The sequence below is a fragment of the Molothrus aeneus genome, chromosome 9, assembly GCF_037042795.1.
Source record: "Molothrus aeneus isolate 106 chromosome 9, BPBGC_Maene_1.0, whole genome shotgun sequence".
Lineage (NCBI taxonomy): Eukaryota > Metazoa > Chordata > Aves > Passeriformes > Icteridae > Molothrus > Molothrus aeneus.
The window spans coordinates 10,321,519-10,531,651 of record NC_089654.1 but is presented as its reverse complement, the minus strand read 5'-3'; the positions used below and the strand labels follow the sequence as shown (position 1 = coordinate 10,531,651).

At 49.5% G+C, this 210,133-nt stretch overlaps 3 protein-coding genes across 9 annotated transcripts; 2 read left to right on the top strand and 1 right to left on the bottom strand.

Moving 5' to 3' along the window:
- Window positions 1–27,658: 27,658 nt before the first annotated feature.
- Window positions 27,659–33,064, top strand: LOC136560103 (Krueppel-like factor 2). 5 transcript variants are annotated; one of them, XM_066555753.1, is made up of 4 exons: window positions 27,659–27,821; window positions 28,097–29,135; window positions 29,864–30,035; window positions 32,626–33,064. In XM_066555753.1, exons 1-4 carry the CDS (start codon window positions 27,729–27,731, stop codon window positions 32,693–32,695), a joined length of 1,374 nt encoding a protein of 457 aa, XP_066411850.1. In that variant the 5' UTR covers window positions 27,659–27,728; the 3' UTR covers window positions 32,696–33,064. The 5 variants fall into 5 exon arrangements, with proteins under 5 accessions (XP_066411850.1, XP_066411851.1, XP_066411849.1 ...); XM_066555754.1 differs by having other exon boundaries at window positions 27,659–27,854; window positions 28,097–29,072; XM_066555752.1 differs by having other exon boundaries at window positions 27,659–27,854.
- A 3,409-nt stretch (window positions 33,065–36,473) lies between these two features.
- Window positions 36,474–66,469, top strand: DMAP1 (DNA methyltransferase 1 associated protein 1). Its single transcript, XM_066556028.1, has 10 exons — window positions 36,474–36,519; window positions 36,892–37,047; window positions 39,585–39,676; window positions 40,090–40,285; window positions 44,603–44,761; window positions 45,866–46,033; window positions 46,974–47,159; window positions 50,015–50,086; window positions 60,931–61,003; window positions 62,841–66,469. The coding sequence occupies exons 2-10, from the start codon at window positions 36,946–36,948 to the stop codon at window positions 63,185–63,187; spliced, it is 1,395 nt and encodes a 464-aa protein (XP_066412125.1). The 5' UTR covers window positions 36,474–36,519; window positions 36,892–36,945; the 3' UTR covers window positions 63,188–66,469.
- Window positions 66,470–69,613: 3,144 nt separating this feature from the next.
- On the bottom strand, window positions 69,614–198,952 carry ERI3 (ERI1 exoribonuclease family member 3). Of its 3 annotated transcripts, none has more exons than XM_066555548.1 (8): window positions 198,862–198,952; window positions 189,064–189,338; window positions 175,133–175,249; window positions 169,041–169,100; window positions 166,781–166,872; window positions 147,102–147,174; window positions 105,629–105,728; window positions 69,614–71,176 (listed from the first exon to the last, which is right to left on the bottom strand). In XM_066555548.1, exons 2-8 carry the CDS (start codon window positions 189,313–189,315, stop codon window positions 71,094–71,096), a joined length of 777 nt encoding a protein of 258 aa, XP_066411645.1. In that variant the 5' UTR covers window positions 189,316–189,338; window positions 198,862–198,952; the 3' UTR covers window positions 69,614–71,093. The 3 variants fall into 3 exon arrangements, with proteins under 3 accessions (XP_066411645.1, XP_066411646.1, XP_066411647.1); XM_066555549.1 differs by lacking the exon at window positions 198,862–198,952 and adding an exon at window positions 198,836–198,853; XM_066555550.1 differs by lacking the exon at window positions 189,064–189,338 and having other exon boundaries at window positions 198,862–198,919.
- Window positions 198,953–210,133: the final 11,181 nt, after the last annotated feature.

Below are 210,133 nucleotides of genomic sequence, written 5' to 3'. Positions count from 1 at the left end.
GTGAGAGCTGCCTTGCTCCCCAGCATAGGTCTGGCGTGTTTGCAATGCTGTGAGGGCAGTGCCATGATCCTGCTCTGGCACCCCTCTGCATCCTGGCACCCCATCCCTGCTGTGCCAAGGGCTGCCCTTCCCCCAGCCCTGCCCCAGGCTTTACCAGCAGCTCACAACCTCTCCAGGCTTCCACTGAGTGCCCACAGCCTGAGCCAGTGCCAGGACAGGCAAGTGACAAGGGAGGAAATACCACAGGCATCACTGCTTGTGGTCACAGGGAGCTGCATCCCCAGCAGCCACAGCTCTTGGGGACTTTCCACTCCCGTGCCTGCGTGCCTGTTAATGACCTAGGAAAATTCCTTGACCTAGGAAAATTCCTTCACGGATTATCCAGGCAGCTTGGGAGAAACCCTGGCTTGGATGGGCAGCAAGATGGGTGTGGATGCCCAGGGGACGGAAGCCACAGGGGTTGAAGCCAGGCTCCTACACTGCCCCATTGTGCCCTCCCTGCAGCTTTGGTGGCACACACAGCACGCAGCTCACAACACAGAGCTTGTGTTTGACACTACGGTTACGTGTGCCTGGTGGGGACAGTCCTGGCTACAGACAAAGATTTCACTGCTGCGAGCTCATACTTTGGCTTCAGGTCCCAAGGCTGTTGTTCCTTCCTCTGCCCTGGTGACACCTGTCTGGGAGGCACAGAGCCATCTGGATGGGTTCAGCATCACCCAGGTCAGACCTGCACCGGGCTGCCTCATCCCTGGAATGTGGCTCTCCCCAGGGCATGGGGGGCAACAGGGTGCTGGCTCCCTCGTGGGAAGCATGTCCTCCTCTCCGAGGGCAGTGCCCAGCTCCTGACATGACAGCTGTGGTGCCTTGGGCTGCCCAAAATAGCTGTCCCTGGCCCCACACTGCCTGGCTGTTGGAAGCTATCCCATGACAGCGCCCCATGGATCTGGAGCCAGCTGGAAGTGATCACTGTAATGCTCAGCCTGCCACCCACGGGCTGCCCAGCACCCTGGGCTGGGACAAGCATCACCACAGGGCCTGTCTCCTTGCCACAGCCCGGTGCACCCTTGGGCACTCTGCCTGGGGAGGGTGTGTGGCTGTAGCCCCGGGCCTTGTCAAACCCACCTTTGCTCCTCAGACAGGGATAGCTGGTGCCTGGAGGTTCAGCAGGGCTTGCAGAAATGCTCCCATCTCCTGTTGCAACTTGGCAGCCAGCCACGTGCTGCAGGGTGCACACCCTCCATCTCCCAACCCCCATCCCCTTCCCCATCCCCTTCCCCTTTTGCCTCAAGCACCTTCCTCTCCCCAGCCTGGCCAGCTGGTTCTTGGGTCCTGGCAAAAGGGGGTGGCATTGCTGCCTTCTGGGCTGAGTGCCTAGGGAGTGGTGGGCAGGCAGGGACCCAGGCATAAATCACACCTGGCTGCTGAGGCTGGGCTGGGCAGCGTCCCTGGGGTAGTGGCACTCCCACAGAGAATGGGTTGAGGGACAAGGGACAATGGCTGCAGCAACCTGGCCAAGCAGCAGCCAGTACTTGCCCCATATGATGTTTGCCCATGTAAGTCCCTGGAGAGAGGCCCCAAGGCTATCTCTGTTGCATTCTCAAGGGCAGCGAGCAGGATGAGGTGCTGTCCACCCAGCTTACCATGCAGCCCTCCACCCTGCATGACACAGGGGTTTCAGTTCCCTTTGGGGCATGTCTGTGACATTTCTCCTCACCCGTCCTCTGACTTCTGCTGAAATTCCCTTCGGGGAAACCAGCCAAGCATCCCGGAATCAGCCCATTCCCCTGCAGCTCTGACAGACTGCAGCCAGGGTGCTGCTGTGGCCCTGGGCTTGGTGACCCATGGGACAGCAAGCCTGCACAGGCCCAGACCTATGCTGTGGGCATCCCTGGGCTCCAGACTAAGCTCATCCAGGTTAGAAACCAGCTTGTAACAGAGGAGTCTGCAGGGAGCGCATACCTGGTACCTGCCATGTGAATATCTGTGCCTTTATCTGAAAAACCAGCAAGAAGTTCTCACATCAGCATCTTTGTTTTTGGCAGTAAAATACTGAATAGAGCTGTTTTCTTCTAAGGAAATTTTATAATAGCTCAAATGACTAAACTGACATAACCCTATCTACTGACAGGGTCTGTGTGGTGTGCTGTGTGGGGACTGGAGGTCTGTTCAGTGCTGGGCCACCCAGGGTTCCTGCATGTCAAGGGATCTAAGATTATCTACAGTAGTCACTTCATAGTGTGAGCTCTATTAAATAGCATTTTAAATGTCACTTAAGGAATCTGAGTGCCTTTCTCACTGGAATAATGACAATCCAGCACATTCTGGTGCATAAAGTACATAAACTGCATTAGGAGTGGAATTCCCAGAGTGTGAAGGGGCTGGAGAGCTCCGTGGTTGAAGCCCATGGACCTCAGGACAGGTGATTTTAAATATAATTCCTGTTGCTGGCAGAAATGAGTGGGCTCTATGGCTGTTGCCATCAGGCATGTCCAGACCTGAATGCTGGGGACCCCCTAAGTGGCTGGAGGGGGATGATCTCCCCAGCACACATCCAGAGAGATGGAGGCAGCCATGCCACAGGGACAGAGTGAGACGGGACCCAGCCTTGCTCAGTGAGGGTCACCTCTCTGCCTTCTTCGTCCCGCTCAGTGCAGGGGGCCCCGGGGGATGCTGAGCACTCACACTCACGGGCAGAGGTTCCGGGGCCTGAAGGGGAACTGCCGGCAGCAGGAGGAGGAGGGCCGGGAAGGAGCCGCGCTCCCTCTGCGGACAGCTGCTGCTCACTGCAGCCGCCGGCAAAGCACCAGGACCCCGGCCCTGGATGGCTCCTACGGCTCTCTCAGGGATATTGTCCCCCACAGGCAGTGGGCACAGCCCCCGTGGGTCCCTTAGCCCTCGCTGCTGGCAGGTACGAGGGCTGTCTGCCCCTGGGTTGTGTCCCACGCTGGTGTGTGCCGTCCACAATGGCTCATGTCTCCCTTGTGCAGAGCTTGTAGGACCTCCATGTGTAAAGCTGGAGGGAGGAAGAGCAGATAAAATCAGATATCACAGCAGATAAAATCCAGATATCCCTGCTGAGAGTGTCCCCAAGTCTGAAAGCAAGGTCTGGGATGTCTGAGGACAGGGATAAGCAGCCTCCAGGCAAGGCCAGGCTCTGCCATGCAGAGCTGCCTGTCCTAGGGACACTCACCCCAACAAGCTCCAGCGTGCAGCTTCGCAGCTCTTAATGCGACTTGGCAGCAGTAAGGGAAGCATGGGACAGAGGGGACAGCTGGAAAAGACTGAGAAGGATAGCCCAGGCCTGGGCACCAACCGGGAACATGGTCCTCATGGGATGGGGTGGGCTGCTAGAGAGATGGGCATTCAGGCACTGTTCAGGCTGGCCAGCCCTAAGCTCCCACTGCTCAGAGTCGTTTAGGACTTCTTCTGATCTGTGAGGCAGGGATTTTAGGACAAGCTGGAGGTAAAATGCTTGGTGTCAGAGTAGAATGAAGAGCAGCACATTTATGGAAAGACACAGGGCTGGCTGTCTTAGCTGTCAAGGACAATCACAGGCTGGTGGGCAATGCATTTGTCCTGGAGAAACAGCAGAGTTTGAGATGGGATCTAATTAATAAAGACTGAGTGGGTAGGAATCCTAATGCACGTTGCCTTTGCCTCGTGTAAACTTGACCTCGCCTGTCCAAGACTATTGAAACCCTCTCCAAGACAAGGAATTAACCTGTTAGAGGCACTGAGTACACCAGCAAGGAGTCTGGTGAGATGAGCACGGTGGCACGTCCACAGAGCTCAGAGCTGCAAGTGCCAAAGGGCACTCGGCTCAGTGCCCACGGCACTGCACAGAGGGTCCACATGGGACAAGGGGCAGCCAGGTCTGTGGGTGCCTGGATGCTGCTCTGTGCTTCGCTGCAGAGCAGGGGAAATGCCAAACCTCTTCTCTCCAGATGATGTCGTAGCAACCAGGACAGAGCCACACATGGAGCAGCTGGAACCTGTGGGAGCCAATTGCCGCATTTCACCCAAAGCCGGGTGAAGAAGGGGCAGAAGGGGGTAGCGGGCCTGGCTAGCAGGGGACCGTGCTGCCTCGGCGCTGAGGGACCGCAAGCCCCGGGAGCGGCGGCGGCGAGCGGCGGTGTCCCGCTGCCGGCAGGGGGAGGCAGACACCGCGGCGGCGGCGGGGGATGCTCCGCACGGCCCGTGGGACAGGAGCAGGGGCACGGCCCGCTGAGTCGGGGTGGCACAGCGTGCCCCACGGCCCTGGGCTGTCCCCAGCCCCCCCGGATGAGCTCCGGGCTGTAATTTCGGGATGTAGCCCCAAGATTGTTTCTGACCCAAAAACCAGCCTCACATGGCACTGACCATAGGTGTCAGTTTGTGTCAGAGGAGACGTGGATCTGCCCTGGTGGCACTGGGGTCCTCACTGCACGGGCACGGAGCCTGTGCCATCATTTTTGGAGAGCCTGTCTCGCCGGGGTGCAGCCTCATTCCTGTCTCCATGAGAAGTGCTGCTGTCCCCCCAGCCGTGCCCCTGTGCCTCACACCCACAGTAGATATCAGCCCTGGAGGTGACAGTTCCAGGGCACACCTGGTGCTGCTGCTGTAGCCAGTGCCTGAGTTGGTGTGCCAGCTCAGACTGCACCAGGAGCTCCCCACGGCTGTCAGCGCTGGATGGGGCCTGGGTGTGTCCCCAGCTAAATTTAAAGGCCTTTGCAGTATAAATATCCTCAGTCATAAATAAACAGAGGCTAGATGTTTATCAGGGCCTTCCTGGCAGCCCCAATCCAACATGCCAGGCACCCCGCACAGCCTCTGCGGTCCTCCCCAGGCTGTCCCCCATGCCAGCAGCACAGCTGGGTACTGCACGGCCCTACAGGGACACGGTCACAGGATCCTGCCCCCACACCATGGCCCTGCTCTGATCCCACCAGGCCCTCAGCTGTAAAGTTCCAGCAGGCACTTGCTCCTGTGGGGATGCTGTCTCCCACAGTTTGCTGGTGGGAGTGGGGATGGCCCCAGACCCTGTGCTGTCCCCTGCCACCAGCACTGTGTTCCTGGCTCCCTGAACAAGTTTGTGTGGGGACACTGGGATTGGCATCCTGGCGGCTGCTGTTGCTGCTGTGAGCACCACTGTAGGGGCCTGTGCCACCAGTGCTGGAGCCCTGGGAACCCTGAGGCATCCTGGGCCTAGCTCCAGAGCTAGTGCATGCAGTGTCCTGGGCTGGGCTGGCACTGCCCCTTGGGCACTGACCACCATGGGACCACTGTGGGACAAGAGACACTGTCACCATTAGGAGTGACCACAGTGGGGGAAGGAACCAGACTACAATGTGGGGTGGAGTTCGAGGTGTTGTCAGAGAGCCAGGAACACATGAATGGGAGGTCAGGACCAGGCAGAGGGGCAGAAGCAGCTTCTCGGCAGTGGCAGAAGGTTCCCATGGGCTCAGCACCCATGTTTCTCCTAGTTGTTCCTGGACTAACCATTTCCAGCCCCTGTCCTGAGTCCTGCATGTCTCAGGATGTCCCACTATTCACTTTCATGGCCCTCACCAACCTGCCCAAGCTGCGCTGCACAGCCTTCCTACCACAGTTCCCATCATGAGGCCTCTGAAACCCTCCTGTAGCACACAGGGGCTGGAGCATCCCTCTACAAGAGCCAGCATCTTCTCTGCACCCCATGGCTGTGCCAGAAACATGGACTGAGCTGAAAAGGGATGCTCTAAAGGGGATGCTGCTCCAGTCAAGCCCCATTGTGCTATACTGTGAGGTGGTGTCAAGATTTAACCCCAGCTGCCAACTAAGTACCACACAATTGCTTGCTCACTTTCCCTTCCCATTCCTCCACCAACAGCTTGGGGAGGAGGATCAGGAAAGAAAATAAAGTAGAACTCATGGGCTGTGATAAGAACGTCAGCCTGTGGCTATGCTGAGCTGTCAGCAGCTTGGCCACACCTTGCAGAGGTGTGAGGGGAAACCTCTGGCACATCCGCTCCTGGTAAAAGGTCACCAGAATTTGCTCAGAGCTGGTCCCCAGCACTGTCAAACCATTCCTGGCTAGCTCAGATCCATCCTCCTCACCATCTGCAGCCCAAGGTTAATGAGTACCTCCAGGGTACACAACTGGAGGGTCATTAAACAGCAGTCGAACAAGATGGGGCTGCCAGCAGCACTCGAACAAAGAGGGCTGATTCACTGTTTGCCCTGCAACAATATTTACCATGGCCGGGAGTGAGGGAATGTTTGTGCGGGACAGGACGGCGCGGCGACACGGGGACCAGCAGGGGAGTGTGACAGTGCTGGGCAAAGGACTGTTCACACTGCTGCAGTCCCACCCACTGCAGGTAGGGTGCCTGGCACGGCCACCTCTGCCCTCAGTTCAGCAGAGTGTCCCCGTGTCCCCCTGGTGTGTCTGTCCATCCCGGGGAACCAAAGCCACTTCCATATGTGCCCACCCTTCAGCCTGCCAGCAGCCTGCTCCAGCATCCTTGCTGGCATGCTGTCCCCATCATCTCAGCCTGTTTCCCAACGAGAGAGAGAGCTGGTGACAAGGACAACAGGGATGGATATACCTGGCTGAAGGTGGGGAAAATCCTCCCCCAGGAGACCCTGGTGTGAGGCTGTTTGTGGTACAGGTGTGGCTGAGAGGGATGCTATGGGGGAGCATGTGTCTTCACCAATCCTCATTTTTTTCCTTTGCTGTCCCCAGAAAGCCAATGCTTTCAGGGTCATTTGCTGATCAGCTCACTACCTAATTAGCCCTGACTGAGGATGTGTCACGTGCACAGCCAGAATGCTCATGCTCAGACATATGTGTTCACACACACACACACACACACACACACACACACACACACACACACACGTCTGTGTGTACTCAGCAGCCTGAAGGCCAGGACACCCTGAGAGGAACACGTTGCCTCTCCTGGGAGATGCTAAGACACGAGAGGAGTTCAGCAAAGACGCTGCTTCATGCCAGGGCCTGCCAGGCAGCCGGCTTCCCTAGCACAGCAGTGATGGGCTGGGGCACGCAGGCCATACCCTCCCCATGGGCCCTCCAGCCGCTCTGGCTCCCAGCCCTTTCAGCACTGCCTGGCACAGCCTTTTTCCAAAGCAGTGCATGTACTGCACCTTGCTGGGGCTTCTAAGCACCCCACTGGGATCATGCTCCCCCCCACCCGTGTGCCAGGACAGGAATTGCTGGTTCCAGGCTGTCGGTGGCCAGGAGCTGGTGGGATCAAGAAGCACCCTCCAGCTCATTCCAGCACGTGCACCCAGCATAGGGACAGTGCTGGCTGTGCTGGGTGTGCATGTTCAGCTGCAGGGTGGGTGAGCAGCTGGCACCAACCCCAGTTTTCTCCCTAGTGTCTCATCAGAGTCAGGACTCATGTCGGTGGGGCAGAGGGGACCCACACAGCTATGGCAGCACTGCGGGTGCCCTGCCCAGTGCAGGGTGCTGCCTGCCCTGCCTGTCCAGGCTCACAGTGTAGCAGCCCACCTGCACACCCCTCCCTGCCCCTCTGGGCCCTGCAGCCTCCTGGGCTGAGGGTGGAGGGGGTAAGATTCCTTTCCAGGTGGAAGATTTCTCTCTTCAGGAGCGGTGAATTATGCTCGGCCTGTCACACGCAATCTGTCTGCCTCTCCACTCTGCTGCTTGCCAGGTTGCAGGCACAGCACCTCTCCCATGGGCTGACTGCACCAGGGTACCACTGCAGGGTCTTGCCTCTGCACATCATGTTCATCCTGGGTTCCCCACATCCTAGCAGCCTCACAGGGTGCAAAACCCCAGCAGGGCTGAGGTACAACCAAGCACTGGCTGTGTGACCTTGGTTAAAGTGGGGACCCACACCTCCCTCCCCCGAGGCCTAAGAGCACCCTCAGCATGCACAGGAGTGGGAACCAGTCCTACTCTTCTCCTGGTTCTGTCCTGGCCTCTTCCAAGTACAACACCCAGCTCAGCCTACACAAGAACCAGACCCTGTTCCTGGCTCCCAGCATCCATGGGCTCCAATGTGTTTCCCAAACAATGCTGCCTGATGTGTCCCCATGCTGGGCCCTGCACAGGTGAGCAGTGCAGGGGGCAACTGTCCCAACATGCCTCTGCAGCCCATAGCACTGTGGCCCAGGGCTGAAGTGAATTGGAGCCTGCTGTCCAGGCATCTGTCCCATCATGGGTAAACCCTGGCCACTAGAAATGTGGTGTCCCAAGACAGGACCTGATAGCTGGATGAGTTTCCCAGCTAGAACCAGGATCCTCAGGCCTGGGGGTGACAGTGCTGGGATGTCCCCACAGCTGACTGGGTCTGGGCAGTTGAACTGCAGCCAGGACTCCCAGGTCTCCAGTCAGGCTCTGGTAGCTGAAGCATCCCCTTAGCAGGACGCTACAGAGGAGTGGGGACAGCCAGGACTTGCTGAGTTCAGCCCTTTGGTACCCACTCCTTGCCTGGGGCATCCTCATCCCCCTGCCTTTGTCCCCTCTGGAGCAGGACCAGAGGGGACAAAATCCTGTCATTACCTGGCCCAGGGAAACCTCCTGTGCCCAGAGCCAGCCCCCTGCCCTGCTAATCACATTCCCCTCATTAGCCAGCCCTCATTCAGTCCTGACGAAGGGGAACAGCAGGGTATCCAATTAGAGACAAAATGACAGGCCAGAGCAAGGATCCTGCTCTACCTGTCCTGGCCCCAGGCAAGCATCACTCATGGGGTGAAGGCTCTGGTGGGACAATGTGGGGGACAACAGGAACATGGTAGGTTTGTTTGCATCTTAGAGTCCAACACCCTTGCTCTGGACAGTGATCTGATGGCACTAGAGCCAGGAGAGGGGTTGCAGGTGCTGCCCACATGCTGCTTCAGGGAATCTGCACATCCCTGTATGTGTGTGCCAGGCATGTACAGCCCTGTGCCCAGGTCTGCCAGGCTCTGACACCCTCAGGAATAGGTTCCTCCAGTGATGAAAATTGCTGCTGTCCTTTCTGGGGCAAACGCACCTGGCTCCCTTACACCACAGCAGGCCCCTGCCACTGGCTGCAGTGGCAGACTTGCATCCCAGATATGCACTAAGGGTGCAGCCTGGCCCTTCCCACAGCCCCATCCCTGCACCTCCACCCTACTGCCTTGTGGGGTCCACAAGGTCCTTTGGGTCTCTCCAACATGACCCTCCCCCAAGCCATCCCCCAGGATACTCGTGGGGCTGGATGGGACCACACAAGCTGGACAAATCCAGGCTCTGCTAGAGCACCCAGACTTGGCTATAGCCCTGAAGTCTGGGTCCCCTATGGCTGGTGCATCCTCACCCTCCAGTTGCCAGCCAGGAGAGGATACAGGGCAGTCTGTAGGAGCCTAGGCTGGGAAGGGTTACAGCCACAGAAGGACAAGGTCCCAGCACCTTCACAGCAGGAACTACAGGGCTCATTAGCCAGATGTCTGTGGCAGGGATGGGAAGGACTTCATTAGGGATGGAGAGCAGAGCTCAGTGGCCCAGCCTCTGGGCACTGAGGGGCTCTATCCCTCCTAGATCTGGCCTTGCTTGCCAGGGAGGAGACCCTGAGTCAGCAGTGGTGCTGGTCAGCCCCACTCCTGCATCCCTTGGGCTAAGCCAGTGATCTCCATTTCATTTGCTTCCCGCCCCTGCTGTGCAGTGGCTGGTGGGACACCACAGCCAAGGGGCTCCTGGAAACACCAGGAATGAAGAAAACTTTTTTCCTCCAATGGGGATGCAGCCCCTGGGTCTCACAGGGTATCAGAGGGGACTTCTAGCCTGGGGGTCCCACTGGCTCCCTGCAGGGCGATTGTCCCCCCAGGACCATGCTCCTGACATGAAGAGCTGTGGGTAATTACAGACCCTGTCAGCAATGCTAATCACAGGTTGTGGGAATAAATGGAACAGCTCCGAATGCCTGAGGGCCTGCACTTCCCCTGCCCCAGCCAAAAGCCCGTGTGGCCAGGAGGGAACAGAACCACAGCTTAGCATGGCTTGAGGGACATGTGCCCAGGGCTGTCCCCTGCCTGTTGGGGACACAGAAATGGGCCTGGCATTACCACAGTACCTGAGCTGCACATTCCAGCTCTCCCCAAAGGATGCTCTTGCAGTGTGTGGGGTTGGGCAGGGCTGATGGCTCAACGCCCACAGCTTCTCTGGGGCTTAACACAACATGTCTTTTCTAACACACTCTGCTTCACTTTTCCCATGTGCAGAAGGAGGGGTGGGCAAGCAGGCATGTGAGCTGTCCTGCCGCCAGGGTAGGAACGGTGGCATGGTGAGAGTTACCTTGGGCAGGCTGCAGGGACAGCAAGGCACAGCATGACTCAGCACCAGCACGGCAAGCGGCTTCCACGAGCCTGCCTGTGGCCAGGGCTACTACACCCTCTGCTCAAAACTGCATCCTTACCCCCGGCACGGAGCTGCGAGTGGCTCTGGGCAAGGAAGGGATTTTCCATGGGCAGCGTGAGATCTGGCCTCTCCCCAAGGCTGAGCATCCCCATATGGCCAGTGCCATCCTGCACAGTGGGAGGAAGAGCCGAGCTCACTGGAGCCATCCCAGCCCAGCTCTGCCTGCCCAGCTCCCAGCCCCGGGAGCATGCCCTGCTGCCCAGCCCCTCTGGGGCACCTCTTCCCAGGCTCCAGCACCGGGAGGTGCCCATGCCTACCGGCACTGCTGCTCCCGGCACGTCCCACAGCCACAGCGGCGAGCGAGCGAGCGGCGCCCGCCCGAGCCTGACTGGCCCAGCCAGTCTGGCCGCCCCAAGCCCCGGCAGAGGCGGCAGCTTTGTCCCCTTTGTGCCTCCCGCCCTGCCTGACTCAGGGCCCGCCCGCAGCCAGCGCCCACCCGCAGCCCCGCTGCCCCACCACCCCCCTCAAATCACCCAGGCAGGGAGCTGGCCAGCACTGGGGAGGGATTCTGAAGCCAGGGCACGCAGGTGGAAAGGCAGGGCAGGAGCCAAGGAGATGTGCTGCCCCAGCTTGGTGCTCCAGGAACTTGTCCATCCGGATGGGGAAGAGGAAGGTGCCAAGCAACCATCCGGGAAATCGCAGCAAGACCCAACACGACTGGCCTGACAGGCTGGGAAACAGCCGGAAAGAGACAGCCTGGCCCCTGTGTCACGGCTTGGAGCCACCGCTGTGGGGAGAGGCACCAGGAAGGGCTCAGGGCTGCTCCCCAGCCACCTGCTTGCACGAGAGCTCACGGGCTGCTGGCACCGAATGAGCCAGCGGTGCTCCCTGGAACACTGCTGAGTGCTGGGAGCTGCTGCTGTGGACACTTGCCCATGTTTATGTGTGGCACAGGTGGACAGACACACACCTGACATTGTGTGCACCTTGCAGTGCACATGCTGTGTACACACACACACACCTACCACCCAGGAGTGAGGCACATGCCCAGACGTAGACCCCACAGGCCCGTATGAGCCTCCCACACCCCTCTAGACATGCTGTGCATACATCAGTATCCCCCCCCCATGTATCTGCACCACGAAAATGCCTCCATGGGAATGCATGTGCACCCCTCACACGCATGCACACCCTGCATATGTATATACATGCCTACACATGCCTACACATGCCCTACACACGCATACAGCACATACACACTCACCATATCTGTGCATGCCTGGGTGAGCCCAGACCCCATACTGTGTATCCCCCCACATTCCCCATGCCCCTCACATGCCAACCCCCATGTGGCCCACTCATCAGCCCCCTTCACCTCACTCCTTGCCTTGCCCCGAGCCACATGGGCTCAGATTGGGCTCACATGTGCCTGCACATCACACGGGGATATGGATGCATGGCCCACCACTGTGGACAGCCACAGAGCACACACATCCCCATGCTCCCGTACATCCAGCACTCACACTGCTTCCCCTCCTGGCTGCTCCCCCAGGGGCTGTGTCACTGTGGGGCTGGTGGGGTGTTGTGGTGTGCTGATCACCCAGACTCCTTCAGCCATGCAGCCACACTGCCCTGGGCTCAGCCATGGCTTGGCAAAGTCACTGCACACACTGGCACTGGTGTGAGCCAAGGCTCACGGTGGGGTGGAATCACGTCTGTGTTGGGGGTCACACATCACTCTGGTGCTGGGTCTTGCCAATCCCTGGCACACTTGTGCCAGGCTCCACAGTGAACTGAAGAGACAGGTGACAGGAGAGGCATGTGCAATCCTTGCTGACTGAGCCATGCCAAGGTGCTGCCAGGGCGTTGTGGGTGGGAGCCCCACACATCTCTCCCTCTGCACCCCACCCCCACAGCCAGCACACAGTGCCCCTTGTCAAGTGCTTCCCATGTACCTGAGCCCCAGTTGTGGCTACTTTTGCAAATGCCAGTGCAGGCCCAGAGCTGGGGGGTGGCACTCACTGCTGGCATGTCTGGATGGGGACATGGGACAGTGCACAGGGAGCTGAGCAGGGGCTGGGGCAGGGCAGGCTGGCTGCCAGCAGGGTGAGGTTGCTGGCAGCACTGTTGCAGTCTTTGAAAGAGTCAAGCACCACAGTGAGCTGGAATAGGAGGCAGCAGCAGGTTAGTGATGCAGTGCCTGGAGCTGGGGAATGGTGGCAGAGGATGCAAACCCCTTCCCTGAGATGCTTGGGGCAAAGGGTACAAAGGTGGGTGTTCCCCATGGGGTGCAGGACCTCCAGCACCAAAGCTTCCCCAGAGCAAGGCAGGAGCATTCCTGCAATTCTCCTGGGGCCAAGGGTGGGAAGCTCATTTCTGAGGCAGGGGAGAGTGCCCTAGAGCAAACACACAGGGATAGGTGCCCTCACCTCGCATGGAGCCATGCACAGCCACTGGAGCCAGCCCTGCCTGCTGGCACAGCCAGGCACAGGTACAGGTTTTGGCAGCAGAGGTGTGGATGACTCAGAGCGGGGCAGAATGTGGAAAATGCAGCCTGGCCGCAGTGCCATGTGAGCAGCAGGCAGGGCTGGGCCTGCGGGCGGCCTGGTGCCGCGTGCCCGCGCTGGGTGAGGGCCGCGCGGCCAGGGCAGCCGGGGCGCTGCTGACGAGGCACCGCCGGGCCCTCATTACCCGCGTGGGCCCAGCGAGGACAGGCTCAGCTCACCCTCCAACGCAGCGTTGAGCAAGCCTGAGGGAAGCTGCTACAGTGTGGCTGCCCACACGTCCCACAGCAGCAACCAGACAGAATGCTTGGGGGCCCAGGGGCCACCAACAAAGCCCCGGCTCGCTGCAGTCCTGTGCTGGAGGTGGTGGTGGGTGGCAGCTCCAATGTGATCACCAGCACGTGGGCTGGGTGAGCAGATGCTGCCTGGCCTTGCAGGGTGGTCAGGTGTGGAGAGTAGGGACCCCAGCTCTATGTTTTTGTCCCCCCGTGTGATGTGCCACTGCCCTGGTGCCTGTGGATGCTGTCTGTGGCCACACTACCCTGTGGTACCACAGCCCAGCCCTCCCCAGGTGTATTTGCTCCCAAACAGACACCAGGATGCTGGAAAAGGCTGCCCAGGGACACTTTAGTCCTCCCTAGGTGTCATTTTGAGGTGGCATGGGCTGTTCTTTCATCCCAGCTGCCTCCAACCAGCCCAGGACAGGCAAAGAATGGCCCTGGGGACCAGCTACTGCTGGCAAGACCAGAAGCACTGGCATTTGCAGGTGATGTTGCCTTCAGCCAGGGATGGTGACAGCAGCAGCTCCTGCCTGGCCAAATTCTTCACCCAGTGTAGAGCTTGCGAGTCCCTCTGGGCAGGGCCAGCGTGTGTCCAAAGGGAAGTGGCCAAGGGATTTAATGCCACAGGGAGAGGAAAATGCTCAGAGAGGTGGATCCCGGATGGCAGCTTTCCTGAAGCATCCCAGGATCACAGACAGGACTTGGGCTGGCAGCAGGGATAGGAACGAGGCCGGCTGCAATCCAATTAACCATGGTGCTCAGTCACTGGGTCAAACGCCGGCTGAGTGAGGCCATTGACTTAGTGGCATGGGCTGAATCCAGGCTGCAAAGTGTGTGTCTGTTGCCATTTTCTCTTCTAGTTAAGCCTGTGCTGAAGACCCCATCTTGGACAAGGGACAAGTCCTTGGGATCTCAGTGGGGTGCACATAGTGTCCAGAGACTGGATTTGAGGGGAACAGCCATGTGACACTGCTTCTCCTCTCCTAAGAAGGGACAATTTCAAGAAACAAAGTCCCAGGAGCAGAGGAGTTCAGGAACCGGGGAGCACTCCCAGTGGAGTGGTCTCAAGGCCATGGAGGTGTTCACAAGGAGGACTGGTTTGGATGTCTGGAAATGGAGGTGAGAGTCAAGAGGTGAAGCTGTAGCACTTATGAACATCTGGGGACAGAGAGCACCCTCTGGACCACAGGCAGTGAAAGGTGGAAGGGCAGGAAGCTGTGGGGTCAAAGTGACTCAGGTGCAAGTCATGGCCAAAGAAAAGGTGAGGTGCCTGGATAAGAACCGCAGCTGACTCAGAGTTTCCACGTCTTCCAGAGGGTGACCACAGAGAATGGCCAGGGACAATTTGGTGCTCCCTTTGCATTGAGACAGTGTTGAGAGGAGGTGGCAATTGCACCCCGATGCCTTTGGGAACCCAGAGTCTAGATCTGTGGTGGGGAGCAGCACTCACCGACCCCCCAGGACCTCTACCCAGTGTCAGTTCCCGGGGGAATCCCAGCAGGGGCCAAGCAGCCAGATTGGGAACCTGGGCTGAGAGTCCATACCTTCCTGGAGTGCCTAGGCAGAGGCTGTTTGAATTAAATAGGAGAGATTTCCCCCTTATTAGCAGGCTATTAATCACGTTCAGGTTGGGGTGTTTTTTTTGGTTTTTTTTTGTTTTTTTTTTTTTTAATTGAGCTGTTGCACAACACGTTGAGTAACAGCCTAATAACAGGCTGTAAATCTCAGTTTGCTCTTGGGAGATTACAGATGTTAATAGCAGATAATGACCCACAACTCACGAGCTTCTCCACTCCCCCACTTCTTTGATCCCTCTGCTCCTCCCCTCGCTGTACTCAGCTTCCCAGCAGGGCTGCAGGGAGACCCCCAAAAATGTAAACCACCCTGTAATCTCCCCCATCACCACCACCCAACAGAGCTGATGTCCAGCTTCCTACCTCTCCCTGCCTACCCCACAGTTCCCACCAACCACAACATCTCCTGCAGCTCCCAACCATCACCTGTGCTGTCACCCCACACTTCTCTGGAGTGCTGCTTTTGGGGTCCCTGGCTCCATGTGCTGGTTGATGCAATGAATCTTGAGCCATGGGAGCGCAGGGAGAAGCAAAGCATCGGTGCCTCTGTATTCTTGTCTTTGCATCAGTGCTCCTACAGCCTGTGGGTCCTGGCTGGGAGCTGGTGCCTGCAGGACTCGTGCAGGACAGCTGGGCCAGGCAGGACTTGGCCCCAGCCCCCAGCCTGCTCCTGCCAGACCCTGGGCATCATCCCACATCCTCCCTGCTGCAATTAGTGTGCAGAGGCCAAGCCCCATGCACACTCTGGGGCTCCTCTTGGGCTTGCTGCCACCCTGGATGTGGCAAGACCAGAGCACATCACACACTGCAGGAGTCTGTTGCTCTTTAGGGACCCATTTGCTGCCACAGCAGCTGTGCAGGGGAGCTAAACTCTACAGAACCTCTGGGGAGGGTTCCAAACCAGTCCCCTCCCCACCTCCTGCCTACTGCCTCACCCCTACCACGCCCATCTGCCTCTCCCACACCCACAACCCCTCTCCCAAAATGGCAACTGACAACTGGGACACATCCCAACCTGACTTTCCGTTCTCCCTGGATGCATGCAAACGTTGCCTGCATCCTTCCCCCAGGATGCACACACAACCCTGTGAGCCCTGGGGCAGCTTGGTGAGGTGTTGGCTGAGTAGGGCTCAGCTCAGCCCCAGGTACTGCCCTGGGGACCAGAGCAGTCCCAACAGTCCCAATAGGGCTCCCCCTCTCCCTGTCCCATGCACTGGTTGGGAGCAGGAGGATGGAGGGACCCTGTGGAAGACATTGGGGATTCCCCTTGAGAGGGCGGAAAAACAGGGAAAAAGGAGTGGAGGATGACTTTCTTTTCTCCCTGTCCTGAATCTGGCACCATCAAGCTAGGGCACAGGAACAGGGTGTCAATGGCAGCCTTGGCCATGGGGTGTGGGGTCCCCCAGGCTCAGAGGTTGTCCCCCATGGGTGGCAGCCAGCTCAGCCAAAGGATCTGTGCCCATGGAGGGAGCAGGGACTGGCAATAGCAGTGGGATGGGTTGCAGGAGGAGTCACCCAGCAGGCAGGGCTGGTGAGGGTAGTGAGTCACTGCCAGCTTTCTCTGCCAGGGTGGGACTGCCACAGCCAGCTGGAATCCCACTGGTTGCACTGGGAACACAAAACCACCAGCAGGCATGAAAAAAACATGAAAAAACATCACTGTGCCCCAAGAGCTCCCCACCAGCATGGGGGGAGCAGCTCCTGACCGTGCCAGGAGCCCATCCCCATCTCCAGCAGGCCAGATCAGACATGGCTCAGCCAGTGGTGAGTCCCCATCCCTTGTACAGACACTTGAGGGTCCCCACCCGCTCCTTGCCAAAGAGTGCAGCTGTTTGGAGGGTGTTGTGCCCCCCTGAGGCCAGGCAGACCCCAGGGGAGCGCTCCTGGCATACTGTGTGTACCCAGTCTCTGTGTACACATCAGCACCATATGGCAACAGCCTCTGCACCAGGAGCCGGGCATGGAGAAGGATGGGGAAGCAGCTGTGTTTGCCATGAGCAGCGACTGCTGGCCAGGAGCCATGGGCCAGCGCCCTGGATGGCACCCAGCAAGCACAGCCAGCACCCCTGTGCCTCTGAGGAGGTGTCCTCATGTCCCTCCAGAGCACTGTGCTGTCCCTTCAGCAGACTGAGACCCTGCTGTGGATTGAGCAGAGCTGTAGCCAGAAGCCCATCCAGGGAGGGCATGGTTTCCAGTACCTGCCTGTGGCAAGGGTTATCCAGTGACACAAGGGTGCTCTAGGGTCTGCCTGAGCAGGAGGAGCAGGGCCACCAGCCCGTGGTGCGGGAGTACCCAGTGCATGCCTCTGGATTCAGGGATGGCTCAGGGCTGTCCTGCCTGCAGGTGCAGTGTGATACCACCTTGGGCAGTGTCCTCTCTGCTCCCAGGGAAGGTTCTCAGTGGTGACCCTGGGGGTGCAGAGGATAAACAAGGAGGAAAGCACTTTCCCAAGAGGAGGAGATGCTGGTTGGTCTGCAAGCACACCCTGGGGGATGTAGCAGCCCCAGCCAGGGCACCCTGAGGTGCTGGCTGAACCACTCAGCTGAGCCTCCAGCATCCAGCACCCTGTTACATGGATGCCAAGCAGTACTCTCCCTGTTGGTACGTGGCACTAGGGCTGCCAGTCCTTTCTCTAGGGACACCTTGCAGTGGGATGAAGATGGTGCCACTCCCTGGCGCAGAGAATGTGGGGCAGGGCTGCCTCAGCCAGTTTCCTTTCGGATATTATTTGTAACCCCATTAATGAGTCAGTGTTTGTGGGTGATCCTGTCCTGTGCTGGCCCCATGGTTCCCTCGGGTCAGTGGTGGGGGCTGTGGCCCCCTCCCCAGTCTCTCCATGGTTATGTTCCTCTACAACATGAATGGGGACAAAAGAAGTCCTATAGGGAAGCAAAGTACAGCAGTGGGGGAGTGACCATGCTGGATGTGCTTTAAGCAGCCTGCTGTAGTGGAAGGTGTCTCTGCCCATGGCAGGCAGGGTGGAACTAGATGGTCTTTAAGGTCCCTTTCAACCCAAATAATTTTACGATTCTGAGAAAAGGGTGCAGGCAAGGATGTAGCAGTGACCCCATCCTGCACTCAAGGAGGCCTGGTGGCCCTTCATCATCCCTGTTCCTTGGACTTCCCCCAGCCAGGGCTCCCCAGGAGAGGGGTGACAGCCACTCTGGCAGTGATGAAAGGTGGCCGAGGGGAGGTTTGTGGCCGGGAGGCTGCTATAAGGGAGCTGGGGATCTTTGATGTGCAGAGCCCTGGCTCCACTGATTGCATTAACGGGTTTAGTGCCCGAGCAGGCTCCCGGCCCCTATCAGGAGCAGAGGAGCCGCTAAAGGGCCCAGCTCCCATTTTAGATGCAAATGACCCTGCAATTGTGTACTTGGAGGGCAGAAGAACCCCCACACATCACCCTCTGTGGGAGCAGACCCGGCTGGAGACTAAAAGTTCCAGATGGCTGGAGTGGCCCGTGATGGCCACTGATGGCTCCGGTCCGGGATTCCTTCCCGGAATCAGCCTCTTTATGGGAAGTGCAGATTCCCAGACCAATCTCCTACCATCCCCACCGGCAGCCGGGGCTGCCTGGATGTCCCCCTGCCTGACACTAATGTCCCTGAGGCAGGCGGCCCGTGCTCCTGCCGGGCTTTGAAGTGCATCAGATTGGGCTAGAGGGAAGGTACAGCGACCTGATCCACACCGGAGGGCTGGAGGAGCGATTCCCCTGCCCAGGGTACAGATGGTGTGGGGGAGGTAACCAGGCATGACCGGGTATCCCCAAGTCCCTGTGCCCGTGGTGGCCCCGTGTGCACCAAGTGAAATTGGAGCACGCTTGCTGGGGCAAAGCCGGGTTCAAGTAATTTTAGGGGCATCCTGGCTTCCTAAATCTGACCAAGGGCTTCCTAAATCCAACCAAGGGCCTGAGATGCCCTCTCCACCCTCTTCAGTTCTTCCCATGCTGTAGGCAGAGCAGCGTCCTCACCATCACATGTGCCATGAGTTCAGTCAGACCTCATTCATTTTAAGTGTCTGGGAGGGGAGATGGATTTAGGGTAATCATTGGAAAAGCCCCCAGGCTCCCTACACTTCACAGTACATAGGGTCCTGGGGGAGGCAGGAGGGGCTGACACAACATGGTGTGGAGCAGGGGACCTCAGTATCCTGCTCAGTGCCTCGTGGTCACTGCAATTTTCCAAAACAAGAAAACAGGCGGGCAGGTGCACAGGACACAACCTCCATGTCCGTTCCTGTAAAACCATGTGGTTCTGCTTTGATGTAGGTGGAAAATTCCCTGTTTGGCTGTGAATCTGTGGGGCTGGGGACTACAACATTGGCTATGCTCAGTGAAGGATTAAAAGGGTGTTTTTTGGGAAAGATTTTTCCACTCTTGATTGGGGAGGTGACATCCGAACTTTATTTTCCTTTTCACGCTGGGACACGTGCCAGTGGGGCCAACAGGTCCCTGGGAAGCCACGGGACATTGCACTGAGCTGGCACATGGGAGGCAGTGGTGAAGCAGAACTGAGGCAGGTCAGGGAAGATGGAGCCAGGGAAAATGGAGGCCACTAGAGGTTGGGTTTGGGCTCGAGGCTGATTGCCCGTAGCCAGAACACGCGCTGAGGTCGGGCAGGGAGCCGGCTTGGCTGTGGGTTTTCAAATAGAACCTTGTCTGCCAAGGACCCTCCTACTCTGCCAGGGGCAGGGTGGATCCTGCCCCGCTGTGCACCTTGTGCTGCTGGCGAAGCGCTGCACGCCCAGCCGGCTCCTCTCCAGCTGCAGCTGCGGTGGGGCCGGGAGGCAGGGAGCGGGGTGCTGGCTGTGCCTGCCACACGCCGTGCACCAGCTCAGCCCAGGGACAAGCAGCCTGTGGCCACCCTCAGGCACTGTCAGCCAGGGGACACGTATCCCTGGTCATCCTCAGGACAGGGTGTTGGACTTCAGCTGGAGAGGAGCATCCCCATGTCCTGGCATTGTCCCCAGCAGATGAGTGTTCTAGGGACCGTTCACCTGAGTGGTCTCTGTTTGGGACCACAGTTGTGGGGTGTCACTGCCCTTTCCGCCTACGTCCCACAAGGCACTGGCTTAGGGCAGGAGCAAACAGGGTATGCCATACCAGAGCCACCCAGGGAGCAAGGAGGACAGCGGGGTATGAGTGCCAGGTCTGGAAAAGCTCAGGCTTCCCCTAGTCTCTGTCCCAGGACATTGGCCCACTATCCCACAGGTTGCAGAAAGCAAACAGGTCCCGTCTGAAGCAAAATCTTATGAGAGGCACCCCCCAAGAAACATGGTGCCCTGCCAGCCCTGTGGAAAGCTGGGGGATTGAAGGCTGTAATAAGGATCTTCCTTTGTCTTTTTGGATGTGGGTGCTGCTCTGGGGGGACACCAGCAGTGAGGCATAGGCTGTCCGGGAGCTGGGGTGCTGTGGCACTCACTTGACTGCCTGCAGCACTGTGTGCACACTCCCCTGCGGATGAGTTTGCAGACTTCCTGGGGATTATGCTGACACCACGAATCTTCAAAACTTCATAGGTACTCCAAGGCAATCCCTCTCCATCCCCAAAAATGTCAGTTGTCCCAGGGAAGGCGAGGGTGGCATTCCAGCTCCAGGTCTGCAGCAATCCTTGTTCATTCCTCTCCTGCCTGAACTGACTTATCTCTATCCATCCTTGGATGAAGAGCACCCAGGGGTCCCCTCCATGCCCACTGTCCCCAGTACACACAGGCACAGCCAGCACTGCCAGGGAAGGTGACGCAGCTGGTTCTCTCTGGGTGACTCATGCTGAAATACATGACGTTCACCATATTTCAGGGCTTTCAGCTTGGATGAGAAAAACATCAGGGCTTAAGAAAGTTTCTTTGTGAACTGCTTTTAAAACACTGGAGGGACTTCTCCTCCCACTTGCTTATGCTCTATGTTTTTGGGGGAGAAATGTAGCCTTTTTAACAAACAAATCTTTTTGGTTGTTTATAACATGGAAAATAGATGATTGAGTAACAAGTTTTGCCTTGATTTATCAAAAAAACAAACCCCAAAAGACCATCTGGGTCCATCCCAAACAACTCCTGGCTGCACACAGTGAGCAGCTAGTGCACGGCTCTTCAGCTGGATGTGCTGACTCCACCACTTCCTCCCTTTACCTGGCCCCTTTGGCTGAGCTTTCGTGTTGGGCCAGGGAGCCATGTGGCCACTGTGCCTGCTTGCTGCCAGCCTGCCCACAGGGCCATGCCGTGGCCACAGCCAGCAGCAGTGCCCATCCCAGCACAGCTCTCCCAGCAGTTCAGTGTGGTTTCGCTGCTGCGTTTGCTCGCAGGGTTATCTGCTCTGGAACTGGTGTTGGTTTTGGCACACAGCACCGGGACCACACCTACTATTTAAATACCGCAGCTAAGGGCTTGGAGGGGGAAAAAAAAAAGGGAAAGAAAGAAAACGAATATGAAGTATTTGTTGCGGTTTGGAGATACACACACACATGTACACACAACACAAACACACCAGCCTGGCTCCGGATTGCTGGCAGTCAAGGAAGGAAGACTCTGGCTAAGATTGTCTTCAAAACCACCCTGGCGGCAGAGTCTGCTGAAGGGAAACCCTTTGGGCCAAAATTAGTGCCTGCCACATGCCAAGCTGGAGCGTGCACTGCCCTGGGCTGGGGAAGCCGGGGCAGCCCCAGTGGCGTAGCTGGGGCCAGGGAGCCATGCCAGCCCTTCCCGGGTGGCTCCCCTCCCAACAGGCTACAAAAAGCTGGGGAAAGGGTGCAAGAAATGGAAATCCCCAGGGAGGCACTGCCTGTGGGGCTGGGAGGGTTTTTCCCCCACAATATCATGGAATCTTGTCCTAGAAATGCCTGGGTGGCAGCACTTGCAGTGAGTCTGAGAGTGGAGACAGGCAGCACTACCACTCGGTGCTGGCTTGGAATAAATGGGAGCCCAGTAGCTAAGGATGGGCTGGGGCTGGGAACAAGGAGGATAGATGTCCCATGGGAGCAGATGTCCTTACTGGGACAGGTCTAGCTGTACTCTTTCCCCATGTCGGACCTAGTGAGGCAGATTCTGGCATGAAGCCACAGCAAGCTAGTCCAAGAGGCACCGAGTGGCTGTGACACACCATGCCATGCTGTGCCACGTTGTGCCATGCAGTGAGGCCTGCCGAGGCGGCTGGGGCAGGTGGATTACTGCACCTTCCTTTCCCCAGGCCCCTTTGTGGAGAAGTTTTCCTGATGATCTCACTGGATGCACATTTCTAAATCGTTTGGTTGATTGTTTCATCATCAGAGGTCAATTAAAAGAAGGCGAGTTCCTGTCACCCTGCTCCAAACCCCTTCGCTGCCAGAGCCCCAGAACAAAGGGAGGAATTGGGCTTGGGCTCAGCAGCTTGGATTCCCATTTGATTATTTCCAACAAGGGAGTGAATCTATTTTGGAGACGGTATTCCCTGGGGATGAGCTCACCGGCGCAGAGCATGAGCAAGGCTGGGGATAAAAAAAAGTAATACAGCCTTTTGTAATGTGTTGGAAACCTATTTACTACCAGGAGGCTGGGTAATTAAATGCCACTTCCTGGAGCAGAATGAAGCACCCTATGTAATGCCAGTGCAGAAGGGTTTGCTCTCAACACAGGGTGGCCACTGATCCTGCCAGACACCCCATGAGCATTGTGGGTGGGAGGATGCAGTTTTGTGGGCTGCTTCTGTAAAACCACTGCAGCAGCCACATGTGGCTGACTGTGATTGATTCCAGCATCCTGTGCCATAGTGGTGCCCTTGCTGCAGTGTCCCAGGGGAATAGGATGGTGGCAGGATGAGTTTTCCAAGCAATATGCTATGGTATGTGTTTTACACTGGCAGGGTGGCTCTGGGCAGATAGCTGCATGGAGGAATAACAAACCCAAATTAGCTGGAAAACAGTTTCCACACAGAGTTCTCCAGTTCCCTGTTTGTTCTGCTGTCACCTGGGCTGTCCCCCACTGCCTCACACTGAGCTGTGTCCCCATGAGTGCCAGTGACTCATGGTGCAGACTGTTCACTCAACCCTATCCCACAGCTCCCATTGGAAAATTGTTCCCCCACTGGCCCGGCAGTGCTTGGATACTGCAGCCACAGCAGTGCCCAGGTTCCAGGGCTAGGCAGGCTTTCTCCAGGCTGGGAAATGCTGTATATCTGAGTGGATCAGGTCTGACCAGCACTGGCCTTAGCATCCACACTTTTCCTGCCTCTGTGCATGGCAAGGGAGGTTTTTGTCACTCACTGAGAATCCAGGTCCATTAGAGACTGAATACCTTAGAGTATAGCTGGGAGGAGGGATGGACACTGCTTGGAAAAGAGTGGCAGAGATGTTTACCTGGGCCATTTGGGACTTTTGTAGACAAATTGCTTTTACATGATGTACAGCTATTAATCTCCAGCATGTGAAAGAAGGGTTCTAACATGCACATCCCATGGGCACTGCAGCCATACCATGATATCCTCTGCAAAACTCCCTGTGCAACTTTCTGTGGCACTCTGTGTCGTGGCTTTTTTTTAAAGATTAAGCCAGAAATGTTGGAAAAATATCTTGTGTTCCTCCTCCTTGCTGCTCACAAGGAAAACAACAATTCCTGCTGTTACTCCTGGAGTTGCTGGGGTGTCACAGGTCTTGTCCAGCACTTTTGTGAGTGGCAAAAGGGAACGGCTCCCATGGCTGTGGTCCAGTCCCAGCTGCTGTGGCTGGGGCCAGAGCTCTTGCCGGGCCAGAGGGAAGGAAGGATGGGCCCCTGGGCTGGCACATGAGCACACGTGTTTGCACGTGAGGCTGCTGCTGCGAGGGCTGCCCGGATGCCTCCAGCGCATCGCAGTGCTGATGGAGCCTGTGCTGTGTGCTGTGGGGAGGGACAGCTCCGGGCACCATGCTGAGTGCGATGTCCCTTCCGAGAGGGATACCCCGTCCGCTGTGGTGCTGGACCTTGTGGCTCTATGCAAAGCCTGGAGCTTTCAGCTTTCCTGGACCAGTGAAAGTTAAGAAGTGGAGGAAAAACGTTGCTGTATGTTATAGAGGAAGAGAGGTAAAAAGGGCAGGAAATTTGCACCATGTCCATTTCCCCTTGGCCCCCGGCCGCTGCTCATTCCGGATTCGGGATTTGCGTAGGCAGAGTTAAAAATAACAGGGGTATATAAAGAAGGACGGAGAGGGCTGCACTGGCCCTGCAGCCACCAGGGCACAGCCAGGCAGCAGGCAGAGATCAAAGCAGGATGCGGTCCAGGCGATGCAGTGGGGCTGGGACTGTGTGCAGGGTCTGGGGGTGCTGCCGGGCTGTTCTGCCAGGGGTGGGATGCCAAGATCTGCCAGCTCAGCAGCCTCCTGGCCAAGCAGCTGGGCAGCACCCATGTAAGATGAGGCCGTGTATATTCCCGTAGGCAAAGACATCTCTCATGGACCCTGTCCCTCTGTAGCCTTTACTCTGTGCTGACATTCACTGGGAGCAACCTGACCCCCTCTCCCGTGGCCAGAGAGCTGCGCAGGGAGGCTGGATATGGCCTCCAGCCAAAGCACCCTGTCCTGGGAGGGAGCTCCCTGTCGATGCTGCCGGGGTGCTGCCTCGGGTCTCCCCGAGCCCCTGGCAGCCCTGGTCCTCTGCCGTGCATCCCGGTGCTCCCCAGACCCCAGGGTAGGCAGGGCGGACACAGCAGCTTGCTGGGCCGGTGCAAACGAATCTGCCCTCTGTGCCCTGATAACATTGTGTTTGTTGCGGAGCGGGAAGAGCCTGCCAGCACACGATAAGAGCAGATGACTTTACTCTGGACCCGCTCCGGATTGAATTATGCTTTAATTTCATTTTCAGTTCCTCTTTTCTTTTCAGGAGGGGAAGGGGGCTTTGGGGGTACAGGCAGGTCTGGGGGCTCCTGGACCCTTCTCTAGGCAGGCCAGTACCATGCAGAGGGGAAGACAGAGAGTAAAACCCAGTCAGGTTCATTTTTTGCTCTCAGGGATATAACCCTGAAGTGTCACAGTTGTTTAGGGTGTTCTGTGGTGTGGATCTCCCTGGCAGCTCTCATGGGGTCCCCCTGTGGAGCTTTTGGGACTTGGGTTTTGCCTCCCACCGAAGCAGAAGCTCTCTGGGCTGTGATGCTGTAGGTGGTGTTGGAGAGGAGGCACTGGAGATGCTCTGAAGGAGAGTCCTTGGGTTTACTCCAGTCTCCCAACTCCGGGTGACAGCACAGAAAAGGGTGCAGGACAGGTGTTTTTCAGTCCCCAATGTTTTGTGGGGTAGGGGACCCCTCTGGGTCTCCTGGGAGCCCTGCTGAGCAACCTGGGCACCAATTCCACCTCTGGCAGTGCCACAGGGTATTGTCCTCCTGCCCATCCCACCTCTGCTCTGTGCCATTGGAGAGGGTGCCATGGCACTGTGGAAGTGTTGGCAGGGTTGACAATTGCTCTTGTTTTGACAGGGCCACCTCTGGCACACAGCGCTGGGCAAGCCACTCTCCTCATTCCTCTGCTGCCAGATGTGTCAAAATCAAGGATAACCATTAACCCTTTCCTCTTTAGCCATCACCTGGGTGGGTGGCCCTTCCCACTTTCTGTTTGCTCTCTTGCCTGGCTGCTGTTTGATCTCTTGAGATGCCAGTGACTTTACAGTCTGCCGCAGTGGCGCGGGAGATAACCCATGTTTCCTAAATGGGCTTCTGTCAACAGCGAGCTGTGCATGCACTGTCTGCTCCTGCTTGCCTCCCAGTCACCTCAGAGGGGGCTTCTGTGGCCCAGGAGCTGACAAAGCTGTGGCAGGGACCCCCTGTGCCCACCCCATGGCTCAGAGCAGGAAAGCCCTGCCCATGACGCACTGCTGGCTCCCTGCACACTCAGCGCTGGCAGTGCCTGTGTTGCTGCGGTGCCTGGCATGCTGCCGCTCCCCACCACACCGGCCCTCCCACCGGAGCATCAGTAAAAAGAGTTTCCTGGGGAATATCCCACATTTGCAAGAAATATTGGCTATAAAAATTATACTGATCTGTTGGCGACGCCTCTCAAAATAAGTCAGCATGGGTGCAATGCCAAGACTGCCTGGAAAAGGGGAAAACCAAAAGGAATTAGTCTGTCTCCTATGGCATCTTCTCTCACTTATCTGAAAAAGTTTGGGGCAGGAACTGCCTTGCTATTAATTATTATTTGGCAAAGAAACAAGTAATGGGATTAACTGGTGACTTGAATAAACTACTCTGGGAGGCAAGCTAAAAGTAATTTCAACTAATGCCTACACGCTTCTTTGCCACTTTGGAGGTGACTTTTTCCGAGGAAGGACTTTGGAGGCAATGTGTTTTGACCCAATAGGTGCCATTAATAAACCTGCTGCCTTGCCAGCAGACAAGCAGATGGGGCCCAGGCAGCAGCCCAAAATGTGCTCTGGAAACCAGGGCAGGGATTCTTGGTAAAAGGGGGAAGATCTGAATTGTTGTTGTTCCACTGGATTACTGAAATAATTTATTGCAATGCTCCACCCTTATAATTAAAGCGCGGTGATGAAAGCAACTGGTAGAGTAGCTTTGGATTCAGAAGCGGCATGTGCGTGTGGTGTGTGTGCACACCTCACCTTTGGTGTTTATATTTGTTTTTTTTTAAATTGACTCCTTGCTTCTGAATAGAGCAGGCAACAGCCTCAGTTCTTAGAAAGGTATCTGGAGATGGACAGCTCCAGAAAGCAGGGAGACAGGCTCCAAGAGATAAGGGACATTGCTTCTTGAGCACAACAGCAGCAGGGCCATTCCTGGTACTGGTTGGATGGGGGCCAAACAGAGAAGATCTTGCTGTGTGAGCCGGACAAGGAGACAGAGAGCCCCCGGGGAGGCCTGCCCCGTGCCCTGAGTCTCTGCACCATCATCCAACTAGCTAGAACAGGGTGGGTGACTTGAGTGTCTCCTGCAAAGTGGGATAACCTGCTGTCCTTGTGTCCCCTGCCATGGGAAGCCTTCAGGACAGCGCTCTCCCAGGGGCTGCTCAGGGTGGGACAGCCGGCCCATGTCCCCCTGTGCCAGGGCGGTCGGAGTCTCATCCACAGCACTGGTTCCTAGGGAGGGCAGACAAACGTGTTGCGGGGGCTGTGGGGCGAGATGAGGCAATGTTGGCAGGGTGCCAGCCCCCGACAGGGTCGAGGAGCAGTTATCTCGGCTCGCACACGCACCCTGCACGCAGCCAGATGCGAGCTGGTACGCTCTGTGCTGCTGATTGCCTCACCGGCAGCAGCGGCGCGGGAGGACGCGGCTTCACGGGTGCGCTTACATGAAACGATTCGCGTGGGGGTGTGGGGGCACCGAGGCTCGGCTTTCAGGTTCATCTCCTATGGAGGCACAAGCACACCTTTTTGGGACTGCACCTCCGCTCGCTGACGCGCTCGGGGTCCCCGTGGAGAGTGTAGCGCCCGGCACAGTGGCTAAAATGCTTTTACCTGTATGTACCCCTGCGCCAGACCTCTCTGGCACTCTCTGCCTCCACACAGGGTGCCTGTAACAGAGCCATTGCCCCTGCCCTACTCGGGACAAGGTGCCGGGGGACCTCCTGCTCTGCCACCTACAGCCCCCCTCCCCGCTCGAAGTGTGGGCAAGCCTTAAGGGCGCCGCTGCCCCGTTCACGTCGCGGGCAGGATTCTGGCCTCCGCGATCCACAACAGCACCCTTGTCTCTTCTCCCCCGTAGGACAGTCTCGCAGAGCAGGGCAAAGCGGGACGCGGAGACCGGGACGTGGAGACCCCGCTGCTCTGCTCTGCTCTGCTCTGCTCTGCCCTGCCCCGTCCCGTCCCGTCCCGTGCGGACTCCGAGCGCGGTCGGGGCAGTGGCAACTGCCGACCCCCGCCCGCCAGGGCAGCTCCGCCGGAGGGGGCGTGGCTCGGGCTACAGCAGAGCCAATGGCAAGTGGCGGCGGTGAATATCAATGCGGACCGGACCAATCGGGGCGCAGCCATGCTGTTAACAGCTTAGGGGCGCGGGGCGGCGCAGAGCAGCGCTGCTGCCACGGGGAGCGGAGCGGTGCCGGGCTCCGCGCACCGCGCTCCCCCAGCCCGCCCCGGCCCCGCTGCCTCGGCCCGGCTCGCCATGGCGGCAGCCGTGGACGAGAGCGCCCTGCCCTCTATCTCCACTTTCGCCAACTTGATGCCGCTAGAGGAGCGGCCCGCCGACATGCTCCACGTAAGCACCAGGCAACGGGGAGAGGGTGGCAAGGTGGGTACGGGACAGAGCGTTCCGGGTGGGGGCTCAGCCCGGGCAGGGAGTGGGGGGCGGGCCGCCTTCTCGCCGTCGGAGGGCGCCCCGAGGGCGGCGCAGCGCAGCCGGAGTGGTGCCGACCCGTCGGACGGGTTGGGGGGAGCCGCCGCCCCGAGCGGGAGGCGCGGGCCGCGGTGTTGGGGCGGCGGGTGCCGCCGCAACCGTCTCCCCGCCGATCCTGACGCTTCATTTTCCCTCAGAGGATGCTACAACAGGATGGCCCCGCTGCCGTCAAGCGGGAGGAGGATGACTTGGGCAAGTTCGTGGACTTGGACTTCATCCTGGCGCACACCAGCAGTGGCGGGCAGGGGCCGACCGGCCCCAACTACCCCCTGCCCGAGACCCCCGAGAGCTGTGGCACCACCTACGACAGCGACGGCTCGTACTCCACGCCGGGCAAGTTCCCTGCGCCTTACCCCGAGGGCCAGGGCCACAGCTACGTGGCTGAGCTGCTCACCCCGGACCTACCCGGCCACTACGACCCGCAGCGGAGGGAGTACACGGAGCTGCGGGTGCCCGGCGGGCCCCATCACCACCCTCACCCTCATCACCACCCGCCCCTCCACCCAGCCCTAGCCCGCCCACTGCCCCTGGACCCCGCGCAGTCCTTCGGACCCCGCATCAAGAAGGAGCAGCCGGAGGAGCGCGCCTGCATGCTGGGGATGTCTGCCGCCGAGTACCTGGGACCGGGCGGCGGCGAGCACAAGCCACGCGTGGCGCCGGGTCCTGGGCCGGGACCGGTGCCGGGGCCGCCGCTGCCCTACCCGGGCTTCCCCCACGGCCGCTTGGGGCCCCCCGAGGAGCCGCTGCCTGGCGCCGATCCCCACCTCTTGGCCGACCTGCCGCCCCACTACGCCGTGGCTCCGCACCGCTATGCGCCCCACTTCGCCCCCCAGCCGCCACCGCAGTTTCATGGACATTTCAGTGTTTACAGGGAGCCCCTGAAGGGGCCGGGCCCGGGCCCGGCGGGGCTGCCCGGGCTGCTGGTCACGCCGCCCAACTCCCCGGTGCTGGAGTACTTCCCGACCGGGGCTCCCCCCGAGGACTGCAAGCCCAAGCGCGGCCGCCGCTCATGGGCGCGCAAGCGAACGGCCACGCACAACTGTGAATACCCGGGCTGCGGCAAGACCTACACCAAGAGCTCGCACCTCAAGGCGCACATGCGGACCCACACGGGTAAGGGCGCGCCGGGGAGGGGACACGCACGGAGGGTCCCGGGCGCGGGTACCGCGGCACGTGGTGAGACCGCGAGCGAGGTCCCGGGGGTGTGCGGGGGCGTCGCGGGAGGTGACACCGGGAGTGGGGGGCGTGTCACGTGGGGAAGACCCCTGCGGTGTGTCAGGGAGTGCACGGTGGGTCCCGTGGTGGGGCTGTGTGAGGGCACCCAGAGACAGCCCTAGTGGAGGCGTTCTGCGTGTAGGGCAGGGGGCAATGGGGATGGCCCGCGAAGTGCTTGGAAGGACCCCCTTGGTGGTGCTGGCAGGGACACATAGTCCCTGGCATGTAGTGAGACCACTCTTGTGGCACCTCCAGTTGCTGGTTTTGGGGTCCGGGGGTGCCTGAGGTGGTAGGACTTAGGGACATGGAGAAACCGTCCACCTGGGCTAGGGACAAACAGAATAGGGAGACAGACTGGGGGTTGTACGGTGAGACCCTCTGGCCGAGCTGGGACAGAGCACATGGTGCCAGCCCATAGCAGGGATGAGCAGGGCACCAGCCACAGTTTAAAATGAAGCAAGGGTGCAGAGGAGGGGTGCTGTAGTGGGGCAGGGGTGCTCAGGAAACAGACCTTGGCACATGGGGAAGGGCAGAAAAATGGGGGACAGAAGGGGAAAGTTGGGCAGGCAGAGGTGCGCAATGGGCCTCCCATCTTCTGGAAGAGGGGGTGCTGGGTAGGGTAGCACAGAACTGAAGGCACAGGGAGGGTGGGAACCTACAAGCCCACTGACACCCCCTCTCCTCTGCAGGCGAGAAGCCCTACCACTGCACCTGGGAAGGATGTGGCTGGAAATTCGCCCGCTCCGATGAGCTGACCCGCCACTACCGCAAGCACACAGGGCACCGGCCGTTCCAGTGCCACCTCTGCGAGCGGGCTTTCTCCCGCTCAGACCACCTCGCTCTCCACATGAAGCGGCACATGTGAGCAGTGGCTGCGGCCGGACTCGATGTCCCCGGAGCTAGCTCACGGTGTAAATAGTGTCGGGCCAGGGATGGCAGTGGGGAGCAGCCTGGCCACCCAGCCCCCTCTGCTTGTAGTTGATAACTAGTTTTCTCCTCCTGCTCCTGTGAGAGCTGGCCCAGCCAAGTGGTGGGGAAGGGCTGCTTTGGGGATGTATGTGGGGAGCAAAACTGCAAGAAACATCTGCCCAGTCATCACCACTCAGCTCCCCATGCCTGGAGGGTTCCCCCCAGCCAGGTACCCAGTGAGTGGTAGAGCTGGTGCATAAGGGATCTGTCCCCAGAACTCCTGGCTTGTATTTGGCATCAGCTTAACCTTCTTCCCCCAGATTCTGGCACCCCCCTGGCTCTAGGGGCTGTGGTGGCTGACTCTCACTGCTTTTTGGCTGGAGAGCTATGCCAGTTGGGCACGTTGGTTGTGGTGCTGGGAAATGGGTTGCTGGTTGTCTCGGTTGTGATCATCAGAACAAACCTGACCCAAAGCCCAGAGTGGATGGGGTGAGGGTGGGATTTGACTGGCTCATGGCTATAAGGGTTTGCAGGTGTTGGCAGCACAGCGTCACCTTGCACAGAGGACAGGGATGCTCCTGTCACCAGCCTGGGACCCCCCTGACCATTCCCAGTTTTCCACTCAAGAGCCTAAAATGTCTCTCCTGGCTCTTGTCTGCTTTATTTTGTCTTGTTCTTCCCCTCAAGATGACACCAGGTACTGCTGCAGCTGCCTTCCCCATGCTGCTTTTTAAAATTTAGTATGTAAAGGACAGTGAGTCCAGCTATGAATGCCCAGGTCTCTGCTATACTTGAAATTTTTGTAGAGGGGGGGGACAAAAAGAAAGCTCAAAAGAAAATGAGTCTTTTTATGTGCAGCTTCTGCAAAGCAAGTTGTAAATTAAACAAAGCAGTAATATATAATGTTTCTGGTTTTTTTAATATATTTTCTTTGAGCTGGGAACACAGATGAGTCTCAGCTTTGGGAAGTGCACTGTTCCCGTCTGTGTATATTGTTAATTAACATTTCTCTGCTTGGGCACGTTAGGTCTCTTGCACTCTGAAATGTTACTTTTCTTTATATGCAAACTGTTGAAATATTGTGATCTGCTGTATAATAAATAAACAAGATGTAAACATGAAAGAGCCAGGAAAGTTTACTTTAAAGGTTTCTTCTAAGAGGAGAGGGTGAGGCTGAGCTTGTTTGTCAGTAAATATTTACATCGATGTTCATTTCTGCTTAAGTTAGCTGTGGAGGATCGATGGGGAACGCCCAAGCCTCGGCATCTGAGTAGCATCTCCTGTGCAACAGCTCTTGAGTCACCTCACTTCCCTGTGCCTCAGTTTCCCTAATCTGCAGATGGGGCAATTGCGGCACTGGGATGGTGTGACTGGTCCTGCGGTGAGTCATCTCCAAGGAGAATGGCAGCCGAAACTCAACTGAGAGCCTTGCTGGTCCTGAATTCTTCCTGAGCAGTCCTGTCCCGCTGTGCCTCACAGTTGGGAGTACTGGCCTTGTGGTCACAACCAGCAGGGAAGTTGGTGTCAGCTGGCTGGGCCTGGGTGCTGTCTCTGCTGTCCTCCTGGGGATGGCCTGGCAGCTTGGCAGGGTTCAGGTGCTGAGGTTTCCCTGCGTTAATAGGTGGTGACTCAGCACAAGCATGCTGGCAGGTCCCGGAGCTCAGCAAGCAGGTCTGGCTCCATCCCTCCCTCCCTCCCACAGCTGATTACCAGTGATGCACGAATCCCTCTGAAGGCAGGAACTTGTCCAGACCTGACACCATGCTGGCAGTGCAGGGAGCACCCAAGCTGTATGATGCCCTGGCCCAGGGTGGTGGTGGCAGTGGCTCCCTCCTCCTGCTCATCTCTGCAACCCCCAGCAGCTGGTCAGGGCTGGAGGGTGTCCTGGGGCTGCTTGCTCTGCAAGTGGAAGTGGGATGTAGCTGGGCTGATCCCACTCAGATGGGAATGGCAGAGCAGGTCTGATGCTCCCCTGAGGAGTGGCTAATATTTTGGTGTTGGGCTCTTTGTTCTGGGACCAGCACCCACCCTTGTGGTCTGCCCTTGAGCAGCTACAAAAGCATGGTGATTCCAGGCAGAGTGGCAGCAGCTTGGGACATCATGTTCTGCCTGTAGGCCTGAGATCGGACCACGGGGCTGCATCCACAGGTGTCACAGATCCGTCAGGCTCAATCACTTGTCCTTTCCACTGCTGTCTCCACCCTCTGCTTGCCCCACTTTCTGAGAGGTGCTTGTGCAGGGGTGACTGTGCTGGGACACATGTGGCCTGCATGAGGTACTGGGGGTATCTTCTTCCTGGGACCACCAGAACCCAAGGACAAAGTTACAATGGTAGGGGATAGCTGGGGCAAAACTTCTGCCTCTTCCCTGGAAACTTGTTCAAAACGTCACATGGAGGGAGAGGGAAAGGTGTGGGCTGTTTGAATTAGCGATGAGTCAGGCTGGCAAAGCCAGATGGGGAGAGTGCGTGCCTGCGTGTTTGTGTGCGTATAAGTAATCTCTGGCTTTGTGTTTTTATTATGATTATTATTTTTATTTCCAGGGGAACGATGAATTTCTCCAACCATCCTGTCTCACTGGAAAGGCTGGCTCTGCTGTCCTGTCCTCCCTAAGCATCCTGGGAGCTGGAGTGACAGTTCACGGCTGTTTTGAGGTTCAGCTCTGAGATCAGAGCACAAACCAGTTCTTTCTCGCCTTTCATCATTGCTGTGCCAGGGCAGGAGTGAGGTCCGGCTCTGCTGCCAGTGCCTACACGGGGAGGCGAGAGCAGGGGAAGGTGCTTTGGCTCCTCCAAACAGAGCTGCTCTGGGTTTGCTCCCCTGTGCCTGGGGCAAGGCACTCCTTCAGGCACATGATGGGGTATGGCAGTCAAATGGACCGGCAATACTGGGAATCACCATTGCATGGCTGGGGAGGAGTGGCTGTAGTGGAAAAGACAATTACGGTTAATTTGTTGTTAATAAAAAACACCCTCTTCCAATTGCCTGGGCCAAGATACACTCTCTATTGGAGAAGGGAGGCCAGTCCTGTCCCCAGCAAAACCTGCCCTGCAAAGTGATGAGGGCAGCAAGAAAACACCTTTGGCAGCTCTGAGGGAGGCACGGCTGGGGTGCAATCCCTGTGGTGCGTGCACCTGCAGTCAGCTGGAGAACCCTAAGCTAGGCCATGTCTCCCTCCCTTCCTTTTCCACCTTGGTCACTTCCTGTCAAAAAGGACCCTGGGAACTGTGCAGAGCTCCCCAAAACTTCTGTAACTCTTAAGCCCCATGGTTTTGGGGTACAGCTGACCTGGTCCAATGAGGAGGCAAGGGAATAAAGGAAGGAGCAAGGTATGGAAAAATAACTCCCAGCAGAAGTGTGAGTCATGGCCGCAGTATGGCCTGGCACCTGCCAGTTGGAGCAGTGCCCTGGGGTCTTCAGAGCTGGAGAGGGGTGAAAGAGAAGCTTGAGTGGGTTTCTGTTGTCTGGGGATGACCCAGCTCATGGGGATCCCCCATGCTACAGCCAACAGGTCCCACAGCTGGTCTGGGATTGTTGATCCATAGGGAGGAGTGTTGCAGATCTGAGGGTTCCTTAGCCAGGGCTTGACCTTCAGGATGCTGTGGTCCATGGGGACAGCACAGAGCTGGGGAGGGGACCAGAGTGCTGTGGGTGGGATGCAGCCTGGGTGCTCTAGGGTGGGAGGATAATTTGGGGGTGCTTGGACAGGCTGACACAGACCATTCCTCACTGTGAGGCCAGAGCTTGGATCCCTAGGACCAAGGTGTCCCTGCTGAAGTTTGCTCCCAGGGCTTGAGTCTCCCATTGGAGGAGCAGTAGGAAGTGCCCCATCTCTGCCATGGGGGGAAGGTCCAGCAACCTGTCCCCGTGTCCGTGCTGCTTGGGGTGGGCCAGGTGCCACGATAACGGGGCTGTGGCTGTCACCGCACCCTTAGGAAACATTTGGCTTCAGGCACCTGAACCCACGGGGAAGCGATAACTCCTGGCTCCCTTGCCCTGCCTGGACCCACACCTGGCGCTGTTGTGCCTTAGTCACACACCGAGAGTTTTTCCACTGCCGGGCCCCAGATAACCTTCTCCTGCCCCACTGGCCACAGTGTTTGCACTTGTCCTCCTCCGCTGGTGCCAGGCTGGGAGACACACACCCTGAGCCCTGGTCAGAAGGCACGCACACCTCTGGCCTGGGGCCACCTTGGGTCATGCCTGGCGGCCAGGGCAGGGGTAAAGGGCATGAGGTGCATCCTTCCCCAGGTGGGTGAGGAGCTGGCCTGGAGGGAGTCCTCCTGACAGGGCTAAATCTGGGGGCACATCTCTCCCCCAGCTGCTTGGTGGCAGATCACTCTGAACATCCCTGGAATCCAGGACAGCTGGAGGTGGGTGATGGTGTTGCAGTGACAGGACGGTGATGCCAGAGTTCCAGGGCACAGAAGCACTGGGCTCCCCATCACTGCTGGCTTTCCCTGATTCCCTCGATACCCCCTGTGTCCTGGCGAGGCAGGACCCTGGTGGTCAGATCTGGGCACAGTCCCAGTACAGGACTCAATGACGGACCTGGTACTTGACCCAGCCTTCCAGCCTTTTCCCTTTGCTCTGCGCTAGCTGTGGGATGCAGGGGCCATTAATAATAACTCCAGGCCAGAAACAATAACTGCAGGCCCCCCCGGAAGCACTGCTAATTGCTCCGCTGATGAGCCCATTAGCAGAAGCACCCGGCTAATGTGTTTCACCTGCGGGTCCATACAGCTCCAGGTGGGACACAGCTCCCTAGGCCCACAGAGGTGTGGGGGAGGCAAGCCAACAAATGGGAGATATAATCAAAAACTAGCACTGAATGGCCCCATCTGTCTCAAGGCTTTATTTTTGGAACTGGTTTTTGTTTTCTTTAAGTGCCGTTTTAACAGGATGAACGACTGTGAACAACCGAACAACCCGTGGCAGAAAGAGAGGCCCCTTTTTTTAGTCTTACAAAGCTCTCCATGAAGCCGCAGTGCCAGGCAGGCAGAGACTGCAAAAGTTGGGAAAGCCTTGTCTCCTGCAAGCCCACCTTGGAGGAGTGTGGACCCCACTTCCAGGCCAGCTGTGGCAAGAGAGCAAGGAAATGTACTAGAAATTATTAGCAATGTCCACGCACACTGATGGGGGAGGACTTGGGTAGATGAAGCAGAGCTGAGAGCAAATAGGGCAGGCAAAACCTCTGCTCTTGTGGGAAGGGTGCTAAAAACCATCTCTGGTAGTGTGGAAAAGGGATTAAATTATTTCTGGGGACAACAGATGGTACTCTGGGGGTGTCACCAGTTCCCATCGTGGCACACGGGCATTGCTTTTGGGCCCTGGTACAGAGCTGATGTGCCAATCCTCATGGGAAGGGCTCATTAGCAGGATGGGAATGGTGGTAACTTCAGCACGGCCTGGCTGGCATTGAGGGATTCCGTGCAAGAGCAAGTGGGGTTCAGCTCATCCCAGGGCTCCAAGGAGGAGAGATTCCACTCAGAGGCACCCCCTCTCCTGGGGTGGCCGGCAGGTCCCAGTGTATCTCTGTGCCCTGTGCAGAAACCATCTGCTTCAGGAGAACCTCTGCCAGGCAGCCTTGCCCTGCCTTGATCTCTCGCAGGAAGGTGATTCGCGAAGTCCCTCCTGGCCCCACACCACACCACACCACACCACACCACTGTTTTCTCCCCTTTCCTTGTTCCCACAGGGAAGAGGAAACAGGACAGTCTTATTAATAAAAGTCTCCCTCCGGGCTGCCTCATGTGAGCCGCGGCCCTGAAGCATAGAGCATGAGGGCAAGGAGCGCATGCTGTGGCACACGAAGCCCGGCCGGGCAGCCCGAGAGTGCCGTGAGGTGCGGCTGGCACCGGGCTGGCCCCTGGCACGGCTGTCGGGGAGAACGGAACAGGGCAAAGCCGCCAGCGAGCACCTCGGGATAGGAGACGGGAAAACTCCTGATGAGAAACCAGGGTCGGCCCCGGGACCCCGGGAGAGCAGCGACCATCACAGAGTCCCCGAGGGAAGGGGGTCGCAGCAGCTGGGGGTACGGCGGGCGCGACGAGCGCGTTCGCGGCGCCCCCTCCCCGCCGCGCGGGCCGGGCTCGGAGGCGCCGGTCGGGCGCGGCGGTGCTGCCACCTCCTGGCGCGGGAGCGAGCTGCGCCTGCGGCGGGCTGTGCACCCTGAGCGGGGCGAGGGGTGCCGGGACCCAGCTGGGGCCGGGCGCTGCCGCAGGCCCGTGGAGACAGCGGCGCCTGCGGCCTCGGGTTAGGCGGCCACGACGTGCCAGGAGCGGGACTCGAACCCGCCATGCTTCTCCCTCATCCCCGCGTGGTGCGTCCCCCAAAGCGCTCCGGGCACTTCCGGGCGCCTCTTGGCGGGAGCGGAAGCGGCGCTGCCCGGGCCGCCGTATGCGCCGCACGTCCCGGTGGCCGCGGAGCCGGCGCCGGTGGGTGCGCGGGTCCCGCTCGGAGCGGGGCGGCCGCGGCCGCGCGGGGAGCGCCGCGTCTCGCACGCCCTCCCGCGGGCCTCCCGGGATCCCCCCGCGGAGCTGCGGGCCGCGGGCGCGGCGTGCGGAACCCCCGGGACCCGCCGGGTGCAAGGCCCCGTTGTTGGGCCTGGCGGGGGGATGGGAGGCGGCCGAGGGGGGTGTGTGTCTATGTAGATATAAGTGTGTGAGTGTGCGTGTGCATGGATACGCGTGTGTGTGCGCGGATATACGTGCGTGTATGTGTATACACACGCACCCACGCGTGCTTGTATGAGTCCGGGACACCCCCGCGGGAGTTAACCCCCGACCCCCGGTTTCCCGCCCTCCCAGAGCTGGAGGGGACGGACAGGACGGCGCAGAGAAGGCCAGAGGGCAGGCGGAGACATGGCGACGGGGGCAGATGTACGGGACATCCTGGAGCTGGGAGGCGTGGAGTCAGAGAACACGGGCACCATCAACAAAAAGGACATCATCAACTCGGATAAGGTGAACTGCAGTGCCCCGAGGGGCTGCTGCGTGATTTCTAGGCACTCACTGACCTTGCATGTGGTGTTTGGGGTGAATATTGGAAGAAAGGATGAAATTAAGCGTGTACTTTCTTAGTTACCTGTGCCGTGGCATCTGGTGTGGGATTTAAGCTGGAGCTGGGTAAGCCGTGTCCTGCTGAGCTGGGCCAGGCCCCAGGACATTCTCAGCTGTCTCTAAAACTCTCATTTTGTGAAGTATCTAGCCTCAAAACAAATGGAAATAATACAACACAGTCTTGCTTTAGAAGATAGAAAATATTGTCTGACTCGACTGAATGACAGAAGTCTTCCAGCCTGTGTGGGGAAGGTGTGTGGCTGGGGTTTGGGACAACTGGGATGCATTGCCTGGGGAAATGTGGCAAGTTAGTAAGCTAAGTAAGGATGTGTGATGTGATGTGCTGCATTGCGTGTTAATGTGCTACACTATCTTCTTGTGTTCTGTGTTTTAAATTTGGGCAGGGTCATGGGTGTCCCATGTTTTGCAAGGTGTTGGGAAGGCCAACTTAAGAGTAGTTATACGATGTGGAGGTGCTTTGAAATGAGCCCAGGGAGCTGTCTGGTACAGAGATGGTCTGATTTGAAGTAAAGGCTGTGTATTTGGGGAAAAAAACAAGACAAAACTGAAACGTTTGTCTCTGAAGAGAAGCACTGTGGTTTCACTGCCCTGCTAGGGCACACAGTATAATTGATGTGATGGAAAACCAGTGAGTTTCAGTTATTTAAAGGCTGAAATGTTGAAATTGCTGGTCATGGGCTATGTTGGTGAACAGCGTCTGGTGAGCAGTCTAGTGGCTGGATTCAGCCTGAGTGTTGCCACTGAGTGTTTGGAGTTGTGAGTTCTTTGATTTAAATGTCTGTGTGTTAAGCAAAAGAGAGCCACTGGTTGCTGGCTGTCTCTTTGGAGCAGGGACCAAGATGGTTTTCTCCTCAAGTTTACTGTAACGGGAAGAGAGAGGAAGGGAAGGTGCAGTGAAAAGTTCTGGGAGGCATGCAGGAGGGATTGAACAAAACATTCTGAATTTCTACAAAGTACAGAAAAGAAGCCAAACCAAAGGTGTAAGCTGTTAGCACATGGAGAGTGCAAAGTTGCTAATAAGAGTGCAGCTCTCACTCAGGAAATAGATCTGTTCTCAATTAGAAAAGAAACAGATTGATGTCTTGAAATCACAAGAGAACCATGAAGTACTTTCCAGTCCATTAGTGACTGAGAATGTTAAAATAAAAATTACTAGGCATAAAAACATTTAAATCAGCATGACCAAGTAATTTGTTCTCAGCTCCTAAAAGGGCTGGCTGAGCTGATCTCTGGCCTTCTGATATTAACTTTTAATAAATCTGGGAACTTTGGGGGAATTCCAGAAGCCTGTGTTCGTACAGGGTGTGTGGTGACCTGTGGGTAACTGCCTTGGGTGGCCTTACATTGCTGCTGGGCAAAGTGATGGACACACTAGGAGAGAGGTGCTTGATTAGGGATGAAAAGGTGCTGATATAATGTGTATCTGTCATGTAGTTTTATGGAAAGAAGTTGTAGTCCAAGATGACAGGGACTTATTTTTTCAGTGGAATCTTGAATTTGCTTGATAAAGGTGTCTGTATGGATTTAGCACAATATATGATTCAATATTAGTTTTACTACTGAAAAATATTCTGATTTAAAATTTGGTAGTGATATAGTAATCAGGTATGTAATAGTAGTGTCTGGGGTAGTAGTTACAAAGGTGGCACAAGTTAGACCAAATGCTCAGTAAACTTTTCCCTCTTAAATGAAATGTAACTTCTTAGTGTGGCTGTTACTGTACCTACCTGAATCCAAAGCTGGTCACCTGATACCGTTGATTACTGATAAACTTGTATGTGGGTATGAGTTGTGCTGTGTCTTAGAGACCATCAATTCTGTCAAGGGTTTAGGGGCCAGGATGAGTTGTGTACACTGAATCCCTCTTATGAGGAAACTCAAAAAATTTTGTTTGCTGTGTAAATGGGAGAGCAGAATTTTGGGGACCAGAGAACTTTGGTAGGTGACACTGGGGGTTTTACCAAGGGGCTACTGCAAGGGTGTAATCACAGATGGTAAAAACTGAAGCTGCTGCAGAACAAAGTGACAAAAACTATAAAAAACTGGGAAGACATTTCTTACTCAAAAAGGTAGAGAATCACATAATTAAATGCATTAATACCTCTGAGAGAGGACAGTGCTTGCCTAGTAAGAAAAGACTTAGTGCACCAGCCCCTGCAATCTACAGCCAGATGTTCAGCTTGGAATTTAAGTGTGTTATCAGCAAGAGCAAATGTGGGTACTGGTCAGCCCTATCATTGAAAGTGGGTACATTTTGTCTGTCAGTGTCTTCCAGCAGGAATAGGCACTTTCCTGGAGAAATTCAAGGTGTCTAAAACCAGATAAAAGTAAAAACCATCACAGGGCACCAGATTATACAGTTTTAATGTTCCCTCAAGAATTTCTACTTCTGAATCTAAAGTGCAATTTTTTTGTTTCAGAAAAAATCCAAGAAATCCTCAGAGACATTGACGTTTAAGAGGCCAGAAGGAATGCACCGAGAAGTTTATGCACTTCTCTATTCTGACAAAAAGTAAGAGCACATGGTCATCTGTGCAGGTTGTGGGGTGGCCTGGGCTTTTGGTGGCAGGGCAGCATCCTCTTGAAGCCAGGGGCAGTCTTGCTTCTCAGATTGATTCCCCTTTGTGCTCAGCCCATGCTTGTGCCCTTCTCTTATTCATGGACAGTGTCTGTTTTCCCTCTTCTAAATTTGAGGGGTTTGCTTGGTATAGTAAATTAATTAGATACAGGCAAAACAGTCTAATGCAGACAAACCAGTGCTCTTAGCCTTTGTATCTAATTCTTTCTTAATCTCAACTGGGAATAGCAGCTGCTTTTACATCTGCAAAAAGAGTTCTGAGCCTGAAATCTCTTTGAGTTTGTCTTGGACTGCTCCTTTCTTCTCATCACCAGCTCCTTTCTTCTCGTCACTTTTCTCCCCCACAGGGATGCACCTCCGCTGCTGCCAAGTGATACAACTCAGGGTTATCGAACAGTCAAAGCAAAACTGGGCTCCAAGAAAGTCCGGCCTTGGAAGTGGATGCCTTTCACCAACCCAGCGAGGAAAGATGGAGCCATGTTCTACCACTGGAGGAGGGCAGCAGAGGAAGGGAAGGATTACCCTTTTGCCAGATTTAATAAAGTAAGTGGGAGCACTTTCAAACAAAAGCATATAAGCAGCAGCTGGAAAATACCCTTCAGTCAGTTTCTTGGCTGTCCAGACAGGAAGTTGATTCTTTCAACACGTGAAGGTTGAGTTAGATTTGGTAATTGCCTTTTGAATTGCAGCATGACCTGCAAACATGTGACCATGGACTGATGTCTCCAAATCATTCAGGCAGAGCAGGCTTTGTATGTGGTCAAAGCTTGGTAGAGACCCCGGTGTTTCAGGTGTGCAGCCATGGATTTGGTGAGGAGGACTCGTGATCTACCTCTGTTCCTGACCAACATCCTCCCCGTGATTACAGACTCAGGGTAGTAAAAGGTGTTCTATTCTGAGTGAGACATAAAAGTCAGAAATCTTGCTATTTTGCTCAGTATGAAAAAAATGGCTTGAGCTTCATGGCCAAAAAGGTGGCTTGGAACCTCTTGGCCAGATTCCAGCACAGATGCTGAATTACTTTTGTGTTCCCTCTGAAATTGCTCTCGTGGTATCAGTGTGGTGCAGTCCCCTGTTCTTTGCATCTTACATTAAATTGTCACAATGTGTTGTTGTAATCTCCTGCTGTCTTTTGTCCCAGATGTATCTGCTTTGAGTGGCTGCGCCTTTTATGTGTATGCACAAAGAAAACTACATCAAGATTTATACTTCAAAGTCAGGACCTCCAAAGTTAGGAAGGAGCAGAGTTAGGGTGCTTCCATAATGTAATTTCACTCCCTTCATGATGCAAATATGAAAGAGTGAGAAAACCGTGTGCTAACACAATTCCACAAAAGCTCTGCTTGTGTGTAACCGTATACAATATTTTAAGTTTGTAACCCACAGAGCATCAGCTCTAACAAAGCTTGGCTTCCTGCAGAGTTAAGTGGTTGGTTGACCTTATATGTTAGAAGGCTCCAGCTCTGACTGATGCTTTTCCTGTAGCTGGGACATTGGTAAGAGCCTCCTGTGGTATCTCTTCTCTGATGTCTGGGGTGGAAGTCTGAAGTATGACTCACTTAGTCGAGGCACCTACCTAGCTGTCTGAGTGAAACTTTGTGAGGCTAATTGTCTCTAAGACTCTACTGCTGGAACTGGTTTTGGCTGAGTTCAACTGAGTTTATCAGAGGGGGCCACACATCACATCTGGGTGTTTTAATTATATGATTCTTGTTTCCTTTATCAGGTACTGTGAGCTGACAGACAGAAGAGCCTTCAGCAAGGCTGTAACCTTTAGATTAGTGGTACAGACCTCTGCCATCTGCAAATGCACAATTACATAATATCAGGAGCAAGTTGTTACCCTTATGGTGCTGTAGTTGAGAAAGTTGAAGGCACTCATGAAGAGTTTTGCAGATACTTGCTTTATCAGAGGAAATTTACTTACTTTTCCAGACTCTTATGGGTTTCTTCTCACATACTTGATACCTCTGCCTGAATCTTTCTCTCCCCTTGGCATGAGCCTGTTTTTCTGTGTAGACTGTCCTGTTGGTCACTCAAGCTCTTTAACCAAGCTCCTGTGTCACTGCTCAGTTGCTTTCCCTTTTCTCTCTGCTTCCAGTCTCCAATACAATTCCCTCCTCTTTGTTGTGAGATCCAAAATGTGAACTTGGGTTTCACCATGTATACTGAGCCTTGTTTCAGGCTGTGAAATAGGAATATAGAAGCAGCTTTGCTGGTGTCAGAGCAAAGCCCTCTCTCAGCCAATACTGTTTTTTTTTGACTACCATCAGTAAAGGCTTAGTGAAAGAGTATGAGGATGGGGCAAATACATATTTTCCTATTTTCTGGTGGTCTTTAGCTTAAGGATTTCTTAATTTGAAGTTTGTGTTTAATAATTCTTGCTAGGTACATTCAGGGCAGAAAGCTGCTTCATGAGTAACCCATGCTAATGAGTTCTTCAGGTTAATTTTCTGTGGTGTGCAAAGGTGCTTTCCTCTGTTCATTTCAAACTGCTGCCTTGAGGTTTAGTCCCTCGGAGATCTTGTGTTACATGATGAAGAAAATTGTCCTTGCTGTGTACTGTGTTCTCTGTAATGTGACATGCCCTCCTGTGCACTCTCTTGTTCTCAAATATCCTTTCTTCTGAAATGTGTGGACTAGGAGTGAGTGTTCCACTTATGAGAGCATGGTGGATTTATGTGGGCTGTTTTTCTCTATTTCTCTCATAAGTTTTACTGTTCAGTTTGAATTTTTACCTCTGTTAAGCATTGTGATGATGTTTTCACAGAGCTGTCTTCTGGCTCCAGGATCCTGAGCAGTTTCAGCTAATTTAATACTCATAATTTTCTGAATTTATAGTGGGAAATGTTGGACTGCAAGAGGTTTTCTGGGCTATTGAATCCTCCTCTTGGCTCTTTCAGGTCCTCCCACAATCCAGTCCCTTTCATAAACTGATCAAGTTCCTTTTGAATAGCACTTGACTTTTCCTGCCCCTGTGCTTCCTTGGAAAGCTCTTCTAGGCTGTCTTTCCTCCATTTCATTTCCAGGTTAAATTTTCCGTGTTAAATTGGCATTTCTTTGCAAGTCAATTTCTTTGTTCTTATTTCAGTTGTTCTTTTCTTCCCATGAGTATTCCTTTCATTTCATCTAGCATACTTGAAGCTTGCAGTCAGATTCTCCTTCAGACTTCCTTTGCTAGGCTGTGTTCTCTTCCAGTCTGCTCTAGGAAGACAGGCTCACCACCCCATTACTCATGCTCTTCTCTGTACTTGTTTCCATTTCAGTGCATCTCTCCTGACCAGGGACCAGTAGTGTTGGAGTTGGTATTCCTGCCAGTATTCTTGTTGTGCAGTTGAAACACTGCCAGTTTCTGCTGGAAATCCCTCTCTGGGGATCATATTTGCCTTTTCATGGTTATATTGCATTTGAATGTATTGTCAGCCCATCATTGGCTCAAGCTTTCCATCTGTTCCCATCTTCTGATTTCTTTCAGGGGTTCTCACCTGAGCAGCCATGAATGAGGCTGAGGAAGTGTTTTGGAAGTATCTTTGCTCTTGTCACATTCTCTTGTCTACTGAGGCATCTGCCACCTTCCCTTCTATCCACTGCAGAGGGCCCTGCTGGCTCTTCTCATGTGTGTGTGTGCTCCTCTAGAAATTATTTTGTTTCATGATGTGCATGGGACATCCTTACAGTGTCTGGTAAGATGGCTTTGCTCCTGGTGGAGGTGGTACTTGAAGGTTGAGGTTCAGTGCATCCCCAAGAGATCTGCTTCACCTTTGAGTTTCTGTGTCTAAGTGATACAGGAAGGGCAGTAGACCTAAAGAAGCTGTTACTAGGAGGCTCAGAAAGGCCCCTGTGAGCTGTAGGGAGTTCATGAGGATGACTTTCCTGATGACAGGACACAAAACCACAGAGGTGTTGAAGCACACCTGCTTACATGCACACTGTTTTCTTCTGGAGGCAGGACCTCCTCAGGCTGAGCAAAGTTTTGCTGCAGGAGGGAGTGAGAGGCAATAAGGGAGGAAATCACAGGGTTATTTACACTTTTGCTTTACCACATGCTAGGATTTCCCCTAATGTAGTAAGTATTTTTACTGTTTCTTTAGTACTCATGTGACACTTGTGCTCTGGGGACAGGAGTGTGGGCTTGGTCCTTTAGGCACCTGGGACACTGTGAGAGTTGGACTGTCATTTGGCTCTGTCATTCTGCTGGGGAAAAGATCTATGGGGAAGGGAGGGACAAAGTTATCTGCCAAGTTTATGGCCTTCAGTTGTGCAGTACACAGTCTTTCAGATCTTCATGATACTGTCTGCACCAAACATGAAAGAAGTAGTCTGAGTATCAAAGCAGAAGGTGTGCTAAAGGCTGGGGATTACTGCCCCTTGCCTTTCCTGTTCTTCCTGTACAAGTGAGCATGTCCGAGCCTAAGAGTCAAATGTCAGAGCACTTTGTGCCAAGGTATTGGTTTTGCTGTATGGGAGGAATGCAGGGAGGCTGGCTGAATCTTGGTTTCACTGTCATGTTACCCTGAAATTTTGAAACCCATAGTCAGGATGTGGGTTGCTGACCTCTGCCTGTATAAACCATGTGAAATAGGTTTCAGCCTCCTAGGCAGTAGTTCCTGGTAGGCTTCCCTGAATGTCACATTATGGCCTTGGGATCACACATTGCTCCACTTCAAGTCCTCTGCCTGCTCATCATGTTTCCTATCTGGACTCATTGCTCAGGGTCCTGGCAGCCCCTTCCTGTCAGTGCTGTGCTCATGCTCTTGGCTCAGGTATGTTGGCAGTGAGGAGGGCAGTGCTGCAGGAGCGCTCCCATGGTTTTCTCTCTCTCCACAGACAGTGCAGGTTCCTGTTTCTCTCTCTCCACAGACAGTGCAGGTTCCTGTGTACTCAGAGCAGGAGTACCAGATGTATCTCCACGATGATGCGTGGACCAAAGCTGAGACAGACCATCTCTTCGACCTGGCTCGGCGCTTTGATCTGCGCTTCGTAGTCATTCACGACCGCTACGATCACCAGCAGTTCAAGGTGAGTCCTGGTGGCCAAGCAACCTGCTGCTATGGCATGTGCAGGGTTTTCTGCACTCGAAAGACCAAATTACCCTTTATATCAACTTAATTAGGGGAAAATAATGAATTATTGGCAGCAAGGAATATTGAATTTCCAGCACAAGGCATTGCTGTTTGCTTTGTTTGTAATTAAATCCACTGTGACTTGTTCTCATTCCCTGTTGTGTTTTATTAGAAAGTTGGAAGGTTTGCACCTGCCAGGAGAACAGTTCGTTGTTCCTTGAAGACAAGGCAGCTGGGGAGTTTATTTGAGCAGGCTAGGTGTTCTGTATTTCAGTCTAGGCCATTGGAGAAGGATCTACCAAAACTGTGGGGGCTGGGACTTCTCCCTGGTGCTGCTCCTGACTTGTGGTCTGACGTGGTGCAGGTTTCCATCATTTCTGCTGTGAAACAGGGACCGTCAGTGGTCTGAAATTGCAGCCCTGGTGTCATGATTGCTCATCTACTATACTGGTTCCATGCCTCCTGGTGACATAGGGAATGATGTGACATCTACAGAACACCTCCTTGTTATCCTCTGAAATGCTCACATGAAGAGCAAAGTAAAATAACAAGAGTATGCCCAGCTAAGCAGCCCAAACATGTTTTGGGCTTGGGTTAATGGAACACAGCTCAGACTTCATGAAATGATAGGCAGTGAATTGATGCTGCTGATACTCTGGCTGTGATTTGAATGACCATTATCTAGAGCAACTCGGAGACCTGCACACTTGTTGCAATTTCCTGCTTGCAGGCTTTCTCTTCTCAATTCTCCTTGCATCCTTTTATCTTCACTGCTTGGGATGCTCCACTGCTGTATTGTTTCTGAACCCTCAGCACTGTTGGATCTTTTGGTGGGTATTTTTAGAGCAGTAGCTATGAACCCCTGGCAGTTAATTCATGCAGCTCACTGAGAAGCTCCTCCTTCCCTGTCATTCCCCTGGCACTGCAAGGGTCCCTCTAGGCCTTCCTCCCAGGCACTGTCTTGTACTGTATGTGACATCCTTGCGGTCCTTAGGTGGCTACTGCACAAGGTTTTGCTTAGTTCTTCCATAATGTTGTCATCCTGTGATGTCTTCCACAGAAAAGGTCAGTGGAGGATCTGAAGGAACGGTATTACCACATTTGTGCCAAGCTGGCAAACATTCGTGCAGCTCCCGGCACAGACCTAAAAATCCCAGTCTTTGATGCTGGCCATGAGAGACGAAGGAAGGAACAGCTGGAAAGGCTTTACAATAGGACACCAGAGCAGGTAACTTGGGGAAGAGAGCATCACTTCTCCAGAAGATTGATAGGTTGAATCAGGAGGTGTATGATGCAGGCCAGAGGGTGGGAAAGGTAAAGAAGGGCTGGACAAGAAAAAAGCAACACCTGAGTACAGCTTTTGTTGTTGGGTTAATGTCTGTTTAAGGAGTTTAAAAGGACAATCATTGAGAAACCTGACTATCCAGGAGAAAGGCCTACATGAACAGAGTAATGGTCTGACCTTCTCAGTGACACTGACTGTAGTAGTCCTCTGATAGAAGCAAATTCTCAATGTTGTCATGAGTACCAGAGTCTCGTGGAGAGAGAATTATTTATTTGAGAGTAAAATCTTTCCAGAAAGCATCAAAGACTAAATCTACATGCTTAGTTCTTCTCTATGTTGAAGCTATGTAAGGGTCCTACAGTTCAGAGATTAAGAAAGTATGTTCTCCATCAGCTGGGAGAGAGCATCAGTTCCAGTTTTCAGTTAGTTCCCTCCAAGGACAAGTTCATATGTGACTTACTCTGCTTCTTCACCCCACTGACAGGTGTCAGTACTAGGCATAGCTGCTCTAGGTTCTATATGCTATGACTGGGGAGGGGAGGTTTTTTCTTTTCACAGCACTGTATTTGCAACTACAACATATTTGGGCTTTTTAACCCTTCTGTGCTTTTGATCTCTGGAAGATGGGATTAGTAATTTATGGATTGTTGAAGGGTGCATCATAAATGTTGTGGTGCAGTACCTGCCAGATTGTAGAGTGGCATTGCCGTGGGTGCAGGGTAAGGTTATAGAGTGTAACATGCTCTACAAATCCAAGAAGTTAGGCAGGAGCATAAAATCATTCCCGGGCTGGCCCAGGGCAGAGCTGCTATCGGTAGATGGCCCCCTTGCCTTGCCAGGCCTCCTCTGCTCTCTGACTGCCCTGACGTGCTCTGGTCTGCAGGTGGCAGAAGAAGAATACCTCATCCAGGAGCTCCGTAAAATTGAAACCAGGAAGAAAGAGAGAGAAAAGAGAACCCAAGACCTGCAGAAGCTCATCACAGCTGCTGACACCACCACTGAGCAGAGGCGTGCTGAGCGCAAGGCTCCCAAGAAGAAGCTGCCACAGAAGAAGGAGACAGAGAAGCCTGTAAACATTTATCTTTTTTTTCCCCTTTACCCTGTTTATGCTGTGGCTGGGTAACGTTTTCTGCAGCAGTCCTGTGGGAATCAGGCCCTTTCTGGGTGGTGGGAGTAACTGCTGGCTGCCTTCTGGCAGATGTTTTTTGGTTACATCTTTGGAAGGCAGATTGGTGTAAGGCAGCCATTGTCTGAGTCCCCTGGTGTGCTCTCAGTCTTTCTCCCATTTGAAAAATGCTGGTTTAAGTCCTGTTTATCTTTCCCTGCCTGAGAAAAGGGATGAAAATGCCAACTGTTAATGCATCATGGCAAGGAGAAGCATCTGTCTCCCTGCTTCTTCCAAGCATGTTCCGTTACTGCTGTGTAGGGTTGGCCCACAAACCCATTGTCTTTCACCTGCCTTATTTTTCTAGTTCAAGTTTTCCTTTTGTCCCCAGCTCCTGGATCTCAGCAGCATCTCCCCAAGCTTGGTACATGCCTCTCTCCTGATCCTCAGCTGTGATCAGAGCAGCCCTGCTGTAGGACTCTTGTATTCTGGGAGCTATTGCTATTTCTCCGTGAGCTGAGCTGCAGTCTAAGGAGCCCAGAACACAGCTTTCACTTCACAGCTACCTCAGCTTCCCTTACTGGAAAGAGGTGGACAGCATGGACTGATCTAAATTCAGCACCTTCAGTAGGAAAGGGCTGTTAAAAAAATCTAGATGTTTCCAGTGAGTCCCTCAGAATGCCTGTCCCTTCACCTTGTGGACAGAGAGTACTTGAGTAATTTTTCTCTAGAAGATTCTGTACAGAGAGCAGGGAGAAGCAGTGAATTCTAGACAGTTATTGCTTGAAGTGTGCCTGATGGCCACCACTTCCTCAAAACACTCTTCTGGTGTGTCGTGCCCCATGTGTGTCCCTGCTGTGTGATGAATATAATACCACTGGGCACCTTCTGCATTGAATTCCCCAAAGGGTTGTTCTGGGAAAGCTCAGCCATGGTTGGCATATCTCCCTGTAAAGAAGGCAGTTTGTCACTGGTGGGAATGAACAAAAAGGGGCTAGAGAATGGGGCTGGAAAGATGCTGAGGATGCCAAGGCAAGGGAGTCCACCCCTAAACGTTGTCTAGGACCTGTCTGCAGGCATGTAGTGCATAGGCACACCAGGGTGGGCAGAGAAGCAGTTTCTCTTGTTGCAGTAGCATCATTTCATCCATGACAGAGTCCATTAGGAGTCAATTACCAACTATAGCCAGGAAATGTTAAGAAAAAAATTGCATTTTAACTAAGAATTTGAATCGGGAGCTGCATCAGCATCATTTCAACAAAGGAAAATCATTTAGCAAAGAGTCAATTGAGGTTGAAGCGTTTACAGCATGTACAGGCTGTACAGGCACATGAGGCAAAAGAACCCATTTAATTGCTTATTGCTGAATGCAAGTCAGAGTTGGCTTGGCTGAGGCAGTGATGCTGATTTCCCCACACTGCTTGTGTCAGGGTGTTCAGCAACAGGCTGAGGGGCAGAGTTCAGGGAGTTTGGAAGCCAGCCTTTGTGCAAAGGAAGCAGACAGGATTGGTTTTTGATTGCAGCCTTGTTTGTCTCTAATAAGGCAAGCAGGGAGGCTGTATCCTTCCAAAGATCACTTTGATCTCTACAAGTTCATTAGCCCTGTTGGTAGTTAGATAATACTTTTTCCTTCATGGTCATGTTTAGGAACCTTTTCCAATGTCCTCTCTTTATTGGACAGACAACAGATAACTGAAATAATCTTAATGCCTGGCCATGCGGAGTGGTTTGCAGGGTGCCACCTCAAGACCAAGACCTAGAGATAGCTGATAGGGATGTGAGAGTTATTGGCAGGGAACTTGAGAAATTGAGTCACTGTCCTTCAGCATCTCTTATGATCTTGGGGCATCCCTGGCTGTCTCAGCCCTGTCTGGAACAAAGAAAGAGCAAGCTGCAGAGCCTCTCTGCAGAGAAATCTGGGTGCAGCAAGGCAAATGCTGTTTCCAGAGAAATGGGGAGATTTGAGGTGACTTGGTTTTGGAAAAACACAATTGTGCATGTGTTTTGCAGAGGTTGTGGCTATTCTTAGCCTGAATCATAAGTATTGCTGATCCATTCAGGGGAACCCAAACAATTCACTGCACAGATAGCTTGGTTTAATAGTTTAAAAGTCTGCTCACCTTTTGCTTTCCTCATCAGCATAGATTTTTAAGGGATTGTATTTATTTTTTTCCATTTCATTGAAATGCAACTATATGCTCTACTGTTAGCAGCAGAAACATGGAAGTTTGCTGCATTTTAATGCTGTACTTAAAATATGAAGAAAGAAAGAAAACTGTCTAATGAGTGGACAAATGGCAAAACATGTATGAACAGCAGGCCTCCCTGGGAGGGGGCAGTCCTTGCATCCTCATTAGTGGCCTCAGGTCTGTACAGATCAGAGGTTTCTCAGCTCATTCCTTTGAGAGTTTACAGTCAAAAGGCAAGATTTAGGGAAGTCCTGGGCTGTTTTGATCAGTGAAATGGGTCAAATTTGAATGAGCATGATACTGTGCAAATATGTATAAATACCATGTGGGGTCAGGGTTTCTGTGTGGGTGGATGTAAGTCTCTGTGCAGAGCAGTGCATTTAAACCAACTGACTAAAAATGTTTGAGCTTTCCAAAGATGCTTTGAGTAGTTTTCTCAATGAATTGCTTGGGATTTTCCCACTGAATCCCATTGCCTGGGATTTTCCTCTTGCCTCAGCTCTGACATGTGGCCATGGCAGGTGGTTCTCTGTCATAGGAAATGGTGTTTCCCCTTCAGATAGTCTCTATATGAAATGTTGTGTTTCTTGTGTTTCCTCCATCAACACATCCTGTTTCAATCTCTTTCAGGCTGTTCCTGAGACTGCTGGCATCAAGTTTCCTGACTTCAAATCTGCAGGTGTCACGCTGCGGAGCCAGAGGGTAGGTTCTTGTCCTGTTCCCATGGGACCTCTGTTAATGTCTTTCACTTTGCCTGGCTCTCTCCTCATCCTTTTATAGCTAAAGAAAGTCAAGTTCTTGCCTCTAAAATAAGAAAGGAATTCTTTAAATGTGGAGACTCAGAAACCTGGAATGCTGGCTCTGTGGAAGCCAACTCATTGCCTTGCAGAGGCACCTGAACTTGCTGGTGTTTGTCACTAGTGTGCCTGCTCTGCTGTTAGACACCTGTGACAGAACCAAGTGGAGCTCTCTAGTCCAAACAGAGCTCACAGCCAGAACTAATGGGCCTCTTGGAGCATGTGTGTTGCTAGCTGAGAGGTTCTTTTGGAGTAGTTTGGGCTGGAAAGGACCTTAAAATCATCTAGTTAAGATGATTAAGAACTGCATGTTCAGGTTGTGTCTTGAAAAAAACCAGGAACACATAAACATAGAATTTTTAGCTTTTCTGTTTACATTATCTTAGAAGATATTTTTTGGAAAAGCCCCAGTGTTCAGTCTGTTGCAGAGATACTCCTGAGTAAAGAACTTTCTTGCTGTTTTTGTAGTGCTTTCTTATATCAGCAAGACTTGACACCTGCCTCTTTGCCACAGGTTTTGGGATATCAAGTAACTTAAACCTGCTCAGTCAACTGAATGTTTTCAGAGAAGTTTTGATATCAAAATCCTGTGTGCCTATACAAGTACTTTTTGCTTTTTTCCTAGCCAAAAAAAAAAAAAAAATTTTAAATTGCTTTACTATAGCAAAGTTGGATAAGTACATTCCTTGCCTGGCATCCTCACTTAGCATAATAAATTTAAAATACTGTTTTTATGGAATGTTCTTTTGATATCAGACTGGTTTCAGATCTTGCTGGCTGTTAATAGAAATGTGTTTAGGATAATGCTGCTTTGATGTACTGGTGCATGTGTGTGAGAGGTAGGATGCCTCAGCAGGGTCACTGCTGAGGGGCCCCTTCAGTATACCAGTGCCACCATCTGCAGGATACGTGTTTGAGTGAGGGGCTACAGCCTTGAGGAAATCACAGTCCAGAGACAAGCAAGATTGCAGTGCAGGTGTTGAGATTTATTGAGATGTGGCAGATGTGTTCTCCAGCACTAAGATAAATAGAGTAATTTATGGAGATTGATTTGGATTTTGAAAACTAATAAGTAACGGTTGATCTTTTCTATTTTTTTTTTACCCCCTCTGGAAGAGAAGCTGAGCAATAATGTATCAGTGATGGAACCATCTGGCAAAGCCAGCAGCCTTTTTGTGTGCCAGACAGGCAACTCAAATCCCAGCCTTCATGAAAATGGGTGCTACTTGCTTTTATCTGTTCCCTTTAATGCTCACAAGATGCAGTGTTAAGCTGAGGCATGGCAGTCTGATTCAGCAACTTTTAGCCTGCGGTATCCACGCTCCTGGAGTGACCTAGAGCAACTTTCTATGTTCTTCTTGAAATTTTTAAGGAGATAAATGCTGTTCTTAGAATTACCAGTGGTTTGTAAATTAAAAAGATGGTTCATCGCTGATCTAGGTGAAAAAGCAACACCTTGCTTTTTGGAAGTGTGAAACCTACCTCTAAGCCAGAAAAATGAATTCATTTGTGGCTTTTAGCCAGTCACCTGGCTTCCTTATCCAAGCCTTCCCTGATTTTAAAATGGGAGCTATTAGACTCACTTGCTTCAGAGATGCCTGATGGGGAGAATTAATTACATGAGGTCAGTACAGGCCTTTTGAACTGGCAAGAGGTGCTGAAGTGCCAAGTGTTATGGAGTTGACAGTCCATGCTAATCCAAATTATTTTTCTTGTGGGATTTATATGGCAAACCCTCTGATCTCCAGTGATGTGGAATTGATCAGGGTGGAGGCTGAGTAGGACTAAGTGAGGAATTGGAATGAAGTGCTGGAAATTCATACTCTGGCAACATCCAGCATAAGATGTTTTGCCTTAGCACATTGAAAAATGATTTCTAAAAGCTTGTTCTGTCCTGCAGTAAGTTCTTTTGCCTGAAGACCTAAAGAGTTCCTCACCAAAAGGCTTCTGTTTTCCTCCTTTGTTTCATACTTTGCTACTGCGCTTTATGCCTTTCGTGGTTAGGTGAAGTTGGATTTTGCAGTGAGATCAGGGCTCAACCTCTGTCATGTGTGAAAAATGTACCATATCATCCCCAGGATAATAGCACTTACTCTTTGATTAGAGATTTTTTTTTTCCCTGAGGATTTACAATTAGTCTGAAATCTGAGTTAAAATTAATTTATAGAAATGAGTCCTTGAAGAAAAAGTTAGGAATCCGTATTCAACTTAATTTGTTCCCAGTAGTTTTTGTGACAATAGCCATGGCTCTTCAAATTCCCCATCATTACAGCTTACACAATCTTATGGACAGACTGAATTTGAAGACTGTTTTTTTTCTCCCCCTGTGAGGATTAATGGTCACTTAGAGCCATTATTCTTCATAACTGAAAGTTTCTCCTTCAGCAGACGCTGAAGAGTAATCTTCTGCAGTGACTTGGACAAGCTGGCTGCTCTCAGACTGGCCTCAGTCTCCCATTGTTCTCCATGGGACTGTGGCCACAGGCAAAGAAGGCCACAGCCCCTGTGCCCTTGCTCTGCATGGGATTTCCCTCTGCCTCCTGACAGCACAGACTGCAAGTTCCTCTAAGGCAGTGGGAAGCTGGGCATTATGAAAAGCTTCCTCTTAATTCAAGGCAGTGTATTGCCTTGGTGCCACTGAGAACAGGGGGCAGTAGCAGATGTTTGGAATGGGGTGAGCCTTCTAAGAGTTTCTTGAAAAGAATTTTAGACCTTTGCATTTGATGTTAGTAAAACAGTGTTATGAAAATAACATCAGAAGTGAATTATTAATCGTAAGCATTACTTCTGGAAAGCTTCCTGTTATACCAGCTCTGCTCAGCTGGGAGGTCAGACAGCCAAAGAGCCAGAAGAAAAGAGAGATGTGTAGGGAATTTGAACAAGTAAAAGTGAAGAAAAGACTAAAGGGAAAGCAGGGATCTATGAAGAGGGAATACTTTGCTGTGGGTCTGCCTGAAGGAAAGGAAGATGGGAGCTGTTAAACTTGGATCTTTTCCAGGATACAGACAAACAAACAGTTAACTACATGTTTGTGATCTGGGCATGATGTTGCTTCAGTAGGGCAGAACTGAGTTTGTTCTGATTTCACCACAGTGTTTCTGTACCATGTATGTTCAGCTTTCTTTTAAACTTAACCTTTGTCTTTGACTTTGTTGTGTTCAGGGCACTTGACTTTGGCATATTTAACATCTCTGCAGTGTGTTTTAAGTTCTTCTCTCTCAGCTCTGTCAGTGGATTTTAACTTACAATTTTGGTAATGCTGTTGAATTGTTGCAGCAGTGGCTTAAGAAAGAAGATGATGCATGGGAAAGGGTGGATGTTTGTACCCACTCCTGCATGTTGAGGTGTATGTCTGTGTCCTTGCTCAGTTCTCATGGGAAGCAAAGGAACTGGAAGAGAATTGATTTGAGTGGTGTCTCATCTGGAAACAAAACAAAACCTTGTGATGAGAAGATGTTTGTAGAATTCTCAGTCTGCAGAAAGGATTGAGGGATGCTTCAGCTTAATCATTCAAAGCTGGCCTCCTCCCCTCAGAAAAGGCTTCCAGCCAACAGCCTGACTCCACCTGCTTAACTGGGATCTTGTAGACAATTTGCCAGTTGAACAAATTAAGAAAGAAGTAAAGGAAGGAAGATTACAAGTAGAGCTTTAGTACCCATTGATTCAAATATTCACACTCACCAGCTTTTAAATGTTTAGTAGCCTTCTGAGCACTTTTTTAGCACTGATTAATGAGTAAGAATTTACTGTGGTTGTGTGGGGAAGCATGTGTGTGGGTTCTTCCTTTTTTTTTTTCTTGGAGTGAGAACTAAGTGCTTCCTGCAAGTCCAAGGTGAATGATATTTCTAGAGGAAGATGGGGTTGTATGTATGTGTTTAGATATGTTTATTCTCTATATTTGATCTGACCAATAATTACATGGCCAAGCATGCTGGCTGTTTACCCTGCACTGGAGGCTTCTGGCTTCTGTTCCTTCCCTGTCATTAATGCAAACCCAGACTTCATTGGCAGTGAGCATGTGACACATCTGTCTGTCCTCCTGTGATCAATACCATCCCTTCAGAGGTTCAGCTTTTGAAAGCAGTTCCATAAAATACCAGTTATTCTTATTTGGATTTGATAAATTTAATTACTTGAAGCAATTAATTATTTATTTGCTTTGTATTGATTACACTCCAAGGCGTTCTGACATCAATCTCATGGAGATCAGCACACCCTTATTAGGTGGGGAAAGTTTATGTTTCCAGGTCTGAACATCCCATGGATTAGTTAGCTGAGATGTGCTTGTTGCTTCTGCTAGCAATTTTTCATTAGTGAAGTTGTATGTTTTGCGCTCTTCAAGAGAGTGGCTGGGAGTAATTTCCACAGGGAGTCTGACAGGTAGAAGGGAAGTAGTTCTCTCATTTCTGTGAATAAAACTTATGAAGAAATGATGCAGGCTGGATCGAATTCATGTTGTGGCATTGCCATCTATTTGTTGTACTATATGCCCTTTAATTAAGGCCAAGAGAGTGCTGGTGCATTTCCTAATCAAACTCCTGTCTGTAGAGAATGAAATAAGATGAAAATATTGGTGTATTTATTTTTAGAGAGAACTGCAAAGGATACAAAATCTTGAATGAATAGAGAAGGTGAATCCAACATGTCTTTTCCTCCATTCTTGTGTTTAGCTAAACCAAAAGGCACTTAATGTTAAATTGCTGAAAGAAAATCCATCCATCACCTTTTTTTTGTGGAGGTTACTGATGTGACAGAGCATCTGGACCAAAGCCCTAGTAGGTTCTCGGGTATAAGGAGAGCACTCTGGCTACAGGACTGGGATCACCCTGGGTGCAGGAATGGGGTCTTTAAAATAAATTTTAGCTCTGGAAAGGACACTCCATGTTGCTGCTTCTGTTGAATCATCCAGTACCAAACAGTGTCCATGCAGTGTGAGCCTTCAGGGACCTTTGTCAGTCCTGGATTTGAGAAGCTTTTAGTACCTTTGTGTGCCTCTAGTGACACAGTCTGGGGTGTCATTCATCAGCCAGTTTTATTGTGTGTAACACATGCAGAGCTCCGTATATATCACTTTTTTCTTTCATTAGTGTAACCAATATAATGATTGGACTGTAATTAGTCACTGTGGTTGTTGGTATTTGTGTAAGTGGAGATTCGTTTAAATTATTTAAGAGAAAAGCAACATCAATTCAAGACTAGATGCATGTGTTGCTACACTTTGCTATGTCTGATCTGGAAGTTTACATAATGTTCTTGTACTATGGTAGAGTGTCCTTGGAATTCCCCCTCCTGTGCCAGTCTTAGGGTCCTCCCTGCAATCACAGCACACGCTGCTGTGCTCTTGGCTTGTTTCTGTCAGATGCAGCTTAGAGGCTGCAGCCATTTCCATTTTCTGCAGTTTCAGCTTGGTCTTCATGCCTGTAGTGAGAGCAGGGGTAGGACTATCTGGGAATCTGCAGATCTGCTTAAAGCAAACTACTGTAGTGCCATTCTGGTAATGTACTTTTAGCATAAAATACCCCCCAGTAAAAATGTCCTGTGCAGTTCTTTCTTCTGCAGCACTTCAGTTCCATGCAGTGAAGCACTTCAGAATTTCAGAAATGTGCAAGTTCATATCTAAAACTGAATTTTTCAGCTGAGGTTTTTCAAATTCCAGAACTCTAAGACTAAAGTACTTAATATGGTGCTTTCCTTCCTTGGGTCTTAAAACTGTACAGGAGTGGAGGCTCTCTGCTCCTGCAGAGTAGAGCCATGCAACTCAGGAATGTTTGACCTTCAGGCAGAAAATGCAAAGAACATTATTATCTGAAACTTTAGCATTCCTTCCTGGAAATCCACTAAACCATTCAGTACTCTAAAGATATCCATGAAGAAAGTGCCTAATGAGAAAGTTTTCTTGTTGCTGAAATCCATAAGGAAGGTGGTTTTCAATGTCAGTGAGCTGTATTATAATGCTGAACAATACTGGTGATGGTGCATAAAACCACAGGTACAGCTGTACAGGCTGTACAGGCACAGCTCAGATGTGTGGAGATTTTAGGGTTAATGTTTTTAGGACAGTTATATTGTTTAGGATTGGGGAAGGCTGATTTTAAGAAAAAACTTACCTTAAAATTGAATTAAAATGAAGTGCAGCATCAGGGAGGGTTCATGTGAAATATTTAAATAACCACTGATTAATTTTAAAAACCTTGTATTTTGGTGATAGACCAAACAAAAGGTTTCAGCACAGAAGATTTTTTTGGGGAGGAGTGGGAAATTGGGAGCATCAGAAAACGAGCATTTATGTAGAAAGTGATGGATTGAGAGCCAAATATAATCACTCACAAGGCCCTGACTGAGTCTGTAGATCCTTTAGACCTCCTCCATTCCTACTGCAGATCCCTATGACAGCCTCTACCTGCCAGGTGGTGATGCTGTGAGGCATAACAGGACTGTGTTGCAAGCTCTGCTATTATTTAGACTTCATTACTCTACTAAAATAGATTCAAATACATTTACAACTATGGTTAAAAGTATTAGCATAAATCATGAAAACTGAATGGCACACAAAAATAAATGAACCAAGTCTGTTTAGGGAGGCTATATCTTCAGTTATTTCTTATCCTGTTTGTTAATTTAATGAATTTTGCCAATTAGCAATTAATTTGCAGTAGGTCTCCTAGTCATTAGTGTGAATTAGCAAGGTTTTGTTGGCAAAATGCCTCGAACATTAAATAAAAACCCTGTATCGTGCAAAACCTCAAGGGTAATCCATGGTGAGATCCTGTACAGAAACTGAGCTGCAGAGAGTCCACCCAGTCCCAGCCCTTGCTGTGAAGGTGTGGTGGCTGCTCTGGTCTGATCTTTTTAAACTGCATGACCCAATACAGGTCAGTGCCCTGTATTCCACATCTCCCAGACCAAGTGCATTCCAGCAGAGGCTGTGTATCCCAGGCTTCTCTCTGCACAGGCAGGCTCTGGTACTGTGGCTTTGTGGTGTTGACTCACAATTTTCTGTAGCTCTTTATTTTTCTCTTGGTACACGCAGTTCATGTGTTTAATGCAGGTTGTTTATAGCAAGGACAAAGGATTACAGTCCTTAAATCAAAAGTGATGTTGGTGTAATTATAAGCACAGGCTAGTGTTGCAAAGAGGGCTGTAGGGAGAGGCTGTCAAAGGAGAAGAGCATCCAAAATATAGTAACCTCAAAAATCCCAGCTAATCAGTTTTCTGACGGGAGCAATCTGTTTCCCAGGTATTATTATTATATGGGGACTTTAAAGATAATAAATAACAATAATAGTCTGCTATGAGGAAGGAAAGAAAAGGGCAAATGCCATTCACCTCAGAAGCTGTGGTTGCTCACTGGAGTTCTCAGAGGAACATAATTTTCCTCAGCCCCTGTGGAGGCCTCCATCCATGACAACACCAACAACCTCCCAGGAGCTGTGGTGTCAGCAGTAAGGTTGCCTGAAGGGGTGTTTTCATTAATGCAGAGATATGGCCCACAGAAACCACATGTCCCAGTGCAGACATCATGAGCCAGAGAGCTCTTCTCCGGGCTGCTGGCTGGAACTTGTGGCCCCTGCAGATTGCTTTATTCTTTGGGAATGAGGGGCAAGTGAGCACCACTTCCAGCAGTGTGCTGCTTCCCTGGATATCTGCTTGAAAGACCAAAACAAAGAAGAGCTTCCTGAAGTAAGCTTGGTCTTATCAGAGCTGTACAGAGCATGAAGACTTCTCTCTTGCAACAAGGCAGCCCAGCTAACGGACCTTGGCTAACAGATTATCAGCAGCGTTTGAGTAATAGACTGCTCATTTAGTTTTAATACATTTTGCATAGAGAGCAATCAGCCTTCATCAGTCTTAGAGATGAATTGGCTTAGCCAGCTAAATTCTAAAGATATTAGTCCGACAGCAGCCACATAAATCATAACATTTTCTTAATGATGGTAAAATTAAAATATACTCTTGCTTTGAGAAACCAATGAAGCCTTCCTGTTTGCAGGCCAGATCCTCCTGCCTGAATTAAAAGGAAGCTTAATTGATGTGGTTTTAAACTAAACTCACAGTCCTCCTCTTCCTCAGCATCTTAAGTGTTCCTTTCTTTGAAGTTAAATTAATTTGTCCTGCCTTTCCCTGCTCCATCTTCTAATCTTCAAGAGTGTCAGTGAAGACCAGACTCCTGTGGGACATGATCCAGATGTGTACAACATCACAGTTGAAGGCTTTGCTAGTGGAGGCCTCCCAGGAGGAAAGCTTGTGCTCTTCCTCTAGCCAGCAAACCAAGACCTCCTGTCTGTCTACCTAGCCTAGCCAAAGATGAACTTTTCTTGTCCTTTGTTCCTGAAGCTGGCTTGGTGCCCAGCGCGCTTTTGCCAGAAAGGAAATGAACAGAAGAGAATCCTGTCTTTGGCTAAAAAGGCTTCAATGTCTGGTGTTGGGGTAGGAGTGAGGACACTTTCAGGGCTGTGGTAGTCACACAAGTATTGTGTGTCCACAGGCTTTTCAGTGAGGAGATGCTGGGCTCGTTGTGTCCCCCAAATTAAGGGTAGTACCTTCTGACTAGGTCAGCCCTTACATCCCCAAGCTGAGGCAGAGCTGGGTATGTCACCCATTTAAAAGTTCTGTGTGATTCCTCATGGCACAGAACAATTCTTTGGGCTGAATCCTCTTGCTTTCAGGGATATCTTCCAGATGTTCTAGACTGACTACTCAGTCTTCTGCTGAGCGGTGCAAAGTGACCTTTCCTTCCTTGGCCGCCTCCTGCTAGCTGCAGCATGGCACCCATGGAATAAACAGAACGTCTCCTGTCCCAGTGCTCTGGGCTGCCTTATCTTAGGGCTCTACCCTCTCCTTTTCAGCAGAGCCTGTGCAAGTAGTCTGTGCAGCAGAGCTCCTCAGAAGACCTCTTTTAGTGAGGTTCTGCTCAAGTTGAGACTCTGGGCTGAAGACTTGACTGAAATCCAAATATGTGATAACTTTGACAGCCTTTCTTCTGCTAAAACAATCATTTTGTGGTGAACTGCAGAGAATTGGTTTCTTTACAGTAGGAAAGAAGTATGAAATTGACTGCTATGCAGAAACCCTAGCACTAAGCCAAAGACCTTTGGGGTAAAAAAAAAGGCAGGGGCAGGCTGGTTTCTTAGAAATCCTCCCCTTATAGTCCTCCTGGTCCTTTGCTGGAGTCTTTTTTGTGATGCTAATATCTGTCAGAAAGGACGGTGCTTCTCAGCCTGTGAAGGGCCCATTCCCCTGGGGTGCTCTATGGCATCCATACTCTGGTTTCTTGGTTGAAGTGATGTTATGGAAAAGGCAGGATCCTTCTGGTCCTACACAGGTCCTACACTGGTGTTGTGGAGCAGCTGATGGGACATAGCCATAGCTGAGTTAAGATTAGAGCTCTCAGCATTTGGGGATATGTGTGTGCTTGCAGTGCTCCTGCATTCAGAGGAATCAGGAAGTTCCAGATGGAGCCTCTTGGCATTTTTGTGTTGGGGCAGCGAACACTGGAAGCAATGGGTCTGATCTGGGAGACTGATGTTGGGCTGCCTGCTTCAGGCAACTTCAGCCTGTGGCTTATGGGAAGTAAGGTGACCACAGGCCCTCCCAGTGAGCTCTCCTCAGAGGCCAGTTTTAAGGTGGAGTGAATAATGTTCCTTCCTTCAGGTCATTTCCAGCCACATTGCAGACTTGTGGCTGGGGGGCTCGTGGCTGAGGTTTGGGCCCCTGGTCAGTAAGTGGTGTGTGCAGGATGGCTGCAGGATGCTCCTGCTTCCTGGCTGCTCAATGGCCTGCCGGGCAACTTGAGTTGGTGATTGGGATCCCCGGGTTGAGGTGTGAGGTCACCTTTCCAGGGTTGGATGTGGAAGGGCAGCCTGTGCCTGTGCAGAAGGGTGTTTGACAATACAGTATTGAGAACCATTTCTTTCCTGGTGCGTCTTCTGGCATAGCCGAGTGCTTTCATTTTTTCTTGAATATGTCCGCGGGGCTTGGAAACCTGTTCTCCCTGCCATATTGTGCCAGCTGCATTTGTGCTGCTGGTAATCTAATAAATGCTTGGTCTGAGCAGCTAGCACTCCTGCTAGAGCCCAAATGAATGCAGAGGAAGGACCCTGCTAAGTGTGTGCATTCTTCCTCTCCTGGCCAGCTCCAATTCCCTTTCATAGCTCACATCTGATGCTTCCTCTCTCACCTAGCCCCTTAGCTCCGATGTAAATGTGTGTGCACACTTCCGCCAGTCAAGTAACTGTGCTCTCTCTGTCTCTCCCCTTTGTTACAAAGCCTGCTCTGTAAATGAATCCCACAGGTCTGGGGCTCAGCAGGTAAAAGGAGAAGTGAGTCTGTTAGCGCATGAGTCTAATCAGGCCGGCTAAAGCGAATAAAGTAGGGCAGCATTGCACATTAGCCGCTGTGTAAATGAGCCCTTTGATGGGCTGGGCACCGCGGGAGAGGGTTTGAAGCCAAGAAGAACTTTTGTTGTTAATTCAGTGACACATGGAAACTGTAAAACAGCGTGTCTTGCACACACACGAGAGAGAAAATAAAAGCCCTCACGACCGGGCTTTTCAATACCTGCCCTCAGACCTAGTCTGAAAACTTTCAGCCCCTGTCTCCCTCTCTTACCACTTGATTTTCCTTTCTCTCCCTTTCTTTTTTTTGTTCCCCCTGCACTATAAAAAGAAAAGCTCTCTTGCCTTTTGAACTAGACGGCTGTGAGTGAGGGCTATCTCTGAGCTGTGTGGCTCTGTTACCTTTGTGTTCCAGATGAAACTGCCAAGCTCGGTGGGACAGAAGAAGATTAAAGCCCTGGAGCAGATGCTGATGGAACTCGGAGTAGGTGAGTAAAGGGGGCACGCGAGAGAGAAAGAGACACACAGAGCTAGCCTTTGTTCTCGAGATGGGCTATTTTTTCCCCTAGTAATACAGCCAGTTTCTTGAATAACAGTATGTGAATGGTTTTTAAAATATTTTATGTGTTTAAAAAAAAAAGAGAGGGTAAAAGCCAGAACAAGATACACAGGGTTTTTTTTTTTTTCCTCCCAGTAGAAAAATCTTTTAAAAGAGCCTTTGTTTCTCTCTTGTTTGGGCCTTTTTAACCATCAAGAGAGGCAGCACAGTATTAGGAAGGCAAATCTCAGCCTTGCCGGGAGAGGTACTTCTAAGTGTGTTAGTGACCACGGCACGCGCATTGTTCAGGGCTGCCCTGTCTTGCTTTTAAGCTTCATTTCCTCTTAATTTACTGCTCACGGTGGCAAGTCCAAAATGCATCTGGGACTGTTCATCCCCCCTTTATAGGTTGCATGCTGTGTGAAAATCTGGAGCATCTCTGCTGAAAGGCGAGTAAACACACATCCCTCACTCTTGAACTTGAGTGTCTTAGCAGCTGAAAGAAGGGTTCACTTAACATGTACAATACCTGCTCGTGGCTAGAGGGGGAGAAGTGCAGCCTGTGGCCAGCGGCTGCTCTCCATGCAGTGGGGACAGTTTGCAGGTATTACAGGTCCCAGCATGCAGTGTCTCTTGATTAGACACCTGATGATCCCTTCCCTCCCGCACTGTGGCTGGAGAGACATTTAAAGGTAGGAAAAGAGAAAAATAGAAAGAAAAAATAGAAGCCTTATTAATGATTTACAGGAGATTACTGAGCCTGTTCCCAGCACTGACTTCTGTTAAGTCTTGTTAGTTTTTTGGGCCAACTGGTTTATGGCTCGATATGTTGTATTGGAGCCTGTGCCATTCTGAAGGCCTCCTGTGGCTGGTGAAAGTCATCAGCCAGGATGGTTTCCTCTTTCTGCTGTAGAACTAAGGGAGTTACTGTTTGTGCTTTGCTTGGGAAGCCTGAGGGAAGCAGGTGAGTGCTTCTTGGAGCTCACTTTCCATGAGGTAAGGAGGGGTTCCTGACTCCCTGCTCCTGCCTCACAGAACTCACATATCTTGAGGGTCTCTTGGGGCTTTGGCCCTGCTGTACCTTAGAGTGCAGAACCACACCTGGGCTTTGTGGGGGTGAACACAGTGCCAGCAGGAAGGGGGTCATGTGGGCAGCCCTGCAGACAGGGGCCACTGCTGTGTATCAGGGCAAACATGCAGAGCTTCATCCTTTCCTTCTGCAGAACTTGCAGCTCTTCCTGGCTCTGTGTGTGTGCATGGTGAGGGGCAGCAGAGTGCAAGGTGTGGGGAGGTGATCTGATAGTTGCTGCTACAAACAGGTCTGTAACACAGCAGCAGAGCAGTTCTCTGTCTTGGACCTGCCATGGGAGGAGCAGTAAGAGAAGCAATAGAACTCAGCCTGTCCACCTGTTGTTGGTGAAGGTGTAGGGAGCAGCAGGAGCTCTTCTGCCCTTTGCAGCAGTGGGGATCTAATCTCTCTGCAAGACAGAGCTCCCTTCATGTGACCTGGTGGGTGGCAAAGTTCAATTATCTGGTCTTCCATCATCCTTCACTTGCTGAGTCCTGGACTTTGCAGGTTCACCCTTAGTCCTTGGTCAGAACCAAAGGACAGTCTGAGAAGTAGGAGTGCAGCCTTTAGGGATACCAATTGCTGCTGATCCATGTTATTGGAGCGAGGCTCCTGGCGTATCTTTGTGGGAATGAAGCAGCAGCCGAGACCTTTATAGGGATTTTTCATTGTAGGGTTGTAGGTCTGGGTGTTTAACAGGGGGTGTTTTTCTCCCTAGATCTTAACCCTATGCCCACAGAGGAGATTGTACAGATGTTCAATGAGCTGCGGAGCGACCTGGTGCTGCTGTACGAGCTGAAACAAGCCTTTGCCAACTGCGAGTACGAGCTGCAGATGCTACGGCACCGCTACGAGGCCCTGGCCAAAGCTGGGAGCATCGGCCCCCTCAGCGTGGAAGGCGCCCATCCAGATGGCCAGACAGGGCTCGGCATCGAGGAGGGCAAGGGAGATACCAAGGACCAGATCATTGATGTAGTAGGAGCACCACTGACCCCCAACTCGGTGAGGAGGAAGGTCGGGGGGGCAGAACAGGGCGCACTCAGGTCTCCGACGCAGATGCCCTGACAAGCGCTGGGGATGCTGCCCTGCTCTCCTTCCAGGCATGCGCGTCCGAGGGAGCAGAACACGCCTGTTCCCCCCCAAGTCCCAGTGCTGCTCTCTGGGCTTGTCTCCTGTGCTGGACAGTGTTCTTGGTGCTACAGGTGGGGTCAGCAGGGCTTTCTACATCCTGCATGCAGGCAGATGGCTTGGTGTGGGTGCCACTGTGGACCAAAGCGGTGAGGCTTTGGGTGATGAGAGCTTGTTCTAAGGCAGCAACGGTACAGCTGCATACCTGAGGCATTTTCCCTCTAGACACGGCCTTGTAAGGGTTGCTCAGCAGAGGGAAGCAGGTGGGGAAAGCAGTCTTCAGGTGATGAGACATGACCTGCCCGAGACCCTGGAGTCAAGCAGTAGCCCTGCCTGGAGCAGGAGGCTTGGGAAGGACAGAGGTGTTTGAAGAGCAAAGGAGGGTTTTTATACCCTACTTCCAGTGCCAAGAAAGAAAAGCCTGGCCTAGGGCTTCTTCCAGTGCAAGCCCTGTGGCAATGTCCTGTGCATGTACCTCTGCAGGATGTGAATCACCGGCCTCTCCTCCCTGCCTCCAGGAGGGCAGGTTGCCCAGCCCCTCACCACTGCCTCAGGGCCAAGGGTAAGCCTGGGGATCAGCTGAGGCTGCTTTCCCCTCTGTGCAGTCCCCTGGCACAGCTGAGCTGAACTGCCTGATGAAAGCTGCCCATCTCCACACCGTGGCATCCCTGACGCCTCCGACGCACTGCCCCTGGTAGCGGCACAGACCTTTACTTTCTAAAATGTATAATGTATTGCAGGATATTGAGAACACCTTATCTGTCAACGGCAGAGGCGACACGTTAACCTGGACTTGAGTAATGTCCTATTTGATTGTGACAATGTTGAGTCGTAAGGAAGAGTTCCACTGAGACAGGTTCATGTTTGTAAAGGAGTCTTTTGAATTATTATTTTTTTCCCTACTGCATTCAATCTGGAATCTCACCCCTCCCTCCCTGCGGTCTGGAGTGTCCTGGTTTGCCAACTTTTCGGGCTGATTTACAGTACAGTTGGTCTCCCTTGAGAACTGGCTTGTTGGGAAGGTGGGAGAGATGGTGGTGGTAGCCATACCTGTAGGAGGAGGGAGCCCATGTGTGTGTTTCTGACCACATTGTCCCTCGGTGCCACCTCCTGGAATTGGAAACAAAGGCATGGGCCCAGGCAGCACAGAGAGGGTTAAACTGACCTGGTCTCTGACATATTTGAAAGAAATATAATCAAGTTAATTCACTGCAAGGCAAATTCAGTACCTAAAGGGCCCCCATGTTAAATACAGCACTGACCTTTACCGGCTGATTACACAAAGACGACACAATTAGATTAGTCCAAGACAAAAGGTCAAGCACATTCACACTGTGACCACTTTTTGCTACCTTTTGAGGCGGGGGGGAAATTACATCCCAGCTGGAGGAGTATTTTGGAGAGGAAGAAAACGGGGCTGCTGTACCATGTTCTGCCTGGTTTAGATATGTTTGGAGAGTCAGGCTGGGCCTGGCAGCGTGCTTGCCCTGAACCTTTATACAATTGTTGGGCTATGTGGTAGTGGGAGAGAGAGATCAACACCCTGCAGCCCACAGCCAGCTTTTCCCAAGACAGGCCGAGCTGAGTAGAGGTCATGTCCTGGTGATTCTCCCTGCCCTGTCCAGAGCTGGCAGATCCAGCTCCAGTGCCTCTTGTCCAGCATCATGGCTGAAATTTGCCTCTGGAAGATGGTTGGGCTCGGTCAGCACTGAGAAGGGGGATGGCTGATGGGTGCATGCATGTGTCCCCACCCTGCACAGTGAGGGCCCCAAGGTGTCCCAGGCTGTTGTGGGGACAGCAGGGCCAGGACATGGTGTGGATGGCCCTTTCTTCCCTCTCCTCCTGCAGCCATGGGTGCTTGGCCACGACACTTGCCCTTGTCCTGCTGCAGTGGTTTAACCCTGCCACGCCAGCCTTGAACTCCCGACTTCCAGCGTGTGCTTTGCCACTGAGCTGCCAGGGCCTTTGGGGGAATCATTTAATCTCCCTCCTTCAAATTCCTCTGAGTTGGAGAATCCCTTTGTGCTGTCTAGCACTGCCTGTCCATGGCACTCTACATGTTGGATTAAGCATGGATTAGTTCAGCCTCCAAACCAGCTGCTCCCCTGAAGCCAGATTTGTTTCCCTGGAGAGAAGTATCTTGCTCCAGATGTTGGAGGGAGTGAGTGGCAAAGCCAGGAATAGGACTAGGAGTCGAGACTCCTGAGCGCTGCCTGGCATGTCTGGATTCCTTTCCAGGAATTGGAATGCATGGGCAAAGGCACACCAGGGTCTTTTGAGGTACTGGTTTTGTCAGCAGCTGTCTGCCACCAGCCCGCTTGGCCAGCAGTGGGGATGGGGGACATGTCAGCAGGGTGTGTTAGTCAGGCTGGGACAGGCATCTGTCTCAGAGCCCCTGGGGCAGTGGGAAGCCTGGTGCTGTCCTGCCCTGCTGTGTCCACCACTTTCCTCCTACCCTGGTACCTGTCCATGCTCTCACAGGGACTGCAGTGCCCATTGCTGACCATTAAAGCTGAGCTGGGATCCCCCCAGTGCTGTTTGAGGCTGACCCCGGTAGGGACTTTACTCGGGGCCTTTGGGAGGTGAAAGGTGAGCCGAACTCGGAACAAATTAGTTCCAAGCAGAAGTTCAGCCAGTTACTCCAGATTGGATCCTTTGATTTCCGCAACTCAGACTCCACTCAGTGATCTGTAATGAGTGACTCTCAGAAATCCTCACATTGCAGCACTTTGTTCCTGAGCTCACAAGTCAGCCCATTAATGGGTAAAGGAAAGGACCTTGAGTCTAAGAAGTCTCGGGTTCAGAGTCAGAATTATTTGACTTTTAAGCTTCCTTTATCTGAACTCCTGCTGACTTCTTGTTTTCTGAGCCTGTTTGAAAGCTAGAAGTTACATTGTTAAGATCAAACATTCTCTCTTTCCAGATGGAGTTACAATATCTGTCTTTTATATATATATATTTTAATATATATAGTGTATATATACCAGGGTGTATATATATTCTTCTCTTTTTTTTAATCGTTCTTTCCATTAAAAGAAACTAGACTTGTAAGCTCTTGTAAATTATAATGTAAAACATTTTTTTTAACCAGACAGTTCCCAATTTTGCCCGAGGCAACTGGAATAGCTGTGCCACGGAAGGCAATAGGAAGGTGATTAATATGAATTTGTGACATATTTGAAAGATGGGTCTTTTGCCATATAAAGATTATCAAACACATGTGCTCTTCCCCATTAATTCTGCAGCCCTCCCAGGAAAGCCACAAAGCCCAGCTCCTTTGTTTCCAGGGTGGGTTTTTGTTTTTTTAAATGTACCTTTCGGTCCCCTTGATTACCCTGTATTTGATTTTTATAGGGCATCTGCTCACTCTGCTGTGTGGGTTCTCTGGCCCTTTTATTTCCCCGTTAATCGGATCCCACGAAGGCAGCGGTGCCAGGGCCTCTGACGAAATCCGTGTGTGTGTTGTATTTAACTTTCAGCCGTGCAAATTCCATGCTCTGTTTGCCGTCTGCCCGGCGGGAACTGGGGGCCGCTTCCCGCCAGGGAGGCAGTGGGGCCTCCCACGACGCGCTCTGCCGCTGGGAGCAGGGATGGGCAGGCCTGGCTCCTTGGGGCCCTGCTGCCTTGTCCGTCCCCTGGGTGCCTGTGGGCTGGGGCAGTGGCTCTGCAGGCCTTGGGAGCAAGGGAGGGCTCTGGGGCACAGCAGGCACCAGATTGCAGTCCCTGTGCCACTGCCTGCCGTGCCTTGTGCCGTGGGGACCCGGGGCTCTGGTTCCTCGTGTCCCTGCAGCAGCCAGCACAGGGGTACCTGGTAGCTGTGCATGCCGGGGGCACCCCACACACAGAGCCCAGCTCCGGGTGCTGACCCTGCCATGGTTCTGGGCAGAGGGTCCGTGTGGCACCTGGCACAGTCTCTGCAGCGCGCTGATGGGGCTGGGGAAGGTCCCACCTGGTGACAGTGGCCCTGGCTTTCCTAGGGCTGGGTGCAGCCCTGAACCTTCTCTGTGCAGGGGAGTTCCCCGGAGCTTGCCAGCCTCCTTCGGGCGTGTTGGTGTGCACTGCCCAGAAAAGGGGTGGGTTTTCTGAGGAGCCCTGGTTTTCTGTCAGCCTCCTGATCTGCTCCCAGCACACATCACAGCAGGTCTGGATGGCAGAGGAGCATTTCCAGGCTCTGCCCTGTCCCATGTCAAGCATCCCTGGCACAGCTGCCCATAACACAGAGCTGTTCTGTCCCTCTCTCAGTGTCCTGCTCCTTAGGGCTTGGTGCATGCTGGCTTGCTTGGTCAGGGCTCCTGGGGCCACTGAGTTCTTGCAGAGCTCAGCCCCTTCCTCCTGACCATCCTAAAGCCCTGTTCATGTGAGGGAGGTAACATCCCCTGTGAGGATGTCATCCCACCCCCTTGTCACTGCTGGATTAGCTCTGTCCCTCTTGTCATGCCAAGACCTGACTCTGCTTTCAGCCAGGCAGTGTGGTCCATTTGGCACTGCCTGGAATGCTGCTGAAGCCCTGGGGCTAGCTCTGAGACAGGTGGATATGTTTGCCACAGCCCAGGTGCTCCCACCTGCTGTTCCTGGTATTTTTTTTTCTTTCCTGTCTCCCTTTTGGAGCAGAGGAAGTGAAGGGAGTTGGCCTTCAGCTCCTTCTCCATCAAGAGGGTGAAGAAGCCATGAGAACTCTGTGCAGGGTGAGGATGAGGAGGTGCAGGGGCAGTGCTGGCTGTCCTGGAGCCCCTAGGGACTGCTGGCTGCTTCCAGCCATGGGACAGGACAGGAGCCTTGCTGGGGCAAACACTGCAGTGCTCCAGAGAAAAGTGGGAGCTATCCTCTGCCCAGTGCCATAGTCCTGACCCATCTGACCTCTGCAGCAGGCACTTGTAGCAGGTGCTGGAGAGCTGCCCCAGGGCTGTGCAAAGCTCTGCCCCAGGCCACCCGTGGCTGCCCTGTGGCCACTAGCCCTGGTGCATGGAGCTCTCTCACCCTGGTCCCAGGCTGGCTGGGTGCCACTGACCCTGTTGGGAGCTGCTGGCTGTCCCCGAGCCCATCTGCCTCAGTCACCAGGTGACAGCTGGGGTTGCTGCAGCCCCTGCTGCTTTTGAGGCTACCATGTCCTGAGCCAGGCTGCTCCTGTGCTGCCCACACCAGGCTGGAGAGCCCCTTCCAGCATCCCACCCTTGTGTAGCTGCTCTCTTCCAGTAACTCTGCAAGTGCTGCCTTGCCTTCGTAAGGGGCTGCTCCTGCTGGAAACATTCCTGTTGTCCCCAGCTCACTGTCAGTAGAGTTCCTCTCCTGCTGCCCCACCCAAGGCTCCAGTCCGTGGTGGGAGGGGCCCCTGGTTCCTGCATCTCACATTTTGCAGGGCCTTGGAGGGGCTGAGGCAGTGCACTGGGAGCCTGGCTTTATGGGCTGCCCACTGTGGGCACTGGTGGTCCTGGCTGTGTGCCCTGCTCTGGGCTGATGCCCATCTGCCCACCCTGTGTCCCCTACCCCTGCCTTCCAAGTGTAACTTGCCATCATCGATCCACCGTGACAATGTCCTCTGAGTCACATTCTCGCCTGCAGGAGTAGAGGGCAAAGGCCAAGTTCTTAGTTTTCATAAAAAACTAATTAGATGACTCACATCGAAAAAGGGTCAATAAAGCTGATCAGGGGCTGCACAGATGGAACTGGTAAAACCCCTGTGACCTTTGCATGGAGCAAGTGGGCTGGACTGCCCCTGCCCTCTGGGAGCTGCCCACTTGGTGCTAGCTGGACACTTGCATCCCTGTCACCCAGTGGCACTCTGGCACAGGGCAGGTCCCTTGGGCACCTGGATGCAGTGGTGGTTCCTGCACAGCTGGGTATGGCTCCTGCACCCCATAGCGTTGCACTCGTGGGGCAGAGCAAGTGCCCCAGGGCCCCGCAGAGCCACACTGGCTCCATTCTGTAGCCAAGATGCTCCAAATGCAGTGGCAGCTGTGTGGGTACAGTGTGCCAGGCTACAGAGTGGGGTGACAGGTGCCAGCGGGAGGTAGTGGTGACTGTCACCCTGCACTGGGCAGAAAACTGCATGGGGTGCACCCATGGATAAGGCCCAGCTGTGATGGGCTGGTGGGATCCTCAGGGCAGAGCTGCCTTGGGGCACAGGTGGTGGTGGTGGAACTGGTGCCCACCAACAGTGCCCACCAACTGCCCCACTCTCCATCCTGGAGAGTGGGGCAGTGCTCCCAGCAGCAGGGAACCTTGACCTTTCACAGCCAAAACCCCTTTTACGGGGAGCATGGATGTGCCATACTCCAGGGAGCACCCTACTCCCACATATCCAGGCAGCACTCCCCTCCCTCTGCCCCCCATACAAACTTGCACATGCATGGGCACAGCCCGGGCTCCTTTACCCCCAAACTTTATTCATGTGGCACATTTACAGCAAGGATTGGAATAACTAGACAATGAAAATGCTGGGGTTGCATTATCGGTTGGTTTAACTGGAACACCACACACCATGCAGTCATGTACCGCCAAGTTCAGTGCCTGTATTGCCCTTCTGGCTGCCGTCACCGGCTTCGCTCCAGGCCATGCATGCACGGGCCTGGGGCTGCAGCCTCCCTGCAGGTCAGTGCCCGGACGAGGGCTCCATTCAGCAGGGCCCCGGGGCTGGGTGACACTGAGAGGACGTGCGCCCTCAGCCCGCCCCACGGCTCCCCCCAACCGCCCTGGCCAGCCGGGAGCCCACCCAGCCGGAGGGGATGTGCTCGGCAACTCTCAGGCAACAAGCCAGCTGCTGCTGAGCGTCCGCGGGGACCTGTGAGGGGCACAGCACGTGGGGGGCTGAGCCTCAGCTCGGAACCGAGGGAGGTTGGTGGGGAGCACGCTCAGGGGCCTGGGGCAATTTGCAGCTCCCCCGCTCAGGTACCTGTGGGCCGGGGGCCAGCGCGCGCTGGCACGTCCACCACCGGACACGGACACGGTGCTGTGGCGGGCCTGTCCCCCATGGAGCTGGAATTGATCGGCGGGGACGAGGCGGGGCTGGGCATCCCACCCAGCCCCGCAAGAGGCACGAGCAGACGGAACGGGGACGGGACGGGGCTCCATGCGGACACTGTCACCTCCCTCCTGCCGCCCGCCTGTCCGCTGGGCCCCTGCCTCACTGAAGGGAGCCCTCCGGGACCCTGCAGCCCACGATGGGGCTGCCAGGGGCTCTGCAGCGGAGAATACAGGCACTTCACCTTGAACATAAAGAGACGGATCGCGTTTGTCACATACAGGAGTCAGAGAGGGGTTAGTGTTGACTCAAAATGGGGAAAAGGCGCTCAGGGGAGAGGCGGGGTGGGGAGCTGGCGGGGAGGGCGAGGGGCCGTCTGGACACACTGAGCCTCCGTGAGTGCTGCCCGAGTGCAGGCACACACCGGCATCGCTGCAGCAGCCGTCGAGGCCTGAAAACATAAAACCAGAGAAGAGAAAGAAGAAGGGAAGGTGGGTATGGCCCATGCCAGGGTGGAGATGGGGGATGCTCTGGCTACGGGGCGGGAGAGGGAGGACGGGGTGGGATATGGAGGGAGGGACGGAAATCAGGAGCCAAAGAAAAAGAACGAACTACAAGTCTAAAATGTGGTGCAAGCGCCCTACGCGGCTGTCCGCTAGCATGGCATAATGTCCGGAGCAGCCCAGAGAGGGAGTCACATCAGGTCTACACAGATTTGCCTTCCCATATATACAACCTCTACTGGAGTTAACAGCTGAAATTGAGATTTTTTTTGTGTCGGTTCCTCTGGCCTCGGTTGCCGGGTTTTTTTTTAATGCTGGAGCCCGTCCTCCCCGCCTCGCCGGCACCGGGCGCATGCAGCCCTTGCCTGGCTTGCCTCGGGGATCAAAAAGGTTTGGAGGTCTGCTTGAAGATGAAGCCTCTATGGGCCAGTGTCTTCATGATGTTGGCAATGTTCTTGCAGTCGTCTAAGGAGAAAGCACAGAGATACTGCGTTAGAGACATCATCCAAACAAGAGCTGCTCTAGCAAGTTTTGAATCCCATGCCGGGCCTGTGTCCTCACCAGTCCAGGTACTCTGTCCCAAGGACCTTGCAGTGATGTGGTGTGATTGAAGAGTTCCCAGTCTCAGCACTGGCCATCTGCATCCCAGAATGACCCAGTGCTGCGCTGAGATGGATCCATGCCCTGGACCTGAAGGTCAGGGTCATCCATGTCCCCACCAGAGCCAGCCTGTGGTGCCTCCCTGTGCTCACCGACCAGAGTTTGACAAGTGGCAGGTGGCTGGGATGGCAAGCCACAGCCACTCCTGATGCTGGGCTGTGGCAGAGCAGCCAGATGGGAAAGGGGAAGGCTCTGGTGTTATTTACCTGGGACTAAACTCAGGCACCGTTTGCTAAAATAGAAGCTGGGCTTAAATTGATTCCTAGTGTCTATATTTCATGTTGAAAATTGGCTTGTAAATCCATGTTTTGATCTATGAGGGCCGTCTCCTTAAGAAAAAGCAAGAGTAAATGTGTAATTTCTCCCTTGACAGCACACGGCGCAGAGGCGATCCTTCTTCCCGCTCCCCTCCGTTTCGGGACAGCTCCACTCGTTCCGATTACCACTCTTTCTTCCTCGCCCCACGCCTTGATGTCTCCATTTCATTACCGCCCGCCCATTTATCAAGCTGTTACCGTAAGGGTGACTTTGCCCACTTGCGTGTGGCAGCGGGGCCTGGCTGACACGGGGAGAGGGTGCCCCGGGAGGGGGGTGCAGGCAAGGCCCCCCTCTCCCCGCCGCTGCTCGATGGATGTTGTGGTGGAGGGAAGGCTGCATCATTACTGATGTGTAAATGATAAAGAAGCCTCCACATCCATCTCCCAACTGTAAATCCAGGGAGTGCTTTATAATCAAGCTACAGCGATAATAATGTGAAATTAGGTCTCTCTATCAACGGGAGGAGGCCTTTTAATCACAGCTTAAAGGGTGCAAACGCTGTTTATCATAATTGAACTGTATCCGGGCTAATTGTGGCCATATTTCACTGTCTAGGAGACAGCAGGCTGCCTGCTGACAGTGCCGCGTGCCGGATTGAGGGCCCCCCGCAGCCGGGCAGCGCTGTCCTGCTGCCAGGCATCTGCCCGCAGGGATGGGCTGCCTGGCCTCCTGGATGCTCCCTGCCACACCAGCAGCACTGTCCACCCCCCTGTGCCCAGTGACCCGCTGGCAAAGCCATCTCCTGTCCCCCAGCATCTGTTGGAGGTTCAGGACTTTCCCCACACACAGCTCCCCTTGGGCTGCCATGAGCTGCCAGGTTCCTGGCTGATGGCTGGCAGTGGAAGAGGTAACATCTCCATCAGTGCCACCTGCCTCTGGAGCGTCCCCTGAGACCCTCTTGTGGCAGCCCTTCCTGTCACTTGTGTGCCAAACAGGGGACAGCAGCTGGGCATGAGGACAGCCCAACAAAGGAGGGGGGTCCCCAGCCCACTGGGTGGCATGGGGGCAGAGGTGAGCCCATCTCTCTATGCCTCTGTCCTCTCTGCTACCCAAGGTGACACTGACGGCTACACAAGGCCCCTGGAGGTGACAGGTGTCCTGCCCAGCCAAGCCACAATGCCAGCTCCTGCTGCTGTCACTTGTTCCGACTCAAGCTATTCCCTCACTGTCCTTAGGAACACCTGCTGCACCTCATCCCCCAGACAACTGAGCCCCTTGGAAAACCCTCAGCCCTTGGAGCCAGCTGCCCTGGGATCTAACAGGGTAACAATGGCTTAAAAGCTGGGGAAATGGAGGAAAGAGGAGTGCAACTGTCTGAGGTAAAAGTATCCCTACCCAGCCAGCCCTGGCCTGGTACCCCCAAAAAGTAACAGCAAAGCAAATCCTGGAGCTGTGGCAGGTGGGTGGCAAGTGAGCAGTCTGGATGTGAAAGCACAGCCCCAGTTGTCCCACTGCCAACCTCACAGCCTGCAGCCTTCCCCGAGCTGGAGTGGGCACTGGGGCTTGACTATTGCTCCATATTGCTGAGGGGGAACTGCACAGAGACCTGGGCAGCTGCCAGACAGGCAGTGAGACCCCACAGCACTTCCTGGGACTCCCAAGCTGGTCCCTGGGGATACCGTCTGTGACCGCTGTCTGCTTCCTGCACCCCATCATTTGTCTCCCCAAAACCTCAGTGTGCTCTGTTGCCAGGTGGCAGCACTGGGAGATACCCTGAACTCTGAGCTGCCACCTTGCAAAATTGGTGGGACCCTCTTGGGTCAATGCCACCCACATGGCCATGCTGCCAGTGCTGTCCTTGCTGTCCCAAACGATGCCACGGCCCCTGGCAGCGAGTGTGCCAAGCTCGTCATACATCATTTAGTGAGACTCATTCCAAATCAGCGCTAAGGTAAACACTCTTATTATAATTATCCATGTAAAAAAAAATCAACAACAGTAGAACAACTTTCTAATATGCAATTACAGCCATCTATTGATTTTACAATGTAATCCGCTCCGATTGATTTAATAACACAATTATAGGCTGGCTCTCGGGATATTAGAGTGGGAGATTTTCATAAACTCCAAAGCAAAAAACTAAGCGGCTTTTAAAACAACACAGTCAGATGGCTGTTTGGGGAATTATTAACAATATGAAATCCTCTAAATCTGGCCGTCGTTACCTTGTGAAAGGAATTTCTATTACAAAAATGGCAATTGACAGCCTAAGAGAGCGCGACCGGTATTGCTCTGCTGCTTTTCAGTGCTTAATCCATGGCAGAGGTGACCACGGGGCAGGGGACAAGCAGAGTCCGAGGCTGGCAGGAGGGCACAGGCAGCCCTGCCCACGCTGCAGCCCCCACCCAGCCCAGCTCTCCCTGGGGGGCACATGGCTGTGGTGGTGCTGCCCTGGCACCCAGGCTGGCACCCACCAACCTGCACTGTCTGGTGCCCCTACCTGGGGCTGGGGAGGCTGGCAGGTTGCAGAGCCCCCCAGCTTGATCCCTCTCCTGGCACACTGGGTGTATCCCAGCCCCAGACACCTGCAGGGGCCTGAGGGGTGCCCAGCTGTGCCCCAGGGCTGAGCAGGGTGATGGGTGAAGGTGGTCCCAGGCTGATGGCCAGCATGGCTCTGCACAGGCGCACACATGCGCACGCGCCCCCGCTCTCCTCCCGCTCACTCCCTCAATGTATTCCCGACTTTATGGGCACATTTTTCTTGTCAAGCTGACAGGGTTGCTAAGTGGATTTCTCCCTGATATGCGGACGGATTATCACATTACTCCAATGTCCTACACAAACATATTACTTTATATTCAATAGCCCTAATGAATATAAACTGCTTTTTCTTTTTTTTGGGGTGGGGGGTAATCTATAGATTTTTAATGAGGGCACTATTAACTCCCTCCTCTTTAAAACAGACTTAGGTGCAGCCTCTGAGTAGAAAATCAATGGTGTTATTGTAGGAATATTGTATATTGATATTGTAATAATAAGATGCAATTGATTTAGGGGTGTTGTGCGGTGTGTGTGAAAGGGGTGAGCCTGGGGTTATCATGCAAACAGAGCAGTGGCTCTGCCCTGCATCCCTGCCCCTCACCTTGCTGTGCTGCTTCTGAGCATCTCCCCATGTCCCCGTGCAGTGGCCCATGGTGGCTGGGGTTGAAGTGCCCTGAGGTGCTGGGTTCCAGGGTTGTCTACCCCTGGGACTCTTGGGTCCAGTTGCCAGTGCAGTGTGGGGTAATGTGACACCCCAGCCTCCACTCACCCTGGCTGGCTTAGCCCACCAGGTTTTAACCCTCCTACCCCTGTGTTTCAGCATTACCCACTGTGACACCACATTTCAGCCCTTTCCAGCTCCTGCCAAGCTCTCGCTGCAGTGACAGCCAAGGACAGTGACACATGCACACGCATGGGCCAGCAGGACACTCTCCTAAGTTTAGGCTGGAGTTTGTGGCCGTTCAGCATCACTGGCTGCCTTGTCATTGGAGGGGCACAGACATTCTCATTGCACTCCTCTGCTGAGATGGCAGCAGAAAGCCCCCAGCCCATGGCACTGGGCTGACTGCCTGGCATGTGCCCTCCCACCAGCCACTGCATGGCAGCACTGCTTCGAACCTAGCATGAGTTTGAGGATTCCATCAGCAGGAGTCTGTGCTGCTGGAGCGGGCTGCTGGGAGCAGCAATGCTCACTCCAGGAGAGCATCACCTCCACACCCAGCCCAGGCACTGGGGAGGAGGGTAGGGGCTCTGTGTGCTGCCCTGCCAGCATTTCTCCCACCTCTCCCACCTCCCCACAGGACCAAACCACACAGACACCTCCACACGGGGGCTCAGGGGGCTGAGCGCTGCTGCAGCCGCTGTGCACTGGGCCGAGACGCTTCCGGAGCATGGAGGGAGCTTTTCCATCCCAGCAGCTGCCCCGCTGGGCTGGGGGTGGTCAGGGACTGCAGGGCCCCCCCAAACGTGCTCATTTGGAGGCAACCCCACTGCACCTGTGCTATGGCCGGGAAGACGGATCACCCCCGGCCCGAGCTGAGCAGGTCCATATTTAAACTGTCCCCATGCTTTATGGGCTGTACCAGAACTGATGCTCAGGCACCGAGGGGCCATTTGTCAATGTTCTAATGGCAGATTACTGTTAATGAATAATATCACTGCTGCCTTTGTATAACAGCTCCCTGCAAAGCGGAAACAGGCCCGCCCGGCCACTGCCACCACCGCCCCTGGGTGACAGCAGGTGGCCCTGTGAGCAGTGGCTGCTGTATGGACCTCAGAGATCTCATGGAGTCTGGCACTGCTGCTGGCATCCCCAGCAATCGTGAATGGGAGCACTGGGTGCTGTGTCCCCTCAGTGGGCTGTGCTGCTCCCTGTGAGCAGGGATGTCACTGTCAGGGCAGGGAGTGACAGCATTTTCCCAGCACACAGAGCTCTTGTGTCACTCACCATGTCCACACTGCAGCTGGGGGGAGTTTGTGTCTGATCTGAATCCATCCCCACCATGACACGCTGGGCAAGGTGGGGACACCAGGATGCCCGCATAGTGGTGACAAGGACGTGTCAGAACCAAGTGCTCCCAGCTCCCAGGGATCCACAGGGATGCCAGGGATGGTCCTGCCGAGCTGCTCCCTAATTAATGGCCTCATAATCCCGCGCACGGGGCAAGGGGCTGAGCGTGTCCCGCACAGCCGGCAGGTATATTAGGTGGAGCTGACAGCGACGTGCAGAATATTAAGAATAACTTACCTCATTATCTGCAATTACGTTACTGCCACACACCTCATTTCTTCATGAAGAAAAGAAAATTAGTTTTATATTGACTTCATCCCAGTGCCTCCCTGCCTGCCCCGCCACAGAGTGCCCGCACAGGCTCTGATGAGGGGTTGGACACAATTCATACTCATCCTCCTTCAACCTGTGTCTTTCCCAGAGGGACATGATGCCTGTCCCACTCCCTGCACACTGGGGTCAGCAAGACCTCCAAATCCTGTTTACCCCAGCAGGGACACTTGGAGCAGGGAGGGCCCGTCTCTGGCAGTTCCCAGCTCAGTAGGAAGAGCAGCAAAAGGAGACCAGTCTTGACCATCAATCTGATGCCTTGGGCACTTTCTGCCACCCAGGCTGGTCACTGTCACCCTGTGGGAGACAGGATGCTTCCTCCCATCCTCTGCACTGGGAACCACTCTTCCCATCATGCACCCACCATGTTGACCCTCTTCCAGGGCAGAGCTGGGTGGCTGGGGCCTCTGCACTGCCAAGACACCCAGCTGCTGAGACACCTTCCAGCCCACAGGCTGCTGGACAGCCTGGCACAGGCGATGCCATGTGGGCAAACCACGACAGCTGGGGCATCCCTGCTGGAGGGAATGGGCAGCAGGGACTGAGCTTGCAATGTTCCCCACAACTCCTGGAGCCATGAGCCCAAAGGGCACCAATGTTGCTGGGGCCAAGGGTGACTCAGGGTGCACAGAGACCTCAGCCTCTGCCTGTTCCTTGCCCTTCAGCCTTCTGTGCCTGTTCCTGCACATGCAGCATCCCTGGCTGGCAGCCTTCCCTAGCAAACAAAGCGAATGCTGCCATCACCCCGCTCCTGGCTGTGGCCACTCACCGTCCACGAGAGAAGGGGAGCGGCGTGCACAGCAATACAGGGAAAAAAGCCAATTTCATCTTTATTAGAAGGAGATTTCTCTTTTCGTAATAAGCACACTTCAAATAATTAGCGTGTTTTACGTAATAATGAAATTATGGAAATGCAGGCCACTTATTCAAACAAGTCACCATTACCATATTTTTAAATATTAGACTTAATTAGAGTTTATCACTTCAGAGAAGTACGAGGAGTGGAGATTTTTTTCCTTTACAAAAAAAATCCTCATAAAGTGTTTATTAAGAGCGGGTAAGAAGGGGATAATGATCTGTTTGGAAATTAAGGCAATCAAACATTTAATGCTCTGCACTCCTGTAGGCAAAAGCATTCAAATGAGTCAATTATACATCCATTATCCAGGCACGATTAAACAAGGCAGGACGGGGAATTTGTCCTCCGCATCATGCGATTGTCGTGAGGACTTATGTCCACTTAAAGGCAGCTAATAAAACACTAAACTTGGGAAGAAGAGGAAAAGAGGACTGAGCCAAGGGAAGAAAAGGGAAGAGAGGCAGCGGGTCAGCAGGACTGCAGAGGGGTGAGGGTGGGAGGTGGGCAAGGATGGAGCTGTGTCTACATCCCAGCCCTTCATAAATCAAAGTAATTAAGTTAACATGAAAATCAACTTCACCATCCCGTTAAATTACAGCATTTGCATATTAGGACTCAAATGAAGTAGGTAGCAGGCAAGGGGGCTGGGAGGGGAGGAGGAAGTGGGGGGGTCAGGGGAGAAGGATGGGGAGAACAGTGCACCAAAAAGGGAACCATTTATTATGGTGAATAACTAATTTCAGAATTTATAGCGCTGAATTTTCGTTCCTGTGCCATTTATATTACAGAAGGAAATTAAGGGGCGGGCAGGAGGCTGGCTGGACATCTTTCTGCGTTATTGCTTGTCTGCCATTTGCAAATCATTATTAATTGTGGCCCGTGTCGCTGGTGCAGCAGGGCAGGGTGCCTGGACAGCCAGAGCAGACACACATATCTCTTCATCAGGACCCCAGCCGCTAGCCCTGGAGAGCCAATTACCCCTCCCTGATTGGTATCAGATAAGGAGGGAATTTTTACAAATTAGGGAATAAATAGAATTTCCACACGTGAAGCAGGGAGGGCTTGAGAGGCAGTAATGAAAAACGATACATCACCATCAGCCAGACAACCCTATTCATACGCCGATGCATTACACTCACTACTCATAATCCCAGCGAGTGACAGACATCCGCCGAGCCGTCCCGCTGGCCGGCCCGCTCCCGCTCCGGAGCACGGAGCTCTCCAGCCACCGCACCCTTGTGGCAGGACAGGGAGGTCCCCGTTGCACCAGCCCCATGGCACAGCCTCTGCCGTGACCTCGAGGGCTGCCCACAGCCTGCACGGCATCGCTCAGCTGTGCAGGCAATGCGGACAGACCTCCTGGCACAGGAGCCATCCATGCTCTGGAGCCCAGCAGGACAAACCTCCAAACTCAGCCCCGAGTTTGGTGGTTAAAGTCACCCAGCTGAATCCAAGCCTCTCACCAGTCTCCCACACCCCTGTGGGTAAAGCACATCTTCCCCAAAATTATCCAGTCCAAATTGTGACCTGAAGAAGACTGCCCCTTCCCTTGGTGGCTCACAGCAGCATCCTGCTATTACAGGATCCCTACCCAATTTCTGAATTGTACTTGTCTTTTTGTACTCTTCAGTCTCCAAATCAGCCCCCACAGCTCTCAGCTTTGCTGCTCAGCCAGTCCTGGGTACCCCAGAGCAGTGAAATCCCTGTGTCACCTTGTGAGCAGCACTGGGCTCAGAAATGCCACAGGAGCAAAGGATGCGCTCCTATATGGCTCTGCTTCATTAAGAATGGTAGCAGGATAGAATATCTCTATTTCCCTTAAGCTGCTGAGGCAGCCCCAACACCAGCCCTTGCTCAGGGCAGCCCCCAGAGCCACCAGCTGCCTGTGTCCCCCATACAAGCACACCCACTTCCAGACCGTGGCAGCTCCCTGTGGCAGCACAGTCCTTTTCCTGGGCTGTGACAGTGCTGGATGGCCCTGGGAAAACAGCAGGCATCCAGCTAAGGGGGCCTGGCATGTGGCTCAGAAAGGGCAAATCCTGGAAGTGCAGGGACCCTGGTGACATTGGTGAGCCCAGCCTGCTCTGTGCTCCCCAGCACCGGAGCCGCGCGCCTCCGCGCCTGTAATTAGCTCTCCCTTATGACAAGCACGTCACTAAACAAAATGCTGGGCAGATCAATCCTGCCTGTAAGTCACGCAGCCTTTAATTTATTCAGCATACAATGTCGCTCCACCGCTGGCTTCCTGTAATTTATACCGTACACTGTCGTGTATTATTTAACTCGTCTGAGTGTTTTACAGCTCCCCTCAAAGTCGCCATGCAAAATAAAGTCACGGCGGGGCACTGGCAAGGAGCAGGGAAGGTGCAAACCGCCCTCTTGCTGACATGGGACCCCTGGCCTGGCTCAGGAACAAGGTGATGGTGACAAGTTGCTGCAGAAGTTGGTGGCTTGGACCCTCCTTGTGGGTGGGAATGAGAATGGAAGATGGAGCCCCAGAGGAGCCCAGTAAAGGGCTCCAATGCTGGTGATTCCTTGGAGGAGGAAAGAATGCTGGCAGGGGGGAGAGGGCAGCAGGACTCTTGTCTGGCCCTGAAAGCAGGAGAGAGGTCCTACCCCAAAACTGGGGTAAGGACTGGGGTTAGACCAGGCTGAGAGGTGGCCAGTAGCTGGTGCAGCTGCTCTGAGCAGTTCATCAAGGGCTTGTCTTTGGCCGTGCAGCTGAATGGAAACAGTCAGTGATGTAGAGCTGGATATCCTCCGCAGGGAAGGTTAAAACCTCTGTTCAGTGTAAAGTTGCCATATCTAAGCACTTATGATCATGATATTTATGGCTAGTTTATTCCAGGCAGTTAAAGGCAGCAGTAGTTATCCACAGATAAAGGGAATTCGACTCCCTTGACACCTTTTCTCCCTGCAGTGAAGGCATGCCTGGCAGAGCTGGGTGCTCGTGGTGTTGTAACTCATCTGATGGTCCCTGCCTGAGGCAGCACAGGGGCCAGACATGCAGATGTTTGGCATGGCAGGGATGGTGGCTCTGTTTCTCCTGTGTGGGAGCTGTGGGCACAGACATGGGAGATGCTGTGTCCCTGCCCCTGACTGATGCTGCTGGGGCCAGGTGGTACCTGGGCTGCAGGGAACAGTTTGGCTTGACCTCCACCACTGCTGTTTGCTCTGTTCCACATCCAGCTCCTGACATCCAGTCCCTTCACTGGGATTGGGACCCTAATTAGGGAGAAATTTCAAGGTAGAGATGAGTGAGTTTATAAAGCTGAGTTTCTCCTGCCTGAGTGACATGAGATGTCAGAGAAAGGAAATAAAAGGCGAGAATGCAATTCCAGTGCTGCCAAGAGTGTGTCGCAAGTCCTAATGGAAAGTTCTCCTGCTCTTTAAAGCTTGGTCAGATGGCCTAGTTATAGCTTTAAAAGGACCAAGAATCAAACTGCGATGCTGCACTCGAAGCCTTCAAATAAAGCGAGCTGTGTTTCTGCAAGTCCGGCGAGGCAGAGGCAGGCGATTACACAGAGGAGGGCAGGTCTCTCTATCTTGGAGGGAGACCTACCTATTTTTAAACATTAGCTCTAAATCAGCAGCTCACCTCTTTGTCTAACCCAAACCCTCTCTCGCCTTCTGGAGGAGAGATCAAACACCAGCCCTGCTGCCATTGTTTCTCTCCCAGCGAGATGGATGCGGGACTGTAATCTTCCCACAAAGCTGCACGCTTCAAAGGTATCAAAAGTGCTTATTAAAAGTCCTTGGAAAGTAATTTAATAACATCCCAAAAGGCTGGAAAATCAGTGCTGGCAGCTCAAAATATAACCTGGCAAAGGAGATGGCCCCCTGTTCAACATGACAGTCTGTGGGAAGCTGCACACAGGGCCAGGGTGCTTGGGCACACAGACCTGCTGCCTCCCTGGGCTGTGCCTGCTCTGCTGCTGTCTGGTCTCCTGTCAGGGAGACAGCCAGGCGAGCCAGAGCGTGGGGGACTCTGTGAGGCCACATGGGACTGTGGCCCCACCAAGGGCTTTGCTGGGCTAGAGAAGTCCTCATGTGGTGTGGACAGAGTGCATCTGTCTGCCCCGGCTCTGCTCTCCTTGTTGAGCTGGAGAGTGCTGCACTGCCCCAGAGGCAGGATTTCAGGCTTGCCCCTGGAACATAGAAAGTATTCTGTGGGTTTTCCAGCCATCTCAGCAGCTGCTGGAGCAGCAGCTTTGTGCAAGGTTTGCCCAGACTGCTGGGCTGGAGAGAGCCACCTGCAAAGTGGCTGTGTGACAGTCCTTACCTGGCACAGACAGGGATGTCAGCCAGACCTGCAAAGCCATGTAAGAGAGCTGTGTGCTGCGTGAGACAGAGCTGCACATCTCTGCAGGGATGGGTGGTACATGTGCCTTCCCACGAGTGCACACATGCAGCAGGCACGTGCTCACAGCCACAGCAGCATGAGGGCTGTGCTCCTCTCTATCCCCCAGAGCCAGTCCCTGCTCTGACCTCAGGCAACACACAGGACCCTGGGGCTGCATCCCATCTGAATGGTGCAGGCTCCCGTGGAAAGGGGCAGGGGATGGAAATTAACGCTCCAGCCTCCGTCTCATCCTGCCCATTAGCAGGGCTGTTTTACTCCGGATCATTAAATATGTATATCTTATTACACGCCTTGTTACAGTATTGAGCTCTATTGACTGATAATAAATTCCAAACATCATCCTGGTCATAAATTTATCTGGAGATGATGAAGACTCAATAATCTAGTCATGCAGATAATATGATAGGGCCTTAAAAAAGATCATTACATTATATGCCAAAATTAAAAGTGAAATACACTTTATTAACACTGTTTCCACACTTGGGGCCATTACTTGTTATATCCCCTTTTGCCCTCCCACCCACCTGCATACCATCCCTCAGGTCAGCCAGAAAAGGCAAGACAAGGCAGAGCTGCCACAGCTCTACCCTAGCAGGAACCTGGCAGAAGGGTAAGGCACAGACAGGATGTCCCAGCTTGACTCCAAAGTTGCTGGGTCCTGCCTGGTACAGCATTGCTGCCCTGCCCATTGGGCCATGGCTCCTGAGCATCCAGGTATTTCAACAAACCCCTACCTGATGGGGCCTGCAGGCCCTGGCTGCAGTCATTGGTACAAAAGACAGCCTTGTGTCCCACATTTAGAAGGAAAAAACAACTTTCTGCAACTTCAGGTCTCCTGAGAAAGCTGCCCACCCACTGGGGTCAACCCAACAGCTCCCACCTGGCAGCTTCTCTCCCACAGGCTTGGGCAAGCTGCAGAGCCAAGACAGGGGTCCCCACTCAAGCCAGGCCATGCTGCAGTGTGGCACAGAGAGGTGTGCAGCAGAAATGGGGATGTGGGTGCAGTGGGTGACCCCTCTGAGAGAGGAGGGTGCCCTGCAGGCTCCCAGCACCCCAGTGCCAGTCTCATTGAGCTGTCCCTTGGTGAGATGGTGAGGGCTGGGCAGCTCCCAACCACCTGCCCCAGGGCCTGGGGTTGGCCCCCTCTTCCCGCTGGCCTTCCAAAGACATTCCTCTCCTTTAATAAGAAGGTCACAGCCATTTAAACTCCTCTGATGAGGGCAGGTGGCTCGTGCCTTCCTGCCTGGCAGGGCTGGCCTGGCCATGCTCCTGCCTGCAGATCAATGGCACACAGCAAGTTTAAAGCATCCCCACCCCAGCCCCCCTTCCTTGGGCCACCTTCCTCTCCAGACACGCAAGGTGACAAGCGCTGGGGGGCCCACGGATCAATGCTGCGACACGGATCGGCTGCCGAGAAAAACCAATTGCAGATCAGATGGAAACCGACTTCTTCTTGTATCTGCCCGGCTCTCTCAGGGATAGATTGGCTGGAGAAATCCGATGGTGAGAAGAGACAAAGGGGGAGGTGATGGGGAGAGGAGGAAAGGGCTGATAATGCTCCTGCCGCGGCTCTAATCTGTGACAGCCCGAGGATTTGCTGAAAACCATTATCACACTGCTCTCCCTTCTCTTGTCCCTGATAAAGCCTCGGCTAATCTGTTTGTTGCAGGTATTGAACAATGCATTTAGCGAAACAAGGGGTGTGTGTGCCCGCCGAGCAAATTTTTTCCCCCTGCACCTCTGGCCTCACTGAGAGGTGAGAGCAGGGATGGTTTTGGGTGCAGACTTGGTGTGGAGTGCGGGCTGAAGTGCCATGCCTGGCACAGGGAAACATCTCTGCTGACTGCCCTTAGCGAGTTTTGGAAGCGTTTCTCTAGGCACCGTGCTCCATCTTTAAAACGCAATCGCGGAGGGCGATAGGCGAAGCCCTGGCGATGCAGCAGTGCCCTGACAATCCCAGCAGGAATTCCACTGCACCCCCTGCCACTCCCACGGGGCACAGAGCCGAGAAGGGGTGACAAAGGGAGTCTGTACCCCGGGAACAGCTCCCCGGCCACTCATCTGCTGGAGCTGGCTCGGCGAGTGCCTGCCTGTCCCAGTGCTGACCTCGTCCCTCCCCTTTGTGAGAGGCGCTTTCTCCGGGGAAGAGAGATAACTCAGTGGCTGTGAAAGCCCAGACCTGGGGCTCCCGCAGCCGCCTGTTACAAACAGTTCTAGTGGAACATTAATTATAGTAATTTAGCCGTGGAACACTAACTGCAGCCAGTGCAATAGCATTCAGTACATTAGTGGCTATAACCCACTCCTTAAAAAAGACATTTGGTTACTGACAGCTGATAAAATGAGTTGTGAAGCATAACCAAAGGGAAAAAAAATAACCAGAAGTGTGCTGGGAACGAGCTGTGGGGTGAAAGGGTGGGGGGTAGCACCCCACAGGGTCCTGGGGGTCACAGGAGGTGCAGGCGGAGGGCAGGAGGTGTTGGGGGCCCGCAACAGGCACCGCGCTGCCCGGCACATGGCCCAGGGGCCAGTGGGCTCCCTGTGCCTCGGGCAGGGCAGGGGCACGGCTGCGACTCGGCAGTATGTCAAACAGAAGGACATTTCCTTCTATCTCCCAGCCGCCGCCCCAGGGCACAATCCACCTACATTCAATCTTTACTCCACTACACATGTTTCCTTTCCAGCCTCGGATTATTTTTTATCATCAAATTACTGTGGTGATAAGATGGAGTAGATATGATAGCGAGCAGAGCGTCTGTCCTCCCCTCTTTCCTCTGCCTCCCACAGCATTCCTCCTTCCTCCACCATCCCAGCCTCCTGCCCTGAGCAGGCAGGGTGGTATCCAAATGTCAGGGCGTGAGGAGAGACCCCCCTGCAGCCGGATTTGCCGGCTGGGACCAACCCGTGGCTGTCAGTGGGTGCCTGGGTGGAGGCAGGCTGCAGGTAGCCATCAAGCTGTCTGGGAAAACTTGCAGGTGCCCTGTCGTGGTGTGGGACCCTGGCAGCAGCCAGAGCCCAGCATCCGCTCCCCACTGCTCTGCTGCAGCACCCTGACTCCCTGAGAGCACCCAGTGCCCCAGGCTGGCACCAGAGGTGTGACAGCACAGTGGCACGGCTGAGGCAGCAGGCACACAGGGAGCCCTGATGCAGGGGTGGCCAGGAGAAGTACAGCCATGCTGCTGCCAGCCCTAGAAGCGCTGCGAGGCCCTGCTGTGATGAATCCTCCCCTTCTCCTTGTTTACTCCAGTCTGCAACAAATGAGTCCCTGTCTGTCCACGGATAGCTCATCTGGAGGAATGCTCTTTCAGACCTCTCCCTCTAATCCCTATTAATTTAAATAATGCTTTCCCACTCTTCTCAAACTATTTATTATTTATCAGGTTTGTTTATTTGTAGCTAACAGGTAGCGCTCAGCATGCGTCCCCGGCACAGGGACAGGGGCTGTTCATCACACTGGCTCCCCTGCCATCCACCATCCGTCAATTACTCCTGCTTCCTTTAATTAGTAATGAGGACTAATATCTCTGCCTGGGATGGTGGCTGAAGCGGAACTTCCTCCGGTGGCATCTGAGCAGCACAAGGGAGGGGATGAAAAATAAATAACTGCGCCAAGCTGTGGCTTCTGCTCCTGACCGAGTGGGGTGCTCGCCAAACCCACACACCCCTTCACAGAGAGAGTCTGGTTCCCTGTACACCAGAGGCTCCTACCCAGCAGGGGCAGGGGAGGTGATGCCTGCCAGGTGCTGATCCATGGGTGCCCTTTCCTGCACAGCAGGGCCACCCCAAACCACAAGGGAGCCCCTGCTGAGTCCCAGATGCTGAACTCTGCATGGGTATCAGCAGAGGGAAGCCTAAATTAAATGCCTATTAGAGCCTCTGGCCTTGTCTGGCAGGCCCGGGGAGCTCTGTATCAGAACATGCCATCCAGAGGCAGCCTAATAGCGAAGGCAGCACATGATATAAATGGAGCCCCTTTGATTTATTGACTGGGAGAAGTTTTTACACGATAGCCCATTAAGACGGACGGCTCTGTTTACAGCCAGGCCATCTAGCTATAGGGACCCTGCACTGGATGGTGTGTTTTGCTATTGCTCTTCAGGCAGACATCTCATTAAGGGGAACAGCATATGGAGCTCTTTGGATCTATACTTCACGAGTCCTGAGGGAGGCTTTTACCATTTTTAATAAGCGGGCAAGGTTAGCAAACCTGCAACGCAGTGACCTCCCCTCCCTGTGCGATGGATCTCCCTGAAACACAGAGAGCCGGACTCACCGGGTGCATGTGGGACTCCATAAATCACCTCCCCACTGCCAGCCAGGGAAACCAGCTGGGGGGGATGGCAATGGGAGTATGGAGAAGGCAACACCACAGCCAAAATGGGATGGCAGCCATGCATGGCTCAGCTAAACACACTGGGGGCAGGCAGCTTGGTGGACAGTGGTGTGGAGTGTGCACCTGCCCACCGTGCTGGTCAGGTGATGGGCATCACATGGGTGACTCAGCTGGCAAAGGTGCTTTAAGGAGAGTGTTAACATGATAGCCCACAGTGAAGGAAACAAAACCCCCAGCTGGATGTTGAGGGGAGATTATTCCATATTCAGTAACATGACTGTTTAGGAGAACAAGTAATCTCTGACAAAGACCTCTGGCTCTTCTCCGATCTGATAAAGCCTGGCAGCCTACAGGCAAGCTGGTCCCTGCAGGGACTGCCACGGATGAATGCCGTGAGCTGAAGCTGCTAAGGCAGGAGGAGGATAGGGAGGGCAGCCACCATGGGACATGGTGGACATGCTGCAAACAGCTCACCCAGAACACTTTTCCAAAGCAGAAAGGCTTGTGCAAGGTTTGGGTGTTATTGCTCAGGCACCTCTTACACGCCCTGGGCAGTAGCACAGACACGTGGCCTCAAGGCAGTGGTGACACAATATCAGAGCTCCCACCATATACTCCTGGCCTGGATACACAGCTGTGTGCCCACTCACTCCCCAGCAACAGCTGGCTCTTGCCCATCAGCCAGACCTCAAACCCCGGTTTTCCACTCTTGTAGTACCAGCTGTGCACTATAATCATCACCAATCACTGGCATTTAACTTAGACATGCAAAATTCACACCAGAGGAAAACTATCAGAAAAGCAGGGAACTGAGAATGTGATTATTTCCTTTTGAGAAGTCTGCTTAACTCTGGTTGGAAAAGAGGGAAGGCAAAGAAGGACACACAGACAGACATGGTGGCATATTTGGGCTGCTTTCCAGCAATCCTCTCACAAACAGTCGGAGCATTTTTGAAATGAAATTTTGTAGGCGATTAGCTCACAATGTGAACTTAATTGCTTTTGGTATTTTAAAAAACCCATTAAATTAAATGGCCGAGATATTGAGGCTTAAGCGGTGGCTGCTCCTAATGCACAGTAAGTGCCAGCCTCATTACAGGGACACCACATCCAGCAGCATAATGTGCACACCCTGTGATGTGACCAGTGACAGGATCTTCAACAGCAATGAGAGGATGGCTCAGAGCAAGGCTGGCATGGAGCATGCCAAGCTCCTGGTTCACCAAACCTTCCTTGCTGGACAAGACCAGCCAGACCTTGTGTGGAAGTCAAGGGAGTATCAGCCTCCTTCAGCTTGACAAGAGGAGCAGCTGGAGTGGCACAGTGCCACACTGCAGGACATGTGAGTCTTGCTCTTCCAGGACACGGAGGTGATCTCTACCACTTTGATTACTGCTCCTTGGGGATCCCACAGTGCTTGCACTGCTCACACTCGGAGTGCGGCAGATGCACAGCTCCCATGGGTGACTGTGAAGTGAAGGGAGCTTGGTTGGTACCATTTATGCCCACAGACAGCCTCTAAGCTGGTACCTTGCACCTCTTTATGACAGTGCTGTGCAAAGGAGCTCTCCTTCACCACAGGACTGCCTTGCTTTGCATTTAGTGCCACAACACAGCAGTGCTTTCACCTTACTTTACTTGTTTGTTTAAATTATTTACACTCCTTAGATGCAAGATTGCTCTCCAAAAGGAGCATCCTTTGGCTGCTGCAGCTTTAAAATGACTTGCATCCATCACTCAATCGCTTTCAGGTCAAACACACGCTCCTGACTTAATGACCACATTTCCGCAGCAACAAATCTGTCACCGCTGTTTGTTTAAAGCCAACAATCTGTAGGAGTACTGTGTGCAAGGATTGAATTAACTCAGCATCCGAATGACTGTGGTGCCAGACCATTCAAATTGCACCTTTCCTGACATCTTCCAGCAATGTTAATTAATGTTCCTTAGGTAATGTGCAACATGCTGCAGTGCACAGGGTTGCTGGAGAGAGCAAAGCCCGACCCCTGTAGGCTTAGAGACATGGGAGCTGTGTTCCTGCCTGCCCTCACCCCAGGAGCACATGGGGGACGTGTGTTGCGACTAAGGAAGGGCTGGTGGCTTGCTCTTGCTCTGATGTGACCCACAGTGATTTTCCCCAAAATTTAGTGAATCAGCTGAGACATTGCATGCTGGATGTTAACTCACACTGAATTCTTTTCCCAGGAAATTCCAGCCCAAACCATTAATACATTGCCATCAACAAGAATGACAAGAATGTCACTATTTCCCTTAAATTCTAGTTACTTGCCAGTGCAAGGTTTTTTCATATTTACCACGATGTTTCAGAACAAAGCCTTGACGTCTGTTGGGAAGGTGATTTTTGGAACCCAGAATGTTTTGGATTTCCCATTAGAATCAAGCCAACTTTGGGCAAAGACAGCTGTGTGTGGCCCTGGGCAGCTGCACGTGCACTGACAATCATCCCAGGGCTGGCCCCTGCTTCCAGCTGCTGCAGCCCTCCTGGCACCCACCCTACACACCTGCGTGGGAAGTGGGACCCAGCTTTCCGGGTGCTCGATGACTTCCCCAGGAAGTGCGAGGGAGGAAACTGTTTCATTGAAACACTTGCACCAACAAGAGCTGGAGCCAAGGCACAGACAAGCAGGAGGAAACAGTGATGGGGAGCTAGTGGGGCTGGTGGTGGGAGCAGCTGAGATGATGGCAGGACACATGGGGGAAGGGACTGGGACAAGAAAACAAGGACAAAGAGCTGGTATGTGGATGGAGAGGCAGATTGAGCTTGGCAAGATGTGCAGAGAAGGAAGGAGGGAGTGGGATTCAATCTGACACCAAACCACCTAGGTCTCCTGCTACCATCCACATCCTCCAGCTACTCCAGCCATTGCCCACCAGCAAGTCCTTGGCACAAAGTCCCCATCCCAAGTCCCTGGCCATGCTCCCTGTTTTGTCTGAGGCATTCATTCATATCTCCATGGACCAGAACTGGGGTCCAATGAGGGATCCTAACCTGGAGAGCTAGAGCCCTCCCCCAGCCTCCACCTGTCTTGCTGCAGTTAATTGGGCCACTGCTCTAATCTCTACCTGCCATTGATTTAAATTCAGCTCCAATTTTCTTCTTTGACCTTCTCTCCTCCAGACCCTGCTCGCAAACAGAACACAAATCCTCAAACATTCTCTTAATTTTTCCCTGCAATATTCCAGCATGCCCCAGTCCCAGGGTGGGGAAGGCTCAAACCGGTGGCTGTTTGAGCCTAGACACTCACACACAGGGATGGGCACACAGCTGCCTGCAGACACCTTCCCCAGGGCACACCCACCCCACTCCAGCAAGCAATGGACGTGGTGATACTCTGATATCATCCAAATGGCAAGAGAAAAGCATGATAAGGAGACTTCCAGATGGTTTTCTAGAAAGGACAGCTGCCTTTTTTTCTAGGAGCCTGTGAATCCAAGGAGGGCATGTAGGAGTGCTCCTGATTGTGCCCAGGTCTCAGCTGCTGGTTTTGCATCCAGCACCCATCCAGCTGGGGGATCTTTTGCTCACCTGAAAACTGATCTCTTTGTGCTGAGCACCAGCCCTCTCTCTGTGGGTTGGGATGCTGCAAGGGCTAGTGTAAGGAGATGAGCCACCCATGAGCTAGGGGAAGATCTCTCCTTTGTTGTGTCTCTGGGGCCATGGATCCCGCAGAGACCAGGAGCACCTGCTCCCAGCTCTGTTATGCCCCTGGTGCTCTGTGCTGTGATCTGGAAGGGGAGCCAGCCACTCGGAAGCAGTTAAAATCATATTACAGTGTGCTGGTGCCTTGGAGATGTCCCTCACAGAGAGACACTGCCAGCACCATGAGGAATGGGGGAGGACCTGCCAGGGGGGTTCAGGATGGGAAAAGCATCATCCCTTAACACCCACGCCTTCCTGGCCCCAAAATGGGTGGAAAACCTCTGCCAAGGCTCCTTTCTCAAGAAATCCTAGATGCCAAATTTCAGAGCTCCTGGGGTCCTTCTTTCCCTGGCAACAATTCACTGTGTAAAGAGGCTGGATATTTATAATTATGCTCAAAGTGGCCACTTTGAAAATCTATATATCTCTAGGCTCCCTGTACATCATAATGTCAAGTCTGTGAATGGAGGCATCCATCAGAGGCCTCACATCACAGACCTCGGAGCTGTGATAAACACTTGGGAAATGCTCACTGAACCCCGTGTCCCACTGCTGCCTTCTGGGCAAGAGACTTGGTCTTTGGGGGGTGCCCCCATGGTGACTCCTCCAGGAGGGATGCCACTGGGTGTCCCTGAGTCACTGCTCCCACATGGGGATGGGAGCAAGGTCTGAGTTTCTCTAACCCAAAGCCTTTTCTTCTGACCCTTGCTATTCTCCAGGAAGGGGGGCTTTCCTTCAGGTGGGACCATCCGAGCCATCACCCCATTTCCACACTGTGGGCACACTGTCTGCAAAAAGGCAGCTTCCAACTCTCTGCCTGGGAAAGCCCCGGTGCTGGGAGGGTGGTGAGCTACAAGAATAAGATACACCCTTCAAACGCCAGCTCCACTCTCAGTCATCAGATCCCCACCTTAGAAACCCCAGGATTTCCTAAGTCTGACTGACAAAGACTAGGTCAGTGACAAATGCAGGGCTCAGTCCCCATTCTCAGCAGGGAAAACAATGCAGGGAGCTGAGCTCTCTTCACTAGCGAGATGCCTGCTGGAGAACAGGAATGCCCCTCTCTGCTGACAGCGTGTGAGAGGACGCACAGCCTTTGCTGACGCTTTGCCCAGGCTGTTTTTAAAAATTTATTACTCTGTTGCAACATGAAAAATAAGACAGAGAAGTAATCATTAGTATAACTATAACTCCCCGTGCAATAGTCCCACTTGTAAATTGAGATTTATGATTGCAGCTGCCGATATTTTAGAGGCCGGAGCAGGCAGCGGTGGCAGCACAGCCCAGCTCCGCGCTGCCCCGCCGCAGTTACAGTTTATCACAATCTGCAGAGATTATTGCAATGAATAATACACAACAGGCTGGCAGTGAAGAACTATTCCCGATCAAACGCTTCTGTAAACAACTGAATAAATAATATTGCTCAGCCCCTCTTTAGAGCCCTCGGAGGCCCAGGGAAATCTCTCATTACTCAGCAAGAGAGGCAGCGGGGGGCTTGGAGATGCCCTGAGGAAGGGATGCAATGTCTCTGGGCAGGCACTGGACATGCCAAGCATGGGCACTTGTCAAGCAGACAACTCACTCTCTCATTTTCTGTCAGAAAAGGAGACGAGACACTGAAAAGAGCTGCTCATGGTCCCAAGGTTTCACATGCAGCCATGAATAACTTGCTTGGACAGACTAACGTATGCAAGCTCAGAGCGGTATCGCTGTCCTCTCTTCTGCTTGGCAAGGCTTTTGCTCACTTCTGATATTGAGTTGGCAGCAGGTAAAGAGCAGGTTGTGGGGCAGCCTGGCCTGCAGGCAGCTGAACCCCATCCGCAGCAGGGATGGGACATTTGGGACCGAGCCCACTGGCAGCGGGGTCCATGTGCTCCCTGAAATGTCACTAAGTAATGCAATGTGATCAGGGTTGTGTGCCAACAGCTGCAGAAAGGGCATTTCATACACAGCTTGAAAAGATAAAGTTCAGCTCCACGATGCCTCAGGTTCCCCCACCACAGCGAGCTCTGGCTCAGTTGCCACACTGTGGTGCCACAGGTAACAGCTCTGCAGAAACTCTTACCCAGAGGGGGAGCATGGAGGACTCATCCCTTCCCTAGCACCCATCATGCAGAGGTGCTTTATTTACTCTCCAAATGTCTACACTCAACATACAGTCAGCACAGGAGGAGGGACTTGAAGGCAGCTAACGAAGAGCTATAATCCTCCTTGTGCTATAAACTAGCCCTGCAGCAGCTCTCCAATGTTTCAGATCCTTCATACTCTGCTCTTCACATGGGATGGGTGCCCATGTGCCTCTGCCCAGACACCTGCAGGCAGGGAACACCCCTCTGCATCTGTGTCCTGCCTGCTCCAGAACCAGACTCTCACCTGTGCCTTTCCTACAGGCTCTACCCACAGCTAGGTCCTGGGGGAAGGCAAGAGGAGAAAAGCAGGAAAGTTTGCATCCCCGCATGCACTGCTCTACAGTGCCTGTATGTGCAGCAATCAGCTCCAATTAATCCCCCCTCAGCTTGGCCCGCCCGCTTCATTACCTCCCCTTGATGAGAACCATCAGTGGGGCCTGTAGGATTTTGCTAATTAGCCTCACTTCGTTTATCATTTCCATTTTCTCCCAGAGACGCTTGGCTTGCTGGGCGACAGCTTCATCTCCTGCTGAAACAATGCGGCCCCTTCTGTGCCTGTCTCACTTAGCGCTGTCACCGCAGCCATTATGAAATTGGGGTTTCATTTACACACTAATTAAACATTACAGCTTGTTCACAATTACAACATGGGGATGAGGAGGTAACTAATTACTTAAGAAATGAGCTAACATTTATCTCTGATTCTTCCCCCCCAGCCCACCGCCCTCCTCTCCAATCAAGATTAGAAATTGTTGTTGGATGGCGGCAGCCCAGCAGGCCCCTGCCCATCTCTGCGTGTGCCTCGTCCCTTTTAGGGGGCTGTACTGAGACCCTGGCCTGGGGACAATCCATCAACCCCTAATTGCAGCTGGGATTATGGGGGGCTGTGACAGTGGTGTGTGGCACTGTGCCAAACAGGCTGCACAGGGACAAACTGCGATGCTAGGGATGAATCTGTCCCACCTAGATGTGCCCAGCAAGGAGGTGTCCCTGGGACAGCCCAGGCCACAGTGGGGACAGGGACTCTGAGGCATTCCCTGGGCATCACCTTCCAGGCTCCTGCCCATTGGGTGAAGGCCTGGCTCTGCAAGAGGTTGGGGATGCCAACACACCCTCCATGTCTCTGCTGATGGGCAACTCATCCTGAAAAGACATTTTCTTCAGGGAGGAATTAACATTTAAAACTGAGAACCATTAGAGTAAATAAACCAGGCTGTCACTCAGATCAAAAGGCAATGTGAAGTGTGGGCTTGGGACAAAAAAGGCCCTGGGGAGCAGGCAAGGAGAGAAAGGGGCAGGCATCCCTTCGTCCACCCTTGAAGATGGGGTGGATGAGATGGGCAGGTCAGCACCTCGTGTTCAGCCCAGCAGGGCTGGGTGCTGTCACCAAGAGAGGAACAGCCTCCTTCCATGGGCAGCACAGGGCTGCCATGTGCTGCTGCTGCAGGCCAGCAGCCCCTTTGGTCCTCATCTCCCTGCAGTGCATGCAGGTGGGCAGAGGCTGTGTGCAGCGACCAGAGAGCTACACATGGGTTAGAGGACAGTGGAGATGGATGACAGTGACCAGGATCATCTTGAGATGGATGCATGGCTGCTTGCAAGGCAGCTAGCCTGATGATGGGAGACAGGCTGAAGAGGCCAGAGATGCTGCTGCAGTGCCTGAACACCGCTGCAGGCTCTGGCAAAAGGATCCACAGTATTCAAAACACAAGAGGCTCCCCCCACAAACAGCCCTAAGCACTGGAAATGCTTTCAGAAAAAAACATCTAGTTCAGCACCAGACAATTAAGGTTCTTTTGCAACTCTTAACCCATGATTTTGAGACAAAGAATTTGGTGCTGGCATAATTTGAACTGCTAATTGCTTTCCTGATCCGTAGTCAGTGAACTGAGCAGAAGTGGACACAGAAAATCACGTTCCCTGTCTGGGGGAAATTCAGAGCTGCTCTCCAGGGGGAAAGGGATGCGCTCTTCTTCCCTCTGAACAGCTTAAAATATAATGATCAGGAAACAGTTAAGCAAAAGGGGGGTGAACTGGTGGTTTAGAAAAAAGAAAACTCACACCACTTTATAATAATAGAAACAACTCATTCCCATAGTTTTTATCCTTCCTGTCTTTAGCCCACAAAAAAAAAAAAAAAAAAAAAAAAGAAAAAAAAAAAAAAAAGAAACCCTGAGCTAAACTACTGACACTGGCTGGGAGCTTAGAACTGCTGCATCAAACAGAGCCCTTGAATCTCCTGAACATAATTGTGCTGCCCTCTAACCTCAACCTTCAATCAGTGCAGTGTAACTATCTCATTTTAGCCTACAGGACACACCCCTCTGCTAACTAGCAGCCATATTCTTCTCATTAGGAGATTGCTCTGGATGGGAGCGTGGAGGCAAAGCTGGCGTCTCTCCTTTTCTCTCCCCTTCTGCCTCTCTCAGCTGTTATGTATGTACTTTCAGAGGGGGAGAGCATGAGCAGGGGGCTTTGTGGGTGCTGGAGATGACCCAGCTGCCAAGCCCTAAGATTCTTGGGCATGCACACAGAGCCAAATCAGTGGCTCTTGCTGAAAACATACAGCACGGGAGAGGGGACCTGGCCCAGACACCCCCAGCACTCAGCAGCTGGCAGCTAAGGGCTGGAGTGGGCTTCCTGGTAAGGTGGTGCTGCTGTGCCCCTCCTTAGGGCAAAGGGCAGGGGGTCCTGCTGTCTGCAGGCTCACCCCATCCACAGAGCCCCTGGGGAAAGGCTCCTGTGGTAGCAGTGCCAGGGCACAGATCCCCTTCCCTCTGGGGCCTGGCTGAGAGGTGGCAGCAGGCAGGGAGATGCATGCCTTGGGAAGCCAAGGCAACCAGCAGCACCAGTGCCATGCCTGCTGCTGAGGTGGGCAGGAGACAAAGAGCAGTGCAGGGTTGGTGCACTGCAGGAGGGTCTGTGCAGAGGCAGCCCCTCTGGCTGCATGGATGCTACCCCTGCACATCACATGCCTGCAAGTAATTAACAATGAGGCTAATTATAGTGGGAAAAGTGACCCAGGACTACCAGGCACTCTCCATCACTGTGGGGTTTGGATCACATCTCTGGGTAGGGGTATTCCATGGTTAAAGATCAGCTCTGTGCCATGAAGGGATAAGGAAGGACAGCTCTGCAGCCCACCCCGCGTGACAGCCCAGCCAGCTGATTCTGCTACATCCTTGGGCCATCAACCGGCCAAAAACTCATAGGAGCTCTTGAGCCCCTCCTTCATGCCATTTCTTCAGAGACCTCCAAGCACACAGGACAGACATGTCAGACTACATTACTGAACATGGAATCTTGGTCCCAGCAGCATGGACTAGTACACCCACCCTTAGCAGTGACCATGACCCTCCCCTCCGGCCTCCCCTCCAGGTCCTGTACACTTGCAGCCCAGTTCAGAGCCCAGGCTGGGAGAAGCTGCTTGGGCTCTTCTGTGTTAGAAGAATGCAGCTCCCACCCAAGCTGGAGCAGGATTGCTCATGACTCTCAGGAGCAGATGGAAACACTGTCATCGTGGGGCAGCCCACTGCGGGTCTCTCCTGCAGAATCAGGAACAAGCCAGAACTCGGGTGATTAATGGCACAGCTGGGATCATCCTGTGCAGTGGCAGCTTTGCCTTTGGGAAGAGTCTCAATCTATGGAGGATATGAGCAGATCACCTCTGATCCCACTGCAGACCCATGAAAAGAGCAAGGCCACGCTGGGAAAGGGCAGTTTGGCTGGTGCAGCTCTCCCCTCTGGCCAGTGCCCCTTTGCCCTGGGATTTCAAAATGTTAGCAACTTGGGAGTGAGGGAAAAACATAGTATTGGATAGACTTTTATGTGTCAATGCCCATCTTCCCCACCCAGCAGCATCTTCCTCATCCAGGCCTTGTCCCTAGATCCTCTGCTGAGCTATAGCAGCTATTAACACACTCTGAGTTCGTTATCTTAAACAGGCCGCTCAGGACATGGGGCCACGATCCTGAAACCAATTAATGTGATCCTTTGATATCAGGGGAGAATGAAGAGGGGACTGTCAGCACCACAGCGAGGCAGGAGTTACGGGTCAGAGCCTAACAGCACAGAGGTGCCCCTTAGCTCTTCACAAGAGGCGGGGGTGGAGGGCAGCTGCCAGACCTGGCTTCTGTCAGAGCTCTTCTCTGCATCCTCAACCCTGGCCTGGTGCCACTTCTCAGGCTCGGGGTAGAGCAAAGGAAAGAAGCATCATGGCACTTAATGAGGGTCCAGATGCCAAAAAAGCCACTGCTGCCCTGTGCCTGGGTCAGGGCTCCCAAGAGGAAGGCAGTGGTGTCTACCACATCTCAGCGCTCATCCTGGCACAGCAGCACATGGCATGGAGGAGGCTCCCCTCTGCCATGGTGGGAATGGCCACGGTGCTGGCAGTGCTCAGGCTTAAGGCTCCAGGCACCCTGGAGTGCCAGGGGCAGTATCATCCTGCAGCCCCCAAAACTTTCGTCTTTCTTTCTTTCTTTCTTTCCTTGCTTAGCTGTTTTTTAAAAGCAGAAGTTATCTTAGCCAAGTCTTTTGGGGGAGGTGGAAAGAGAGTAGGAAGTCAAAGAGAATCGTCTTGCTAGTCAAAGCCTTTAACAACTATTTTTAATATCAGGCAGAGGAGCAGGATTTTGAAATGAAACAGACAGTGCCTCTTTGATGGGCGAGCTATAGATCTTGAAACAAGGTCCATTCCCTCCTCCTTCACTAACTAACAGCCATATTTCTCTCATTAAAGACAATCTGGCTGTATTTTCAAACTTCTTAACAAGGCGATCACCGTAATTTGAGATTTCTATTATCCATGCTCCTATTACAACAGTCTTTTAAGCAGCCAGCTTTTTTTTTTTTTGCTTTCTTTCCCTGACTTTGTCTCTCCCCTCAAACTGCCATTAGTGGTAATGACGTGCAGGAAACGAGCACCAAGAACCACCTTTTTTTCCCCCCTTCTTTTTGGTACTAGGTTGCGTGGGGGGAGCAATAAGGAATAAAATAAAAACCAAAATGAAGTTTGGTTATCTCTTATCTGGAGTTTGGCTTTTAATCCACCCAGGAGTGCAAAGGAAGCCAACGCAGTACTTTATCTCCCCTGTGGATCATGAACCCCCCTCCCCAAAGACCCCCATCTCTCTCCTCTTCCCAAAGGTGCGTGGTCCTGGCCCCCTCCCTGCCCCATTAGTCCTTTACTGGGCTCTGCCAGATGGATGCAATTTGCATAATATCACCAGTGGAGGCTGGCAGATCAACTGGGGTCAGGCTCTGACATCTCCAGCACAGTCTATCTCCAAGTGCTAATTTGGACTGCATTGATCTCTCTTTCTGATTTCTTTGTCATTTACGTCTGCCACGGTTTGACAGGAGATACAGAGACAGACAAGAAGGGAAAAGAAGGAGGGGGAGAAGAAGAGGAGAGAAACAAAGATTGTAGTTACAGATGTCTTTAAGCGAAAAAACAGATTAATCCAAGGACTCCTCTGAGGGTCGCAGCTTTGAAATATCCTAATTATCCTATTCATATGAATTCCTGTACAGACTTCGAGGGGGGTCTTATCAGGGAACTCAGGGGAATGAAAACTTGTTAAATTGCAGTGGAGTCTCTCTGGCTGACTGCTACCCCCTGCCCTCCTGCACCTTGCAATCGGTTCTCATTAGGTGAAGCGGGGCAGCTCTAAACCTGGCATCCCTTGCTGACACAGCCTTCCCTCTGCACCTCTGCCATCGCTCTCCTTAAAGGCAGATCCTTACTAAAACTTGGGCAGGAGTCTCTCTTCCTCACAATGGCAGACCACAGTGCTCACCAGCCCTGTACATTCTAGGGAGGACAGAGAGGGGACAATGTAGATGCTCAAACTCTGGAGACAAGGACTAACCTGAGAGGGACAGCAGCATGCCTGTGACCTCCCGGGATGCAGTCATGTAAAGGCAAATTTGGGGACACTGCTGTTGCAGGACAGTAGGACATTAAAAGACACCCTCCACCAAAGTCCAGGGTGGAGCAAGGCAGGCAATCTGTGCCCTTAACTGAGATGTTTATGTTCATTAACAGGAAACTCTTCCTCTCCTCACAGGTAAGGGAAGACACGCCACCATTTAGCCTCGTCTGGGACATATTGCAGAGACACCAAGGCACCAAAAGAATCTACAGGAAATCAAAATGTCACTCGGTGTTTTACATTGCTACTTTCTACAGAAAAAGCTCTGTAGAAAGTTAATGATCTTCCAGGGCTTCTCACCTAACACATCTCACTGTGTCAGAGGGTGCATCACGGTGCTTGGGAAGTGCTGTCTGTTACAGGGGCAGAAGAACAAATGCCAGCAAAGTTGTTCTACCTGCCCAGCACAATATTGGACAGGGCTTGGGCAGTGCAAGGGTTGTTCCAGTAGTGTGTGAGGGGAATATTTTGCAAGGCTCAGCCACAGACAACTAAAAAGACTGGACAAACAGCCAGGAGTGTGATGGGTACAAGGCAGTGTAAGGGTCATTACAGCACAGATCAGTTCAGGTTTGCACACTCCTGGTTTTGGGACTGGCTGATTACTAAAACAGAGCAGACATAATACAAATAATACAAACCATCAGCCTCTCCCAGTGCTCCCACTACAAACATTGAGAGTGATATGAAACTATATTTGAAAGGTTTCTCATCTATCACTGGGGACAGAAATTGGGCCAGGTGTTGGGCTGAGAATCACAACTGGCATGGGTGGAAGGGAGGAAGGGAAGGACAGCAAATCTTGCCAAGGGAGACAGTCCCCACCACTACTCCTAAAACCAGAAGCCAGAGGAAAGAGTAGAGCCGCTGCTGTGCCAAAGGGCAGCTCCAAGATGATGGCAATACCGTCCTGCTGGGGATCAGCCAGATCTGAGGCTTGAGACAGACTTGCCCCGGTTTGCAGCTGGGCCTCGCAGGCACTGCAGCACAGCAAACAATCCAGAAATCCCTCTTAAATCTTCAGTCTAACCCTGGTGCTGCAAACAACTGCTTCCAGCCACAAGAGAGGGACTTGAGCATACCTTCCACACATCTCCAGGGAGCAGGCACTGCCACTGCCTGCCTGGGGGCTGGGAGAAGCACATGGAAGCACCCTGACTTTTCTCAGGCAGTTGAAGTCCCTGCAGCCATCACACTTCCTCCAAAGGCTGCTCTCTGGGGACCTCGAGCCCTCAGCCAAGGACAAGGTGTGACAAACCCATCACACTCCTGTCACGAAGTCAGGGGTCAGATGGGCACATGACCAACTTTTGGCAGGGTAGGATGGAGGGGTGAGTGCAGTCAACACAAACACTCAATCATCCTTCCTTTCTTTCTTCTGTGCCTCCTTTGTTAACTGCAGGAAACAGCTGAAAGACCTTGAGTTTCCCATTGTAGCGTGTATGGGAACAGAGCTGCAGTGATCAGAACATACCCCCTGCTGCTCCAGGGGAAAAAGGGAGAGCAGAATCCTCTCTAAAAAGGGTTTACGATTAGAAGAGTGTTCTGTCACTCTGGTGCGCAGTAATCCACTGCGCCACCAAGTCCCTTCACAGAGATGTCGAAAACTTAAATGACTGAAAGCAAAAGAGCCCCGGCTCAGGTTCCCAGGCAGCCAGACATCCTAATTATCTTTAGATCCACTCCCACATGGAGGGGAGAGAGCACACAAGAGTAAAAAAAAAAATAAATAAAAAAAAGGAGAAAGAAAAGAAAAAGAAAAAGGAAAAAAAAAAAAAGACTGTCACATTGCTTTTTTCTTTTTTTAAAAGCTTGTCTCTGCTCACTGCTTTTCCAGCTGTGACACCTCTCACGGTAGTTAATTAGAATCATGTCACCGCGTTAATGTGCTCTGACTGGACTCTGACAGTTGCTCGTCCTCTAACCGGCTGCCCTGGCCAGCCCTCCCTCCCCGCCGCTCCTCAGGGATGTGGGGCCCGGTGCTTGCAGCAGGACCCCTCACCCCTCAGCCACGCTGTCCCTGTGCCCATGGCCCCACGAGTGGCTGTGCAGGGCCCTGCACCCTGCCTGGTGCCGGGACACGCTGCCTGGCTGTGACACCCGGCACGCAGCCGCTCCACCTGTTCTGGATCTGCCTGACCTTTATGAGCGCTAATTTAAAATGACACTGCTCATTTGGTGACATTTCTGTTGATTTTTACTTAAGTCTCTTTTAATTATTTAATTCAGAGTCCTTCCCCTTCTGCCTTGAGCAGGGGCCACTGTGTGCAGGGCAGTGCCCCATTCCACAGGAGTGAGCCCCGTTCTCAGCTCTCCCTCTCAGGATCCCTCAGCAGAAGGATGGTGCTGTGCAAGCGTCACCTCTGCTGAGAAGTGAAAAGCTCAAAAAGAATGCGGTATGCCTGCTCTGGGGGAGCACAAGGTTCTCTGGGGCTTGTCCCACACCCTGGGACAGACCAGGATGGTGGGACTGGCTCTGCCACGTGGGGTGGGACGAAAAGTAGTGAAAAACATGAACGGAAGTTTCACAAAATGCTGTCCACCGCCTTGTTCTCCCTGCTGTGTTGCAGGGGAGGCAGGTGGGTACCAAGGATGACAGAGTATCCCACAGATGCTGGGAGAGGCAGGAAAGACAGGAAAGGAAAACAGGAAAGAGTGAGAGCAGGTGGAAATATGGCCAGCAAGCTGCCAGGACCACACACCTCCAGCACCTTGCAGGGTGAGGCACAGCCTCATCCACCCCCGCCAAGCTCCAGGAGGAGAGCTGGCACTGACAGCCCCAGGCCCCATTAGGGCGGGTGGCCTGTCACCTGCCATTGCGCTTGGTGAGCACAGCCCTCGCCGCCCTCTCCTGCGGCATCGGCGTGGGGAGCAGTCCAGCACAGCGAGACAGAGCTGCAGAGAGAGGGATGGCTGCACCGGGCACCCTGGCAGGCGCTGCCCCGGCTCCCCGCGGCGGTGGCAGCTCGAGGTAGTTAATTAGAATTGTGTCACTAAGTAAATGCGCTCTGACTGGACTCTGACAGACGCTCACCTATGACATTGGGGGCCAGGAGACAATCCACATCAAACTACTGCAGTGTGACCCTTTTAACACAAAGAGTAAACTCACTGCGCATCAAGTTGAAGCTCATTAAAACTGTCTACTCTGCGAGCATCCCATTAACCTCACTGTTAAAAACACGCAATTCCTCTTCTTCTTTCCGAGGCCTAATTAATGCTCTGGATCAGGAACAATATCACACCCTAACCTTCCGAGATTTCCAATCAGTAAATGAAAAGAGAGAGATGGAGCCAGGGAGGCACAGTGCCTTGCTGGGTCGCTCACTGCATGGGCTGCTGACCTGCCCAGGCAGGTGGGGCTGCTCTGTTTGGCACGGGCAAAGATCCCCCACAGAGGGAGCATGGCACCGCCCCGGCAAGGGAACTGTGGAACAGGGAAGATGGTGAAGCCATCTGTGCAGAGGCTCAGGGCTCACAGGGTTATGACAGCTGGTGTAAAACAGTGAGGGCACCATGTCAAGATGGGTGCTATTATGGGACCAGGTCTCCTGGTCACCTGGGATGGTACTAGGAGGGTTCACTAGCAAGAGGCACAGCAGCCTAGTTACTGTCTTTCCCCTAAAAAGAAAAATAAAAACCAAACAAACCCCAAACCAGACATTTACATCTAAATCTAAAATCACAATAATGTATGTGCTAAATCCTAAATTTAAAGATTCAATTACATTCAATTAGATTCAAAAAAGATCAGTAGCAAGGAGTAATGTCATGTTTTCAAGACAGTCAATGCACTCGAGAGGGAAACAGAGCTGACAAATGAGAATAAAACTTTCCCAGTAGGAGATGCTACTTTTGCAGTTTTGGAAATTTTTTGCTGGTTTTGGTGTATTTTCAGTTGAAGAACTGGCTAGTTCAGAGCTGAGAAACAACAAAGGATTGAAAATAAAAAAGGTTTGTCTCTTATCTTTCCATAATAAGCGAAGACAAACAAACCAACCAACTAAGGTGAGAGAGGATGAGATGCACTCATTCTAACACCTTGAAAGGCTGGTTTCCAGAAACACTCTTCCAGCCCACTGGTTTCATGTACCAGGGTTTTTTTTACCTAAAAAGTATTCTGAAATTTATGTTTCCTTCTGTAGTGAATATTTGCAAGGGAAAGAGGATTTTCCTAATAAAATCAATTCTAACTACCGCTGAGGTACTTTAGCATGGCATTACAGTTTTCATCTAAAAGAGCAATCATGAGTAATAATTTAATCACCAGCTCTTCAAGAACAAACAGTAATTCACCGTTTTTCTAATGTAAAAAATATTTAAAAACTAAGACCGAAGGCATATTATGTTACATAATCAATCAAAATAAATGTAGCAAAAATAGAGTATTGGATGAGTAAAAGAATAACCAGATTTAACAACTGGGCAGTAGTAACGAAAGCTGCACTTGGTTTGATAGGTGCTGTTCAGTAAAATTTGACCTTTTTTTCAGGGAAACACATTTAAAAAAAAACAAAACCAGAAGAAAATCAATTTCTGAATGTAGGTGATCTGCTGTCTGATTTAAATCACAACTAAAACCCGAGATTTTAATCCTTCTGATTTGTATGAGTGTCTGACTCCCAGCAGAGAGACCCCAACACAGGTACCCAGCTCCACTGGTGTGGAGCCTGTGAATGCTGGTCTTTGCCTGCCAAGACTCCCAGTAAAAGCTGCAGCTTGTTTTTGGCAAGCACTGCCTCAAACACATGTGTTAAGAATGGCAATGTCCCCATATATGTAAGACTGAGTAACTTGGCAAAACTCAACTTCATTTTGCTGAGGGCCAAGAAAACAGCAGACAAAGAGAAGTTCCTTTCCCCAAGATTCTACAGCCCACTCTGGAGCTGACACATAGCTAACCTGTGTTAGAGAAGAGATGGAAATTGCATTAAAATATCCTCTCTAGTCTCCAGGGACACATTCAGCCCAGAAGGAATCCTTAGAACTGAAACATCAACCTGGGAAAGGGCATGAAAGAATAGGCTTTATACCCCTTTTACTCCTTTCTGATCTCCCAAGGAATTCCTGCATCCTCACCCTCTGGAGCAGGACTTTTCCATCACCTTATCCTGAAATCTTTAAATTTCCCCCCTTCCTTTGCCTTTTCCCTCTCAAGAACACAATGGCACGACACCTGCACCCACCCCACCCCAAGGCAGCTGTATTTGAAGTGCATGCAGATACATTTTGGTGTATTTGGGAACACAAATCACTCTTCTAGCCCCTCAATAAGCTTTGCAGCTCACTTGCTCAGGAACAGAAACCAGACAAAAGCTAGAACATGAGCTCTGTGCAGCAGCTTGCTCTATGTGCAGCTGTGTGTTTCAGGGAATGGAGGGAGACTCCAGCATGAGCCCATCCTGCCTGCATCCACTGGATGCTAAAGGTGGTTCCCATCCAGAATGTGGCCTTGGCCCTGCAGGGTGTCAAGCACCCTGAACTCTGCAGCTATTGAACTCGATGAAGGAAAGAAGATGAAGCATAGAGCAGGACTGGTCCCAGAGCATGTCAAGTGCAGGGATTTGCAACAGATACCTGCTAAGACAGTGAAACAGAGAGTGATTTGGAAACAAAGCAATACAGAATCCATCAGGCAAGATGGCAAAATTCCTTGCAAATTGTTTGCAAAAACAAGTGGCTATCCACTGCAATTTTTCTGTCAGATTTGAAGGGAAACATCCGTGTTGTGCATTCCTGCGTAAGCGAATGAGCGTGCTGAGGCTCCCCAGACTGCCAGGAAAGGAGCTGCACAGACACTCTTACACTTCATTCTACCTGTGAAACTGCTGAGACTGGCTATCAAATCTCCTTGCTGCTCCCTTCTCAGTCCTCTTTGGTTTGCAGATTTTTGGCCATCAGTGACCCACAAGGGCCATGAAAATCAGAGGCTGATCCCCCCCTTAGATGACCCAGGAAGCCTCCTCTCAGCTCCCTAACATTCCCTAAACACTGCTGCACTCCAGGGCTGAGCAGAAAGAGAAGGGAGGCTCTAGATGGCATGGGACCATCCCCAGATCCACAGCCAGCTCCTTGCTTCACTGTGGACAGTGAGAGGCTGGCAGTCCTTTATTCAGCTGAGAAGTAGGGCTGTGTTGGGATCAAGGCTCCTTACAGGCAGAGAGAGAAAGGAAGGGCAGCCCTGAGCAGGGAAAGGAATGGATGGCACCTCCCAACCCTGATGCATGGGCAGTCAAAAGCATGAAGAAGAGAGAGGTAAGGGAAAGGCAGGTTCACTTGGATGGAGAGCTGCAAGAAGGGAGCTTGGGTGCTGGGCCTCACTGGCTCATGCTGTACTGGCAGAACTCCTCCACAGAGGGAGTTTGGCAAAACTCTCCTAAAGGACTGGAATGAGCAGGGACATGAACAGCAAATCCCAGAACTCTGTCAGGCACAGGATTCACACCTGTGCAAGACAACAGTACTGAGATAAAGGGGAGAAACCAACAGCAGACAGATGATACTACAGAGAATGGGGACACTTTGTTGGAGTAAGGGATGGCAGCAACAAGAGAACTCATCACACACATAAAATGAGGAATGATGAGGCAGAAACCAACTCTGCATCTACTTGAAAAACCCAGAAAAAGCCCAAGTCCCCGGAGCAGGACATGCACACACAACTCCTGCAATTCCTGCTCCCTCCTCATGAGCCTCCCAACATGGCACACAATCCAGGCAAATCTGCTCCCAGGCAGGGAAGCAAATTTTAATGCTACCTCTGTCAATAATGCAACCAGATCCATAGTTCAAAAGGACCCTGCTAATTAAAAGCTGGTGAGCTTTAAATAATTCATCTCCTTAACTTGGATTGATTGGAGAGTTTAATGGTTAGAGTCTTGAAACAATATTAAACAGCCTCTTTAAGGCCTAGGTAGCCAGTGACTTTTCCAAGTAAATCTTACCTCCTTGCAAACTTTAATGCTCAAAAGTCACTGTGGATGAAGGGCTGGGAGGCAGAGAAAATACCTGACCACTGGTCTCCAAGAGGTGATCTACTGCTCCACAGAGAAACAAGACAGACAAGAGTGATGCAGCCCTGAGTCATAGCCCTGTCTATAGCCCAGTAAATCTGAGCTCCTGCCTGTACCACAGCCTGCTGCTGTACCAGCTCTGCATCCCCAGTGTTAAGCAGCAGGCAGATATATGGCCTCAGTGTCCTGGGCCAGGTCTCCCTCATATCACTTTGGTGCAGAGGAGTTGGGGGATACATGGAACTCTGCCACTGTTTATCTTAGAGCACAGTTGATCACTTTATCTTGGAGCATGCTGCAGGACCACAAAGCTCATCAGATGTGTTAACAAACAGGATGATGATTCAGTTCTCCAGCTGGGATCATGCATCTTAACTCTGCAGTGTGTTTCCAGCCACTTCCCAAGCCAGGCAGCACAGCCTCCTTTCCAAGGACTGCAGCATCCAGAGCAACTGGAGGACTGGTCCAACAGGGAGAGCATGCCACCCAGCCTGGGGACTCTTGTGCTGTGCTCTAGGCACCTAGTGCTGACCACATCCAACCCTAACCCAAGCACTGCTAGAGCAGTCTAGGAGAGAAGCAGCTCCCCAGCCAGAGGGACAGGCAGGTATGTCTGGCACACCAGCATGTGCAAGGGACAGAGAAGTCATCCATGTGCCCATTCTGCCCTGACACATCTTCGTCCCTTCCACCAGCTGGGGACTCTTCAGCCCTTTGGCTTGTTCTCAGCACCCCAGACTAGACAATGTCTTAGAGCTGAGGCACATCCCACATACTCGGAGCAGCAGCTGTGGAGATGGAAATGGCATGGGGCAGCATCACTCACCTATCCCGCTGTGAGGCCTCCCTATGTGCTGTAGGTTCAGTCCTTTGTTCATGTCTAAGAGCCCGTTCTTTGGCCAACTCCCCATGGCAAAGCTGTACGCCTGGAAGAGAGAAGCAGAGGGTCAGACATAGCCCATGTGCAGGCATGATCTGTACTTGCCCAGGTCTGACTGCTCCTGGGGCTGGAGTGGGTCTGTGTTCAGGGGCTGGTGTGTGTCTGCTCATCGTGTTCAGTGTGGACCCACACATCACCCTCGCAGCTGCTCTTCAGGAATTGCCCACAGAAAGTGCTCTCACCCTGTCCTGTCCCACCTGATTCTCCTTAGAGGTGTTCAGAGCCTCTGGTGGTGTCCTGTACACCTGAAAACCCTTGTGATGGAGGGAGTTGCATCACTCAAGGCCACCTTTGCCATGTTTTGGCGGGCAAGCCAAGGGCTATAAGCTTGTCCCTTATGTCCCTTAGTTGCACCAAAAACATCCACCCACTCCTGCCTTAACAGGGTCGCCAACAGGGGTCAGGGGGTTTGGAAAGGGGTGTTTATTCCCGGGCTGGCCTGGCCAGCAGGCCCCTTCTCTTCTGGCAAGAACAGCCATCCCAGCTCCCTCTCCTTTCCACCCCCAAGCCCCAGTTGCCTCTGTTCCCTCCATCACTGGGACAAATCCTACTGGGAGCCAGCACTGCTCACCCCACTGCACAGAGCCTGCAGCCTGGCCAGAGAGAGCCTGCCTCATACCCACGGCATCCCCTGGCAGGGCTTCCAGGAGGAGCCAAGCAGCTGAGAGCCCAAGCAGCACAAAAACCCACTGGACAAGGCAAACATAAAAGCAGCCAGGCCTCCATGTCACACGCACGGCTGTAATTACAGGCTGACAGCCACGTATCTTCTTCATCTCGAGGAATTAAGCTTGGAACGCATTGTGAGCAGTAAGAAGGGTGCGTGGGCTTAGCGTCGCTCATGCTGGTGCTATCTTTGCTGCCGTGAGGGCCATTGTCCCCAGATGAGATCAGGTCAATCCAGCAGCCCCTATCTCCCTCCTGCAGCGGGGGATCATCGCTAACCGCAGCCACAGTGTGGCAGGCATTGCCGACACCCTCCGCAGGCTGCAAATGCCAGGGAGATGCTCTCTGCAGCAGGAATGGGGATGAACTGGGTGACCAGAGCTGAGAGAGGTGTCTCCCACCAGCCACCTGCCTGCTGCTGGGACCTCCTGCCAGCCCCTCTTCCCTGCTACCTGCTGCTCTGTCTATAGCAGGCAGGTCTGGCCCCTGAGCAGCCCCTTCTGCTGGCAGCCCCCCGGGAGCCACAGGGCTTGGGGGAGTTAATTTATTAGTGGCCCATGTAGCCATTCATGCTGCTTTGTTACTCCTGCCTTAGCAAAACAGAGGGCTCCACAGATAATTAATAGACAGCATTGCTAATCCTGTTGGGAGATGATTAGCAATTAAAACTCCTAATTAAGTCTATGCATAATTCACTGAAATTACACTTTGTGTACACAACGGGGAGATTTCCTCGCCTTTGACAAACACGCTGTGGTATGTTCCCTGCTACGATCAGGATGCAGGCCAGCCAGCCACGGGGTGGGGGGAGCCAGAGGTTGGGGTGCAGGATGGGACCCTGCCACCCAGCTTCCGGGTGGCAGAAGTGGTTCCACTGCTGTTCCCTCTCCTGGGCACCATCCAACAAAGCAAACCCAGGCAGAGCATAGGAAGGCTCCCATGCTCAGCTCCAGAGGATTGACAGCAGTGGGGGCCATCTCTGGGGAAGTGGTATCCCAGGACAGGGAAGGACCAGGGGTGTCCCTGTGCAGGGAACTACCACATATCAGGCTGCCTTCCCAGCCCAGACATCCCTTGGACTCTGGCCAGAAGCAACTGAGGTAGCACAGAGGGATGGTGGCAGGATCCCGGGAAAGCCTTGGGGACAGCTTTGGAAAGCTCCTGGCAGCTGGGTGGTACTGGCAGGCTCAGCCTGCCTCCCCTGGCTCTGCAGCAGCAGCAGCAGCAGGGAGCTGGCATCACGTACCCCAGCCCCCGGATCAGCACCGGGCCCATCTCTGCATCGCCTTCTGCTTTTCCTGATCAAGGTCATTCGGTACAGCCGCAATACCTGAGCAAACTACCTAAGCAGCTGGGGTGGAAGTTGGCCTGACCACTGAAGGTCAAGTGTGCACTTATGCATATTCAAAGCTGCCTGCAGGATCGATCGGGTTTTAATTGTTTTTCCTGGGGTTTTGGAAGGAAGTGCCAGGGGCATTGATCAGTCCCAGACAAGGCTGCTCACACTCTGGGGCTGGCAGGGACCATCACTGCTGCAGGCACAGGGAAGTGCAAGCAGCAATGATGAAGGGATGAAGGCAGGGGAGAGGTCAGCCACCGCTGGCCGAGAGGAGGAGCCACTGCTGGGTTGTGCTGGAAAATAAAGTTTTTTAATTAAAAGTGGCAATTCTGAGCCGCCTGCTGGCAGCAGCCACACAATCAAGAGCAAGGAGCTTTGCTGTTTAATATTTAAAGACAACGTTTAATCTTTAAACAGGAAAGTTCTTCTTCTGACTGTTAAAGCGAGGCAGAAAGTGTTGGTGGCTCCCCAACACCAGGGTACCCAGTCTGCAGGGGTGGCTGTGGCCACGGGCTCACTGGAGCTGCTGGGACGCTGGTGTCACCCACTTTCCTGCCAGCTCTGTGACCACACAGCCACCAGCAATGGCAAAGATCCCTGTCCCTTCAGTGCTTATTCCTGTGGCGAATTGTGAGAAAGTTTGAGATGCCCCTGGTTCGCTTGCAAGCCAAAGGATTTTTTAAAAAGCCATGAAACCCTTTCTGTGAGGAAATTGCACTACTTTGTACCTCCCTCTGGTTCAGTCTTAGTGTTGCAGAGACTGGGTTGCTCCCTTTTATGTCAGACACTGAAGCAGGGCCAAGACCCTGTGTTTTTTTATTTTTATCTGCATTTTAATTGATAAAAATGCAGGCATCTTTTGAAAAAGCTATTTTTAAACGGTTCTGACCAAAATCCCAATTTAGAGAGAAACACAGTGTTTCTGATCTGCTTAAAAACACTTGAACAATGTTTACAGAATAATTTTCAAGCAGCCTGAGTACAATTATTTTCATTCATACTGTCTCCTAGAAAGGTTTTCCTTTTTTCCTGATTTTGTTTGTAATCCTATGAAGGCTACATTTACCTCCCTGCCAGTGCTGCTCTGAAGTCAGATGATTATTAATTATATTTATTTACTTATGCAATCCCATAGGCATACACAGCAGTTCACAGAAAAATACCACCCTGGGTCCCTGATGGAGGGATCTCGAATCAAAGGTAAGCAGATATTCCTGTGATAAATGTGAGCTAATAGCAGCAGGAGATTAGGAACATACTGTGTTTCCATGCATAGAGCAAGCACCACGGATAATCCACACCTTGTTAAACAAGTGCTGGTGTGGGGAGGTAGGTCATTAGGTAACCTGCAGCCCACAAATCCTGCACAAAATCCAAAAACCAGAAGTGGGGATACAACATGGGGCATGGAAATGATGCACACACAGAATCACAGTATCTGAGGCTGGCTTTATAACAGAGCAAAAAAAAGGTCTGAAACCAACCTCCAGTTGTACCAGGTCACAAACCTTCCCAGTAGCTATGACACATCTGCCTCAGATGGCAAAGAGGCTGAAACAAGAGCTCTGTCTCCTATTTCTGACAGCACTGGGGTACAAAGATGGTCCCCTGTGCTGGGACAGAGGGCATGCCAGTGAGGCTGGGCAACCCCATGGTGGTGGCTGCTTGTGCAGTTTAGCACTGAGTTTGGCTCACCTGCCCTTGCTGCAATCCCAGTGCACATCAGCACCCATCCCCAGCAATGCAGGGGCCAGCAAGGCAACAGCACCAGCACAGGTGGCTCCTGATGTGCTGCTCTCTGGAGTTTGTTTAGGCTGCACACCATGGATTGTAAGCAGCACAGCTGCAGAGAAGATGTTCCAGGGGGTCAGAAAATTCCCAGAACTGGAACCTGTCAAGCTGATGTATTGATCTAAGTGGACTGAATAATGCTCCATCATTTATTTATGGGAAGTGCCCAGCACACTTCACAAAAACTGGTGTTCGGCAGTCAAATTAAGGCAAAATTAAACACCCCACAGCATATAAACAGGCACCTGTTCCAAAGTCAGAATAAGGGAGCCCCACAAATCTTCCCCACATGCAGAGGGAGGAACAGAGCTCATCCTCACAGAGCTGCTGGAGCTCTGCTAGGGCAAAGCGCTGATGTCTGCAGAGCCAGCCTTGTTCTTTCCACATGTGTCCAGGCTGTGACCTGCTGGCCAGCTCCTGGCCCCTCTGCCCTCCCCTACAGCTGCTGGCATTGCATCACCCTGAATGCTTTAGCTGAAGAGCAGGAGGGAAGAGGACCTTTGTGCTTTGCAATGACATGAGCATGTTCACAAACCATGGCTGCAAGAACTGCCAGGACTGGCACAGTGTCCTGCCCTGACCAGCTGGAAAACTCTGTCATTTTATGTTACATGTCCTACCGAGAGGTTTTAAATGCTATGTTTCATCTGCTAATTGTAATTTTAATATTAATACAGACACTTTCAGGCAGGGAGAAAATATCTCCTTTCGGAAAAAATCCTCCCAGAAGCAAAGGGGCTTAAGCAGTCTGAGAAGAAGCTGAAGGGTGGGTACTAAGGAATAAAAAAAGTGGTGGGTTTTGCTGAAAATCTCCATTAAGAATTTCAAAAAGACACATGAAATAGACATGGTTTTAAATACACAGAAAGAAGGTGTGAGATCTCCCAGCTGCCCTTAGCTTTGGCAAGCAGCAGGTACCAGCTGTGCTCCCCCAGGATCAGTCTGGGCACAGCTGCCTACTGATCGAAGGTGAACCCCCTGACATTTCTGCAATGGAGAAAATGTCTTTGGAACAGCAAAATCATCTTCCTCCTCCTGTCATGTCAACTGTGCACTGCATCTGCCCAAAATAAGCATTTCCCATCTAACTGCCCTTATTCTACTGCTGCCACAATGAGGTGTCAAGATTTTATATTACCGTGTATGGTGGGAAGAAAAAAGAGGTCATGTCTATGACTAAATGGGCTTTTAAACATGGTTTAAAATGTTTTTAGTGACTGTAAGGTTTTGGGGCTGGGACTGTCTTGCAGGACATCCCTGAACAGCACCCAGGACACTGGAGGTTCCAGAGTGTTCCCATTTTAATTGCATGCCAGTCCAGGAATGGGAGGTGGACATTTCTTACTGGGGTTTCTCGCCATGCAAATTTACCAGCATGATATGAGGCAAATGGAACACCACTGAGGAGCTGACCCCACCACCAAATCATTTAGTTGGAGGTTCCTGAACAGGGCTGAATGCAATTAAAGAAGAGTCAGGTAATGAATGAGCAGCTTGCCAAGCCAAGCTGACAACAGCAGAACTCCTCTGTCGCAGGGAAGGCACAGAGGAAAGCTTGCCTGGCAGGATGGAGGCACGGAGCCTGGGATGGCTCTGGCAGCGCTGGAGCCCGCTACCCTCGCTGGCTGTCAGCAGGCAGGAGCTAAGCCCAGGTGTAAGGTGTTCCTTTTAAGCAGTTTAGTCAGAGGTGTTGCCACATTCACAGCTTTTCAAGTATTTTTAAATCACTTACAAAAGCAGGATTAAATGATCAAGAATTCCATTTAATAGGACAAATAAAGAAATAACAATCTACTCCATCAGCCCTGTGAAAGGCAGGTTTGATTTAAGAAGAAAATAAATAAAAAAATAAGTATAAAAGAGGGAGACAAAAAAGGAAAGGGAGGTGGAAAAAAAGGATAATGTGTGTTTACTCAAGCAAAGAAAAAAATATTTAAGTGATGTAGGGGAGAAGATTGCGGTAACTAGTGAAGAATAACATCGTCTGCTTTGCTGTCAAATCACACAAGAATTTCAGTAATAGATTCTCATTCTGACACTCAATTCAATTCGAAGGTGATCCTGCTTTATCCCAACACATCAAATATTAAACACTCGTATTAGCCAGGGTGCCGTCGCCTTTCCCGGCTTAGACGCGGCAGGAAGCTTTTCCCCCTACTTTCTCTCACTCGCTATAATATTCTCAATGTTATCTAAACATGCCTTCATACACTGGGGTTCCTTATCAATCCCATTTGGGGAGGGAGGGGGGTGTACTTAAAATGGTATTAGTTTGGGGGGCTTTTATTATTATTATTTCCAAAGCTTTTCAATTTTGTGTGGAAAAAGCTTAGAAAAAAGAGGTGGAGGGAGGGGAGGCGACGAGAGACGGAGAGGGAGCGCGGGAGCGAGAGAAAGTATAAAAAAGGGAAAAGCAGCCAGCAGCTCTTGTTTGACTGATGCCTTTCAACAAGGGCAGTCTAGCTTGTCAAAGCCCAGGCTCGAGATGAATTGGCATATCTATTCAGCCTGCCTCTGGATGTCATGCAATACAGTTTCATATTCCCAGATAAGGCACGATAAGCAATTGCTGCCCTGACACCAACTCCATCCATCCCTGCCTTTCTGTCCACGTATATTAGAGATCTCTGCTGCACCACTAACAAGAGGCATTTAATTTTTACAAACACAGTGGTGAGAGGGGCCTCCAGACTGACCAGGTACAGCATCAACACCACTCGTGTTTAATTAGTTCCTCTCAGTGCACTGAGAACACTCATGAGTGGTACAGGGTGCACAAAAACAACTTTTGCCAAATGTAGGACCTGTGAACCTAAGCCTTGAATTAAACATCTGTGCCAATCATTACTGGGCGGGGGTGACAAAAGCATTTTGTCCTTCGCCAAACATATCTGCAGTGCCTCTGCAGGACATGGTTTGGCTGGGGTTTGAACATGGGAGGATGCTGGGGAAGAAGTGAGCAGTGCCCTTTCCCAGGGAACATCACTCTCCAGAGGCACAAACCCTCCGAGAGGTGTGGGGGGAAGGAGAGCAGCTGACACACTGAAAAAGAAGGACACCATGCATGAGGTCTGGCCCCACTTGAGTCAAAGTCAGGGAAAATTGGAAATTCCTGTCAGTGAGATAATGAGATCTGGACAAAACCCTCTAAGGTGTTGAGCCTTTGCTTGGTACTCTGTCCTCTTCACACAAGGGCTTTCCACAGATCAGTGCCACACAGCCAGCTTCCCTTGTGTCCTGGATGCAGGGAGCCTTTGGCAAGCCCAGCTGGTGTCCACTTCAGTCCATTTACAAAGCTGCTTGTTAGAACAGAAACAACTTTATGCCTCACATCAAGGAGTAAATTAAACAAATAAAATCATGAATGGTCTGTTTTTTGAAAGGTGGGTGCTGGGCACACAGCAGCTCCCTGGCTCTGCCTACCTTTGGGAAATGCTTTACAGAGGGTAAGGTACCCCCAGACTGTGGAAGGAGGACAGGTCCATTTTAAGGGAAGGCACCAAGACGTCAGAGAAGATGCAGAGGATGCAGCATAATTGTGTGTGCTTTCTCCTTACTAAAATAAGCAGCCCATGCCATCAGAGCTCTGTACATAGGAGCTCTGCAAAAGGGAAACTGAGGCACACTGTGATCTCTTGCCTTGCCCATTCCCATTCAGACACATCTGAGCAGCCTCATCCTGCTTGTGTCCTGGCAATATCTCAACTCAGCCACAGCTGTACAAATTCACTGCTAAAACTCATCTGAACTTCAGGAGGGGCAGAAGGGACCCTGCAGCCACCGAGAGCCCCTCTCCAGGGTGTGTTTGGATGCTGTGGTCCCATCAGGCAGCAGGAAGGTATCCCTGCTGTTGTGCCCTGGCTTAGGCTGCAATAGAAACATGCTGGTGTGCCTGACTCCAGGGTGTCAAAGTGCCAAGCAGTTTAGGCTTCACATTTCCCTGTGTTTGAACAAGAGCAGTCTTTGCCTTGCTCCCAGGCTACGGATTATCCTGGATAAAATGTTCTCTAACACTGTGTGCTCTGCAGCTGGCGACACACTGGGTTAATGCCGTGGAGATCTGGGTCAGAGCCCTGGGTTTGGTCACAAGCAAAACAAAACTACAGGTCTTGGTTCCTGGAGGGCTGGGAAATAGAGCTGGGGTATGCCCAAGCCAGTGCTGGCCCAGGAGAGGGGACAAGCAGAGCCACAAACCACCAAGAAAGCAGCCCAAGGATGGGGACTGCTAGCATGACCAGAGGGTCTGGGAGACACGTGCCCAGTGCCTTTCCCAGGCACTGAAGTGGCAGGGCTGACTTCTCATGGTGTCCCTGTGTTCCTGGTGGCACTGCAGGATGACAGACCCAAGCTGGGCTATTCTGATGTGTGCAATTGGCTCCCAGCACTAAGATACACAAGCAGCTCCTGATTAGTGCCTGAAAGGCAGAGACACATGACATGGCAGACAGCTTCCAGGGAGTACCTACACGTGGCTGATTTACCCTTCCAGCCCTGGAAGGACAGGCTCACGTCCTGCAGTGCTATCCCCTGACCACCCCAGCCCCTGTGGGGCCAATTCAAGCAGGAAAGCAGCACTAAGCCTTTCCCTACCGCAGCTTTGTGGCCAGCAGAGCGGGAAGCTGGCTATGATACCAAGGAAAACCCACAAGCACACTTCATGGATGATTCACCACAGGCACAGAAGCCTCTCCATACAGATAGGAATGGATTGGTCCAATTCTGCCTGCTCCTGGGGAAACTGGGGGTTCACAGGGAGGGAGAAGATGCCTCTAACTGTGCTGGAAAACAGGAAAATGTTGACAGTGCCCCATAATCATAACACAGACCCAGCATCAGCCCCTGTATACATGAAGACAGAAATGAGCATGATGGCCCCAGCAGATGCACCTCACTGCAGAACTGAGACGTCACGGCAGCTGCAAGGTGGATACATCTCACCCACCTTGGATTAACTGGAGATGAACAACCACCAAAGAGAGCTGCAGTTTTGCCATATTACAACAGGGTGGGTAGCAGTATCCATGCATTACTCTTCTCTTTCCAGGGTCAGACTGTGGCTGTGATGCTCAGACCTCCCCTTTAACCCCAAGCCTTTCCCAAGCAAACCTGGCACAGAGCTTGCTGTGAAAACCTTCAAGCCATCCAAGAGGGGGTATTTTCCCCCCTCAATTTCTATCTTTACAGACACACACGCTCGCCTCTCCCTCGCTCGCTGTTTAATTTCCGTGTGAGAGGGAAGCAGGTGCCCGTGCTCCCGTGAGCTCTCCCTTCTCTAGGTTTTTTTTCCCTTTTTGGATCCTGCCCCATTAGTTTAGTGCCCAGCCATCTGCAACGTCTCCTGTAATGCTGTCCCCCTTGTGTACCAGGGAGCTTTTCCATTAGCGCCTTTAATATTCTGACACCTTAGCACAGGCTGCTATTACATTCAAACACTGATCGCCCTGTGAAATTACATCGCAGGGCTTGCTAAAATGGAATTGTGTATAATCAGGCTCCTCCATGCACTGTCAGTCCCATCACAAATACAACGTAAAGCAGGCTTATGGATGGGCTTAGCAGCTGCTACAAGTGTATTTTTTTTAATAGATGAAGTATCCCTTATTTAAAGCATTTCCTTAAGAAAAAAAAACCAAAAAACAAACCAACAGTGAAAGACAAATCAACAGCTGCTGCATTATGTTAACCATACCACTGGTCTCTTAAAACATGTTATTTAATAAGGTAGCTATCTGTTTATCTATAACTATATCAAACAGAGAAGGAGGGTGAGATAAAGATAGTTAAACAGACAGCCAAGGAGATATCTGCCACTGGGAAATAATAGCTAAATAAAAACTACCATTATTTACTCCAGAGCGGGGAGGAGGGAGAACCAGCAATTTCCTCCCAGTGTTCCCAGCTTCTGGTTCATGGGGCAGCCTGTGCCAGCCTGCATGTACCCCAGCTCACCTTGCACCAGCCTGCTCCTCTCCCCACTACTGCAAAGATAAATCTGTGGGGAAAAAACCCAACTCAGGACCCGCATACTGAGGGTGGAATGCAGGAAAGGTGAGAGAGTGCAGGAGAGCTGTTCTGCTGCCAGGAGCTGGCCTGGTGGGGCAGCCCCCCACTTCCAGACAGACTGGGACCAGCTCAAATTAAGGCAAAATTGGCCACAGGAGAGGGTCTGGGTGCATTTCTGCAGGAGAGACTAGCTTTTGTGTGGCCAGCACACAAGGGACCAACTGCCCAGCTTTTTTTTTTTTTTTTTTTAATTCTAGCTTAGGAAGTGATGGATTAGGACAAAGGTATTTCAGGGGGATGCAGGAACCAGCAGGGACACAGATGATGTGTCAGAGAAATGAGCTCTTGAGCTCCCCAGCTCAGAGTTCAAAACGCTGCCTCTTACCATGCCCTAAAGGTTATTCTGTCTGTCTGCTGTGAAATGCGACGGCACATCACCTGAAGGGAGATTTCCAGAGGCGCTGTGACCCTTCTGCTATCTCCTCCGAGAAGCCTCCGCAGGAATGATGAGATTGTAGCTCATTTCCACACACCTTGAAAGAGACGGGCTGGATCAAAGGTGCTGAAAGCAGAAGCAACACATCCTTGGCAGGGAGTGTGCTCTCGCTGTAACGGGCTGGGAAACTGCGTCCACCCCACTGAAAGACCAAAGACATTACCTTTGATCCTAAGCCAGGATGGAAAAGCCAAAATATTGGCTCGTTTCACTGTGTGGGAACAGTTCTGCTTGGGAACCACAAAGTAAAAGCAAGTGACAGAACTGTTGCCCTTTGGAAAGGAACAATCTATTCCTGTGCAAAACACTGCTTTGACTTTTTGACTCCAGTTTTCCCAGTGCAAAACAAAGCCATTTGTCCAGAGCAGACACACTGCTCCTTTGCACCACACACAGCATGTTTCAGCATATGGTGGTCTGGACATTTTTGGCAAGGATGCCTCTGGTGATGGTTCAGCTGCTGTGCACAAACATGCCAGATGGGGATGATGGGACCATAGAGGGCAGAGACCCACGGACAGGTAACCAAGAGAAGAGCACAGGGGAGATGATGTACAACTGCACATCCATTCACAGTGCAGGTGCCAGACAAGGCAGTTCAACTGTCTGGTTTCCACTATCATTGCCAAGGTTAGGTGCTTGCAAGGGGGCAGCAAGCGAGGGATGCTGGGTGACCAGCATGTTCCCATCTCAGTTCCAGGCCCTGGAGGATGGGAAAGAAATCAGAGTGATCCTTCAGGACCTTCTCACCACTTCTATCCTGCATGTCTTATCACACATCTCTCCCTCAGCTCACATCCTTCAATCCCTTCCATTATATTCACCAGGTCAGGTCTTCTTGGGACAGATACATGACCTTCTCTAAAACACCTCTGGCACAATGCAGAGAAACTGGTCCATAACAAACCAGAGGGGCATGGAGATACCTGCCCTGCTCCTTCTTACCTCCTCCTCCCAGACAGCAAACATGCAGGAGCAAAACCCAAGCTTTCATTGCAGAGAAACAATCTAACAGCTGTTCGAGTCTCTGAGTGCTGCTGCTGTGCAAGAATTGAAAAAACCAGTTTCTCTGCACTCCCACAAGATGCAAACTGCTCAAAGGAGAGGCAGCTGGAAGAATGAGAGAAAAGCAAGAAATACAATGCATGAGACATCAGGGAAAAGATCAATAAAGATTACTAGGGCAGCAGCCCATCCCCTGCCCACGTTGGAGGCTCTCATGGCTGCAGAAAAGGAACACCAAGAAAAGCTAACAAGGTGCTGCTGTGCCAGTGCCTAGGGATGATACCTGTCTAATCAAAGGTAGAGTTTACACTGGATCATCTAAGCATCAGCTCTTCCTCATGATTATTGACTCAGGTCAGGGTTAAGACTGAGGAGGTTAAAGCAGAGGTGCCTCTAAGAGCTGTGATGGATGCAAACACCAGGCAAGCAGCCCAGCTAGCAGAGCCTGCTGGGGCACCGATGGCAAAATTGAGGTGTCCCAATTTCAATGGAAGAACAAACAGAAGGAGATGGTCTGAGGGGCTGGGCAACACATCATGAGAGAATCAATTTGGAGAGAGGTTATGAAAACAAAGAATAAAGGGACTTGCAAGGAGAACATGCCAAGGTCCTGAGAAGAGGTTATTAAAGGAGGCATGGGGGGATGAATCACAGAAGCTACAGCTGGGCAGGACGGGCTAACTGGACTGGAAAAGGGGCACCAGCAGCATGTTATAGTCCTGAGAAGGTGACAGAGAAGATCATGTCATAGTTGACAGAAATGAAGGGCTTTGGGTCCTCAAGAGCTCAGCTCATGTCTTCCAAGAGAGCTTAAGGCACCTCCACAGCTCTTTGGTGCCACCAGGCTTCACTGACCTCCAGCCAGGCTGGGCCCCTGCGAGGACACAGGGAGCCACCTGCAGCCAGCCAAGCAGGGTCCCCTTACTGGGCAAGCTGGAACACTCTCTGGTTGTGGCTTTTAACCATGTCTGCAATTCACCTGTAAGGTGCTGGGAAGGGCTGTGACAGCCAGACACATGGATGCCCCTGGGTCCTGCTCCCTGTGGAAGGCACCATCACTGCTTGCCATTGCTGAGGCCCGGATTCTGTAGCATGGCTGGCTCTTTGTGGCCAGTGAGCCTGGGAAGAGCTAGTAGGATTTGCCTTGCTGCCTGGTGGTGATACAAGACCTAAGGAGCACGTCCCAGGATCTCTGCCCAACATTACTGGGCATGTGTAGCAGAGGGATGGTCCCCATGCAGCCATGGCACAAGAACAGAGCTGTGGGGTCACGGAATGCTCATCCCACCCCCTCAGCATCCTCCAGCTGCCCTCTGAACCCATCCCTAAGCTACACGTGCTGTCTCAGCTCTGGCTGTGCTGGTGGAAAGATGAAAAGCAAGTAGGACCAAATGTCCCCAGAGAAGAGCTGGTCTGCAGCTGGCGGTTGCAGGGCTGAGATGTGATGAGTAGGTCCATGGGCTGTCCAGAAGGCACCTGGCCATGGCAGGCAGCCTGACCACTGCCAGTGTGCCAGCAAAGAGTAAGAAGTGGTGTGGAACAAGGTGTCCCAATTAGTTCACCACTAATCTAATTAGATCTCCATGGGGAGGACTAGAGCTGGAAAAATGACACAGCTGCCTCCTTGACCAGACACTCAACCTCTCCTGCCTGCAGCATTTTATTTTTCAGATTTTTAACCTGCAATACTGATTTTTGTCTGGCACAGCAGAACCTGCCCTGCCTTGGGTCCTATTGCTTCTCACCAGCAGAGCACAATTACATGTGTACACAAACAGGCATTCAGTGATCACACACAGCATCCAAGCTCTCTGCTCCAGTGTCAGGGAACAGCTGCTGGGGCTGCAAATCAGAGGTATAAGGAGACATGGGGCACCAGAAGGCAGAGCTGATCAGGAGGACATGGCAGAGTACACCAGGTCCCTCTAACTCCCTCCCTGAATGACAGCAAGCCATGTAAGCCTGCCTGCCCTCCCCACTGCTGCCCTGCACCACCCCAGAGAGCTGGCAAACAAGCTTCAAACCAGACTGCTCCTTGTAATCGGAGTCAGTCAGTGTGTGTGTTACGCTTCAGTTGATGGCTGGTGTTAAATTCAATGCCTTGAGTATTGATTTCCTTGCACATCCCGGACTTTGTTAAAGGGTTAGCTGTGAACTGAGATCAAAGGGAGGTTAACTTGTTTCTCATAAGTGGTAAAGCAGACCTCTAGCAAATCGGGCACCAGGCCTCCTCCGCAGAGGATGCTCCATGCATGTTGTTAGCTACCCCAGTCGCCTCAAAAGCCAGATAAAGCCACAAAGCTGCCGTAAAGCAGGGAATAAAAATGATCCCAGAAACTCCCCATGGACCCCCAAGCTATTATGAGTGCACACTGGGGACAGACAGCATGGGTTAGCTCTTCTTCTCCCCACACTGTCTCCCACCACAGGGAGATGCTCCGCTTGCTTGGCCACAGAATAAAAGGGGGAAGCAAATCTTTCCTAGCTGCACCCCCAAAGAAGCTGCCCCTGGAGGGCTCGAGAGAGGAACGGAGCCCTCCCCAAGAAGACTGGGGTGTCCTAGAGCTATGGGTAGTAGAGAGGGAATGCAAAGTTGCTGCTCCCCAAAGGACCACCCGGCAGGGACATGGCACCCTCCCTGCCATGGCCAGGTGTAGAGGACAACTTGAGCCAACACTGCCATCAGCACCACCTCAACCTGTGTGGCAACATGCCTGCTCTATTTTACTTTACTCTCTTCTTGGCTTTCCCTGCCCCACATAAAGAAATTTTGGCACCGACAGCACCAAAATCAGCAGGTTTTGCCAAGGCAGTAAGAGTTAAGTACACAAATAACATGACACTAACAAGCTTTACCTTTGTAATTTTCAAGGGATGGAGGCAGGGAGAGAGGTGTAGGAGACAATCTGAAATTGTTATCGCTAGTATTAATGAATGCCCAGAGGCACCGAGCAAGAAGCATCCATTTCAGATGAACATCTGTCAACAGTAAGTGGTAAAATTTCCGAAGTAGCTAAGGTACTTCAAAGCCTGATTGCACCAGCTTCCCAGGAGGCTTAAGCACCCAAGTAATTTCTAACAGTAGGGCCCTGGCCCCTAAGTCATCTGGGCACCAATGTTATTTCTCAACTCCTCTACTCCAAGACCTACTTGCAGCACAGTACAGCCTTCCAGCAGCCACGTTTTTCTTCAGACATTCACTGGGTTCCACTGGCTCTGTACCTTCCACCCCAGGGTGGCAGCATGTCCAGTCCTCACCTCTCCCAGCAGCCAGGCAGCTTCAATTGAAGAAATTACAGTACACTTTGCCCCCACACCCCTAAAAATCTCAACCCAAAGCACCCAGCAATGCTGGTGGCATAACTCCCCCTGTCCTGCAGCACTGGTAGGGAAGAGGGACCCATCACAGCCCATCTTGGGGGTGAAATCCTGAGTGGGGGCTTCATTCCTCAGCACCTATAGTCACATTTAACTATGAGGTCCTCTGTATAGTGCTTAACAGGTAGTGCCCTGCCCCTTCTCCCCTCTCCCGACTGCTGCCACCCAGCACTGCCCCAGCAGCCTATTTGTTTTTAAGTGAAAGGTTTATACCAAAGTGCTTAGGGAATATCTGCTCAGTGCCCAGCATACCAAGTGCTGAAGATTTCACTTAAACTCTCAGCATCTGTGTATCTCAACTAAATTAAGCTATTTGCTATAAAAGAGCCCAATGACAGTAATGGAATAATAACAGCATTAATAAAACACAACAATCCTCGAATGAGAAGTGGACGCATCAGCTAGCTTCAACCAAGAGAAGAAGGCTATTTTAAAATCACACACAAAAACCATCTGGGGGTGGAGAAAACCAACAAAAGCTCCGAAATGCAGAGGTCAGACTGAAATTATGTTTTTAACCTCAAAAGAAAGATGCTTGCCAGAGTCTTCCCAGCCAGACAGCTCCCATGCCAGCTGGAAATTAATTTCCACAGCTCCCAGCAAAAAAAGGGCTTAGAATGGGTATGCTGGCTCCACAAAAGAGGGGTGGGAGCACTTTTTGGGGGGAGAACACAGAATTGAAAGCCCAAAATAGAAGTGATCCCTCAAGCATCAGCAAGGTTTGCTTTTGGGGACAGACACATTGGAGTAGGGGGTGATGCTGTGCTGAACATGTCAATGCTGAGCTAGTGACCAGGGCCAGATGCTGCTACATCATTATGCAAACATCCAGATGTCTCAAGCTCACCACACTGCCATTCCCCTCTTGGTGGAAAAGTCGCCTTCACTCTAGCCACAAATTCTTCTTCTTTCCTTTGTTTTGGATGAGGTCAAGATTAAACACACTCACTTCAGTTTCAAAGTCACCTAACACTGTCTGTTGCAAGGATAAAATAGCCCTGGGACCTGCAGTAGAGATGGGAACAGGTGTACCTGAGGCAAAATCACATCTCTGCCCCCTTTACAGGATGAGATTCAGTACATGGTGATGATAAGAGTAATTAAAGAGCATTAAGTATGCTGTGCTGTGTCTCTGAGGTCTTGCCACAGCTCCGATCCTGTCCAAAGCAACACCCCAAACTTGCTTTGTGGGGGACTGGGAGGGTGGGTGACCCAGGGAAGGGGAGAAGATGAAGGAAAAGGAGACCTCTGTGTTGACTACCAGCTTCCTATTGACCACTATCTTGAGAAGTAGCAGGTTTGAGCCAGCAGCAGGCAGGGCCTTTGTGTTTCTCTTGCATGTAAATTTCTCCAGCTCAGGCCGTGCCCCATGGGCAGAGAAAGCCCAGTCCCTTCCCTGGCCAGGCTCTGTTGTAGCTGGCTGCCCCTGCACAGGGTACATGAGAGCTGCTCCTCTCCTCACCCCAGCTGCCCAAAGCCCACGTGCAGATCCCCTCGAGGATAATGTGGCAGAGACAGATGTCACCTCTTCTCACTGACATGGAAGGAAACATGACCCAGGTCACAGTTGTGCAGGTGAGCTCACCCCTGCCTGCCCTTCCTCTGTGGCACAGCCTGAGCCACACAAGAGGCAACTGAGTTATCCCTGACTCCAAAAATGCCTTAGGCAGAAGGTGGGGAGTGGCTGGCTGGCTTTCCCATAGCACAGTGAATACCATCTTTGGGCCCACTTGGCGTTTAAAAAGGAGCCAAGAGGGACCAAGAGGTCAGAGGTGCAGTGCCCATAGTGCCAGGCTCACGTGCTTCAAGATGGCTGGAAGCCTTCTGGGTACAGGTCCATAGCACAGGTCCACCTGCTGGTCCCCTGAGCAAACAGGTTCAACTCAACTGACCAATCTCCAGGTGATCCTCCAAACTTGTACCTTTCTAAATTCCTATGGAGAAAGTGCCAAAGCAGCCATTCCCCCACTCTTGAATAGGCTGAAAATTTCTTTGTTTTCATTACAAATTCCAATCTTGATGCCTTTTTATTTTTTTTAGCCATTTCTGCTCTGCCCCCCGGAGGTGCTGCTGTGATTGAATGAAACACAACCCCAGGCTCCAATAAGTGTATTTCAATTACATCTGTCACCATGTAACAATGTAATGATATATCATGTGATATTAAATCCATGGTAATCATATAAGCGATTTTTTTAATAGTGCACTAATCACATTATTACATCTCAATAATTAACAACAGAAGGCCTAAAAATCCTGGATACAAACCAGAAAGCTCAGAGGGTGCCCAGCTCCTGCCTGGGAGAGCCCTAGAGAAGAGCAGGATGGCAAAGTGCTGCAGGTGGGCATGGCACGAGGGAGCAAGGGCACAGGAATCGCACCAGCATTGCCATGCAGAGCATGCAGGTAAGGCCAGATTCTTTCCCAGTCACAGACTAAAGGAGAATCAAGTACTTTGGAGCTAGGAAGAGACACTTGTACATCCCATCTTGCACAGCATTGCTCCTTTCTCTTCTGCTGCTCCTGCACTGCCACTGTTCCTCCAACAAACCAGTGCCTCTTCTCTGGTAAGTGCCTTGTGAAGGTGCAGACAAGCCTCATCCTGAGGCAGACAAGCACTGCTGGTGCCCCACTGCAGAGGGAAGGACAGTGTCTTGAAAAGGAAGGATGATCCTACCAACACATCCTTACCAGGCTGCTGGAAGAATTACACCATGTTCCTTCTCCCCTTGCACCAGCTTGAGATGTGATTGAGAGAACCCCACCTCACAGAGCCCCTTGTAAGGCTTGAAGTGACTCTAATTTATTTAGCAAAACAAATCTGTCAGCTTAAAACTGCACACTGGTGAGAGCCCTTTGTAGGGACAGTGGTCTTCTGGCTCACTACCTCCACTCAAGCTCTTGCCAGAATGGCTGGAGCAAACTGGGGCTGGGCTCCAAAGCACTGACTGACATTCCCTGTGTGGAAGGGAGTCACTCAGTTTTGTGTGAGCAAGCTGCTCCCCACAGCTCCTAGTTGTATTTTGCTCCTTGCAGGATGAGGGCAAAGGCAGCAGCAGGCAGCAGCTGGCACAGAGTGCCGGAGTGTGGGGAGTTCCATGCCGCACCGTCCCCGGCTGTGACAGAGCTTTCTTCCAGTTGCAGCCTGGTCAATCTAGCACTTTCCACATCACAAGCTGATCTGAAGAGAGCCTCATTACCTGCCTTAAAGTTCCAGCCAAGCACTTATCTCTTAAAGACAGGGTTTAAGAAAAATTTGACTGATCATTTCTCTCCTCATTTAGTTTGGCTGCTCTGAACCAATTCAACCTGTGAAGTTGAAATAGTGAGAACAGGAGGAAAAGTGTGGGCAGGCAGTCACACCAAACACTGCACACAGCATCCCAGCTCCCCTGCTAGCTCTTCCCAAAGGGTCACATCCTGGCTCAGCCTGATTGACACAGCCTTCTTCAGTGCCAGGAGTGGCCAAGGAGCATTTCCCAACACTAAAGTGGAGACATCTCTTCCTCCTCACCTACAATGGGACAGGCACTTGAGAGATCATTAAAACCCTGGTATCCAGACTGTACCTTTATGTATGCTTGGAAATGCAAACTGCATCAATCCCAGACCTGGGAGAAAAGGATGAAGAGATGGATGAGCCAGGACTGACAGCACCACCATCCCCACATCTTCAACTGACTAAGGACAGGATAGTCCTGTGTTCTTAATCTCATTGTACATCCTCCTGCTATCTCACTTTTCATCTGCACTGTGCCCACAGCCGTGCCACACAGCAGCAGGTATGTGACACCCAGCAATGTCCAGCTCTCTCCCCACTGGGCCCAGAGCCTGCAGAGAGGCTGGGGAGAAGGTCACAGGGAGGTGAAGGGGCTCTCAGGGCCAAAAGGAGCTTCAGCAGCAAGCAAAGAGGCCCTGCTAGCCATTTAGGGGTGATCCTGCCAAGGACAGGCAAGACAGATGGATGCACACCTTGCTGGCCAAGGCAGTGCAGTTGGACTTTCTCTCCTTCTCTCATTTCTCTTCTTTTTTTTTCCCTTTAATTTTGTCTTGGAAGCCATGATCCTTTAAAGATGTGCACGTCTCATTAGCTCTACCTTGACAATCATTACTGTTCCTGCCAAGGCAGGAGCAGAGCTCAGCCTGAGTGTGGGGGAGTCCATTACCTTGTAGTTAAAGGGACATTGACAACTCTGGGCTGCCTGGTGGTCTGACTCCCCCTTGGAAGCAGGATTGCTCCTGCACACGTCTGTTCCCCCTCCCCTACTGAGCAGTAACCCCCAGGCAAGATGCAAACCTTGCAGTGATGGGTTGTCCTGCAACCACCACCAGGCACATCCCCCTGGACAGGGACTTGTAGGGCCAAGTCTATGCCCACAGCCTCTGGGGCAAGGGGCACTGAAGAACCCAAACCTTCCCAACATACTGCACATGGCCTTCACACAACCACATCTCACTTCAGCAAATGCAGGCTCTAGGGTGGGACCACAAGACCCAAGCCCAGCCATGACCAAGCAGCGAGCCCAAAATGTCCACAGAGGCCATACTAGAGGGTGGAGTAAGGACTCCCATGAAGGACCCTAGGACAAGGACACAGTTCCCACATACGAATGCCCGGTGGCATAACTTCAGCAAGTTCTGTCCTTGCTTCAAAGTGCAACATAACCTACACCTATGAGTTTGTCCCTAGCTTTTCTGGCTCTGCAGGGTGCAATGTGGGCCACCACATACCCAAAGGTGGGGTTGAGGAAGGGTTCAAGTAGGTGAGTATGCAGTGATGGGTGAACCCAGAAAAGAACCCTACTCACTAAAGATGCTCTCCAGAGAGTCCTGTTTTGTCCCATAGCTGATAACAGGGAACCTGGCTCATGTTATGCAAGGGGAGAAGAACCCCTCACTCAGGAGATTTCAGGGCAAAGACTCCAAAGCAACTTTTGATGAAATAGCCCCTGCTTTCTTCAGCTCCACAAGGGCTTTGAAGCCTGGTGCAGTACTCAGAAGGCAAACACAGCAGGGTGCAGCCCTATGAAGATGATCCTGCTTCTTTGTGCCTTGCAGGATGGGAGCTCTGCTGCAGCCACACCAACTCCTCACTGTTCTCTGCAAAGCCACGGCAGGAGACAATAACACACGGCCATGGCTCCGAGCCACACTCCAAGGGAGGATCCCACTTCCACACAAGGCTGTCCAGGAACTTGACAGGACTCTGTTTGAAAAAGATGTTGAAAGAAATGATCTCTTTAAGTGCAATGGGAGATATTTGTCTCTGATTTACCCTTGGCTTTTTGCTCTGGTTCAGGTAGGAGCGGTGTGGGATGGCTGGCAGATCTGAGAGCATGGCACGCCCCAGCGGGCAAAGCGAGCAGTGCGGAGGAAGGCGCGAGTCAGTTTGGAGTGCTCCCCATTTATCAAACTCACGCAGCCCGCCAGCAGAGCGAGTCTTTCCATCATTACAGCTCTCAAAATCCGATTCATACCACTAATCCTGCCTTCATTCTCCCAGATTAATAACATCTCTTTCAACCTTCACAGTGTGATAAATAGACAAAGAGAGAACAAAAGGAGAAACAGAAGTGAGAGAAAGAGCCAGAGCAACTCCACATAATAAAGAGAACCAAGAAAGGGGAAAGGAAAAAAAAGGGAAAAGAAAAGGGAAAGAAAGGAGCCGGCACACTTGACTCTGCCATTTACTTTAGCAGATTCTCCCCAAGAGCACCCTGCCATCCTTAAAGAATGTAAAACATTGCTCAAAGGAAAGGCTCGTTAGCAACCCTGGCCAGCCCAGGTTTGCTGGAAATCTTTTTACTTCCAACCTCTGCTCAGGTCAGCACTGAAAATGAGTTTGTTGGTTTCTTGTTCTGCTCCTCCCCAGACTCCCACAGAGGCAAAGCCTCCAGCACAGGCTTGCTCTCTCCTTTATTTAGACACCAGCTTCTTGGAGAGGAGCAGGAGGCCTTGGATGGTGTCTGTTCCAGGGGTGTCCCAGCAGCTCAGCAAGCCCAAAACAGGCTGGCAGAGCAGCAATGGGCTGACACAATAAGGACTGTTCCAGAAGCCAGGATCATGCATGGAGCTTGGGATGGGGATGAAGACCAAAACCATGACATGGAGCATCATGCCATCAGTCTGGCTGGAGGGCCAGAGGAGAGGAGACGCCTGCATGAACAGAGAAGAACTGCAGTGGGGGTGTCACAAGCCCAGCTCCCCAGGCTACACTTCTCTGTCCCCTGCCTTGTTCCCTGGGAGGGAGCTCCTAACCCTGCCTGTCTTGCACATCCCAAATCCACATTTAGGCCAGTGGAGTCCCGCTGATGATTGTGGAGCTGCAGTCCCCCTGTATGCTCATGCCTGCTCCAAGAAAGGGAATGGCACTCACAGGTACCCCATCCCCAGCACTCCTCTACTCTTACTTGTTCAGAATCAACTGAGCCCTGGGAAATGCTGATCCTACAGCCCGGGACCCCAGAAAGCCAACCCCACTGGCCCTGAGGCACATGGACAGAGACATTTAGCTATTTCCCACCCAGAGCCTTCACCAGAACTGTGCTGTTCAGCTTTTTCACTCTGCCACGCTGTATTGAACACTCCATACACTCTCAGAGTTATTTTAATAATTAAATGTTTATTGGCACATTTTTCCCATACTGCTTCCACATTTGCCTGATTTGCTTTCCAGTGAGTGACTTCCCTTGGTTCAGTCCTTCCACAGGAAGCACACCTGCAAAACATTTCCTCTGCTTTCCCCATAAGGAGCATCCATCCCCCTTGCAGCCCATCCCTGTGGACTCCTGGCAGGTGCTGTGCATGCTGAACTAAAGCATGCCAAGCCCAGATGAACAGCTCAGGCACAGCTCTGGATTTCTGGCCAGGATGGTGCTCTATTATGGCACTCTCAGCCCCCATGCAGAGGCAGGGCTAGGTTGTTTTTTTTCCCCTCTCCTCTTTTATACTGTTCCATATTACTCCAGGCTTTGAAGTACAGAGAAAAGCAACACTCAATGTGCCTTTTTTTTTTTTTCTCCTTAAACCTACCTTTATCATAGCAAATCTTTTCCTTCTCCGCTGTGTCGCTGGAGATAGATATCAAGCAAAAAAAATGTCTCCCCTTCTAACAATGGGTTTCCCTTCCCTTCTGAACTTCAAATAGAAAACTCTTATCTACAGCCACAGTTGACCAGAAGAAGAAAAGAAATGAAAACAGACATATGAACTGAACCTGGGCTCTCTTTCTATTCACTCAGAAAAGCTGTGCTGGGTTCTTCACACAGAGATGCTCTGAACATGTTTATAGCAAGTATTTACTCACTTCACTAGCTATCCACCCACCATGGAAACCCACCTTTCCTCAAGAAGAATTCTCTGCTCCATGTACCCTTTTCAATCTCTTTCTTGCCTAGCAAACTCCATGCACCTGGGCCATCCAGCACAAAAACACCTACACCTAAAGCTGGGGACAGCAAGAGCTCTTCAAACTCAGCTAAGAAAAAGTGCAGTGGTGCCCCTGGCACACAGAAAGCAGCACTTCTGTATAGTGCAAGTTCTTTAAATGACAGGATGGATCATGGGTCAGACCTTGCTGGCTGTACTTGCACAAGGTGCCTTGCACAGGCTGAGACCAGGCTGCTTCAGCTACCCATGACCTACCTACACACCCCCCATGTGCAGCACCCGTGTGCCACTGCTGGTGCCAGCCAGTTCCTCCATGTGTTTTAACACTCCCCTTTGAATAATCTTCTTGCCTGCGACCAAGCTGTTCCAAGGAGAAACATACAGAACCACAGAACTTCTTTTCCTTCCCCACTTTGGACCCTGGGTACAGACCTCTCCTGTCCCGGCTTTCCTCCCCTTCACTGGCTTCATCTCTGGAGAGGCGCTGCCAGGTCCCAAACTGGGTTGAATACCCACAGAGTGGGACTCACTGAGGTCCAGCTGCTGTCAAGCCACCCCTCTGGGCTCTCTGCCCAGTAAACAGAAGTTAAAATGTGAGCACTGTGCTTGACAGATAGTGTTTCTCCCATGTCACAGTGCCAGGACCAATACACATAGCATGAAACACAAGGAGGCAGGCACTACTGCCTTCCCCACCTCCCAGTGTGTCCTGCTGGGCTACATGGGCTTCTTGAACACTCCCTGCTTTCAGCCTTGACAACCTTGTCACACGAGCCTTGGGGAACTTGGCCTTACAGCCCTGGAGCAGCTCCTGGCTACAGCCACCGAGCTCCTATTTCTTCTTGCCCTCTAAAACCCTCCCTGAGTTCAGTCACAAATTCATTCACAGGAGACTGCTGGACACAGCTACTGCCACATGTTGTCCCCCAGCCTGCCAGAGGGACCAGGGTCAAAGAGACTCGTTGCTGGAACTGGAGTCCAATTCCCAAATCATTTGGGGCAGAGGACTGGAAACTTTCCAGATAATTCTCCATGAGAAAGAAGAACTTTCCTTCATCAACACCCAGATCTCATTCTCATTTGGGGAGTTTGGAGCTCCTGGCCAAAGGGAGGATGAAATCTCACCTGAGACAGGGGCAGAAATCCTCCACAGTCACACTTGGGGACAACATCCAAGTCCAAGCTCTAACTCATTTGGACTGGAGACAGTTTTGTAAGTACCTGGCTCAAAGCAGCCCTCAGCCAGGAGATCCCATCCTGGGGCCCCAGCTGCCCAGCACGCTCTAGTGCGGTACCCCACAGAGCTTCCCAGGCAGCAGCATTATTCCCTTCATGTTAAACTCTGTAAGAGTCCCCAGTGCTCTTCCCATGGGGCAGTCCTGATGTTGCAGAAGGCTCCTCCCTGTGGGGCTACAATGGCAAGATCCATCAGACAAAGCACCTCTCTTCAAGCTGCCTGATGACAGATGTTCAGCCAACAGAGCAGTGGGATTGGCAGAGCACTGCAGAAGTGCTTTATAATTCCTGCTCCTCTCCTCCTTGCTCAGCCTCTCCTGGGAGCGAGGCGATGATGAACGGTGACATAACTGACTGTTCCCAATCAAGGTAATGTAAGTAATGACAGCTGACGTGATTCCTGGAACGTGCAGGCGCTACTGGCCCACGTGCCTTGCCTACCACAGGCAGCACCAACAGAGCTTGTGGAGGGAGAGGAGACCAGAGCATAAAGTCTGGCTGGTGTACAGGGGAGAGAGAGTCCCAAGACAAGAGGCTGTCTCCAAACCAGCTGCAAATAACTCATTACATCAGTCTGCAAACAGAGCAGGAGCCAAGGGGAGGTGGACAGCGTCTATGTCAAACCCTTCCTGGCCTGTGTACAATGCCTGCCCCACACGTGGACACCACACTAGATTGACACCTGAGACTGCAGCACCCCTAGTCCTTAGGAGGTGGTATGTGGGGGTCTTGCTTGGTCCCTCAAGGTTCAACAAGGCTTTTATTGCTCCAGCCCTGCCCCTGCTCCCCCCATCATCCGTGACTATCTGGAAAGAGCAACATTACGTCAATAACCTGGACCTCACCTCCCCATGCAGCTGCTGCACAGGCAGAACTATGTCATCTGAACTCAAAGCAAGGAGGTGCAGCAGCCACAGATTGCACACACAGGTGTTCAGAGACTCACAGAGGGAAAGAAAATACTGTGCAAGCTCATACCCACAGTCCTCTTCCAGAGCCTTGAAATTAGTAGGCAAATTTAACATGCAGAGAAACGACCGATTAAAAACCCAGCATTGACTTAAGAAGACCCTGAATAATACATAGTGCTTGTACATGGAAGGGGAAGAAGTCGAGTCCTTCTGCCTGTCAAGTGTATCTGCCTCCCAAGCACCGACACCTGATGAGAAACCTCCCTGCCAGCCACACACAATTCTAAGCAGCTCTTCAGAAATGGCTTTTGTTAAGACGAATGGCAAAACTTTGCACCAAGTTAGGCTGGCATTTGGACAGGTCCAGATATGGTGTTATTTTAAATGTAATTAGTACTGCCTGTTAATAAAGTCCCTTTACACCTGCCAAGCAGAGGATGCTGCTGAGCATTTGGAGCCTTAACCAGGAGGCTGCCCAAACCTTTCCTCCACCCTGTCTGCACTGCAATCCTCCCAGCAGCTCTGCCATGTCAAGAAAAAGTCAGATCCAAAAAGGCAAAAGACTGGCAGAAGCTCAGTTGCAGGTGCAGGGCTCCACCACACCACAATGACAGCAGATGAAGCTATGAATGAACTATTCCCTTCCACGGCTTGATTCCAGCTTCTGGTGTTTAATGCTGGTTTTGGTGTGAGCCACTTGAGCAGTGCCATCAGTATCCCTGTGTGGTGCTGTCTACTTTCCTAAATGATGATGGCTGGAGAAAAATTTGCTCCCTTTTTGAGAATATTCCAAACCAGATCTAGCAGGAAAATGGTGTTTACCTTGGCAACAGCCATTTTTGTGTAGGGACTACATATAAAATGCCCATTCTGAGAGGGGTGAAATACTGCAGAGCACCAGGGATTTGTGTAGGTAGCGTCAGGGAAATACTGTGTATCTCAAGCGTTTTAATTTTTGAGATGGGGAGAAAACCTGAACAGCAGCTCAGGTAGAGGCTCCCAGCAACTGACGCTTGTGGCTGAGTGACCCTCCTATGCAGCCAGCCCAGGAGGATGCTGCATGGATTTAATGCCTGCAAAGCAATTTGATACTGAAAAGCCTCACAAACAAGCCCTGTGGCTGAAGTCCAGAGGCAGGAGAGATGAAACCTAATTTCTGTTTCAATCTCTGATATGGATTCACAAGAAAATCATCCAATTCCCCATGCCTCAGTATCCCCACAACAACATCTGTTGCGTGGTATGAGCCTGAATTCATTCATGTCCTTAAAGAGCTTTAACATCTACTACCTGAAGACCAAAGGACCATCACGACGTAAAACATGAGCTGTGTACAAGCACAAGGTCAGAAGGCATTTTAAAAAGAAGCCATCCAGTGCAAAACACAATGGAAAAAAAGTGAGCAGGAAACAAGATTTGCCTTCTTCAGATGTAAATGAGTGGCAGCTAGCAGCAGAGCTCCAAAGACACCCATTTTAGCACCAAAAAGAGTTTCTACAAAGGGACCCAAGGAAAAAAATGTGATAAACAGGCTCAGTTCTCAGAGTTTGATTTCCAGAGTAATAAGCACAGAAACTGAGCCCAAAGAAAAGATCTGTATTAGAATCCAAATCCAATCATTCTGATAATAAAGAAAAGACATCTGAACTGGTGCAGAACTATTTCCAGAGAGAAGTTTGTCTCCCCATCCCTTTAACATCCTGCAGTGGCTCAGTGGAAAAATACTTAAGAAGTTGCAAGTTTGGTCATAATGTGTAAAAAGCCCCTGAAATGCGACATCATTTACTCTTCTGTGGTATTGCTCAGCAGAGCTAATAAATCTTGCATGAGCAGAGCTGATTCTAATTTTCTAATATGAAAAGGCATTTGGATTGAGAGAGAGGGGAAGATAAAAGTGATTGAATCTCCAATAGCCCAGCGTCAGTGACAAGAAACATCCTGCTATGGACCCCAAGGAAGAATGGCTCCCCCTCCTCCCTGAACCACAGGCACACTCACCTGCTTGCACATCCAATTCTCCCTGCTTTCTGCTCGCCACGTCTCAGTCTCCCCTATTGACAGGACGTGGTTTTAAACACAGTTACACAAGTTATCATTTCTGCCTTTTGATCAATCTGAATTTTCAGGACAATTACCCTCTTAATCAAGGATTGCTATCAGCAGCCCCTTGGATTCTTCACCAAGGCAATCGTGCCGCCGGGGCAGACAGAGTGTGCATATGCAATGAAGCTGGGGGAGGCACAAGTCCATCTTCCCCTGACGTAGTCATCGCCTGAAAGGGTGGAGAACTGTGAAGGCCACTTCAAGGAACACCTGACGTAAAAAATAAGTGGAGGGAATGAAAAGGGACATTGTGCGAGGTATCTGTGGCACAGCTGGGCTGGGGGGATCAGGGACCTGCTGAACATAACATTGTGTTGAAAAATAAGGCAGCTAACCCAAGAGATTTAACATCCAATGAAACCATATATTTAAGAGCTATCTATAGCCAGTACTAACCATTCCTAATGAGGCTAATAGTCAGTTTCCAATTAGAAACTGAAACACTAGAAGAAGGAAAGGCATCTTTTAAAAACCTCTGAAGATGTGGGATTTGGATATGGGGCTTTCTTTATTTTTTTTTTTCCATCAGAAATTACTTAATATCACAAATATGCCCCTAGGATTTACACACACAAAGCAAGCCCCCCGCTGCTGTTCCTTGGCAGGGTATGTGTTTCAGTAATTGATGTTTGCACAGAACCTCAGCTCTTGGAGGATGTGGCTCCTTTGAGGCATCTCTCAGCACCACAGAAACATGGCCTCAGATATTTAGACACCACAGGAAACCTCAAAGCAGCCAAAACCCAGCTGCAGGGGCTGTGGGCTGGCTGGGGGATGAGGCTTGATATCCCTGCTCTTGCAAGAGCACCATGAGGCCGTTGGCAGGTTCATGACACTTGGCTTGCGTTTCCAGACCAGGGAGGGCAAAGGAACGTGTGGCTCCCACCCACACATCCCTCTGGGCTACTCCCTCGACAACCTTAAGTGCTCCCCCATGGCATGGGACTCCTTAACACAGCATTCTATCCAAAAAATACCTCAGCCAGACCTAGGCACCATTGTGTCTTCCTGAGCAGGTCAGCAGGTAGAGAGGCTGCATCTTTTCCCAGGCTTGGAAAGCATCCTGCACCTCTCATGTGCTGTGTCAGCAGGAGGGAGCTTTGGGACCTGGATGGCAGCAGGAAAATGCTGCTGGAAAGCAGCTGAGCTCCTGCAGAGGAAGGCATTGTGGTGGTTTCACCATTTTGACTACCAGACCGGGCTGGCAGAAAGCAACAGAGGCAGAGCCAGGTGAGGCTCGTGGGCCAGCTGCCTTTGCAGCCTGCTGGCTGGAGGAGCTCTCTGAAAGGCACAGTATTTCACTAGCTATTTTGCATGGAGAATTGCCGACCAAAGATATCCCCACTGTGTACTCCAGAGCAATAAAAATAAAAAAAAAAAACCACAAGAAGAATTCTTTAGGCGGGTAATGGGCATTTTATTCCTTTTTATGACACTAAACATAGGCAGCTGGCATAATTACACCACAATAAAGGCATAATGTGCACCTAGCAGAACAAACTCATACTTTTGATAATTAGGCAGAGCAAACACAGTCTGGTATTCAGTCACATGGCTTTACTGTCTCCTGGATGTGTCAGAGCCCCTATCCCCACAGCACATCAGCCCCGTTCTTACAACTGCATTTAGCTGGGCCCCATAGGGGAGGAGTGTGTTGCTAGGAGTGTGTTGCTAGAACTCTCCTGCACTAAGAGGAATGACCATGCACCTCTACTGCTTAGAGCAGACGTCCATGTGCAGCTCCTAGGAAGTAGCTGGAAACTGTGTGTGACAGAGTTACCAGCAGAGGATCAGTCACCTCCTCATTGGCATGGACTGTCCTCACAGGGGAAGGAATGGTGCAGCAGAACCAGCTCCATACGGGAAAAACATACATGGTACAATGGCAAACAGAGACCCAAATCACAGGAGAGACTCGGAGCTGTTTCTGGTTTGGCAGCTCTGCCAAGACCAGCTCCTTCCTACCTGGAAGGGCTGTGCAGAGGTGTGGGGACACCCCTACACTGCAGGGGCCAAATACAGTTGGTGCCAAAAGGCAAGAACAGAATGACATGCTCCAGGGAGGCTGAAAGACCTTCACCTATAGAAATAAAGGTCCAGTCTGGACCTGCTGGAGGCTAGCAATTAGCTCTTTGAAAGTTTTGTGCTACCCTGAATCCTGGTAGACCTGCCTCCTCCAAAACACAGTCAGGGCAAGAAGCTGCAGTGTCCACACAGGACAGCTCTTGCCTGACTGAGGAGCACAGCCAAGGCAGAGATCCCAAACAATCTCTTAAATATTAACAGCATCAGTCAGGGCCGGGCTGACAGAGGTTACCACAATGGGAGAGCACAGAGAACAGGCTTTCCTGAAATTGGCACAAACCCATACAATAAGTATCTACAGTTTGTTTAAAAACACATTTGCAGGATGCACGTAGGAGGAGCACTGGGAGAACAGTACACTGGCATTTCATCTCCATACCACTAAAACCATCAGGGATGTCAACCAATGCTTGGAGGAGAGACAACAGCTCAACTACACTCCATCCTGCACGGCTTAATGTAAGTCATTTGCTTTAAGGTATTTTGAGTGCAGTGTTGAAATGCCAATGTCCTGGCTCAAAGAAAGGTGAGGTGGATGAAGCTGATCCATCAGCCACGAGTGGGACCTACAATTTCAGCTGTGGATAGGATGTCCAGGAAAATATCAAACAACATGATTATGAGCTTTTGCAACACAACATTGAACACAAGGAAGGAAAGGTGCATGTTTGTCAGTAAATAAAAGCATCTTGCCCCACCACACCTACTGACACCCAGAAGGGACTGCTGAGAGCTCGATGGGTATTGAGCAAGCTTGGGAATGGCCATTTGCTCAGGAGCTTTGATGCCCCATAAATATGGCAGCAGCACTCATGTCAGAGCACCCAAGGAGAAGATGGTCCTGTCTGTAGGAGACAGTGCCTAGGCAACTGGGACAACCAGTCACTGTGGGATAGACCCTGGCTGGGCTCATGCTTCAGAGTGATAAAAACTGCCCTCCCCAGCAGGCTACAAAATAAGAGAAGTTTATGCCCAGACAAGGGCAAAAGATGGGTTGTTTTCTAAAGAAAAGCAGATCATATCTGTAGACTTTTCAGCCAGTTCTTAGAAAAGCCACTTTGATAGATTCAATCCTTGGGCTGCAGGCAGAGCTCAAGCATGGAAACCTGCAAGTGGAAAGAGCAAAAGCCAGGATGAAGCCAGAAGTGCTATGGCAGCATGGGGGAAGGGTGACAGGAGACTTTTAATCCTAACTCTGAAATCAACTTCCTTAGTAGCCTTGGGGTTCTGAGGGATTTAATTAATTAATTTAATGAGTGTGAAGTACTGCAAGTTATTAATATACAAATTCTACTACTGTATCTCCCATCTCGCTGCTCACCATCTCTGGCTGCTTTAAACAGCCCACAAGAAGCCAAAGGCAAGCCCTGGTATGCTTCTGTACAATGGGGCAGAGGCTGCACACCCACACTTTCCCAGCCAAGACACCAGTAGCAAAGTCCCAACCCTTTCAGTAGGACAGTGCATCACACATGGCACAGGGCACCAAGAACATCTCATTAAATTAAAAAAAAAAAGTTCTGTTATTCCCACTTACAGGTAAGCCAATGGCTACCATAAACCAGCCTGGTTGCTGGTGGTGATGGCAGCAGTCACTCTCCCTTTTGTAGCTATGCTGGCTTGGTAGGACAATGAGGACCAAACCAGGTAGTGTTTTAATCCCCAAGGCTAGGAAATCTGATAGCAAATCATGCCTTCCTGGAGAACTGCAAAAGCTTATTTTCATGCTCCTACATGGAGCTTCTGTCTTTCAAATAAATGCTGAGAAAACCAGCTCTTTTCCCAGGCACTGGGCAGCTGTGCTGGTACTCAAGTAAAGCTCTAGATAAAGGGCTGGGATGCAGGGATGCTCTGTCCCTTCCCTTTCCTATGGGACTCTAGGAAAGGCCATTTTTCACACATTTGTGCCTTCATCTACCAGCTCTTTCCTCAACCTGCAAGCAGCAACCAGACCCATGGAACAAAGGTCTGAGCAGTATGGTTAACCTCAGCAGCAGCAGACACACACAGCCAGATGGAAACCAGGAGGGTTTCCTCAGTATAGGGGACAGATGTTCAAATTCCCCAGCATGGGGAATGCAGGCACAGTGAGGTGCAGCTGAGCAATATGGCACTCAGCAGGAAGAGCAGCACACAAAGTCTGAGCAGCTGCCTTTCTGCCTTTTGCCTGCAGCTAAAACAATGTGCATAGAAAGAATCACAAATGCCAACCTGCCTCCAACCACTTGCATAGACAAGGATGCTTTCGGTAAAGTGACCATGGCAGTGTGCTCAGCAAACCACTGCTCAGAATTTCACTTAAAAGGCAAATCTTTTGCCCTGGTTAAAAAAAGCTCAAAGGCAAAAAAAAAGCTCAAATTCTCCTCTCTGCTTTGTCCAGTAGCTGCAGGCTACACAGGGCCAAGGAACATAATTGTGCTCCTCAGTTTCTCTTGAATCAATACCTTCTGACCTTACCTGAGAGCCCTTTGTATCACCTGTGGCTACAGGAGGCCCTGGTTCTTACTTGAAGCCCAAAGGCACTGCCAAATAATAAAGTCTGCCTTCGGATCTTCCCAGTTCAAACATCTGGGACTTGGGCAGACAGCATCAGGAGGGAGTGGAGACTGTACATGACAACCAAGGGAAATACCCCTTCTTTCCCTGCTCACTTACTCTTGAGTTTCAGTGATGTGTCCCGAGGAATGCAGACAGCCCAATGCAAGGGTAAAGGAAGTAGTGTCATAGCACACAGGGCAAGCAGGCAGGGAGAAGTGATGACTGACTGTCTGCTTCAAGGCAGGACCAGCTCTACCCAAACCATCCCCACCACATTCTTCGGAACTCACAAGAGCAGAGACTCCATATTCCTGCTCTTATCCATGGACACTGCTTACTGATCTTCCTGCATCAGGTGAGGATGTGATCAAGAGCCATACACCACAACGGGTCAGAAATTGAGCACTTTCATTCCTCAAAAACAATTTCTGCTTAGTCTTCTTTAGGCTGAATATACCAGATCACAGAAGCAATTAGGTTGGAAAAGACCTCTGAGATCATGGAGTCTAACCTATGACCTAACACCACCTTGTCAACCAGACATGGCAGAGTGCCACATCCAGTCTTTCCTAAAACACCTCCAGGGACGGTGACCCCACCACCTCTCTGGGCAGCCCATTCCAATATCTGATCAACCTTTCTGTGAAGAAATTCTTCCTAATGTTCAACTTAAATGTCCCCTGGTGCAGCTGGAGGCTTTGTCCTCTAAATCCCTCATTCTTCCTCTGGAGGTCATGTCTACCAGTTCTCTGACCCTTCTGTTCCTCTCTGGGTGTTTCCACCTGTGGCAGGTCCTCCCTGAATGCAGTATGCGAAACTCTTCAGGCTGCAAAACACCCTGCCTAGGAAAAGAACTGCCTAGGTGAACTTTTAACACGCATCTAGCATATTTTATTATGCATTAGCAAAAGAGAATGTAGGAGAACCCCTGATGGTAAAGTAGTTAATGTGTGTGTGAGATGCCATGAGAAAACATGCAGCATAGCTATGAGAAGGACAGAAGGATGGAAGGAAGTTCCAGGAAGAGCTTGTTGTTAATAGGACCAAAATACTAAGGCATCCCCTTTACCCTGGAGTAGATCTAAGTAGCTTCCATATAACTTACATGAACCCTCAGGGGATCACATCTTTCTTGTCTCTTTGTACAGACACAAGCTCCACAGAAAACTGATCCTGTGTTTTGATGATGTAATTTACAAAAAGCCACAAAACCAAAAACCAAAGGAGAGGGAAACACAAAATCATTTGATTTAGGCAAAAATGGATACTCTATTTCTGCCCTCCTGAGATGGGCATGTATGTTATCATTTAAGTAATCCAAAACCAGTGAAGCCTCCAGGCTGCATCTAGAGCCCCTCTCAGCCTGTAGCAAGACCAGCTCCTGAGACTGCAAGGAAAGGAAATGAAATGTGAGGCTGGGATCATTACTTTGAAACTATAAGCTCGTGCCACTGAGCCAAAGCCTGTTATTATCGACATGGGTTTGTGTCACCCAGCAGCAGACATCATTCTCTGTCTCTACCTGCTCAGTTCTCCTTCTCCCAGGACAGCTGGCAGCATGGTCATCCACAATGCTCTGCGAAGTCTAGCTACAGAAAACTCCCAACACCTTGCCCAGCATGTTAAGTTACAGGACTGAGCTACTTCCATCACGCTTGGAAGCTGCTGGCAAAGCACAAAGTGTAGAGGAGTAAGTAGCAAAAACCTTAAGTTCCCTTCCCTCGTACAGAGAGCCTAGAGGGAGGTGTTGTTTAAAGCCTCCAACGTTTAAAAGTCACTGAATTTGTACCTCTGCTGTCACAGAATTTACTTCTACTCTGTGTCTCCAGTCACCAGCTTAGGCAGCAACTCTGAGGGAGGGAGACAACCTTCACTGGCAGTGAGTCCCAGGCCGAGAACATTGGGGGCAGAGCCCTGAACAACAACTACTGTCCATGTAGCCCACACGCTGTGCCTGTGCTTTCTTGTCGCAGACATCTTTTTATGAAAAATCCTTTCTTACGATTTTTCCTTCTGAGAAGCTAAGAGGCCTCAGAAACAAAATGTAAACAATGGTTATCTGCTGCTGTGGAATGCAACAGGTGGATCCATGATTGGTCTCGTGTGGATGTTTGGAATTAGTGACCAGTCACGACAGAGCTGGCTCTCTATCTCTGTCCGAGCCAGCTGCCTTTGTTTTCATTCTTTTTTATTCTATTCTTAGCTTAGCTAGCCTTCTGAGATGAAGCTTTTCCTTCTGTTCTTTTTAGGATAGTTATAATGTAATATATATATCATAAAATAATAAATCAAGCCTTCTGAAATATGGAGTCAAATCCTCGTCTCTTCCCTCATCCAAAGACCCCTGTGACCACTGTCACACTTTCTTTGTTTTATGTAAAAGAGGATGTCAAAATCAACCCTGATGATTACTCTGTATTATGTGAGCACTCTACCTTAGCATGTATTGCCCAACCCCTTGGTCCATTTGGTTACAACTTGTAGGGAAACCAAGACATCAACCCATGCTGTACATTCTTCTAAGGAATCCAGGAAGACAAAAGGAAAAGACTGCCAAGAACTTCCAGAATCCCCTGCCTATTGGTTTTCCTTCGAAGTACATTTTTACTCAGCACTCCTTATTAAGTAAGAAAGGAAGGACAGGTTGCTCTGCAGAAGGACAGAAAGGGCCGCTCCTTTAAGGCCTCTCCTGGATGCCCTTTCCCATTGAGATGACTATCCTCAACTCCCTCCTCATCTCCGTCCCTTTGATTTAAGAGTTCCTCTCCTGGCCCTGACAGTAAGGTATTTCTGTCCCACAGATTATAACTCACTCTGGGCTATTATTCAACTCCCAAGCCCTGGCCCTGCTGCATTTAGTCCAAACATAATATCCTTCATGCATATATTATCTGTCTCCCTATTATCTGGAATCATTTCGGAATTAAATTTCAGTCCCGCAATATTGGCTTGAAGAGCGGCTCGCTTTATGGGCTAGTCAAAGGTTAGAATACCAATCAAAATAACACTGCCGATGCAGAGAGACATTTTAATATTCCAAAACCCGGTAATTGTAAAAGGACATAATATTTTTTCCCTGATTACCCCAAAGGCAACACATGTTAACAAGGCGAGGGAGAGAGTGAAAGAAATTTCAGAGTTCAGACAGCTGCACGACAGATTTAAAGGAGAAGTCGTGGATGGCTGCTGTGCTCCAGCCCCGGAGCAGGAGGGTTCCTCTGACCATGCCAGAGGTGCTGCGTTCCCCACGATGCTTCCCCCTGCATTCCCAGCCTTGTGTTGTTCCTGCTGTCTGTGCTCCCCAAGCCAGGAGCCCTCAAGAGTGCTCTCACTGCAAGGAACAGAGCGGCCAGAGCTGTGCAAGACAGACGGGCAAAGATCATCATGGTAGAGGAAACAACCATGATCGGCTTGCCTGACCTGCACAGGCCACAGCACTGCCCCAAATTCCTGTCTAAACCACAGACGATGTTTTTAGGAAAACAGCTTTCCCTCCTGAGCTGGATTATCCACCACAGCCCTTGGTAAGTTGTTCCAATGGTTAATTACCCCACACTTAAAGATCTGCACCTAAATTACCTTGCTTTGGCTTCCAGGAACTAGAACTGCTTATGCTTCTGTCTGCTTCCATGAAGGAACCTCTTATCGCATCTCCCTTTAGATATTTGGCAACTACAGCCCTTAGCCTTCTCCGGTACCCTAAATGGCTCCCAGGGTTGTTGCTGCATGGCGAGTGCTCCTCAGGTCTTCCAGTTCTCATCCAGTCTCCAAGCTTCTAGAATTCTTTCTGATGCAGATGGGATCCCAACATCCCAGTGGTCAAACCAAACCCAAAGAAAGAAGTGATCCAGCCCCTTTGCTCCTCTTCACGATTGCCTGTTTATAAATCCAACAGCAGCCACCTTCTAGATGCAGTATCTGCACGTTATCGAAAATAATTTTTATGTTTTCTTTCAGGGCATTGACAAAAGTGTTAAATACAAGAGGTCTGAGAAATAGATCCCTGTGGGACACCACTAGGAAGACATGCACTCCATGATGATTATCCATTTACAATTAAATGCTAGGAGCTGTCAGTTTGCTCTTTCTTAATCAATGTAATGTGTGCCATGTTGATTTTGTATCACTCTTGTTTCTTAATCAAAATGTCATAAGGTACCAAGTCAAATGCCTTCTAGAAGTATATTACATTGACATTGTTACCTTTATCAACCAAACATGTATTTTCATAAAAAAAATATCATGTTAGTTTGAAAAAGATCTAGTTTCCATAAATCCACATTGATTGGCATTATATTACCCTCTTTTCATTCTTTATTAATCAACTATGATATCTGGCTTTTCATTACTTTCCCAGAATTAATGTCAAGATGATAGGGCTATAATTACTTCATCGGTCATCCCATTTGCCCTTCTAAATTACTGGTACAACATTAGCTTTCTTCCAGTCCTCTAGAACTTCCTCCATGTTCAAAGACTTATTAATAGTCCAGGGCATCTCAGCCAGCTCTTTAAAACTCCTGTAAACCAGCTATGCAAAATGCCAACCAATTCACCACTTGACTTTTATCAGAAAATTGTGTTGTAACAGCAAACCTCTTGCTCAGCAATATGGCGACCTCTGCCTTTCTGTAAATACAGAGCAAAGTATTTATTAAACACAGTCATTTTGCTGTTATAAGCAATTCCTTCCATTTCCTTCCAACTATGAACCAGTGCCATGCCACACTTTCCTCATCTCTGTGAAACAGATATCCTTACTTCCCTAGCTCTGGAGTCACTCTTCTCCTTGTGTTTCCTTTCACAACCTCTCCCATTTCTGCCCTCTGAGACTTTCCAAAGCCAAGAGCTTCACTGATGGGGCAAGGAACCAAGCAAGCCCAGGTCCCCCTAAAGGAAGGTTTGACAGGGTCTCAGAACAGGCACCCATGCTACAAACCAGCAAAGCCCTGGGCACAGTTCTTCACAGTTAGGAGGCAACATTTATTCATGTGCTTGATGCTCTGGCCATGAAGCACTTTGCCTGAGGATAAGGTTAGAAATGCCTCCTCTGGCATTTCTAACCTTACCAGGCATTTTATATTCCCTGCAGCCAGTAACTCAATAAACAGGAAATTGATAACAATCATTCTAAGTCCTCAAGAAGTTAGACCCCACAACTTCCAAATGTATGGCTTAACACACAAACCATTTCTCACCCATTTCAATGATCTTCAGCTAAAGCACTCAAGACACTTCAGCACCAAGTGCCTGAGAAGTACAGCCCTGCCTCCCACCCCAAAGGCAGAAGGAATTGTTAATTCAGAGGAGAGACAGAAAGCTGTTAGCAAATCTTTGTTTGTTTAAGATGTGTTTATTTCTAGTAGCCAAATATTAACAAAAACATCCTATTACATGCTTCCTCTGACAGATTTCACAATGCAAGTAGGTGACCTTAAAATATTTGTGGATGTGTATTAACAGTTCACTTCCAAACAGAAATATCTGCAGATCAGTAAAGCCTGGCCCCGGAAAAGGCCAGCTCTGTGCACAGCCACAGCACCCCAGCATGGTCACATTGTGCTCCCCAAGGCTCTGTCAAGCCTGTTTCATCATGCCCAGAGAGGGAAAGTTGCATTCCTTCACACACATCATTCAACTCTTACCTTTCATAAAAACTCCCCTGAATTTCAGGAGGATGTCAAACTAAGACCAGTTTTCTCTCACTCCTAAAGCAGCCACTATTACTGTATCTAAAGACATGCTGCACCCTCTGAATAGAAATCAAAGATGGTCAAAGATGCCAGGAGAAAGGGACAGCTCAGTGATGGGTATGAGCATTGTCTTCTTTAAAAAAATAAAAGAAATATAATTTGAGAAACAAAGAATAAAACAAACCCTTAGTGGATACATAAACCACTCCTCTTATCTTTTAACTGCAAAACATCCAGAGAATAAATGGAAGACCAGGAAGGATAGTGCACACATGTTAAGAATCTCACAAGCCAATTCTAGAGTCACAGAGCCCACAAGTGCCTTTGTGCAAGCCCTCCAAAAAGTTTTGCTGAGCTGGAAAAGACAATTGAGCAGCAATATGACTGAGGTCTGAAATCAAGAGTAACACCACGAAGAACTAGAAACACATGCTCTTTCACACAATGCAAGACCTAGGTCAAAGAAAATAATCTGACAAGAGGTTTAAAAGAAAAAAAGAGACCTGCATTTTCACACAATGCATGAGTAAACAGAGTATAATTGATGCATAATTAAATAGCAAAAGTCATTGCCGCAGGATGCTGTAGAAACTGAAAGCATGAGCAGATTCAGAAAAGGGTGTACAAGTTTCTGGTAGATAGACTTTGCTAGATACAGTGGTCCAGGGACAGCTCTCAGTTCTTGAGGAGACCATTGCTGGGAGTCAGAGAAAGCTGACTAAAGCCATGCTCTCCCTGTTACACCTGTGAGCACCAGCTACTGGCCTCTGCCACAAAGATCATCTGGGTAACATATTTGGTCTGGCCATTTTGATACCCTCATCATCTTTCTGACATTCTTCTTGCACAAGCTCATTGTAAGAAAATCTATCTTCACCTCTCTTCCTCCACCTCCTCCCTCCTTTAAACCACTCTCCCTTCAGTGATATGCTGTGGTGCAATGGTGCTCCTACAACTCCTACTGCCTGCTGGATTTCCCATTGCCAGGCTCTTGGACACCCTGTGATTGCAGGCACTGTGTCCTCAGCCAAACACAGCGCTGGTTCCAGCTCCAGGGGTGAGGATTCATCATGGGACCAACCATGCTGCTAACTCTAGTGGGACCTGGAAAACAAACCACAGAGGCTCCTGAAAGAGCAGAGGGAGCACAAATGAGAGCTGATCCTTGTGTTAGAATAAGCAGTAATGGGTTTACCCAGGCTACCTGAGGATATTCTCCAGGCAGCAGCTTGGTTGTAGCTTGCTAGCTGCAGCAGTTTTCCTTTTTGCGTAAATCTGGACCCATGGCCTCCTGCTTTCTGCACACATTACTCCGCTGGTGCCCCTCTCTCCTGACATGAAGCCCTCTCTGTCATTTCCACCTGAGCATCCAGCTCCAGTGATGTAGCTCAGGTTCTGCACCTCAGTCCTAACCCACAGGGCCTCTGCAGATCAACATGACAGGTCCCTAAGGAGAACTGGCAGATGGGACGGTGGCTCTCTGTTGAGATGGTTTAGGGGGATATCTGAAATGTTGCAGCATTCAAAGAAAGCCTCCTCTGCTTTCTGCTGCCCTCCCACAAGGCTGAGCTAATCGAAGTGAAGAACATGATAAACTCTGTGCCCCGAGTCAGCTCCACACTGACAGTTCACCAGAGATACGAGATCGCTCAGTGACATTAAAAATGTCAGCAAACACCGACCGGGCTTGACAGAAGGGATGCATTAGCAGGCTCTGGGGGGGGCACAGGGCAAGGTAAAACTTCAGCAAACATGGTCAAGCGCACAGGCAGTTTTCCCCCCCCATCTCCTCCACAGAAGGCTTTTTTACAGATCCCAACACACTGTGGCCACCACTGCAGCAGTCAGATGTGGAGCTCACCACCACCTGAACGGCCAGATCAATCCAACAAGGTTTGCCTGAGGCAAAGTAATCGTGACAGCTACTGGGGCCAATTCCTGTCTCCAGCTTGCCCAAGAGGCAGGTCTTGGAAACTGTGAAAGCTGCCTGCAGGCACAAAGTTCTCACTTCAACTGCTCCTGCAGCACAGCAGTGGAAAGGGACATTTATTGGCAAATGAACTCTGAGAAAGACTCTCTCACCACTGCAGGAAGAAGATCTGCTGAGCTCTGGAGCATCTTATGCTCTGGCAGAGGGAGTCCAGACAAGGACTGTTTCTTAAAATGATACAAAACAAGAGACAAAGAGGACTGGAAGCTGTGCGTGCCTTGGCAGAGGAATCTGGAACCTATTTTGTTGCTACTGCAATACACACAGGTACACAAACTTGTCTGTGTGTAATCCTACTTCAGCATTGCCTGGTAGTTGCAGCAGGAGCTCCCTAATTCAGACAGGTCCTCTTGTTATCACTGCTCATAAGCAAAGACTCAAAGAAGATCCAGCAGGTGCAGGTGGGGCCATCCTTCAGGAACTGCTCTCTGTCATATGTGCCTGTTTTCTTGAGATCTGAAACATTCAAGTCTCTGCATTATCCATGATCTAGAATTCATCAGTTTCATGCTGCAAGCCCCACCCACCCTCCAACACCTTCACTTACTTCATGGATCAGGTCAGAGGCAGATTCAGCCTAGGAGGTATTTCTAAGTCAGGAATGTGCCAGAAGGAGGGGGAAAGGGCTACCTGAGCTATGCAGGGATGAATGGAGGGGCTAGTTACCTGTCCACTCCTATCTGTCTCACACTGGGAGCTCATTCAATAGAGACTGAGTCTCCACTGGGTCCATCTGCTTCAACAGAATTAGTTACCTAGGCAGACAATTCTCTCTTGTGAAAACACACAGACAGTTGCCCCACAAGCACCTGAAAGCAGTGCATGGCATAGAAGGATCAGCACCCAGGGTAAGTCTGAGGAGAAGCAGCTCTTAGCCACAAGACAGGAGAGGCCCCTGCTCTTCTCTGCAACATGGGTCACTTCCCAGAGGGACACAGGGTCCCTGGAACCATTCTGTGTTCAGAGGGTATTATAGTCAGGTATTATAGTGTCAGAAAAACTTCATTGTTTTTAAGGGACTAGAGGGGCTGGAAGAAGACCAACATTTCTCTCTCACAACCCCTTTCCTGCACAATCTGAAGGAGGTTGAAGCTTTACTTTCCAAGTAATACATCTGCAGAGGAGGACAACCCAACCCACGTGCCCCCATCCTACATGCTTAGGGAGCTGGAAAGAGGAACATTTCACTGAAACAACTTCCCTCCTGCTCCTGCCTTTAGCTCTGTGCTTGGGACTTCATGGATGCTTAGCAGCTCTCAGCTTAGTATCACAGTATTTGCTGACATGCAGTACATGAATGCTCACCTTGAAGAAGAGACACTTGTCTGGACATCTACATAATGAGGAATCCCAGCTCCTAACACACTAAATCCAGAAGCCTTGAACTATGGGAAAGTGCCATAAGTCATTAATCCTGAGGCCCAGAGGAGGAGCATGGCTGGATCAACCTACTTCTTAGCAAACATCACAGTACACAGGGATTTTTATTTTTTTTAGTATTATTATTCTGCAGCCATCAACCTGCTGGTTATATAGCTGCTATCCATTCACCGGAAGTTTAGTGAACTTCAAATGGCGATCATTAATGGTCACTGAACTGCAGAATGCCCCAATGTGCTTTCAGATTTCATTTACCAAGGACCAGCAATCAGCCAAAAGATTTGCTCTGACAGCAGGGAAATACAAGACCCTTTGACAAGTTCAGCCAGGAATGTGCTGCCAGCATCCCTTGTTAAGTTCATGTTCTACCCTATTTGACGGAACAGATCATGCAAATTGTCCTTCTGCGGCCGCTCAGCCTGTCACTCACGCTTCCATTTAAAACAATAAATAAATAAAAGAACAAAAGAAAAGCCTGCAAGAACAACGAGCTGTTTATAAGAAAATTCCCTTACTGAGACCCTTAATTACCAGGAAAAGGCATAGAAACCCAAATAAAGCACTGAATTGGATGGGGGAAGGGAATGTTATTCATCTAAAGGTTTAACCGGGGGCCAACCCAATATCTCTTGTGCACAGACTGCAGCCTCCTCCCTCACCCTGCTCCTGCTTGTAATCACACTTGTTCTTTCCTTCCCACTTTGGTTTGTGACTTATGGCATCACCATGCTTTTCTGTGCAGATGAGCAGCTGCACCAGGGGTCCTTGTGGATGCACAGCATGCTGCTCCTTAACCACCCAGTGAAGGCATGCAGCAAAAGACAAGGAACCAGACAGTACTCAGTCCAAGGCATTTTGCTTAGCAAAGTGATCACTGATCTCTTAGGTGGATGTGCTGCTGAGACAGCTCCCTTTCCCCATGCCACAAAGAGAAATGCTGATTTTTATATTGGAGTATTTCCACATTTATTAACCGGAATTTCATCTGATGGGAACCATGCTCCAAGGAGCCTTATATGGCTGCAAAACAAAACAAAGTCAGCAATACTGGTGACAACAGAACCTTCACTGAAAAGTGTCTCACAGTGTCCCAATATTATGCAGACATTGCACTGTGCCTGCCACAATGGGATTCTCCCCAGCTGCAGAACACATCCCATCAAGTACAGTAAGACTCTATTAGAGGAGATACAATAGGGAGCTGCAGGATTCGCTCAGCCCAGCTTCTGAGAAAATAACTCATTTCAATGCAAAACAGCAGTAGTTATTAGACACCTCCTTAAAGAGGAAAAGTGAAGGGACAAGGGAAGGAGGGAGACAGGGAGATAGGGACCATGGCAGTTTGCACAGAAGTACCTTTTTCAGATTAATCCACTGTTTGAAGTAATCAGCAACCGGCAGCCCTAAGTACTGGCATTGTCCTGGTAACCTGTAAGAGAGAAGAGAGAGCAAGTTTGATTCAATCAGTGCCTTGACAACACAAACTCTGTTTTCTTAAGTGCATTTTGTTCAGAGATGGAAAAGACTCAAGTCTGCTGTAACATCATGCTGCACATCAGAAACACTATAGCTCTTGGCAAAAAAATCTCATGGGAGTATAGCTTGGCTTAAGACTTACATACATCCAGGCTGCTGAAACCCTTTAGACTAAACACTTTGAACAGTTGTGTACTGAGCAGCACTCAGCTCTTCTCCACACTGGCCAACACACAAACACGACTGGAGAAAAAAGGCTCTCCTTGGCTAAGTAAACCCATCACAAATCCCTGCAAAACCATCCTGTTCTGCAAGCAGCTTACAGGGCAGACAGAAGGACTGACAATTCACCTGTCATGCCCTGGTGCTTCTCCATTTGGGCTTTATGGTTAAAACATCAAAAGAGATATAAGGGAGGGAAGGAGGCACCAAAGCATTCATTTTTCGGACAGCAATGCTGTGGGGCTAAGAAAGCAGAGGCTGTTTTCCAAGCAGGTGCTTGGAAGAAGAGAGCAGACACAACTCTTAGATACAAGGTGGTGCACACTGTCTCACTAGGGCTGTGAGCACAGCAGCCAGAGCTGTGAGCACACGTATTGATTCTCCCCCTTCCTACAGCAAGCTGATGGAATAGGGCTCAAAACAAAACAGCACCAGTAAGGGAGGTGAGTTGCCTGAAGGGACAGCAGCAGCTCAGGAAAGCTGCTTCTCCCAGTCTGTGCCAATCCCAGTGTGTTTGCAGGGGAGCGAGGATGTGCCCCTCAGCTGGGGAACGCTGAGTCGCAAACCGTGTGGCTCCAGCCAAGCCTGTGCAGGGACATGAGTTATGGGAGTATTTCCTGGCCACTTTGATCTGATCAAGAGTAATTGATGGATCTTGTTCATTCACATACTGCTGAGCGTGCCTGGGGCACTGGTCACAGGATCTTTAAGTGAAGCAAAGGAACATCCCAAATAAATATGTCAACTAAATAAATGACTAAATTAGCGCTGTTTGTGCATGTTAAAAGTCACAACCCCAGGAATCAGCTTTTGCAAACAGATAGGGTGGGGAATCTCCCAACTTCCCTAGGCACATGGGGGCTGTAGGAGGAGATTGTAGGGGAGGAGAAAAAGCTAGAAGTGCCAGCATCAGCTGATCAAACATCTGAACACAGACCACCACGTCCAGGGCAAAGTCTTCTCTTGCTCCCCAAGGAGGAAAGCATGAATAGCCCAGACTAGCTTTCAGACTCAAGACTGAAATACAGGAAAAAGCTCTGGTGAGAAGTGGATACAAGGTAAACACCCTAAGGGGCACCATCAATATCCCAGGCAGTACCTGAGTGGTCAGCCTAGCTCATAACCGTTTGGTGAACAGAGAAGCATCTCTCCAGACATTTCCCCAAGTAAGGAGATGAAGGAGCAACACAGATAATGCACTTGCAGATAATGTGAGACCCAGGGTAGTGCAGTACCAGAGCAGTCTGGTCTTGGTGACTCCTCCATTTTGCGGCAAAGAAAAGGAAGGAAGCTGGGAAACATATCCAGAGGAATCTCCTGGGAATATGTTGCCAACAGAGCCAGCACACACTGGGACCACCTGTGTACTACCTTTGCCCTTCTTAGGCTAACAAAGTAATAGACTTCTATGCCAAAGTCAAATGCCTGGTTCTGAGAAGATGTACATGTGATGATTCAGGACCAATCATTTAAGTAATACAAATACATTTGAATAAGAATGTCCAGAGGAATCTCTTTGAAAGCAGGAAGGCTGTCAAAAGAAGGAGCTTGCAAGGAGCAGGGCCACGGCGTTTGCAGGGCAAGCAGTCCAAGTTGACAGCACAGTCCCATCCCTGGGCACAGCTCATCTGACACCACTGGAGTCACTCTTCACAATTGCACACTGCCACACAAACAGCAGCCTGCCCCATGCACTTTACAGCCATTACACAGATGTCCATGATGTCCCTTAGTTGAACAGACCCAACCAGCCCCAAGCAGCATGCCAAGAAAGCTCTTTCTCCAGGAAAGCTGCTTTTTGCTGGTGCCCAAATCAAGAATCACAAGAAAAGGAACCATCTAAAATAAACAACTGGTCTAAATATAGGCACTTGATTAGCTCAACCTCTTTCAGTCTGCTCACATTTAGCTAGAGAAGATGATAACAGAAGTTAGCAAAAGGTATGTTACAAAAAATTAGTTTCTCCTCCAAACCCAAGAGGCTTTCATTAATACAGGTCTCAGCCTAGCTCCAGTTAGAAGAAAAATTATCCATTTACCTAACTTCTGGATAGGGCCCAGAAGAAGTGAGAGCAGCATTGTTCTTGTTAGCCACAGGAATTGACAGCAAACCACCCACTGCAACGAATGACATCTAAAGCACTGCTATCCCTGTGGGACCAAAAGGCCCAGCAAACTGGACAGTCTGGTTCTATTTTCACCCTGAGACTGATGGCAGTGTGCCCTGGGCGCTGGACAGTGGGTCTTTAATTGGAGAAAATAAATGCTCCAAATAAATATGTCAACTAAATAAATGACACATTTTTGCAAACAAGTAACAACCCCAGAAACTGCCTGTGAAGCTGTGTGACCTCAGGACATTGCCCCTCCTCCTACAAGCTTGTGCTCCCCTCATTTCTAGTCAGCAGCAGAGGGGCTTCAAGTTTTTCAAGCACCAGGGGACCAACACTCGCGTTATAACCTCGGTGAGCTGTCAGCAGCACAGATCAAAACATAAGTCTATCCCTGAGCTGAAAGGTGTGGTCCTGGTGGCTCCAGGCTATTGTGGTCACAGCCACTGAGCAAGGATTACCAAAGGATTGCTGTATGGGTCTGGTCTAGTCTGAACATACAGCACTCCAGGCACAGGGAACCAGGGGCTTTCACTGCACAGAACCCAGGTTTCCCGGTAGCCACGGGGAGGAAAATATCCCTGCAAAATCTTTTCCCCAGCTCCAAGAAATCCCTGCAGTGTTCCCCCCCACTCTTCAGCCTTGAGACCAGACAGGAGTTTCTCTATCATCTTTTCCAGGCTGGACTGAATAAGGCACATCTGTGGCTCTCCTGGGGAACAGAAGTACCATGGGCTGCAAGGAAGTATGTCTATTTATCAGAGCCACTATTCACTTGAGCATTCACTTATTTGAAAAATAAGCTTTTGGGCTCAGTCGGGCTTCTTGCTCTTGCCAGAGCCAAACTTGCTCACGGAGGGCAGCTTTGCTTTAGCAGAGAGCTCAGGATTTGGCCCTCCCTCAGGTAAGGGAGAAATGATGGCACATTTTGCTGTGTTCAACATCCCATGATCCTGCCAGTTTTTGAATGAGGTCTAACTGGCTTCCCAAACACTGAAGCTCTCACTCTTTGGGAAGGAAGCTGTCTTTCAAAAACCACCCCATCAGCCAAACTGCATTCAGTATAGAGAAACTTGAAAATGGCTGTGGGACTTTCCAGCCTCCAATGCAGCTCTGACGCTCTGTCCTCCCAGAAGCAAAGATGGGAGCGCATAACTTCTGTCTGCTCCCAAAATGCAGATCACCTTTGCTCAGAAGAGCAAGTGACATCAGGTAGCACACTGTCCTCCATCAGCTAAGCACGTCTAAGCCCTTCTTAGGCCATGGTCAGCAGTGGCAACTCTGCACCATTTTCAGAGAGCTTTTACCAGCCCAGGCTCAGATTTCCATCCAGCCCTGCCTCACCACCCTGCAGGGTAAATGGAGCCTGGAGATGAACGGGATGCAAATAGGAGGTGAGGTGACATGGCTGCATTTCTGCTGTTGAAGCCAGCTCTCTCTAAGGCAACAAGAAGCGCACAGCTCGGCGGTGATAAACGGCCTTGCTTTAGTTATCACTTTCCTTAAGTTAAGGAGAGCAGCCTGGTGATGGATGGGCTGGAATTCGGTTATCAGGGAAGGCTGTCAGCCAGAGTTGCCTATCTCCACACACATTTAGCAGGGCGTCATTATGCGATGGCATGGAGTTAAAATATGACCAAGGGTACTGAAAGAAAAAGAACAAGATTAAAAAAAAAAAAAAAAGGCAAATTGAGCAACAATAAAGGAGCATGAGGCAAGAACGTTATCATACTAGTGACACCTTTTATCTCAGTCTGGTTAGCTAAAGCAGGGCACAAATTGGTCCTTCCTCCACTATTGTATCCTCTTGTACAAACAGAGGCAGATAAAATGTGTCACCAGTGCGATAGCATATCAATTTAACCCTAATTATCTAGAGGGTCAAACGAAGAAATAGGGGTTTCTCATTTCAACAGGTCCCTCCATCTCTGCTCAGAGCCAACACATTAATATGGAAGGGGGAGGGGCAGCCATAATTGATTTCCGTCACTCAGGTGGTTCTGGCGTATAAAAAATTAATGCTTGATTCTCCCAACTAATCAGAGCTGGTTAACGTCCATCTGCTTCTGGGTTCAGGATGTCAGGAGACAAAGAAATTGGGCCACTTGCTACACACAGGGTGTATTGATATTGAGGCAGTTAAAAGAACAAGTTTCTCCATGGGAAGATAAAGGGACATTAAATCTTGGGGTTTATAGACCTGATCTTAACCTTCTAAAAAAATCCATTCTGTGGAGACCTTGCATTGTATGAGATGCAGAACATTTTAATTGTGTCCTGGCCAACACTTGTGCATTGGGCTGCAAAGGAGAGCACTGGCAGGCTCCTGCCCTGGAAATCCCTCACTGATGAAGAAAGCTGCTTGGATGCTGAAGCAACAACAGCACCATCGTGAAAGAGAGGAGCTGTCAAACCACCTCAGCTGGGCCCCTTTGTTCAAAGCAAGGCTGGTCAACACTCTGGACCACACAGCTCAGAAGTACTCCTCTGTTTTGATGTAGAGTGGCATGTCTGCCCAGCTAAGAGGAAAGCTTAGGTGTCCTCTCCCAACAGCACGAGCTAGCAAGGGAATAACAGCCTATGCTAAGGCACCTGAACTGATTTAGCAGAGAAATGGCACTGCAACAGGCAAAGCTGCACCTGTCTGCACTTAACCTGCACTTACATGAGATGGGGTCAAACTAGGAATTCAAAGCAGTTTAGGTAGATCCATACTCTCCCAAAGAGGAAGCTGCAGACTGCCAAAACCACAGTGCCAAACCAGGAGGCCACTGTCAGGGTGATGTCATAGCACCCACACACAGTAGAGTGGCCCACACACAAAGAACAGCCCAAACCACACCACAGCCGACAAAAACTGAAGCATGCTGACATACACCTCCACAAAAATCCTCAAACCCCAACTCCAACTGGGAATTATCCCAGTAATTCAGGTTAGACTGGGGTTACTTTCCTGTGTATCTGAAAGCTTTGGCGGGAGGTGTCTCCTCAGTGCTGGAGTCACTTTGCCACTCAGTGCAAACATGCTTCTGTCCAAAATGAAGTACAAACACCGTGCTAGACCTCTGGCCCCCCATCCACAACTTCTCAGCCCTACAGAGCAGCCAAGAGGCCAGAGGAACCCACCTGCTCTTGCTTTCCACCAGATAAGCCCTCACCAAGAACACACAGTGCCATCTCTCTCTGCCCCCCCATCAGACAAGCCACACCTGCCTGGCTGCTCTTAAAATTCACAAGCAGTAGCTGTGGAAAGACAGTACATCTGGAGAGGGTCTGAAAAGCCCTGGGCTTTCACAGAAACCCTGAGACAGGTCCCATCTCCCTCCCTCTTTGCTTTCCTTCCACCCTCTCAGTTCTCTCAACCACCCCCAGACCTGTCACAGTGCAACAAGCCTATGAGCCACACATCAGCTTTAAATATCAGTGTGCATGAAGCAGGGACATGAGAGCAGGGAAGTGGGAACAGACGGAGCAAGCCTCCATCGCCTGTCAGGTAACACTAATGAATTTCAACACCAGCAGCCATTGCCTCAGACGGGCTGGTGAGAGGAGACAGAGTTACAGTGAGAAGCCTGTGCAGGAGCAGTCTGCCTTTTTTCAAAGCCCCCTCTGTTAATAAATGTCATTGTCGAGCAGGTTGCAGCAGTCCTCAAGCCAGGATGGCGTGGGCTCGGGGAGAGACAGGCAACTGACAGCACTCAGGATGCCTGGGCAGCACAGCCTTTTCTTCTACTGCTTCCCCAGACAAGAGCCAGGAAAAGGAAGAAGACGGGTCATTGCTATTGCTATAAAGCTGTGTTCCATTAAGGTCCCAGTTCCCAAATAAGAAAGCTCCACAAGGAGCCACAAGCGCAACCCCAACACCCTCCAGTCCTGTTCACTGGGATGGATGGATGGAGGCTCTACAGCAACCAGTCCTGGAATGGGCAGAGGGATGCAGAGACATCCAGCCACTGCCTGCACTCCTGACAGCAGCAAAGGGTTACAGAGCAGTCGGTCCCTTTGCTAACACAAATGCATTCCCGAGGCAGCACAGGGAGAAGCATCCAGCACAGGGCACTGTACGACAACCGCACCGATGCACAACATGAAGGTCAATGCAAGTCTTCTTTACAAATGTCAACCTGTCATCTCTGGATATTAATGAGGGCTGACCAGCAGCTAAAATGCATCCATGCTCCATTAGTAATAAGAGAGACACAATGCAGGAGAAGAGCACACACCATGGCACATGGAGACACCAGTGGGTCGGCAGGGCCTGAGGAGGTGTGGTGATGCACAACATCACTTAGGCCACTCCAGATGCCCAGGAAGGAAAGCAGTTGCCACACAAACCCCTTCACTGGAGTGTGCGTTATCTTTTCCCATCAACCTTTAATTGGATTAGTGAAATGAGGCCAAAAACACAAGCTAAGCAGCAAGGCTAGTACCTGGCACTTCCAGATCTTTTCTTTTTCTGTGATGCCAATTCTGGACAGACCTGCATTCTCCCTCTACCAGACAAAATCCTGCCTAGGAAGCCTAAAAGGCAAACTGCAAGCCTTAACACTCGAGACTCATAGCAGCATTGGCTGAAATATCTGAACACCCATCATAGGCTAAGTGTGATCCCTATTCTCTAAATTTTTCCTGGGTACTAAGAAATTTGAGAGAACCTCAAGACTCTTGCTTTCCAAGCCACTAGCCAGTGAATGGAAAAGGGCGTCAGCCTTTTGCAGCCAGAGCAATGTATACACTAGGGACATAATTCTGCCACAAAAAGCACATAGGGCAAGTGGCTCATTGTGACTTGCTCGTCCTGCAAAGCACTGTGTGCCTTCCACTGCCATCAACCTTAATGAAACATGAAGGCATTTAACACCAAGTGAGATCTGGCCCTTTTATGAGTATCTGTCTGTGCATCAGCAAGATGCTGGCAGAGATGCTATCTCAACATTAAAAGCAAGGCTGTAACACAGCAGGTATTCAGCCTCCAACAGAAGATGTTCATCAACAATTGCACACACATGATGCTACAATAAATCTATGTGCTACTTCTTAACAGCTTCTCTTAAAAAGATTCATAGCTCTATTTACTGGGCCTGATTCCGCTGCTAGGAATGTGGGAGTAAATCTAGAGTAACTCTACCTGGAGTTTGTAAACAGACAGGGATAGTAGGATCAGAACTGAGCTTCTTGATTTTTAAATAAGTACTTAATTACCATGCAGGAAACCAGAGCTTGCTGGCTCTAGGGTTCAGCAGAGATTAGAAGTGCAGCAGGAGGAAGATTTGCACTACTGCAGATTGGTGGAGCAGTAGAGCAAATGCTCTCACCATCCCTTCCAGACATGGAGAACAACTAGGTGGACTTCCCTTTGACATCAGAAATGCATGACACTGCTCCCAAGAAAAGAGAAACTGCAAAGTCTCCAAGGCTGAGGTTACCTCCCCAGCCTTGGGAACCTGACCTTATGAAAAACCCCTACAAACAGATTTTTACACACAACCTTGGTGTGAGAGTCTGTCCGCTTACTAAACATGACATTATACAGCATCTTATGAAGAGAAGTGTACAAAATTGCATACTGCGTTCTCAGTGAAAGTCATGCATCACGACCACAGGCTGCAGCAGGTGAATGTCCAATTTGTCATCAGGAAAAACTCTTCACCATGCAGGTAATAAAGCTCTGGAACAGATTGGTGGCAAAATCTCCTCCCCTGGAGACATTCAAACTTATCTGCAGAAGACCCAGAGCAACCCAATCTAAGTTTGAAGTTAGCTCTACTTTGAACAGGTGGCTGGATTAGAAATCTCTATTTAAATTATTCTGTGAATCATGCTCCAGCAGACCCTGATTACACATAGCATGTGTCCTTTCTCTGTCTATACAGTCTGTTAACAAGCCTTTCACACAGACACTAATGTAGTAATCACCTGGTTCTCTGCAGACCAGCTGCTTTAAGAGGGAGCATTCAGACTCCTGCTGCAGAACACTGTAATTATGCACTGAGTAAGGGAATATATCTGATGAAATGGATGTACCCATAGTGTCTAAGCCCCCTTAAAACCAAAACATGCAGAAAAACTAAGTTAAAATTAAATATTATTCTCCTCCCACTGTACAAATCCCATTGCAGAAGTATTTCTCCCCAGGAAACCTGAACACACAAGACCTAGAGCCAAGGTGCTCCTCTAAACTAAGAAGACATGTCCTGTGCCAGGCCCTCCTTAGATCTGCTCTCTGACAGGCAGGAGGAAACCTTGCCTCTCCCAAGCCTGGTCTGTCCAGACCATTTAGCAAATAAACTCTTCAGGACAAGGGCTTCTCTGCTATGAGTCATAAACTGTTTAGTGCCTAATGGTAAAGCCTATAGACGCTTAACATAATACAATCACGTCACTTAAAGGCCATTAGTCTCCAGTCTAAACAGCACTTTTCCAGTCAAAGTGGGGACCTGCTAACCCAGCAAGGCAGGATAAGGGACGTGGGTGGTCAGTCAGGTCACTGGACTTGCAGACACCTGATATGAAACCCCAAGCAGGACTGAGCCTAGCCAGAAAGCATGGGGGAAAGCCATGGTAGCTCTAGTAACCAAAAGTTTTGTCTTTTGTGCTTTCTTGAATCACTCGAATCAGCTGAAAACCTGTCTGCCACGTCTGTCTCCACCTTCAGCCCCACTTGCATGGGGAAGAGCCCCTCATCCACAGAGGGAGTGTCCAGCCTCCTGCATGACCTCTCTTTCCACTCACTGAAGTAGACCATTTATCTACAAGAAAATATGCCATTCTGTTTTGTGACTCTTTTTGAACCCCTCTTCTTTCCTGGCATCATCTTTTGTCTTCTTCTGGCACCACATCACCCAGTTCTATTCTCTCGACTGACTTCTGAGATTGCTTCTTCTTCCCACTCCCCATTAAAGGGAAGAGAGAAATCCTAATAGGAGCCAGTGGGATGGGGTAAACTGCCTTCCTATGCCCTGTGATGATACACAACCCAAAACTGCACGCACAGCAGCTTCATGGGCTCTCATGCTGTCAGCACTGGGGAGACCGGCATGCTGGGTAACAGGGTCTGAGCACAGGTTTCTGTGTAAATTACACAGGCACAGAAAAACACAAAACAAGTTTGTGTTTTCCTTGTGGGGAAGAGACTGCTCCCACCTCCAAGCACAAGCTGCCATTAGTATTTGCTTCGCCGGAGAGAAGGAGCAGCGAATCCTCCAGAGCAAAGGACAAGTGCAGCAATTAGGATGCAGGGGCTGCGGGAGCTGTTTAACAGCACGACCCAGAGGTCAGTGCCGCCGACTCCCAGCCCTGCATAAATATTGTATGAGCTGGGGAGAGGGGCTGTTACGGCCACCCTCAGCGCCAGCCCTCCCCCATCCATCGCCACTCTGCATCCTGCTAGATACGCCAGCAACATTATTTACAGATGTGACAGTCAGGAAAATCACTTTAGTAACTAAGGGAATGGGAATGAGGACTGCACAGTAGAGCAGGCACCTGGGAGCAGGCTCCCATCTGCACCTCCTGCCTCCCCTTACAGCCCTGCCAAACGGCACGGCCTGTTCTCAAACTGGCGCATGAAAAACCACCAGGAACAAGGAGGGGAGGGGAGGCTGTGAGCTCCCTCTCAAAGCTTGCCCAGGGGTTTGATTATCAATGCTGCTGAAGGACACTTCAGCCAGCAGCTGCCTTCCAGTTTCCTATCAGTATGTCTCCTAGACCCACCCTTTGGAGGGAGCTTTATATCAATATAATGAGAGGCTTTAGAGGGATCTTCCCTCAGACTCTGTGCAGACCTGCAGAAGGGTCCCCACTCCAACACAGCCACAGGGGCTCATCCCTGCAGAAACTCCCCCAGATGCTCTATTTGGTACCAGCCACCTTCCTCACACGTGACCTGTTCACTCCTTATTCCCTGAAGGATTGTCTTCACCTGCAGCTTCAGTCACACTGAATGGCACCATCTCTACTGTATCTTGGAACATCCTCATTCTTCTGCTCACTTTTTTTGCTGGACATGCCAGGTAACTGCACATTTGCTGTGATGCTCTGCACAAATACAAACTTATCTCAAATTCACCGAGACTGAAGGTTCCTGAGGACAAGGACATGGGCCATTCTCCAACTGTACCAGCAGCCCATGAATTCCTAGGGGCACACTGCTAATAAACATTACTGCCCAGGGCAACACATGAGAGCTGCAAGATGGAAAACACAGCTTGGATGTGCTTCTGCCCATGATAGCTCTCCAGAATTTTTTTCATTGTTCTTTGTCTGGTTGCTGAATCCAGGGAAGGCAGAAGCCCTGTCTTACAATTAGCAGCTTTTCTAAACTCACTGTGCAATTAATGGGCTTAATTATTGATGGCAAAGGCAGGGAAGGGAGGAAAGAAAGAGCCAACGAGGAAGGAATGATGTGGGGGTGGCAGGCGCCAAAGGTCTCCGAAGATCTTCCCTCAGCCTAGAGCACAGAAAGAGCCCCTAGCCGCTCTGCTGCTCCCACGGCCCTGCTCTAATGCTCCCTGACATGCCTCTGAAGACAGAGAGCTGTTTGCAGTCACCACCGTGATTTGTTAGTAATTATTTTCACGGTGTCACATTGCTGTCACTCTCTTAACAAAGAGACAGGCAGCCCGAGGCTGCCTGCAAGAAAGAACCAACAGAGAAAAGCAATTGTCAGACACCCAGGGATCCTCTTTGCTTCCTGGGTTTCACAACCAGAGCCCTTACCAGCTTCTGAAGTAACTTCTGAGGAGAAGTGGCAAGTCAGAACCATCTCCCATCCTGGTCACAGGAAGAGGAATTAATTACTAAGCACCTTCTCAATTTCACCTTACCTGTAAATCCAGTGCAAGACCCAGGTGCTTAGAGCCCCTTAAGCCAGCAATTTGCTTCAGGCCTGCAGCAAACGCAAAACAACTTTGGCAATTGATGACTTTTAGTGCTCTCCTTGCAAGTCCCAATTTCTTTTTATGTGGTCTTGCCATTAGAACGTGCTTCCCAAACACAGCAATCCTGATGACAAACCCCTGCCTAAGTCTATCATCCTCACACATTAACCCTCCAGACTGTTCACATGTGCTCTTCCTACACCAGACTCATTAATTCCAACACACTGCTGTGCTCCACATGGCAGTAATATTTCACTTGGCATTTCACAATGCCAGAGGACCTCAGCAGCTTCCTCAAACCTGAAATACACAGTCTAATGGCTTGCTGCCTCTGTTTTCTCATACACAGCAGAGTGACTTGACAAAGAACTTCCCTGCTTGAATCACCTCCAGTCCATCCATCCATCCATCCATCCATCCATCCATCCATCCAACCTTTGGCTGACCTGTCAGTAAGTCCAAGGTAATCACTCCTTTCCCAGTAAACATGGTGCTTGCTTGGGCCCCCAAGGAATGGAGGCTACTTTGGCACCTGAAGTGTCACACGAAATAAGGATATAGAGATGAAAGACTGAGACACCTGGCCAGACAACCTTTAAAGCACTCTTGAGCTTTGTGCAGAAATCAAGCGGAGTTCCTCCAGAGCATTTCCAAGTCTGAACTACTCCCAGCCTGTGTTATTCCTATGCCTGTTTACTGATGGTGCACAAGGGTCAGTCTCTGCAGCCGTGGGGAAACCTGGGTACTAATTCACCCTCTTAGCATAGGGAGAGTTTGGAAATATTAAGCCTCACAGTCTAAGGAAAACCTTCCTGCAATTAACTGCATGGAAGAGCTCTGACTCAGAGGACAGCTCCTTTTCAGGGGTCCCTTTAATAACCAAGAAATGGAATATACATGCTGTGAAGAATTAGGATCACCATTGGGAACCTAAATGGTCCATAAAATGTAAAAGTTCTTCAGAGCTGGGAGCACTGTGAGCTGGAGGAGAGGTCTTGGCAACCTCCCACCAGCCTACTCCATGCACCCGGTTTGCAGGGACAGATGTGACTCCAGGCAGGGATGAGGATCTGAACTCAGCTGGTGCCCAGGCACCTTGGGCATGCTGGCCAACAGTCAGCACTGAGACCTGGTTCAAGATGCACATGGAAAAACTGGAGCAAGGAAATTAGAGATTACCAAGAGGCAACTACAGAGGAAAAATGAAGGGTGTCCCAGGGTGCCAGGCAGAGAAGAGGAGAAATCCTTGCTCCAAGACAGGCAAAGCTGGTAGGACCAAGGCAGGATGAAGCCCTGGGCGGTATGAGCTTCCCGGACACAACCCTGCCAGGACATCAACCTGCTTCCTCTGTCATCTTCCCACAGGCTTCTCTGTTTTGCTTTATTCTACTACCACCTCCATATGCCTCACATCATTGCTAACACCTGGTCCACATCAATGTCTGAGCATGTGACACTGCCTTTGGGGTGCCAGCTCAAAAAGTTAGTCTGCAGCTCCAGTGTCCTCCCAAGTCCTGCACACACCTCGTCATCCACTCCTTGTCACTGGACAAGGCACATGAGAATATGCTGGAGGGAAAATACCAGGGATGACCTCAAGATGGCCCAGTAGGTCTTTGCCAGCCAGGAGCTTCAGGAGGAAAGGGACTGAACCCATCCAGGAAAATGGCTCCCAATAGGAAACAAACATCCCAACAAAATAAAACATTTTCAAGAAAGCTATAGACTCACACAGCAGAGCAAGTGAAAGAAGAAGCATGCTGCTCCCAGGCTGGCAGTATTCTTCAAGCAGAGCTCTCTAGGCAAAGAAGCCATAAGCACATCTCTCCCAGCCAAGCCACTGAGAGGGCAGCACTGGTGCCAACACACAACTGCTTTGCTTCAGGTGCAAAGTAAGAAAAGCTGGGATCCAAAGGAAGGCAGCTGACATTTCAGACCCAGCATGAAACACTAGAAAAATTACGCTATTCTAAGAGAAAACAAACACTTTGTGGAGTTAATCCTGTTTTTCACACATGCCACAAGCAACAAAATTCAGACAGCAAACAGCCCTCCAGTGATTGTCCTCTGCAGTCCCAAGCCAACCAGCTTTTCAATTCCCCAAGGCACAGAATCACCACAATCCTGAACTGCTATTAGAGAGCTCTCATATAGACAGAGGCTAGGTACCGATTTACCAAATACCCATTATAGATCCATTGATTTTGAAACCATTTTGCCTGAATTCACTAAAATCCTGGACACAGAATTCACCCTAGTGATTCCTGGTGCAGAGGGCATTATGGTTCCCTACTCTGTGAGCAGATGACATTGAGACCATTGATTTACATCCAGTTCAGTGTGACTATTTTCAAACAGCTTGAGTTAAGTTACCCAGGGGTAGAAAATCTACCTTCTCCACTTATTACTCCATCCCAAAGGTTCAGTGCTGGAAATAAAGTACATGATGCAATGCCTGTCTCATTCTCCCCTAGACTGCAAATTTATTTGTAAATTTCTTCAGGCTCTTTTCACGCTGCTTCCAACTTCTTTGGTCTTAATTCCCAGGTAGAAGAGTCCTGCTCCCCAGAGTGCACCAGGCATCACAGCTCAGTAAATCTGTAGCCACTACAGCCCTAATACAACAAATGTCTTTGCTATCATGTGCCAGATAAGGAACAGACCTGAAGGTGACAGTCCATTGCATGATGATCCCTATGCAAAGATTTAATGTCCAAAGCTTAACCCAAAGACATTCCCAGACATCTAGGACAAAGTAACTTGCAGAAGCCCAAGCAACCAATGATTTCAAATAAAGACAAGAACAGGAGTCAGCCAGGGTAACTGGTGCATAAGGATAACAAAAGTCAAGTCTGGTATATTCATTTTAAATAAGAGTGTACAGAGGGGGAATCTTAAAATCCAAATTTTTTTTTTTTTGCATAAGTGATATCATTTTCTTTAAAAACAAAAAGCTGGACTGCAGGGTCACAGAAGTGAATGGGGTCAGTGCTATTCCCTGTAAGTGCTCACAAGGCTCCCTTGCTTAGCTCTGGCAAAGCACTTTAGGATGTAATTACATGAACAACTCCATCAGCAAAGCTGACTCAAAAGGTTCCTGACCCTGGATATTCAGTCCCATCCCTTCACTGTAGTTCACACCACACTCTTTGTTCAGCCAATGTAACCATGTGAAGAGATACAGCATAGGCTTGTTCAGCAAAATGATCCCCACTAAAAAAGCACCACCAAGCTAATCTAAAGATCTTAGTTGGAAAGGAATTGTTTTATTACTTTAAATGCAGGTGACTACATTATCTTTCAGTTACCAGATCTTTCTTGTTACTCTCAACTCTGAATATACCTCTTGCCCTGCTGCCACACAGCTAGCCCACCCCACACCTTCTCCTGCCCTTCCTCATGACTACCCAAGCGTTCCCACTCACTCCAGTCAGTGGCCATCTGCAATTTCTCTCTGAGATAGAGGCTACCAACTCCCTCCTGGTCCTGGGATAAAGAACAACATGTACAAAGGACACTAACACCAACAATTCTTTTCCATGCATGACCTTATTCTGATCTCAAAAATGTCCAGGACAGAAGCCAGGAAAGAGCAACCCACTGCCACATTTGGAGCTGGTCAGAGAAGACAAGCATCCTCCCAGTCTGTGTAACTTGCAAGAAAGAATTAAAACAGTAGGACAAAATTAAGCAATGGTATAATTTACTGCTCAGAATTTACTAATATCCAACCTAGGAAGAGCACCAAGGGCTATAAACATTTCAAGACACTTCACTATGTTTTATCACTATATTAGAGAGTACTTGCCTTTTAACACTTATTTAAGAAAATAAAAAACTTCTGAGCAGTAGTTTCCTGTGAAGAAATAAATTAGCATGTTCTGATCAGCCACAGTAAGTGCAGTTAAAGCATCTTCATGTCAGAGTTATATAGACCAAAGCCTACATGTACTTTTGGCTATGCTCAGTGCATTTACAGAACAACCCAAAACTGGAAGGAGAAGGATTAACTGATGCTTCTGACATTATGGTGCAGGTCTGAGACTTGGGACATAAGACTTCAGCTCTGCCTCTGCCTGCCTGCACAGCCACAGGCATCTCACTTAACCTCACCCGTACTTCAACTCTGTATCTATGAACGCATGGTAAAAATACCTCTTTTGTTGCCAAGATTAATTCACATTGTGTTTAAGAGCCCACAAACTGGTTCCACACACAGGGGAAAGCAATTTGACATTTCAGCAGATAAACTACACTAAAGAGCTTATATTACAAGGGCTCAACTGTGGCAGATACTAAGTACCCTCTTTTCCACTAAACCCGTCTCCTGCAGTCAGCAGCTCCCTCAGCCCTTCAAAGGCACATTACCCTCACCACCCAATGCCACATCAATGCTATTTGCTTAATGACTAGTGTCAGTTCCAACTTAGGTGCAGAATGAGGTCCAAGTACTAAAGCAGACGACATCAGGCATTTGAATCCATCCCTGGAGCTGTTAAACTTGGACTATAGCTCCTTGCAACAGGCTAAAGGAATCCTCCCACTGAGCATGCAGAGGCCTGAGGACCATGTGTCTAACGAGGCTGTATCCCCACTCATATTTTAGCTTGGCAGGTCTGGTGCTCCTTTCATCTTTTGCTTCAGGTAGCTCTCTTTAATTAATAACATTTCTGAGTCGACACAGGGAACTTTCCACCCAGAATGAATGGCCCTCTCTCATTAGAACCATGACTTGTCATGATGTATTCAAGAGCAGAAGTGTGATTCATTCCCTTGTCTGGGAATGAGGGGTGTTGCTGGGGGATGGGGGGGAGCAGAGTCTCTGTAATGAGTGACTGATATTTGCTGAAGTTGATATGCGACTCTGTCGGCTTGAACTGCCTTGTCAGGACAAGCCTTCAAGAAAGGTGATGTTCCTACTCAAGAGGTTTTCCTCATTAAAGAAATTGCATCTTAACAAGAGGGAAGGGGAGGGCTGGCAGGAGAGCTGCTGTCTCCCCAACACCAGCCTGATTCACACACACACCAAGAACTGAAAGCAGGTTGATCCAAGCACAGCCAGTAGAGGATCAGCGCTTCGTTTAGGAGCCCTCTCACACAATGGACTCTCTCCAGAAGCAACCAAATCCCTCCAACAGGTGCACTTCTGATGACCACACCCATGACAAAGCCTTTGGTAGCAAGGCCAAGGACCTTTGCTCATGCTAAACCTGCATAAGCCCTTCTCAGATGCTTGGTGTTCTGGGCACCCAGCTCCTTGAGACTAGTGCTCCCTGTTGTCTGAGGAAAGACAGACACACAGTTCTGTGGTCTTCCAAGGAGGCTCCAAGTGTTCAAGAGCAATCAAGTCTGTAGCCACACAGTGCCTCATTTCCTGAAGATCCCTGAGCCAAGCAGAGGTTTTACTGATCCTTTAGCAGCTGAGTTTACATCTTGAATCCTGCAGACTCAGCAGCGCCAGACACCATCAGCAGAGAGCAGTACCCTGACAATCACCATTTCTCTGGTGCTTTTGTTTGAGCTACACACATTGCAACTTCTGGCTTAGGCAGGGCTATTTCCCTACCTTATCTCTATATCCAACACTGACAGGCTTGAAGATTCCTCCTCCTTGTTACAGCCACTTCCCCACATCCAGCTTGCTCATCCCACTGTGCCTCCCTGGCACCTACCAGTGGCACCTACTAGAAGCCCTCACAGTAGACAGACCAGTTCAGAAGACACCACATCTCAGCTCTAGAACAGCACATGCAGACAGAAGGCAAACTAAATGCCCAGGTCACTGCTGGAGAAGCCAGGAACAAAGCTGCATGGTTTACCAGCCAAGCTAAGGACAACGGAGGACAGGAACTCCAAACCACTCAAGATCTGGGTAAGAGGACTGCAGCTATGCAAGCAGCTGTCATTACTAAGGAAGCTGAGAAAAGAAAGAGCAGAGTTAGGAGTAAACTTGTTACAAGTGATGGCTCCTTAAGCCAGGAAGTGTTGCACTCACCTCAGTGTCCTCAATTCCTCTGGAACCCAGCCAGGTTTCTACCATGCAATGTTCCAACAACACTCCTCCAAAAGTGGACAAACAGCACCACCTCCCTTCCTGCTGCCTTTTGTGACCAGCATGTGGTCTCAACGTGGTAGCAAAGGGCATCAGCTACACCACAGGTCTTGTAGAGAAGCATGGAGGGTTCCCTGGAATACCTCATGGATGTTCCACATCTCTGAGGCTCTGCTTCCCTGTCTGAGCAGCCTTGTTTCAGCTCTCCGCTTTCTCTCTTTAAAAAGAGATGCTCAGTTCTGCTTTGCTAAACCCTATTTGGCAATGTGTCTAAACACACGCAAACTTAATTAGTTCAGGAGGGAGACTCGGCATTTGTGGTGACGGATAAAAGTAATGGGAAATGAGACAAGTCAGAGCTGGCAGGGAGTCTTCACTCCAGCCTCATCCACTGGCATGGTGCTAATCAGATGTGACGCCACACACTGCAGCACCCAATCGGCGATGGAGCAGCATGATGTGCTACTCACCAGGCGGCTGCAGCCAGACTCCTGCTATCCATGTGCTTAGAAACACAGAATGCATTTTCTGCTTTGCCCTGAGGACGCTTCAGGATTGAATTCTAAAGTTAATGGTTTAAAAAAAAATTTAAAAGGAAGAGGGAGAAATGAACCACTCTCAACAACCTCATGGCCAGGAGTGGAGTCTTCTTTTCCAGCTGAGTAGTGAGGGACAACCCATGCGAGAGACCACTGCAAACGGTGAATAGTGTATCTCCACTCCAGAACAGCATGTCCCTCTGAGCCAGCTCACCTCACAGCCCCTATGGCCCACCACTAATGGGGCTCATCTTTACATCTATTTGCCTGCTGTAGAGCTCTGAAGAAAAAAAAAAAAAAAAAAAGCCACCCAACACATCCAGGTAGCTCTTTCCATATGAACACCAAGTTAGGATGTCATTACCTGGGAATCTTGTCAGCCCACTGTGAAAGCAACGGAAAGATGGGCTTGGAGCAAAGATAACTGTTTCTCACAACCATCAACAAAGTGGTAAATTGGACTCACAACAGCAATACAGGAGTAAAGAACAGAGAAAATAGAATACACGAGAAACAGAAGTTTAGCGCAGCAACTGTGCTGGTCTCTAACAGACACTTAAACATGATATATAATGAAAAATAACTCACTCCTAATTTAAGCAACTAACACAGGAACTTGCTATATTTATGAGCTCTGGATACAGCCTGAGCAAAGACCGAGATTCTGACTCAAAAATTCAAATACCACCCCTCTGTCTCTGTCTGGAGGCAATTTCTCAGTACCACTAGTGCTTGTGCTGAGCTTTGGACCCCATATTTCATGTTTCACTAATTACACAAAGAAAAGGCAAGGAGCTGCCACTCTGCAAAGACTACTTGTCAGGAAAGAACTGGTGCTGATTGCTCCTAGACTATGTGCAGTTTATTTAGGCTTCCAGCTTGGGGAAACCAATGTCACAGTGAAAACCAAGTAACACTACTAACGAGTTGTGGCTGTCAGTTTAGGATGGGATGTGTCAAGCCCATGCTTTACTGGTGTGATAACAACAGGAATCTTTATCCAGCACCACAGGGAAATGAAAAGCTGAAGCAAGATTATACTAATCCAAAGGAATTCAGCTCTATAGGACACTGATCTGCAAACACTTTGGAGATTGAACTAATTTAATTTTTGGACATTTAGCTCCATTCTTACAATAACATTTTTAGGTGGTGGCCTAGCTATTTTTCTAACAAAACATGCACATACACCAACATTTGCAGATCCCAGTGCAGGCCCCCACCTGGTACTTGCCAGATATTCACCCAGCTGATGAAGATGACCTTAACGATAAGAACACCACTGAAGCATGCCAGACCTGGCTTCTATTCTTCTGCTTGTGTTCTGTTCCAAAGACTACTCTGTGATTCACATTGAATTACTGTGCCAAGATGACAGAAAAACCCTTAAATGCAGGAAGTCAGGTAAGGATCATCACTTGATCATTCACGTATGCACTTAGAAATATCCATTCCTTTGGAAAGTATATTGGGTAAAAGGCAAAACATCACAAAGCTCCAGTTTAAACTCTTCCTGGGGTTATGAAAGGCTTCACTTACTATAGGGAATATCCTAGACAGTGATCTTGCACCATGCCCAGCACCCTCCTCTCTTCTGAAACAACTTTTCTCTCCCAATTATGCATGGCAAATAACAATTTCCCTAAGAAACAACGAGTAGGGACAGTTGGAGGCTTGCAAGGACAAAGACATATGCACTACAAGCAAGCATGGAGCAATAAAACCCAGGAAAATCTCCCTCCCTTCCCATACTCACATCACTTTCAAATCCCAGTCTCCACAGGTCACAAAAATCGACTTGACGCTGGGATCTAAGAGGCCTTCCTTTGCCATCCACTCGTCAACCCTCTGAAAGGAAGGCAAGAAAAGAGGATGAGTTTTGCAGAGACAGGCCGAGCCACAAGAGTTAAACTCAGATAAGCTGCTTGCAATCAAGAGAGAAGAAAATTGTGATCTTATCCAACCTCTCCCTCTCTCTCTTCTCTCTTTGCTTGCCATCTCAACAACAGCACGTTTGGACCTTTGAAGATTTCTGATAGGAGACATCAGGCAACCAGAGGAGAGATGATCTTATCAGACACTGCAGCAGCTCTGCTTGTGGAGGGATGAAAGTTGTGCAGCGTTAACGGGACGATACAACTGTGCTGTTACCTGGCATTTCTCCTCTCCTTGTACCAAAGAGGCTCATAGGAAACATAACTTTTGTCCCCTCCAGTGAGGAGAAAAGACAGGTATATTGAGATGGCATCCCTCCCCTACAGCATTTCTCACATACACTAATTCATATAGCACCAGGGGGATATGGGAAGGGGAAAAAAATGGAAGGGCTGGGCACACACAGGCACTGTGTGGCAGTAACAAGCAAAGCCAGGTGTCGCCTTCCTCTCCAGGCTGGATCCCTCTTTCCTTCTTACAATTCTGAAGAAGTGCTTGTTCGGGGTAGTGTGGATTTAAAGAGGATCCACTATTCCTGATCAGCTTCCCACAGGGAAAGACATTCTGGGTCCTCTTAAAAAATGGGCCATGTTAACCTGGAGAATGCAATCCACCTCAAGGACTAAGGAACTAACCTAGACTAGAAGCCCTGCACAGACAGAAGCCCTGCATAGACACTTAGTCCAGCTACAACTAGCAGATGATGTGCCCAAAATCTTGCAGTGGCAGGCAAAATCAACTGTCATTATGCAACCTCATTAGCAGCATTTTCAATGCTTGAGCAACAGAAATCCCTCCTCTTTTCTCTTGCTTGACACCTTTCACTCCTGAGTAAACCAGCATGCCTCAGAAGCCGCCTGACCTGAATTTCATTTTAATCTAGAAACACGCTGCTGTATGAACACCTTTTCTGTCCAAATAAAAAAAAATTCTACATAAGTGTTTCCACACTCTAAGAAGCTTCCATAGACACAGAATGAACCATTTTCTGGAATACTCCAGTGGCAATCTACATTCACCCATCCAGGCAAAGAGGGCTCTCCCTCCTGGGGGAAACATGCTCATGGGGGTTTGCATGGATGTGTGACGCCCCCTCTGCAGAGCACCATCTTCAGTCTCATGTCACCAACACAGCCTTTCCTGCCAGGGGTCAATGCTTCTTCCTGTGACTGTACAACATCTCCTGGAGTAAAACTCCCCAGAAAAGCAACATCCAGCCTCTCAGCCACACTCCCTTTGGCTGACAGGATCTCCCAGCCAGCCTCACATGAGCCTGGCTGGAGTTGGGGACAGCAGTGGTAACCTTTCTAAACTCCCTGATGTGAGTGCCCATCAAATGCTGTCTGCATGGAGGATTTTAACACCTTTAATTTGATTTCCTCAGATAAACAATTGTTGCAATTATTCTGATTAGGAACAATTAGGTTACACAGCAGTGGAAATCCTGACAGAGATGACGCATCAAACACCAACCTGCAGCCCAAGTAGGCTCTGCTTGAGGAGGTTTCCTTCCCTATCTGACTACCAACAAAAGCTATTGATGGAGAAACACTTCCAAGCTAATTAAGCCTTAAATGCTCTAGGAATTCCACATTAAGCAGAAGGTATTATTAGGGCTGCATCTGCATTCACACATCCTTTAGATTAGATTTCAGAGGTATTTTCTTTCTATACTACATGTACTATTGAGCATTTAAATAGGTAGAAAAAATAATTTAATAAAGTACTGAGAGAGTGGAAAAAGAAATGAAAGCAGAATCTCCAGGAGCAGTGGTCTTGAGCAATGTCTTGGTGCTTTAAAACTGGCTCAAGAAAGAATCGCCTCTTCTCCTATCTACTGGCAGGAGTTTGGATATCTTGTCAGCACCCTTGACATGAACAGCTGGAGATGACAGATCAATGGTTCAATAATCTCAGCAGTGTGTCACCAGTGTGACAGCAAATGTTATTCTAATAAAGCTGTAATCATAGTCAAATTACGCGGTTCGATTCTCAGCAAGGGGAGGGTGCAGGGAAAGAGATGAAGAGGGGACTACAAGACCAGAGGTCAGAGTTTGAGAACTAAAGGTTACTCTGCTTACCTCAAGCACTTGCTGGAGGCTTGGCTGTCCATCCACCATGCCTTGAATAATCCCAGTCAGCTGAAACAGAGACAAACAGAAAGCAGTCACCAGAGCAGCACTCAAAAGATCGTTAGAGAGGTCTACTCTCCTGTCCATCTTTCTGCAACCAAAACATGCTCCTGTGACCCACAGGGGTGATGATGAGGAACCAGCCACAGCAGAGTGACCCTGGTAGCTCCCCAGTCACAGGCAAGGGCACAGCTCCATCCCAAACACAGAAATGTAGTGGGGCTCCTACCCACACAACAAAACTGCAAATTCTCAGCATGGCAGGATCCATTTGGGGAGCAGTGTCATGCATCAGCATGACGCCCTTTTTCAACATCCCCTTCAGCAGTTTTGGTGTTGCCTTGATGTACACAGGCAGTGGTAACTACCAAGGTCTCTGGACATTCCTCTGCTGTCACAGTGACACCACAATTTCAGTGTCAGATGAACCAAACAGAGAAGTATTGACAAGTGAGACCTGGAGTGGACCCAGTCATCCTCCCCTGAGCTGGGCAGACAGCATGTCCATGTTCCCATAGTCCATGACAGCATTCCTCAGCAGTTCAAAATTGTATTTAAAATAATGGAATGAAATCTGGAGAAAAGCACTTTCTTCCAGAGCCCTGTCTAGTCTGTTTTCCAGTAGGTTCCTTAGAAGAGGTCCTGCCAACAGATACCCCTACTGACTGCTCCTAGGCTGCTTAGCTGTTCAAAGCTAAACACGTGCATTAAAAGATGCAGTCTCAGGGGCCTCTGCCTGTGTCTGCCCAGGAGAGCTTGAGGCACATGGAAAACAGATAAATTTTCTGTCTCCCTTCCAACTGACAAAACTGTCTTTTAACATATTGAATATTGGAGTTCAGTAGCTTGCCATCAATGCACCCAAGTAATTAAAAACATCATTATTAAAACAAGTGCACTATGGGATTTCACTTCATATGGCACTTTCCTGAAGCTACACATCTCACACGTTTTCATAAAATAAAGGTCAAGCACAACCTAGAAGCATCCATGCCTCTGGAAGCCATAGCATCCAGTTGAGAGATACTGATGGCCACACCATCACCCAGGAGTAACTCTTCCACACAGACCAGCTCAACCTACTTGTACAACGTAAGTCCTCTCACAAACCAGAGGGTTCTGCTTTATTAAGTATGTGGCAACTGAAGGAAGCTAAATGGTTTCTATCTCTCAGTTTCTTTGGCTGCTTGGCTTACAGCACTGAACTTGGAGGACAGAAAAAGAAATTATATTAAACTCCAATTAAACTGTAATTACATTTAATGAATACCAAATACCTGACTCACCGAATAAACTGTAAGTGGAAAGATTATTCTCTCATAGTGACTCCCATGAAATGGCAATACATACCTTTTAGGGAAAGTATTTTAATTTTAAGAAAACAGAGTTCCTCTAGGTGTGTTTCTCAAGTTCATCAAGCCATTATGAAGTGGAATTTTAGGAAAGTGGAGGGACATAGACACTCTTTTATGTTTCAGAAACTGTTTTAATATTAATCTCTATTTTAATTGTGTTAACAGCTGCTACCTACAGACTTCCATACTCTGAGAAGCAAATAGATCTGAGGAACTAATGCATGGCTCTTTAGAGCAGTTTTTAAAGCTCACTGGCATGGTTTTTGCTTTTCTTGCCATCTTTCTCTCCATGTATTCTTCTGGCAGAGGTGGACAGCTCACCTATTGCAAAGTGCTGGTTCTGCCTTTCAGACAGCAGCTCAACCCAAATCTCTGGAAGTGACTGAAAGGTGTGTTCAGAAAGGAACATAGAATAGTTTGTTTTGGAAGGGACCTTTAAAGTTCATCCAGTCCAATGTCCCTCACAGTGAGCAGGGACATCTTCAACTAGATCAGGTTGCTCACAGCCCCATCCAAGCTGACCTTGAATGTTACCTCTCTGGAACCCTGTGCCACTGTTTCATCACCCTCAATGTAAAAATCTTCTTTTGTATACTTAGTTGACTAGTTGAAAGTCATTATTCCTCATCCTGTCACAATGGGGCCAAGCTGAAAAGTCTATCTTATAGGCTCTCTTAAGTAATAAAAGGTCACAATAAGGTCTCTTAGGAGTATTATCTTCTCCAAGCTGAACAACCCCAAAGCTCCCAGCCTTTCCTCACAGGAGAGGTGTTTCATCCCTCTGCTCATCTTCATAGCCCCCCTCTGAACCTGCTCCAAGAGGTCCAAGTCTTTTCTGTGCTAAGGATGACAGGCAACCTTTCACTATCTCAGCCAGTACTGATGCAAATGGTTTCTACCATTCCAGACACCCTCAGGACTGTATCTGTGGAGCACTGCACCCCTGATGCCATGGAAGGACAGGGTATAATGGCCTCATCCAGACATTTCCCATCAGGAGGAGAGAGGGATATGGAGGCAAATGCAGAGGTGCCACCAAGAGTCACTGCTTATTCTTGCCCAAAACTCCTTCTGTCCTTCCCTGCCAGGCTAGCAAAGCACCAGCCTGTCTGTACAAGGACACATTGCCAAACATACACACACAAGATTCATGCTGCAGAAATCACACACATGAATACAAAGGAATGTATCTGCTCCATAGGTACATTTCAATACAGGTCAGAGTGCTCAAACTGGACCAGATTTCTACTCTCTCATCCTTTCTGATACTTTTTGTTATCAGTTATGTCCATCTGCCATATCCAACCTAGTGCATTGGATCTCTGCAGCATTATCTGGTCTTGCAGCTTTGAAAAAGTATAAAAACATAAAACTGCACAATTGTAAAATTTCACTGGTTATCCCAAGCAGCATGAGGTACTTGGGAACATAAGCAAGCTATAATGCCTTTATCTTTTTGTATTTTTATTGTTTATTCCTTCAGGAAAAAATCAATAAAAATTAGTCATAAAAAGAGAGCCAAGTATCGTGAAAAGATCTGTACAAGCACCTTGCATGTAGAGGGAACCTCTCCTTATGCTCCTGGCAAGAACTTTCTTGGGCACCAGAAAAATCATCTGCATCTTCCAAAAAGGCATGATGAGCTTTATGCACCTAGTAACAGCTTTTAACAACTTCTCCACCTAAGCATTCAGCTCTCCCCTCACAATAACCAAGGTTCATGACCTGCTGTTTTAAAGAAGCAGGTCTGGAGAAAGGGGACGAGACGAGGTCTCAGAGTGAGCCAGCACTGGAAGACAGCTCCTGGCCATTGATGTGGGGAGTTGGAGAAACAACCTGTAGCCAGGGGAGAGCACAGACACACCAAAAGGTAAGCAAAGAGATGTCTTGAGGGAGACAACAAGCTCTCCACTCTTCCAAGTACCCTTCCCATGCTGTGCTGCTGTCTTCAAGAAGGAAGAGTGATGGAAGAGGTAATCCAAACCCAAGGAGTAATGTCAAGCAACCCCAGTAACCCTTCCACACAGAGTCTACACCAAGCAGTTCTACTGCTTAGCAAAGGCAGAGGGGAGAGGGGAAATCAGCAGCACAGCTGCTGACAGACTCCCATGTAATGTCAACACCAGTGCTTTTGCTAGAGAGTTTATCTGGAAAATCATCGTATTTCTACTCCAAGACAGCTTGCTGATTACCTAAGCACTTGTCTCTGGTGTACCATCTGATAATCAGGCCTGGTCTTTCTTTGTAGACAAAGAGGCCAATAAATCTCAACCTTTTTAAGTAGAGGTGCCTAGACAAAGCCCTTTACTGGCATTTAGCAAAATTAGTATTTTTCAGAAAACATAAACCAGCAGAAAGTCGATAACAAGTGCTGGAGCAGTTCAGGCAGCAGCTCTGCAAGAGCATATCCTGGCTGTGACCCTGGGGTCTCAAGAAAACTTGCACCAGTGGCACAGGGATGATCTCTGCACCTACCTAGTAGCACCCCACTGTTTAGTAAGGTTCACCAGTGGCTCTCAGGGTAGGGTTTCAAATTTAGCCCCATACATGGGCCCCAGGAACAAGCACACCTCCAGCCACGATCCCACTCTTGGGGATCTGCAACAGGTCAGGGGACTGCCAAGCCAGGAAGGATAGGGGCCATGCTGGGCACTAAGTAGCACGGGGTACCATGTGGGGTGACCAGGAGCCAGTGACATTAAGGCTAGGATTAAAACCAGCTTCCTAATCCATGCTGTTAATAACAGAGGACTTGCCAAACCTGGTAGTGCAGCCTTTTTGTACCACAGGTGGGGGTTCTGCAGTCATTTTGCCTGCTGGCCTCAGTACTGCCCATTTTCACCCAACTCTAGACATGATACCAGACTGAGGTTCATGGCAGAGTCTGTAGCAGAATGCTGACCTGGGACACCTGTGCCCATCCTGCAAAGCACAGCCATCACAGACACACTCAGCTTCACTTGCTTCAAGGCTCCACACAGGAGACACAAACACCTCGTCCAGACCTCCAAGAGCGAGAGAAAACCAAGAAACCATCATTGCAGTGCAGGAGGTCTAGATGGGCTGACTGTTGGTCACAAGGTCATCATCTCTGAATGTCCCTACATTGCAGCAGGCTGGAGGCTCCATTCAGCTCAAAGCTGAACCACAAGCACACACCAAGCAAGTCATGCAGACTCTTGTGCAAGAACAGAGCTGCAGGCTTTAGAAACAGGGGAAGGGATGCAATAGAGAAATTTCCAGAAAAAGGAGTTTTGGTGGGAGTTAATGAGAAAACTTCTCTCCAAAATTTAGGTGACTTGCAAAGCCGACATTTTGGGCTCAGCTCTCGAAGATAACGTCTTTAGCAAAGATCAGGTGCAAGCTGTGAGATTTATCACATTTGTACAAGCATATGTCCAGCAAGTCTCATGGGGATAAGGACAGCCAAAGTAGTTGCCCAGCCTTCTAGCATTAAGGTTGCAAAACCATTTCCATTATAACCCTCTGTTCTCACACATTTATAGGTTTCTGAAAGCTCTTCTCTGGGGAATAATGTTTCTGGGCTTAGTCTTTTTTTTTTAAGTTTAAATAAAATACCTTCACATGGTTTGGAGTTACAGCAGAATAAAAATAAGTATTTGTTTTTACAACGTGAAAATATGGAAGGGGCTGGTTGGTTCTGGAGGGGACTCCACCTAACACAGAGGAGTCATTTTTCATCAGGCTAGTACAGGTGGGACAAGCCCTCCACAGACTTAAACCTGTAGCCACAGAGGTAGGGGAAAACACACCATGGTGTTGATGACAAGACAGGGGACAGAATGAAGAACTTGAATACACTGATTCCCACAGTCAGTATTTTAGTGATTGTGCTGGCCAAAATTGAACCATTGGACTGACAGGAAAAAAAGCTCAAAGCAAAAGGAACTTAAAGTTTCTTTTGATGATTATGGCAAGGAGGAAAAACACACTTGGAAAAACAGATAACTTTTTCAGTTAAGTAAAAAACCAAAACAAAAAAGCACTCCAAATCAACAACAAAACCAAACCCCTGCTCCTCAACTCCTCTGAACCATCAGGGATCACATTTAGCACCTTCATTCCATATCTGAGGAAAGGTAGCCATAGCTCAAAAGCAGCTGTCCTCAGCAATGAGAGTAAGCAAGTAAAGAGCAATCATTTCAAGTGGCCCGCAATTACAACACCAAAAAGAAAGTCTTAAAAATGCAAACATGAATTATCCTACCACTCTGAAGGACTCCCCAGATCCTAACATGTAGGCCAACAGTGCCTCTGAACCACACATTTGCACAGCACTGTCTTTCCTCAGTCCATGCTCTCTTCGACCTTCTCCACCACAGAGGAGAACAGCAAAATTTCAAGAGCTCATAAAGAGGTTACAGAATTTTGAACATCAGCTAACACAAGTGTGTTTATTTGGTGATCACCCAATTGAGACATTTTTTAGCTGTAAATACAATTATCTTAGTTAGCAGATCACAGCTAGAGTTATTTATGAATCCAAACTGATGTCTTTACACATTACTGCAATAACAAAAAATGATTCTCTTTCTCATTAACTCAAGGCTGGCATGACACACTGCCTTGCAGCTGCACCGTGAAGAGGTGACCTGAGTCCCTGGTGCAATGGAAACCTGCTTCCCAGAGAGACTCTTGGAGCACCAGGGAACCTTTGCACTTTACCTCTGTACAGAAGGGCGTAAGCTGGGGATGCACCACAGGCTGAACATACATGTGAAAGGTGGATTCGATCTCCATCGTCCTGCCATTCAGCTTCAGGATAGGGAATTCGATGATTTCCTGAATAGGGCAAAAAGAAAAGCAGCTGTTCATTTAAAACAAACAAGGAATAAAGATGGAAATGATCCCATCAAGCAAGGTAGCAAGGTAGATAGTCCCAAACAAAAATAAACTCAACACAAAGCTCTGCAGAAGTGGGAAGGTGGTACCACAGTACCGAGCACACCCAACACCACCAGAACAGACGAGGATGGTGCTGATGCTCATTGCAGCAGGGACAGGCTGCAAGGAGGTCTCTGTGCTCAGCATTGCAGCTGCACACATCATTGCCTAGGCTGAACCTAAGGAAGGTGGTCTCACACCAGTCCCATGTGCTACCCAGAGAATATGAAGCTGTACTCACAATGGGCTCACAGCTGTTTAGCAAGGACATCGCAGGGGCTGTGCCCTCCCCAAGACCAGTCTCAAACTTTCCAGCCCACCATCCTTTTAGAGGACACCATCACACAGACAACAGGGACTACTGCATGAAGCACCTCCTTCTCTGGAGAGGCTGAGGAGGACTGCCCTCCTCCAACAGACTAGGAAGAGGAGCTGAAAGCTCCCCCCAAATCCATCCCAATGGGATACAGCACAGTAGCAAGCCCTGCTTCATTTTCCTCTTTGTAGCCAATTTATGCTGATAGGGAAATAAAAACGTTCCTTCATCAGAAGAATGTTCAATTATTTGAATAATCAGCAATCAAAAATTTACATGAACCTGTTAATAAAAAGTTTAAACAAATCCAGTTGCGATGGATTTCTCAATTATTAAAAAATATACATGAAATTAAAAAAGCCATCCACTGAATAAAAGCGATAAAATCCTTTGTGTTCACCCCCCTCCTTCTCCATTCCCTTTCTTCCTTCTAGTTTAATGTAAGAGGAGAAGTGACAATTTGTTTGGTGTCTTTAAAGAATAATTTGTCTATGTTATTTAATAGAGATCCATGGCACCAAGGTTCTGGAGTGCAAATGAGCCTGCTGAGTGATATCCATGCAACAAGCCTCTCAAATCACTTCTAGAGAAAAACAGAGAGAGGGAGAGAGAATAAAAAAAAATATTGCTTTTTAATATTCAAAAACAGTTTGCAAAATTTAATCAAAGCAGAGCAAAAGCTAACATTTTTACCACTTTGACATTTTTATTAGTGCTTTCATAAATTTTTAAAACATGAATGGAATTAGTTTAACAACAAGAAAAAAAAAACTGCCTGAAAACATCTGGAAGAGACAAATAAGAAATAATAAAAAATGGGAAAAAAACCCCAACTCCTGTGAGTAAAATTAGCATGTGAAAAATGCAGCCGCTGCAGAGGAACTAACACACTTTTTTTGGAGCATGGTTGCAACCCTCATGACCTGCAGGCGGAAATTATCGTGAGGTTACACATATGAGCTGATGACATCACCACCCCACCAGGCAGCAGGAGGGCAAGAAGCTGGGTGGGTAAATGGAAACAACAGATAATTTAAATAGCCAGGAGAAACACCCAATTTTCATGGTGGGCAGAGCCCAGAGACAGAGCAGAGCAGCTCCCCAGTGCAGCAGGGACACAGCCCAGACCAGGGCACATGGAGAGCACGTGCTGCTGAGATGGAAAGTTAGAAAAAAATGTAAAAATCAAATAAAGTGTAAACAGTGTGGAAGTGCCCAGGTGTAGACATTGAGCAGGGAAGCTGCACAGGAGGCATGGCTTAAGCATTTCCTCACGGTCTGCTGTGCCACTCCCTGTGCATGCTGTGCTGGATGAGGCAGAGTGGATGGATGGGCACATCCTTCCTTACTGCCATACTACCCCACTGGGAGTCACCAAGTTTTCCCAGGAAAGAGAGCAAACTTGGCCCAGGGGCTCCAAGGGAAGGAGAAGACACATGCCAGACACTTGAGTATTAGCCAGTTTGCCTGTTGTGGTGCAGCCAAACTCACCAGCTTCAGCCACCCAAGAGGACCCATGGAAACCCAAGAGAGTAAGAAATGCTGGATACAGCTGATCCTCCCCTCAAAAGGGCCACCACAGACAGGCTCTGAAAGCAGCAAACTTCTGTTCAGAAGGAAAACAGACTGCAAAGTTTGAAGTCAAAAGACAGGCTGCCATAATAGAGCCAGACTTAACCTCAGAATAATACCATTCCATCTTTCAAATCGGTCTGGGGCATCTCACTGCCCCTTAGGCCTGCATCCCACCCAGATGGTGATCATGGAAGCAGGAAAGCTCACGGCAAGGCAGGGCAAACATTTCCCTTTCCAGAGAGGGACACACACCGGCTGGATTTCATAGCAGGGCTGTGTGGCAATGCTGGAATGTACCCTAAGGGACCACAAACATCCTCAGGGGCCATCAAGTGGCTGGATGCAAAGTGAGACTGAAAGACAGCCTGCTGCTGATCTGATACACAAAGGTGTCCTTGCCTCCCAGAACCAAAGGCAAAAAGCACTTCCAGAAGGGTCGGATTAAGACAGACGGAGGAAATAAAAAGCCATACTTAAAAAATGTGGAAAATTTAACAATATCCAGAATTACTGTAGGTCTTAGGGAAGTGAATGTCCAGGAGCAGGGGTGGAACCCCAGAGGCAGCTAAAACATCTTAGGAAAAAGTGCAGCCACTCTCTTGGGCTTACTGGGTCAGTTTTTGAAACAAGTGGGAAGGAACCTTTCCCAAAAGGCTGTTTATCTGCACGCTTCCTATAGCGGAGATTTTTCCAGTCTCTGGCAGTGTTTGCTCCACTGGTATCTAAGGCAACAGATACCAGCCCCATGAAATCAGCCCCACTCCTCACTAACGACGTTAGCCAGTCCTGCAATGAAATTTAACCTGTGACACTGCTGTACTTTTCATTTAAACTTTCATTTGGAGAGAAGCAGTGTTTGGAGACCCTGCAGTTTGTCCTGCTAATAAAGACAAGTGTTGGGACCTTTAAAGGTGCCATTCATCTTTTGCCTTTATTAAATTCAATTTTCTTAAGCCCATGATACATCATGAAATTAAGAGTTGACATTCTTGCAGAAACAAAAATATCTATCAAACATAAACAGAAAGGGGGGAGAAAAGAGGCCTCTATTACCAAGAATTTATGACTTAAAGTAGATCTGTTTCCACTTTTTTTCTCTCTCTCTCTTTTTTTTTTTTAACAAGCATATGGTTTGTTTTAGATATCTGAAATGTTATTACAGATCTAGAATTTCATTAGTAATTATTATGAAACGGTGAGCACTTAGACACTCATACACACAACCCCCCAAGAGACTGTGATGCAGGAAGGCAGCCGGGTGCTCTCTCATGTTTCACAGCAGCCCAGTGAGCTCAACATGCTCAGCTCCATCTCCACCATTCAAGGACCTTCACTGCTTCTTCCCAGGCAGGAAAGGTGGCAGAAAGCAGCATGAGGGAGTTAAGGGCAGAGATTCACTGACACTTCCTTTCTTCTATCAGAGCCTGATCATCCCTAAGTGTTACCTTGAGATCCTCGCATATATCCACTCCAACACTGAGTAAATGTTCCAACTTTGGCAGTGATTTGTGCCAGCAGCATTTGGGGCTTCTAAGCTTTCCCTCTGCCCCCACCACAAGCTTTTCCTTATAGCACAACCAGGAGTTATGGATGTGCTAAAATAATGCTGAGGGTGTCCAGAGGCTGCAAATAGCCGCGAGCTACCAGAAGAACAAATGTACTCATTTGAATTTTGCGAGCACTGCAATTAGGTATTTTATTTAGCACTGCAAAGTAACTTGAAAGGAAATCCAGGATTCAAACCACCACCAATAAATAAGCGGCTTTTTATTTTCCTTTCATTGTCAGAGAAGTTGAACATGTTTTCTGTTGAGAAATTCTGCACAAGGCTCCCAATTACAGGCATTTGCATTTATATTGTTGGAACACAGAGCTTCTAAAATCAATATTAACACGCTTAAAGAAAAAAACATCAGCACCCTGTCCCTCCCCTCAGCTGTGCCCCCAAACACAGTAACAATAGGAACCTACAGAGCCAGAGGCTTATACAGATCCATTACCAGGTCCACTCTCTTTATAACACTCCTACATTTACTATTTCAAGGTACTCCAAGCAAATCTATGTGACAGCTTCCTCAGAACTTTTGTCCTTCTGAAAAACCAAGGGTTTAAAAAAAAGTTCCAGGTAGAAGTCTCCTGTGCAACCTGGCTGTCCCTAGCCAGTGGGTTGAGCAGCAGCAGGGTAACTGTGCACTGGCGAGGGACTTTCTTCTAAGAGGGATTTGAAAAATTCTTAATGGCATGTGAAAGCACTGCTATAAACCCAGCCCGTCCTTACCCAGTTGTCCTATATGAAACTCCCTTTCCCTTAACACCAGAGGAGGGATGCATCAATTCAGCTGTCTTGATCTTCTTGCTAATAAAGAAAGCACAAGACTATACTTGCAAAACAATTTCCAGTCAGAGAAGAAAGCACCTGAAATTACCCTAATTCCCATAGAGCAATCTTTTTGCTTATCCTTTTTCCTTATCATTATAGAGAAAGAACAAAGTGCCCAGCAAGAGCTTCCCAGCTCTCAAAACCTTTTAATCCAGACGCCTATGTACAAAGTGGACAGGGCATGCTTCAGGACACAGAGTTATATATTTGAGGAAGACTGTATGGCCTATTCAGTTCAAAAACTACCAGAGAATAATTTATCCCTCACTCTAACCCCATGTGAAGAAGTTTAATAAACACAAGAATAAAAGATGCCCATAAAAATCAGAGCTGACTGTTCAAAATGCAATAAAAACAAGCAGAGGCTGTTGAGAGAAACAGATTTTGTCTGATAAGGAAAAGCATAAAACTTCTTACCAAAATAACCGTTTACACCTTCAAAAAAGGTAAGGGCAGAAGAGGCAAGGGAGTGTCTGTGGAGGGACAGAGCTTAGCACCAGCTCATTTTGTTCAGGGATGGTTTCCCCCCCCCTCTTTAAAGAAAAAAAAAAGTCATTTTATGCACAAGGAGCTTATTTCTTAAACAAACACTCGTGTTTTTGATTTACACCACGGGCTGCTCCTAAATAATTTATGGCGGGTTAAATTTATTGCACAGCCCTGGCCGGCTGCAAATTCGAATTGCCAAATAATTAGATTTTAGGGCAATGCTTATAAATTATCCGCCGATTTGTCCGGACTTGTTTGTCAGTTGCTTTGTGCTTCGGGTCATCTTTGGCATTTCGCTGTTTGTGTTTTAATTGCTGATTTACACTTTGACAGATGAGAGTTGATGCCTCCAAGATCGGGGAGAGGGTGTGGGGGCGTTGAAGAGCAGAGAGAATCAGAGCTTTTAAAGCCTTGTGATTTTCTTTTTTTTTCCAAGGCAATTAAAATCGAAAAGGGACATAGTAAGGACAGCACTAGCCTAACAGATCTGCCTCCCCAGTTTCCATCCTCTGCCTTAATTATTATTTTAACTAAAGCCATTTCCAAGTGAGCAGCCTTGCACTGGCCCTCAGGGGCAGTAACCAAGATGACCTCATAGGTCTTTTCCCCACTTCTAAATTTTTATTAAACTAACCAAAACAAGTACCATAAAGCCAACACCTCTCCAGTGTGGAACAGCAGGACTTCTGCTGAATCAGGGCTATGCTGGCTTTCCAAAGGATGTCTGCCTGCACACACACTGTGGAGCCTCTCAGCGCCTCCGTCCTGGCTAAGTTACCCTGTGTACTGATTAAACCTCTCAAAAGGTCTTTGGGGAAACAGCTGACCTCCAAATCTCTTTTTTCCATCACTACCTAGCTTAAAATACACATAAGCATACATCTAACAAATTGATACATTTAAAATTGATACATTTAAAAGAAAAGCATGAAGGGAAATACACATCAAAAACAAAACACAAGAGAACTGGAAGGCATATGGGAAGATCATGAAACACTGGGATAGGATGACGTGAAGAATAATTCTGCTGCCTGACCATTGATTATCCAATGTTTCTTCTTCCCCCTGCTCTCAGGTGAATCACACTGCCTACCCCCAACACTCAGGCACTAAAGCCCAATGTCAAAGGCTGGATTTCCTCAAAGATAAATTTTGAGTTGCATTTTGGGTTCTGCACTGACATCAAATGTGGCTCTTGTTTCCCAGTGCTGCCTTACAACTCTGAGGGTGAGGGACCATTTCTCTTTCTTTAATAGAAGCTGAAATCCCCATCTAATCACATGCCTCCAGGAGCTTCAGCTTTAAAAGAGACATCTAGTCCATGCACCTGCCTGAGGGCAGCATCATCACCCCCTAAATAATTTCTGACTTTGTCTAGGCTGTTTTTACCGACTCCAATAAGAGAGACTCACATACTCCCCAGGCACTCACTCTATCCTCCTGTTTCATTAGTCTTATCATAGGAAAGTTTTTCCTAATGTCTAATCTGAATTTCCCTTGCTGTTGTTTAAATTCCCGACTGCTCTTCATACCCACAGCAGACACAGGCCAGAGCATTGCCTTTCTCATTTTTGCAACAACGACCTCACCTTATATACCTCTCATCACTGCATTAAACACAACCCCAATGCCATCCAGCCTGCACTCACAGCTGCATTTTCCTGTGATCACCCCTGCTCACACTCACTGATTGTCTTATTCACTCTCTTGAAATAGAATCTTTTTTTTTTCTTCTAAAGAGTATGGAATACAAAGTGAAGTACTTCATCAGCTCAAGTCCCTTCTTACAGGGCCAACAAAAGAAGATCCACGTCTCACAAACGACTCTTTTCTCCTAAACTTACCACTGTGGTCCTTGGGAGTTTTTCATGGCTGCTATTGCATCTGAAATCTTGACAGCAGGCTCACAACCCTTGTCCTGCCATTCTTAACAAAACTTTCAGTAATCATTTTCTCCCAGGCTGGTTCCTACCTCTCACCACCATCTTTCCCTGCCAAAACTCACTAAGCTATTTTGATCTTTCCAGCAGGACCCAGACATCAAGAGTAAGGCAGAATCTCCCTCTTTTCACACATGGGATGAGAAATATAAACCATGAGACATCAGCACTTTAATGTGTTTCTTCAAGCACTATTGACATATATTTAACCACCCAGAACATCTCTACTGACACAGCCAACAACAATTTAAGCTTGACAGTTTGGGGGAAGTTTAGCACTCAGACCAAGTTAAAAACAGCACACACACACACACATTTCCAAGTATTACCTTTCCACTGCAAGACGGCAACTACACTATATCCTTTTTCACATCCACTCCTCTCTATGGCAGACAAATAGCCCATGCAGTCCCTGTTGCAGAATTATCAGATCATTTCAAGTCCCAACCTCTTCACCTGATATTGAGCAGGACAAATGATCAATGTTCCCAACAACACTAAAACATCTGGGATGGGTAGAAAGGGCACATTAGTGCATGTAAATGAATACCCAGGGTTTTACAGACATCACAACTAGCTGCTGATGACAGCACATTTCTGCCTGACAGAAAGGAACTAAATAATGTTATGAAGAGTTATTTTGCCAGCTAACAAGTGCACAGATCAACAAAGACAACACAGGGATGGTTGCACAGCAAGCTTGGCATAAAGGGGAAAAAGCCCACAAGATTTAAGCATGTCCTGTGTCCTTCTCACTAAAAGAGCTGAGTTGCATTGCTTCTTTATCAGGAAGGTTTTGTTCAAAGGTAAGACAAGATCACTTTAACACAGCAAAGACAATTTCTCAGGAACCACGGCAGCCTGAAAAGCATCATCCCCAAGTAGCACTAGCTGGGCACTATGCCATGAAAGAATACTGCCTAGTTTTCAAACATTATGCTGGGAGTGATGCAAAATACTTCCCATGCCTCAGAGGCTGTGAAAGAGCAGCAGGCACACACCAATCATCCACAACCACACTGGGCCATGCACACAGCAGGACAAGCACAGCAAATATACAAACCTGGGACACCCATTCCCTTCACTTCAGAAATGCACATGATGAGAGTATTTCAAGAAGCACACGTAGCCCTCATCAGTGGCTTTATGGAGAGGCAACCAATCCAGCACACTTGCACATTCCTGAGCTAGCTTGGATCTTTTCCTTTCAGGGTGACTGCCACTCAACTACTTTCTGCTGTAACAACAAGTCTACTTAACTTTGCAACTTGTCACCTAAACGATGTGTAATGTTTGCACAGCTAAGGATACAGTGTTCAAACAGCACAGGTGGGAAATTGCACGCAGGGATGCATAACTGATGTGGGGTCTCTGCACACTGTGAGGGAAAGGGCAACATGACTGATTGCTTTAAAGTAGTCATCTCATCAGCCTGTCAATAGCCAGCCAAAAGCTGAGCAGGTTAGGTCAGGTTAGGACTGCAGCCATTGGCCACCCGAGTGCCTTGGTATTTTAGAATTGTTGCTATAATAATGCTGGGTTTATATCTTTAAATAAAACATTGCTTTGATTTTTTTTTTGTGCATCAGATGTCTTGCCTGGTGGTCTCATGGTTGTGCTCTCCAGGAGACTTGGGTTCAATAACTGTTCATGTTCTCTAGCTCATCAGGTTTAAAATAAATACTGCTAATTCTGTTGCCTGAAGTCATAACCCACCCTGTCAGATTGATATGGGTCACAGCAAGGTTGTCCCCACTTACTGGGAGAATGAGGGAGGTCTCCAAGTGCAGGTCTGACACCAGGTGCAGTGCAATCCTCTAAAGCTACAAGGCCTAAAGAGGTTTGTTCAAAATCTCAATGCAAACAGGAAAATGCATTTGAAAGGGCTCTTATATGAACTGTTTCCTGCCACTCTAGAAATTTAAAGCATTCTGATGTAAGAACAATAGCATAATAACAGCCATAACTGGCAAAGAGGTGATAAATATATACATATTTACTTACCCGTAGTAAAAGAAAAACAATACTTTTAAGTCACTATGTTACATGTATTTTTAACAGCATTTCTCTAGAAACAGCATTGTAAGAAGCTGAATGGAGAAGTAGGTTATTAAAACTACACCCAAGCCCAAGATGCATGAACATAGGTAATTACAGATTAATATTCTACTGTAATACTTATGCTGAGTTAAAGTTGCCATGGGAAACAAGCCTGAATTTCTTTATTTTTCAGCAACTCATGATCATCCTCAATAAAGGTTTTGGCAGGTGATTCCTAGTGCATTGAGCTTAACAGCCACACAAAAACAGTGCAAGATGAAAGCTGCTACAAGGGGATGTCTAGATAGAACAGGCAGGCACAGAGGCACATAGGTCCTCTATCCACCTCTGGGTAGGATTGTGACAATGTCTGTTACTGTGTGAGACACCTGCATTCCCATCCTGGCCTTCAGCTGGGATTGCCTTGATTCAGTCTCCATGGAAAACAACATGGAAAGCACACAGAAAGTACCTTGCAGCCTGCTCCCCAGCAGATGAGCGATCCCTCCATCGCCTCTTCCTGCAGCAAGTTTGTGATTTCAAGGACACATTCCTCCTACAAAGTACCTTCAGGTATGGCTCCCAAGGCAGCTTCCCTATCCTCTATCTAGTCATCCTACACAGAGAGCTTGGCAGGGACTGCACATCTGTTGATATGGCCTAAATTTGGTGGAAATTAGCATCCACTCCCAGTACAAGGTCAGTCTATAAATCACAGCAGCTCAGGAGCAGAGAGACACATGACTCAGTTGTCCCTGCTGCAGTAACAAGATCGCAGATAGAGCAGGACAGGCAGCTGTACAGATCACAGCCACTCCAGCTGTACCTGCCCGTGACTGGGAGCTGGATGTGAGACTGATGTTCAAGGGAAAACACATGTAATGCTCTTTTACAGCAGCACTCAAGGAAATGCACACTGAATCTGATATAACCTTCTCCTGCATTTGTACTAAATATTATCTTACAGAAAGACTGGCTCCTATTTGTTAATACACTTTTGCCAATCACCATATGTACTGTGATCATCCAGATTTGCTTGAACACCAAAAATAAATTAGTAACTGAACATCTGCTTAGTCTGTGTCAGTGTTTATGGTTTTATGTTGAAATGGTGAGTGATGTTTTATATTTATTAGTATATCCAGTTTTATCTGACAGCAATTATAATTAAAAATTCTCCCAAAATAACAATCTAAATGCATGCTAAACAGAGTTGAAGTATCTAGGATACACTAACAAAAAAATCAAGATATTTTCGCATTTAAAAAGTACTGTTTAGAAGGACACAGAAAACACTGGCTGTAAACAATTTATTCTTCTGCTTCTGGTCACAATCTTCTTCAGCAATAAGAAGATCTGAACATTTCATATTTTCCCTTTACAGAGAGTTTGAAAGAGGCCAATTACTACTTCCCAAATGATTACCAATTTGAGTGAATCTGAGACAATGAACACCTAAAAAAACCGACATGAAAAAATGCAACTTTATCATTACTGAAAGCTCATTTAGCAGCTCAGCTACTCCTAGATCCAGCTCCTTCCAGCAGGTCAGAGATCTGATGCTCTTCTACGCTTCCAGGCAGCAGACATACAGAGCTTGAATTTTATTTGATTTTCATTTAAGTGGCTTTAATAAATTAGAGTAGAGATTAACATCATATATAGAAGGCCAATTTCAAATTCAGCTTTGAACAGATCTGATTTCTACTGTCAGACTTTTTATATTTAAAACAAATAATTTATTTTCATCTGCTTGGCTGAAGTTGAAGGCAAGATACTTGGCTTGCTGACTGAAAGAGGCACACCTTCTTACTGCATTAATAAAGGCAGCCACAGATCTGAGTCTGTGGAGCTGCTTAACACAGTCACTGAAAGCACTGACCATCATAAACATTGGTGTCTACAAGGACGAAGGGACAAAAGAGCAAGACTCCCACTTATTAATGCATCTTCTCATGAAGCTAAAGCTCCATATGTATCCAGCTCTATGGGCTGACAGTGTATAAAAGCAGGTACTTATAAACTCTTACCAGACAGTAAAAGAAAAAACTCAGAGCTGAAAAATGAAATACACCACCACCATTCAGGGTCCACTGACCTCCACAGAATGACAGCTCCCAACTGACCCCAGTGGGCTTCAGATCCCATTCCAAAGGCACAAGGTAAGCTTTAAAGAGATGCGAGAGGCCAGCCATAAACATCTCTTGCTGCCAACCCCTAATGACCTTTGGCTGGCTAAAACACTACATGACACAGACTGTGCAGTTAAAACCCCCCACACCTTCTTTTCTCCCTGGGATGGTCCCATTATTCATGCATACATCCAGAAAGCCAATAAAGATGAGCAGTTTCTATGTGTATATAAACAAGCACTGATGGAGGGGCGTATCTTCTGAAAGCAGTCAGAAGTCAGGGCTGCAAGGATGCTCCCGTTCCTTTGTGGGTATAGGGCAGGGAACATGAAGGACCCTCGATGCCTGACACAGGAGTGAGTGGTAAAGCACAGGGCAGTGGGCCCAAGGCACTCAGACAGCAGTCTCAGCCACCAGAGCCACAATGCAGATGGCTTCCCAGGGGAATACCACTGTCCTTGACCCTCCTTGATCCCCATTACAGAGGCCATAACACGAGACCTCAGAGAGAGATCAGGCAATGTGAAAGGGAATGGAAATGAAGGGGTCTTCAGGGCTCACGAATGAGCATGAAGGACTTCCCCAGGGATGAAGGCAGCAAGGCTGCCAGTTACAGAGGAGCACAAGTAAATACAATGCGAGGGGGGAGCAGATGTGGCAGTCACACATCTTAGTGTACATAAAAAGATAGCTCTGTCAGTAGTTTCTTGTAAGAAGCCAGAATATTTTTAAGAACAGTGAGTGAGAAATGTGAAATGTGCTGTATGGTGGCAAGTGAACTCTTGCAAGATTTTTAGGCTGAACTGGCTAAACTTACAGTTATGCCTACCCACTTAAAGTAACGTGGATCACAGCTTAGCTTAGCTCTGTATACACAGCCTTCTCATCAAATCCCACTGCATCTGAATTTCATTGTATCTAAACTTCTATTTTGCAGGTATTAAAATAAAAGTAAAAAAAATATCAGTATCACAGTGAAGATCAGCACATGACCATTTCTAGCTCCCAGCTCTGACCTCAGACCAAACCTCCAAAACCTGTCTATCAATCCTGCAGTGAAAGAGCCTGTCACTAAAACTTTGCAGAAAACATCACTGAAACGCATGGCACAGTTTGCTCACCATGACATACAGCCTAGCAGTGAAGAGGACAAAAGCCATGCTGGTCAGCAAAGACATAAGAGATATGTTTCCAGATTTTGGCAGGCACCTTCAGCCTTTCCAGCTACATTGAGACCCATGTAGCAAAAGTAATTTCTTTATTTGTCAAACTAATTTGTTAGTGAGGATGTGAGGGACTGACAGCCCTTTCAACACATTATATGATGCAGACAGGCACTGAACACAGCAGACTGGAAAAACAACACTGAAGAACATCTCCACCTTAAAGGTGCTATCTCACCAACAAAATATATAGCAGATCTGCATTGGCCCAGACCATTACTTTCCCTGGCAAGGACTTGGGGACAAAGCTCCTTAAAACAGTAGTAATCATATTCCACTCATGCTCCTTTTTACTGCCAGCTGTAAACTAGCTCCACATGCATCATGGTTTTGCATCAAAATGTGCACAGACCAAGCCCATATCCAAAGGGACAAGGTAGATCCAATTTACAGCTTTGACAGGTCTGTGCACCCGAGGCAGAGCATGCAGGAAATAGCCTGATATCTCACTTGGGGAGTGCTTAAGAGCCTGCTAGTAGAACTGGATGCAGAGCCACAACAGCCTCCCACAAAGAGCCAGCAAAAGAGCAGGGAATTTGCTATCCACTTCTCAAGAAACACAAAGGACAGGCAGCACCCACCAAGGCACTACTGGGGAAGACAGGAGTCAAGTTTGATCCCAACTTGCACCAATCCTTTGTTAGGACAAGTGCAAGGGAAACACAGCGGCACTGGGAAACGCACACACTGCACTGAGTCACTTCAGTAATGAGACACCACACTGAAAACTGCTTCAGCCTTTCATATAGTTGAAACAAAGCAAAAGGAACTTGTGACCCAATGCAGGTATTACTAACATATGCAGACCAATTACTTTGCAGAGGAGGTTGAGTCTACTTTAGACCCAGAAATTCTGTTTGTTCACTAACAACCTAATATCAAGGGTTTTTTTCTTTTTAGTACAGTTTTCCCGTTAAAAACCTAGGCCTATCCTGATAACAACTGAGAATATTTTTACTAATCTGCTCTACAGTACTGTGGATGAACTGTTTGCAGATAAGTTTTGTACTTCATCTGGATCTCCATATGTCTCAAGTTGCAGAGCACTAGAAGATCTCTCTGAAGCTGAACTCTTCCTGTCTCATTACACTCCAGAGTTAAAACCCAGGCAAGACATCTGATCTTGCTGAAATTATCTAAAAAACTGTTTTTGTTCTCTACTTATAAATACCATTATGTTGCACACATTCCCATAATTCAAAATATTCTTTTCCTAAAGCTGTTCGTTACCAACAGTAGAATTTTTCCTTGCAGAATCAAACACGGCTGCCATCTATTAATGCAAGCTTCCAGCCAAAGACTTTTAGACCCTTCCCAGTTCAGACAAATGACAAGTATACATGACTTAAATAACACATATGAATTGTGTTTTCAATAACACATGAATTGTCACTTCCTTGACGGAAATCAGACTCCTTTATTCATTCCCACCAAACAGTCCTGGCATTGCTCCTGCGACAGCAGGTGACTGGCAAGCGCTCTGGAGAACCAGCAACAGAAAGGAGGTGGAACAAACCAGAAAAAATTACTGAGCCAGCACTGTGGTTTTTTTCCTTTTATCTCTCAGAAGAGCAGCAGCAACTTGCAAGGCAACAATTAACACGATTAACTATTTACCTGAGGATGAATCTGCGGTTTATCACATGTAGCCTCAAAATCCAGCACTAAGAAGTAGTGATATCTCTGTGGAGGGAAGGATGACATTGCTGCCATGGAAGCTCCAAAGCCGTGGGACGCCAGTTTCCTGCTTACGATGGAGCAGAACCTTTCAAGAACACCAGCTGGGAAGAGGAGGGACACAGCTTGTCTTGACCTTGAAAGTAAGTTTGGGGGAAACTTTGCTGCTCCAGTATGGAGGAGTGCTATCATTGAACATCCAGAGGCATCTGAAACTGAAGAGAGACTCATGTTACTCATGCACACCTACATCTCATCTCCACTGGTATCTGTTCACTGTCCTCCTCTGACAGGGATTCCCTTTGTGCATCTCAGTGGAGGTTCCAGCATCACAAACCTGAAATAACACAGTAACCTGCTCTAAGCACAACAGATGACATTTAGATTAAGCTTAAGGTGTTCAGAATCACAGGCAACTGAAAATTAACCTCTGCAAATGACTCTAAATTGAGAACTATGAGATACACAACAGTCATGGCTCTAGGCACCAGATCACACCCCACTGCTGAACCTCATTATCGCAAAACATAATACAAACCAAATAAAACACAGAATATCCAATCTAAGCCCTGTTAAAATTTCTGAGGCCTTTTATCTTTTCATATACAATGCAGTTTCTGATACGTGGTAAAAATTAAACACAGCAATACACATACCAGCACTACAACTCATCCAAAGAGTTTGACCCTGAAACATCTGCCAGTTGCACCAAAACATGGCATTTCCATTACAAATCCAGGTGGCTGGTGGCTGGAAGGCTTCTCCCCAGGAAAGTTCTCGTTTCCTCTGTATACAAGGTTTCTCAGAGATGTGATTTTAGTGCTACACTCCATTTCTAATTTCAGGTATTTCTCCCAGAGGAGGCTATCAGTTCAACTGATCACACGCAGGTACTGCAGGAAGTGTAAAATGCAAGCAGGCGTCTACAGGCTACAGTCTTCCTCCCAAAGCAGTACCTCACTCAGCCATCACCTTCTGATACTTTCATCTAACACTATTAAATAAATTGCCTTATCCATGTTGAGAGGACCTGGATTTCCCCTCCTGCTACCTTTCTTCTAAAACTTTGCAGGAAAAAGTTGTCAGGATTGTCACTATCCAAGATGGGTCAGCCTCAGGTCTGTTAATAGATCTACAGGAATAAGAATTCAAGACTAGTTCATGGTGTTACATGGGTGGGTACAGGGACTGATAACTAAAGAAGCAAATTGCACCAACTCAGTCCTCTTGAACAAGGATAGGAATACCCCCTCTAATTGTGTATGCATATATATACACACACACCAAGCTATATAGGATATTTAAATCTATCCCCACAGTTGGTCCCACTGCTTGTGGAAGAAGTCCATCACTTGACATGCCACCCATCTGCCCTTTTATGAGCATGCCCTCCCCACACCTGTGCTGGCTTTTTGCTCTACCATGAAGGGATGGAAGTACCCACCATGAGACATGGAGACAAAGTGGCCACAGCAAAACGGGGACTTGCTGCTCACAAACAAAGTCACTGTTTGCACAAAAGACAGCATTTGCTCTCTCCCATCCGTTAGTCTGTCAGGTAAATAATGCACGTGCCAAAACACACACTTAATGAGGTAAATAATATGCCTTGAATAACAGCTAAATCTGTATTTACCTGCGAGACCAGAGAAACTCAGAAGGACCAGATTAGGAGATAATTGCGGCTAAGCAGGTTGTGTGCTTCGAGTAAACACGCGTTTGGTAACCTTCCCTTTCCAAGCTTTTGAGTGAAAGGCAAAAATCAAAGAAGTTGAAATGTTTAAGACCAAGCCAGTGCCCACACTGCCAATTCCATGGCATATATGCATTACCCCTGCCTCAAGGCTTTCAAGTTTTGAAGCTGTTTGCTTTATTAAAGCACTGTGCCAGAGAGCAGGTACCTCAAAAACTGAAAACTCAAGTTACAAAACCAAAAATGAAGAGCCCAACATGGCATTTATGTTGAAGGGGCTCAGTTCTACCTATTGCCTTTTCATCTGCAGCTTTGGCTGTCATTCATAAATGCATTACAGCCAAATAGAAGTTACTTATATTTTCTTCTAACATGTGCCAGATAAAAGATATTTAAGGTATGCATGCTTTAAATCTTCTAACTACCATGAGTCTAAAGGCCCATCACAACAAATATAATATCTCAGAATAAAGCAGCTTGTAAGTTAGTTGCAGGAAAACCTGGTTTTTAGCCTACTGCATCAAATAAAACACACAGTTGGAGTGGGAGAGGCAGACAGGCTTCAACCCCTATCAAACACAGGCAATAAAACATGTATTATCCACCCACCCAGAGCAAGATCTCTTCTCTAATGTATCTTAACTGGCAAGACCAGGGTGTCTGACACGGACCCCATGAATCTTCAGGCTGGGTTGCACTACACACTTTGGTGCAGGGGTTCCCAAGCCACTGAGTCCATGGCAAAGGTAAACCAGATGCCTTGGCAGGATTCAGGCACATCCCCAAGCAGACACAGCAACATCATGCCAGACCCTGGCATGGCAGATCAGGGTTTCAAAAGCACCATGTGACATCCATGGAGGAAATTAACAGTGCCTGTTTAAACTAACAGCTTCTGCAGTGCTCCACATGTAGCAACAGGATCAGGCTCCCCACGCTAAAAGCAGCCTCCCTCCCCACTCTCCCGTGTAGCAAAGGGTGCAGTGCTCTGAACAAAGGTGTGTGAAGTGGGGTATTGCATGTGGATTTCCCTACACAGGCAGCATACAAACAAGGGCAACCCCACTGCAAACTCTGCACCTTCAGCCAAATGAAGTTTTAACGGTATGTTTACCCAGCCACTGCTCTGGGTGCCCTGGGAAGACCTCACATCATCTTCTTTGGCAAGGTCAGAGTGCCTCAGAGCACAAGATAGCTGGTGAGCAAACACACTTTATTAGATGTCATGTAAAGCATTTATAATGGCTATGACAATGCAAAGCACTACTAGTTACCCTGTACTTTTTTCCAAGAGAAAACGATGCAAGCAATGCAGCTTCAAAAATTAAAAACCCAGCTCTAGCCATATAAATCCACCTGTTCAGTGATTCCATTTCCAAACCTACATAAAACACCATATATATATATTTCTTATACACACAGGATCAGATTATAATCTCAGACAATGCAAGCTGTCACATCTGGCAGTCAACCTTACTAGGTTAATATTTCATATCACACAGCTCAAATTCCTCACACAGATATGTATGAAATGTTATGGGACCATGAACTGAGGTTGGACCTCAGGAATTATTTTGACAGATTGTACACAGACCTAGGAAAATGTGACAGCACTTTACATTTGCTACACTCAGTAAGATGGGAAATGGCTATATGTGGTGGGTTTCAGCTGGAAGATAGTTTCTGTTCTGGGCTGTGTAACACTGTGTTTTCCATATGACAGTACTGGCTAAAACCAGCATCTATATTTTAAAAATAAATTAAGAAAAAAATGTTCTCTGAACATCGGCTGCAGGTACCAAGACAAGTTCAGGCTGAGCACAGCTCTTGCTTCTTTAGCAGTCCAAGCACATGGCACTAAAGCACGACAGTTTGATCACCAGTAAGGAAGGAAAGCCAAGAGAAAGGCAAGTGTCAGCTGTAGCCATCAGCTTTGCCAGGGGCCCCACTGGGTGTGAAGCGGAGAATCTGCACTGGCTGCTGCTGCACGCCAGGCTTCCTACTGGGAAGGTTGCTTAGGGACAAACAAAGCAGCAAGGAACAAGACAGGAAACTCCTGCCACGTGAAGAATGCTGGTGACAAGAGCCAGCAGGGCAGTGCAAATGCTGTCCCCTGCCTGCAGGGCAGCCCCCAAGTCACAGAGAGAGATGTGCACCACACAAGCTCCAGAGGAGTCAAATTCATCAATGGCAGGTCAAATTAGTCTACTAAGAACTTGAGCTTAATGACTCCTGGCACATAACATAAATATTAACTTTTTACAACTACATCAAATTAAAATTACAGTTTGCCTTTGAGCCCAAAATATTCCCTTTTATTTTCCAGTTTGATAAGCTGAGTAGGGAAGGGGCAGGAAGACAACATCTAACTTCACATTGGCAGGGTGACCCAAGAACTTACATTTCATGAGAGCCTTCACTCACATGTTAAATTACTTCATTATGACAAGACAGCCCTCCACCATATTACAAAACAAACAAGAAAACCCCCCACTAACCTAAACTACAAGAGAAACTGAAATTAAAAAATAAAAGCAAGCAAGCTCTGGGAGCAAAATGCTTGTTTATTATTTGTGCAAAACCTGGGTAGGGGCAGCTGTGACTCCTGGCCTCCAACAGACAACTGAACTCAAGGCTAGAGCAACGAAAACCAATCAAAAATGTAAGTCAGGTTTGTCTATTTTATTGAATTGTGGAGGAAAAAAAGTTAGGGTAATAGAGATGCTTTCTGTAGAACAAAATTGCACACATTTAGTGACACCTGGAACACAGTATAACAAAAAATGCAGGACTTCAATTTTGGTAGCTGTTCAAATGCATACTCAGAGGTCAAATGTGAGCCCATATTTCACTTGTGTGAAAATATAACTGAAGAACAATAGAGATAACTCAGGGTGTTTTTTAATCAACCTTAACCTAAAACCAAATATTTCATTAGATGAACTACAGCACAAAAATGACAGCACCTGGCTAGCCTGTGAGGCAGGAAACAAGAGACTATGAACAAGACCAGCTTATCCACTCTCACCACTCAAACTTGCCAAAAAAACCAACCAACATAAAGTAAAACAAATAACAAAAGACAAAGCTTTTAGAACTGTTTAATAAAGTAACACAATTTTAGACAGGTAGAATTGCTTCTTTCTTTAATTTGTTAACCTCACAGTATCATCACTTGAACATGAGAACAGTACACTTCAAGGCTGCACTCCCTTCACGTTTGGCTGGGTTTGTCTCCAGCACTGCTAGACAACCACACCTGTGTTTTGGAAAATTTGTAATGTCATGGCACGTCTATAAGCTGCCCCATCATTACTCAGCTCAGATACAACTTGGCATTCATCATTTTGTTTTTACAGTACTCCACAATCACATCCAGGCTCTTCCCACTACAGATGAGGAGGTCCCTGTTCTCAAGAACTTACAGTCTAAAATTAGAAGCAATACAAGTGAGGGGAACAACAGATAAGAATGAGGGGTACAGGAGGAGAGTTGGGCAACTGCTCATCTGGGAGAAACATGCATCTTGGTAGGTCAACTGAAAAAAATAATTCACCCTATACAGGCACTGGTTTCCCTCTGTATGGTCATTATGGAAGAGATAAGTGAACATGGAAAAGGCTGACTAAAGGATGGAGGGCACTCTTGGGTTAAGGAAGGTCTCTCCCATTTCTTGAGCTCATTCTTGCCGCTGGGTTCCTTGGCTGATTTGTCAAAGGCACGACCACACATGTCAGAGCACCAGAATCTCTTCCATTGTGACATCACAGACGCGATGGCTTGTGAGATCACAATGTGCAAGGCCGAAGGCGCTGATTACTTAGGGAAGCACTTGCTGCAGCTATGGCACCCTACAAAGCTGGGAAACAAACACATCTCAGTTCACTTGACAACACAGTGAAACCCACATGAGACTCCACACCAGCAGGACACGAATTTGTCTGAACAGACCACCCAGAAGCCGTCCCAAAGATGCACAGTACAATTCCACTCCAATTTTATTAGGCCACCTCTGCTAGGCAACCCACTTTCGTCAGCTCCTTGACTGGTCTCCTAAGACAGGCTTTGCTGTGTATTTTTAAACCTTCTCCAAGAGTAACTGCAGATGAGCAAACGGGTCTAAGCTGGAGTCTGAAGAAGTTCCACACAGCAAAGGACTGGTCACTTAGAAGAAATGTAGAGAAAGGAAAGAACAAAAATTAAAACAAAGAAGCAATAACAGGGACACATACAGCAAAAGCCAAAGAGGAAGAACAGATTTGCTATTAAGGAAAAGAACAGTTGCACAGGATCAGACCAAAAATCTTCTAGTCCAGTCTCCTGCCTCTGCCTGGGAGCCATAAGAAAATGCACCAGTGTGAAACTACACAAAATGACCAAGCCAACAGCTCTGGGAGGCCAAAAGGAGGCAGGCCTGTCCTTCCCTCTCAGTCTTGCTCTCCTGCTGATTACGTTACACCAGTTCCTGAGCTTGTCTGGCCCTTCTGCGAGCCGATTCAACCACAGGAACCTATAAAAGGACTAACACAGCCAGAATAAAACACAATTAAAACAAGATAGTTTCTGGCTGGTTTAGTGAGATGAGTTAGCTCAGGGCCAGGCTGGATGAATAGCAAAGCTCAAAGAAGAGGATGAGCCCACACTGGCAGAAGCAGGAATGAGATGAGCCATTGGGGCTGTTGGTCAGCTCAGCTGCTCGCCAACCCATGTACTCAGACCAGGACAGAGACACCTGGGATGACATGGCACTTTGCAGAGAATGGAGAAGTTATCTTGGCTGAAGCAGCATAGACACATTAAACTTGAATTCACAAAGCCCACCAGACCATCTGGTCTCAACCTCATGTAATGCTGGCCCTAAAGTTTCCATTTCCTTAGCTGAGCCCAAAGGCTTGAATATCTTTCAGAAAAGTTTCTGGCCTTGAATTGCAGCATGAAGAATGGAGGTTCCCCTCTACCTTCAGACAGCTCATTCCAATGGTCAATCCATTCGCTGTCCAAAAATAACATGTCTTAGTTTTCATTCAAACTTTCCCAGCCCTGGTCTTTGAGATAAATTCTGAAATTTATGGCACTTCACTGCCTCAATCCTCAGCACAGCTCCCAGTGCCAGGAGCTAGAGATTTGTAGCTACTGCCCATCCAGTCAGTAAAAGCTACTATTGCACATTGGCCTAATTTAATGGAAAGGAGACATAGTAGGCCACCCTTTGTTTAATGGTATCTGGCACACATAATTATTTCATTTTCATACACATGAATGCCACAGTTTTGCACACCACTTATACAGCTGCACACCTTCGTTATCTGAAAAATGAAAGTTAACACCTGAGAGTGCCAAATGAATCTCAGCCTGAATTCAGGGAAACAAGATTTGCATTGTTCAATACACCAGTAACTTCTGTTCTTCACAAATGAGCTCCAAAAGTGTTAAAAGCAAGCCAAAGCTGTGTCTTGGTACACTGGCAAAGGCTCCAAGCAGAGTAGCAGCTACAGTGGGGCATGGTTTCCACATAACCCAGTCTCAGCCCAGAAAATCTGCCAGGGAAGATAAGATGTTGACCCTAACATTCAACCACAGAAAAAAAAGTAGATTGTAGCAAATACAGCTGAAATTAAAAAAAAAAACATTTTTTTGGTTGGAAGAGAAATATCTTTACCTATACAACATATCTAGGGAGAACATAACTTTTCAGCTGGCCTCAGGCCAGCTGAGATCACTTCTCACAGGGAAGAAGGGAAATGGTCCAAATGGTCCCTAGCACAGCCAGCATCTCTGCTCTAGGTTATGTCTTGACAGCCTCAACTCATCCAATTCTTCCCTTATTCCCCTGCTCACCATGGCACCACACTGGTATGTTAGCTCATCACTACTACAGTGAAACACCAGGAGTCTCAGCAGGACCATTTCTAGCAAAAATACCTGCTTCAGATCCGAGAGACTTGTGACAAAAGCACAGCTGCTTACAGCCTTCCATGCTCCCCTGTAAGCCCAGGCTCCCTGGGCAGTCCTGCACCATTTACCTGGATGTCACCACACCTGCACTCCACAGCCTTGGGGCCCTCCACTGCAGGTGGCCACAGGACTGACACAGAGACAGGGTAAAATGCAAATACTTCACACATTTAAGTATCTTCCAGAACTCTATTTCCAAAATTTAAGAGGGTAAAAAAAAATAAAAAAAAAAAATCAAGGCCTACCAAAGTTAACAGAATCAAAACAAGATAAGCACCAAACCAGCAGTGATCAGGCCCTCTAAAGAAAGCAAACTGAAGGATCTCTAAAGTGCAGAACAGAAACTTTAGGTCCTATCAGTGTTTATTCAATCCAAGGTCTCCTTTATTTAGCATCAGGCACACAGGCATTTTTAAAAGGCTTTAATTACTTTCTTCTTTTGGATTTTTGTACCATTCAAATCTGTCTAAACACACTAACCTTACAAAAAAAAAAAAAAAAAAACCAAACACACTATTCATGTAGAGCAACTCAAAGTTTGAGATGAACAAGAATGCATAAAAGGGCCACAGGGCCACTCTTTGAAACAAAACAAACATTTAGTCCACACTGTAAATTAATGTGAAAATTCAGTGGCAAAGGGCAGAATCCAGTGCTTCAAAATGGAAACAAAAATATCTGAAGTAAAAAACACCATCTGAAATCAAATTTCCCAAGCCTATGCAGTGGGGACTAATCAACTAGACTTTTAACATACTACTGAATTTCAGAATAATTCATTCTTTATTAAAAGTTCAGATGCCAACTTTAATATGAAGAGATATGAGATGTTACAGTGTTTCAAAAAGACACTACAGGACAAAATCGATTCAAGTTACCATCAAAAAGAAACCAGGTAAAATCCTCCAACAGCTGTTAACAGCATCTGATGGGACAAGTATTTTGGAGATGTACATTCCTGGAGCCCTGTATACCTCATCCTTCCTGAGACACAGTGCAAGCATTAACATATTAGAAAACTTGCTGGTCCCCTTGCATCACAGCTGAAAGAATATCAAGAGTTCAGACTAAACAGCAGCTGCCAATCTACCATCTCTGGAACCAAAAGCTCAATAAAGAAACTAGGTAAGTAAAGAAGTAGCAAAACAAATGTCACACTTATTAGCAAACAGGCCAGCAATGACCACGTAAATCCACCAGACACAGGACTTGTAAAAGACAGAACATCAGCAGTAAATGACAACACCTCTTTGTACATCTCAGTTTGGAAGAAACACCTGTAACAGCATAGCAGCAAGAAAAGAAAAGGAGAAGAAATTCCTACTACCACTCAGGAAACAAGTAAACAGACTGTACTCCTAAGCTTTCGCAAGTTTACTTCACTCTCCAGATCTGAGACAGGTGATCAGTTCAATCTCACAGGGTAAAAAATATAGGGAAAAAAAACCAAACCAAAACCAAATCTCCTACTCCCTCATTACCTCTACCTATGAACCTCCACATCCCAAAACATAAAAAAAATCCTTGCTGCTGCCTGCAGCTCAGCCCGTGCCCAGCCCCTGGGCAGACGGGCTGTTTTCCCTTCCTCAAGCCCTGAAAGCGATTGATCCCGCTGCACCTGGGATCTGGGGGACTGCTGCCACAGCCACCCTCCAGACCTCCCCTCCGGGCCGCACCGGGGCGCGGAGGGCCCGGCAACCCGGGCGTCGAGCGGACGAGGCGCCGCCACCCCGCGCCCTCCCCTCGGGCCGGGGCCGCCCCCGGTCCTCACCGGCACCGGCACCGGCACCGGCACCCCCACCCCGCCCCGCCCGCAGCCCCACGCCCCTCGTTCGAGCCCCGCCACCGCGGGGGGCCGGGCCGCGCCCCCGCTCCGCGCCGGGCCTTTACCCCCCGCCCCGGGCCACGGCGGCCCCTCGCCTCCGCCAGGCCTGCGGGGCCCCCCGCGCCGGCTGGGCCCCGCAGGGCTGGGCTGGGCCGAGCCGCCGCCCGCCTCCCGCACCACCCCCGCGGCGAAGCCGCCCCGGCCCGGCCGGGCCGGGCCCCGCGCCCCGCACTCCGCACCACGAGTGCCCGGCACCGCCACTCACCGCCCGCACTCTGACCCCCGACCCCGCGCTGAGCGGCAGCGCCGCCGCCCAACCGCAGCGCCGCCCGCCGCCGCTGGGGGCGGGGCTTCCGACCCGCCGCGCCCCCTCGCGCAGGCGCGTGCCTCGCGCCGCCCCGCGGGGCACGCTGGGGGTCGTAGTTCTCCGCGGCCGGCCCCGCCGCGTGGCCGCGCCTCGACGCCGCGCCGGGTCTGGGGGCCCCGGTTCCCACCCCCCCGTGCTCGGCGGGATCTCATCCTCTCCCTGCCGGCCCGACTCCTCGTCTGCCCTGGGGCCAGCACGTACCCGCCTTGTGTCCTCAAGGGCCATCCCAGTGCGTGGCTAGGACACCTCCCCCAAGTCCTGAGGGCTCCGCGCCTCTGTGGTCACTCATCTCTCTTAGCCGAAACCTGTCCGAGCCGTGCCTGCTCTTTGCTTGACTCCCCTGAGCTGTGGCACCTCCTCCCCACTCCCGATCTCTCTGGCTGTCACACTCTGCAAGGGTTCTGAGCCCCGTCCCTGCCCGCTGCTGCAAGGAGTCCTGAACGGGCTGCCCTTGGATTGTCCCTTTCCGGAGACATTCGAGACCCACCTGGAGGTGTTCCTCTGTCACCTGTCCTGGTGACCCTGCCTTGGCACGGGGATTGGACTGGATGATCTCCAGAGATCCCTTCCAACCCTAACAAGTCTGTGATTCTCTGAATTTACCTGCAATGATACCTAATCTTTAGCCTACTGATGCATCCATAACTCTTGGAATCTCAGCTGCAATGACAAGTGTTCTAGCTGGGGCCATTCCCTGCTATTCATTGCTTCCTTCCCCACTTCTCACATTCACTCACACCTCCATACTTCAAGCCAGCAGCTCCTTTGCACACCCCTGATACTCCTCATATGCATGATGAACAAACTCAGAGCACTGATTCATGCTAACAGGACTGTGAGGGATTCCAGAGGCCGCCTCACCCATCATTTGCCTGCAGGCAGGAGCAATCCTATCTGTCATGCTCTCCTCTTAAAATAATTCCTTAAGCCTTTCTCTGGCTCCATGTCTCAAAATACTGGACAAAGATAAGTATCAGAGTGCAGAGATCACTGACTGATGCTCCACACAAGGTGTGAATCTGCCTGGTTCTCCTGCCTTTCACTGAGTTGCTGGCTCCTCAGGCTGGATTTATCCTTTCCTCTGTTTGTGTGCAGCCTTGAACTTGAGAGGCCTGAACCATGAAAGTATCATGTCAGAACTATAAAAATACCAACAGCAAACCATTTAATAATAGTAAGAGTTCCTTTAAGTCCTCTTAGATTTGGCATCTCTCAGCTTCCCACCCACATAAGCAAGGATAATGTGAAATTTTACTTCTAAGCTTAGCTATATTGCTGTGATTTGTCAAGTCATTGGTGACTGATGTATGGTTTGCCAGGAGCCCAGGAGAGTGAATTGAAGGCCTTTGCACTGATTCCTTGAGCAATCTATCCCTGGCCCTCCCTTAGCAGGGATGGAAACTGGCTGAAATTACACTGCAGTCCCTAAGCTTGAAATTTAGGGCTCACAGCCTGCCTGTGTTTCTAAGAGGATGAAAGAGAAGAGGCCTTTCCTCTGCTGACCTCTTCATCTTGCAGTAAAATGTAATTCCTTGGTCTAGACAAACGATGAAGGGCTCATAGAGGTGTGCATGCCTTTTTTTCATTTGCCAAGCCTCGTGCTGTTTCCCAGGCAGTACAGCAGGCGGATTTCCTCCTGCCCAGTTCATTGGGGAAAACCCCTTTTCCCAGATGAGTTATCTGCAGTAACCAGGGCCACACCTTGGCTTCTGCCAGCTTCTGTGACCCAAAGACTGCAGGACAGCAATGAGATTCCTTCAGCAACTTCACTTTCAGAGGGCCTTTTTTCTGGCACAACTATCAGCACCCAAACCAGTTCAAAGAGAGCCATGTTTTACGAAATATTGTCACTGTTTCTGTATTGTTCATGTCTGAGCCTGTCTTATGCCTCAAATGAACACTGCAGGCCACTGAAAATGTCACCTACAGATTAATCTGGCTCACTCCAGGCTTCTGGAAAAATAAATGAGGGCGATCAATAGCTATCCTGTGGCGTGCCCTTCAATGCACGTGGCCCCTGTAGCATCCTGACTGGGAACAGCTCCCCTGCCCAAGGGACTGTGCCAGGAAAGCACATGGTCAATTGCCATGGGGCCCTAGGCAAGGAATGCTGACAAACTGGGTCATGCAGGTGGGGAACAGTGGTCAAAAGGGCTGATAGTTGCTCATTAGGGCCACCTTATTTATTCCAGGTAGCACAGCCCACGTCAGTCCCATGACCCCGTTGCCTCAGGACCGGCTCTATCCGAGAGCAAGCGAGCGTGATTCAGGAGTCACTCTGGTGTCTTAATTGCTTGCCCTACTTTACAGATTTTGAGATGGCTAGAAGAAGCCCATAGGAAATAGGGTCCATGCTGGGGCAGTGTCTGCTCTGTCCTAATTTACATGAAAGACTGTCTTCAAACCTTGGGTGGAAATCAGCTCAGATTCCAGCTGTGACCTTCTCTCCTATGGCTGGATCCCTCTGCTGCTGCCAGCAACCTGGTCTACAGTTACCTGAAGTTTTATTTGTTTTAAAACCCCAACAGTTTCTGAGCAAAGCATAATTTCATTCAGCACAGATGTTAAGCCACCACTGGGCTGATGGATGGACAGAGCTTGATTAGAAAGTAGCAAACCAGTGGGGCAGGGTAAGGCAGGAAATACAGAATAAACCCCCCTGACCCCATGTGGCAGCTGCAAGGGATCCTCTGTGTGAAGACAGGGCTGAGCTTATCCTAACCCAAGATCAACTATCCGGTCTCTCTCTGCCTGCTGCTGGGTCAGCACAGAAAAGGAGGGACATTCTCCAGCCCTTCTCCCAGTGCCTCCTTCCCAAGGGTCCATGGGGCACAGCTCCTTTTAAAGCAATGGGATTTTACATTATTATGGCACAAAGAAACATCAGATCATTTTAAAGGCAACTCTGTTAATACTGTTCAGCTGCTTATGCTGAGTGAAACTTTTAAATGTCTTATAATACACATGACAAGTAGTTTTGTATCACTGTTTTCTACTTAACAAGTTAATAACGTGCCAACCCAAATCCTTCAGTTACTAATGCCACCAGTGGGACTCATTAACCAACGTGAGTACATATTTAAGGGAATACTAATATTCACAATGTACATTTTTATATTCATGTTGTCATTCTTGAAACCACAGCTCAGTTCATGTATTCTGTTGAAACATTTGTTTGCAGAGGATTTCTCTCTCCCTTTCCCTCTAAACACAGAGACTATCACTGGGGTATCATTCTGGTGAATGATATTAATGACAGCCTGTCATCCTGGAAAGCTATTTCGAGCTGTCAATTAAAGGGTGTTTTGAAAGAAAGCAGCTCATTCAAACCCCATGGGAGCAAGTGTGTCTCATTGTCTGACAGTGACCCCCTTGATGAATTTGGGAGCAGCAGCAGTTCTGTGGGGCTCGGAGCTTTGCAGATGAAGCACAGGGCTCTTGGATGACAATGACAGGAGATTTTAAAGGTGCTGGTGTCCTTAGCAAAGAAAAGGCAAAAGGGTATTTCAGATGATAAAAGCAATCCACAGGTAGGAGTATTGGTCAGGAAAGAAGTCCCAGGGATACTGAGCCATTCTCCTCCATCTTGTAATATAATTTCCTCTCCAACATCCACATTTATCAGCCTCCATCTTCAAATATGTCTTTTTACTTGCCCATGCTAACCCAAGTAGAAGGCTTCTTCAGCTTTTCTCTACCTGATAGATGGAAAAATCTCTAATTCCCAGATAAAATGTAATTATAGCTAGTTTACTCCAATTTATTCTGGAAAAATGATCCTTTGATTTAGCTTGTTGGTTTCTTTCCCTCTCATGGTGTATTCATAGGCAGCTCTCAGATCCCAGCCATTTTTGCCATCTTTGCTTTGGTGGCCTAAACAAGCCATTTTTTCTTGTATCTCCTTAGCATCTTATCTTTCCATTTCCCACTCCATCTTAGTAGACCTCCTCTGCACCTGCTTCAGTTTCAATTAAATTTTCTTGAGCATGAGTGCCCAGGCTGGTATGTGGTATTCCTGAGCTGGGCTCCAAGGGCTCGTATAATATATGTCACTTGACCCTATAAATATTACTCATATAAACATGCTTGATTTCTACATTTCCCCCCTCAACAGGGTGGTCCACTCTCAGAGTTTTCTCGTTCCTTTTATTTTCCTAAGCACTCCTTGCGCAGTAATAAAAATGTACAGACTCAGTGGGGATCTGTTTTAACTTCAAATGTGCTGATTCAGTTCAAAAACCATTAATTCAGCCAGAATCAGGGCCATGGGGTGGAAATCCTTTTCCAGTTAAAACAGAGGTGAGAGGGACAGCCTTTGGCAGGCTAGGAAATAAGTGCATTAGAAAAACATTGCAGGACATCAGAAAGTGGCTATTGACTGGGCTATGTTAACAGAGGACAAGGGAATCTTGGACATTTCACATCAGGATGGGATGTTTCCATAGGAGATCTGCTTGGATTTGAGCAAACTTCTGGAGTTTGGTGCATGTGAGCATTTTATTTCTCTAGTCTGTGCCTTGCTGGAATGGTCATAATCATTCCTGCTGGACCTTCTATTGACTGAGCACACAAAGCTAGTCAGACAGGCTGGTCCTGTCTCCAAAAAATCCCACTTTAACCACAAGTGCAAGAGGATGCAGAGAAATGCAAAGCTAACATAAACAATTGTGTTGCTCAGGCTGTAGATCAGTGCCCTTGCCCTTTGTGTGAGTCCCAGTGAATCCAGCTTTTGCCTCTCACTCCCACTTTGTACGTGGGATGAGCAGAAAAACTGAGTGTGTCAGGAAGGCATCAGCACCAAAACACAAAACAAAATGACCCATCATCAGCAAAGGATTTCCTCAAGATACTTGACCAAAGGAAAACAGACTGAACATCAGGAGAAATGTCCTAAGGCTGTGATGCATTAAACTGTGGGATCAGCTTCCGAGAGGAGCGGTGGGAGCTGTGAAACCAGCCACATACAGCACTGTAAAACGTCCCATTGGTGCCAGCATGATCTCAGCTCAAGGGAGCTGCACTGAATCATCTACCATGCCTTTTCCAACTCTTGCTCCTAAAAATCAGACCTAAGAAGTACAAAGAAAGAAGGGCAAACAGTGATGTCAATTTGCTAAAGAAACACAAGCTTTTCTACATTATAGTATGTCGTAAAACCCTTGTGCTCGCACTGTATACTTAATCTTGATATTTCAATGCCATCCACAAAGAAATTCAGGCTTAACCCTGGTAAAAAATATTGTGCAATTGGGTGCAGTTTATTCTTTATATTTTAATAGCTATAGCAAAACTTCACTGCTAACTAGTAAAAAAAGAAAAAGAAAAAAAGGGAAAAAAAGAAAAAGCTGAATGTGTTTTACAGCTATGTTGTCATGGGAAAGCTGTATTTCAAAGTGAGGGCATCAACAGCAGTGAAATGGGAAATTTTTAAGCATTTTAAACATTTTTAATGCAACATTAAAAAAAATAAAACTCTTCACCAAAATGTCTTTGCCAGTATTTTAGCTAATATGTTGCAGTGTGTAAAGGAAGGGTTCTGACGCCTGCACAGGCCACCCAATACTGAGCTGCTCCTCAAGTGTCTTGAACTCTAAGTGTAAATGGAAAAAACATCTAAAATTAAGCATTTCTCCTGGAGGAACACATTGCTGATAAAGCAAATCTTCCCATAGGACAAGCACACCTGCTGGAAGGTAGAGAGACATTTTTATGTGTGGGATTTTAACTTGAGATAAAATACTTTTCACGGGCAGTCATATGGAAGACAGCTGGCCAAAAATAATAATAGAGGAATTTGTGTCCCTAGGGAAATTCTGAGGTTTCAAAAAATATGATTTTTGACCTAAGTTGGGACAAACAGTTTAGTGCTTGGATTTTTTTTGTCCTTGTTTAATGACATATTCCCAAATAAAAAAGTGTATTTCTTTTCACTTTACCACTTTGACATTTCTTTTGTTTTATTTTTACATCATTCTAGAAGCCCAAACCATCCATTACACCACACTGTTTCCTTTCCTCATACTGTACATTACATTGACAGGCATGATCCCCACCCTTTTTTAAGATTCCTATTAAACCAGTTAAATGTCTTTGTGAAACTCTATATAAGGAACAACAAGGATCCCTGCCATAAACTGGGGCTACAATGGGTTTTAACAATTATTTTTCAAATGTGCCTTTAAAAGATGGACATAAGAGACTAGAGCAGGGGGAGGAGTGCCTGGCACAGTCTGAATGGCCCCAGGGAACATGATTGTTCCTGAAAAACCTGAACTACCCCTTGGTCTGATGGCTGTCAGGCAAAGGGCCTGGCACAGGCCTGTCATCACTTGTGTTTTGTTTTTTTTGCTGTGGGCAGGGAAGCAAAACTTCACAAAGGAAAAATATTTTACCCAGAGAGCACTTGGTTTCCCCCCAGCTCAGGAGATCCCATGTTTTAGGCCAAATGCTTGGACCAAATCAGGTATAAATGTAGAACAGGAATAAAACAATACTGTCAGAAGGAGATGAGGGGAAAAAAAAAGACAACACCCCAAATATTAATATTTTAAATAATTTCTCAGCAAAAGCTTGGATAATGTTGATACACTCTAGTAAATGTTCCCAGTTACTCCAATCAGTGTGTTCTGGTAGAAAATTGGTCTTTTTCTACCAGAACACACTGATCGGAGTAACTGGGAACTAGGAAAAAAAGAATTACTTACTCTACCATGAAATCTCTTAGGTTCATAATTTATTTGGACTCAGTTGTGATGCTTTGTGCTATGGAAAACTTCCTGGATTCAACAATCCTCTAAACTGCCCCACTGAAACGAAATAATTACTTGGATAGCTCTAGCCCCTGCTGCTCCAAGTGTCCAGAGCTGTGTCTTTGAAGTAGTTCCTAAACTCCTGACCAAAGCAGCTCCTTTCACCAAACTTATGTCTCTCACCTTTATCTCCAGGAACACACACCTCCAATGGACAGCTGAATTCACCAGGGAGGGGAGTAGAGGGTTGCTGCCTGCTCTGGGAGTCAGACCCTTGCTCTCACATACTTTTGCCTATACTGCTTTAATTTCCCCACTATCTCCCCCTCTGTTTATTCTATTTTTTGCCTCTTTGTCTTTTATCTCCAGTGTTTGCAGACCCTCTTTCCTTTTCCAGCCTCTCTCTCCCTCCCATCATTTCCCCTAGCTCACTCCTTCCTTCCTTCCTTCCTTCCTTCCTTCCTTCCTTCCTTCCTTCCTTCCTTCCTTCCTTCCTTCCTTCCTTCCTTCCTTCCTTCCTTCCTTCCTTCCTTCCTTCCTTCCTTCCTTCCTTCCTTCCTTCCTTCCTTCCTTTCTTTCTTTCTTCTTTCCTTCCTTCTTGGCACTCTCCTGGAATTTCTATTCTCTCTTCTCTCCTCCCTCTCTTCCATCAGGACTTCCCCTAATGCTGCAGGAGGTACCTGGGCTGACAGGGATAGAGAGGGTAAGGACATGCTATGTCCAGAAAAATCTGAGATGCAGACATCCCGCTTGCCAGGGGACCATTCACAGATCCTGCTTCTGCTGCTGCTTTCAGTCCACAGGTACCAGCTGTGTGGATTGTCACACAGGAGTGGGAACACCTAAGGGGTCCTGGGAGACACAGCATAGAGTTCAGAGTCTGGAGACCTTGACCTGTGTGCTTGCAATTGTCCTTTGAAACCCAGGAGAAGGAGCCTGTGGAAGTGAGTGGTGCATCCTCCCCCAACCTCCTCCTTTGCTGCAGCCCTGAAAGTAACTGACCTTGGAAATATCAAAATTCATTTCCCCCACCAAAATTCTCACTCAGATTGGCTGCCATTGGAAAGCACAGCTGAGACCACTGAAATCTGTCCCACCTGTGACCCACACTGGATGGTTGGAAAAGCTCCTCCAGCTGAAGAGGCCAGCATAGTAATGTGCTACCTTATCTCTAGTGCCACCGACTTCAGTCTATTTAATTTTCCCTTTGATTTTAATATAGATTTATTGAAAACAACAGTTATCAAAACAAACTGCACTGGCAAATTGGTGTTCGTCTGTAGCTGTACAAGCACTATAAAGCTGCCAGAGTATGAAATAAATGGTGCTATATGGGAGGTCAGTTATTGCAATAGAAGTTCCCCAAGGATTTGCACTGGGCAGTTTAATATTTTTCTTATTACCCTCTTTTCTTTTCTACTATTTATGTCTCTCTGTTTAAATTTAAAGCATACAGCCATCTGCTGAGGCAAGCATCTCTGATAAAATCATCTCTGGTAAACCTTTTCATGAGTGGGCTTCCCTCAGAGTACCAGCAAATACTGTTGTGTCTCACTTAAAATGCAGACAAATTGAGACAGGGAGGCCAATTTTTCCAAGAGTTTTCCAACTAGGCCAGCTCTTTTCTCCTCCCTCCTTTTGAAAAGGTTTGTCCTTACCTCATGCTCCTTGAAAAAACCCTACTGATTAAAGCCCTGCTTCTTGTCATGTTATTTAACCTCCATTTAAATTCTGTGGCTGTATCCCACCTTACACACATCATACCTGGTATCTGTGGGCTCCTCCCTACACACGGTTCTAAAAAAATCAAATCCACTCATAGTCTAAACCTGCTCATCAGAAGAGATAAAAGGGTTTCTGTACTGATCTCTACATCAGGAGAACACAAATCAAATAACATAACTGTCAAATGAGGAGACGGGGTGTTTAAATGCCTATAGAAACAGGAACTCTAATTACAGAAACATCTATAATGTAACTAATATTATTTACATTAGAGCAATGCTAATCCAGATGAGGGTTAATGTCCCTGCTCCTAAAACATTACAGTTTAAATAGACACGAGACTGTGAGAGGATGGAAGGAGCATCAGCATGCTCATCCCTGCTTGAAGACCAGGGTTGGAGGCAAACTCCTCACGATAGAAGAGGATGAAAGTGAGCCAAAATGTGCAATAATGAAGATAAGTTTAGTTGCAGCCAAAGAGATCAAGCGACTTGCTCAGCCTCACACAAGCTGCCTGGGGGGGTGGCAGAAAATGAATAGAAACCATGGATGGCTTATATGAGTCTCTTACTCACAACAACATTACTCAGCAGTGGGCAGTGCCTGGATCTCACCGAGTCTTGCACTGTGCCCTGCAAACATCCAGTTCACTGGGAATCAGCACCTTCTGCCACTTCCTAAAGTCAGGCTGTGGGTTTTTAGACCAGGCTGCTCTGTGTGGACCTTTTTCTTCATGTGAGAGGCACAAGCCATCATTTTGGTGGCTCCAGGGAACAAGGCATCTTGCTTTGGCTGACAGAGACAATGGAGAGCAATAAAACTGCTCCATCCCCTATCTTGATTCACTGATCAGCCCATCAACACGCAGACAACCCACCACATGCTCTGAATTGGACCTTTGGGCCTTAAAGTCTGCACCCTGGAGGAACTCACTCCAGGTCGAAATCCTCCTACTCTTTATCAGTCTGTACCAATTGGGTGCAAAACATGGAAGTGCTTTGTCCTTTATCGACTGTGGTGTCCAGCTCTGGCAGCTGTTTCCCAGCTTCACAGAGTGCTGATGAGAGGACATACTCTCCTTCTCCTCCATCCCGCTCCTTCCCAGTCTCTTCTTAGTGCAAAAGCTCAATATTCAACACTTGCAGCTACCAGCGGTTTAGAGACCACTTGTGGTCCTTCCTGTCTGGCCCAAGATACCCCACAACAACCTAGGGTTAGAAATTACGTGTTTAGACCATATTCCATTTGATATGAATTGCTGAAGTGAGGTATAAACAGAAAGAGCAAGTATGAGCTTCTCTAGCTAAAGCTATTGCAAGATTAAGTATAGCCCGGATCCCTTAAGGGATCTCAAACATTTCTCATCCCCTTCAGAAACTTCCTGTGAGAATAGCAGTCCTACACACCCAAAATGAGACAAAAATCTGTATTTGGAGGGAAAGGATCTACACAATTTGGCACTGGACCCAGCAGGTTTCCCAGGGCTCTGGTAACAATTCAGCACAAAAGGGAAAGCCAGCAGGTGAGAAACAGAACATTAACAAGCCTGAATGACACATGCAGCCAGATTGTCTGCTTTGCTGACAATTGATGCCATCCCTATTACTGGAAAATTGTGTAAGCATGCTTCCCTAATGCCTGGCAGCTTATTGCTTTGGATTGCCAGTTTCTTGTCATGGCTTACAGCTTCTGTGAGCTGGTGTAAAAAGGCTTGCTGTCCCCAAGTTTAATGGTGGAGGCAGTCACTGCACAACCAGAATGTGCTTCTCCGACCATCTTGTATGCTTTGGGATTCTGCAAAGTAGCAAGTGTGTTATTAACACTCCTGTGGCACAGCTAGAGAGTCTGTCTTCTAAAGAAACTCACCATTACATCTCACTGCTGAGCATCAAATACCAGATGAGGGAGAGAGAATCCCACAAACAAGACCTTCTGAACCAGGGGGAGCACAAGGATTTCCACAGATGTTCCTCTAAACAGGACCACTAGGAGTCCAGGGCTGAGGTTTTTAAGTTGGACAATTTATTCTTACCATCTCAAGGAAGGGTAAGTGGGGAGACTGGGGACAGCAGCCACGGGACAGTAGAACTGTGCAGTTTAGGACAGCAGCCTTGGGCAGGCAGAGGATGGCTGATGGCTGATCCAGGCAGGCAGGGACTGCAAGTAAGGACCTGCTACAGAAACAGTTGACAAACAGAGTGCTAGAGCACTCCCCTTGCTTCTGCTAATATTCCTTCTTCACTCTGGCTCTCCATTTCTTTTCCTTTCACTCCTGAAGTGTCTCATAAGGAAGGACACACAATTTGCCTCTCCTGGCAGAGGAGATATGACACAAGAGTGTGGTTTCACGTCTTTACATCCTTCTTACACCCTCCACCTACAGTCAGAAGTACCCTGTAGCTGTAATGGGTAGGCAGAGCAGAGATGGCAGTGAGAGGAAGGAACAAGAAGAATTGGAGGCTGAGGCAGAGCATCACTGTGAATCATTGCAATTTCCTCTGATCCTGTTTTATCATTGGGGGTGGGAATGTAAAAGATGCAGAACCTGTGTGAATAAGGTCAAATTAAATCACATTTCCAGGCTGGGGAAATTACTTTTGCCTGCAGCAAGAGAGGTGCACAACACGAATGAAGCAGGGGAGGTTCATGCCACCAGGCATGCTATATCCAGCTATTGCAAGACAGAAGGAATTTAT

Bases quoted from the DNA above. Each gene is read 5' to 3' on its own strand.
- ERI3 (XM_066555548.1), bottom strand. From the start codon at position 189,315: ATGATAGCACTCCTCCATACTGGAGCAGCAAAGTTTCCCCCAAACTTA. The intron at 147,175-166,780 runs GTGAGTATGGGA...TCTCTCTTACAG, and splicing joins GACTGGGATTTGAAAGTGAT to GTTACCAGGACAATGCCAGT. The intron at 71,177-105,628 runs GTGAGTGATGCT...CTTTCTCCTTAG, and splicing joins GAGGCCTCACAGCGGGATAG to ACGACTGCAAGAACATTGCC.
- LOC136560103 (XM_066555752.1), top strand. From the start codon at position 27,729: ATGGCGGCAGCCGTGGACGAGAGCGCCCTGCCCTCTATCTCCACTTTC. The intron at 29,136-29,863 runs GTGAGACCGCGA...TCTCCTCTGCAG, and splicing joins CGCGGGTACCGCGGCACGTG to GCGAGAAGCCCTACCACTGC. The intron at 30,036-32,625 runs GTGAGCAGTGGC...TTTTATTTCCAG, and splicing joins CTCCACATGAAGCGGCACAT to GGGAACGATGAATTTCTCCA.
- DMAP1 (XM_066556028.1), top strand. From the start codon at position 36,946: ATGGCGACGGGGGCAGATGTACGGGACATCCTGGAGCTGGGAGGCGTG. The intron at 44,762-45,865 runs GTGAGTCCTGGT...TGTCTTCCACAG, and splicing joins ACGATCACCAGCAGTTCAAG to AAAAGGTCAGTGGAGGATCT. The intron at 47,160-50,014 runs GTAAACATTTAT...AATCTCTTTCAG, and splicing joins AGAAGGAGACAGAGAAGCCT to GCTGTTCCTGAGACTGCTGG.